At 35.4% G+C, this 242,460-nt stretch overlaps 1 protein-coding gene across 1 annotated transcript; it reads right to left on the bottom strand.

The window, feature by feature from the left end:
- Nucleotides 1-20,021: 20,021 nt before the first annotated feature.
- On the bottom strand, nt 20,022-203,506 carry LPCAT1 (lysophosphatidylcholine acyltransferase 1). Its single transcript, XM_001369539.5, has 14 exons — nt 202,959-203,506; nt 122,818-122,960; nt 108,469-108,683; nt 92,991-93,103; nt 92,077-92,137; nt 59,719-59,777; nt 57,947-57,981; nt 57,172-57,226; nt 54,918-55,000; nt 46,062-46,187; nt 44,636-44,789; nt 37,264-37,362; nt 33,243-33,384; nt 20,022-26,450 (listed from the first exon to the last, which is right to left on the bottom strand). The coding sequence occupies exons 1-14, from the start codon at nt 203,130-203,132 to the stop codon at nt 26,266-26,268; spliced, it is 1,644 nt and encodes a 547-aa protein (XP_001369576.2). The 5' UTR covers nt 203,133-203,506; the 3' UTR covers nt 20,022-26,265.
- Nucleotides 203,507-242,460: the final 38,954 nt, after the last annotated feature.

Below are 242,460 nucleotides of genomic sequence, written 5' to 3'. Positions count from 1 at the left end.
TTTAGCAGGAAGGAGACCCTTTGTCCATGAAAGACATCTAGTTGGTGCTGAGCAGGCTAATTAAAAATATATACTTGGAAAGAACTAAATGGGATAATGAACAGTGAAATGGGTAGAACCAAGAGAACACAGCTAAAAAGTTAATACTAGAAGGATAAGTTGTGAATGTTACCTTGCCAAAGAAGGAACTGAAAAGTGAAAACAGGAAGGACTTAATTTGTATGAACGTGGGTTTCTGGGACAATACCTTCTGTGATTCAGGGACTGGGATACTTGTAGATAGAATTTATTATGTAGCTATAAAGAAAAGTAAGCTAGGCATATAAGAGATTTGTGATTTCATATACATACAATCTTTTTTTCCCTTTGTATATGGAAATGCTTGTTTTATTTGGCTTTGTAAAATTTGGAAGAAAAAAGAAAAAATCTAGTTGCTAATCAGTAGTTTTAATCAAATCTGACTCTTCATGACTCTGTCTGGGGTTTTCATGGCAAAGATACTGGAGTGGTTTACTATTTCCTTCTCTAGCTCAATTTATAGATGAAGAACTAAGATAAACAGAATTAAATGACTTACCCAGGGTCACACAGCCAGTGTCTGGATTTGGCTGGATTTGAAGTCAGATCTTCTTGACTCCAAGACTGGCACCCTCTAGCCACTGTACCAACTAGCTGCCCTTGACTTAAATCTCATTTCCATAATAATAGTTTGCATTTATATAGTGTTTTAAGTTTTGCAAAGAGCTATACAAATATGATTTCATTTTAACCTTAGAACAACCTTGGGAAGCAGATGCTATTATTATTAGCTCAATTTGATAGATGGGGAAACTGAGGCAGACAGCAATTTAAATTCCTGTACTCAAGGCTTCATAGCTAGTAAGTATCTGTTTCAAGTCAAGTTTCTTACCCTTGGTTCTCCCTCTATCCACTCCCTCTATCCACCTTGCTGCCTTGAAAGGTAGCAGGAGCAAATTGGGACTTTTTTTATATCAGGACTTTTTTTTCCCCTCTCAGTCATTTCAGTCATATTTCATTCTTTATGATTCCTTTTGGGGTTTTCTTGGCAAAGATACTGGAAAAACCCTGATGCAAAAATCTAGAACAAGCCAAAGGGAATCATTTGTTGTTCACCATGAATCGGCTTAGGGAAAGAAAAAGAGAGATGAGAAGATACTGGGAATGGGGCCCGGAATGGAACAGTCCAATACCCAGGAAGAGGATACACACAAAGTAAAGATGTCCTGGACCATATCAGAGCATCACCAGATTTGTACTGGGGCACTGTGATGCGGAGGAGAGCCAGCTTGCAACTTTGTCACCCACTTCTCCGTTGTAGGTCACAGATTCAGGGGCAGACTGGACCTGTGGCTCAGGAGTATCCATCGAGGTTGAGGAGGCTCTGGAACTTTGCTCCAGAGAAAAGAAGAAGTTCAGGAATAACTAGCTCAGATTCTAGTTCTACCTTTTAGCCCAGCCTTCAGAGAAATAACCAAAACAGGAATTCCAGAGTAAAGGCGAGCTTACAATTCTGCCATTCTGGACCAACAGAAATTTCTAGCTGGCTGATAGAGGGTGAATCCAGCAAAGCTTGGACCAGAGTGGCCACTCTGAGAGCCCTGAAAGTTTGCGGGTCTCCAGCTTGTTATTGAGATCCTCAAAGTAAAACAATGCTCAGTTACATATTTGTGTGTATGTATATATATATATTTGAACATATATAAATAGTTTTAGATATAATATATAATTATATTATACATGCGATGTTTTATATATATATACACACACACACACACACACACACACACATATATATATATATATATATATATATATATATATAATAAACAACAAGCCCAAGAAAGAAATAACAGGATCAATCCAGATCTTCCCTCAAGAAGTATAGCAAAGCTCAACCCTAATATCAAGTCCCATAACTGAATGTAAGCTGGAGAAAAAAAGAACTCCACTATAATGCTGGCAGGGATGTTCAAGATACAAACAATGACTTTGAAAAAAACATAACTTGGGCACAAACTCAAGTAGAACTTGGGCACAAACTCAAGTAGAATTCCTGGAAAAGTCTGGAAGCAAGAGTTTTTTTTTTTTAAGAAGGCTTAACATGTTTAAAATAAATGAAATGGGACCACTTAAGGAAAAATTGGAAAAGAAATGAAAGCTATAGAACAAAGAACTGGAAAGCAAACGAATAGCTTGCTATAAGAGATATAAAACTTTGTTCAAACCACAAACTTCCTGAAAATCAGAATGGACCAAAGACAAGTCAATAACTTCATGAGACAACAAGAAATATCAAAACAAAGTCACAAGTGTGAAAAAAGAAATGGGAGAAAATAGAATGGATCTCATTGCAAAAACAACTGACCTGGAAAATAGATTGAGGAGAAAAAATTAAGAATCATTGGACTATTTGAATATTTTGACCAGAAAAGGAGTCTAGATAACACATTTCAATAAATCTTTTAAAGAGAACTGCTCAGTTTCTTAGAACCTAAGGGCAAGGAAGAAATGAAAAGGATAGAAAGAATCATGAGAGAAATCCTATGTTGAAAATTCTCATGAACATCAAAGCCAAAATCCAGATCTTCTGGGTTGAAGAAAAAAATTCTGCCAGCTTCCAGAAAGAAAGAATTGGTGTACAAAAAAAGGTATAATTAGGATTACATATGATTTAGCAGTTACTATTATGAAGGAGCAGAGAATTTAGAATATGAAAATCCAAAAAGTAAAGGATAGTGGCTTATAGCAAAGAATAACTTATTCAGCAAAACTAAGCATAATGATAGAGAGAAAAAAATAGATTTTTAATTAAATAGAGAACTTTCAAGTATTCTTTATGAAAAAACTAGAGTTGTGTAGAAATTTTGAAGTTCAAAGACAGCAGTTAAAAGAAACATCACAAGGTAGATACAAATGAACAATGATAAAGGAAGGATAAACTATTTATATTCTAATATAAGAATATGCCACTTCTGTCCCTTTTGAACCATATCCTCAGCAAGTATCATGGATGGATTCTAATTAGACAAGGCCTAGGAATGGTCCTGTTATGTCTTGACCGTAGGAATGGAAAGACGGAAGAGACCCATGAGGCAAATGGGGAGGGAAGGGAAAGGAAAGTTAAGGAAACCATGTAATCAGAGCTCAAAACTGACATTTATAGAAAGAGAGGGTGGCAGGGTGCAGCTGACACTTCAACCTCACTCTCATCTGACCCAGTCAAAGGAAGGAAGAATACACACATACATATATAAATAGAGAAAAATATTTTACCTAACAAGAAAAGAGGAGAGAAAAGGAAGACAACCTAAGGGGGAATTAGAGGAAGAGTAGATTAAGGAATGGGTTATCATTGTTCAGTCATGTTTGCCTATCATGACCTCATGGACTGTAGCATGTCAGTGCTGTCCTTGGGTTTTTCTGGGTTAAGATAATGGAATAATTTTCCATTTTCTTCTCTAGTATATTAAGGCAAACAGAGGTTAAGTGACTTGCCCAGGGTCATATAGCTAGTTAGTGTCTGAAACCATATTTGAACTTACTTTTTTTGAATCAAGCCTAGCACTCTATCCATTGAGCACCTTAGCTGCCTTATGGGAAGGATTAGTCCTCAGCAAAACAAATTCTAACCAAAGATGTTTAAAAATATTTATTGACTTTTTTGAAGTGTTAAAGAATGTGTGCTTGGGAAGTGCCTTTAAATTGGGGACTATATGAACAAGTTTACATATGTGTGTGTATGTGATGGAATACTTTTATGCTTTAAGAAATCATGAAGAGGGGGCAGCTGGGTAGCTCAGTGGATTGAGAGCCAGGCCTAGAGATGGGAGGTCCTGGGTTCAAATCTGGCCTCAGACACTTCCTAGCTGTGTGACCCTGGGCAAGTCACTTGACCCCCATTGCCTAGCCCTTACCACTCTTCTGCCTTGGAACCAATACACAGTATTGATTCCAAGATGGAAGGTAAGGGTTAAAAAAAAAAGAAATCATGAAGAAAATGGTTTCATATAAACCTGGGAAGATTTTTATGAACTTGATACAGAGTGAAGTGAACAGAACCAGGAAAACAATTTATACAGTGACAACAATATGACAGAAACAAACAACTTTGAAAAAAATAGGAATTCTGATCAGTGTAATTGTCAACCATAATTACAGAGTACCAATGATGAAATATACGACCCACCTCTGGAGAGAGAGATGTTTTCAGAGATACAGAATGAAACTTTTTTTAAAAACATGACTAATTTGGACATTTGAATTGCTTTACTATAGAATCCTTGCTTGTTATAGGGATTTTGCTTTTCTTTTGTTCTAATTTGGGGAAAGGATTGGGGTGGGAGGTGAGATGGGGAATTTTTGCCATCAAAAATGAAATATAATATTTTTAAAGTATAAATTAGACCTTGATTTTGATATATTCAATGACTGTGTTCTCCTCTCCTCTCTTTCCTTTAACCAGTAATTATCTAAAATTGATTGCATGAGTACTCCTAGAGCCTCCATTTAAGGAGAACGTTTATGCCAGTCATGACTCATTCCTCTTCAGGCAACCTTTTGCAAGACTTCCCCTACCATCCCTCCCCTTTTCAGCTTTTAGAAAATATAACATCTTCACCCACTTGAATGTAAGCTCCTTGAAGCTTTAAAGTAATACCTCTTTGTAAATCTCTAACTAGACATTATCTATATATCTACTTAACCATCTCTATCTGCATATCTTTGTCTCTATACATATATCGATTTGTGTCTATTTATACTTACATGTCTATGTCTTTGTCTTTAAATAATCTATCATCTGTCTGTCTGTCTGTCTGTCTGTCTGTCTGTCGAGATCCATTTGCCTAGGAAATAAAAGAATCAGGAATGGCCTAAAGCAGAATTATACAGCGAGTGATTAGAACCTGCATCCTGCCAAATCTTACTGATTTCTTCCTTCCTTCAACACTGAATATATTTTCTCCACTTCCACAACTACTGCTCTGACCCAGGCCCCTGTCACCTCTCACTTGGATTATTTACTGCAAGAGCCTCTTAATTTGGTCTCACTGCCTCTGGTCTCTCCCAGATCCAATCCATCCTTAATCCAGGTGCCCAACTGTTATTCCTAAAGTTCAGGTCTGACCACATCGCTGCCTTCTCAAGAAGCTTCAGTGCTCCCTGTTGCCTCTAGGAGAAAACACATACACTTCCTTTTTACATTTAAAGCATATATTGGCTCCAACCTCTCTTTAGACTGACCTTATATTGTTTTTTTCCACATTTCAGCCAAATTTGCCTCCTTGCCTAAATATTCTCTTTTCTATGCATGCATACACACATGGTATACAAGCTCTTATGATCAGAGACTGCTTTATTTTTACCTTGGTACCTTAGCACCCAGCACACTGCTTGGCACACAGGCACTCAACAAATACTTATTGAATGCAATTGTGCTGGACCTTATGATACTCAGTCTCACCTTTCCATTTGGTTTTCATGGGAAACTGCATCTCAGAAATGGAAAATATATGCTACAGACAGAGAGGTACTTGTGTTATTTTAGTTTATGTAAACAGGGATTAGTAGGAAGCAGGAATGGCTCAAAGGGAACTGTTGGCATTGGCAAATGTGGGTAGGGTTAATACATATTTTTCATGTGCAATAAAAGGTTTGTAGTCCTAAGGATTTTTGAAAATGATTTGCAAGACTACTTGAAGATATTTTGCTGCACTCCTGGCTTCTTTCTGACTTTTGCTATTCTTGACCTTGTACCAGACCCGCTTGCTTTGCTATTGATCTTTTTTTGGATTCAAAACCTTCCATTTAATTTGTCCCAGACACCAAAGACTATTTTCTTTTCTTTTTTTTAATTTAAAACAACAGGAAAGGAGAATATTTCTTTCTTGAAGTGCTAAAGTGGATATTATGTAAGCTTATGTTCATTATGCTTTTTTTGTCTTCTAAATTTATAAGTATGTTGTCTTTTGGGTGAATTGATATCATTGATGAGGGCATCTAAACTTTACCATAATGCTTTTCCACTATAGACTGCCATGGGAATCTAGTCAAATCCCACATGAAAATCCCAAGTTGTCTCTAGTGCAGTGATATCATAGCAATATGTAGTAGTATATATCTAGGGTTCTACTAAATGCCACCTCATCCCTGTCCATTGACAGTATTGCATGTATATGTATAGTCACTAACGTGTCACCAATGAATTATTTTTAGTTTTTTTTAACAGTCAAGTTCATTCATTCATTCATTCATTCGTTCATTCAGTTAAGTGCCTATTATTAGCCAGACATTGTGCTAGTTGGCAAAGATATAAAGACCAAAGCAAAATAAATCCTGCCCTAAAGGAGTTTATGTTCTATTTGAGTAAAACAGCATATACATAGATATGAGCATATAAACTACATGTAGCATGTATACACTCTGGATGTTCTTATTCAAGCTCCCTCCCACTCTCACTGGAAAGACATGTCTCCAAAACAAGGCTCCCTCTTGCCCTCAGTATTCTCGGCATACTCTTGTGAAACTGGGGTCTTTCTTTCGAGTGCTATCAGCTTGAACTTCCATTCTGGTGTGTCCTCTTCAATACTGATCACCACTTATCTCTTCAATATTAAGTAACCAGTGCCAATTAACATCTCCCTAATATCATCATTCCCTTTGAGCTACCCCCACCCCATCATTTAAACAATGAACATGAATTAACTTTTTCAAAGGGATATTTTATAGAGAAGATGTAGTAAGAATCCAAGAACAAACACATCCCTCCTCACCTGGAAGCTTACCCTTCCTTTTGCCACCTCAGTATTTGGGGGAAAGTAGATTCAAGGTTAAGCAGTTGATACAAAGCTTCCAAACGCAATATAACCAATGGATGGAACTGATCCCTTGCTACAGCTGCAAAACACAGCATCTTGGGTTCAACACATTTTCCCTAAGGGTCTGTAATAGAATCTCCTATTAAGATATTTATGGTAGGGGGCAGCTGGGTAGCTCAGTGGATTGAGAGCCAAGCCTAGAGATGGGAGGTACTAGGTTCAAATTTGGCCTCAGATACTTCCCAGCTGTGTGACCCTGGGCAAGTCACTTAACCCCCATTGCCTAGCTCTTACCAGTAGCCTTAGTACCAAAACACAGTATTGAATCCAAGACAGAAGGTAAGGGTTTAAAAAAAAAGATATTTATAGTAGCAGAGAGGTGTTGTAGAGATAACACCAAAAAATAAGTCAGAGGAAAGGCTCCCCCAACTCCACTTCCTGTGCCTCTCCCAGTTGATCTTAATGGCTTTTCTCAAAGGCTAATATCAGAAGTTTTCTTAAGCATTAATTTCACAATATAACTCTTTTCTGAAAGGGGTTTTATTCTTACTTTAAGGGAAGTAAGGGAGGTGGGAGAGGGAAGAGGGAAATTAAGGTCTCCCTAATCTCCTATGGGGTTCAATACAAGGAAATAAAGTTATTTTTGTCTATGAGGGGATATTGCTGATAAACTGAAAAATTTCTTCAGAGCTAAGCTCCAATCTTTTCAATATTAAGTCAGTGAGTAGCCAGGAATTCAGAGCAAGCCTGTCTCTCAGCCTCTTTCTTCCCCTTCAGCAGGAAGAAAAGTCTCTCAGTTCAGCAGCTGGTTTTCCCAAGTGCCTTCTCATCAGATGATATTGGAATCTTTCTTCCTTCTGGTTGATTGACAGTTCCTTCAAAATTCCACCTCTTGCATTTACTTGCCAATATCTCTCTGTTGTAGTAATCTCTTTCTCACCGACCTTCATAACTAGAAAGAACAAATGGAAAGAGCTGTCAAGGAAACAGAGGTGCCATGTTCACAGTCACATCATACCTTGGATAGGGAGAGGGGCAGCCGACAGTAGGAGGCTCTTGCCACCAATGTTACTACCTCTTTCCCCACCCAGAGGATTATAGCAATTGTGGCATCTCTTACCACTGAGAGGGAGAAAGCATCACTGTCCCAGGAAGTTCTTTTTGTATCATACTCAGTTCCTGCCTAGCAGTCAGGAACAGTCATGGAATACTTGCTCATGTTCTGAAGTAGAGAACATGACTAAACCATGTCAGGAGGCTTGACAAGCAGGCAAAACACTCCCCACATATTCTGGAGATGAGAATCCTGTTGGTCTGTTACATATATATATATATATATATATGTATATACATACATATATAATGTACACACACACATATAATTATCTTATTATATTTTGCTATATATATACACTTTGTATTTATTTTGTATATATGCAAAATAAATACAAAATTTTGTTTGGAATGCCCCTCTTCAACTATTGCTATTGAGGACACCACCAGATTTACAAACTCAATGTTATCCTTGACTGCCAATCATGCCATATGTCTGATCACTTGCAAAATCTTGACACTTCTTTTTTGAACCCTTACTTTCCATCTTAGAATCAGTACTGCTTATTGGTTCCAAGGCAGAAGAGTGGTAAGGGCTAGGCATTGGGGGTTAAGTGACTTGCCCAGGGTCACACAGTTAGGAAGTATCAGAGATCAGATTTGAACCCAGGACCTCCTATCTTTGGGCCTGGTTCTCAATCCACTAAGTTGCCCTATAACTTTTATTTTTTCTACACTATCTCTTATCTACATCTCCTCTCTCTAACTACACAACTATAACCCTATTTCAGACCTTAATCATCCCTTTCCTAGGCTATTACAATAGCCTCCTAATTAGGCCCCCTGCTTCAAATCTCTCCACCCTGTCATCCATTCTCCATACAGCTACCAAAGTGATTGTCATAAAGCTCAGTGTTGACCTCATCACCTCTCTACTCACTAAACTCCAGTGCTTTTCATTTATGGAATATATAAACTTTAGACTTCTGTTTGGTCTTTAAAACTCTTCAAAGCCTGTTCACTTTTTATCTTTTCAATCAGCTTACACAATTCTCCTTCCATTCATTCTGCTTTCTAGCCATACTAATTTCCTAAATACCCATCACACAGATGCTTCATCTCCCATCTCCATACCTTTGCACTGATTGTTAGCCATGCTTGGAACATTGTTCATTCCCATCTCTGTCTCATGAAATCCTGGGATTCCTTCAAGACTCAGCTCAGGTGTTAAACTTCTACTGGACCTCATTCTTTTCTCCCAAAGTTGTGAGTGCCTTTTCCTCTGTTACCTAGCATACCTATTTTAAAAAATCCATGCCTTATGTCTTAGAATTGATAATATGTGTCAATTCCAAGGCAAAAGATTGGTAAGGGCTAGTCAATTGGAGTTCAGTGACTTGCACAAGGTCACATAGCTAGGAAGTGTCTGAGGCCTGTAAACCTTAAAATTTCTTAGACTTATAAATGTTGGAAATTTCACCATTGGGAAATTTCATACTTGAAAAATTTCCTACTGATAGTCTATTGGAATGTGAACCCCCTTGGCATGGGAGGGTCCTCCTCCTCCCTACTTAAGATTACTTTAGGACAGAAACCTTTTGCTGAACAATGGAAAGGGCTTTGACCTACGCTTAAGCATAGAACAGGAAGTTCTTTGAGTCATGATTGATTTTAGAATTGATACAATAGAGATACTTGGAATGACAGAACCAGGTCTTGGAACTTACAATCTCCATCCTACTCAGAGTAAAAGGATTTAGGAAGGGCTGCAGCAAAGGATCAAGATTTAATTATTTGAGAATATGACCTTCAACAGACATGTGCAAAGGGGAAGACCTCTGGGAGGTCCTGGGTTAAGCTAGAGCCACCATTGGCACAGGGAAGACATGGACAGTGATTGGTAGATGTGAGAACTGAGGGGAGGGAACTTGGATGGTTTCCTTAAAGTTAGAGGGGTCTGAGGACTGAGGGGAGTGGTTGGAGAGGTTTTTGGTCTGAGAGGTGGTGCTTTGAGAGTTGGCTCTGAAGGAAGCTGGAGGTGGAGGCCCCTGAGACTGTTTCTCCATTTTGGTCACGTGAGTGATAGGGACTGATCTCCTTTCTTTGCCTCAGCTATCTAAGGGCTTGGGCCTTTTGGCCCAGCCTAAACAGAGGGGGTATTTAAGCCCTATTCCCTTCTCTCCCCTTTCTCTCTCCCTCCCTCTCTCTATCTCTAATTCCTTTCTTCCTCCTGTTTGTAATTAAACTTTATAAAAGGTTGACTGCTGACTTGAGTTTTCATTTAGGAATTACATAGCTGAATTCCTTGGCGACCTTAAATTAATATATATCAGTCTTTTAAAGTGATTTCCTTGTCACAGGCCAAATTTTAATCTAGGACCCCCTGTCTTCAAGCCTTGTTCCCTATCCACTTAGTCATCCAAATGTTCCCTTGCATCTTTTAAAAAATGCATGATGGGGGTAGCTGGGTAGCTCAGTTTATTGAGAGTCAGGAGGTCCTAGGTTCAAATCTGGCCTCAGACACTTCCCAGCTGTGTGACCCTGGGCAAGTCACTTGACCCCCTTTGCCCAGCCCTTACCACTCTTCTGCCTTGTAAGCAATACACAGTATTGATTCCAAGATGGAAGGTAAGGGTTTAAAAAATGCATGACATGTATACTTATTTTTTAAAATTCAAAGATATTCATTTCCCCAATTACATGTAATAACAATTTTTAACATATGTTTTCCAAAATCATGATACAAATTTTTTCTCTCTCTCTTCCCTCCCCCCCCCCCTCCCAGAGATGGTAAGCAATTTGATCTGGGTTATAAGTGTATTATTATGCAAAATACATTTCCATATATTGTTGTAAGAGACTACTCATATAAATTGTCATAAGAGACTACTCATATAAAGCTGAAATCCCAAATAAAACATTAAGTAAACTAATGTTAAAGATAGCATGCTTTGATCTACATTCCAACTCCAATAGTTCTTTCTCTGAAGGTGGATAGCATTCTTTGTCATAAGTATCTCAGAATTATCCTGGATTATTGTATGGCTGAGAATAGCTAAGTCTTTCACAGTTGATCAGTGTACAGTGTTGCTGTTACATTGTAAAATGTTCTTCTGGTTCTGCTTATTTTGCTCTGCATCAATTCATGTAGATCTTTCTTGCTTTTCCTGAAATCATCTTGCTTATCATTTCTTATAGCATAATAGTATTCCATCACCAAGATGTTCAATTTGTTCAGGCATTCCCCAATAGATGGACATCCTCTCAATATCCAGTTCTTTGCCACCACAAAAAGATCTGCTATAAATATTTTTATACAAGTAGGTCTTTTCCCTTTGTTTATGATCTCTTTGGTATACATACCCAGCAGTGGTATTATAGGATTAAAGGGTATGCACAGTTTTATGGGCATACTTTGGGCATAGTTCCAAATTGTCCCCCAGAATAGTTGGATTTGTTCATAACTCCACCAACAAGGCACCAGTGTACCAACATTGCTGTATCCCCTCTAACATTTATCTACATATACCTATTTATGTGCATGCTTTTTTTTTACTGTTAGCAGCTTTTATTTACAAGGCAGATATATTAAAGTGGGAAATGTAGGAAGGAGGTAGAGAATTGTTTAGCCTACCACCCTAAGTGCTGCTCCTGTGAGTGCAGCTCAGCACCTGGCAAGGTTTCCCTCAAGTCCCAATCTGCATGTAGAAGTCCTGGTGGCTTCTTCAGCCAGAAATCCACCAACAGAAGCCTCTTCCTTCAGCCTGAGTCACTCATCCAGCAAGTCTCTCCAGTGCAGAATTCTCCAGCCCAGAACGAGTCCAGGAAAAGTGACTGCCTCTAAGAGTCTCTTTAGCCAGGTTCACTAATGCAGAATGAATGAATCAGTCCTTGGGCTTGGCCTTTTATACCTCTTTTTCTATGACACTTTCTGTCTCTCCCCTTTTTCACAGGAACCAATTGCAGCATTTCAATTTGCCCAGCACTGCCCAGGGGCGGTCAGTGGCTTTTGGAGGTGGGAGCTTTCTCTAGTAAGTGACTTATGAACTCTCTTATTTAATGGCTAGCTAAGTGGTAAGTAGGGACACTTCAAGTTCTTGATTTGATTAACTTAAAATAACAAAAAGAAAGCTAATTCTATCTTCACAATCCCCCCTGTGATTCTATTGGGAGACGAGCATGTTGAAATCTCTCAGATTTACATGCCTAGTGTCCCCAATGAATCATTTCACATATCCAGCTTATATCTCTAAGGATCTTCTAGCTAAAGGTGCATACAATATTGTACTTTTTAAGAGGAAGTTACAATATTTGGAGATAAGAGGGAAATAGAAGAGAGAGAGCAAAACCAATGATTGGTAGGTGCATTGATAAAAAGCCTATTGGGGGCAATGCCCTTTGGCATAAGAATTTACAATTAGAATAAATGTGTTCAACCCCCTTCAGTTCAATTCATTCTGGAGCTTCTAATGCAGTGTATGCTTTTTGCAGGCTTCTTTATGGTGTCTTTTCCAAACTGTTCATTTTTCTTGATTCAGGGAGTTAGTGAGTTTATTTTCCTGAAATTTCTCTAAAAATTTTTAAATCTTGGATTTTACAAAAATTATATAGTGGCAACCCAGGTTCTTGGCATAGCTCTTCTGGTAACTTGCTGTGTGACTATATATAAACTATTAATTGATAATTAAATTATTAATCTCTCTGGGCCTCAATTTTTTTCATCTAAAAATGAGGATGTTGGACTAGGTGATCTCAAAAATACCTTCATGTACTAAAGTGCCTTTATTCTCATCAAGAGTTCATATTGTAGAAGGCAGCTATGTGGCTCAGTGGATTGAGAGTCAAGTGCAGAGATGAGAGGTCCTGGGTCTGACCTCAAACACATTCTAGTTGTTTGGCCCTGGGCAAGTCATTCAACCCACATTGCCTAGTCCTTACCACTTTTCTGCCTTGGAACCAATACACAGTATTAATTTGCATTGTTAGGAAGATCTAGATTTGAAGCTCACTATTTTCTGGTTGGGATTGGGCAAATCAACAAAGCCTTCTGAGACTCAGTTTCCTTATATGTAAAATAGGGAACAATAGCACCTACTTCACATAGTTGTTTAAATCAAAATGGGCTTAATAAATGTAAAGTGTTTTGCAAATATTAAACACTTTGTAGATATGTTGCTTATTATCAAATGGAAAACTATGTGACACTATGCTTTAGAAGAGAGAAAAATACATGTGGATTTGTGTAGGAATTAGAGAAAATTTTGTGGAAAAGATGAAAAGGATGAATGAAGTGATTTCTACTTTGCGAGAAGAACATGAACAAAACATGTGGAGAGATTTTCCTAGCTTCAAGACAGGATGTAAGCTCAACGAGAGCAGGAAACTTCCTATACTGGACTTTGTTGTGTGCCTCAGAGCAACCGATATTTGAGCATAACCTTGATATTCAACAGGAGAGGGTGGTCAATGCCTTTTGTTTTTATATCACAGCCATTTCCAGATCCTCTGCTTTTCTCCACAACTTCCTAAATCCAGTAAATTTTCTTTTGTAACAAAGAAAACAAATTAAATGCATCCAGCCCAAACACCTACCACTGACAAAGCTATTGTTATTTGGTTGTTTTAGTTGTCTCTAACTCTTCATGACCCCATTTGGAGTTTTCTTGGAGATCATTTTACAGATGGGAAAACTGAGGCAAAGTTAGAAGACTTGTCCAGGACCACACTGCTATTAAGTATCTGAGGCTGAATTTGAATTTAGGTCTTCTTGACTCAAGGTCAGTGCTCTATTTACTGAGCCACCTGGCTATTACACTGTTAAACTATATTCCCCAATCCAGTGTAGAATGAGAGCTCTATTTCTTTACTTCTTTTCCAGGATTGTGATTATTACAATTAAAAACAAGTTTTACTGATGCATTGTTTTTCTGTTACAAACATTTATAGATCATTTACATTCCATGAGAGGTCTCTTGTAATAATATGAAACAATTAAGCAAGACTAATGAAGTGTATGTAACCAAATCTGGCCTCAGATACTTCCCAGCTGTGTGACCCTGGGCAAGTCACTTAACCCCCATTGTCTTTTGCCTTGGGACCAATACATGGTATTGATTCTAAAACAGAAGGTGAGTGTTTTTAAAAAAGTACATGCATTGTTTTATCTGTAGCAACCCCCTCCCACCGCTGTGTTTTTTCCTCAAACTCTTACTTTCTGTCTTAACAACAATTCTAAGACAGAAGGGCAAGAGCTAAGCAAATGGGGTGACTTTCCCAGGATCACACAGCTAGGAAGTATGTCAGGCCAGATTTGAACCAATGCCCTCACAACTCCAGGATTGGCACTCTGTCCACTGTGCTCCCTTGCTGCTTCCCACCTTTGTGGTTTAAAAATATTGACACATCTATTTACTCTTTCATCCTACCTCCATTCCACCGAGGAAGGTAAAAAAAGAAAAACAAATTCCTTATAACAATGGTGTGTAGTCAAGCAAAATAAATTCCCTCAATGTCAGCAAAGACATACTCGTTTCACTGTTAGTTCTTTTTTTTTTAACCCTTACTTTCTATCTTGGAATCAATACTGTATATTCATTCCAAGGCAGAAAGAGGGCTAGGTAATGGGGGTTAAGTGACTTGCCCAGGGTCACACAGCTGGGAAGTGTCTGAGGTCACATTTGAACCCAGGACCTCCCATCTCTAGGCCTGGCTCTCAATCCACTGAGCTACCCAGCCGTCCCCTCACTGTCAGTTCTAAATTTGTCATTCTCAGTTTTGGATAGTTTATTTTATCATAAGTCCTCTGGATTCATGAATAGTCATCATGTTGATTTTAGTTTTTATGGTTTCCAAAGTTGCTTATTTTTTACATTGTACATTGTACAGATTGTTCCCCTGGTCCTATTCCTTTCATTCTTCATCAGCTTATTAGTGCCTTCTAAACTGTTTAAAAATTAATATCTATTTTATCATATGAATTATTGGTCATTATAATATAGAATAAGTTTTTATTTATTGATTCCTGATTAGTATAAGGAAGATGATATGGGTTTAAAGAAAATATTTATACCCTGGGGACTGCATTTCCCAGCATTCTTTACTCTTCCCAGGGTCCCCTTGTCTTGTGTCTCTGTGTTGCACCCTTGCGTGGGTTTGTTTATAAATTTTGCTGAAACCCATGCTGCGGGGGCTTTGGGGCTTTTGCTTTGGCTGGAGCATGTCAGGGTTGGGTCTCTGGCTTGGTGCTCTGCTCACTGGGCTGAAGGAACCCCTTTCTCTCTCTACTTGTTATTAAATCCTACAAATTTAAATACGTGGAGTATTCATTCATTTTTACTCTCATAATGGCAACATACAACAACTCTTAGCATCACTAAATATCAGAGCTGGAAGAGAATTTGAAAGTCTTCCAGTCCAAATACTCCATTTTATAGATATGAAAACAGAGATCCAAAGGTGTGGTGAGAGCCAGGATCAATCAACCAACAAGTGTTCATCAGATGCTCACTCTGTGTCGGGCACCATGCTGGATGTTGGGGATGCAAAGATAAAGATTGAAACAATGTCTACTGTCAATGATGTCTATATGTTTATGTATATAGAGAGTCTAAACAAGTTGTTCATCCTCGTTTTCAAGGTGGAATTGGGTCTAAATAAGGCAAAGTGGCACAAAGTTATATTCATTCTCTTTCCAAGTCATCAAAGTCCAATGTCAAGACCAGCCAGGACCACTGACCGTGGTCTGGGATGCAGGAGATAACCGTGGCATCTTCAGTGTCTAACCAGACTCTAAGCAGACCACAGCAGCAGCCTTCAGGGCTAATGGAACACATTGGGGTGTATGGGGTATTAAGGGCTTATTCGATCCACTTCAGGGCTGCCCCTCCACCTTTGGTGTCCATCTTTTATCCAACTCTCCCCTATGGCTCTAAGAAACTGCCACACTTTGGAAATAACCATCTCAGCTGAAAGACTAAATCAAGTTGAGGGGAACGGATGGGCCTCAAACCTGTTGGGGAGTTATAGGAACAGTTAGTCTACTTCAAGCATGGGAAGATGTCCCCCAGCAGAATAGGAGGATAAGAACAAATGAGTACAAGGTAGTTGAGTGCAAAGAATTTTAGAAGGTAATATTATGGAGTTTAGATCCAAAATGGAGCTTAGAGATGGCCTAGTCCAGTGATGGCAAACCTTTTAGAGACCAAGTGTCCAAACTGCAACTCTCACACTGACTGCAGGTGAGCTGCCCCCTTACCCCTGACAGGGGAGGGAGGAAGCACTGCCATTGGGCTGCTGGGTAAAGGGGCAGGTGATGGGAGAAATGTCCTCAGGTGCATATGGAGAGGGGAAGGGAACAGCCCCCTCTGGCATGCAGACCATAGGTTCGCCAACACAGGCCTAGTATATCCTCATTTTCTAAAGAAACTGAAGCCAGTGGAGGTTGGATGACTTGTCCAAAGTCATGCAAGTAGTAATTATTGGGTCTTCTGACTTCCTGGCCTATGGTACTTCCACTTTACCACATTGCAAGACAGACATTCACAAAATCACTATGTTGTAAATTTCTTTTTTGATTGTTGTATGTACTCATTTTTCAGATAAGCTTAGAAACAGAAGATAACACTAATATCTCAGAATCAAATATATCACTTTCTCCTCTGTAATAGTCTGTAAGTAGATGACATCACAGCTGCTAGGTAAAAATATCACTGAGGATCAAATATATTGGAAAAGAAATGAAACCAAGGAAAACAGGAAGTACCCCAACATGTTTTCCTCCATTCAGTCGCTTTTTCCTTAAGAAATACTGTAGTATCGATGACCAAATTTGCCTCTCTGGCACTGATGAATAGCATTTGGAGGACTCAAAATAAATTGCTTTTACATTCATGGTTAGTGCTTGACATGATTGCAAAGGTCTATATGTACTCCCCAACTGGTGGGGGAGACTGAAGCTGGTACATCTCTTGAACCTAGGATTTCTGAGCTAAAGTATGCTGTGCCGATCTGATGTCCACATTAAGTTCAGCATGAATATGATGAGCCTCTGGAAGTAGGTCAGAGATAGGGGAGGGTGAATGATGACTAAAGAAGGGAAGACTTGCTGAGTTCAGAAATGGAACGGTTTAAAGCTCCCATGTTTAACATCGGTGGGATTGGCCGGTACGAAGCTCCTCTACTTCAAACCTGGATGAGATAGGGAGACTTGGTATTTAATACATATTTTTAAAACTACCTCCTTTATACAAGTTTGAGTCTTATTAGGGAATTTTCAAACAATAATCCTATATCTTTTTTATCCTCCAAATCTTTTCTACTCAAACTTTGGATTAAACCCCATTTGTTTTTTTTTTAAATTTGTCACCCCTTATATGTTGGTAATGGAATACTATTGTGCTCAAAGGAATAATAAAGACCTCCAGGAAATGATGCAGAGCGAAAGGTGCAGAACCAGGAGGACATTGTACACAGAGCCTGATACATTGTGGTACAATTGAAGGTGATGGACTTCTCCATCAGTGGCAATGCAGTGATCCTGAACAACTTGGAGGGATCCACGAGAAAGAACACTATCTACAGTCACAGGAAACACTGTGGGAGTAAAAACACCAAAGAAAAACAACTGCTTGATTACATGGGTTGAGGGGGATATGACTGGGGATGTAGACTTTAAATGAACATCCTAGTGCAAACATCAACAACATGGAAATAGGTTCTGATCAAGGACGCATGTAATACCCAGTGGAATTGCATGTCGGCTACAGGAAGGATAGGGGGGAGGGAAGGTAGGCAAAGAATATGATTCTTGTAACCAAGGAATAATATTCTAAATTGACTAAATAAAAAAAATAATTATAAAAAATAAATTTGTCACCCTTCTCTTTACCTCAGTCATGTCTGAATAAACTCAGTGTTTACAGAACTTTCTCTAAAAACAAAAAGAATTGAATAAAAACCAGCCACATATCTGTAACATTCTGATAGTCTTGCTCTCTTTCAAGAGAGTTGTATGTTTCATTATTTATTCTCTGGTATCAGTACAATTGTTTTGTGATCATTCAGTTTGGCTTCTTTTCACTGTTCTTTTTATTTATATCATTGTAGTCATTGTGTATGTCTTCTGATTTTGGTTATTTTCACTCTGTATTAGTTTATAACATCTTACCATGTTTCTTTGAGTTCTTCACAGGTATTATTATGCCTTTTGGTGTATATGTGTTGTATTTCCTCTCCCTTACTTCAGTATATTGTTAATATACTGATGGCAACTACAGATGGCAAAGGCTCTTTCTTATTTTTAAAACTCATGCATTTTTGGTACCTATTTAATTAAATAAATTTTTATTGAACTGAGTTGCAAGGAAAAGTATTATGAGACCCTTTTTGAAAAGTGTGCTTGAAATGCACAATATACATTCCACTGTGCCTTCTTTTAAAAAAGTTTAATGTATTTTCACATTATGAAACTGGAAATTATAAAAAGACCATTTTCCAAAGACATTTTTCTTCTTCCCCATTTATTTTACAAAACTTTTTTACTCTTAATTTAAAAAATTTATTCTGTATCTTTTGTATTTGTTTTTAAAACGGGTCCATCTTTTGCATGTATCCTTTTCAAATATGAACTCATCAGAGAGTAAGTAGCCTATGCAATTGTAGTAATTTCTCAAATAACTAAAGATGAAAGAAACCTTAGTTTAGCCAACCTTCTCCTTAATGAAATGGGAGAATCAATTCTTTTAACTACAGAAACTTTGCTCATTCCTCTACCCAAAGCTGTCTCCTTACATATCTCCCTTATTTTTCATCAGGATCATTTGAGATATTTTCAGAATTTAATTTTTTTGAGATCATTCTATTTGTCTTCAGTCACCTTCCTTTTGAATAGTTTAAGTTCATGGAATTGTCAGTGATTCTAGAACTTCTTTAAATGTCTTGAAATCTGCTTTCCTAAACTTTAAGGTATTTAACTATGCTTAGTGTTCCCTTCCTTACTTATCACAAACCACAAATTAAAATAATAACTTTGATGAAAGGTTTCCAATACTTCCAGCCTACTTACAAATCAGCTTGTCCTTATAATCCTTAATTAGGTCCTTTCTATTTTTTTTTTTAAAGACAAAATCATCAGCAAGGTGAAATTTTATCAGGTACATTACATGACCACTACTGGTCCTTGCCATTTTTGTGGTCCTTTTCAGAAAATCATCAAACATATCTTCCATCTACCCACTAAATCAAAGTATAAGAGGTTGGCATATTCTAGATGGATAGTTTTGTTGAATATCAAGACCAAAAAGTCACTGTCAGTTGCACTGGACAAGGAGGAAGAGGAAAGTGGTCTAAAGGAGATGATACTAGATGACAGATGGAGTTCAGCTTAGTAGAATTTCCACATGATGCTCTTACATTATCAATGATCATTTGTCATTTCACTACAAAAAAGCAGAAAATCGTCACAGACTTCACCTGAAGTGTAGTTTAAAATGAAAAAAAAAAGTCAAGCTCTTGAAAGCAGGTAGCAGTCCACGAATTTCTTAACCATTATTAACAAATAGAATAACTCTACTGTAACTTCAACTTCATTTGAGTAGAACTTTTTTAGCTCTGACAATCTTCCCAAACCATTCTAAGGATCATCTTCTCAGATATGGTTTTCTCATTCTGCCCCTCTAACCAGAGTGCCCTCTTTGGAGAAAAGTTCATTTTTTATTTCCAGAACTCTTTAGTTCTAGGCTTTCTGAAATCATTTAGGTGCCTCAAACTGATAATCCAGTATGTACAAAACGTGTCTGGGAGAAAATGGTGGCCCTTTCTCATGTGTAAAAGAACTCCCTTTTTTCTAGATTGTGGCTACATAAATGTGAGGTATTATCATTATATTCTTACATATACATCAATTTTTTTCTTCATATTTGAAAATCACATTCATATGTCATGACAGAAATATTTTGATGCACTAATGCTACTTTCAATTCAGGTCTTAAACATTTATATTTTATTTATAGTAGGAACCCCTCTCCCCTTTTAAATAGGGAGACCTTGAAGCTGTTTTTTCTTTCTTTCTTTAAAAAAAAATCAATGCTGTTATTAACTCCAAACCAGTTCACAAAACAAACGTAAACCAATTGCTTAATAGCTACCTTTTTATTTGGCTTTACACTGAAAAGTCAACTTATAACAAGCCAGTCACAAGAAAAAGTTGTTTTTCAGAATGAGCAGTGATTCCATAGTGCACGTTAAGACTTTCAAAGGGCTCTGTGGAATAACAAATACTGACACACATTTATTACCTTTAAGGAAGTCAGCATCCTTCTCAAAGCATGATTTGAAATGATGGAATTGCATTGTTGTTTGGCTCAGGGCAAACCATAGTATTTTACAGTTGATATCAAAACAAGACATAATTCTACTTAACAATTAACAAGAAAAAGTTCTCAAATTGAGGTATTTTCCTTTAAGAAATTGTTTACTGAATATTACTAAATCATGTGAGATAGTTAGACTCAGCCTATTTAAAAACTTGAGAAAATATACAAAATAGTCAAAATTCTCAATGGATGTGCTTTTTTCCATAAAAGTTAATATAAACCATGAAACTAAGGGTTTTTTTAGTCCCCAAAGCTATCATTGAGGTGAGAGAGAGGGAGGTGAAGAATTAACACATGGTCAAACTCTCACCATAAAATATGCTAGTGTTTCCCCCTTTTAGGCTATGAAATATGATTTAATTTAGTGCAAGGTCAGTGTATTTATATACCTAGAACACATGGATGATATTTGGGAGATGGATCTGTGCCAAGGAGTTTCATCTTTGTCATGGTAGAAGACATTAAGGAGAAAAAGAGCTTCAAAATGATGGTACGCTGTACATATCTATCACCACATTGAACTCGGTAAGTCCACTGAATTATTTTAAAGGGATGTTTTTTTAAAATGTGTTGTTGGGGGCAGCTGGATGGCTCAGTGGACTGAGAGTCAGGCCTAAAGATGGGAGGTCCTAGGTTCAAATTTTACCTCAGACATGTCCTAGCTGTGTGACCCTGGGCAAGTCACTTCACCCCCAATGTCTAGCCTTTGCTACTCTTCTGCCTTGGAACTAATACATAGTACTGATTCCAAGATGGAAGGTAAGGGTTTCAGAAAAATAAAAAAAATGTGTTGTCATAAATTACATTCTTAGTCTAGAGTATCTTGAAGAGAGGGGCTTTAGTGTCACCCCCTCTAGTGAATTAGCATATTCGAAAAATGCTTGAGATCCAGGAGACATTAGTCAAAGGCTGGTGCCATGTACAAAACTCTTGGCCTTTCTCCACTATTAACACAAAGATCATTCTGAGCGGCATCTTTGTCTAAGTGACTGGGTTCTTTTTGGGAGGGGATGTGGAGAGAAAGAGAACATAGAATGGAAATGTTTGAGTTGGAAAGGGATGAGGGGAAGTGAAGGGCAACCACTGCTTGGTCAGTCAATTAATAAACATTTATTAAGTGCCCAATACATGGCACTTGGCACTTGGGGTACAAAGAGAAAAAGGAAACAGTTTCTGCCTTTGACAAGCTTACATACTTGATGTCAAGAAAACTACAAAGGGTTCAGCTATGGCTTAATTTAACACTCTCCATCGATGCCTGTGGAGCAGACAGTAAACCATTAAGGACTTTCATTTTAAAGCATGACTATTACATAGGTGTAGCTAGAGAATATTTGTAATGAAGAATTATTCTTTATAAAATATGGAATTAGCTTAAATAATATCTATACTGTACTGGTAGCACAATTCAGTTTTGCTGTATAGAACCCTTCTTTGTAATGGTACTCAGTGTAAGGATCGTCTGTGTTGGGTGGCTGTGTTCTTTTCTTTTAACAAAGATGATCTTTCTTAGGAAGAAAACTGGAATGGGTGGGGGAACCCCACATCTTGTCTCTGACAGGATGAATTATCTAGCATAAATGAAGGGAAAGGAAAACGTTTTCAATTTTAATAAGCTGAAAGAACATCACTGCTTCAGGAAGGGATGGGGACAGGATATACAATTTCATTGATAAAGGGGACTCCTGGATGAGGAGACTCCCTCTACCAATAAAGATACAACTTATACTTTTCTACAATTTATAGTATTATTGGGTGGCCTATAGCACTGTCAGGTTAAGTGACTTGTCAATGGTCACACAGTCAGCCAGGGCATTGCTAGGTCAGAGACAGCAATTTAAGCCAGATCTTTGTTGGCTTTGAGACTGGAGCTCTTCTCTACTATGCCGTGCTGCCTCGGTAGAAATATCTACATCAGCTATTACTTTCAAATGTGACCCAAGTGTCAGGAGCAGTGCATTATATGATCTTCAGGAGTCTTGTTTCAAAGGTAGCTTCATATTAAGAATATTACAAAATAAAAGTAAATCCAAACCATTTCAGGGGAAATGGCAACTCTTATTTGAGATCAGACTCATCTGTTTCTACTTCCTGGTTGTAGAGCAAGAAGTCAGTCCCAAGAGAGTTTAGTGCTTTTGTGTACTTTTAAAGGAGTGGGGGATGCAGGGGAGGAAGGAAGTATGCCACTCACCTTTTCAGCACAGATACAGCAAAAATCAAGGACCATGGGTGGAGGAAGGGGAAGCCACCACAGCTTCACTTGGACAACACGGCTATCCAACAGCTTCATTACTGTGGGGCTGAAAAGCCTGTGCTTCCTGCAAGGGGAATACTGAGTTTTCCTAGAGGATCAGCCCAGATGGACAGCACCTTGCTGTGAGGACCTGAACACCCCTTCCTTCAGTGAGCCAGGCATTGATCTTACTGGTAGAGGAAATATGAGGTTAAGAGGTGTAGGCTATAGGGTGCTCATCTCCCTTTGGTACTCAGGAGGTAGTTAGTTCATGCCCTCCAGAAAGAGAGATGGGAGCAGAGCAGACTGTTTTAGTTTTAAAAATCATTTATCTATGATTAAACTAGAGATCTTTGTGATGAACCTGGAGAGAAATAAAGAGTTACAAAAAGTTAAACCCAGAGCCTCAGTCAATATCCCAGAAAAAATTATAGTGTTACATTACTAATGATAATGGCATATTATTAAAAGCCAGCACATGTATGGCTACAGTTATTAGAAGACATTCTGGAGGAAGATTAAAGTATTCTTATTTCTTCTACATTTACAATTTTATAAGGGGCACTGGATATAGGAATTATGCACTACCCTGATTAGATTGTTTAATGTAAACAAAGCACTAACATGGTACAAGAGGTGGACAAACAGGAACCACAACTTGGACTCTCAAAATAGCCTCCATACACAGTAGTTTTAAAAAAGGGTCCTAAATAGAATTTTTCTATGGGATTCTTTTTCCTTCGTGAGATCTAAACCATATTTTTCTTTTAGTAAAATGCTTTTTACCTAGAAAAGTACTACTATAAATATTAACTTTGGTTAAATTTGTCCTCCAAAATATATGAAACATCTAGTTTGGTCTTTACAATAAAAGACAACATGTAACAAAATATATGCTTGAGTATATAAGATTTTTACATTTTATTTTTTCAACATTTAAAATTCAAAATTATTTTTGTGAAAGACAATGACAAAATGGATGTGACTATCCCCATTTATTCCCCACCCTCCCAACATATACATTCACAGGCCTGACCAACTGTCTCATGCCTGCTAATCCTGGTTTTCAAAACCATGGTAGCATAAAAAGTATTAAAGCTCTCCTTTCTCCCCCACCTGACAAAAAGAGTTATTTACCATAAGATTATCTACATTCACAGTTCTGAATGCACATGAACTAGTTAGAGTTATTACATAAGAAAAACAGAGAATCAGGAGGTACAAACATTCACTACAAGTCTGTGGATCAGAGATTTTTTTTTCTGAAAATGCCCAGTGGCATATCATACAAAAATCACTTCATATACAGACCTGAAAGAATTGAGGCAACTTCAGAATTGGGCTTTTTTTTTTTGGTCCCTTCCCCTCAGGATCTGAGTTCTATTAATTTCTTCCATTTACTGTTTTTAAAATATCATATTTGAACATTGGATCTTTCTCTCTTTAAAAGGACACAATGAATATGTATTCATTCTATCCTTTACAAAATACATACTAGTAACTTTTAGCTACTAAGTCCACATTTGAGTTGTTTTGTGTCCACTAGGTCCTATGAGGCTCTGAAATTCACTCTAATAGACTTATTTCACCCTTGATCTGAATAAAAAATAGAAATCTACATTCTTGTACACAAATTAGCAAAATTCAGGAAAGAATTTGACTTATCTAAATAGGACTGAAAATTTTAAAGTACTCAAAATTTCCTCTGGTAGGGGAAAAAAAAAACACACCTAACTTAAACATCCTTAGTGAAAATGAGACTTTTGTTATTTTTTCCTGGCTATGACATTCATTTTGTGAGGAGATGCCTAAAATACAAAATCCAGTTGTTTATAAATGAAAATAACTACATTATTTCACATAAGCCCAGAAGCACTTATATGCTTGAGGAAACATGTTAGAGCATGTAACCATTTACTGGGCATCAAGAATGAATTTCTGCTTAATTCTGGCCACAAAAGAATGCAAATCACGTACCACAAATAGGATCAAAGGGAAAACCAAATTATTCTGTCCTCCAAACTTCCTGGAAGCATCACTTTTGTATTTTATCTCTCTGACACAAAGAGAACAATTAAAATATATATAAATATTTCTATACACATATCCCAGTAAGACTGTTTCCCCCTCCTGATATGAAGGATTTTCCACATCAGTTTAACCAGGTGACACTTAGGAGTCAACATTTTAGAACAGGGACAGTTAATATGGCAAATGCGTAAGGCTGCACTAGTGCCTGAAAAGCAAGCTCCAGACCCTTCTTGCTACTTATATGTATTCTGTTCTTTTACAGGGCAAGCTATGTTCTGACCTTATACAGATTTCTCTTTCTTGGAAGATTGAACATAAAGAAAAATATTCCTAGTTCACTTTTCCTCTACCCTCACCTAGCCCCTAGCTCAAGAGATATCTATTTGCATAAAGGATAATTAAATATGGAGGGGGAGCCAAACCAATTTGGTAGAAAAAAGTTTGTGAGGATATTTATTTTTCTACTCCAAACATATTGTAGTTTTTCAAACTAAGTAAAATAATACAATATCCTGTAATCTGCTGAACTCCTTTCATTAAGAAAGAAGTTGTCTTCCATTTTTTTATCTTTTAGAGTTTTCAGCAGTATACAAATACTTTGATTGGATTAATCTACACTGAATTAAACCAATTTAAAATAAAACCCTAAAGTAATTAATAAGGGGGAAAAACACCAAGTAGGAATCCTAACACACAATTAGTGGAAACAGATAAGCTATTTTGGGTTAGGGGCTAGACTGTTAAGAGTACCTTTTGGGGTGACTAGACTCCAAGTGGCTAGGATAGCTTGCCTCAGGAGAAGTCTACTTGGAATAACACAGAGCCAAAACCAAGGGCTTAGTACATATAATATTAAAAAAATACAGAACTATAATTAAATATTCCTCATACACTGTTATGGGGTGGGGGAAGGAGGGAATGTAGAAAAACAAGTCTCCCTTTCATAAAAGTGTTGAATGTTTCCTGAAGTATCTAAATGAAGAGTATAAAAACATTTACAAGCTCCCACACAGATTTAGACAGACATAGAAAACAGAAAATGCCCCCTCCACATTCTGTATTTGGAAGGTGGCACATCTTTAGAATTGCTCCCCCAAACACACACTTGTAACAAATTAAAATTTTCAAGTGTAGACAAAGAGTGTCTTGGGGTCAGAGGTGGCTAACTTTTTGTACTACCATGGAATCGACAACATAAGGGACTGTTTGCAAAGTCTGAATGAAAATTAAAAACCAGATTTTTAGACCACTGTGTACCCTCCCAAAACTAAACCACCACCTTTGCATAATTTGTTAAATTTGGTACTGAAGACGGTCTGAATTTGACTGCCCTCAAACACAGAAATACACTGATCACCAAAGTGCACTTAAGACCACAGCTGCTACAGTATTCTTTATACGTGCACACTCCCTAAGACACTTTGTACATGAAATTAAACAATGGAATATAAATAACTGTGTGGCTTCTTTTCGAATACACATACAGGACAAGGAAGGTAGCACATTCACAGTCTTGGTGCTCACAGACTTTTTACAAAGAAACAACAACAAAAAACTCAAACCCAAATCTTTCCAGATAAGTTTGAAGAGAATAAATTTACATTGCATGGGAGATAAAGAAAAATGAGAAATTCTCACACAAATAACAGGGAGTCTCTATTTTCATGTGTATTGGAATGATCATGGAACCTAGGTAAGGGTTTCTCCTCCTCACCAGGAGAAGGAGATGATGCCTTCAGTATTAGTTCAATTTCTTCTGAAAGGGATTCCTCTCATCTTCAATATTGTCGGGGCTGAAGTCAGTACAGAAACCATTTGGAGTGGGAGCAGAGGGTGTCTGAACACAGCTTTCAAAACTTGCTTGGTCTGGATATAAATATTCTTCTGCAAAGTCTGGGTACACTTCTGCAAACCTGCTGAAGTCAGCTAGAAAAAAAGAGACATTTTGTGTTACACAGACTCCAGGTGGAAGGCAACGTTTTAAGGCTACAAGAATGTGTCACTATGTCTATGTTCCTATATAGTACATAGACCCTTCCTATAAGCCGGTGGCTGCTGTGGTTTTTCTTTTTCCTTTTTTTTTTGAAAGTCTATTTAATTAATTAATTAATTTGGGGTATTTTTCCATGATTATATGAATCATGTTCTTCCCTTCTCCTCCTCCTATGCCCTCCCCCCCATAGCCAACACATAATTCCACTGGGTTTTACATGTGTCATTGATTAAGACCTATTTCCATATTATTGATATTTGCACTAGGGTGATCGTTTAGAGTCTACATCCCCAATCATAACCCCATCGACCCATGTGATCAAGCAGTTGTTTTTCTTCTGGTTTCTACTCCCACAGTTCTTTCTCTGGGTGTGGATGCTGCTGTGGTTTTTCAAGGGGCCAGGGAGGAAAAATGTTTGAGATTCCTCCTCACCAAGGGATACTTATCCACCACCCAGGACACAATTATGCTGTATGAGCAAGTCACCAAATGCACTGGCCTTTGGGATCTTAAATTTAACATGTCCAAACAGAATTATCTGCCCCTGCCCCAAACCCTTTCCCCCCCTCCTGTTGAAGGGACCATTACCCTCCTAGTCATTAGGATTTGTAGCCTTAGAGAGCAGCTCTCACCTACCTCTCAAAACCCATTAGATGCAAGTGTTGTTTCTTTTAACATATATTTATAGAGCACCTATTTTGAGGCAAATAAGTGGCTCAGTGGAAAGAGTCAGTCCTGGATTCAAATCTGACCTCAAACACTTCTTAGCTGTATGACTCTAGGCAAGTCACTTAACCCCAATAGCCTAGTCATTACCTCTCTTCTGCTTTGGAACCAGCATAAGTATTGATTCTAAGACAGAACATAAAAGCTTTTTTTTTTTTTAAAAGGAGCTATGTGAACAGCACTGGGGATATAAATGAAAGTCAGCTCCCCACAACACCTCCCATGTTTGTCTCTTTCTCTCTCTCTTTTTTCTGACTCTCTTCCTCTCATGCCTACTTCAGCAGCCTCCTAATTGCATTTAGCATCTCTTCCCACAAAATTTCCCAACAACACAGCTCCCAAATTGACAGCTCTGACTGCTCCCCTACTCAAAAATGCCTAATGCCTCCCTCTAGCCTTAACAATAAAAAACAAGGTCTTCTCTTTGGCTGGTAGTCTTTGCTAATCTGACCGCAGCCTTTCCTGGCTCTCTGTATGTTGTTCTCCTTCACATATAGCCACACCCACTCACTGTCTCTCATCTTTAACATCTCATCTCCCATATGCCTGTTATTCCAGTCTGTTTCTTATCCCTCACCTCCACATCAGAGAATTTTTGGCTTCTTTTTATGCTCAGCTCAGAAGTCTGCTCTCAAAGGAGGCCTCACCCGATTGCCCAGTTGCTAAAATCCATCTCCCAAATTACTTTGTACATAATTTGTATTGAATTTTCTGTATAGCTATCATTTTTGCTCAACAGAATGTAAACTTGTCAAGTGCAGTGACTTTCTTTTTTGTCTTTGTACAATCAGTTCGTTGCCCAGTGCTCTGGCATAGAGAAGATGTTTAATAAGTGGTTTTTGAATGTTAAAATTATTATAACATTTTGGCAAAATACATTGGCAGATCCCTGAATTTTTTAAAAAGTAAAACACTTCTCAGTTCACTTGAGTAACTAAGTTAAATTTGTTATCATACTATTTCTGGATTATTCTTTCTTTAAAAATAATATTATATATTTGTGTAAATTCTCTGTGTCTACAATTTCATGGTTATAAATGACTTTTGAATTGTGATCACCAGAAAGAACCCAAAAGAAAAAACTGAAAGCAAAGTCAGAATTTCTGTGATTAAAGGCTAAAAGTTATCTTTTGGACAGAAGGAATTTTGCACCAGATAGATGGGCTTCATGTTGTACATATAAGATGGACATTTTGTTCACCAAAGAAATTCTCCCAAAATGAGTGTAATAGCTCTGCAAAGATACTACATTTGATGCACTTGGGTCAATAGATACAATACCTGTGGTCCTTCCATTTCTCACTGTTCATGGAGTCACAGTTAAGCTGAGTATTCAGAAATGATACTAGTCCTATCCCCTATGCCTGATACTTTTGCTGAACCCGTGCCATGACATGAGGATAGCTAAAGAGAGTGTAGGAGAGAGAGTCTCAATTTATGGGGTCATGAGCAAGGCAAAAGGGATAAATCATGGATCAAGATCAGATAACTCTACTCAACTGTGGCTCAAGTAGTGGCAAAAGTAGCCAAGTAGGGTCAAAGAGGAAGTATTTTCAAAATTCAAATTTTCAAAGAGGAAGCTTTTCAAAGTATAGGAAACAAAACCCTGGAAGATACTGGTATTTGCTCACATGCCTCTTTCTCTTGCAATATATTCAATGTAAAAAAAATAGCTCCATCATAGCCCTATTCATAATAATTAAGTACCCCAGTCTATATTTGGTTAACTTATCTTGAAAATGTTAGCCACTGAAGTATTTATTATCTTGGTTTCCTCTGGAAAGAAAGTCCATTAAAAGTAGCATAATGTGATCAAACTGCTTATAGTAATTGGTAGTGCTCATTAGTGACTTTATTATGTTGCATGTAACAGTATTAACTGTTTTCTGGAGAATATAATCAATCCCTGACTATGGCTGAGCTATTTCCTTTTCTTTTATGGGTATAACCAATTTGGATATTTACCCTAATAAAATGTCATACCAAGAATATAAAATGGCAAGTAGCAGCTGTTCCAAACCTTCCCCATCCTCAATGCTCCCTCCACCTGTTTTTGCACAGATAATTTCACCTCTTATTTTCCTGAGAAAATTAAGTCCATCTGTCATGAGATCCCTCATTTCCCCCATCTCAAACCTTTTCCACATTTTTATCTGCCCTCTTCTACCTTTGCTCTAGTCTCTGAGGAAGAGGCAGCTCAAAAAAGGTCAACCACTCAACTTGTGCCCTTGATTCTGTCTCCTTCTATTTCCTCCAGAAGGTTGCCCCACTGTGCACTTCTTGCTCTCATACTTTCCCATCTTTAATCGTTTCCCAATCATTCATTCTTTTATCTCCTCTATCCCCTACTCACGTAGCCTTCAAATTTCTTGAGTGAAAAGCCACTTTCTGCATGACTCTGCTTCTCAAGTAGGAAGTCATCCCAGAATTCATTCTCCCCATACTATACTGCCCTACTCAGTGGGCTATCATATCCTCCACAGCAGAGGTATCAAACATGGGACTCACTCCTGAGTACTGTAGGAATCATATTAAAATGTAATCTGGGGGGCAGCTGTACTGTAGCTCTCAGTGGATGGAGAGCCAGGCTCACAGACTCCAGGAGGTCCTAGGTTCAAATCTGGCCTCAGACATTTCCCAGCTGTGTGACCCTGGGCAAGCTCCTTTACCCCCATTGCCTAGCCCTTACCACTCTTCTGCCTTGGAACCAATACCCAGTATTGATTCCAAGATAGAAGGTCAAGGTTTAAAAAAAATAAAAATAAAAATAAAATATAATCTGGAAATATGTAACAAAATTAAGAAAACATAATAGGACATAGGTAATGTTAATATGTGATTTTCTAGGTCAGTATGTAGTCCACAGAGATCCTCATGTAAGACTCAGTGGGTCCCATTTCTATTTGAGTTTGACACCACTGCCCCCAAAGTAACTTTCAGATCTGTTCTTTGGTTGCCACTCTCACAGCTACTATCTTAATATAGGTTGTCCCTGCCTCTGCTCTGGACTACTGTCATAGCCTCCAAATTGACATTTTTGTCTTGAGTCCATTTCCCATAGAGTTGTCAAGTTAACCTTGTAGAGACACAAATGGAATTGGGTCACTTACGTGCTCAAAAATATTCAGGCACTTCCTATTGCCTCTAGGATAATATACAAATGCCTCAACCTGGCATTTAAAGTGGTCAATGATGTCTCCAGTCTACCTGTCTAAGACTTATTTTACATTATTCCTTTTCAGTGTAATGGAAAAGTCTCCTGCAGAAAATGGGAGTTGAACTAAATTTTGAAGGAAACCAGGGAAGCTTAAAGGTAGAGGCAGTAGATTATTACAGGAATGGGGGACACAGTTCAAAGTCACAGAGTCAGGAAATGAAATGGCAGCATAGCTTATTTCTTATTTGTCTAATTCCATTATCATAAGTACACATGAGCTTCTTGATTACAAAATATGTATCTTATTTTATTTCTGTATCCTCAGAGTCAGAGGTAGGTAGATGGAGCAGTACATAGAGTACCAGGCATGGAATCAGGAAGGTCTGAATTCAAATCTGGCTTCAAACATTTACTAGCTGTATGTGACTCTGGGCAAGTCACTTAACCTGTATTTGCCTCAGTTCTTCCTCTGTAAAATGGGGGCACAGTGGAGAAGGAGATGGCAAACCACTCCAGCATCTTTGCCAAGAAAACCCCGTAGACAAAGTCTATAGGATCACATAGATTGGACATGACTGAACAACGACATCCTCAGTGTCAAACATAGTATTTTGTATGAAGTAGGAAATTAATATTTGTTGAACTGAATTAGCCATTTGTGTTTATCCTGTTGTTGCCAGTAGTAAATAAAAAGGCAGTTTTATTGCTTCATGAACAACAGTAAGGTGAGTTCTGATATATTCTAGGTCATGAGGACAGAAAATCTGGTCAGAAGCAGAAGATGGCTAGAGTGGGAAGGACATAAAGGGTGGCCAATTTCTTGGGGCCTCAAACCAAAAAGAAATGTTACAAGAAATTAACTACAACTACTCAACATGGGGATTAAACTTACAGTCTGATTGAATTCATGATGCCCAATATGTTTTTGTTCTTTAGTTAATTGGCCACAGGCTAGAACAGAGCATAACTAGAAAAGAGAACTCTTATGAACTCAATCCGGGTCTGTGTATATATATTGGTTGGCTTCTACTATGTATAAGATATCTTCCCCAAAGCTAGTACCAAAGGAGTTAAAAACATCAATATAATTTTTTAACTGCTGAAATGGCTTATAACCAGTGACACCTTGTGGAAAATAATGAAACAGTTTTTGCTTAGAAACATTTCATAAAAACATTATAAAACTTCTTGCCTTCTCAGTGAGCAGGGAGGAGAGGGAGGAAGAGAATTTGGAACTCAAAATTTTAGGAAATGTTAATTTTTTTTAACATTTAACTAGGAAAAAACACAATGTTAAATTTTTTAGAATATTTCACAATAGAACTCTCTTTTTAAAAGATCAGCTGAATCAGTTTTCTGGGAAAACAAAAATACTTTGGTCATTTGTCTTGGAATTTATTTGTTCCTGGAAGCTTTAGTTCGATAGCCTGTTAAAATTAGCCTGTGTTAAAATTAGGATACTATCAATTTTAACATATACAATAGAAAGACTGAAAGAAATCATTTCAGACATATTTCATGGAAAATGTCAACTGTTTAATTTTCTTTAGTGATAAGAAATCTTCTAGTAAATAATAGTGAAGATCCTGGTTCCCTGTTGAAATCTCTGACTACCTAATCTAAATACAGCATTATCTCAAATTAATAATTTCCATGGATTCTTATAATGATATCATTATTTTGTGACATTAAAAAATGACAACATTAAGAATTAGAAAGTTTAGGGTTTAATTTCTACTTTTCCATTATCAACCTTGGGCGAGTTTCTACAATTCTATGTTCTTCTGGTTTCCTCCATGTAAAATATGACACCAAATCTTGATTGTCTGCTTTGTGAACAATCTATAATAAATAACCCTAAAAATCTTAAACTGGGCAATTTCTGCTGCCTAGAATAATCTGGGGTCACTTTTGCCTGGACCATTAATTGTTACAGTTAGGAAGAACAGCGTGTTAATTTTATTATATAACAAAGTATAGTTAAGAAGGTCCATTTAAGTTTTAAATATAAATGGCTTTTTGATTATTTAACTGTTTTATTGCTGTTTAATCTTTATCAGCACAGAAAATTTAAAGTTGACAATTTTAAAAAAAGTCAAGCTAGATAGTATCAGGTAAATAAGTTTTCTTGCATATTGGATATCATAAGTGGTACATGAATTATGGGTATCATTTTGAGAACCATGACAGAAATTAAAAAAAAATTTCCCTAGATGCTAGTGTAGTTCTCCCAAAACATGGAGGAAGCTAACAACAGAAGGAAAAATGTCAAACAGAAGTATGCAAACAAGAGTGGTCAGACCTCAAAGATCCTTGAAATCTTCTAATACATGACCTCAGTCAACTACTCCGAAGACTTCAATAATTTCAGAAGCAACAAACGATGACTCAAATACTAAGTTTCACACTAGTTTGTGTATGAGGAAATGGAAGAAATTTCAGGTTGTTTCTCAAAGATAAAGGATGCAGAAAGGAGATGGAAAGAACTCAAGAGGACCAGTTTACAATAAGGTCTGGAAATCCCCTACTTTAGCAATCCTGTGAAGGTTGAAAAAAGGAGATATAAAGACAAGGATTAAAATGACCTTTTAGGGGAGGGAGCATAATTCTCATTTCCTTTTTCTACATTTGTTGGATATTTTCAACAATAGGCAATTTGTAACGTAGACTCTCTAGGATTGCCTAGAACTCCAAAAATACTTTTGAACATATTACCATATACAACTTATATTGTGTTACCTGTCTTCTTGGGGAGGGGTTGGAGGAAGGGGATAAAAAAGAATGTTACATATTACATATATAAAAAATAAATGTTAATTAAAAAAATTACTTTGGAACTTACCAAATGTGATCTTCTCTTTTTCTTCTTCATCTATAGCTCTAAAAAGTTCAGTTACATTAAGCTCTGCAACACCTATGGCAGTCTTCAGAATACAAGCCAAGTCCTCTGCTTTTATGCTTCCATCTTCCTGGGATTCGTACATCTGAAAAGGCACAATACAACCTCATTCATTTATGCCCTTCCCTTCCTGCTTAAATTCATTCTCTCTCTCTCTCTCTCTCTCTCCCTCTCTCCCTGTCTCTCTCTCTCTCTCTCTCTCTCTCTCTCTCTCTCTCTCTCTCTCTCTCTCTCTCTCTCTCTCATGGCCCAAATCCAGTTGCATCTGCTCTATAAAGCCTTGCCTGATAGTTTCAGACTATACATAAGTATAATCCCCTCATTTCAATCTTTACTGTTCAATGAATATTTACTGTCTGCCTATAGTATTTACTAAATAGTCTCATATTACTTATTTTATACATTTATCTCTTTCCCCCTCTCTCTCCTAGTAACCTCCCTATCCCTCTGTCTCTCTGGAGCCAAGGCAGATAAATGTCCAGACCAAAACAAAAACAATTATGAGATCAAATATGTCAAAACTGTGCACATTAAATTAAATTAAATTAAATTAAATTAAAGAATTAAAGAACAGCCAATTCAGTTCCCAGGTTCGTATCATTAGCCTCAGTCAAATGCATTGATGGTTGATGCTATGGAGGTCTGGGTTAAATTTCTTCACCCATTCCCTCCGAAATGCTAAATAATGTTTATATTCATATTCAAGTTCCTATCTTTCTTTATCAAACTCCTCCAGTGGCTTTCTATCATAGATGACACCCAGATATGTAGCCAGGGTTACATGGCTCAAAGGTCTCCTGGGAACTCAACTCATGAACTCATGACATCTACATGGTCCCCATTCTCTATCCAGTGGTTTGTCTGAGTTAAGAAGTTAGATTTTTGTACAAGATGGAAGAAATAAAGGGAAGGAAAGACAGGAACAAAATGACCTTTAGAAAATGTCCTTATGGGACCACAAACTACAACCCTAGATTCTCTTTTGCAAGGATTTGGATCTTAAAATATATATTGTAGGCACATGCAGCAGCTCTTCTGGAGATAAGTTCTTGGTTTGCAAAGTGGCCAGGATTGTGAAGAGAACTTGGTGGGGCTGGCTGGAAAGTAATGGCTTTGAAGACAGTTGTTGCTTAGAACAATCAAGAAAGTGCTAGTGAAAATAAAATGAAAGAGGGAATTCACTAAGCCCACCTGCTCATGCCACTCACTTCATGCTCTGAGAATCCCCTGCCTAGATATATTCAAGATGCTGTTGGCTAATACCCATGACCTAGACCTGCCACCATGTATCTGAAACCATGGTCAGTTGGATAGATTTTCCATATCTTAGGCAGATTCCCTATTTATTGGCAAGAAATTTAGCCTTTCAATAAACTTCAGCGGCTCTCTATTACTTTTGGGATTGGATAATCAATCCTCTGGTTTTAAAGCCCTTCATAAGGTGTTCCCTTCTTGTCTTTCCAATCTTATATTTTACTCCCCTTTACATACTTTGTGATCTGGGGACAATGACTTCCTTGTTGTTTCCCTCAGAAGACCTTCCATCTCCTCAACTCCCATGCCTTGGTGCTAACTGTCCTCCATGCCTACAATGCTCTTTCTCTTTATCTCTGTCATCTGGTTCAAATAAATTCCATCTTTTCAAGAATCTTTTCCAGGTCCTCCTTAATGCCAATACCTTCCCTCCAAAATTATTTCTGATTTATCCTGCATATATTTTGTATATACATGGCTGTTTATATATTGTTGTGCTCATTGGATTGTGAGCTTTTTGAGGATAGACACTGTTATTGCCTTTCTTGACTTTATATGTCAGCTCTCAGCGAAGTGCCTAACATATAAAAAGTTCTTAATGAATTTTGGTTGCCTGATTGAATGTAACTTCAAGAAGACAGGGAGCTACAGCTTATGCTTCTGAGAATATATCAAGCACTTACCAGACCCTCAGTGACTCATTCACAATTTGTGTTAAAGCTAGATCCTCATTAGTGTGAATAATCAATCTTCTGCAGTGATTGCTTGTATTCACATTTACATTATTTGAGGTTATCATTATCTAAAAAAATGATCCTTTATTCCAGTTGAATGGAAATCTGCAGTGCAGATTCAAATAATGTAGCCACTTCAAGTGGATTCATCACGTACCCTAACTGGAATCCATCTGTACACCAGATAAATCATTGCCCTACATTTCATGTTATTTTGGACATAGCCTGACCAAGAGACAAAGGATTTATAAGGCTAATCAATGGTTTAACAAGATGAAGGGCAAGGGTACAGTCTTAAGCTTTTATATTAAGAATAATTTCTTCCATAAAATGGAGATGACAAAATTTGGCACTACCTATTCCACAGGACTTTTGTGAGGAAGATGCTTTGCAAAACTTAAAATCTTAATTGTGAGTTGTTATTATATTAGTTATTATTTGGTGGAACTGAGCCACTGCTTTCTGTGTTTATTTTCAAAGCCTCTTAAAGTAGGTTAATCCAATATGTAAAAAATACATAAAAAAAGGCCTGGGAAGTGGTTCAGTGTTTAGAAAGCTAGGCTTGGGGTCCTAAGGGTCTGGGTTCAAATATGACCTCAGACACTTCCTAACTGATCATGGGCAAGTCATATAACTCCAAATGCCCAAATAACACTTGCCATTCTTCTGCCTTGGAACTAATCTTAAGATAGAAGGTAAGGAGAGGCAAGAAAATGATGTACAGAGTCACAATCACAGAGTAAATGGAAAGAACACCCCCCAAATGACTGAAAAGTAAATGTTGTAAAATTATAAAAGGAACTTTTAGGAAGAAAATAAGCATTTATATAGTACCTTCTATGTGTCAGATACTATGCTAAGTGCTTCTTACAAATATCTCATTTGATCCTCACAACAATCCTATGAAGTAGGTGCTGCTCTTATTATCCCCATTTGACAGTTGAGGAAGTTGAGGCATACAGAAATTTAGTAAATGCTTTGAGACTAAATTTGAACTCAAGTATTCATGACTCTGGGCAGCTAGGTGAAACAGGGGATAGAGTGCTGAGACCAAAGTTAGGAAGACTCCTCTTCCTGAGTTCAAATCTGACCTCAGACACTTGCTAGCTGTATGACCCAGGGAAGTCATTTATCCTTATTTGATTCAGTTTTTTCATCTGTAAAATGAGCTGAAGAAGGAAATGGCAAACCACCCTAATATCTTTGACAAGAATACTACAAATGAGATCACAGAGAGTTAGAAATAACTTAATAACAACAAAAAATCATGGCTCTAGGTCCAGCAGCTCATCTGCCAAAGAAGACTATAAGAGAAGATACCATTCCCTGTTTCTTTGCAGAAGGGGGATGTTCATGAATGTGGAGTTGCATGTATTTTAATATTTTTAATGAGATGATCAGTTTTGTTAATTTTTTTTGTCTTCTCTGTATTTTTCAAACTTATTTTTTTCTTTGTTATATGGGATGGCTGTCTGGAAGGAGGGAAGTAGAAGAATATAGGGAGAAATCAAAGTGATATAAAAGCAAGATATTAATATTGACTTATTGTAAACACTAGAGAAAGTCAATTTATTAAATATTCAGAAGATTTAGAGAATATAACAACTATGGGAACTTATTCATTCTCTCTGTTCCAGTTTGCTAACCTATAGAAAAGGTGACAGTAACATCCCCTTTATAACAGAGTTATGAATAATTACTACCATCCTTGCAACTTCCTTCTGTTTAAGGAGGGAGGGGATTTAATTTATCTGTCTTAGACACTCTAACTTTAAACCACTGAAGAAGATGTTTTGTTACTTTCCTTTATAATTGACAAAGAAGACAATTTTATGGTTCCATGGCAATTAATTAAATATTAACATAATTTTCTGAAACTTGAGGTTATGTAGCTTTACTCTAGGTAAGAAAGAAAAATGTCAAAAATGATTCACTTTTAATACACTGTCAATTCACATAAAAATGATACCACTTGCCTTAAAAGCCAGCTGAATTGTTTCCAAAGTCTTGGATGGTCTACATACTACAGATAAAGCAATTACATATTCTCGTAGGTCAATTTTACCACTTTCATCCTGTAAAGGAAAGCAACCATTAGATTAATGTTTTATCACCTCTGTCAGAATTTAAGAAATGATCAACAGTATTAAAACTTAAAAACATTAATTGGTTATTAGTGGAAAATAGCCCATACATATACATGTGTATATACATGCAAACATACAGATCTTTTAAATTATTGTTGTTGAGACATAACCATATTGGACTAGCTCGAGATTTGATGATCTCCCAATTCCAAAGGTTGTTGTTTAACTCAAACTACTGGCATATACTGGCAATATGACCCTGGGCAAGTCCCTTAACATTTTAGTGATTCTTCCCTCCCCTTCCCCTAGTAACCTCCTATCCTAGGCAATTCTCTTAATACTATCTATTAGCGATAGCAGCTATCCTGCATTGGTAGAAGTTTCCTCAGTGGGAGCTCCCTATACTAATGATATAATATATTTGGCCCAAAATGTTTTTTAAAAAAATTGTAATCAATTAAAATTTTTGAATTAGTCATGGCACAATCACATCTTTTTCTTCTATTAAAAAAAAACACCTTTACTTTCTCTTCTAGGAACAACTCTGGGAGGAGGGCAAAAACTAGGCAAACCAAATTAAGTGACTTGCTTAGGGTCACATAGCAAGAAGTGCCCGAGGCCAGACTGGAACCCAAGTTGTTCTGACTCAGGGTCTGGTGCTCTATCTACCGTGCTACCTAGCTGACCCTCTCACAAAGGCTTCTAAACACAACATGTACAAAGATTCAAGAGGCACCATGGTGAAATAGAAAAACTGACCCTAAGAGAGTGATACATTTCTGGGTTTTGGGGTCCCCATTTGAAAAAGGGGGTTCCTAGATCCTTCTAAGATCTTTTTCAGCTCTATATTTGTCATCCTTTCCCCGAATAATCTCTCCCCACCGTGAAGATTGGATTTAGCTATTTCCTGTTTGTAACAATGAAGATACTTAGTTTAACAAAATCAGGAATGTCTTGGGAACTCTAAATTACTCCACCCTACTTAGATCATACTTTAGGGGAAGATAAAGTTGTAATCTCCTGATTGAACAATGAAGGTACTTAGTTCTCACCTTATAGTGAAGCTAGAACTTTAAGCTAAGATCTTAATACAAAAAGGTGTTAAGTAACTATAAAGGTTAAATTAATCACAAAAAGGTCAAGTAACTCACAAAAGGTGAACTTAACAAAGAAGTGTTAAGTAACTCTAAAGATATAATCAAATCAAAGAAGATGAGAACTAAAAGTATGGGCAGTTCTGGAGAAAAGCCTTTGATATGATTGGTACATGTGAAAAATTAGAGGAGACAAAAGGGTGAAAGGTCTATATATTTGGGATTTTTGCTCTCTCCCACACCTTACTGGTGGTGGAGAGTTAGCCGAGAGCAGCGTGCTGAGCCTTCTGGCATCTTAGCATGGCTAAAAGCTATTTGTCTGGTTCGGTGGTGAGTTTTTGGCTGAGTTTCCTCCTTTACTTTTCCAACTTTATCCCCTTAGAAGCCTCTAATCTTCTTCAGAGACCTAGAGGCGGGAGTTTTAAACTCCCCCTGGCACAGGCCAGGCAGGAGGAATCCTGTATCCTCTTCCCTCCTTCTCCTTAAATTCCTTCCCTCTATATTAATTAAATTACCATAAATTTCCAGATTGACTTGAATATTTTATTTGGGATTTTCCCCGGAGACCAATTAAATCTAGATTTTAGTCACAACCCTAAAATTATCTTGATACCACCACCATGTTTAAAAGTGCCTTGTATTCAAGTAGTGCTCATAAAAGTTTGTCAAATAAACACGTGAGAATTTATTTTAAAAACTGTTTTTTGAACCCTTACCTTCTATTTTATATCAATACTGTTTGTTGGTTCCAAGGCAGAAGAGCAGTAAGGGCTAAGCAATGGAGGATAAGTGACTTGCCCAGGGTCACATAGCTAGGAAGTGTCTGAAGCCAGATTTGAATCTAAGACCTCCTGTCTCTTGGTTTGGCTCTCAATTTACTAAATCACCTAGCTGCTCCCAATCCGTGAGAATTTAGCAAAGCTTTTCTTAATAGAGGGCAGGATCTGGCTTACCAACTCAGTCTCCAGTTTCCATTGGCAGCTTGATTTAGTTTGAACTCTATAGAGCAATGCTCCTAGGCTAAGTGCCCTCTGCTCACTCCCCCTTTTCTTCTCTTTCCAGTTTCCCTTTGTATTTTTCCCTGGTTTGATTGTAAATTCTTGAGGGCAAAGAATATCTTTTTCTTTTTAAATTTGTATCCTAGCACTTAGCACAATGCCTGGCATGAAGTAGGTACTTAATAAATGTTTACTGAATCAAATTGAATCTATTCACAGTAAAACCCAAGTGTCTGGAACAAATATAAATAAATATACATTGAAAAGTTAATAAAACAGCCAAGGGGAGCCAGTACCGTTAAAGAGAATTGCATAGGGACAGACAGAAGTGGGGGATGGAATATTCAATACACTCAGTCCTGAAACATTTATTAAGTACATGCTATATTCCAGTCCTCTGTACCAGGGGCTGTGTATACAGAGAAGAAATAATTCTTAGTCTTGAAGAGTTTACCTTGTAATAGAGATGACGTGTAGAGGTATAAGCATATATAGAATAAATTCAAAATGAATATTAGGTCTTTGAGGAGGGAGGACACTAGCAGTTGAGGGGGGTGTTCAGGAAAGGCTTTGTGTGGAAGGTGGTAACTAAATTGTATCTTGAAGGAAGAGAGGGAATGAAATGGCCAAAGAACAGCTGGCAGATGAGTTTGTCTGGAATGAAGTGGTACAAAAATGGGAGTAATATAAAATAAAGCTGGAAAAGTAGGTGAAAGGCAAATTATGGAGGGTTTTTAATGCAGACTAAAGAATTTGCATTTAATCAGTTAAGTGAAATTAAGGATAACTATTATAGGAAAGAGGAGAATTAAGAGAAATACAACTAATTTCAAATTTTTGAAAGGCTATCACATAGAAGAAAGATTAGATTGGTTTTACTGGTATGCATTGGTATTAGAATAGAGGTAAGTTTCAGAGAAGTAGATTTCTGCTTAAAAAAAAAAGACAGGCAGAAAGAAAGAAAGAAATGAAGGAATGGAGGAATGAAAGAAGAAGAAACAACCTTAACAATGAGAGCATTATAAAATGGCAATGGGCTCCCTTCAATCAATAGCAAAGTCAAAAAGAGTCTGGATGACCACTTATAATATGTGTGCACAACATACATGTAAGTACGAGTATATGCAGAAACACATGTACATTATATGTTGTATAACATAACATATTACACAACTAGTTTATGTTATCTATAATGTTATCTACACATGTGCATATAACATAACAATATACACACTCAGGTCTACATGTACTTATGTATACACATGCCATACAAATGACATGTGTAATATAGCACAAATTATATTACACCCATGTTATAGGCAGTGTATATTAACATAAACATACAATATGCTCATGCGTACACACATAAATGTACATGTGCATCATATGCTGTTGTGAAGATTGGATTTGGCTATCCCCTGATTGTAACAATGAAGGTACTCAGCTCTTCCTTTATTGTGAAGATTAAATTGTAATCCCCTGTCTATTTTTAGATTTTAAACCCCCAAAGTGTTAACTCAGTATTTAAAGTTGATCTACCCATTTTAACCACAAAAAGGGGTGAACTAACTACAAAAAAGGTGTGAACACCTTTTCATACATTTCATGGGCAGTCCTAGAGAGGAGTGTCTGCTGTGATTGGTAGATGTAAAAATTTAGGGGAGGTGACACAAGAGAAAGAGGTCTTTAAATAGAGGAAACAGAGAAAGTTCAGGGAGTCACTTGGAGTTGGACTGGAAGAGAGACTGGAAGACAGACACTCAGACTTGAAGTGAAGACACTTGGCTATGGAACTGGACCCCTGGAGGAGCTCTTGCAGGAGACCTCAGACTGCTTTTCTTTTAGACAGTCACCATGGTGAGTGAAAGGCTGACTTAGTTTCCCTGCCTTTCTGGAGGTGTGAACCTTCGAGAAAGGCCGGTTGTCTTGAGACTGCTTTCCCCTGGCTAGGGTCTGAGAATTTCTACCTGGCTCAGAGGAAGCCGGAACGCGCTCTCTCGCTCGCTCTCTCTCTCTCTCTCTCTCTCTCTCTCTCTCTCTCTCTCTCTCTCTCTCTCTCTCTCTCTCCCCCTCTCTCCCTCTCTCTCCCCCTCCCCCTTTTCTCTCTTCCTTAAATAAACTGCCATAAATTATATTTTACTTTAGTAATTCATTTTGGGATTAAGAAATTAAATCCCTGGCAACCACTAATTAAAATATTTGAGTCCATCCATAAAAAATTTAACACCATATATAACAAATATGTTATACTATATGAGTGCATAATTATATTCTATAATGTGCTGTATAATATGTAAAGGGCTATATATTATTTAACACATGTGTGTGTGTGTATGTGTGTGTGTGTAAGTGCATGTGCTTATATATGGATAGGTAGAGCATTTGTTAAGTACTTATTACATTTCGGGTCTTGTAGGGAGAATGCAGAGGGGTTTCAGGCAAGTCTTTGCCAATTCTGAAATTCTGTGATTGCATTAAGCCTTGCTAAAATGTCTAAGGGCCTTAGCAGCTATATGTAGCATAAAGAACATTGGATTTATAGGTAAAAGATTTGGGTTTTAATTCTTGCTCTACACATTACTAGTGGCTTGAGCAAATAATAACTTTTTTGTGAAATGAAATGAATAGCTGTTCTACCTACTTCACAAGCTTATTTTGAGAAAACAGTGAGACAATGGATTCCAAGTGCTTTATAAAACATAAAGCACAGCAAGGTATAGAATTAAAAATATCACATTTTTTTTACTCGTTTTCCTTCCATGGCTCTGTAAATGCCAAAACTGTAAGGATGATTTTAGTGTTTTGACTTAAAATCTAAGTAAGTAACATTGTCTGGGTGAGAGACAAGGAAAAAAATTCCCAACATCTCAAAGTGCTTTCACATTGTATTATGTTCTTCCTTTCTCTAAACTATAATTATCCTTGTTATTAATGAAATTGAAAACAACAAAAGGCTACTTCAATATTTGACTGAAACATTTACTTTGTTAAAATGTAGTCAGGTTACACTGCTAAAGATTGTACAGCTCAGTGTATTGTATTTGTTTTTTAGGCCAGAGAGATAAATGTAAAGAACATGAATGGATAAATGAAATTAATTTAAGAAACCAAATTTTAGAGTATGTTTGATAGAGGTGGATGTTAACTAAATTAAATAATAATTTAAGTACATCCAAAGTGTAAGGCACTGTGCTAGGTCATTACAGATTTAATCCAATGAAATATCCATTCTTATAAATGACCCTGGACTAGAATGAAAAAGTAATATTTTATTCATTAAGGCAAGGATCTGTGTAACACATCTTGGAGAGATTTTCAACAAAAAGGTTAGTAGGGGGGCAATTAGGTAGCTCAATGGATAAAAAACTATGCCTAGAAGAAACAGGACCTAGATTCAAATCTGGTCACAGTCACTTCCTAACTGTGTGACTCTGGGTAAATCACTTAACTCCAATTGTCTAACTCTTATTGCTCTTCTGCCTTGGAATTGATATTTGTATGGGTTCTAGGACAGAAGGTAAAGATTAAAATACAAAATAAAGTAAATCATTTTGCATAACTAATGCATATACATAACAGCCTTCCCTTTACCTATTCTTTGCTCTCTCATTGCTACTCACCTGAACACTTGGAGGACACAACAGGCCCAAAAGAAAACAAACCTCTCTCCCTTAAAATGTTCTAATATCAAGAAAAGGGGATATGCTTGGTCTTTCCTATAGAGTGTCAGCACTCTATTCTTCCAAAACATGAAAGTAAACTCAACCAGTTGATTTGTTTCTGGCAACACTCCAGCAAAAATGGAAGAAGACAGTTTCACGTAGAGATGTGTTTATCTCCTGGGTAGATTTCTCATCCACCCTCTACTGTTTGTCTCTGCTAGAGATTTGACAAGTTTCACTGAAAAAGCCATATGTATCTCTTTCTCAACACTGTTTTGAAAGTACAATGATTTTATATTTTAGTAGGGCTATGAAGTAATAATGGTTCTGTAAATGAATTTCTGTTTTTCCTCTCCTCAGCATCTGATTGATTCTTTAAAATTTTTTATTGAAGCCTTTTGTTTCCATAAGAGCTCCTAAGAGCTCCCTTGTATTCCTCACAACAATCCTCCTTCCCCAAAACTCTGCAAAGAAGTAAGGGGAGATATTGAAAAAAATTTTAACTGCTGAATATCAATCCCATCTGACCTGCTAGTATGATACTGCTTTAAGGGACATACTGGACCTTATTAGCCACGAACATTACAATTCAACAAGGAAATTTGACTATGACTGAAAGAAAGTTGCAGCTCTTTCCTGAGTAAAAATTTCCTATGTATCAATACTTAATATGCAACACTGAATCTTTTTTTCAATGGTGAACAATTATTCAAAATATTTAGCATTTTCAGGTCTTTCCTGACATTCCTTTTAAAGAAACTCAGTGATAATATAATCACCGATGTAGTTGCATAAAAAAATGCAACAATAACCCCTTTAAAAAAAAACAAAAAAAAACTCAAAGAAAACAACACTATATTTTATTTCATAATACCTAAAAGTTATCTTTTTATACTACTGATGTCTGTTTTCAAGAGAATTTTGTCTAGATTTCAAAGTCTCAACAATACACTGAATTAAACACTGAAAAAATTCATTAGTAAAACAAAAGAATGCAGCAAATTTATAAGAACTACAGGCTCAATTGAACACTTGGGGGCTGTGGGAGAGGAGCCAAACTGCTTATTAGTTTGTAGTCTGTACAACATGTGATCTTCTAATTAGCAAATCAACTAGAGTAACTAACATATATGCTATTGTGTTACATTCCTTTAATGAACACATTCAAATGAGGATTTCTTCATAAAACCTGCACTAATCCTTTATGCATAATCTCCCTAGTCCAGATTGGAAGTGATCTCATATCTCATTATACTTTTCCTTTCCTTCTCCCTCTCCCTCTCTCCTTCTCTCCCTTTCTCCCCACCCCTCCCTCTCTCTAAGTAGAAACTGTGATTTATTTTTATATCTTTCTGACACCCAGTACAATGTTTCAAGCATTATAAATAATCAATATTTGTTAAATAAATGAATGAATGTGACCTACCATTACCATAAGTTTAATGATAAACTAATTTATAAATATTACTGCTACTGTGCTTTTCTTTCACACTAATATAATTCTTACCTCATCAAACAAAGCAAACATGTCACCCAGTGTATCAGAAACTGGGACTTCCATGTATTCAGCAAATTCTGAAAGATTAATTTTTTCTCCGTTCTTCATCTTGGCACTTTCTGAGTATCTATCCAGATCTTTTTCAAGTTTTTCTGGTTTTAACCTACACACAAAAGGGATTTTTTTTTGACAATTTTGACAATATAATTGCATGTTATTAATCTGAAGTCTAAACCTTGATTTAAAAAAGAAATATCAGCACTCATAATTCAATTAATGAACTACTCAATAAGCAACAATGAAGAATTTTTTTTCATAGATGAAATGATAATTCTAATAATTCTGAGCCACACCAAAATATATATCACCATCTGTTCCCTGAGATGTTCACTTTTTTATCTGGCTATTGTTCCACCATCTCATATATAAGAGATTTCCTCTTTCCTCCACATAGACCCATACAAGGGGGAAAACAAAACAAAACATTTTTCCACACTGAGTGAGGACCCAGTTAATTGTTCAACAATACATCTCCCACTCACTAAGGTGTAATGGATACCAAAACTAGTTTGTCAGTATGGGAGCAGGGACTTAGTCTATAAAGGGGCTGATGGGAGAGATCATAGGGCCAAAAATGGAATACAATTTGGCTCTAGAAGTGAGCACTAGGAGAAGCTGGAGAAAATAGATGAGACCTGAATGAGAATAAGGCTGGCATAGCTTTAGAGAAAAGACTTGTTCTCCTGAGAGATATTGCCATCACCTGGACAAAAGGTCATTTTGAAAATATAAAGAATTCATATCTTCATTGATATCTCACCATAAATCAACAATTTCTTCAAACCTACCATTTTCTAAAAGTGAGATTTTTATGATATCACATTAAAATGAATGGAATTTAGTTTTAAGTAATTTTATACCTAATAGATCCTTGAGAATAGGTATCCTTAATTTTTGTCTTAGGGCTGAGAGGTAGGTGCTAGTAGCATTAGCCTTAGAAGCACTGTTGTGAGGCTTGCTCAAGGCATAGCTTGGGGAAGGCAGAACCTTTTTTTTTACTCGGTCTACCTACCCAGAAGCTCTCTATTCTAGGAGCTCAGTTGCATCTAGTTCTGCACAGACAAGTTCCAAACACTGAGTTGACTACAGGTTCTTTATGGGTTGTTCTAACCCTAAAGGCTCTAAAGATACTTTGGATGTGGATAAGTATATATTTTAGCATCAAAGAGAAGGCTATTTCTTATACACAGACCAGCATTTCAATTTGGCTGCCAATCTGGGGAGGGTAAAAGATAATGGAATCAATGCCCTGGTATCCTTTAACAATGTCTTGAAATGCTAACTTCTGTGGATTAAATTTGGAGAAATAGCAGTGCTGGAAAAACAGAACCTATATCTAATTTTCTCATGAATAAAGAATAAGAACATAGCTCACCCAAGGCTTCTCACAAGCTTGGCAAATTCTAAAAGGCAGGTGTTTGAAGGGAGACGAAGTTGTCCTTCAGCCAATGCCAGCTGGCAGTCTTCAAATGTGTAATCTGTTACAGAAACTCCCAAGGCCCTTTAAGAAAGAACACTGGATATAATAAATGAGTTTTTCCTTCTGACAGCTTATATATCAGAGTTCCAGGATCTTGACTCTGCACAGCTGCCTATCTCCCAACAGTTATGTACAAAAATGCAAAAGTAAATAGCTTACAAAATTGAAAAAGTAAAAGACAGAGAAAATTTTAAATAGAGTAAATAAAACAAATAAAGTTCCCAGATAGGCTATTTCTTAAAGCTTGTTCAAAACTTATATTCCATACTGGAAGATCTTGCCATGGATAGGATAAACTCAACAAATATGTGACGTAAGGGAAAGTTTTAGAACAAAACACTGTACATGATTTCATTGATAGAGAGGATACCCAGGTGAGGAAATGACCTCTATTAATTCAGACTATCGCTTTTTCTAAAACTTATATTCTTAAAGAATTTCCTAGAATGCTGAGAGATAAAACAACTTGCCCAGAGTGACATAGTCAATAGATATTAAAATCAAGATTTGAATTCAAGTCTTCCTGGCTTCAAGGTTAGCTCTCTATCCATCACATCATTATACTTTGGCAATGGGAAGAATTACTAAATAATATTTGGAATTAAAAAATATACAGATATTTATTTTTGAAATTTTATTTTAAAAATTTAATTGATTTTAAAAAATTAATAAGAACTTATTTTCTTCCCATCTTAAATATGAATAGGAAAGCAAAACAAATTACCAAATTGGCCATCCCCTAAATATATATTTTATTCTATATGTGTGTGTAGGGGTATCATTTAAGGAATGGCTGAACAAAGTATGGTATATGAATGCAATGATATACTATTGTGCCATAAAAAATGATGAAATGGACAGTTTCAGAGAAACCTAGGTAGGCTTGTATGAATTGATGCAGAGTGAAGTGAATAGAATCAGAACAATTTATACAATAACAACAATATTTTTAAAACAAACAACTTGGAAGACATAAGAACTCTCACCAACATAAGGATCAACCATGATTCCAGAGGACTAACAATAAAGACTGCTACCTACCTCCTAACAACACAGAGCTGATGGACTCAATGCACAGATGTTTATAAAGTACAAGTGAACATAATTCTGCTTCTCTCTCCTTTTGAATTGACTCATCACTATATTAAATAAGGCATCGATAATAAAATAGAAATTGTATTAACTGGAACTTTTAAGGGTTACACATCCCTATATAAATGTCCCTAAAGGCTCATATTGTAGGAATGCCTCACAGTGAAACCACCTATAAGGAAGTTGTTTTGTTGCTTCTGTGACAACACTTCTTTCTGTGAGGTACACATAAATAAAAATTATAACAAATTCCAGTGTCTAGTGAATTACAGTGATTAAAGCACAGTTCCAGTGTACTAACAACCCACAATTCAACGCATAGCCAAATATCCAGTTAGAAACACATTTGCGAGGTACAAAGATAATAATTGGTGTAGATAGAAGGCAATTTTTTTATAAGTATCACAAGAAGTATATTTTACTAATGATGTGAAGTAAGTATGACAAGTTTAAAAATGAAAGCAATTAACTATATGAGGAATTCTTCACTAGTACAATTATCTGGTTCACTATTAAGATTGACTTAACAATGATCAACAATGAAAGGAAAAAAGGAAAAACTGAAGGAGGAAAAGGACATATTAAAATAACTAATGAAAAATGATTGATAATCAAAACAACCAAAACTTTAATCTACAAAGTATAGAATATCTGAAGATATTCTTTTTTTAATTAGGAAGCAACGTTTGATTATTCAAAGGCTATTTATCCAATTGCAGGCTCTAGAGTCTCCTGGGACCTTGGGCCCCTTTTTCTTTCTACAGGTACTCTGCTAGTTCATTAGAAATTCTATCAGGGGATGGGCAAAAGGAATTCAAAAGAAACGAAGTTTAAAATTTAACTGGTGGAATTAATTAAAAGTTTGTTTTTTAGCTATGCACTCTCACGCACCATATCTAGATTTCCTGAAATCCTCTTCTTTCAAGCCTTAGGAATTATTTCTTCCTTGAAGTCTAATTCTCTAATTTTCTCATTTGAAACACCTCTTACTCTTCAAACTGACTTCTACTTTTCTTTTTACTGGATCTTTCCTCATCCCTGATCAAATTCTATTTGTAGAATTCTTTGGGGAGCAGAGAGATATATATGCTATATACTTGCTATTAGTTTCTTGAGAAAAAGGTCTATTTTTTGCCTTTGCACTCCCTTAATAAATACCTGTGAATGAATGAAGTTTAGATCTTTAGAATAGAGGCAAGAGTTTAACCAGAAGAGTGCAAATTTCTCTTGCATGTATTAGCCTTCTGCTATTATATACACACAATACTTACCATGTAGTGACTACTTAAGCTATGTTAGCTTCTTCCAAATGGAATTTATTTTGTTTTGATTATTTTACTTTTTAAATCCTTACCTTATCTCTTAGAATTGATACTAAATATTGGTCCCAAGGTAGAAGAACAATAAGGTTAAAGTACTCAGGGTTAAGTGATTTGCCCAGGGTCACACAGCTAAGAAATGTATGAGGTCATATTTGAACCCAGGCCTTCCTATTTATAGATCTTGCTCACTATCCACGGAGTCGTGTAGCTATCCCAATTCTGATCATTTAAAAGGGGATAAAGGATCTCTTATCCCTTTAGACATTCAAGTTGAATGAAACCATTGCCACTTGAAGGTAGGTTTCCAAGGTGTTTGGGTAGGAAGAAGCAAGCACATTATAGCATACAATAATTTAGTTAACATACAGTAAAATAAGAATTCTATACACCCACATACTTCAATTATTTCAGAACTATTCTAATCATTCACTTTTTAAGGATTGTTATCAAATGACCATTTTTTCAAATGTTAGGACAAAAGACAACAATGGAAGGGTGAGATAGTCAGAATTACTCTATTGATTTGGAAGATTTTTTTTTAGGAACATTAGGAATATGAGGTAACAGAAAGACATGGTTTTCAAATGGAAAAAATATCTAGAGAAAAAAGTCAAGTTTTGGCAAGATGATTAAAAATTTTAATGACAAAAGGATTAATAATCTTTACTATGTCTGAAGGAGAAAAAACAGATCAAAATAATGTCTCAGTGAAGAATGTATGCAACATGGCATATATTTCTTTGGGATCAAATATAAGCTGAAAATGAGTAGGAAGTCTCCTTGTCAAATTCTCATGGCTTACTATTGATTTTATTCCAAGGAGGGGCAAATTAACAAGCCTAGACTGTCATGGTTACAATCTGAATAATATTTAGGAGAATTTAGATTTATGGTATTTACACTGATAGGTGTCTATATTGAATTCATAATATTTTTTTTGGAAGAGGAAGAATACTTCTGTTTCAAAATTAGAACACCTACACTGATACTGTGACAGGAACATTATATTTTAAAATATGGTTGAACTTGAAGAGAAAAGTTTGAGTAAATGTTCACTGAATTGAATGACTATGAGAGTGAGAACACTCCAAATTAACTCTGAAAGAATTTACAAGTCACCCCAAATCTGTTCTAGGCAGATGGCCTTGATGTAATCAATGAACCTTAACAATAGATGACTGAATTTATTCTCCCACTTGCCCGACAAGGAAACAAACAGCACACTCAATGAAGTTATGATTGTTATTAAGGAGTTTTAACTTGCAAATCTATAGTACATTTAATCTACAGCTAATAACATTTCTTCTCCTCATTAATATTTCTTGATCAACTTTAAAATGGTATTCATTACCAATCTATCCCCCAATAATCATAAGGATTCATTGAGTTCCTATATCACATTAGGTACTAGGTAGATAAAAACAGAAATGCCACTATCTTAAAGGGCTTACAATCTATTTAGGATAACAAGATAGCTAAAATGGTCCTCAAACTCAGATCTTCAAGTTTAGTGCTTTTTTATACACAACTTTATACAATGTAGACAGAATATGCTATATGTTAATTAAGTCATATGGACAATAAATGCTACCTACAGTACAGAGGACAGATTAAAAACTGAGGGGGATTAAGGAAAGCTTCACAGAAGGTATGAGACAAGCTGAGCTTTGAAGGATGGTTATTGCTAAATTCCCCTTCCCCTTCCAAAAGAAACAGCAAAGAGGCTATTTTTTAACTGTAAGAATGGGGGGGGGATATGATGTGTTTAAGTTTGGTTGGAGTAACACTCTCTGGAATAAGGATGAGAGAGATGACTGCAAAGACAGGTAGGGACCATATTGTGCAGCATCTTCAATGCCAAGCTAATTAATCCACAAACATTGATTAAGTGCCTACTATGTGCCAGGTAAGATGCTAAATAAAGAGGATGCAAAGATAAATGAAATAGCTAAGAATCCTAGAATTCATCCCCATCAACAATGGGGACCTAAAATTTGAGATTTTGTATAAGGCATGATTAAAATGATATCTTAGAAAAAAGACTGGAGTATTGGGTAGGATAGATTGGAGCACTAGGGTTTGGTCTTGAGATAAGAAAGAAATGGTGGAAAGTCTAGAATATAATGGCAACAGTAGAAATTGAAAGGAAGGGGCAGGTAAGAAAGAAATTTTATGAAGAAATTATGGAACTCTTGAGTTAAATAAAGCCAATAGGATCCATAATATAACCAACTTACTTATTTACCATTAACCATTAACTAGTTCTTACTAAGGACATAAAAACTAGGGAGATTTCAAAGAATTATAAATTAAGTGATTAAGGGATTAGAGATAAGATATTTGGAGGAAAAGTACTCATAAACATCCAATGACAGATTGTTAAAACTGTAAGGGACTTTGGGGACCATTTAGTCTATTCTTTGTTTTCAGATGAGTAAACTGAGAATCAGATTTTAAGTAACACAGATTTTAAGTAACTTAAATTCATACACTACTTAATAGAGTTGGGATTAAAAATATCTCCTGGAGTCTAAATGATAATTACACTACTCCATGCTGCTCTGTACATTGCCTAAGATATTTTAGATGATAAGCTCCTAAAAAATAATGGCTGCATTTATTAATTCTTTGCAAGATTCATCATTAAATCTAACTACTTAATGTGTGACAAGGAAAACAAATAGAGGAAATTGCTGCCTGGAGAGTAAATAACTTACCTAACATCATGCTGTGATGAAACTGAGATTGGAATGGTAGTCTACTAATTCCTTAAGCCAAGTGTCTAGCAACCTAACCAAGCTACCTACTTTTAAAGCATAAGGTAGAAAGCCAACTTAGTGTGTAGACCTACACAACTAAAGAATCATGATACTATGAGAGCAATGTAAAGAGACAGACGACTGCCCAAAGAGAAATTTTTAAGCCCCCTGCCTATGACTGTACTTAGTAAGATCCACTTAACTCAGGAAAGAATAGTTAATTTTAGCAAACTAGGAACTTCTCAGTTCTAAATTCATGAAGTGCTACAAAAGGAGTTTATTACAAACAAAATAGCCTGAAATGAAAGCCCTTCATAACCTAGTCTCTCTCTCCCTTTTCAGTCTTCTTGAACTTTACTTCCTTCATATATTTTGCAATCCAGTGACACTGGTCTCCTTCTCTTCCTTACACAAGAAGCCCTATCTCCTGACTTTGGGACTTTTCAATGACTAAAATTCTTTCCCTCCTCTTCTCCATCTTTTGACCTCTTTCAAGATTCAGTTAAAATTTGGATCCTGATTCTATCCCAATCCCCCTTAATGCTAATGGCTTCCCTCTGGTCATGATGAACAATTTGTCCTCTCTGTGTCTCTTATCTGATTTTAGTAGTTTCTGTGTTTTCTCTTCCATTAAAGTGTGAGGAACTGGAGGGGAGGACTTTTCTTTGCCATTTAAAAAAAATCCCCAGTGTTTAGCACAGTCCCTGGCACAGACACTTAATAAATGCTTGATGATTTGATAGAAGATATAGTAAATTTTAGTACATGTGAAATGTCTTTAAATGTGTTCACATGTTATTGAATTAATAGGTTTAAAAAAATAACATGAGATTTTCCTCTTTGTATATACTATTATTAAGGGGCCAGAGAATATAGGATAGCAAATATAATTAACCATAAGAATATCATTTGTACCGTGTTCCAGGAGGACAGTGTCAAATTCAAAAAGAAATGACACTATTAAACTGTACATAAGAATTCCTACAGCAGAATGTTGACTTAGAAAAGCATATATTACAATTGCAACAGTCTACTGTATATTTATTTTATTAAGTATTTTACAATTACATTTTAATCTGGTTCTGGCAGAGGGCAACATATCTGACACCTCTATTATAGGGGATATTTTCTTCTTATTTTTCATTTGTCCTGTGTTTGTGTTCCCAGCCTACCACTGCTCACAGAATGGTGGTTTTTTGTTGTCAGTTGACTTTTGCTTGACCCATAGAACCTTGTTTGTAGGTGTGAAATTCTGTATAGGAGTTGTTAGGGAGATCGTAATAATATTTCTGAACATGCTTTCAAATCCTTCTCAATAGAAAGGGAAATCTCTCCTTTTATGCAGTTTTGGGGTATTATTAACAATTCTATGACTTTTTCCCACCAAATACAACATAATCAATTGGTATTAAACAAGCAATTAAAATAAGCTCATTTAAAGGACAAGAATCAAAACAAGAGGGCAAAATGTATTTAAATTCAAAATATTCTTTATTTTACACAGCTATACTGTACTTCCCTGATATTCACATTTCTTGATCATCTTTGCTCTTTCTATAGGACAAAGAATCATAGAATTTATGAGATAGAAAAAACTTTGGAGCGTATTTGGCTGTTATTAAGGGGAAAATAGATTTGGGGTTTTAATTAAGGGGTTTGGTAAGTTAGTGACAGAAGTGTGAATCCTATCAGATTGCCTTTTATTTTGCAGATAAAGAGAATGAAATTTGGAATGGTGACTTATCAAAGGTTAAGGGATTAATAAGTAATAAAGATGAGAGTAGAACCCAGCTTTTCTGATTTATAATATAGTGCTTTTTCTAGTATACTACTTTGCCTTACATTAAGTAAAGTTGCCTTATATATTTATTATCTATTGGTAGAATCATCTAGAAGAGTTAATTGTATATTTATATGTGCTTCCCTCTGCCCCAGGATGTTTTTTAAAGTGGTATTTATGACATAGAATTAATTTGAAAAAATGAAATAGCCTGATTTCCCAACTGGTTAATAAGTTACTAAAATAAGTACCCCCTAACAGCTCAACTAGCTAGTGCACATTGAATAACATCTTCAACCTGTGTAATTAGTCTTTAACTCTTGCATCCATGATGAAGCATCCTATCCTAGGTAGACCTTCCAGGCAGGGAAAGGGAGAAGGGAAAAGGAAAGAACTGGAGGATGAAAGACAAAGAAAAGAGGAGAGTGTTTGCCTTAACTAGACCCTTCCTAAGAAATTTATAGACATACAGGGAGAATCATTTCCAAATTTTTTAGTTCGTGTATGTCACATTCCAACATAAATTACTTTGTTAGTTTTGTAAGATCTATAGAGATGGGGAATATATTGTCTAGAGTGAGACTATGGGATTTATTTCAGAAAACCAGGGCGATTTATCACTTAAGTAACAATATCACTTAAGTAATAAGACTTTATAAAGTCCGCATCTCAACATAATGTTAGGGGCTATATTTGACTTACACAACTTCTCATCTTCAAAGCTATCCCACAATTTTAAAGCCACTCACTGTTTTAGGCGCTGCTTCTGCTAGTCTCTCCCGGTACTGCGATGGGCCTAATTCGGAGGCAGCCCTTCCTGACAGTAAATATGAGAAGAGAAGCAAGGAGAAAAAAGGAGAAGGAAAAGGGAGAGGATGGGACATGGAAGGACGAAAGATGGTTAGAGAGGGGAGAGGGAGTCTTGAACTGAACTCTACTCATTGACCATAACAACTGAAGAACTTAACAACAAAAGGGACTAGGAATATCTTCTAAATTTCTAACTGCATGCAGTCTGTAACCTTAATGTCACCAATAACATTACCAAAATCACCCTTGTAACACTATAAAAATACTCATACAACTGTACGAAGCTGAGACAATTAATTTATAAATATTAATAGCCTCTAATAAGGTGATAAACTAGTAAAAGCAAATTCTTATTTATGTATCCCTCAATCCCAGACTTGAACTGATACTTAATTTTCTTGAAATGGCTCTTCCATCCTTCATAAAAATGTGAGTGATTTAATGTGAAAAACCTGAGTATGATTCTGACAACCAACAATGCTTTACATTTGGACACAGAATTCACTTGTTGTAACATTGGAGGTCAAGGGTAAATTTATTAAAAAGTAAAACTAAACTATTCATCATTCATCACTTTCCAGAAGCTTGATGTCACCACATCAGATTAACATGTTAATCACCATAGAATATTAGTCTCAATGATATCTAAGTCTCATTCTTAGAAATGCAACATTTCTTCTTTTTCTTTTTGCATTAAAATCCATTTCCTCAGAGTTGAGCTAAACTTTCATTTTCTACAACAGTGCTATAAGGCAGGGTAGATATAAAGTGGACAAAAATTCTGAACCCTTGTTTATATTGAAAAAATACAGTTAGTCTCTAATTGTCTTACAAATATCTCAGAAGCAAAGAATGACATACCTGAGAATGTATTTTGTTACTATAATCAATAGGATAACAAAAATAATGTATCTGATTTGATTGTCTCTACTGAATTGTGATTTTTCCCAAGTTGAATGCCAAGGACACAGTCCTAGAATGTACTTACTTTGCCATTACGCTTCTCACATTATTTGCATACAGTGCTGGATTTTTCTTTTCTTCTTCTGAAGGTGTATAAACGGGAAGGAACTAAATATAAAACAGTAAATTATAATTATAGCTAATCATAATTTATCCCATACCATACAAGAACATAGTGATTCCACCACTGACAAGATTAACACGACTTGCAATGTGACAAAGTACTTGGAATTACACAGAACTAAAGCCATCATTGCCTTATAAGGAAACAAAGTAAAACGAAATTTATATGATAAATGGATACTGAGCTGAATTTTCCTCTACCGCCAATGAAGCACCCTAATTGGGTTGGAGTTTGTTTTGAATTCTGAAATAGAATTCAATTTATTTGAATGTTCTAATGATCTCAAAAGAAGTATTATGTTTATAGATACAGTTTATATTTTGAAACTAGTATCTAGGTTTTTGTTTTGATGATGTCATGTCCTTTAAAAATATAAAAAAGATAAATGGATTGGAAACAATTTTTCAAAGTTATTTGACATCTAGCCTACTTAGTAGGTTGGTATATATTAATATTTTATATACATAGATTAGAAAAACCAATATATACTTTAAAATGATAAATTTACAGCTATTGACATCATTTTCTAAAAGTCGACTTTGCACTTCTTTACATGGACATATGGAAATGAGGAGAATGTTTTAAGTACCTAGTCTTATTTCACTAATTCTATAAACCCCAAACACTGAAATTTCTAAATTACATCTTCTATTTTCTACAAAGGGATCTTTAATACTATAGGTCAGTAGATTCTATATTTTCATCACTAAGTAACACTTTCTGGGATAATGAATAAATTTCTACAAAATCAACTGACTATAGGAAGTAGCAAATCTAAACTATATTTGTCTAGTGAATAATAACTCATTCTTACAAGGCAATTTTTAGGTTCTTGGAAGGAACTTCACTAAGATCCACAAAGTTTAAACTTTTAATTTCTTGTGAATTTTTCACTTCCATATTAACATAAATATCATTCAGAGTTCAATGAAATTAACAATGTTTGTATTAATATCATTAAATATACTGGAAGATATGTTGCAACCCACTGAAAAGGACAAAATATGGACACATTCAATTAAAACCGAAGATTTGAAAAGTATATGAAAACCTTTAAACTATGATCATTGTGTTTATTAAAACCAACACACACATATATTTTATAAACACATTTCTTTATGTTTCTCTCAGATTGATTGCCATTACATATTTTTTGTCTAAGGTGTATGATAACCAAGTCACAGAATTTTAAGGTGGAAAAGTATTTTAGGATAAGTCAAAGTGATCTTTGTTAAGGCACCCTTGAGTTCTAAATTCTATGACTACCTAGTTCTCTAATTGAGGACATTAGGATAGACATTAAATCATTGATCCCACATCCAATAATTAGTTAGAAATAAAAACTGTAAGAGACCCAGTCTTCTGACTTTCAGTTTAGCATTTGTTCAACTACATGAAAGTTTTTTTAATTTCTTTCTTCTTATTGAGATCAAGAACAAACCATTCCCTAAGAATGACCCATCATTTCCTTTATAAGAAAAAATAACTGTATTTAAAAAGCCCAGATATATCATTTTAAAATGTCACAATATAGCACCTTGTAATTAGTATAACTAATATTCTATTGAAACAAATGGCCACAATGAAAACAGATAAAATTTCCTATTTCTGCACCATAGAGCAAGATTAGTTTTGATGGGAATAAACAAAATGTAGCTGCTCATAGTTTATCTTTATTTTCTGGCTTAGGATGTTAGCTTTACCAATACCCTTGGTAAAAACAAGTATAACAAAATGCTGATTATACTTAAAGGAATTCAGAGAATGTCATGACTCCAGCAAGTCATGAATTAGCCTATAACATTGATGAATTATTTCAATAGCCTAATTTAAAAAAAAGACATAGTATACCAGCACCTCTGATGATCAGTAGCATGTAGTGGTATTAATATCCATATTAAAGTGAAATAATTTAAGGAACTAAAACTTCTTGCATATATGCCTAGTTTACATGATACTCTTATACATAGTGATTTCATGAGTCAAAACAAAAATAAGGGTGAGTTTAGAGAATAGATTTCCTATCTTAATTTAAAAATCTTATCTACATAATTTTAAATCCCACAAGAGAACCTATCTTGATGAAGTGTTTGTGAAACCCCTCTAGAGAGCCTTGAGGAATATAAAGAATATTTACTATTTCTTTTCTACTAACCTCAATTTCCACAAAATTATGAAACTGACATAAGGTAAGCCATAAAATCTTCAACCTTAAAAAAAAAAAGGACATACATTGAACAGAAAGCAAAATATTTTAAATTCAGTTTAAACATTTCAAATGCTAAAGCCAGAATTTTAGGTCACAACTTCCCTCTAGATGGCACTGTTGTGTATTTTAATTTTCATTATGAGTTTTTAAGTGTATCTTCAGCCAAAGGTTTAGTTGTTAAAATCCAATTAGTTGGCAAACAATAAGCATGAAACAAATTAGAGTAAGCAGTAAAGTATGAAAAGCATCCTGTTGAACTCCTTTAAAAATAAAGATCTCTGAAATAACAATGTATTACTTCTCCTATTCCTCCTATTGATACAGATGGTGATAATTATCTCCATTAAATAAATAGCACCTTCACTAAAATTTTACTCAAATGTCTCACCATGGCATAAAGGTGACCCTGAGCTACTGAAGGCAAATTTGAAGATGGAGAATGTAAGCTATGGCAGGCCCCATGTAAGATGATAAAAGGTTCAAATATGGTCATATGACAGAATGTGTGAATATTGTCTAAAGAGAAGTCTGATTTAGTGTGCAGAGGCTTTTCTGTGAGGGAGGTGTGACATACTGGAAAGATTCTAAAGTAGCATATGCATTTGTCAGTGAGTTCTACCCTCCACAGCCTTTTTACCCTCCTGGAAGTTCCCCCACCATCCCTTTCTCTGGGAGTAACAAAACAAACAAACACACATGAAAAAAATTCAGGCTGACTTACGCTCCAGGACCTTGCCATGTCCATGTAATTGTATCCTAGAGACAAATTAAATTGAACATAATTAATTGATTAAAAATCAGTGATTCCAACTCTATACACTTTGTGGTACACTGTGGTATGACTATTATGTTCTGGGTAAACTCACTTTTATCTTTGATCTATCCTTCACCTTTTCCTTCCGTTTCCTCTTGTTAAATAAAATTTGCCTCTCCCATGTCTTTCTTCACTTGCTCCCCATCCTGCTGTCTCAATTAAAGAGGAAAATGAAAAGAGGTTGTCAAAGTCTTCACTATCTTTCCTGGCACTTCTGGGTCACAGCTTCACTATCACATTCTATTAACCAATGATGAATTCATACTACTGCCACTGCCTATTCTGGAGACAACCTGAACCCAATATCGCTCACATTCTACTCTCTATCTTTCCTGCCCTGTCCACAAACAGTCTCTTGAAAAAGTTCAGTATCTCTACTGGCAAAGCTATCTTGCTTCTATAGTCTTTCATCTTTATGCCACATCGTCTATACATCAGTGGAAACCCGCACCCTGGATTTCATCACCATAGGCAATCTTTTAATTTAGGGTTCTCTCATCTGACCGACAATTAATTTGCCATCTATGTCACAGATGTAATGTGTTGTAACTGGTTTAACCTCTAACAGTTATCTTTTCCCATTTCACCCATACAATTAATTCCCTTTTGGATTGAGTAGATTTAATTCTTACACCTGATTTCACTTGACCACTTTAGGTTCTCCTGTGATTTTCTTCTGAGTTAACCACATAAATGCTCAATTCTTGATTGCTCCGATTGCTGAAACTTTTTTATTTTTGCTCACTTGCTTAGTACTTAAAGATGTAGAATCATGAAGATTTGGACCAATACAGATCTATGCTGATAATAGTCTTGCTCTCATTTTATTCATTTGTGTATTACCCCACAGGCTAGTCTCTTTATGACCTTTCCCCTCGATTTCACTTTTACAATATTAAAAAAAATAAGGTTTTCCCCTCTCACTCATTCCCATAGCTAGATATATAGGACATTATGTCTGAAAGAGCCTTAGTGGTCATAAAATCCAACCACTTCATTTTATAAAGGAGGAAACCAAGTCCCAAGGAATTAAGCGATTTGCTCAGGCAGACATTACAGAATTAAGGCTAGAACTATGATCATCTGATTGCCAGTCCAAAGCTCTTTTCATAAAGTTACAACTAGAGGTAACCCATATTAAGGAAAGTAAATTTAAATGTAAACCATTATTATGCTCAACAACTTGCCAAACAAAAAATATTTTTATATTTATTCTGAGAATGGCTGGTTTAAGGGAATTGGAAGTCAGGGAAGATGTTAGCATATATGTATATATACATATATACACATACTCCATTCCATTTATTTTATATATGGAGGATTTATATAAATTTAAAGACATTATAAGATTTTTTTCAAATGGCACGTAAATTTATAATTTTTAAATATTTATTTACCAAAAGTTTGGAAGAGATTAGTCAGTATTTGGAACAAAAGGAATTTTCATTAATATGTAACCTGTACATCATGAACAACAAAACCTATTATGCCTCTCGTGACTTCTGGAAAGATGTGTTGAACTCAGCCCACGTACTCTAGAGGATTTCCTACAGTTTGTTTACTACTGTTGTGTAAACAAAAGCCAATGAAAATGCACCATGGATACATTAAAACTCATTACAACTCTAACCCTCAATTAACCGGGTTCAATGTTTAATCCACAAGTAAACAGAATTTACCAGTTTGTTTGGATATCTTAAAACTACAGGTTGAACAGGAACACCAGGAATAAAAGCACCTAGAAGGAAAAATCAAATATATTAATTAGCTTTATTGTATAAAGAAAGATAATCTAAAGTATTTTTTCCAACACACTACTGCAGACAGTATTTATCACCTTAGTGTTAACTTGAAATTTCTTTCCTCCACCTTCATAAATGGACTGAAAGTTAGAGAAATTATTTCAATAGCTAATATACACTACATAGTCTATACAAGTCTAAAACTTCACTAAGACTTTCAGGACATCCTGTGCAATAATAAAACTTGCTTTGCAAGGAATTCAATATATGTAGATTTATGTTAGGTCTTTCCTAGGATGTTTATTATTGGATGTTTCAGACTGTAGCTCTATGGCATGGACCTGGAGGAATCAGAACTTATGCCCTTGGGGATAGCTTATCATTTACTATGTATTTTCATAAGTTACAAATAAAAATACATGACAGACAGAAATATCACCACAGTTTTCACCCCTGCTTAATCTTAAAATTAAAAAACAAAACAAAACTCTGACAGTTAAATTACAACATAGCTGAATCACAAAGTATTTTTATTTTTAATAGGTGGAAAATTTTAGATATATTGGAATGTGGGGAATATTCTTTTGGCATATTAACCATATTGGATCTGGAATTAAGGGATGGCATTCCATCCAAAGAATGGAGTCAAACTTATTCACAGCTAAGCAATGCCAAACAATTTGTAAACAATAGTCTATAGATTCAGTTCAATAAAAATATTATACTTTTAGAACTAGAAACAATAAAATTAAATTGGCAGAATAAAAGGTTTAAAATCTCAAGGGAAATGAGAAGAAATATGAAAGCTATTTAGACAGAGTTTTGCTAGGCATCAAAACTAAGTTATACAAGATAAAACACAGAAAACCATAAGAGTGGGACTGATAATCACGACAACGATACAGGAGTCATCAAAATTAGTAGCTAAGAATTCCAGCCACGATGGCTTCCTTAAAGAGGCAAAACACAAAACACTCTCCACAAAATTAAAATGAGATCTAAACAATTGGAAAAACATTAATTGCTTATGGGTAGGATGAGCTAACATAATAAAAATGACAATCCTAACCAAAATAATTTACTTATTTAGTGCCATACCCATTGAACTACCAAAAAATTTTTTTACTGAATTAGGAAAAACCATAACAAAGTTCATTTGGAAGAACAAAAGATCAAGGATATCCAGGGAAATCATGAAAAAAAAATGCAAAGGAAGGAGGACTTGCAGTTCCAGATCTCAAACTATACTATAAAACAGTGGTCATCGAAACAATTTGGTACTGGCTAAGAGACAGAAAGGAGGATCAGTGAAATAGACTAGGGGTAAATGACCTCAGCAAGACAGTCTATGATAAGCCCAAAGATCCCAGGTTTTGGAGCAAAAATTCAGTATTTGATAAAAACTGCTGGGAAAATTGGAAGACAGTGTGGGAGAGAGTAGTTTTGGATCAGCATCCAACACACCCAACACCAAGATAAACTCAGAATGGGTGAATGACTTGAATATAAAGAAGGAAACTTATAAGCAAATTAGGTGAACACAGAATTAGTATACATCTCAGATCTTTGGGAAAGGAGACTTTAAAACCAAGCAAGAGCTAGGAAAAATAAATCACAAAATGTAAAATCAATATTTTTGATTACATCAAATTAAAAGTTAAAACCAATGCAACCAAAATTAGAAAGGAAGTATCCAAGTGGGAAACAATCTTCATAATAAAAACCTGACAAAGGTCTAATTACTCAAATGTATAAAGAGCTAAACCAATTGTACAAAAAAATCAAGTCATTCTCCAATTGATAAATGGACAAGAGACACGAATAGGCAATTTTCAGTTAAAGAAATCAAAACTATTAATAAGCACATGAAAAAGTGTTTTAAATCTCTCATAATCAGAGAAATGCAAATCAAAACAACTCTGAGGTATCACCTCACACCTAGCAGATTGGCCAACATGACAGCAAAGGAAAGTAATGAATGCTGGAGGGGATGTGGCAAAGTCAGGACATTAATGCATTGCTGGTGGAGTTGTGAATTGATCTAACCATTCTGGAGGGCAATTTGGAACTATGCCCAAAGGGTGCTAAAAGACTGCCTGCCTTTTGATCCAGCCATAGCACTGCTGGGTTTGTACCCCAAAGAGATAATAAGGAAAAAGACCTGTACAAGAATATTCATAGCCGTGCTCTTTGTGGTGACAAAAAATTGGAAAATGAGGGGATGCCCTCTAATTGGGGAATGGCTGAACAAATTGTGGTATATGTTGGTGATGGAATTTTATTGTGCTCAAAGGAATAATAAAGTGGAAGAATTCCAAGTGAACTGGAATGATCTCCAGGAATTGATGCAGAGTGAGAGGAGCAGAACCAGGAGAACAATGTACACAGAGACTGACACACTGTGGTACAATCAAATGTAATGGACTTCTCCATTAATGGCAATGCAGTGATCCGAACAACGGAGGGATCTACGAGAAAGAACACCATCCACATTCAGAGGAAAAACTGTAGAAGTAGAAACACAGAAGAAAAAACAACTGCTTCAATACATGGGTCGAGGTGATATGGTTGGGGAGGTAGACTCTAAAAGAACATCCTAGTGCAAACAAAAACATGGAAATAGGTTCTGATCAAGGACACATGTAATACCCAGTGGAACTGCGGATCGGCTATGGGAAGGGTGGGGAGGAGCGGAGGGAGGGATAGAATATGATTCTTGTCACCAAGGAATAATGTTCTAAATTGACTAAATAAATTTAAATTTTAAAAAATGTTCACTGACCATCCCTTTAATGTAAAAAATAAATAAATGGATTATTAAATGAATAAAAAAAGAGGCAAAACAACTCAGATTCCACATATCTAGTCCAACAAAACCCTGAAATTTCTACTAAACTAAATAATGATTCCTTAATTGTGTTTCTTTATCATGATGGATAGTTAAAATCTGCAAGGCATAAAATGAGAACATAAATGGTAACTACCTGGCATATAGAAGGCACTTAATGTTTGTTGATTTGACTTGACCATATGATTAAATTATGAATTGGCCTCAACTTATGCTTAGTTTGAAGAATATAACCTATAAATATAATATAAACCTGGAATGCAGTAGTATTTTACAGTAAATCATTTCCTATACAATAGAATTGTATGCCAGAGAGATCCTGGAACTTGTCCAAGGGAGTTTAGTGACTAAAGGACTAAAAGGGTTCCATTATAAGCCAGTTCTCAGCATGATCCCCAAGGGCAGAATGACAAAGAATGGCAGCATATTTCACATTTATACAACACTATTTGTTAGGGTTGTTTATTATGACCACTACCCACAGTAGCAAATGGACTGCTCCCAAGACTAGCAAACCTGTCCAAGGATTGAATTTCTATAAGCTATCATTGGTATTCAGAAGTAATTCTGCCTAGTATTTGCATTCTATCTAATAATATTTAGATAGGTCTTAGAGTTTTAGAAAAAACATTTTTATATCTTATAGCTAAATATCTATTTAGTCATCCAGTTCTCTATCCCCTCTCCTCATACCTATTTAGATGCAATAGAAAGAGCATCAAACTTGAAATCATGGGACCTGAGTTTGTATCCATACTTTTGCCATTTAATTACCTGTATGATCTTGGGCAAGTCAATTAACTTGTCATGTCCTTAAATCCCTCACCTGTGAAATAAGGGTATTGGAACCTATGACCTTCAAGAATCCTTCTGACTCCAGAAATATAATCCTATAGCCTTTCCATTCTCATTCTCTCTCTCTCTCTCTCTCTCTCTCTCTCTCTCTCTCTCTCTCTCTCTCTCTCTCTCTCTCTCTCTCTCTCTCTCTCTCTCTCTCTCTCTCTCAAAAAAGGAAGTAATACATACTTTCCCAAGATACCAGACTGAAACTCTTTAGGCAGTAAATTCTTCCTTATTATGAAAACCATCATTATGAACAATATGTCTACATTTTAAAGTCCTAAAGAACACTCTGTACATTCTTCTTGCTCTTTTCTGAGTTCAGACCATTAAAGAAGTCATGAGTAAATACTCTTTTGGCAAGCACTCTTTGACTAAGTGCCAAATTTGCAACATTAGTCTTCTTCAACTTTAGACTGAAGCCTTTTGTGTAATGATCATATGGCTTAAGCCTCCTAGGAAAGATTTACTTTTAAAATGGATCTGTTGGACAACCCCAAGTCAAAGCAAGAATGATATAAGTAAAATAAAAAACATCCTTGTAAACCAAAGATAACTTATATGTACTCAACTTAAAGCTATGTAAGTAACATCACCGATTATTGTTGCTTTCTCCATATAATAGAAATTCAGGTAGCCTGAGCAGAATCACATAATGCCTGAGCTAAGCTTGAGAACAAACAACAAAAAAAGATTTTACAAATCATTTACAACATGGACCTAGCTGCTGAGATCATTAAATATGAAGTCGCTCTGGTAGGTTCCTGCAGGCATAATTTCCAATTGGTGTTCAGACAATTATGAGTCTGATCTTTGAACTGATAAAAGAAGCAGAGAAGGAACATGAAAGAGAGAAAGACAGACTGATTTTGTGGATACTGACTAAACTACTGCTTTTTAGACTAAAGTAACCAACAAAAAACATTATATCCAATTTGTCTTTTCTACATATAAATTGGAATATACTGGCATCTTAATCACAAATCATTTCCAGTAAAAAAAAGGAATCTGTATAAGATAGGTCTTAAACCTTACCCAAGGAAATTTAATTACCAAGGGACTAAAAAGGACTTCATTATAATACAGCCCCTCAGTATTATCCCCAAGGACAGAATGACAAAGAAGTGGCAGCATATTTCACATCTACACAGCATTACTTGTCAGAGTTGTTTATTACAAACACCACCCACAGCAGCAACTGGACTTCTCCCAAGACTATCAAACTTGTCCAAGGATGTAGTTTCTATAAGCTTTCATTGGTATTCAGAGAGCAGTTCTGCCTAGCATTTGCATTCTGTTACCCCCTCTTCTCTTCACTCATTTACAATCTCATACTCTTTCCCTAAGAGTAGATAAGCAGCGTAGTATGGGGAGAACATTATTAGTCCTTGTGTCTGAAAGACTAGATTCAAATGCCAGCTCTCATACATACTACCTGTAGGATCTTGGTTATTTCACTTTATTTCCCTGAGCCACAATGTTCCCATGTATAAAGTGAAGGGGTTAGACTAAATGACCTCTAAAGTTTCTTCCTAGTTCTAGACCTATGATTCTTTTCGACCCAACTTCCAACTTCTTCCCCAGAATCCCCTCTGAAGGAACCCTATTATTTTCAGAAAAAAAGATATTCTCTTTTTGAAGAAGAAAAGACTGACAGAGAGGCATATTTTTTTTTCTTCAGCAAATCTCAGGAAGTCTCAATGTTGGACCAGAGTCTGGGGTTTATTTAGAGAGATGTATGTAGGGCCCAATCAGAGTTGCCAATAGCTTCTTATCTCAAAATTCCTATCGGCTCATTATGATGCTATAGAAAAGATTTCTACATCCCCTAGGAAGCTGAATTAGATGACTTCTAAGGCTCTCTTTTATTTTATCATTACACAACATAATTCTAAAATACTACACATTATTTTAAAACTGTATTTGTGTTTTTTTTTTGTTCAAGTGCCCAGGTTTCTCTTCCTTTCTCCCCTCTCCACACTAGAAAAGGCTTTATTTGACAAAAAAAAAATTATATATGTATATATAAAAGAATTTCATGGATGTTTCTCTGTATCAATTTTTTCTCTTGAGGTAGACATTCACAGTTATTCTTCAAACAATATTTTTATTTAAAATACTACGCTTTAAAAAGGTGGAGGTGGTTCCTAGTCACAAGGGGTCTTTGTGAGTAGCATGGTAAAAGTATAGTTACAAGGAGGACAGCTAGGTGTTACAGTGGATACAGTATCAGGCTTAGGGTCAGGAGAGCTCCTCTTCCTGAGTTCAAATTTAGCCTCAGACACTTATTAGCTATGTATCTCTGGGCAAGTCACTTAACCCTGTTTGCTTCACTTTCTTCATCTGAAAAATGAACTGAAGAAGGAAAAGGCAAACCATTTCAGTATCTTTGCCAAGAAAATTCTAAGTGAGCTCACAAAGAGTCAGATACAACTGGAAGAAAAAAAAAAGATTAGTTACAGAGACACTCTTAGAAAGAGGTACTATTTCTATTCCAAAATGTTTGGAAAATGCAGCCAATCAGGTCCCTTGAAGGCAGGAAGCATGGGGTAGTAGAATGAATGCTGAACTTGCAGACAGAAGATTTGTGGTTAATTCTAGTTCTGCCCCGGATTAACTATAAAACCATGAACAAATTAATTTAAATCTTTTTGAAATTCAGGATCACAATTAATAAAGTGAATCTAGTAGATAAAGACCTATTTCCATGTTATTAATATTTGCACTAAGGTGATCATTTAGAGACTACATCCTCAATCATATCCCCATCAAAACATGTGATCAAAGAAATATCTTTCTCCTGTATTTCTATTCCCACAGAACTTTCTCTGGATATAAATAGTATTCTTCCTCATAAGTCCCTCGGAATTGTCCTGGATCATTGCATTGCTGCTAGTAGAGAAGTCCATTACGTTCACTTGTGTCATAGTGTATCTGTCTCTGTGTACAATGTTCTCCTGGTTCTGTTCCTCTCACTCTGCATCAGTTCCTGGAGGTTGTTCCAATTGCCATGGAATTCCTTCAGTTCATTATTCCTTTGAGCACAATAGTATTCCATCACCAACATATACCACAATTTGTTCATCCATTCCCTAATTGAAGGGCACTCTCTCATTTTCCAATTTTTTTGCCAGCACAAAGAGTGTGGCTATGAATATTTTTGTATGCAATGTAAGCTCTTTGAGGATGGAAATTGCTTGGCTTTTGTTTTTGCATTCTCAGAATAGTGAGAGGCCCAAAGGAAATACTTAATATTCACTTAAGTGCATTGGATCTTGGAATCAGAAAGAATCTTAGACATTATCTAGTTCAACCTTCAATCCCTTACAGGAATGACTCTTCCTTATGATATATTCAGGATCTTCTTAAACATTGCCTGGAAAGGGAAATGCTTTAGCTCATAAGGCTGTTACACTGATGGAGTACTCAAATCACTGGAAATCTCTCCTTTATGTTGAACTAAAATGGACCCTTTTGAAATTTTCACCCATTAGTCTTCATTCTAAATCATAAATACAGATCATTAACATTGAATCCTTGATTGCTAGGATGAAAATAAAATGAATTTGTCATGAAATTTATATGGGCATTCCAGTTAATTTTCTGACAGTTTTCCCCAGATATTGTGACCCCTAATGCAAGTGAATGCATGAATAAAAAACCTAGATAAGTGATTATGTGCCATACACTGTGCTAAATGAAGTATGATTTAAATATGTGTTCATTTTATTAGAATGATTTCATTAATTTTGTTATTAAACAGTTCTCAGGTAAAAGCTTAGCCAATTTTTATATTATTACAGCTTTCATATGTTTAATAAAGACAATCTTATGCTTCTAGATTGTGTTAGTACACAAAATCAGCAAAATAGATAGTTAATAAGTCAGGAGGCTATATGAAGACCTCCCTAAAGTAACTTCCAAAAAGAGAGAGAATCCTAAGAGAAAAGATTAAAACTGGACTGGGTATTTCTACCATAATATTTACATAGATAGGTAGGTGCTAGACTGTAATTTTATTGGGAAAATGATCTTCCAGGTAAGGAAACTCCATTTATCAATATAGGTTAGAGTAAATTAATTTTTAGAATTATAAATACAGTATATATTACAGGCGGGACTTAAATCTAGTTCTTCCTGGATTTATGGCCAGATTTCTATCCATTATGCCAGAGTATTCTGTATTTATGCATGCAATATTTTTAAACTAAAATATCAGGTTTAAAGCCTGAAAGATGGCAGGGAAAATGTAGTTTCTCATTAGTCTAATACTCAGGAAGATAGCTACAATTTTTCAGGACTTAAATTAGAGCATAGTTATTTGCAATAGTGGGGTTTCCTAAGGACTGAATTTCCACTAGGATCTTTGTTGTATGAGTCCTCTTAAGAAGGAGCAGAGGAGAGGCATCACTGCTCATTTAACAATTCATTAAAAAGAAAATAAAGGAATACATTGTTTAAGAGGACAAAACACATACAGTAGCTGCTTAACCTGCTGGACCCACACTCACTTATTGAGAAGAGTCAAACCTAGGGGTATTGTTTAGAATAACTTTTTTTCTCCTTAAATTCAATGCTCTTGTGTCTTCCTTTCTTTAAAAAACTACTGAAAATATTACCTTCTTTCTTAGAATTGATACTAAATATTGCTCTAAGGCAGAAGAGTAGTTAAGGGCTAGACAATTGGGCTTTAAGGGACTATCCCAGGATCACAAAGCTAGGAAGTGTCTTGGGCCACATTTGAAGCCAGGACCTTTTGTCTTCAGGCTTGGCACTCTATCCATGGGCTTCTTAGAACTGTTATTAAGAATTACAGATATGCAATGACTTAAAGACTGTATGATTCTTAATAATATTCATGCTATTCTCCCTGCCTACAATCATTTCTTTACCTTTTCCTTTTTTAAAAGTATTTTTAAAATTAAAAAAAATTTTTTTCTGTTACATGTAGAAACATTGACAATTGTTTTTGACATTTTAAAATTCGGATTTTCTCCCTCCCTCCCTTTCTCCCAGGTGGTAAATAGTCTGGTATAGGTTATACCCATACTTTCATAATATCTATTTCCATATTGTTCGTATCATGACATTAGACACATCACATATACAATAGAAAACTCATAAGGAAATATAGTGGAAGATGGCATGCTTTGATTTGCATTCAGACTCCAACATTTCTTTCTTTGACTAAAGATATAGCATTTTTATCATGAATACTTAGTAGTTATCTTGGAAACTTGCTTTGCTGATATTGGTTTAGTTCTTCACAGATGATCACTGTATAATTTTTCTCTTACTATATACAATGTTCTCCTGGTTCTGCTCATTTCACTTTGTATCACTTCATGTAAGTCTTTCCAGGTTTTTCTAAACTCATCTTTTTTATTGTTCCTTATGGCACAAAGTATTCTATTACAACTATATATTACAGCTTATTCATCCATTTTCTGAGTGATGGTTTCCAATTCTTTGCCATTACAAAAAAAGCTGCTAAAAATATTTTGGTGCAGATGCATCCTTTTTTCCTTATCTCATCTCTTTGGGATACAGATCCAGTAATGGTATTGCTGAGTCAAATGGTGTACATAGTTTTATGGTCCTTTGAGCCTCATTCTCTCCAGAATGGTTGTATTAATTCACAGTGTCCCAAAATTTCTACATCTCTTCCAACACTTATCATTTTCCTTTTTGGTCATGTTAACCAATTTGGTAGGTGTGAGATACTATCTCAGTATTGTTTTAATTTGCATTTGTCTAATGGATAGTGATTTGTAACTTTTTTGTGACCATGGATAGTTTTACTTTTTTTCTCTGAGAACTGCTTGTTAATATCCTTTGACCATTTTTCAATTGAGGAATGTTTTACATTCTTATAAATTTGATTCAGTTCACTATATATTTGAGAAATGAGGCTTTTGTCAGAGATACTTGCAACAAATTTTTTTTCAAAATTTGTTGTTTTCTTTCTAATCTTGGTTGCATTGGTTTTATTTTACAGAAACTTTTTAGTAATGTAAAAAAATTATTACATTTTTTTATAATGTTCTCTATGTCTTGTTTGGTCATAAAGTCTTTCCTAATCCATAAGTCTGACAGGTAAGCCTTCCCAGGTTCCTGTAATTTGTTATGACATTTTTTTCCCCAAATGGTTTCAATCCCTGAAAGCCCACCAAAGGCAAGATCTGGCTAGTTCATATTCACCTTTGTGTCAAAATCCTGTTGTCTAGAGAGAAAGTTACTCAAAGGCAGACACGACTTTTCTCGTATATGTCACTATGTTTTAGGACTGTGCCAGGTAACTTTGGAGCAGCTAAATAAACTCTTGACAGGATGATATTAAAGACAATTAATTACTAGCCAAATCAACAGTGTGGCTGTCTAGGTAAAATGAGGGAGTAAGAAAATTTATATATAATGGCTATTTTCAACAATAAAGGACTAGCAACCTCTACAAATTTTTCAGCAGTTAAAAAAAAAAAGTCCTTTAGAAAAAAACCAACAAACCAACACAGAACTAAGAGATGCTTAAATATCAAGCAGGAAATGAAATCTATTAAGCAAGCGCCCTTTCATTTACAACTCTTACTTATTATAAGATCAAGAAAATACAATTCCACATTTTTGTCTCCTTGGGCCATGTGCTGTCCTACTTCCAAAAGGAGGCAAATGATTCCTTTTTCCTGTGACATGAGATGGTTGTAGTTAAACATTGTAATTATCTTTGCTTGGCTCAATATACATGACAAGGCTGTTCCCAAATTAACAACCAATCCTCTCCACCCCCTTCCTCCATTTTGCACTTAAAATCTTGTTTTTATTCTTTAGAAAAAATGCTGGTGTTTAGAAAGAGTTTTTGGATGTATTTCATTTGGGTCTTATAACAACATTGTGAAATAAAGTGTATATATCTATGGATGAGGAACTTGAGTCCCACAAAAGTTATACTACTTGACCAAACTGACATTTATGTGAAAGAGACAGAACTGACACTCAGGTCTTAACGATACCAAATTAAGTACTCTTTCTACTGGCTCCCTGAATGAACGACTGAATGAATTTATATTAACCTTAAAAAAATGTGAGACTGCTATCTTCACCACTTCTCATATATTCCCTACATTGGCTACTGTCACAACTTTTTTTTAGTGATTGGTACTTTGAAAAACCATGCTGATCCACCAAATGAGAAAACAGGAATATTATAATTCCTCTGGATAAACAAGAGCTCATCTTTAAATTCTAATGTAAGTTAAATTTTTGTTTAAAATTTCAATTTCTAAAGCAGAAAGCTGGCAATTTATAACTTTAGAGGCATTTCTTGAAAATTACAACCATTAATTAGACTGATAGTTGATATCTCCTTTCCATCCGAACTAATGGTTCAAAATATTAAATAAGATTGTGCCCAGAGTAAATGAGGATTCTGTACCTTCCTTTTAATTGTATGACCTAGAAATTTCCCATTTTCTCCTAGATTTGCCAGAATATTATCCAGTCATAGATTGAATATAAAAGTAAACTTAAGTCAGGGTTTGGAGACGTTTTAAACTTATATTTAAATATACATGTGTGTTTTAGAAGTCATACTACTTCAAATTACCACACTATGAAGACAATATAGAAGGGCTGAAAAGCCTATCTAGAACCTTTATTTAGTTGTCATCTGAATCTCTGGAACACACGTTTTACTAGAAATGGACAACAGGTCTCTTAGACTGATATGAAAAACTGGGTGAAGTGTTATCTAAATTCACCTTTGAAAATGAATGTATAATCATCGAGTACTATGCTTTAAAAAGCCTTTTCTTCCCAGTCCGATTGTACCACACATGGGAGGAAGACCAAACAGAGCCACATATGCAACTAAATGTCTACTTATATAAAAGTCATGATATACAAAGCTAAATAATGATATTTTTCTACTAGGGAGCTAGAGTTGATTTGAACCTAAACTGCCTTAAGTAGTATCACATTCAAATTCTTTGGAAATGAATATGGCTTCCTTTAAGTCTCCATTAAAATTTCATCTTCTACCAGAAGTCTTCTCTAGTCTCTCTTAATTCTAATGCTTTCCCTTTGTTAATTATTTTCTATTTATCTTGTATGTAGCATGCTTTGTACATATTTATTTGTATGTTCTTTTCTCATTAGACTGTAAGATCCTTGAGATCCTTGGGACTGCCTTTTGCCTCTTTTTGTATTTTCAGTGTTTAGTTAGCCTAGCACCTAGTAGGTACTTAGTAAATATTTATTAGTTATTGATTATTCTCAGCAAGACAGAGTATTCAGTTAATCAACCAGACCACTCTACTCCCTAAATATTGAGTGCAATATGGGATTTATTACATAGGTAATGGAGGAAATATACTAGGAGATCTCCAATCTATTGAAATCACAGAAGACAAGGGATAGATGATATATGGTATGCAGGTCATAAATAATGTGTAGAAAAAGGTTTATATTTTATAGCCTCTTTATTTGGTATAAAATAGTTCTCTGATTAAAACTGGAAGACTTAGAGGAGAGGAAGTCATTGAATGGCAAAAGACTGGCCATGTCCCTGGAGGCCTTTAAGGACAAAAAAATTTATGACATACTCTTTAAGATAGACCAGGTAGGAGCCAGCATTGAAGACAGTGGCTTCTAGGAGATAAAAGCCAAAAATAGAAGAATATTTTAGTTCCTGAGAAGGAATTATTCCTTGCCTCTCAGAGGAGAGTGATTTTTTTACATTCTCTACCCCATTAGTCACAATACTTTAAAGGAAAAGACCGATAAAGGAGGTGGTTTTATAGGGCTGGAGATATCCGCTGCCTTAGCCATATGCATTCTGTATGGACACATCATGACTTTCTCAATTGATGTTTTGATATATTGTGGGTTGGCATATATTTTTGGGGAGTTTTGCAGAAGCCACAGATAATATATGAAGACCAGCATACAATACAGAAAAAGTTTAGAAACTCAGAAATACACAAAATAGATGTATAGTATTGCATAATGTCAATATATTTTATCTTGTAGTTACCATAAATGTACACAATTTTTAAAAAGTTAGTTTGCAAAAAGATCATGAAAACAAAGACTAGAAATGTAGGGATATTTTAAAAAGTTTGATAACTCATAAATGCATAAAATATATGTTGTTATGTATAATTTTAAAATAAGGTACTGTAAACACCCCATAAAAGAAGAAATTCAGATTTCTTCTCTGATACACAGTGAGAGACTAACAATTTTATATAGATTTTCTAAATTTTAGGGATGTTGTGCACTGAATCCACAACGATGTGGAAGTAAATTTTCTTAAGCACAGATTTGAATGTGTGAACTGACTTCTTGACTTAACCAACTTCAGTAGCTTCCTATTGCATCATGTATAAAATATAACTTTCCTATTTAGCTTTTTAAAGTCATCTCAGTTTGGTTCCAACCTATTATTCTAGTCTTCTTGGATATTATTTGCTCTCCCATTTCTTCATTCACTTAGTTCTTCACTCATAATTCTCCTTCTCTCCTTATTCCATAGTCTTTCACTGGCTATCTTCCATGCCTGGAATGTACTCTCTTTTTACCTCTAAGGCACCTGGCAATACCCCTCAAGCACCTGGAGTTCATCTTCAAGCTCCAGGTGTGTATTCTCAAGAAGCTAGGGTTCATCCCTTAGCACTGGGGTCACCCTCAGGCTTAAGGGTTCACTTCCAAATCCCAGGTATATACAATACTCTCCAAATTCAGGAATATATCCCCCAACTCTCGATGCTTCCAATGTTGAGGTCTCCTCTTCCCTTAGAAGACCTTAGAAATATTCCTTCCCCTCCACCAACCAAATGAAAAACCTTTCTTCCTCCCTTAGCAAGTTGGTTATATACATTCCCCAAAGACAAGTTTTGGTGTTTTCTTACAGGGGTTTAAAGTCTATCCTCAAAGTTGATTAAATAGGTTTCTACCTTGCTTACTCTCACTTCAACGACTAATGAGAAGTAGACAGTCAGGTTTCAACTCAGATCTTCCAAATTCAAGTCCAATGCTCTGTTCCATTCTCTTTTAATCCTTAGGAACTTCCCTCTTTGTAAAAGGCAAGTCAGTAAGAAAATAAGGTTTTATTTATGGGATTTTTCTTTAAAAGCAATTTTTATGAGGATAGTGCATATAAATGATTGAGCTTAGTTTTTGCTTTAAATTTAAAGGTTCTTCAATGATACATGTATAACCCAGTGGAATTGCTTGTCAGCTCTGGGAGGGGTGAGGAAAGAGGGATGGGAAAGTTCATGAATCATGTAACCATGGAAAAACATTCTAAATACATAAATTAATTTAAAAATAAATTTAAGGTTCCCAATCCAATTAGACTTGGGTTCCAATCCACTTTTAGAACTTATCTAAGTGACTATGCACAAATTATTTAAACTCATGAAGCCTCAGTTTCCTTATCTATAAAATGGGGGAAGCTTAATAAGATTCTTGCCTCTTCTACTCACCCAGTAATGATGGGCTTAAGCCAGTATTTTGGTGTAGGGGAAGACTACTCTTCAAAAATCCATAAGAATTAAATTCATTAAAGAATCCTAGGAAAAATGCTTCTAAAATGACAATAGCAGAATTCAAATATATATATTGAGAAGAGCTCTCTTAAAGCCTATTTTTTTTCTGATTGTGGAAAAGCAAAAAAGCCTCAGGATAATAAAGGAAATTGATGAGTATTCCTCTGTAAGAACTGTGTGTGTGTGTGTGTGTGTGTGTGTGTGTGTGTGTGAGGGGGGGTGGAGGAAGGGAGGGAGAGTGTCAGTTCTTTGTCATTCTGGTAAGCTTGTGGATCTATACTCAAAATAATATTTTTAAGTGCATAAAATGCAATAAATAGGATTATATCTATTTATCCTCTGCTCCTTTCCTCCCCTCTGCCTTTACTTCTGGAACCACAATCAAATAAATACTCTCACTGCTATTGGAAAGGGCATGTAGTTCTACTCTTCTGTTTCTACTCATCAGTCCCCTAATTTTTCAAAACAAAATACCCCCCTTTCTGGCCACCACTCTCCTAAATGTGTCTTCCCCTTTATTAGAATATAAAATTCTTGATGGGAGATCAAGATGTTTTTGAATTCATTTTTTTATTCCTAGTGTTTAGCACAGTGCTAAGACACCCAGTAAATGCTTTTGATATGTTTAATCCCTCTCTCCTTCCCTTTCTTCTTTCTAACTATCCATTCCTCATTTAGGCTGAATAAAATCTATGACAATCATGAGAAAATTAGGAAAACTGTACCCATTAAATTTTTTAGTATCAAGCCTTTGAGAAAGAGAAGTTTCTATCAAAGGAACAATATGATGTGTTTATCAAAGTGTGTTAGGAGGTATTGTCAATATTTTTTGCCTGGAAGCAAAGCAATCTGAAATATTCAGTATCTCCCAAAATACAAGGTCCCACAGAGTTTTCAAAACAAAATAAAACAAAACAGGCAACTGAACTTAAAGGATTCAATTACTTCTATTTCACTGGACAATAATTTTCTGTAAATATATGCTTTTGAAATTTTAATATATACAATGCTGTTATTGCTGTTGGGTTGTGGAACAATGATTTCTTTAAGGAAATATACACTTCAAGATTTAAATGGACTGTGAACTGAATTGGTGCCGATTACAACTCACTCATGCTTTCTTACCCTGGGTAATTTCCTTCCATGTGATTATAGAAGTTCAAGTAGATCAGTCCAAAAGATCCACTCAATGTGCTAAAGGCTTCCCCCTGGCCATTTTCCATTTTGTGCATACCAATGTGGCACTCAGGCAGCTCAGTTGTTTTTTCATCTCATGATGAATCTACTTTCTTTCCTCACTAATTGCACTTACATTATTTTTTGAATGAAGCTTACTATTAGAACTGTTGCAAGTTACTTGTATGTACTATACCATGCATCTTGGGCCATTTGCAACTGGGGATCTTCAGAAATTATGATATTATAAGGTTTACAACAGTTTAGTATTTGAGAGAATAGCTGTGCTGAAGACATAGGTCTTTGCATTGAGGAGGAGATGGGAACAATGAAAAGCACTGTAGAATACCTAAATACAATTTAGACCATTCTTTTCCTTTTACTTATTTATGGGTCCTAATCATCATTCATCTACATGTCCCAGTTTGAACAGGCATTTTTCAGCCATTTAGTTTTTCCTTTATGAATTTTCCTTTATGGTTGATTTCTCTTCAATAATCATGGATCTCAGAGAAAAGCCCCACAATATTCTGACCCAAATCAGCATAATATCATCCACAAATAGGAGCATGTGGAAGACCACACTATTGGTAGGAAACTCCTGTCCATTTACATTTTGTGCAAGCTAGCTTCTATAAAAAGTGGTGAATAGCTTTGGCAGGTGTCCATCTCTGTTTTATGCCTCAGTTGACATTAATAATCAGAGGACTGTTGAACCAAATTCTCTTTGTGAGTTGCATTTATTAAGGGATTTTGTATGATAGTAACTTATACATGTTAGATTCATTGTTGGAGGAGACTGAGACTCTGCATTTTGCCATGACCATGAACAATGAAAACACACATAGTTTTTTCTAAACAGGAAATATTAACTCTAGCAAGCTCCTGTATTTCTTTGTATCTCTCAATCAGTCATAAAGATATAGTCTACTATAGAGAATAACTTGATATTCCTGTTCCCTTATAATATTTTTATTTATGAGACACTCAATTCAGACATAGATTATACTTTTAAGGATAGTATAAAAATGAAAAAAAAAAAGCATGCTGGTAGTTATTGATGTTCTTTCCACCCTACTGCAAATATTAATAATATGGAAATGTAGTAGTAGTCTCTCGGTAACCGAGGATGATGGTTGTCTTTGTGTGTTTTTGTGCACAAAGACACCTGTGCATGAAGATTTAAGTGGAAAAGTCGATGCACAGAGACAGTCCCACTCTCTTGGTGTTGGAAGCCTGGGTCCAGTGGCACGAAAAGTCGTTACACCTGGAGACTTCCTCAGCTGCATTGGATGGCCTTGTTGTCTTTTGTGCTCCAACACGCCCTGAGCACTCCACAGTGCTTTGCTGCGTCGCCCTCTCAGCCGTTGAACCTTCTTGTTGGTTTCTTCCGCCTGTTCCGCCGAAACAGTCTTCACATGCTGGGTGAGAAAAGCCCTGGCTCACCAGGGGTCCACGACGACCCTATGGCTACCCTCACAAGGTTTAGCTGGCCTGTCGAAGCCGTTGCCCGGGGTGTGGCCACTGCCACATGCTAGCAGCTACTAGGAGCCACAAGTGAGAGCTGGGTGGTCTTAACCAAAGATACATGTCAAAACCAGTGGAATTGTGCATCAGATATGGGAGGGGTTTGGGGGATAGGAGAGAAAGAACATGATTTTTGTAATCCTGGAAAATTTCTCTAAATTAATCAATTACATAAAATTTAAAAAATAAAAAATAATGATAGTTTAAAAAATCATCTTTTAAAAATACTAATATAATTCGTGAGCCCCCTTATTTCTGAACCTATTCTACCTTGAGAGATCTTGTAAAATAATTTCACATTGCTGTCAATATTGTATGCCTTCTGTTATGGATTTTCTCAATATATATCTTGTTTGCACATTCCCTTTTCCTGTAAAGTTCCATTTCAATTTCCTGATAAAATATATTGAGGATTATGATGTTAGGAGTCAAATATAGTGGTTCCTCTGTTATTGGAGTTAAGTAGGTAACAAAGACATGAAGTTAAAAAGCGCTGAATTTAAGAGGTAGATGAGAATATAGGAGTCATTTAGTACAACTCCCTAATTTTTCAACTGAGTAAATTGAGATGGGAAACGCTTAAGTTACTTGTTCAACATCACCCAAGTAAATGGCTGACCTGAGATGGAATCCAAGTCTGTTCTTCTTTTCATGATGCCATTACAAAAGCTTTGAAGTATAATTTTTTCAAGAATACTAAGAAATTTGCCATAGTACATCTATATGCTTCAGGAACTAAGTAATATGACAGATAAGCAAAATCAGATTATTTCATTATTTCTCATGCTAAGAATGAAAAGTGAATTGAACATATAATAACCTAAGCAGAAATTCCTACAGAAGGAATCTCTACAGGAGAAAAATATGCTTCCTCTAATTGAGAAACTGTGGAGGTAAGAAAAAAGGAAGAGAATGTGGATCTTGCAGATTGTAGTGATCAGATGTGTAACAGAATTTAGTAACAGGAAGCACTTTACAAATATAAGCAGTTTTATAATTGCCATAAACTTTCTAGAAGTAGGTTGATGTTTTAAAAAGAAAAACCAATGTATCAATAAGAAGATATTATACTAGTGATGAAGCTACCATATGTTTCACTTCTTGAGAATGGAGGTTCTTATGTCTGGTAATAGCCTTTTAGCTTAATGCGATGTAACAAGCTTGAATTTCAAGAGCTCACAGATTAGCTTGTCAGAAAGGTCACCTACATTTTTAGGAATGACTCAACCATCAGATATTTAAAAGTTATAAAATGTAAAGAGCAAACATTTTATTTAAATACATAAATATCGATGCACAGAGTTTTAAAATAAGAAGAGAGAACTGATCAGGAATGAAAAGTCAAAGGTAAAGCTTAAAGCAGTAAACTAAATTTCTACAAATTAGATTTCATTCTTGGGAGGTGTAACAAAAGTTCTCCAGTGAACTGAACAAACTCATAAAGAAAAGGCTTCCCTATTCTAGAAACAATAATTGTCGTCATAATATTATGTGAAGTTTTCAGATAGTAACTCTTTTAAACTTTTCTAATTAATGAGCATTTATTTTGTCTTCTCATTTCACCAACCATTGAACAATACACAAAAAGAAGGAAAAAGGAAACACTCTTAACAAATATAGAGTCAAGCAACACAAATTCCTACACTGGCAAGTCCAAAATTCTATTTCTCATTCTGCATTTTAAGTCTATCACTTCTCTGATAGGAGGTATATAACATATTTCATTTTGGATCCTTTGGCACCGCAGAGTGTTATTACTTTGAACAGAGTTTTAGTCATCCAAAGGTTTTTGTTATAATTTTTGCATTCACATTTTTTCCTCCTAATTCTGATCCTTTCACTTTGAATCACGTTCATAGAGCTCCTCACAATTTCCTCTTAAATTATCCATTTCAAAATTTATTATAACACAATAATTTTTTAAATGTGTGATATTTTGTTTGACCATTCCTCAATTTGTGGGCATTCCATTAATTTCCAGGGTTTTTTTTTTAGTTGATATACATATTCATATACATACAGGTCTTTCTTTTCATCTGGTTGGAAATTATGTTTAGAAGTGGTATTTCTGGGTCAAAGGATAGTCATAATTTAATGACTTTGGGGACATAGGTCCAAATTGCTTTTTAAAAGGGCAGGAACAATTCACAACTCCATTAACAATGCATTTGTGTGATCACAAATCTAGTTTTACTGACCCTCAAATCCAATCTTTTTCCAGGTACTTTTTAAAAATTTTCTATGACATGTTTATCTAATATAAGTGGTATAGTCACAGTGGATATAGAAAAAACTACAGTCTATAAGAACGTCATGCCTCTCACTTAGAAGCACCAATTTCTACAAAGTGTCTATTACTCTCTGATTTGGCTAGTTCACTCCAATCTGACCTTGCCCTGGAAAGTCTAGATTTCAAGAGGAAGACAGTAATGCTCACATCCTTTCAGGTTCCTAAGGATAATCTTGTTAAGGGAAAATATATTACTCATCACCCTAGTATATTACTCGTCACCCTAGCTCTTGATCTGATGCATTTTCTATTTACTTAACCAGCCAATTACCAAGTTACACTTATGGTACAGTCTTTAGACAATCAGACATTTACAATTGTAACTTTTAGATTTTAAACATAATCATTTACTTAACAAAAGATGAAAGAAATAATAACATCATGGAAATTTATATCAGTGTAAAATTTTTATACATATACACCTGAATAACTCTTTGCAGCCAATGCATTCATTATCTATGAATATAGTGAAGCATGGGCACATACCGAGAAACCTATCAGAGAAGCAGAGTGGAGAGGAAGACTCATGTGCTTTGAGTAAAACATAACTCTGAACTGAGGAAATTGCTGTCATAAATCCATCCAATAACATATATACTTTAAAAAATTGCCTCTGCTTACTGGTTCGCTATTTACTACTGTTCACCCACTGAGTGGCTCTCTTCACCACTCTTCATCTAGACAAATAATTTTCTGTTCTGTTCTGTTCTCTCTTTTCTTCTTTTCCCTCCCTACCTCTCCCCAACATAGCATTTACAAGCTCTTACAATTAATCATCACACTTAAAAGAACATTTAGAAAGTGTTACCTTGCAACAGATATAAACAGACAATTTCATATGAAGAAATCAAAGTCATATATAAGTATTTTAAAAATGCTTTGGGGGCAGCTGGGTGGCTCAGTAGATTGAGAGCCAGGTCTAGAGACAGGAGGTTCTAAGTTCAAATCCAGTCTCAGATACTTTCTAGCTGTGTAGACACTGGGAAAAATCACTTGACCCCCATTGCCTAGCCCATATCACTCTTCTGCCTTGGAACCAATATATAGCATTGATTCTAAGGCAGAAGGTAAGGGTTTTCAAGAAATGTTTTAAATCACTACTGATCAGGGAAATCCAAAACAAAACAACTAAGAAATCACCCCCATTAGACTGGCTAAAATGACAAAGATGCAAAATCACAAATGTTGGAGGAACTGTGAAAAAATGGGGATACTATTGGTGGAGCTGTGAACTGATTCAACCATTTTGGCAAGCAATGTGGAATTACATACAGAGTTACAAAGTTGATGTCCTTAGAATGAGCAATATCACTGGTGAATCTGTTTCCCAAGGAGAAGAGGGAAAAAGGAAATAGCCCATAGGTTTCAAAATATTTATGGCATCTCTCTTTGTGGTGGCAAAGAATTGGAAAGGGTGGTGATGGTCATCAGTTGAGGAATGGCTAAACAAATTGTGGCATATGATTGTGATGGAAAACTACTGTGATATAAGAAATGATGAGCAGACATTTTAAAAAAAGCTTGGAAAGAACTATAAGAGATAATGAACGGTGAAATGAATAGACCCAGGAGAACAAACACAGCCACAGAATTAATGCTGAAAGAATAAACTGTGTATGTTAGCTCCAGAAAGTGAAATGAAAGGTAAAACACGAAAGACTAAATTTATATGTACATGTTGGTCTTCTGGACAATATCTTCTATGATGTGTGGAAGTTGTCTTCCACTTCCACTAGTGGGAGGGTCTGGAACACTTATGAATGGAATTTATTATGTTGATATGAAGAAAAGCAAGCTAAGCATATACAACTTGTGATTCCATTTATAGATATTCTTTTTCCTTCATATAAGGAAATGCTTGTTTTGGTTTTATAAAATTTGGAATAAAGAATAAAATGTACTTTTTAAGCTCTCATAAAATAAAGAGTAAAAGAAAAAAAGTGTTACCTCAACTTATATAGCAATTCTCGTTAAGCTAGAAAATTAAAAAACTATCAGGCTAGCTCTCTTTGGGTTACACATACCAGCCAAGCCAGTTGGTTATTAATGCTTCCAGATGCTATGTTGCCCAAATAGAACAGAATTCATAACATAGCTCAGGCTAACTCTTTAAGCCAGGCAAACAAATCTCATCATATCACCAGGGAAATAAAGCATTTGCAAAGCCCCCTTTCCTTCTCATGCCAGAGGTGGCAGCAGAGACACAGGTCCTCATGAAAAGTTGCACTTCTCTTCAAAAGTAAGTGATGATAAAGGACAATATGAAGTTGCCACTGAAGCTCTTGACCAAATGAGAGATTTTTGATTCTCAGTGCCTCATTTTTCATTTATAAAGCTTCAATTCCTCCACTTCCCACCATCAAATCAGCAGTCCTTATAAAATCATACCCCACTCACCAAATGTTTATCTCTGTGTGTATGTTTCCCTTTGTCTATCTCCCTTTCTCTGTTTTCCCATCTCTCTTTTTCTGACTTTCTTCTCTGTCTCCTAATTTACCCTCTTCAATCACAAACCCGTTCTATTTGAATAAGCTGAGGTACCATAATATGTTGCAGTTCTGAAGTAGTCAATACATTCTTTGGGGTCTTTGAATGTTTTTTTTAATATGTGTATTTCTCCAGTTTTTTCCAAAAAGTTCATTTCCTGCCTCTTTAAAACATCAAAATGTTAACACATCAGCAAGGCATTATTCTACATCATTCACATAGTTATTCATCTTTAAAAATACAATAGTTCAGTTTATGTCTCAATTTGTTCAAATCCTACCTGAAAGTTCAGTTTTTTCCAAACACATACATTAGCAATTTTTATTAAAATTAAGTTCTCTTTCTACTCATTTTCAGTATAAGAATCTTCATCTAATAATTGTGGCAATATCTAATATCCTTCAATAGTTACTATAAAACCTTCCCAATATAGTTTTACTTTACAGAAAAATACTTGGTTTGCCTATTTCATCACTAAACTGTTCCATATATAAAAGGGGGTTTAAAAGTATATCATACTTTACACACACACACACACACATAATGTACATGTTATTTATTACATATTCATATGAACTTATAATAGGAAGAAAGAGACTTGAACATCTGGTCTATGAGTAAAATATGGATTAAAAATACTGACAGAGGAAGAGGATGAGAAAGGAGGAGAGTAGGAAAAAGAAGGCAATGATAAAATTAGGTATGAATAAAAAAAGAGGGTAGATGAGGTACAAGTTAAGGCCCAAGGAAGGAAAAGGTTAGTTTATCTTCATTATCAATTATTGAATTCTAGACCATTTCAATCCAATAAACATTTATTAAACACAATTTATGTTCTGGACAATGAGAATATAAAGACAAAACAAAAAATGGACTTTGTCCTCAAGAAGCTTATATTCTATTGGGAATATAACCTATAAATAGTTTATGCATGATTATTTGAAGAACTCTAACATCCGGGGGATTAGAAAAGACTTCATCCAGGAAATGAATTATGAGCAGGAATTTAAAGGAAGTTTGGAATTCTCAAAGGTAGAGGTGAGGAGGAAGTACATTTTTGACAAGGGAGACAGTTTATACAAACACACAGGGATGGAAGAAATAGTATTGAGTTGGAGGGACAGAAAATATTTGAGTTAATATGGAACATACAATTCATGAAGTTTAAATGGAATATAAAATTTTTGAAGAATTAAGTGAAAAGACCTTAGAAAGGTATGTTGTTACCAGACTGTGAGGGATTTTAATATTCTGAGGACTGTATTTCACCCTATATGTAAAAAGGAATCATGAAAGGCTTTTGAACAGGGAGTGACATGGTCAGATTTATTCTTTGAGATTTTTGGCAGCTATATGGAGGACGGATTGGACAAGGGAGAAACTGAAATCCAAAGTAATATTTTAGCAGTTGTTAAAATGGTACAATTGAGAAATAATAAATAATAAATATTATTTGAGAAATAAATAAATAATAAAGCTGTACATTGGAGTGATAATGGTTATGTGAGTAGAAATAAAGAAATGGATGTGAGAGGTGTTACAAAGGTAGAATCAATAAGAGTTAGCAATCAATTGGCTAAAGGGTTTCAGGGTGAGGCAGAAGAAAAGTTGAGATGATAATAAGGTCCCAAATCTGGGCAACTGGGGAGATTTCAATAGAAAATGGGAATTTTGAATCAGGGGAAATGACTTTTCTTTTATAAATGCTTATTTTTGAGAAGTGTATAGAATATTTTGTTAGATTTTCAACAGTAATTGCTAATAGGGGATTAGAGCTGAGGTTCAGACCTTTATTATTTCTCACCTATACTATACTATAATAGCCTCCTAACTTTTCTCCTTGCCTGACATCTCTTTCCCACTTCATTTCATACTTTACTTAGCTGCCAAAGTAATTTTCCTAAATCATAGGTCTAATTATGTCACTCCCCAACTCAATAAAAAGCAACCTCCTATTAACTGAAGAATGAAATATCTTGTTTTTTCTAAAGCTGTTCACAACCTAGTCCCAACTTGCTTTCCAGTATTATTATTATTATTATTCCTCCCCTTCATGAACTCTACTATCTAGCCAAATTAGATTTCTCACATATCACCTCATGAATAATACTCCATTTCTCATCTCTCTACCTTTGCATAGACAGTCCCCCATACGTGGAATGTTCTCATTACTCATGGTTGTTTTGTAGACTATTTTTCATCCTTCAAGATTGCTCATGCAGCATCTAGTACATGAAGGCTTTCCTGTTTTCCAAAGTTACTTGTGCTCTTCCTCCTCAAACTATCTTGTATTCGTTTTGCATATATTTTGTATATAGAGAGTTCTGCTTTTACATAAATTTGCATTATGTAAATTCAGCTTTTTATAAAGAATTCTGAAAGGTATGGGAAGATGTAATAGAAACATGTATGAAGAGAATTTGGGAAAAGTTTGCCTGCAATTTGTTACTGATTTTTGTAGCTTTAAAAAAGATTTAATGTTTGAAGAACTGAGGAACAAGATGGTAAAATTAGTACAAATTAGAACTAGAAGTAGATGAGAATGACATGGAGGAATTAAATGAGTCTCATTGAGAACTGTCTAATTAGGGTCTGACTGAGTTGCTAGTTGCAGATTGCAGAAGAGGAAAGGGAAGTTTCAAAACTGAGGCTGAAACAAAAAAGTTCATAAGGAAATAGTTGGCAGAAGCATTTCATCATATGAATGAATTATTTTCTTGTGTGAAAAAGATGTATCCAAATACTTCAAGATTTTTAAAAGTTCAAAAACCAGTTGAGGATTTTGCTTACTATCATCAAATATGAGGTAAAAAGAGAGTCACTTTCCAAAACATCTCTCAATATTCATATTGAGTTATGCAGCCAACTACTAGTGAAAAATGGTAAGTGTAGTGAGTGGAGTAGGGGGAACACACTGCACACCAATGCTAACTTTATTGTATAGTACTATGTATTCTTTATCATTAACTTTATCTTTCATTACACAACTGTTTATCATGGTAAAATATTTAAAATTTGCATTGTAGTACATTCTATGGCTTATATAAAGGTATTATGCTTTCGTTATATAGGCTAAAGGAAACGAGTGTTGTGGGGCAAATTTGCAAAAATCATTTTAGAGGTCTGTAGAATGGTTCATATTTATAAAATGGGAATTGTTGGCATGGATGGACATGCTATCTCCCCAGGAGAGTTTATAGCAGGAACTATTTCACTTTTGACACTTTATCCTAAGGGTTTAGCACAGTACTTGAAACATAGTGGGCCTTAATTAATGATTGAGATTAATTCTTTAAGACAAATTGGGGAGGGGCAGCTAGGTGGCTCAGCGGATTGAGAGCCAGGCCCAGAGACAGGAGGTCCTGGGTTCAAATCAGACCTCAGATACTTCTTAGCTGTGTGACCCTGGGCAAGTCACTTAACTCCCATTGCCTAGCCCTTACCACTCCTCTGCCTTAGAACCAATATACAGAATTGATTCTGATGTGGAAGATGAGGCTTAAAAAAAAAAAAAGACAAATTGGGGAATCATGTATAGAAATAAATGAGCTAATGGTAGCTGATAATATAGAGAAAGAAGTGATGAAGAAAGAGAAGAGGGTCAAGGATAGATCTTGGGGGGGGGCAGGTATCCAATGGCATGAACAATCTATGCTATAAAATTTCAGCGAAAAAAGTATTTCCTAATTGGCAAAATGTTCTAGAAGAGAGAGCTTTGGGCAGGAACTTTGAAGATTAGGACATGTGTAAGGAACTGAGGAAGACCATGAAAAAAGGAAGAAAAGGGGGTATTTTAGGTATATATTGAGATAAGGAGGCTATTTGTCCAATTCATACCTTTAAAAGAATTCACTCTGAAATATACTCAAGATGTAGCTATTCTTCCAGCCTGGATCTTTATGTCTCTAGGGAGGGGGAAAGCACTACTTCCTAAAGTAGCCTTCTCTACCTGTGTGTCACACAAATTGTTAGATTTTTTTATTCACTTTTAAAATCTTTCAAAGAAGCCACTCTTTGAAGTAACTACATACATTTTGGAGAAACCTGATTTCAATTCTAGCCTCTAATGAACTAAGTAAACAATACTGAGTGATTCAGCTAATCTCCCTAAGCCTCAGTCTCCTTATCTTTCAAATAGTAATAATACCTTCAGTATGTACCTTAATAGTGTTGGTATTATCATCAAATGAGATAATACCTATAAAGTGCTGTGCTAACTTTAAAGTCGTATAAAAGTGCCAGTGATTATTAACATAATAAAATAAAATTGTTAACTAATGACTTGGATGAAGGCATAAATAGAATGTTTTTAATATCAGCAAATGATATAAATAAAATTTATGAAGGATTGTTATAATTTTAATGATAAAGATCCACAGCTTATCAATCACAATATTTTACAGAATTTGAGATAACCTCATTCAGATTTTACAAACATCTTTTAAAAAAATCAATTTTATTTTTACTTTAAGTTCTGAATTATTTCCCTCTCACCACTCCTCTCTCACCCATTAAAAAGGTAAGAAATAGATACCCCTGCAAATCATATTTCTGTATTAGATAAATTATGAAAAGATAAAAGCAAGAAAATAAAGGAAATGATTCAGTTTGCACACTGGGTCTATCATCTCTCTCTGGAGGCAAATAGCATTTTACATCCCAAGTCGTGGTAGTTGTGGAGTTGTGGTAGATCATTGTTTTGATCAAAGTTTCTAAGTTTTTCCACAACTGATCAGCATTTCAATATTGCTATTACTACATTGATTGTGCTCCAGATTCTACTCACTTCACTTTGCTACAGTTTGCATGTCTTCCCAAAATTTTTCTGCATTTATCTCTTTCATTATTTCTGATAGCACAACAGTACTCCATTACAATTTTAAACCATAACTTGTTTAGCCATTCTCCAATTGATGAGCATCTCCTCAGTTTCCAATTTAATTCTACCATAAAATGAACAGATATATTTTTTTATACCTGGGTCTTTTGCCTTTTATCTCCCTGGGGTACAGACCTAATAGTGGTATAGATGGTTCAAAGGGAATACACAGTTTTATAGCCCTTTGGGCATGCTTCCAAATTGCTCTACAGAATGGTTGGAGTAGTTCACAGCTATTCCAACTGTGGATTAGTGTACCTATTTTCTCAATCCCCTCCAGCATTTGTAATTTTCCTTTTCTCACACATTAACCAATTTGATGAGAGTGAGTTGGAATTCAAACATGTCTTTCTGAATTGGCACAACCTGTAAGTAGATGGCACCACCAGAATAAATTTCACTACTGTAAATTCCATGGAGTATTGTAGATCCTTTTCATGCCCTGGATTCTCAAATTCTTGTTGAGGCTTGTAGGGAAGTAGCAAATAACTTATTTATTTAGAAAATATTTATTTATACTCCGCTTATGATCTCTTCTTGTTCAACTGGTTCTGGGCTTCATTAAAACCAATCCCATTTGTCTACATATGGATTTGTATTTAAGATCATCCACATGTGATATGAGACTCATTAGCCTTGACTCAGGTAGCATGGCAAAGAATGACAGCAAACTATCCTCCTTATTCACTTTATAATCCCTCTAAATCAGAATTGTGGCCTCTGCTCAGGCTTGAAATTCTTGAAGCCACCCTCCTTTCTCTCTTCACTAATGGAATGGCATAATGGTTTACCTGCTTTTTGATGTTTCTCTTAACCAGAAGAACTAATTAAGAAATGCCACTATGCCTCAATATGCTTTTGTCATTTGTCTTTTATTTCCATATGTAACTTTCACCCTGTCTCCCCAATTAAATAACATAAGCTCCTAAAAAAACCTTTTACTTCCTTCTTAATTCCATTAAATATTAAGACTGTCTTACACAAGACAGTACTTGATAAATACTGAATATTAAAATGTGACATTACAAAAAAGACATTAATAGTGAAAGAAGTTTCTTTGAAAGGAAACATGAATCTCTATTTACACATGCACTTGGTAGTATAGCAGGGGACATTTTCTTTCCTCTTATCTCTCTATCTGAATGGTTGCTCATTTCAGCTCTTTTGCCCCCCAGATCCTAGAACACATAGCAACAATAGCCTAAGGGGGAAAGATTCTACAAAGTTACTGTCTAAAACAATTTCAAATTCGATCACAAAGTCAGAGGCACATTAACTCTGTAAATGTATGGCTAGTGAAATTTTGCCTATAAGACATGCCATACCAGCTGTCTCCTGTTAGACTGGCTCCCTAATTTTAATTATCCACCCTCCTAGCCTTAGGTGCAAATGGTTTATCTAATCTCTCATTCCTATTCTAAGCAGCTCTTTTTTTTTAATCCCTAGAACCATCCCTACTTGCTTTATCATCTCATAATATCCTATTGTTCTGGGCAGCGTGATACAATAGAGAAAGTAAGAAGACCTGGGTTTTAATCCTACCTCATATGTACACTACTTGTATATGAGTCCCTAGACCATGTTGGGTTTTTAAAAATAATCTTTAAAATGAGAGAATTGAACAAGATGACTTCTCAGTTTCCCTTCCAGCACCTAGCTCTTTGAGCTTTACTCTCTAGAACCCTATTCCATTCTATCTTCTTTACTCTTTTCTCTCTTTACACTATCTTTTGGCAATTTCATTCACTCTGATATCTCTAGTAACCATCTTTATTTAGAAGACTTCTAAATCAACTATCTTTAGCCCCAAATTCTGTTCTGAGCTCCAGTCCCCACATCTCCAGTTGTCTAAGGTATTCAGTATCTGGATGAAACACTGCCACCTCAAACTCAATATATCCTAAAAGTGAGCTTAGGTGTTCCAAAGTTGTTTCAGTCTGTGGCACCACCATTCATTAAATTTCTAATTCTGAGCTTTGTAATTATCTTTGCTTCTTGCTTTGCTCATATGGAATCAGTTACCAATTCCTATTGATTATGCTCCTCTAATATCTCTACCGGCCATGCTTTCTTGTTTATTTTCATTTCTACTTTTGTGGTCTTGCCACTCACTAGGTTATGGCAACAATCTCTAACTAGATCTTCTTACTTTCACTCTTTTCTCCTCAAATCTATCTTTCATGATATCACTGCCAGAATAATATTTTCAAAGTTATAAATGCTCTGCCTCCCAAGTAAATTTCAGATATCATGCCTGTCATTCAAAAGCTCCTGCAGTCCTATACCATTCAAGCCTTATCTCATAAGACAAGTAAAGTGGCATAGTGGATAGTGTTGGACCTGTTCAGGTCCAAGTCAAAAAAAAAGAGAGTTCAAATTTAGCCTCTGATGCTTACTAGCTGGGTGACCCTGAGCAAGTCATTTAACTGTCTCAGTTTCCTGATTTGAAAAAAAGAAATAACATCTACTTAACAGGGTTGTTGTGAAGATAAAATGAGATAACATTTGTAAAGTGTTTTGCAAAACAAAGCACTATATAAATCCTAGCTTCTATCATCTACCTTTATTTTACTATACATGATATTACTATCATCTACCTTTCAGCTAATGTGGTCTAATGCCTAAATACATCACATGCTCTCTTTTATAAAACTATGCTTATGTTGACTCTTTTTCCTGTGACTGAGTATCCTCCTTCCCCTTTATAAGCCGTTATATTTCTATCAATCTTTTAAAGTCAACTGAAATGCACTTCTCTCCCATGAAGAGTTGTATGATACCCTAGCCCCTCCAAATCTGTAAGAGCCACAATCATTCAATAAGCATTTCATAAACTCCTACTCCATGTAGCACACTGTGTTAGATGGTGGCAACATCACCAAAAGTGAAACAGCTCCTGCCCTCAAGGAACTTTCATTCTACTACTTATATTCCACTCTAGGCTACATGCCTAGACTTTCTAGATTTTCTCTGACATGTTCCTCAAGTTTCAATATACCTCTGAATTTCTCATATTGGAAGTACCATCTGTCCCTGTAGCCTCACCTTCTGATCAACTGGTTTCTCCTTGATTCTCCATTTTAAGGAGCATTCCTGACTCTGGATTTTCCTTACCATGTCCCTGCATTAGTGTCCTATAAGAAAATGTGAACAAATTAAAGCTACTTTAAAATAAATCACTCCACACAAAAACAATGCCCTTAAATTTAGCTTTCAAGATAACTAAGCTTCTTAGTCATCTGGCTTATATTTCTATTGACTTAAAATAGAATGCCACTTATTTTTTTACTTCATGATGGTAACCATTAATAGACTTTTCCATATAATGTACACTATTTCTTTTTTGCCTTTGAATCTAAAGAACCTAGAGAGTGATACAATAAGTACAATTAAAAACTTAGTAAGTATTTGAAGTAACACAGGTCCAGAATCTAAACCAACTGTTTTTTCCCTTTTTGCACCCCAGGTCATCTGAAGTAAATTCATTAATAGCTGACATACTTAGGACATTAAGGTTTGCAAAGCACTTTACATACATTACTGTATTTAGTCCTTATAATAACCATGGAAAGTAATGGCTAGAGATGTTAGCCCCTGTATTTTATAGATGAGACAACTTGTGTGAGGTTAGATGACTTGCTTGGGGTCAAACAGCAAGCAAGCATCTGAAGCAAGTTTCAAATTTTTCTTACTCCAAGCCTAATATTCTAACTATTATGCTATACTGCCTCTAGAATCAAATCAAGTTAAAAAAAAAAAGACTGGATACTATCTATTTGCCTAACATGGAATTTAGGCAGCAAAGATTTTTTTTCCCTCTTGTTCATATTCTGCAATTTTTTCTCCCTACAAGTCAGTTATACCATCCTTCCTTTCAAAATTCTAAAAATTGTTTTTAAAGCAAAGAATATTCTATCAGGTGCTAAAAGTCAATTAGATTTTTGTAATCAACTTCTCTCTAAAACTAACAATGAACATCTGAGACCAATGACTAAGATGTCCCCTCTAAAAGAGATGGGGTAGTAGTAATTATATCAATAAGAAACCATCTTTCTTATAGTAAATAGATTTGTACCATCATCTCAAGTTAATAAATTATTTTTATATATTATGTTTTTAAAATTGCTAAGTGATTACTAGCAAAATGCCCTAATTATAAGTATAGGGTGAATACAAATTTTCAAAAGATCATATCAATTTCCATTTTGATGATTAATCTCATAGGTGTTTCTTATTCCTGCTTTGCTACATATGAGCAAAATTAAAGCATAGCATATGAGCTATCAACAAACATTAGTCTATCAGTGGTCCACAGATCCTCTTTTACAGTAATTACAATAGCATTGAGTGTTCATTTAAATGCTTCTGATAGTTTATTCTTGCCAGTTCCTGCAACAAGTTTTAGAAAGGATGAGCAATTAAAATTGCTCAGAGTGAAATATTTTAAATTATTCATATCTGAGCAAAAGCAGATATAAACATGAGAACAAGTGTGGAGACAAGGTGGAAGAAATATTTTTAAGTTATTTAAGTGAACATTTAAAACACTAGACTTCAATAATGTCAGTGAGAGATCCTTTTATGGAACTGATTTGTTCACAAACTAAACTAATTCAGCTAAAGACAGTGGACAAACCGTTCTCATTGGAACATGATACAAGTCTATATATGTAGGTATATAGGATGAAGAGTTATAAGGATCTTTTATCATGTAAGATGTTTAGGATCATCTAATGCAATCTTCTCATTTTATAGATAAGAAAAGTTTAATAACATGTGTGTTTATGTGTATATACATACAAATGACATGTTACTTCATATACACATAAATAGCCATGCATGTATACATATGTACATGTGTATATATGATGTTTGTGAGAATCCATAACAACATAGATCTTTAAAGCTAACTGGATAATGTGCTAGAATCAAATGTACATAATTTGACTAAAAAGGTTTTATTTCTAAGGTTCGACATGAAAAATATTTAGAACACTAAAGGCTTGTGGTTTACATATAACACTGCCTTTTAAAATGTCTCAATAATAATAGGCTCAAATTACATTAGTGACTTGTGTAGGTATCTGGTAAAAACCCAATGGCATCCCAATTCATATATAAATAGATTACCATTTATAAAATAGTATGTCAAATAATATGTACATAAGTCTCTAGTAGTAGTTCATACTTCTTTACATTTTAGACCTAAAAGTGCTCCACTAACACCAATCAGCAAGTCCTAATTCATGAAGTAGTAAGATCAAATTAGAAGCTTTTTAAATTAAAACACTGACTATTGAACCTTGCCTTAAAAAAATAACAATGACAATGCAACTTTAAATGGGGTCTACTTTCAAAAGTCCGTGCCATACAACTAACAGTAAAAAGAAAATGTAAAAATTCAATAATCATACACACATATAATCCTATCTTTCTCAGCTGCTTAAATATGACGCAATCCTTAAATCAAATTTCACTAAGTGACTCAGCTTTGTAATATTTTTTAAATGATGAGGCAACTGTCAGGATATAAGATGAAAATTTTATATATTCAACTATATTGTAAAATAATGCTTTTAAAATGAAAAATCTTTGGCAATAAAAAAAATGAGAAAACATGACATTATCTGAAACAACACTTGAAAATATATGCAATCTTTTCCAAGAGAAAAAATATCATTTAAAAATTGAAGAAAATGCTTACCAGGCTTGAAGGTGATGAGGCAGGTCCTGTTAGTGCACGTTCCTTCTGGGAATATCATTATCTTGGAGTAAAAAGAAGTTTTAATATTATTGAACATGCCTTAGAATTCATATGAAATAATGCTGATGTACATTTTTCAAATTATTCCATTATCCAAATATTATGCAACATTTTAATAGTACTCAGCTAAAAGGAATAAAGAAACATTGTAAATAAGAATGTATGCATGTGTATGCATGTGCACACACACATGCCAAATAATGGTGTCATCAAAAGTTGGAAGCATCCCAAATAAGACAAACCTAAATGTGTTTTTCCTTAAATTATATTAGTCCACATTACACTAGAAATTTAAGCACAGAATCTAATTTCAAAGATGAAAATAATCTTAGGAATTGGTTTCAATTAGAGAGGTGGCAAAACCTAAAGAGACTTTTAATAATTTTTTTAAAGAACCATATAAAGATGACAATCAAAGCCATAATTAAAACTTTGGGAACCTATGTGACCATTGCAGAAAGTAGTTATGGAATTATTTAGAATCTTTTCCAAAGCCAGTTAGCAAATGACACAGGAAAATTGGCCACTAAATAATTGATATTTTTGGCCACAGCAACTCACAACACTTTATCTACTAGGTACAGAGGGGCTGTGATCTGTATCAGTGGGAGAAATACCCATTCTGCTAAAATCACAAGTTTTATGAATTGCTAAACTTCCAAAATATATGATTCTAAAGTATGTTCAGACAAACAAAAAGTATCATGTTTAATTACAATTCTAAATTATCCTGGCTTCACAATGAAAATACATCTATGCAGAAAATGCTCTGGTTCTTTGATCTATTCTCATCCTCATTTTAACACCTTTTGCGGACCAATACCCTTCAAAATAGGAACAAGATGCTGAGTTACCTGTGGCCATTTGCCATTAGACTGTGCACGTCTCTTTATTTCTTCAACAGTTTTCCTTCGAGAATCCTGGTCAGATCGAGATACAAATACTGGTCGTATATATTTTATCAGAGCTGCAAAGAAGTTACATAAATTACATTTAACAATGTACCATTTTGAGGAAGGCATTATTGGGGATCTAGGGGATTACTTAATCATTGGTTTGAAAATACACAGAAAAAAGAAAAATTCTAATAATTCATGTAAAATCATATAAGAAAAAGACACATGTCCAATAAGGTAAGTAACTACGAATGGACCAAAGGTTTAAGGGTTAATGGTGTCATAGTTATTATATGGCTACATTACCAGACTGATTGAAATGAGTCAACCCTTTGTTATCTACAGAGGTATATCTTTAAAGGTAGAGTAGAACAGAGATACAAATATCCCAAACACATGTATATTAGCAACACTAAAAACATTTATCTTTGTAATAAGCCAATTATAAATGAACATTTTAATTACTCACGAAATGGTGATTATAAAAATAAATTTATTGGAAGCTATTCCTAAGAGGAATTGTACACAGGGAAGGATTATCTCATAAGCATGAGCAGAAATAGGAATACTCAAAAAATGGGCTTAAAAAGAACCAACATTAGCAATAAAAACACTATTATGCTCCTCTGTGAGAACTGAAAATTGTAGTGACATTCACATTCTCCTAATTTCTAAAACTGAAGAATATGATCTTTAAAGATTATTTAAAATAAGACTGGTTGTGGTGAAACAACTAGTGGATGGCTAGGCAGTAATTATCTATACTACATATAATTTTTATTTCAGATACATATCTGTTTTTATAGATACCTATATTTTCTATAGGGTTGTATGGGGTGCTCAGGGAGGAGTAGTATCTCTGGTATGGAGGGCTTGTCGTGCCTTCCTAGGGCAGCTCTCCAGCATCCGACCCCCACCTAACATCCAGCTCTCACTTGTGGCTCCCAGTAGCTGCTAGCATGCGGCAGCGGCCACACCCCGGGCAACGGCTTCAACAGGCTGGCTAACCCTTGTGAGGGTAGCCATCAGGTCGTCGTCGATCCCTGGTGAATCAGGGCTTTGCTCACCCAGCATGTGAAGACTGCTTTGGCAGAACAAACCAACAAGAAGGTTCAACGGCTGAGAGGGTGACGCAGCAAAGCACTGTGGAGTGCTTAGGGCGTGTTGGAGCACAAAAGACAACACGGCCATCCAATGCAGCTGAGGAAGTCTCCAGGTGTAATGACTTTTCGTGCCACTGGACCCAGGCTTCAAACGTCGAGAGAGTAGGACTGTCTCTGTGCATCGGCTTTTCCACTTAAATCTCTTTCATGCACAAGTATCTTTGTGCACACTCATCTATCCTAACCCCGTCCACCCTCTTCAAGACCTGCGGCAATGGGGGAGTGATGACGCAACAAAACTCGCCTGACTATCAGCCTCAGCAAAACAGAGGTGCTGTTCCAACCTGCACCAGGGAGGCCAACGAACCAGCCATGCATTACAATAGACGGCACTCAGTTTTCTAACGTCAACACTTTCAAGTACCTGGGCAGCACCATCACCAACGACGGGTCCCTAGACCACGAGATTAATGCCAGGATCCAAAAGGCCAGCCAGGTACTTGGGCGGCTGCGCTCCAAAGTCCTCCAACACAGCGGTGTAAGCACTGCGACGAAGCTCAAAGTGTATAACGCAGTGGTCCTCAGCTCGCTCCTGTACGGCTGTGAGACATGGACACTGTACCAGAAGCACATGAAACAGCTGGAGCAATTCCACCAACGCTCTCTCCGGTCAATCATGAGGATCCGATGGCAGGACCGAATCACCAACCAGGAAGTCCTCGACAGAGCCAACTCCACCATCATCGAAGTCCTGGTCCCCAAAACCCAGCTGCGATGGTCTGGACACGTCATCCGCATGGACCCACAGTGAATACCAAGACAGGTATTCTATGGTGAACTGTCAGCTGGACTCAGGAAACAAGGCCGACCAAAGAGAAGATTCAAGGATCAGCTAAAGTCCAACCTGAAGTGGGCTGGCATTACACCAAAGCAACTAGAACTCGCTGCCTCTGTCAGAAGCAGCTGGCGAACCCACATTCACCATGCCGCCACCACCTTTGAAGATGAGCGACGTTGATGTCTCGCGGCTGCATCTGAACACGGACACCAGGCCACAACCGCACCTCCCGTAACAACTGGCATCCCATGCCCCATGTGCCACAAACTCTGCGCCTCAGTCGTTGGTCTTCAAAGCCAAATGAGGGTACATCAATAGATGATAATGCACAAAGACAATCATCATTCTTGGTCACCGAGAGACTACCATGGATATTTTCTATAACCCTATAAAGATGATTATTAGTTTTCCTTGGGAATTCACTCAAATAAGAGTATTGACATTATTATCACATAACAGCAAGTATTCATACAATTCTTTTAAAGTTTGCAATGTCTTTTACATGTATTATTTTTTGGATCCTCAGGACGATCCTGCAAGGAAGCTATTATTACTCCCATTTTATATGACAAAAACTGAAGGAGAAAGTTAATATGATTTTCCCAGGCTTATGCAGCTAGAAAGTGTCTTAGATGGAATGTAAATTCAGCTTTTCATAGCTACCCACTCTGCATTAAATGAGTTCAAAGTACCAAGTCTAAATGAAGCACAAACTAGAATAATGAGAGAACATAGAGCTGTGATCAATGCTTAGTTATCTCTGAGAAATCAGATGAACACAGAATAGTATACATGTCAGGTCTTTGGGAAAGGAAAGACTTTAAAACTAAGCAAGAGCTAGAAAAAAATCACAAAATGTAAAACCAATAATTTTGATTACATCAAATTAAAAGTTTTTATATAAACAAAACCAATGCAACCAAAATTAGAAGGGAAACAACAAATTGGGAAACAATCTTCAAAACAAAAACCTCTGACAAAGGTTATTTACTCAAATGTATAAAGAGCTAAACCAATTGTACAAAAAATCAAGTCATTCTCCAATTGATAAATGGGAAAGGGACATGAATAGGCAATTTTTAGTTAAAGAAATCAAAATTATTAATAGGCACATGAAAAAGTGTTCTAAATCTCTGATAATCAGAGAGATGCAAATTAAAACAACTCAGAGATATCACCTCACACCTAGCAGATTGGCCAACATGATAGCAGAGGAAAGTAAAGAATGTTGGAAGGGGATGTGGCAAAGTTGGGACATTAATGCATTGCTGGTGGAGTTGTGAATTGATCCAACCATTCTGGAGGGCAATTTGGAACTATGCCCAAAGAGCAATAAAAGACTGTCTGCCCTTTGATCCGGCCATAGCACTGCTAGGTTTGAACCCAGAAGAGATAATAAGGAAAAAGACTTGTACAAAAATATTCATAGCTGCATTCTTTGTGGTGGCCAAAAATTGGAAAATGAGGAGATGCCCTCCAATTGGGGAATGGCTGAACAAATTGTGGTATATGTTGGTGATGGAATACTATTGTGCTCAAAGAAATGATAAACTGGAGGAATTCCATGGGAACTAGAATGACCTTTAGGAATTGATGTAGAGCGAAAGGAACAGAACCAGGAGAATATTGTACACAGATTCTGATACACTGTGGTACAATAGAATTCTCCATTAGTGGCCATATAGTGATCCCAAACAACTTGGAGGAATCTATGAGAAAGAACACTATCCATATTCAGAGGAAAAACTGTGGAAGTAGAAACACCAAAGAAAAACAACTGCTTGATTACATGGGTTGAGGGGATATGATTGGGGATGTAGACTCTAAATGAACATCCTAGTGCAAACATCAACAACGTGGAAATAGGTTCTGATCAAGGACACAAGTAATACCCAATGAAATTGCATGTTGGTTTCAGGAATGGTGGGGAGAGGAGAGGGAAGGAAATAATGTGATTCTCGTAACCAAGTCTAAATTGACTAAATAAATTAATTAAAAAAAAAGAAATCATGAAGAATGAGAGAGGTGTTAGAAAATTAGAAATGGACAAATGCCTTGACTTTCTAAAAAAACGTAAATTCTAAGAATTATAGATCAAAAGCTTCTTAAATATGCTAGTAAGCACAGTTCATTGTCATTTAGAGAAAAAAGTAGTGATCAGTTATGGCAAACATGATTTCAAAAAAATCATAATAAAAACTTCATTTTCTTTCATAATAAAAGTATTAGTCTGGCAAACTTGTGGCATAGTTGTATTTATGTAGCTTTAAAAATAGTTTGAAGATAGGTTCCCTTGCAATAACCTGATGAAGTAAGTAGATATTGCATGCCATATGAATTATGATTAAAACTGCAATCTTTTAAAATTAGAATGTCCGAGATTAAAAGTCATAGCATTCAATTTGCTCATTCTACAATTGATGATCCCCTGGTCCAGAGATATTTGATGATTAAAACCTCAGATATTGCGTAGCTGTGTAACCCTGGGTAAATCATGTAACCCCCATTGCCTAGCCCTTACTACTCTTTTGCCTTGGAATCAATACACAGAATTGATCGTAAGATGGAAAGTAACCCCAGAACCTCCCAATTCTAAGTTTGCCACTCAGTCTACTGAGACATGTAATTGTCCTCATACTCATTTTTAGTTGTGGAAACAGAATAGAATGCAGCCGATTTGTTGTACTTTGATTCTGGAGATGTGTACCTGGCAGTTTCATGTTGCACTCTTGCAAAGAAGAAGCAGATACGTGAACTGGATGCTCATTAAGGGGAGAGGGATAATTTTATTTATGTCTCTGTATTCTTGATACCTAGCTTATTGCCTGGCAAACATTATGCACTTAAATATTTGTTTGCTTGATCCATATAGTAAGATGGTTTCACAGATGAATGGATGAACCATAGTGCCCAAAGAGTATACATAAATCAATTTCAGCCTAGTCGAATGAAAATGTTCTTGACCCAAGTGTCCTAATTCCTGGTATAGTGCTCTTAGAGAGCATGGGTTTGCCTAGAGATGAGGTTATAACTGTTATCATTGCAAAAGTATAGAGGAAGCAACTCCAGTTTCTTTCAGTTGAAGGTGTAACAAATAGGTTTATCAAAATTTCCAGATGGCAAATCTGGGAAAAAGTTAGTATGAGAGATGATAGAAATGAGATTAAAAATAATTATGGGGAGAAATTATGGGTAGGACTGATATAAATGAAATTAAACATTAGTAGGTATGGATTTTTCACTCTGGTTCTTATATTATACAGGGACTAGCACAAAGCCTTGGCATGCAGTAGGTGATTAATATTTTTTAAATTAAATAGTTGACTTTAGGGCAATAAAACACTGGTATAGTGTCAAAAGGCTCCACGGCTTTAGCTGATTATAAAGTTAGGCAATCAACAATGCATAGCTGCCCCCAAAACTAGCATCATCTAGAGTTACAGGCTTTCCACACAATTACAGTATCCAAAATACAGTGAGCTGATACACAATAACAAGAAAAACCATATAATATGAGAATGACTGCTCAAAGAGGGAATGTTTAGCTTTGAGGAGAGAAAATTTAAGGGAGTGTGGTAATAATATTTAAATATTTGAAATGTTATCTATGAGAAATAATAAATTTATTCTATGTGCCTAACAAAGGGCAGGAATGGAAGCCAAGGATAAGCACTATAAGGTAGATTAAATTGGACTCAAGAGAGTCTTTAACAATTAGAGCTATTCAAAAATGGAATAGGCTACTGTGTGAGAAAATTAGTTCCCCACTACTGGAAATGCTCATTCAAGAGGCTACATATCCATTATGGTGGGAAGCTCAATTAGATGACCTCTAAGGTCTCCTCAAATTCTAAAAGTCTATTATGATGCTTGCACTTTTGATGTCAACCCAAAGCAGGAAGATTTGTACTATTTGATGTAATAGTAGAGGAGGGAAATGTGCGTGTTACTTAGCACTCACTACAGTTATAATTACAGAGTAATATATTTTCACAGATAAACTTATAGTTTTATCCTGAATTACCACAATTATATTACTGTTTATGTCTTTCATGTGGGTAGAAAAATGTGCAGACATTTCATTCCACGGTTATGCTTCTTTAAATATGCATATCAATATTTAACAGTAATACTTTGGGTTGCAGATAGTAATATCTCTTAATAAAAGCCATCTTTAAATGGCTGGCATTATGGTTAGTTTGAAACCAGAGAAGTCTTAGAAGAGGAAAAAATCATGTCAAGTGACGAGTGAAAAAACGTCTTTAGAAGTAACTTTGCATTATAGTACTTGGAGCTAGAAGTGATTTTAGTAATTATCTAGACCAACTCTCTCACTTTACTAAAAAGGAAACTAAGGCCTAAAGATTTTGCCCAGGTGACAGAGATAATAAATACTCAAGCTAACAGAATTTTTTCTGTTTTGCTAAAGTCTATCATTGTCTCTCTTAATGCTTCATTTGTTATGATGCTTTTGTTTTTATAGTTTCTACAAAAGGTATGAGAGCAGAATGATGATGGGAAGTCACTTATCCCTGCTTGGGAGAGGGTGAAAATAACCTTAGTTTCATCATCACCTAAATAGAGATAAATGAAGTCCATGCTATTATTACCTACCTAAAATGGTTGTGAAGTTCATATGAAAAATGTACATAAAGCACATTATAAACTATCTTTATAAACTACAAAGCAAAATAAAAAATGTTTGTTTCCTGGATTAAAAAGGTGATATAATGAAAAAAATGCTGAATTTTGAGTGAAGAAAGTATAATTTTAGTGCTTACTCTGCCCCTAACTCATTATATGATAGTTGGTAAATTTTTAACTGTCTCTGGATCATAGGATCATCAATTATAGAATGAAGAAATTGAATAATATGATCTTTAATCTCTGACATTCTAATTTTAAAAGATTGTACTTTTAATCATAATGAAGTTATCAGGCAGTAAGTTTAGAAACATATGCAAGTATTTCAGGAGTAAGCTCAATTGAAAATCCCTAAATTTTTGAATGAGCAGCCTCAGAAGGATTATCTAGGATGTTTAAAAAGCCCCCTGCTAAGCAGAAACTTATTAGAATACTGAATCTTTGAATAATGCTAATCACTGGATTTGAAGAAAAGATTGTCACATTGTATTTTATTTTTTAAATTTAATTAATTAAGAATAATTTTCAATGTTTACATGATTTATATTCTCTTCCTCCCCCACTCATAGCAAATGAGAAATTCAGCTGGATTTTACATCTATCACTGATCAAGACCTATTTCCATATTATTAATATTTGCAATAGAGTGAACATTTAGAGTCTACATCCTCAGATTGTTGCATTTTAAACATACTTTCCCTGTGTGCTTCACAATACTATCGCAGTACTCATCAAAAACTTTTTAGTAGTTTGCAAAATTTGCTTTGTCTCCCTTATTTTCCTTTAAAAAACAAACTAAATTAGTTCACTTCATGCTCCTCAACTCTCAACTTACCTCTTCTTACTTCCTGTATTACCCTGTCTACTGATCTCCCTTTTATAATTCTGATGGTACTAAAGTAGTTCATTTTCACATCGAACAAACTTTAAATACATCTGAAATTCTAATTGCTTTGAATTTAGAACTTTAATAGCACCAAAATCAGGATGAAGTGCAATTAAGCAATGCCTCAAGTAATTGTGTCAGCCTGAACAATCTCATGAACTATGGATCAAGCTATGCAAACTAGAATGATTAAACAGCAAATTCATGGCTCTGGATGCCTTGTTTTCTGAATAGCTATAATGTGAAAGACACAATAAAGAACACATATGATACATAATACCTTTTCAAAATTTTATAAAACAAGATGATAGCTCTATATTTTGCCTGTTATGTTTTCTTTTGTATGTCTAAAAGTTTGGTTGGAGACTTGCTATCATAAGCTCTTTTTGGTGAGTGCATAATCACCATTCAATCTGAGAAAAAGTTTTCATAAGAAAATAGGGCTTTAGAGTTCCTTTTATTGAACTGTAAAGCTCACAGAACTTTTAAAACTGAAAAAAAGTCTCATTAATTAAACAGAATTATTACTATCATTATGCTAACAATCAATTAAGAACTGAATAGTACAGAGGGTGATGGATCTCTATCATCTTAAAAGCATTTCTTCTTAGTAACAGAAAAAGGAATGCCAGTATAACAGATATCAAGAAAGCCAAGTCATTATAAACCTCTTTACTTTTGTCAATATCTTTTTCTCTCCCTAGATATTTGAGATTTCTACCCTTCAATTTATCTCATCAAATAATCTAGGCTTTTAAGAGTTGGCAATTCAGTGGATGAAAAAATAACCTTTAGAAAACATCCTGATTCAGTGTATTTCTGAAAATAAATTGATTAGTAAAATTAAATAGTCCATAAAAACTGCCATTTTATCTTACATCTACCTCAAAGATATATAATTTGAGAGTGCTGAAAATTAACTTATTAAATTAAAAGATTTTAATCTGTACTTATAATATAGTAGGAAGAACATTAGATTTTAAGTCAGAGGACATGAGTCCTCTGGTAATATTGGACGTGTCACAATTTTTTTCCTTATTTACAAAATTAAGAGGTTGGACATAAATTTGAAAGTCTCTCCCATCTATATTGACCTATACCTAAATTATCTCATATATATGTATATTTGTATATACACATACATACCTAAGAAATTGCAATGTGTATGCATACAAAGGCACAGGAATAGAGAGTGAGTAGACCTTTGGATTGGTGGTAGGAAATGACACATTACAGATGGCTTGCTGGTCTGGGTTGCCTTGAGTGATATCAGGAATATAATAAATAATAAGGCTGAGCATCTTAATGAATATAAGCAGTGAGGGAGAAAGGAGAGCAAAAAATAACTCTGAGGTTACAAACCAGGGAGGACTGGGAAAATAGGGGTGCCCTGAATAGAAACTGGGAAATTTGAAGGAAGGGTTGGGGTGGGGAGTAGTGACTAATTTCATTTAGGGGATATAGAATCACAGATGCTGATGGGACCACCAGGTTTAGCAAGCAGTCAATAAAGCAAAATAGAGTTCAGGGGAGAGATTAGGACTAGAGTAAGAAATTATCTGCATAGGAAATAGATAATATAAAAATCACCTTTAAAGCATTTTTTCCACTTAACAGTCAGTACGACTTCCTTCGTCTATTTACATTGCCTTCCCCAAAAGAGTTCTGAGTAAAGATGCATTTTTGTGCTGTCAAATACATTTAAAATTCTATATTACCATTTTATTATATCCCTCAGAAAAAAAAATCTTTAAAATTTCCAGTTGCTTTCCCAAATTTAAATAGCTCTCAAATACTTTGGAGGCAGGAAAATGGTCAGTATAATTCTTTCCTTCAGTCTAATAAGGTACTTCAACATAAGTGAAAATACTCCAAGAAAGCATTATAACTTGTTTCTCAGTGCCAGCTCAATAACTGTATGTTGGCTTTAGTCATTAAAAAAAAACAAAACAACCTTGCTTTCCATCTTAGAATCAATACTGTGTGTCAGTTCCAAGGCAGAAGAGTAGTAAGGGCTAGGCAATGGGAATTAAAGTGCCTAGGGTCACACAACTAGGAAATGTCTGAGGTTTTAGTTAATTTTTAAAACTCAGAGTGAATGAAAGATAGCAGTGACATTGTTGAAAAAGCTTTGGATCTGAAACCTTTGTTTTAGATGGTGTGCACTAAATAGTAGCTCTCAGTTTACACAGAAGATCCCTGCCCACTAAATTAATTGGTGAACTAGGCATCAGGAGAAAGGAATGTTCAACACTGAGTGATATAAACTTAATGATTAGAGCTTTACTGGCAATTGTTAAGAGACGGAATAAGATCAATAGAAATTATATTAAGAAACAACTGCAATACCTGACCACAAAATTAGACCGTATGGAAGCACAATATATGGAATTAGCAAAAGCAAAAACAACCATGCAGAGAATAGTGGAATAAGAAGGATCAAGGTTGGAGGGTGCAGAGAAACCTGATGCACTAACAAAGTTCCAACTAGAGACGGAGCTATTGTAAACAAACCCTGCACACATGTTTCTTCTACAGGAAATCCTAACAGAGATGGGGATCTGGCACATAAGAGCCCACAAGAGGTTTACACAAGCAAACCTTGATGCCATAAAAAAAGAATTCTGAAATTTGAGGACAAACCAATGCAAGTGGTTAGGGAGTTTAAAAAGGATTATTAAAATCTTTGATCCTTCATATCAGGACTTTGAAGTTTTGATGGATGAGGTCCTGACAAAATGTGAGAACCCCAACAAAAATCCCACAATTCCCAACTGGCCAGAAACTGACCCACAATGGGAATATTCCTCAGTCGTTGCTTACAGGGAATTGGGCACGGCAAGATAAGCTACACTTGAGAGCACGAAGGCAAATTCAAAACACCCAGGGACTTGGTCAAAGTTTGAGCAGCTTAGGCAGGAGGTGGGAGAGACTCCAGCTAGTTTCCTAGACCAAGTGATAGTCTGTGGTGAAAAATAGCTAGGATTTTATTTATTGACAAAGGATAACATCAGTCATATATGCTGTCAGTTTTTCAAGGATGCCTACCCTGTTGTAAGAAATTTCTTTAGAAACAGCTGCCCAGATTGGTTTTCTATAGGGCTAGAAGGACTTAAGAGTTGCAACCTGTAGACAGGATGAAAGAGAGAGGTAATCAGATGAAAAAATAGATGTGACATACAATTTAACTAGAGAAATCAAGGAACTAAAACAAAAACTAAAAAAAAATGATATCTAGTAAGTCAAAGCTGTAGCAGCCTTAAGATCATACAAGTCTCCTAGTATCAACCCTAGGCAGTTTGGGCAGAATCCAGCTAGATGCTACTTATGTAATTGAGTGGGTCACATGATGGGAGGCTGTAGGCTCAGGGGACAGTTCTCTGGGAAAGGTAACAGGGGAAACTGAGGCAGCCCATTCAATAACTACAATGGGTTTAGTGTAAATCTTGAAATCTCTCAGACTTGTAAATGTTAAAAATTTCCCCATCGGGGAAATTCTTAATTGGAACAAATTCCCTACTGAGAAACATTCCCCATTTTGATGTGAGGACTCACCAGGATCAGAAATGGGAGGACCCCTACTCTACCCATACTTAAGACTGCTTTAGGAGAGAAAACTCCTTGCTAAACAATGAAAGTACTTGGACCCATGCTTATAATAAGGCAAGGAGTTCTTTGAGCCAGGCCTGTTTTTAGAACTGATACAATGGGATGCTAGGTACCTAAAAGGGTCGGGCAAGTTTTCTTTTGATGAGATTAGTTGACTCAGCTGTGTTTTCTCTGTTCAGACTTCCTGAGGAGTTTGGTCAATACAGCAGCATTTTTTCTGATTCAGACTTACTGAGGAGATTGGTCGACTTAGCAGGAATTCAGATGGGCAGTCCTTTGGAAAGCATCTACAGTGATTGGTAGATGTAGGGGCTTAGGGGAGGTGACATGGGAGAAAAACCCCTATATAAGAAAAAGCAGAATCCTTTTGGAGATATCCTTTTGGAGGAATTCCTTTTGGAGGATCTCTGATGAGGATCACTTGGGAAGAATCTCTTGAGAGAGGCTCTGGAGAACGGAAGCTCTTGGAGGACAATCTCTAAGGAGGTCTCCCTGGAGCGCTCTCTGGTGAAGTCAGCTGAGATGGAGTTGGCCTGGTGTCACTAGAATCCTTGTTTAGGCAGACCTTGTGGTGAGTGTTAAAAGACTGACTGACTGATTCTCTCTCTTAAGACTCAGGTCTAGGCCATATTGGCTTGAGGCCCTTCATAATTATTCCTTTCCTACTCTTTCTCTAATTCCTCATTATATTATTAATTAAAAATCTCTATAAAACCCAGTTGACTTGGGTATTTGAATAATTGGGAATATTTCCCTGGTGACCACCTTATATTTGATTTAAAACCAAGACACTGTAGTGAAACATAATTTCTGCGGTCAAATTTACTCAACCTCTCTTATATCTATCACAATTTATATCTTCCACCATTTTAACTAACTACAGTTTAAGACATCAACCATTTTAAATCTAACATTAGGTAAAACCACTGTAGCTATAACAACCAATAATAGCTTTAATAGGTATAATAACATATACCAAAGACTAAACTATGCAAACAACGGCAATCCAAGATGCTGCCATAACTCTCAACAAGCCCCAGATCTAAACACAATGCAAAAATTTATAAAAGTAGGTGCACATCCAAAATACTCTCATGTAGCTGGTGGAAATACCCAAAAACTAGAATGCTTTGGTAAAATACTTTGTTTGATGCTCATAAAATATAATTCAGCTCTCCTCTTTGAAGGAAAGCCAGAAATGACTTCCCTTTACTAGGCCAGTATATGACTACTTGAAGACTGAATATTTGTAGAAAAACCTATTTATTTGTTTATAATGTATAATAACAAATAAAGTAAGGATTAGTAAATAGGATGCCACAGTATCCTCCTCAATAGCATAATTTATAATCCTAATACTTCAGGTTTTAGTCAATTTTTAAAATACAGAGTGAATGAAAGATAGTAGTGACACTTTTGAAAAAGCTTTGGATTTGAAGTCTGAATAATTTAAACTCAAATCTTGGTGCTGACAACTTACTTTCTATTTGTCCTAAAGAAAGGCATAATCTTTAAGAAAAAACCTCAGTTTTAAGTATTTAAGTAATAATCTAGCACTAGATTCTATGATTGATGTTTTACATTTTAGTCAAATTGTTTATTAGGCAAAGAGCATTAAGATAATTGTTTCAAAGCCTTTGTCCCCCTTACTGTTGAAAAATAATTCTGTGTTACACATACACATATGAATGGAATAATACGAGAATTGAGTCTGGCATAAAAGTACATAGAAGGATTATCCACAGTAAATGACTTTTCCTTTTCCTCATATATTTTAGGAGAAAAAGGAGAGAGAAAAATGTAGAAAAGAACATAAAGTAAGACTTTTAAGAGGGGGAAAATCACTAGTTTGATTTCTCATGCATGAAGAAGTGAAGCTGAAGGACTAATGGTTTTAAGAGCTAAAAAGAAGGAAATCTGAGTTAGTATATGTGTTAATTTACTTTCAATATCATCTTTTGGGGGGGTGGGGCATTTTCCTCCCTTTCACTCCTGTAGCTCTACTCTTCCAAACTGACCATCAGTGGTCATGACCAAGAGGGGCAAGACTTATATTGAGTTTTGTACTCTTTGGGACAATAACTCCCTCTTCTACTTGCACTGAGAACTTTAAAATAAGCATTATCACTATTGTCTCTGAAAAGGATCTGTTAACTAGCCACCTTATTGATACATTCATAATCTTTGTGATATCCTAGATCATAACAGCTATCCCTGGAAACCTCTCCCTTGCATCTTGATAGGGTCCTATATCTAGAAAGGATCTCAGGTCATTTACTCTAATTGACTCACATTACAGATGAAGATGCTTAAGGGACCATGTCTTTCCCATTAGGATATTAAGTTTCTTGAGGGAAGGCATCTCTTTTTATATTTGTATCCACCAAACTTAGCACAATGCCTGGCACATAGTAAAGGCTTAACAAATGTTTTTCATTTATTCATTTTACATTAGAACTGAAAATAGTGGCCTATCTTTACAGAAGAATTTTAGTATTTTAAATTTGATGCTAAATGGTTTTTATTTCAAATCCCTGCTGGACACTGGAGAATATGAAAGAAATATAAATACCTACCTTCGATGTTTCTATAATCTTAATGTAAAGAAAAATCAATACACAGAGTTTTAAGTTTCAACTATAATAATAAGAATTAAAATTCAATAAGGGTTGACAGGAACTCCCAAAAAGGAGAAATTTGTGTGTACCACACTGGTTTGGGAAGTTTTACTAGAGAAAGTAGAATTTGAGTTAGGCCTTGAATAATTGCTAGTATTTGAAGATGAAAAATGCAACAGTCTCAGGTCTTCCAAGCTGGACAAGACTATAAAATGTCAGTTTGTTCCAACTGCAAAGAAGCTGGAAGGAAAAGATGACTTGTGTTTTAAAAAAAATGGTAGCCTCAAAGTAATTCAAAGTTGAAAATTTTAAAAACAACTATTATGTAGTTTAGTATAGTTAAAAGAGAGTTGGACTGAAGTTGGAGGGAGTTCAGGAGGTGTTTGAGATTGGATATGCCATTTAATTTCCCTATGTCTCTCTGTTTTTCTCTCTATAAAATGAGAAACAAGAGATAGATGATGTATAAAAGTTACTGCCAGTTCTAAGATCAGACTCTTCATGGTATAGTGGAAAGAGTGTTGAATTTGGGTTGGCATCAGTAGATACAGGTTTGAACCCTCAATCCACCTTTTTTTTTTACTAGTTATTGCTTTTATTTTACAGTTATTTCAGTCCTGTCCATCTCTTCAAGTAACTCTATTTGATATTTTCTTGGCAAAAATACCGGAGTGTAAAACTGAGCAATTTGACAAATCACAACTTTGCTGAGGAGTTTCCCCATCTATAACGTGGTGATAATAATATATGCATATCCTGTTTCAACAACAGAGTAATTGGTAAAATGTAAAGAACAATTAATCAGATAAAAACAGAGCTTTTTAAAGTTCTTTCTTGGGGATATGACTGGGAAAGTGGACTCTAAAAGATGACCCTAATGCAAATACTAATAATACGGAAATGGGTCTTGGTCAATGGCACATGTTAAACCCAGTGGAATTGTGCATCATATAAGGGAGGGGTTTGGAGGGAGAGGAGGGAAGGAGAATGAATCTTGTAACCATGGAAAATTATTCTAAATCATCTAATTAAATAAATTAAAAAACAAACAAATAAACAAAAAACCCAAGTAATTCCACTGGGCTGTATAAATGTTATCACTTGATACCTATTTCCATATTATTCATTTTTGTTATACAATGATTTTTTTAAAGTCTAAACCCCAAATCACATACCCATATATGCATGTGATAAGTGAGGTCATATGTTCTTCTTTTACATTTCTACTCCAATAATTCTTTCTCTCAGTGTGGTTTCTTGTTCATTCTTTAATTAACATTCTTGAATAAAAATAAATAAATACATAAATAAAATATTGGCCTAAATAAAAAAAATTAAAAATAAAGTTCTTTCCATAGCTAAATCAAGGTTTTTATTTTTTCTATGTAGGGTAATGTGATGACATGCTAACTAATACAACAAGTATTTTGACATTATTAATCTAAAAATATAAAATTTAATTTCAAATTGATAATTATAAATAATTACAAAATAAAAAATACTTATAGCATTTACACAAATAAGTAAAAGCACTGTGATTTCATCAGCATAGGGAATTCTACTAATGAAATAATAATATTCAATACTGAAAATAAAATAAAACAAAATTATTAGAGACTCTATACAAAAAAAATCAACCAATTAATAAAAATGGGAAAATAATTCTTTAACTATATGTACTCACACTATTAAATTAAGCACATATGTTGTTGGTCCAAACATGAACTGATTCACTTACTTCCCCATATCGGAATGTTTCTGCTTTCTGCCTTCATCACGATAGAAGACATGGTCATTGTTACAGGAATGGCATCAAAGTAGGAGGAATGTGGGGCTAGAGTCAGGATGGCCGCTTCTGTTGGTAAGGCCCGTCTGCCCTTTACAGTTACCCAGTGAAATCCACCAACAAACCACATTGTCCGCATGATGGCTTTCAACAGAAAGTCCACTACCCTGTAAGATAAGGGGATCATTATAATATTTGAAATAAAATAATTACTATATAATTTAAAAATATGCTAGTGTTTCTAAAAAAATACTGATGACATAAAAAAGGAAAGCAATACGACTCAAATTATATTTTACAAATCTCTGTAAAATATTTTTCAGAATGGTAACAGGTTAATTCATTTTAATTTAGCTGTAACTTTAACTGTTGGCTCACTGAAAAAGTGATTATGGTTTCTGGTTGCTGTCCAGTATCCAGCTCACCATCTTTATACTAAATTAAAGAACAGAATTACAAATATAAGTAAATAATTTGAAACTAGTACTGAAATATTTCATGCAAACATTGTCTCCAACATAAAGGAGGAACTATGTTAAATTTGGTGAATATGGTTTTTCTTTGAATTCTATTAAAAATCTTTTACGAAATATGGCCCTGAGAGATTAAGGTCAGGAACTAAGATTTACTGTCATTATGTCACTAAATCTGCTTCCACAGGCATACAAAAACAAAGCTAAATAGGATCAAGTTTCTGGATGAAACAGAAAAGGGCAATAGGTTTGGAAAACAATTCAGTGCATTCTAGAATAAACAAATAAACTTTTTTTAAAGAGGTAAACCCTTTGTTTCTGTCTTAGAACCAATACTGTATATTTCTTCCAAGGCAGAAGAATAGTAAGGGCCAGACAGTGGGAGTTCAGTGACTTGTCTAAGATCATATAGCTAGGAAGCATTTGAGGCCAGATTTAAACCTCTCTTCTCTAGGCCTGGCCAGCTCTCTATCCTCTGAGCCACCTAATTGCCTCCCAATAAACTTTCTTAATCACTGGAAACACTGTAAGATGTAAGTATAAAATATGGCCAACTAAAAAATTCCACTAACATAAAATTCCCTATTAGATTGTGAGCTCCATGTTTATGGAAACTGTCATTTTAAACATTTGTATTCTAGACACCTAGTACAGTTTATGATACATAACAGATATTTAATATACAGTGAGTAGTTAATTGAAAACTTATACATTGAAGTGAATTGTCTCCAAAGCAGGCATTTTGAGAGAGTGGGAGAGGGTACATTTTTTTAAAATGCTGCCATTGTTAAAAATATTTTTGATACTATTCAACAATGATTGGGGGGTGGGGGTCGGGGGAGAAGAGGCATCTAGGTAACACAATGGATAGAGCATCAGGCCTGAAACCAAGAGGACCTGGGTTCAAATCTGGACTCAGTCACTTCCTAGCTGTGTGACTGAGCAAGTCATTTAACCCCAATTATCTAGCCCTTGCCACTTTTCTGTTGTAGAACTGATAGTAAGACAGAAGGTAATGTTGTAAAACAAAACAAAAAAAATGATTGAGGGCAGTTGTACATTCTATATCCCCATGGCCTTAAATCTTTGACCTTTTGAAATTTAGTGTTTTTTTAAAAGACCCCATCCCCAAAATATATATATAATCTAGGTCTTGTAAACAGTAATCAATCTAGGCAATAAGTTTTGGAGATTTACTTTAATAAGACTGATTTTCTTAACTGACTCTGAAGGAGATTTAAAACTATTCTGACCCATCTCCTTGGAATATATGTGATTGTTTCAAAGAGCAGAATTCATCCTATAAATAATTTTTCATCCAATAGACACTATAAATAGATCCTACAGTGTAGCAGAGAGCTGGTCTCTTCTTCCTTTTGTGTAACCCTGAACAAATCATGGACCCACTCAATGCCCCATGGCAACTCTTTAAAATATAAATTACAGAGAAGGGGACTTCTCTATACCACTGAAATCACAAGTTCAATTCTTATCTCAATCTTTATTAAAAAAAAACAGTTATTACTTCATGTCCACATCTTATAAGTTACCAAGACCCAAAAATGTCTCAAAAACTAACCAATAAATGTTTCATAAATGTTATTTATATAAAATAAATATGATTTATAATATAGGCAATGATCTTTTTAGAACAAAAATAGAAAAACAGAGCTAAATCCAATTTCACATCATTACTTTTTGTTCTGGCAAATGAGTCTTTAGTGTGGGGGGAAGGGTTAATGGAGAGGTGGTGGGGCATTGAAAAGGATAATTTTAGCGTTGTGACCTAAACTATATTAATTATTGGTCACCATGGGACATCCCAAATAAAATACCCAAGACAGCTGGGAATTTATGGTGATTTTAATTAATATAGAGGAAAGAAATTAGGGAGAAGGGAGAGGGAAAAGGTGTAGGATTTCTTCCGCCTGGCCTGTGCCAGGAGGAAGATTAGAGGCTTCTAGGAAAATAAAGTTTGGAAAGTAAAAGAGGAAGGAATTAGCCTGAACTCCAAGAGGGCTCAGCTAAGATGCCTGAACCTGAATTAGCTCAAGGGAAAACTCACTGCCAAAACCCAGACAAAACCCAGACAAATAGCTGTCATCATGCCAAGATGTCAGAATGCTTAGCACGCTGCCAGCCAGAGCCACATCTCCGGGGAAAGAGGCCGAAGAGAGGAAGTGATGCAAAATATATGGACGGTTTTACATCACTTTCCTGCATCTCATTTGTACCAATGGTAGCTTAGCTTGACTTAGGACAGCCCAGGGGTCTGTCAGTGGTTTCTGCAGATGTCTACTAAAGGCCATCCTCCTGAATACTTAATCCTTAAGTATGGGTGTAGACATTCCTGATTTTGTTAAAGAGAGTGTCTTCATTGTTACAATCAGGAGATAGCTAAATCCAATCTTCACAATCCCCCCTGATGATCATTGGGAGACTAGTCTCCCCATTGATCATTTAACATAATCATCTTGTAATCCTAAAACACTTCTAACTACAGATGTATAAACTGTTCAGTCTCTAAGAGGAAATTACAATAGTTTGATAGAAGAGGGAAATATAAGACAGACAGCAAAAGCAATGTTTGCTGAGCTCATTGACAAAAATCAATTGGGGGCAGTTCCCTTTTGGCATATTTTGATAGGGAAGTGTCATTTCCTCGTCTGATACCAATATACATACATACATATATACATACATACATACATACATACATACATACATATATATCAAAGGGGAAAAACTGGTAAGCTAGACAGTGAGTCAGGGAGCATTTATTTTTTTAGGGGGATGGTTAGTGCTTTATTTTTATTTTTTGAAGATGGGTTGGTGTTTGGGGGGGGGGGATTTATTTATTCCAGTATTGTGCTGGGCTCTAGTTACAATGAAAGGCTAAAGACAGACACTGCTCTTAAAGAACTCACACTCCAGTATATTCAATAACTAAAGCGTTTGTTAACTACTCCCTATCTTCTTCACTTTATACATTATTTTTCATTTCTATAATGTGTGTTCCCCAGGATTCTCTCTTTGGTCCTGTTTTGTTTTATTTTCTCTAGATACACTCCATCGATCAATGAACAAGCATTCATCAAACATCTATCATTTCCTGGGTACAAAGAAATGAAAATCTATGGCTTCAAGAAGCTTTCATTCCAAAGGGAAGGAGGCAAATATTACACATATACAGATTATATACAAAATGAATATAGGATAGGCTTTTGGGGGGGGGGGGAGGATCTTAGCAGCTGAGAAAATTAGGAAAAGTATTATGTAGAAGATGAGGTGGTTCTTGGGCTGAGTTTAGAAGGAATAGTTTCCAAGAGGCAGAGGGGAAAGGGGGAACTATTTCAGGCATGGGGGAAGTCTGTACAAAAACCGGGAGAAGAGAGATGAAGCTTTGTGAGTGAGCAACAACAAACAGACTGGTGTGGATAGGCTGTAGAGTGCCAGAAGAAAAGTTCATAAGAGAATTCCAAGAAAGGTTGTTTTTTAATTAGTGCCTACTTCAGAAAATGCTAGAGAGCATTAAAAGTGTGAAAGGACAAGCATATAAAGATAAAAATATTTAAAAAGCAATGTAATCTTCCTTCAGAAGACCTCTCCCGATCCCTTTCCTAGTCCTTAGTTAACGTTACTTCATCCTAATTTTTATTTATTTTGTATATTTCCTGTATTTACTTATTTATAAATATATTATATTCCTCTCAGTAGGGTACAAATTCATCAAAGGCAGGAACTATCTCATTTTGTATTTGTATCTCCATGGCCTAGTACATTGTGGGTACCAAATTAATAATGAGCACATTATTAAAAGCATATTCATGGTAGGGAAAAAAAGGTGATAATACAGTGATTGAAAAATGTGGATGAGTAAAAAGTGAAATGACTGAGGAAATAAAGGTTCAAACTCCTGAACCCATTGTTTTATTAAGTAACATAAGCCATGTGTAATAAATTTGTTCCAGGCCCCTTAGCTTTGGCACTAGATCTTGAATACAACAGAAGACAGATTTTTATGCCCTAAAAACAATCAAATGAAGCCAATTAATTAAAAGAAAACAATTTACCAGGATACAAGAGTAGGTAATCTGACTTCTAACTGGAGGAAAGATTAGGAACTTTCCAAGTTGGGATGGGCAGAACTAACAGGGGCAATTCCCAGAAAGGAAAAAAAAAGAGGTGTCTCACTCTCTGCAGATGTCTAGAATAACTAATTGATCAGTTCAGGACCAATTTTCAGATAAAACTTGGGTTGTTTGAGATATATAATTGTGAGAAAACTTCTTAGACCAATCTCTGGAACTGACTGGGTTTCTGGTCCTCACAACCTCTTGGTCCTGACTTAAGGATCTCTAAGCAGCAGGTGGAAGTGGTCCAGCTTCCCAGACAGGCAGGGTGAGGTTCAAACAATGCAACAAAATCCTCTTACCATTTGCACAACTGAATACAGTTTTCTGACAAGGCAGAAATCATACTAGTTTTCTTGTTTAATCATTTTAGTCATGTCCAGTTATTCTCATTTGGGTTTTCTTGGCAAAGATATTGGAGTGGTTCTTTTCTCCAGTTCATTTTTCAGATAAGAAACTATGGGTTAAATAACTCACCTGGGCAGCCTCTAAGGGCCAGATTTAAACCCAGAAAGATTGAGTCTTCCTGACTCCAGGCTCAGCACTTTATCCACTGGGCCACCTAGTGCTCCCTAAAGTTTTTAATATATATATTATATATGTATATATGCCCCATATGAAATGTATACTTCTTATAATTTGTGAATTATATATATTATAATTATATAATACATATCATATAAAGCATTAGACCCATAATTAGAAATATACATACAATATACACAGTCATCCCTCGCTATATCATGGTTCACTTATTGTGGGTTAAAAAAAAATCTAATTCTGTATCAGGAGTTTTTGCTATGTCACAGGACCAATCACAGTGCTGTATTCTGTATGCTGGGCACTGATTAGTTCAGTAACTGTAGATTAATAAGAGTGTGGAAAAGGTTTATAGTAGAGTAGGAAGGATTTATAAAGCCTTAAATATATATGTATATAAATATAATATATATAATGCTGCTATTTAGTGGATTTTCACCTATTGGGAGGGGGTCTCTGGAACATAACTCCTGTGATTGAGGGATCACTATATACATATTATAGACTTGTAGAGATATATGTGTCTATCTATATATATGTGGATATATTTCTACATCTATAGTATCAGACCCATAATTAAATAGCTGCTTCCAGAATTTAATCACAAGATGGAATCAGTGTGGTTCTCTCAATTACTACCACTTGCTGTTCAGATTTCCCCTTGTGATTCTTGGGAAAATGGGGCCACTTACACCCTTCCTGCCCCCCAGCATGGATTGTTTATCTATAAGCCAAATCTATAGTTTTCCACATATTCATAATCAGAATTACATAAGCCAGTTCATAAATAAAAGCACTTACAGAGGGCTCACAATGGGCTAATTGTGAGAAGGAGGATTATGGTAATCAGGAAAACAAACTTAAACACAATGAAACAAAATGCCATAGCAATATAATATTGATAATCAATATTAAATAACATCAAGTCTTCTTATATCGTAGTAACCCACTCCCAATATCCATTCAATCATCACATCTTGTCTTGAGTCCCAGATGTTCCAGGTAGTCATCTGGTCCTTGGAAACACCTTTTCTTGGACATTCTGGAATATGCCTAATTTTTCAGGGCAGCTCTGGAAAGGGTTTTACTTCTCTGGTTCCAAATCACTTGACAAAAATCTTATGTAATTCTGCTAAAATTTGCCAATGACAAGATTTAATACAATGTAGTTAAAATGTGTTACAATGTGTTAAATTTGGTTCTCCAAACCTGAAACTTCAGAGAATTTCAGTTTTTACATATCTCTGGATGTTTTTGTCTTTACCTAAACCCCATACTTGATATAAAAATCTTTTAAGAAGTTCATGACGATCTAACTTGTATCACAAACTCTTCTTTTTTAAAACGATTAAACATGCTTTAAAAGTGTGCCATAATTTAACTTTCTTTTAAATTAATCAATGAAATTTTATAGGTGAAATCCTTAATCCAATTTTGAGAACTTATTAATAAAACATACTCAAAGCTTGAATTTCCATGCTAGATACATTTGGAAGCTAGTCATATACAAATGTATACAGTTCTCCAAAAAAAATAGTCTAATATTGTTGCTTTCTCAAAATTTTAGAAAACTTTTACATTATATCTTTGTCTTATTTGTTTACTTCCTCCTTTAGGAAGACATGATCTCTATATTATAATCTGACTACAAATACAGATGAAAATTGTAAAATTTTAAATACCTGTACTCTTAAGGAACTAAGGAGATATCCTAGTATCAATCTATTAATTAATAGATTCAGTGTTGTACTTACAAAACTATTGCTCACCTGCCCTGATTATAGAGATATACTATGAAAGGAAAAGGAACGACATGGTTATTAAGATGTCAGGATTGTTCCCTCAAGGGCACAGACTGAACATATAACAGGAAGAAACTCCCTCAGCTCTGTGATGCCAGGGATGAATTATATGTAACAGTCAATCATGCAATGATAGTATCAAAAGCCAGGCTTAGTATTAACTAGATAGGGAAATTTCCTGGTCAGGAAGGAAATAGCAAAATGAAGAAACTGAGTCAATAGGATTCCACCTTAGGCCACACCAAGTTGTCCCCTCAACTTTTCCCAGGGAGAAACATCTACCTATAACAGTCCTCAGACTGCAGTAATGCCATTATTTATTATTATAGACTTAAAGGACAATTCAGATGATCAATCATTCCTGTAATCAAAACTCCAAACAACAGTAAGTAATAGTCCCAAGAGTATTTACCTCAAATGACAAAATTTCACTAGCCATAGCGTAGGGAATAAATACTATCAACTTCTAATGTTTCCCTTAGAGTTACATTTAATTTATCTTTTACTTATAAATAAAACTAACCACATCCTAGGGTTTTAGGACATTTAGGACATAGGTTTTAGGACCTTATAGTTGACTCAAATTAATATAATGAAGTTACATTTTTAAACCCTCCTATAAACTTTCATAATTTTCATAAGTAATAGACAAAATTGTAAATGAAAACTTTTATTGTAGTAAACTTATTATGTTTTAAAACAAAATGTATCCCAATAAATATTTAGCAGTTTTAAAATATCTATTTTAATCATGTTCTTTTAATAGCTCAATTCATGATTTAATAGTATCCAGATAAAAAAGTTCTTTCTAACAGCATTCATTTCTGATACAAAGATTTCCCAAGAATGATAAAATAAGAAAATTTACAAACACAACAGATACAATATCATATGATAGAAACATAAAGTTGTTTTTTTTTTACAAATCAGTCACCTCAGACACAGAGATGTTTTTTTTTTAATTATTGTGGCATTAATAAACTACATCAAAAAGGCAAACCCCTCCCCTCAAAGAAACAAAATCAACTTCACCAAACAAGGACTCAGATGCAATTGTATTCATTCAAGACCACATTTTATTTTATTTTATTTTATTAAACCTTTACCTTCAGTCTTGTGTAAACCTTAAAATTTCACAGACTTAGGAATGTTAAAAATTTTACTCCACATTGAGGAATCCTCCAATTCCCTACTTGAAATAATTCCCTACCAGATAGTGAGAACTCTACTTGAATGTGAAAACTCCTTGCTATGGGAGTATCCCTACTCCACCCCTACTTAAGACTGCTTTAGGGGAGAAAACTCCTTGCTAAACAATGAAAGTACTTGAAAACCATACTTATAAAGGAAAGAAGTTCTTTGAGCCAAGCCTGTTTTTGGAATTGATACAATGGGATACTAGATGCCTATAAAGGTGGGGCAACTTGTAAACTACTTAGACCTAAAAGGTGAAAACTTACTCAGAGGTTTTCTCTTAATGAAATTAGTCGACACAGGAGCATTTTTTTTCTGACTTACTAAAGAGATTAATCTACTCAGCTGTGAATTCAAAATGGGCTGTCTTTTGGAAAACATCTACAGTGATTGGTAGATGGAAGAACTTAGGGGAGGTGCCATAGGAGATTTTGCCCTTAAAAATAAGAGCTCAGAGAAGAGCTAGAGGTCATTCTGAAACATTCAGTTTGAAGAAGTCATTCTGAAACATTCAGATTGAGGAAGACTCATTCTGAAACATTCAGATTGAGGAAGGACTGATTCTGAAACATTCAGATGGAGGAGGGAGCTGGTGAAAGCAGCTGAGATGATGCTGACCTGGTGTCACTAGAATCCTTGCTTAGGCAGACCTTGTGGTGAGTGTTAAAAGACTAACTGACTGATCTCTCTCTCTTTAATACTCAGGTCTAGGCCATGTTGGCTTAAGGCCCTTCATACTTATTTCCTTTTTTCTCTCTTTCTCTCTTTTCTTTAATTCCACATTTGTATTAATTAAATCTCTATAAAACCCAGTTGACTTGGGTATTGGAATATTGGGAATATTTCCCTGGTGACCACCTTATATTTGATTTAAAAACCAAGACACTGTAGTGAAATATAATTTCTGCGGTCAAATTTACTCACCCTCTCTTATATCTATCACAATTTATATCTTCCACTATTTTAATCAGTACAGTTTAAGACCTCAACCATTTTAAATCTAACACTTGGAATCAATACTGTGTATTGGTTCCAAGGCAGAAGAGTGGTAAGGGCTAGGCAATGGAGGTTAAGTGACTTGCCCAGGGTCACGCAGCTGGGAAGTGTCTTGAGGCCAGATTTGAACCTAGGACCTCCTGTCTCTAGGCCTGGCTCTCAATCCACTGAACTACCAAGCTGCCCCCTCAAGACCACATTTTATAAAAGGCTGTGAAGTGCCTAAGTATTCTGTTCAGGTTTGAGATGAGCAGTTGGATGACATCAATTAGGTTGAATGCATTTTGAAATTATCTTACATAAAAAATCATTAATCTTATTATTACCTTTGGCATTTTATACTAATCACATCTAAAACCCAGTATAGAGTTATCAAGTATGGAAAAATTACATCCAAGTAAAGACATAATAATGATAACAACATTAAATAGTGCTTGCTACATACCAGTTACTATATTAAGTACTTCACAATCATATCATTTTGATCCTCCAACAACCCTGAGAGGTTAGTTATTATTATTATTTTCCTGTTTACAGATCAGGAAAAATACAGATTAGGTAAATAGAGATAAAGTCTTCTAAAATATTTTATATTTATTAAATTTATATAGAATATGATATATAAGAGATGAGTAATTTGTTAAATGAGGGCAGAAGAAGACTTATTGGCTGGAATAATGGTTTAAATGAATCCATATTTTTGGCTACTAAATTTTCTTTTATTCAAGTGTTGAACTTACTTTTTTTTTTCTTTAAAGAAAATCAAATCGTAGTTGCTGCATGAGGAAGGAATAATTAAATTGAAATTGATAGTTAAATATGGGCAATTTCTGTTGACTGAAACCTTAGCATAAACCAGCAGCACCAAGCACATGGAGTACCTTACACATAGTAATGATATCAACCAATATTTGTTTAGCACTCTGTAATTTACAAAATATTCCTTTTAAAATAGCCTATTTAAACGGGCAGTCCCTTTACTTAATTTTTTCCAATGGAAAAAAATGGGGAAAATGGTTAATTATAAATTAAAGGAAGTAGAATAATTAGAACACAGGAGAGGATAGTCCTACTCAATCCTATGCAAGTCATATCATACCAATAATAGTTTTCCATTCTGGAGTATATTGAAAAATCAGAATTTTCTTATCCTTCTCTTGCTCCCACTGATTCACTTTTGCTTACCCTGTTCTTTAGGTCTGGAATGGTGTCTTCTATCTACCTTCTATACTTAGGTAAGCCCTAAACCCTCATCTTCTGTCTTAGAATTGATACTAAGTAGTAGTCCCAAGACAGAAGAGTGGTAAGGGTTAGGCATTTGGGGTTGTGACTTGCCCAGGGTCACATAGCTAGGAAGTGTCTGAGGCCAAATTTGAACCCATGGCCTCCCATCTCTAGGCTTGGTTCTTTATCAACTGAGACACTCAGCTACTTCATAAGCCTTACTTTTTAAAGATCCGCTGTCATACAGTGAAACAAATGATGAATTTGTAGACCTACATTATAAGCCACAGGACCAAAGTTAAAATTCTAGAACCTGTTTCTTACTTCTTATGTGCTCTATGAGGGAAAGACAGTAGAGTTAAGCTAGATGCTTCTTTTAAAAAATTATTAACTATATATTTTTAACATTCATTTAAAAAATAATTGAGTCCAGAATTCTCTCCCTCCCTCCCATCTGTCACCCATCTACTGAGCAAGCAAGAAATATGACATCAATTATACATGTGAAATCATGTGAGATGCTTTCATATTAGCCATGTTACCAAAAAAAAGCAAGAAAAATGAAATGAAAAAATAATGCTTTAACCTGATTTAGACTCCATTGGTTCTTCCTCTGAAGACTGATAGCACTTTTCATCATAAGTTCTTCAGAATCATCTTAGATCATTGATCAAAACAGCTAAGTTATTCTCATCTCTAAGTTATTAATCATCAGGCAACATTGCTGTTACTGTGTACAATGTTATCCTGGTTCCTACACACTTTGCTTTTCATCAGTTGATATAAGTCTTTCCAGGTTTATCTGAAACCACACTGTTTATCATTTCTTACAGCACAATAGTACTGCATTACAATCATATAGCACAACTTGTTCAGTTACAACTCAATTGATGCTCAACTTCTCAATTTCCAATTCTTTGCTACCACAAAAAGAGCTGCTATAAATATTTTTGTACATAGGTTTATTTAGGTTTTTTCTTTTTTCTCTGATCTCTTTGGGTTTTAGACTCAGTAGTAGTATTGCAAAGTCAAAGGGTATTATGTAATTTAAAGGTCCTTTGAGCATATAAATTAGGTGTCTGCAAGCGCTTCAGATCCCCGTAGCCCCCTTCAGCTCTAAACACATGATCAGAGGAGGTTGCGTGATGCTGGTTAAAGAATGAATCTGCTTAAATCCTCTGTTGCCCACTGCTTGTATGATACTAAACAAGTCATTTAACCTAAGTCTCAGTCTTCTCATGTGTAAAATGGGAGAATTGGATTAAGGTATCTTTAAGGTCTAAGTCTATTATTCTATGACCTAGATCAAGTTCTAGTTCTTTCATAGAGAATTTCTCAGTTACTTCAACCTGCCTTAATCTTTTTATCTGAACATCTATTAGACTCATTATTAGGCTCAAGTTTATTTAATCATTTTGTAATTATTTCACAAAATTAGTTTGTCTTCTCAAGTAAAGTCAATAAACATTTATCAAAAGACTACTGTTGTGCATTGTGCAGTGTTGGGAATACAAATAAAGAAAAAAAAAAACAAAACCCAGTCCTGTCCTCAAGGAATTTGTGATATAATGGTAAAGAGATAACATGTAAACAATGGTGTGCAAAGAAGCTCTGCAGAGCCTAAAAAGGCTAAATGTAAGATAATTTCTATCCATCAACCAATAAACACTTATTAAATGCCTATGTGCCAGGCACTGTGCTAAGCTCTGAAGAAACATAAAAAGAGGCAAGAGAGTCCCTGCTGCCCTCGAGGAGCTTATAATCTAATGGGGGAGACAATGCAAACAAATATATGCAACACAAGCTATATATGGACTCTATAGGAAATAATTAATAGAGGCACTGGTCTATAAGGGACCCAAGAGGTTATTCTGTTATGACACCATCATGAATCTCATTTCTATTGCCCCAAGGTAAGAGTCATCCAGCCTCTATTTAAACCCTACTCAAAGACAGAGAATTCATTACCTGTGGAAGGCATCACATTCGACTTTTACACAACTCTGTTGCTTTTATACATGCCAACCCTTTGAATATTTCACTATATTTATTATATCCCAATCCTTTTTTCTGGGCCAAAAAAAATGGTCTCCAGTCTTTGGAACATTATGGTCATCCTTTCTCTATATGTGTTATATAACTTGTTAATGTCTTTTCTGAAGAGCATTATCCAGAACATGATATAAGACTCCAAAAGTGTTCTAACTAGGGGAGAAAATGTAAGGAACATTACTCTCTTCACTCTTGAAAACATATCAATTAATTCAGCAAACATTTATTAAGTAATTATTATGTTTAAGGCACTGTGCTGATATAGTCTAAAATCAAAATTAGCTTTTTTTTTTGGCTGCTAAACTGCACTGAAAAATCATAATGAGCTTGTAGTCTACTAGAAACCTCTGGTCTTTGGTGTATAAACTCCTTTCTAGTCACAACACTTCTCCTTCCTTCTTTCCCCCTACCTTTCCCCCCAGACTTTTTCACTTGTGAATATGATTTTTTTTATAACCCAAATACTGAACCATATAGTTAACAATTAAATTTCAAGTCATTTTCAGTTGCCCGTTTCAGTATTTTGACACATCTTATTGGATCTCTTTTCTATCACCTGTTGTATTAACTATCCCTCCCTGCTTCCTTTGACCCATGAATTTGATAAGCATGCCCTCCATACCATCAGGCAAATACCAGATAAAAATATTGAACACAATCAGCTTAAGGATAGAAGAAATGTGGAAAACTTCATTAAAGGCATCCCTTCAAGTGAAGAACAATCCACTAATAAATATTTTGGGGTCTAATTATTCAATCAATTCCAAGTCTACTTAACTGTACTATCACCTAGTATACAATTCTTTAGTTTGTCTACGAAGGGACTCTTACTAAAGGTTTATTAGAAAGTATGTCTCATGATTAAAGAGGTTTTTAAAAGAAGTTTAATCTAGTTGAACTGTACAGAATGAACTTGTGGAAAAGAAAAACCACCTCAAAGAACCAGAATAATCTATTTAATGAGGTCCAAGGTTGTGGCACTAAGAATACCAAAAAAGGGATGGTTCAAAAAAAAATTTAATAAACAAACAAACAAACAAACAGAACTTTGTGAATGAATTGCTGTGAATATCAAATGAAGGAGATGGATTCCCAAGTTAAGAGAGGGAAAAAAATGTTAATATCATTGACAAGAATAGGGAACTTGGGGGAAGCTGGGTGTCTCAGTGGATTGAGAGCCAGGCCTAGAGACAGGAGGTCATGGTTTCAAATCTGGCTTCAGCCACTTCCTAGTTGTGTGACCTTGGACAAGTCACTTAACCCCCCCTCCACCACTGCCTATCTCTTACTGCTCTTCTGCCTTGCAACCAATACATAATATTGATTCTAAGACAGAAGGTAAGGGTTAAAAAAAAAAGTAGAGAACTTGATTTGGAAGGGAATATGACTAATAGAATACCATCAGAGCAGAAAACATATTCTTTCAGTTTCTCATTTCAATACTTTAAATGATCTCTGATTTTGTTGTATGGGTATTTATTAACAGCAACTCAGATCAAAATCTCTCTTTGACTTAGTAAATATGCTATGATGAATGCTCATTTCTAAAAACTACTTTAATAAAAACTAGCATTCATTTTAGTGTTTGAAAATTTGCAAAGTGATTTACAGATGTTATTTCAATTAACCTCTAGGATCCACCAAGGTAGGAGTAATTGTTTTCCCTATTTTATTAAATAAGGAAACAGATTCAGAAGGGTTAAGTGACTTGTCTAAGTAAGCGGCTAAAGGCAAGTTTGAACTCCAGGCATCTTCATGATACCAGGCTATCCACTAACTAAACCTCTTAGTGTCCTGAAATATTAACACTTTATCTCTTTGTTACTTATTTAAACAACTACATATACATATGCACATATGTGTATTCCATGAGATTTAGTTACTCACTTTCTCCATAAAGCCAGGGGCTTTTCAAGTTCTTTCTCAGCAGATCCCAAAGAAGCAACAAATGCAAATGGCCATGCCAATAACATCATAAATGCAGCGAACAAAAGTCGGATTGGAAACAAGGTCAAAGTCATGAAGGCAATCTAGAAAAACACAAAAAAATGTAATTATTATCATAATATCTTAATTATTGGCATTCCTATTCATAATAATTTCTCTACTTGTAAAATCTAAAGAAAACACTGAGGAAGATAAAAAAAATTTGCTTTATGAGATATTCTTTTATTTTTTTTAAACCTTTACCTTCTGCTTATAATTAATAACTGGGTAATGATAGTATCAATTTTAAGGCAGAAGAGTGGTAATGACCTAGCAGTTGGGGTTAAGTGACTTACCCAGGGTCACATAGCTAGGATGTCTGTATGAACTCAGGTCCCCCGAACTCCAAGTCCAGCACTCTATCCACTATGCTACTACATTGCCACAAGATACATTCTTTCTAGCTCAAGAATGCCACCTTTCAATAATCTAAGGAAAATGTGAAATATTGCATAATGCAGAACATAAATCTTAATTGAGAAACATAATTCATTTGAAATATACCTTCTGAACATTAATCTCTTTACTTCTAAACTCCCACCTTCTTGGCTTCCAACTAAAAATATCTTTGGTATAGGTAATTTTAGAAACAAGACTGGTGTTTTTCTCCCACTAATTTAATTTATACTCTTTGTCCTGCTTGCTGACTCACATTAAATAGCACCATTACTGTTAGACTCGAAACAAATGCTGCTTTCACATCATCTGACCTAGTAAGGTAGTTTTACACATCAAAGTTGCTGTTCTAGCTTAGAAAAGAAGCACTCTTCTTCCTTAACTTTCACCCAAAAGTCACATAGGGAATAAGTGATCAAAGACCAAAACTAGTAGCTACTTGAGAAATCATTAAAAAAATGACACTGGAATTTTGAAGATTTTAAAAGCCAGAACAGAGAACTGGGATACTCTTTCTATTCTTATAACTACTTATAGTGTTATTCCCTTGCCATAGAACCTAGAAAGTAGGGTCAATGCCATAAATAAAAACAGGTTGAAAAATAAAGTAAAAAGTGCTCAGTAATCAGGGAAAGCAGAACTGATAGGGATAGTCTTTTTGGAAACAAATATAGCCCTTTGTGAAAAATAAAGGCATATGAAAAATGAAAAATCAAAGAATAGCCTTTGGCTCTAAGTAGAAAAGAGGAAGCTGAAGGTCAGCTGAACCTGACTAGAAAGAGGAACCAACAAGGGAAAAGGGAAATTCCATCTAAACAAGAATATGGAAAGTGGAAGCTAGATCCAGGACAAAGACAGGATAGGATTATGGAACTCAAGAATATTCTACAACAAGAAATCAAATAGAGAAGAACAGATTATAATTTTTGAATGATAAAGGTTTCTTAAAAACAGAAAGTTACTATATCTTTGTATTTAAATAAAATGCATATTTTACCAGTTTGTAAGGAAAGGTAGGCTGGTAACCTTGGACTGAGGCTATGTTCACAGTTACTGAAAGAATTAAATGATAATATAGGCAAAGATTTTTGCAATCTTTTTAGTGTCACATAAACAATTATTCTAAACAAATCACCTAAAAGTAGTTCTTACAGAAGTTATGCATATATCTTTTAAAATTTGACAATGCAATATTTGTCTGTAATTTTAGATAGGTAAAGAGAAGAAATGAGTGTTAAGGCTAGATAAATTCTCCCTAATCTTTCTAACAGTTTAAAACTGAATAAAGCAAACAAGCCACTGTGTAGGAGAAAAATAAATGGAGGTAGCCATAAAATCCAGACTCAAACTTTTCTAATATTTGTGAACTATATTACATAAGGCAAGTTACAAATTTTCTGGGCCTAGATTTCCTCTTCTACAATCTGAAGGGGTTATATTAAATCAGAAGTATAAAAATAAAGCTCCTATGAATACTATTCCAACAAGATTAAAATGTAAGTGGGAAATATTTAACAAAATAAATAAAAATATAATAAAACATAAACAATGTCAGTGTTTTTCTTATTCACTATGTGGCCTGCTTCTTATCCAATATGTGAATTCTTATTTATTTTTGTTGTTCAGTTGTTTTAGTCATGTCTGACTCTTCATGATCGCATCTAGAATTTTCTTGGCAAAGATACTGAAGTTGTCATTCCCTATCTCTAGCTCATTTTACAAATGAAGAACTGAAGCAAACATGGGTAAGTAACTTGCCCAGGGTCACATAGCTATTCAGTATCTGAGGTTAATTTGAATTTAAGTCTTCCTGACCACATGTTGGACACTATATCCACAGCAATACTTAACTACTTTTATATGGGTTAGTGGTTCCTATTTTTATCTGAGTTTGATACTACTGAATTAGATTGACCTCTAAGGTCCTTTGTAGCCCTGAATCTTTGATTCAGTGAGCAAATGAATGGATGAAACATTTCAAAAGAAAAAGAAGTCACTGGTATATATTTCTGGAATGGAAAAGAAAAAAAATCTTTTATAGATTTTTAAAGATGAAATAGCACTGACTATGCACAGTATGAAGGAAAGGGAAACAGAACTAAGACAAATTAATCTGAAAACTCTAGTTAGCTAAAACAATGGCAACAGAAATTGTGGCATCTGCAAATTACTCTTGGGATATTTAGGTAGCATTAAATAAAAAACTGCAGCATTCTTTGGCACAAAGGAAAAGATCAAAAAAGAAATCCATGCTGTATAATAGCCCTTGAGAATGAGATTCATGTCTGCTCCCCTTCTGTACTCTGATTTTCTCTAGAGGTACAAATAGTTGGTAAAGAAAAGTCTCTGCTCTTCCCACTTTGTCCTTACATATGAAAAAGACCGTCCTGGCTTAATTTGTCATCTTTCCTCTTGGGCTGCAACCTACCTGGTTCTAAACCATTGGTAAACAAGAGCTACCTTATCTGTATGTTAGACCTGATTCTGATAAAGGGTCAGCAGTGTTTACTAAGAACTCTGCTAAGTGTGAAGGACAAGCAGAAAAGCAAAACCACAGTCCCTGCTCTTGATGAGCTCACAATATAATGGGGAAGCCAAATATGGAAAGAAACATAAAGAAGATATATATAGAGAGAGAGCAGAGAAAAGCTAATAACAGAGTAAGGCAATGAGTTCTTAGTAGTAAGATAACTTTTCTTCTTTATTTCCTTTGGTATTTCATCACTTTCTGAATATTCTTCTTCAAAGACATTGATTTGAATATTCAGCTAAAACAGACTCAAAGCAGCATATTCTGTTTCTATATTCAGTGTCCAGAAGGTAAGGAGTTGGGTAGCCCTGATAAGCTTCCTGGCAAACCCAAAACTGGCTTGGGGTTATTATGGGGAATGAGCTACAAATCCATGGTGCTGATCCCTTAAGCAACAAGCTCCAAAGATCTAATAAAAGAGGTAACAGATGACCCAGAGAAAGATAAAGAATAGTTTGAGAATTACAGTCCTAAACATTTGGTTTAAGTTACTCCAGGGCCGGATTGACAAGTATAAATTATCCAGAGAGATAGTGTTGAAGCAGTTAAAGATCTTGCCTCTGAGTAGGAAAGACATGGGATATAGTCCCATCTTTGACATATACTGGCTCTATGTCTGGCCAAATCATTCAGCCTCTTGATGCCCCTGGCAACTTTCCAAGACCATGGATGGTGGAGTAGGTAAAGATCTGCATTGCTAGAGGAGATCTCCCTAAACAGAAATGCTCTAAACTAGTGAAATGTCAGACCAGATTTTTTAGAAAAATCAATAATTATTCAAAAAAAATTTAATGAATTTTAGTATAATGAGCTAGAGACAACATAGGACAAATATTAAGTTCTCTCTCTAGCTAGGAAGTCTGAATAAGCCTGCTTCCCTTTGTTAGTCTATATTAATTTGTGTAGTCTTTATATAATTCCCCTCTGCCTCCATCTCCACACCCCCCTACCCCATTCCCAAGGGTGGTTATTAAGAAACCAAATGATAAAATGCAAAGACTTAGTTACCTAGAGATAGGAGCAAATTTTGCTTACTATGAGACTTTGGGCTCTATGGTCTTTGTTTTCTTTATCTGTAAAATAAGATATTGAGTAAATTGGATAAGATGGTTTCTATTTCCTTCAACCTCTAAATTCCTCCATATCCCAATGAAAACTGCTATTGTTTCCTATACTTACCATCTCATTCAAATGCCTATTACTACTTATAGTCATGGTATTGGACCCTGCCAGTAAGTCTCAGAAAAACACAGTAGTATAATTGACTGTTCAAGCTACACATTAGTATGTGTGTTCCTGTTTGCTTTTATGTTGCCCTGAATTTTAACTCTTTCATCTTTTGAACTCTTGCCTTGAATGTCCTTATTGAAGACTGCCTCACCAGACCAAATATTTCAGGCAGGTTCTAGTCATGTTTTACTTCCTGGACCATCTCACCAGCTGCCTTGCCACTGTTTGCAGAACTGTGCCTCTCAGACATTCCTGCTACTCCTTAATTTTCTAGTTCTGGAACCATGAACAAATCAACAACTCAGCCATAGTTCCTGGAAGGGCTGTGTCAACTTACTCCACTATGGCTCCACTTACCCTCCTCTGTTACTTTCTGGATCAAACTGACCTTCCTGATCACTACTCTTTGTATATTATCTTTTCCATTAGAACTGAAGCTCCTTGAAGGCAAGCATTGCTTTTGTTTTTGTAGTTGTCTACCCAGTGTTGAGCATAACCCTTCCCTGGCATACAGTAAGCCCTGAATAAATCCTTTTCGTTCACTGAATGTATGTAAAATCTCTAATTTACCTGAAAAGCATTCTGGACTGAAAACCTCTTCTTATTGAACCATCCTGGTTCTGTCATCACCTAGATATCAATTTTTTTTAATTGCTATTTCGTTTAATTCAAATTTCTCAAGTTCATGCAAGCTTTCCTACCCTTCTGCAGATCTATGCTGATCCTACTGGCTACCTAATTTGTTCATAGGAGGCTTTTGGCACCTATATAACTCAACCAGCCCAGGAATTCATACCTTGAGGCTGGTACTCAATGAATTAATTAAGAAAGAAATGAGGGCTCAATAAGTTACATTAACTATATCTATAATAAATAACATTTCAAAGCCACTCAGAGAGGAAAAAAACAAGAAACTAGACTCTAGAGGGCTACAGGAACAGTTTACAGTAGATTAATTTAAGAACCTGCTGAGATTTGCATGCAAAAACTGAGTAGCAAAGACTTATCAAAGAGGCAGTTGTACCCCAAAGCCTTTTGCTGAGAATAAATTGAAACAAAACAGGCCATGAACTATAACCTGTCACAGCTAAATGAGAGAAATAAATAGGCTATTAGTTAGGAACCCAAGAGCTGATAAGTACCAAAAGATACTTAGTCATTTTTTCTTTTGTATTTTAACGGTAGTACTTCAGGGTCTGTACATAGAAAGTGAACTAATTTATGGAGTCATTTCACCATACTGGACTTCAGTTTTCTTGTTTGAAGTAACTGGAATAGATGACCAGTTAGGTTCCTTACAATTTTTAACATTCTAGGATTCTGTGATGTTGCTTTAATGAACTGTATCACTTTTGATCAAAAGAATGTAGTTAGCACACTAGAGAGTCTAGCCCAGGTTTTCTCAGTTCTCTGTCTAGCCTTTCCTTAAAGAAAGTCTAATCACTGGGCTTGAAGGCCAATGGCATCTATTCGATGTCTAGTAGCAGAGCTGAGAGGAATTTCTAAGCCACTCTTAAGTTAGGGTGAGTAAACTTTTTAAAAAATGGGGCAAATGGATTTCAAGTGCTTCCTTTGTAATCCTATATATTCAAGTTTATGCATTTAAAAACATTATTTTGAGAAAGGGTCCTTTGGAATTATAAGACCACAAAGAGGGTCACAAAAAGGTTGTGTTGACCCTACCATAGGACTGTCCTGAGCTAACTCTTTCTAAGAAAAGGTCAACACACACTAAATCAAAAAGAACATCAAGGAGAAATTATCAAGTGAAAAATGGAAACTATTGACAACCACATTAAGAGAATTCTCCAAAGCATTAATAATTACAGAAACGTAAACAACCAAGCTTCCACATTATGCCCTTCAGTTTGGCAAAGATGACAGAAGAGGAAAGTAAAAGTTGTTGAAAGGACAAGTGGAGAACTGGTACATTAATGGACTTTTATTTTTATTATTTTTTTATTTACAACATTTATCTATCTTCAAAAGGATCATGATGAAACACATCTCTCACCTCTTGACAAACATAATTAACGACTGATGTATGATGAGGTGTGCATTCAGAGAAATGATCAATGTGTTCATTTATTTTGTTGGATAACACATATAGACACACACAGATACACATATGTGGGTAGAGAGGGGGCAAAGTGAATAGAGTCCTGAGTCTAGAGTCAGGAAGACTCATCTTTCTGAGTTCAAATCTGGTCTCAGACACTAGCTATGTGACCCTAAACAAGTCAATTAACTCTATTTGCCTCAGTTTCCTCTGAGCAAGAGAAGGAAATGGCAGACCACTCCAGTATCTTTGCCAAGAAAGTTTTAAATATGGTCACAAAGAGTCAGATACAAGTGAAAATGAATGAACAACAACAAATTTGTTTATTTACTTTTTGCAAAGAAGGTTCTACTCAGGGATAATGGAGTTAGAAACACAAATAGAGGAGAAAAAATCAATAAAACTTTTTAAAACTCATGGAAGAAAACAAAGGGCAGAAAAGGATATAAGCAAATAGAACACTTTGCTGGCACCATGTATGGAAAGGTAATAGTGTTTATATATGTATATATATAAAAGCTTAAACAGAAATATCTACGCATGTCTTGACATTTCTTAAAAATCAAACTATATGTGAAAAAAAAAGATCTGGTTTTCATGTGAATTTCTTTCTTGTTGTTTATAGACTCCTGTGGATAATTTGTCTATTAACAGAATTTTATAATTAAATGCAGAAAAACAGGAATATTAAATGCATCATTTTCAGATCACAATGCAATAAAAATTATATCCAGTAAGGGACCATGGAAGCACAGAATAAAAATTAATCAGAGACTAAATAATGTTATCTTAAAGAATAAGAGGACTAAAGAATAAAAGAAACAATAAATGATTTTATTAAAGAAAATTATAACAAGGCAACTACCAGAACTTATGGGATATAGCAAAAGCAGAAGTTAGGGAAATTTTATATCTTTGAAGGTTATGTCAATAAAATAAAGAAAGGATCTGAGTTTACTCAGGTTAAAAAAAAATAAAGAAAGGAACTGAGTATACAACTTAAAAATTAGGAAAAGAAGAAATTTAAAATCCCCAATTCAATACTAAATGGGTAATTCTAAAAACTAAGGGTGAGATTAACAAACTGATATAAAATAAAAGCACTGAGTTAATAAACAAAACTAAGAGTTGATTTTGTGGGAAAAATACAACAAAATAAACAATTAGTCAATAGATTTTTAAAAAGAGAAAAGAAAATCAAACCACATCAAAAATGAAAGGGGTAAATTTACCACTCATGAAAATGAAATCAAAACAATTATTAAGAGTTATTTTGCTCAATTAGCTGCAAATAAATTAGATAATTTTAGTAAAGTAGATGAATACTTACAAAAATATAAGTTGTCTAGATAGAGGAGGAAATGGAATATTTAAATAAACCTACTTTAGAAAAAAGAAATTGAATGGGGTATAAAAGAGCTTCCTAAGAAAAAACCATCAGGATAAGATGGACTTACAAGTGAATTTTACCAAACATCTAAAGATCATCTAGTTCCAATATTATACAAATTATTTAGAACAAGCAGTATAGAAGGAATTCTACTAAACTCCTTTTATGAAACATGTATGTGGAGGATACCTAAATCAGGAATACTGAAAATAGAGAAAGAAAGAAAATTACAAGCCAATTTCATTAATGAATATATATGGAAAAAATCTAAATAAAATATTAGCCAGGAGACTATAAGAATATCACAAAAAGTATACTTTATGACAAAACAGAATTTATACCAGGTATGTAGTCATGATTTAATATATGCAAACTTAACATATTAAATTAGATCCACAAAAAGAAATAAAAATCATATGATTACATCAATAGATGCAGAAAAAGTTTTTGACAGAATATAAAACACTCATTCCTACTATAAATACTCAAAAGTATAGGTATAAATGGATTTTTCCTAAGATTAATAAGTAGTATATCTCTAGAGTGAAATAGGCATATTAGAAACCTTCCCTATAAGATCAGGCGTAAAACAAGGATGTCCATTATCAACAATGCTGCTTAAAATTGTACTAGAAATGCTAGGAATAGTGATAAGAAAAAAAAGAGAGATATTGAAGATATCAGAACAGACAAAGAGATAATACTCTCTTTTTTTGCAGATGATATTATGTAGAAAATCCTAGAGATTCAAGTAAAATTAATTGAAACTATCAATCATTTTAGCAAAGTAGCAGAATATAAAACAAGCCCACATAAATTATTAGCATTTCTATGTATCACTAATGTCTTACAAAAAGAGATAGTAATAGATGGCCCATTTAAATGAACCATAGATAGAATACCTACTAGTACTTCTTCCAAAACAAATCTATAAATGATATGAACATAATTAGAAAGGATTTCTTATACAAATAAAGTCTGATTTAAATAATTGAAGAAAAAATAATCGTTGTTAGGTGGGCAGAGCCAATATAATAAAAATGACAATCCTAATCTATTTACTCAATGCTACCCCAATTAAATTACCAAAAAATTTATTTTATTGAAATAGAAAAAATAATAGGATGGAACTAATACTTGAAAACATGAGAAAGGAAAAGTTACTTACCCCAAAATGACAAAACAACAAAGGGTAATTTGTGCAAATTACCAGCAACAACATGCTTTTTAAAAAAATGAACTTCAGATAAGAAAAGATATTAGAGTAGTAGAGCAAGAACTCTACCCCAACTAGGAATCTGCTCTTTACTTACTCTTCAATTCCAAATACCTTGGAGGTAATCAAATGACAGATACTTTCTCTGATAAATAATATAGAAAGTTAATAAGTTACTAGTACCCAGTAATATTCTCTCTTAATCCCCTGAATCTTCCTTACCTTACTAATGAGGGGTACCATCACAAAACAAAGACTATATTGAAATTTGAGATCAAAATACATTTCTCCACAAGAACTATATTATAAATCAGTGATGGTGAACCCATGGCATGGGTGCCAAAGATGGTAATGCAGAGTGCTCTCTGTGGGCACTTAACTATCCTCCCTCTCCATCCCCACCCCCCAGAGTTTGTTACTAGAAAGACAGAGGGATTTGGGCAGAGCTACTCCCCTCCCCCTCTCCACCATGCCTGAGGACATTTTTTCACATCCCCCTCCTTTGCCCAGCAGTCCGATGGAAGTGCACAGGGGATAAAGTGGGCAGCTCACAGGTGGTGGCAAAGCTGAAAGGGAGTTGAGTGTTCAGGTCACTCCTCTCCCCTTCTCTACACTTGCTGAGAACATTCCTCACTTTATCTGCTAAATAGCCTAGCAGCCCAATGGGAGCACTTAGTCCCTCCCCTATGTGTTGGGGGTGAAGGCAGGGCAGACCTGGCACTTGGTGGGGGTAAGGGACATGGCACTTGGTCTGGGAGGTGGGGTTGGGGTGGGGCCAGGCATTCTGTCTCTAAAAGGTTTTTATCACTGTTATAAATGATAGTTAAGTATAGCTGGAAAATGTTATTAATGCAATTTTTCAGGTACATTATGATACATTTCAGGTACATTATTAATTCAATTTTATGGGCTAGCCTGCGAATTTAAGCATGATTTATTATATGGCTTCTTTGGCAAATATCCTCTGAGTTTCAGACAATAGACTTACAAATGACCATTTAGAACACTGCCTGTTCATAAGCTGAAAGTTGATCAAATTTTAAATAAAATATGAATTAAACTCAAACATGGATAAGTAGATTAACTGCACATGAACATAATCATACCTACCATTTACAAACAAAAATGGAAAAATGAATTGAGTATCAAACAGGCACATTTCATCTGTTTTTCAAAGTGTGGTCCAATGGTAGAACACACCAGGGGAGGATGATTCAAGAGTCTAGGGAATGAACCTTTCTGCCAGGAAAGAGCTATTAATGCCTATGGGTAGACAGTCAGATAGGCATACCTAGTGATGCTAATGACATGCCACATTGCTACAAAAACATTTCAAAAGTGGAACCATGCCAAACCTTCTTATTAAACACCAATACAAGTAATTAAACTTGCTTTGCAACCATTTACAATTAAAGAAATGAATTTCAATACACAAAATGTCATAAATTTTAGTTACTATCAGGATCCTCTGTCCATTCATTCCTATTCACTTCTCCTTATGTGGACACAGATTGTTCATCTGGTTTGGCATTTTTCAAAAACTTGACATTATTTAATAGAAATAAATGTACTTCTTTATATTCTTCATACTTGTCACTCTTAGTTGTACTTTAGCATTCCATTGCATTAATGTATCTTATTTCTTTAACCATTCCCCTCTTGTTGGACATTTAAGTTAATTCCAGGTTTTTTGCAATTACAATAATGTTGCTATAAAACTCTTTGAACAGAGAGTGCTGTTATGTTATACAACCCACAAATTCACTTGGGGAAATGCATTAGAGCCACTAGGGAATCACTGAGAAAATTATTGTTTCACTGCTCCAGGGCATGATAGAGTTTATGTCTCTCATTGTACCCTGCTCTCAGGTAGTAATATGTTCCATGGTACAATCAAATATATTCTGAAAGCTTTCTTCATAGAGAGTTACCTTTAAGGAAGACCCTTTTACATTCTAAAACTATTTCCATAAATTGAACCATTCTGCTACTTTCTAAATATTCATGCAAAACTAAAGAAATAACTCACATGTATTAAAACATCAAAATGTATAATTAGGGAATGGCTAAAGAAACTGTGGTACATGTTGGAATACTATTGTGCTATAAGGAATGCTAAGCAAGATGATTTCAGAAAAAGCTGGAAAGATCTGTATGAAATGATGCAGAGCAAAACAAGCAGAACCAGAACACTGTACACAGTAAAGCAATATTGTATAATGATTATCTGTGAAAACTTGGCTACTGTCAGCAATTCAATGATCCACCCCCAGAGAAAGAACTGTAGGAGTTGGATGGATATAGAACAAAGCATACTATCTTTCACATCAGAGTATTTGCACTTTTATTTTGGGGGTTGGGTTTTGTACAAGTGTGCTCTTACAATAATGAGCAACATGGAAATGTGTTTTGTGTGATGATAAAAATAAAATTTTAAAAAACCTTCAAAGTATAGCAGTAGTAATACTCGGTATTTCAGATGTGATCTGACTAGGACAAAGAACTGAGGGACTGTTGTCAAAGTGACCAACAAATTCACTGTGAGGCCATGTTTACAAGGACATATAGTTATAGACTTCTTTTCTATCTTGACCAGACTATTTCTAAGTATTGTGTTCATCCCTGGGTTCTAGTTTAAAAAAAGAAAGAAAACATCCAAAGAAGGATGTCCTTGAGGTCCTTGGACATATTAATATTGGTTGAAGGTTCAGGAAAATATAACTTGTATAAGCAAAGAGTAAGGGTGGAAGGGAGTATACTTACACGATAGCTAACTTCAGGTAATTTAAAGTCATATCAAAGAGGGATCATGTATCTTTTTGGCCCTAATGGGCTGTACTGGGAACAAAGGAAAAAAATTACAAAGAGGAAAATTTAGGTTTTATAGTAAGGGAAATTTCTAAACAACTAGAGCTTTTCAAAAATGCCATGGGTTATTTCTGGAAGAGACAAGTTCAACTTCACTGGACATCTTCAAAGATAGTTTGCATGATCACTTGTCAGATATATCACAATGGGAATATCTTATTTCCTTTTGCTATTACTTTTTGGATTAGATGACCACTGAAGCCTTCTGCAATTCTAGAATTCTGTGAGTCTAGCACTTTATGATTATAAAGCATTTTACACATATTACCTCATTTGATATTCATAATAACTGTGTAATGGAGAACACAAATATTATTATACCCATTTATTGGATGAAGAATGAATCCATGAACATTTATTAATTGCTTATTAGATGCTGAGAACACACAAAAAAAGCAAAAACACAGTCCTTGGCCTGAAAGAGCACATACTCTAATAAGAAAAACAATATGCAAATAACTATGAAAATATAAAATATATGCAGGTAAATGAAGGTAATTCCAGGAGGAAGTCATTAAGTATGGTAGAGGTCCTAGAAAGACTACTTGAAAAAAATAAGATTTGAACTAAGTCTTGAAGAAAGCTAAAAGTTGGAGATGAGGAAGAAAAGCATTCAAGGCATGGTAACTAGCCAGTGCAAAAGCATGGCAATACTGAGTGAGAAATAGAAAGTAAGCAGTTGTGGCTAGATTGTAGAATACATGAAGGAAGCAAAAGGCAAGCAGAAGACAAGAAAGGTATAAAAGGGATCAGGCTGTGAAGGTCTTTAAACACTAAATGAAAGATCTGATATTTGATCCTGGAGGTAACTGGGAGCCACTTTGCTTTACCAAGTATATGTTGAGAGAGACGGAGAAGAGGATGACATGGCAAGACCTATACTTTAGCAAAATCACTTTGGCAACTGACTTGAGAATGAACTAGAATGTGAAGACTTGAAGCAGAGGTACCAATTAGAAGACTAATGCATTAATCTTGGAAAATGATGATGAATGAGGATGTGTTTGTGTGAATGCAGAAAAGAGGATGTATATGAGAAGTTAAATGAATTACCTAAGGTCATCTTAGTTAATAAGTGGTAGACCCAGAATCTGAACTCAAATCTCTAGAGTCCAAGATCCAGTACTCTTTCCACTATACTATATTATCATTAAAGTGAGGATTTTTCACCTTTTCTTTTAATATCATCAACCCCTTGGTAGTCTGGTGAAGTCTTGTATGTTACTAGCAATCATTGAAAGGAAAGGACATTTTTCAGTCAGAAGTTAGTCAAAGTAAAGATATGCTTACCTTTTACCCTCCATCTTAGAATAAATACCATGTTTTAGTTCCAAGGTAGAACAGTAAGGGCTTTGTCAGTGATGGCAAACCTATGGAACAGGTGCCAAAGATGCCACGCAGAGCACTCTCTGTGGCATATGCACTGCCTTCCCCCTGTCCCAGAATTTTTTACTAAAAAGGAAGAGCAACTCAGGGGGAGCTGCTCCCCTCCCCCTCTCTACCATGCCTGATGACATTTTTTTCACATCACCCACCCTTCTGCCCAGCACCCAATGGGAGTGCATGGGGGTAAGGGGGGTGGCTCACAGGTAGCAGAGCTGGAGGGGAGCAGAGCACTTGGGCCACTCCCTTCCCCCTCTCTACACTCCCTGAGGGTATTCCTCACTTTACCCACCCTCTGCTCAGTAGCCTAATAGGAGTGCTTCCTCCCTTCCCTGTGTGGAGTAGGGGGTAGCAGGTGTGTCTAGAACTTGGGGGGCACATGGTTTCTGGGGGTGGGGCATGAAACATGGTCTCTAAAATGTTTGCCATCACTGGGATAGGCAATTGGGATTGATTTGCCCAAGTCACACAGCTAGGAAATAACTGAGGATAGATTTGAACTCAGGACCTTTCATCTCTAGGCCTGGCTCTCAAACCACTGAGCCACCTAGATGTCCCCTGTAATACATTAAAAAAAAAAAAGAATAGAATTCCACAAAATGGCTCTACATTTTGCATAACCCTGCAAGTGTTGATAGAATTAATAAATTATTTATAATTCAAGAAACATTATTTTATTAAAATGTAAAAACAGGCATATCGTAATTTAAAATAATGGAAGCTCTAAATAAAAAGCCTTACAGCTAAAGTACCTATGTTTACTTGGATTCTTGCACTGTTCTGAGATACTAATAGATTAATACTGGTAAGTCTACTTATTTTTGTTATTAATTTATTAAAATAAGGTTCATAATAAATAAAATATGTAAAAATATAAAAGATTTGTTTTGTTACCGAATTACAATAATTAATTTAATATATATTTTATAACAAACATTTCATAATCATAATATTAGTTAAAAGCAACTATGAATGTTGACAATAACCTCTAGGAATCATAGCTCATCCTCTTGATTTGATCTAAAATTACTCTAAAATGTGATTTTTGACATTCCACATTCCCTTTCAGAGAAGCTCTGTTCAGTTTCACCTTATTATATAAAATGAAACAGTTAATACCAGCTTAAATCAGTCATAATAAGGATTCTCTGATCACCCAAGATTCAATGATGTCACATGATCACATTTTATCTCTTTTTTTTTACTAATATACCAAAAGGTACACAACAACATTATCATGGAAAACAGAGAAAAGTAACTGCAATTGCTTATAAGCTTCAGTATCTAGTACCCTGAATGCATATATATGTAACTACATATTGGAAGCAGAGGTATATCAATAGAACAAATATTCCATGAATAGAAGTTAGGTACTTTGGGGGATCTATTAATGTTTCTGGTTATGTGGTATTTTATGGAAAATAATTTATCAATACAAGCATTTTCACTTAACAGCAAATCATTTTTCAACTTAAAACTTTTCTACCTATTTATTAGCTCAAACTTCATATGAAAATCTTTAATTTTTCTAAGAGCAGTCAATTCTTCCCCTGAAATAATTTATAAAATATATTTTAAAATTATTGAATGAAAATATTTGGCAGATATTTTGTGACTAGCACATTACATATATAGTAAGTGCTCAGAAAAGTTAATACTGAGTTCTATGCAGGTAACAATAATTTGGAAAAATATGTATTTAAAATGTTTATTTTATGCAAATAAAAGCATGATTTATCACTTGTTTATTCAGGCATATGATTTTGGGGTTTTGATTTTATAAGATTATTCACTTAAAAATGAGTAATATGGAAATAAATTTTGCATGATAATACATGTATAATCCAGACTGAATTGCTTGTCAACTCTGGAAGAGGGGAATAAAGGAGGGGGGGAGACAACATGAATCATATAACTTTGGAAAACCTATGTGGAAATTTGTTTTTAAAATAAAGATAAAACATAAAAAAATAAAGTTTTATTTTAAAACATCCAGATTGTCTGTGTGACAAAAAGTTTTTAATTCACTGGGAGGAAAAGAACTGCCCAAATGAAAGTTGATAAATATTGCCATTTTAGTTACAGAAATGATTAAATTATTTCGTAGTTTAAGAAGGACAAGGAAAGTACTTATTGTTACCATTTAATGGATAAATAGTTGTTCAACCATTTAGAAGTGTTCTCGTAGCAAGCCACTGTGAGGATGATGCTACTTCCCATGATATTTTAATTTTCCTTTGAGGTATGATGGGAACCAGTTTAAAGTCTGACTGTTAAGTGTGGGGTCATAACAGTACAGATGTGATTATAACCATCTTAGGAGAGCCCCTGGAAGCAAATGGCAACTTTATGCAGTGTTAAGGGAGTTTAAAGGATGACAACTATAGTTTTAGAGTGATTTTAATAACCACATGAAAGGACTGTGTAGACATATACCATATATTGCTATCATTTACCTAGCACTTTCAAAGGTTTCTCTAATTATAAGTTACTGAATTCATACACACCCTATTTTACAGACTAAGAAACTGGGTTATAGTAATTGACTTATGGGACCTGTTTTTGAAACCATCATGCAGCTTCATTAGAACTGTTCTCTAAATCATCCATAAGTCCATTCAGGTATTTGTATTGGGGATCTAAAGACTTTGCAAGGGGCTATGACCCCAGGGTAATAAAAACCTCTCAAGTATACTTCCTTTTATTCTGAAGTTCAAAGGGTATCATTAGTGAAAGGAGCAACCAATGTGCCTATGTAGTCAGTTAATAATAACACAAATATATTACATTAATTCATGTGGAATTTTGTTTGCAACACCCAATAAGAATAGCTTTGATTGGCTGAGGTAGGAGTGATCAAGATGTGAAATTGGGTTTTAGATATGTTAATATTTAACTCAGAAAATCAATCAATCAATAAGCATTTGTTAAGTGCCTACTATGTGCCAGGCACTGTGCTGAAACTGGGATTATGAAAAAAAGCAAAAGACAATCCTTGCCCTCAATGTGTTCAGAATCTAAAAGTGGAGACAACAAATAAATATATACAAATAACCTCTATGTAGGATAAATAAGATACAATTAACAATGGGAAAACACTAAAATTAAAAGGTTTCAAAAGGTTTCCTTTAGAAAATGGGATTTTAGAGTGACTTATAAGAACCACCAAAGCCAGTAGGTGAAAAAGAAGAGGGCAAATATTTCAGGTATGGAAATTAGTCAGAGAAAATACCCAAAGCCAAGAGATGAAGTGTTTTATTTGTGAAAGAACAAGGATGTCAGGGTCATAGAATCAAAGAGTATAATGGTGGAGACAAAGATGTAAGACAGGAAATTAAGGAGGAGGCTAAGTTAAAAAGGCCTTTGAATGCCAAGCACAGGATCTTGTATTTAATCTTGGAGGAATAGGAGGCCATTAGAGTTTATTTGGGAAAGGGGGGAGGAGGAGTGCTATACTAAAAAAATTACTATAGTAGCTGAAGGCAGGATAGATTCCAGTGAAGAAAGACTTTAAGCAGGCTATTGCAATAGTTCAGGAGAAAGGTGTGTTATCAGTGTCAAGGGAGAGAAGGGAACACATTTTTAAAATGTGGCTAAAGTAAAATGGAAAGGCCTCTGCGACAGATTGGATATGGGTGGTGAGAGAGTGAGGAGTGATAGATAACTCCTAGATTGTGAACTGGCAGGACTGGGAAGAGGGTGTTGCCCAATTTGGCAATAGGAAAGGTGGGGGACAGGGGAGGGATGGTTTAGGGAAAAAGATAATGAGTTCTGTTTTGGAGAAGTTTAGTTTAAGATATCTACTGCATATCCAGTTCAAGATACCTGAAAGGCAGTTGGAGATATGAGACTGGTAATCAACAGAGAAGATGGGTCAGGATAGATACACTGAGAATTGTCAGCATAGAAATGGGTAATTAGATACTAGTTTAGCCTTTGAAGCATGAAAATGGAGCCCAGGAACCAAATTCATGTGGCATATGACCTTTTAGAAAAGTTAGGGAAAGATCAATGATTCAAATTAGGATACTGAAAACTTTATTGATGATTCTTAGGAAAGATGTTTAACAATGACAGGGACTTTTGAAGCTTAGTAGAGAAACTGAAATTTGGGGACTTATATGATAGATTGGGTTGATAGACTGAAGAGGCAGAGAAAGGAAAGATACCTTTAAAACTGACTTAAAAAAAACTTAAGTATGAGAAGTAAAACAGAAACATTTTATGCAAGGAAAGGACTTCAGAAATCATGAGGAATATCAAAACAATGATGGAAGTCAATTCCAAAAGACTCATGATAAAAAAAAAAAAACCTATCCACTTCCAGAGAAAGAACTGATGGAGTCTGAATGCAGATGGAAGCATACTATTTTTCACTTTATTTTCTTCATGTTTTATTTTTAATATGATTCTTTTTCCACAACATGACCAATATGGAAATGTTTTGCATAATCACACATGAACTAACTAAATAAAATTGTTTACCATCTCAGGGAGGGAGGAAGGAAAGAATTTGGAACTTAAAATTTTAGAAAATAAATGAGAAAAAATTGTTCTTACATATAATTGGGAAAAATTAAATATATATTATATATGCACATATAATATTACATATATGCATGAGGAAGCTGGGAAGAAGAATGGAGGAGGGACTGAGCTGAGGGGAAAGAAACCCTTCTTGGACTACTCTTTTGGGCTATGGACTAGGAAAGAACTTAAAAAGATTTCTGTAAATGGGAAAGAGCTTAGAGATGTTGCCAAATTGTTCCTCAGTGTCTATGGATCAAGATACATTTTTTCAGAACAAATTTGTCAGAGATCTTGGCAAAAGAGTCAGGAAAGTAGTGACAGAATTAAGTGGATCAAAATAAGGGATGAATTAGAAGTGGCAATCCTTCCATATCCTTATCATGGGAGAAACAGGAATTTAAAGATTGGCTAAAGGAGTCGAGTTTAGATGAATAGATTTTTGAAAACAGACAAATAAGTACTTAATTAAGGGTCTTTTTGTTCAGTAATTTCCAACTCATCCTGACTAGCTAGGTGGTATAGTGGATAGAGCACTAGACCTAGAGTTAGGAAGCCTCATCTTCCTGAGTTCAAATGTGGCCTCAGAAACTTACTAGCTATGTGACCTTAGGGAAGTCACTTAATCCTGTTAGTCTCAGTTCCTCACCTGTAAAATAAGCTGGAAAAGGAAATGGGAAACCACAGTAGCTTTGACAAGAAATCCAAATAGAGTTATGATGAATAGGATATGACTGAAAACATTTTACTAACAATCTTCAAAAAAATATAACACTTCAAAAATATATATTTTAAAAATCATGTATTTCCCTCCTCACTCATTTTCTGTCAATAGTTTTAATGTTTAGAAATAAAATAGAGTTGGAAGAAACATGTAAATCCAGCAAGGAAGCTATTTGCACTATAATAAATTTCAGGGCTAATACTATTTATTTGAAATTGTTAACAGTGAAGTCTGATATCACTTAGGCACCTAGACTCAGTAACTACTGAAGTAAGACCAGCCATTATTAACAAGAATAACTTTTTCTAACAATGTAGGAAGGTACTATTCTTCCCCTGAACTAATTTTTTTGAATCTGAGAAACTAGAACTAAAAGCACAAAAAGGTAACTACTTTCTAAACCTTGAACACACAGGAAGTGGAAGGCAAACAACGTTTTTTTCTGCTGAAGACTGAAAATCTATTTTTAAAAACCTACATATTTCATATATACCAAAATCTAGTATATGTTTTAAGAGGCATAATTATTTAAATGAGTTTAATGGCAGATGTTTTTGAAGGACCAAAATATAATTAAATTCCTTTTTGGTAATTATTGTCCTCTTTATACAGTGTGACTAAAGGTTCTGTCACTCTTCTAATATAAAGTATCAAACTGAGGATGTTTGCCATTGCAGTTATTATAAACTTTTGCTTCAAATAACTTCAATAAATAATTTATTAGTTTCCTGATATTTTGCATACATGTATTTGTTTGGCATATATTTTACACTTACTTTTATGTGTACATTTTATTTTCTCCAATAGAATATAAATCCCTAACCCAGATATTGCTTCATTTTTTATCTTTTGTGTCTACTATACTAAGCACAGTGCCCACATACAATAAATGTTGGCTGACTGACATAGCAAGTTTAATCTTGAAGCACATCAAAATAAATCATTACTTTCAAGTGGGTATATATTCCAATGATAAAAATGGGGGAGTCTGATTATCTCATAATCTAGGATAGGAGAGATTCCATTTTGATTTTAGAACTGTCATTTACAAGCTGGGTGACAGGCAAATCAACCTCCTTTCTATGTCAGTTTGTTCACCTGTTTGAAAGGAGGTAGGAAGAGAAAACAATACTTACTTTCCATTCCTACTAAATCAAATTATTTTAAGGATCAAAAGAGATGGTGAAAATCCTAAAGCATTATGCAAATTAAACAATATTATATGCTTTATAGGCAAGAAAGACCATTTCAAAACAAAACCTTTTTTAAAACCTGATTAAATTAGTCCTCCCAAGTTTTGATTATTTCAATTCTTTTTGACTAGTTATCCTTATTTAAGTTACAGATGTTCCATGTGAGGATGAATATCCATCAGAGAATGCCATGAAATCAAAAGAATTATATCAAGAATAAGTGATAAGGCCAATAAAGAAGAATTGTTGATTCAATTTGTTGCCAATTATTGGCCAATTCTGTCTTTTTAACATCTCTGGTATGCTGGGTTTCCAGCCTTTCTTCTCCTTTTTATCTGCTACCACTCTGATACAGGCTCTCACAATTAAATTCTGCCCATAACCTGCTGGTTGGTTAGCCTGCCACAAGACTTCTCTTGCTCTATTCCCTTCTCCATTCAACCACAACTATCATTTTCTTAAAGTATAAGGCCAACCATGTCACATCCCCTACTCAATAAATTCCAATGGTACCCTATCACCACTGGGATCAAATATAAAATTCTATGTGGCATTCAAAGCTCTTCATTAACCTGTCTCCTCTATCACCTTTCTAATTTTTTTAAAATCTTACAAACCCCTCCATATATTCTTCAGAACTGTGATAATGGCCTCCTTTTTGTTCCACAAATAATATATCCCATTTTTTGGCTAATAGCATTTTCCCCATATGTTTGATTTCTGCTTCTTGACTTCCTTAGCTTCCTTTTAAGTTCTAACTAAAATCTCATCTTCTACAAAAAGCCTTTTCCAATTCCTCTTAGTTTGGATGGCTTCCCACCATCGATTTATTTCCTATTTACCTTATATATTGCATTTGAACATGCTGTTTTCATGTTATCCCTCCCATTTTTTTATGGGTGACAAGAGTTTGTCACCTCTTCAAAAGGCCAAAACTGTTTCTTTGTATCCATACTACTTAAACAGAGTTCCTGGCACATAGTAGGTGTTTAATACATTCTTACTGACTGACCTCCCAAGCTAAAGTTTCTTCCTGATCCAGTCTGTTTTCCATTCAGCTATCAAAATAATTTTCCTAAAGTATAGGTTTCATCATATTACTCCTCTATGCAGTGTCACTGCCACTCTAGTGGCTCACTTACCTCAAGGATAAAATAAAAAATCCTCAGTTTTGCCTTTTAAAGCCCTTTAGAACCTGTTCCCCTCTCACCTTCCCAGGCTTCTTACACCTTCCATCCCCCATATTCTGCAGTTCAGTGATACTGGTCTCCTTGTTATTCCTCCCATAGGACACTTCATTGTCCTTATTCTAGCATTCTCACTGGCTGTTCCCCATATCTAGAACTCTCCATTATTTCTTCCTCCTGTTTTTTCTATCTTCCCTCAAGTCTCAGTTAAAATCCCACCTTCTTCAAAAAGGCTTTTTCAGTCCTCTTTATTTTTAATGCCTTCCCACTGAGACTACCTCCAGTTCATCCTGTATATATCTTATAGATATTCATTAAAAATTATTTAAAACCCATATACCTACCTATTTTGGGAAACTCTCTGCCCAGAGACATCATCCAATTTACCCATGAAGGGGGAGTTTAAATTTATAGCTGATATATCTCAGTGCTTATTTGGGGAGGGTAGCTAGGAGGAAGTGGGATGAGCATCCAGGTCTATGATTTAATCACTTTTGGAAACTCCCTGGAAGGGAAATTCCATCCACAAATGCAGATCAACACATCATTTCAATTTATAGTCTTAGAGAAAAAATTCCATAGGACACTGAGGGGCTAAGAGACTTACACATGGTTACACAGCTAGTATTTGTCTGTAACCAAGGTCAGACTTGAACCTAGGGTCGAATATCAAGGCTGACTTTCTAGACCCCATGTAGTCTCTCTATGACATGAGGAAGAAGATTCTAGATAGCATAACAAATCTTCCTTGCTTAATGAATAAGAGAGAAATTCCAGTGATTAAACACCTATGACAGAGCAGAGATTAAAATGATATTTCCCTCTTACTCTTTGAACATTAAACCCTAGGTCTTATGGTGTTATCTCTTATCCCTTCTTATTCCTGATGAGAAAACATACTCTCACTCTTGTACTGTGGTATATGCTATCTCTTTCTTTCCAGCTTCTTCTTTTCTATATAAATGATTTCTTGCAATAAATAAATGGAAAAGTGTGTGAGTAAATGAATAAAGGAAACCTTGCTCCATTTGTAAAATTGACAATTGACTCAATTTCCTTTTCTAGCATCTCAGCTGATGGTCCTCCTTTTGAACAGATGTATTATCAAAACAAGACTTATTGTATGTATTGTCCATTTTCTTTTCACTAATTTCGTATTACATGAGTAAAGTTCTCATTAAATAGAAATTACTTTTGATAAGCTTTCTTAACATTGTACTTAGTTTCTTTTTTCCTTTAACTCAAAAACTTTTTTCAATTACATGTAAAACAATTTTTAACTATTGTTTTCTGACATTTTGCAATTCAGATTCTCTCTCCCTCCCTCCCCCTTCATGAGGCAATAAATAGACTTATACCAGTGCTTTCTTGCAATATATACTTCCACATTCCTCATGCCATGGTAGAAAATACATAGCACATATACAATTTTTAAAAATCATGAAGATAATAAAGTGAAGAATGGCTTGTGTTGATCTGCAATCAGATTCTGACAATTCTTTCTTTGGCTGTGGATAGTGGGGTTTTTAATTTTATCACGAGTCCCTTAGGGTTATCTTGGCAACTTGATAATAGTTTAGTGCTGATAATAGTCTAGTCCTTCAAAGATGATCATTGTACAATATTTCTGTTACCATATATACAGTTCTTCTGCTTCTGGTCCTTTTACTTTGCATCAGTTCATATAAGTCTTTCCAGTACCATATAAGTCTTCTTCTGAACTCATCTTGTTTTTCTTCTCTACTCATTCTGTTTTTAATTTCTTATAGCACAATAATATTCCATTACAACCATATACCACAACTTGTTTAGCCATTCCTCAATTAATGGATACCACAATCAGTTTACAATTCTTTGCCACTACAAAAAGATCAGTTGAAAATATTTTTATACACGTAGGTCCCTTCTCCCATCTGATATCTTTGAGATATAGAACCAGAAGGAGTATTTCCTAGCCAGTTTCAATGGGGTCATTCCAGCTATCATTCTGAACCCCTTAAAATTATGCCTCTAAAATAGATGTCAACTCCCTTCCTGTTTAAAGATTTTTTTTTTGGCCTCAGCTCTAATGATAAAATACTTTTGGTTTGTCCTATCTACTGGTATGACTATGAAGATGATTTCCATATCTACATCCTGGACTATCTTCTTTTTCAATCCTGTGTCTTTTGATGGCTATAAGACCTCTAATCAGTTATTTAATTGCATAAAGTTAAATATCATGTGTCAAAAAATAAGCTCATCATCTTGTCCCAAAATTCTTGCCCAATACTTACTTCACATTAGTAATGATACATTTTTTTACATCCCTGGGTTAAAACACTGTGAGCTGCCATCACATCTCAGTGTTTCTTTGCTGGATGACTGAATTCAGTAGATTCCTAGTAAGCCTTGCTTTCTCTAGCTTCTGCCTTTTCAGAAGTCTAACATATTTAAAAAAAAGAATAATCCATTTTAATCTTGATTCTAGTCACAATGTTTTGACCTTATTACAGTATTAAATGCTGCCTGTTTAATTTTTGATAACTTGGAGACCAATTATCCAATTTCTGCAATATCTAAATGCTTGGTTTTTTCCCCCCTCTATTTGCTTTTAAAGTAATTTTTACTTTCTAGTTATAATCCATAAGAGAGGAGATAGGAAAAAGAAAGGATAAAATCATAAAAACTAGTAACTCCTTAGCAGTTCTAAAATTGGCTTAGCTGCATTAGCTGGAGAGTGGCTAAATTAAACTGTGGCCAATTAATGGAATGGAATATTTTTCTCCAATAAAAATAGTGAATTTGAGGAACTGAGGGAAATATGGGAAAGTCTACCCATAGTAAATGTCTAAATAAATATTGATTGATTACAGGAAAAAGAACAACACATAAAGGTGTATCCTGATAGGTAAAGAACACACAAATTGGGTTTTTTTTTCCTTTAAAAAAGCTACCTGTATAGAAAGGGCCAAGGAAATATTCAAGATTATTGGTTGTCAAGAATAGTTTGTAACTATCAGCATGGCACCATCACTGTGAACTAAATGTAATGCCATAGTTTGTTTACAGGGAACCAGTCTTTTTCTGCAATGGTATTCAACTTTGAAGAAAGTCAAGTTTCATTTATGTTAACATCAAGAACCTTCACAGCTGGGAATATGCTATAGCAGAAAGTTTTTAGGATTTAGAAATAGAAGGAACTTTAAACCTCATGTCGTGCAACCCGTTAGTTTTAAAGAGGAGGAAATTGAGACCCAATGCAGTTAAAAAAAAAAAAAAACTTTCCTTATGTCTCAAGGGGGTAAGGAGTAGACACAGGATTAAAGTCCAGGTATTCTGACCCAAATCCAAAGCTATTTTTACACAAAATGCTCTAAGAATTCCTGGACTAGAATTCTTTCTAGGGAAAACTAAAACTTTATTCTTTCAATTATGCTACTTCTGTCTCTCCAAGAAAACAATCAGCATTTGAAGTTTAATATTCAGAAAAGTTGATAATTTTCCTGAGAAATGTAAAAAATAGTTTTTTCACTTCCAGGAATATAAGTGCTGGTTTGAAGAAATCACAAATCCCCATAGCACTCAATACTAATTCCTCTAAAGGCATTAAGTCTTCTAAATGAAGTATAATTATTTGTTTTCAACTAGCACTTAAGCTAATAATATTTCTTAAAAGCTATGGATTACATGTCAAGTATTAAGAGTGCTTTATTTATTTTTTTATTTGAGTAAGCCCTTACCTTCAATCAATCAAATGAGTATTGGTTTCAAAGCTGAAGAGTGGTAAGGGCGAGGCAATGGGGGTTAAGTGACTTGCCTTGGGTCACACAACTAGGAAGTGTCTGAGACCATGTTTAAACCCAAGACCTCCTATCTCCAGACCTGGCTCTCTATCCACTGAGCCACCTTCCTGCCCCCAATATGTCATAATTTATTTAGCAATACCAGAAATCCTCTTCTCTATTTCTTGCCATATAAATCTGACTGTAAGTATGGGACCTTATGAAGAAGTAAAGAAATTTAGAGACAAACATATTCTTATCCATTCAGAGAGAGTGGTAGTTTTTTGGTCCTGAGTTCTTATACCAGTTCTGAAAGTTCTGTAAGACTGACAACAGAGAAATGATTCTAAAAATTAACTCCTATGTTTTCTCTCTTGTGGTCTATGTTCCAGAAGTCACATCTAAGCCTGGAGTTCCATTCCTACTTGTTTTACTTTGACAAATTTAGAGGCAGTTCACCATGACAAAGCAATCATGGCTTATACTTTTCCAGAATCCACTACTTTCTCTACACTCATGCTGAGCTAGCATGGATGGAAAGAAGACCTCTTGAAGATAAGGGGAAGCACCCCACATGGGAGTATATTATTTTTCTTCTCTTTTTGTTGTCTCCCATGTCTCTCTAGCAGCCTGAGGTGTATCTTCCTTATATTCCAAAACAGTTATCATTTGTGAGAGCTTGCTGGATCCTAAGATTTCATCCACCCATCTATTAAGCAAGTATTTATTAAGCATCCACTGTGTACTCAGCATTCTCCTGGGCATTATGGTAAAATGGGAGAAGAAAAAAAAAGAAAGTTTTTATCCATTAGTAGTTAGGAAAGGAGACACTATGTGTGTGAAATATGTAGCTTTAATAACACATGAAAAGCAGGGGGAAAGTGAACTAGTTTCTATTATTATTATCATAATGATTATGGTATGTAGTACTGCCTAGTGAAAGAAGAACTAGAAGAAAATCATACACATTTACAATGATGTAAAGGAAAGGATTGATAAAAGGGAAGAGAACTATGAATAATTGAAAATCCAACAACAGTACTAAAGAACAGAGATAATGAAACATTTCCTAGGTCTAGAGGTGAAAAATGTATTCAAGATCATACATACAAGACATATACAGGAAGTATATGTCAGAGGTGGATTATTATTTTTTTTTTGGATAGGAAAGACCTGAGCAAGTTTTATTGGGCTGTGAGTCAACAATGTACCATAATCATACAAGCTTATAAAATTTTATACCATAAGTAAAAATGAAATTGAATAGGCAACATTCACACATAATATTGTGCTTGCTTTTAAGGGAGTGAGGAATTGAGAGTGCCGTCTAAATCTTTATGTTTACCCTGTGAAATACTCTGTAGAATTCTTCCCACCTACAATACTCTGCTGCTTTCCTTCAGTTTAACTACCCTTCAAATATTAGTAGAGGGCCTTCCCTAACCAACCAAGACTACAGGTGTCTCTCCTACCTATTTTTAATGCTCTTGTTGAATATATAATAATAGCTTACATTTCACTGTGAATTATTACACAAGTGAGTTTCACCACAAGTCTAAGACACAGATAGTGAAAGTATTATCATTTTATATAGGCAGTTGAGGTTAAGTGACTTGCCCAAGGCCACATAGCTTGAAAGTGACAAAGCTGGGACTCAAATACAAGTTTCCTGATATTGATGTTCTTTTCACGATACCACATTGCCTTATATTAATGTCATTTCAGGCTAGTTGTCTGCTCAACTATTAGTCTATGTTACTTAAAGACAAGGATATACATTTATAAAACTCAGTATTTAACACTGTGCTGAAGTAATATAATTTTTAGTTATTCTCATTATATCATTGTATGAGGAAATGAAATTACAAACTATATATATTGAATCTTCACTGATTTCAATGCAAGATACTTTGTACCTCTCAGAGTAACCCCAACTCCCTATGGGTTTTGGAGATTACTCTGACAGGTACAAAGTATCTGGCATTTAGTAGGTACTTAATAGATGCTTGATGAGTTTGCCTAATTTGAAATTATGACAGAGGACAGGGGAACTTCTAATAGGATCTGGGCTTTCTAGAGATTTGAGAGGCTTCTGAGAAAGTCAATGTGTGACAACACCAGGAACTGAAACTGTAGCACTCAGGAGAGAGAAAAGATGAAGGAAAGCTTATTAAAGGAGGTAGCACTGGAGCAGATACGTGAAAGGAAAGAAGGGCTTTGACCCCTGGAGACGAAACTATACATTTAAAGGATTGGATATGGCCCATTCCAGTGCAGGAGATAGCATATTGGCTGGAGGGTCGAATTATTCATGGGGCACAAAGGGTAGTGAGAAGAGTGATATGTTATTAACGATGCTAGAAATGGGGCTTAGAAGCAGTGTGGTATATAGTGTGTATGTGTGTGTGTGTGTGTGTGTGTGTGTGTGTGTGTGTGTGTGTGTGTATATATATATATATATAGTATATCGTGCTAGATTTTGATTCAGGGTTCAAATCTTGTCTCAGATTACTAACTTAGTTTTGTGCCCCATAGCAAGTCATTTAACCTCTTTCTAAGCCTCAGTTTTCTTTTCTGTAATTGAGAAATTTTTGTAAAGGGGGGCCTCTAGGTGGCACAGTGGCCTGAAGTCAGGAAGACTCATCTTCACGAGTTCAAATCTGACCTCAGACACTTATTAGTTGTGTGACTCTGAGCAAGTCACTTAACCCTGCTTGCCTTAGTACTTCATCTGTAAAATGAGATGGAGATGGGAATGGCAAACCACTCCAACATCTTTGCCAAAAAACTCCCAAATGAGGTGACAAGGAGTCAGACATGGTTGAAAAATGACTGAATAACAAAAAGGGGGAATTCATCAATCAAGAAGCATTTATGAAATCATTTTGTGCCAGGCCCTTATTCTAGGCACTTGGAATATGAGAAGAAAAAGGGAGTTGACATTCTTTAAGGGGAAACAATATATACATACAAATATATACAAGACGTACACACAATGTATATAAGGTAGCATTGGAAAGGTGCCAATAATAACAACTGGGTAAAAGAAACTAAGTATTTATTAAGCACCTAGTATGTGTCAGGTACCATACTAAGTACTTACAAATATTATCTCTTTTGATCTTCATATCAACCCTGGGAGATAGGTGTTATTATCAATCCCCATTTTTCAGTTGAAGAAATTAAGGGGAGAGGTTGAATGACTTCCCCAGGGTCACATAGCCAGGAAATGTTTGAAGTTGGAGTTGATCTTCCTGACTCCAAGCACAAAGCTTTATTCGTTGTACCTCCTAGTTGCCTATACACAGCTAACTGGAGATAGTATCACCCCCAAATAGTAGAGTAATGTTTACTATAGCTGCACAGGTAGGCTAGAGCCACAATGTAAGGAGAATGAAATGACAGATAGAGGAATTTCTATTTGATCCTTGTGGTAGTAAGAAGGCACTAGAGTTTACTGAGTAGAAAGGTGACATGGTCAGATTTGTGCTTCAGGAAGTTACTGTCAACTGTGTGAACAAGAAGACAGTGCTGGGGAGAAATGTGAGGCCAGTAATTGTCTAGGAGAGAGGCAACAAGAGATAGAGGTGAGGAAGAGGGAAGGAAGAGTGTTATTGGAAGAAGATGACAAGAAAGTGGCTTAATAGGTTTATACCAGGACTAGACAATGTAGAAATTCATCAGTCACAGTCAAAGATCAGAAAAGTAAGAGATCCATGATAGAAATATGTAAGTTTTGAAAAGGGGTAGGTAGGTCTGGAGGAAAGGCAATGACTTCTGCTTTAGACATGCTTGCTGAGTTTGAGATGCTTGAGAGGATCTAGTTTTAAATGTGAGACTGGCATGATATAAATATCTGGGAGTCATCTGTGAAGTATTGAAAATAGAATCCATTGGAGTCACTAGGAGAAAGAATGTACAGAGAGAAGTTAAAGGACAGGAAATGGGTAATGATCTTTCAGAGGAGGAGAAAGCAGAAACATAAATAGGCAGATCTGGTTACCAATGTCATCAGAATGGGGGAGGAGAGAGTATCCAAGGAGCAGAAGGTAGTCAAATGTATCACATTACATAATGGTCAAGAAGGACAATTAGTGGGAAAAAAAAGGTAATTATATTTGGCATTAAGATTACTGGTAACTTTGAAAGAGAATAGTTTCAGTCATACTGTAGAAATGAGATTAGAATGAGAGGCAAGGATGAAGAAGTATCTATTGTAGATGGCTCTCTCAGGGAGTTTAGCCACAAAAGGGAGGAGATACTTGGAATAATAGGGATATATGGATTGTGAGGATTTCTTGAGGATGGGAAAAGCATGGATTTGTTTTTAGATGACAGAAAAGCATCCATTGATAGGAATACTGAAGATTAGGAAGAAGGTGAAGACGACAGAGGAGTCAAACTACTGGAAGTGACTAAAACTATCATTCTATTTGACTGAAGATTCTGTTACTTGGAATATTTACCAAAGGACATCATCAATAAAAAAGAAAATCCCCATATATAGCAAAATATTTATAGCAGCACTTTTATGGTAAAAAAAAAAACTAGAAACAAAGTAAATTCCTACTGACTGGAAAATGGCTAAACTGTAATACATGAATGTAATGGAATATTATTGTGTGATAAAAAATGAGTGTGTTTCAGAGAAGCATGGAAAAATTACTTGTACTAACACAGAGTAAAGTAGAATCAAGAAAAATTATATACATGATTAAGACAATATAAATGGAAAGAATGACTAAGACAATCAAAAGTAAATGAAAAATTACAACGAACAAGGAAGCCCTCAAATAGAGATATGAGAAAACACTTTGCTCAATTCTTTATACAGTTAGGAGGTCATGAGTGTCAATCATTATATATATTTTTAGAATTTCCTGATGTCTTGATTGTTTTTGCTGATTGACTTTTCTCTTTTCTTTGAAAAAAATATTCCTTATTGCTGAGGATGGCTTTCTGGGAGGAGAAAGGAGAGAAATTTATATGGAAATTTAGGTGATGAAAAAACAAAAAATATCTATAAAATTTATTTAAGAGGGGCAGCTAGGTGGCTTAGTGGATGGAGAGCCAGGTCTAAAGATGAGAAATCCTAGGTTTAAATCTGGCCCTAGATACTTCATAGCACTTAGCCCTAGGCAAATTACTTAACCACAATTGCCCAGACCTACTTGCTCCTCTGCCTTGGAACTAATACTAAGCATCCATTTTAAGACAGAAGGCAAGAGTTTCAAAAATAACAACAATAATAATTTTTTAGATGTAGTATCATTTAAGAAAATAAGCATTACTTCTAAAAAGTATTAATAACACCTGGAATCATTTGCAAACTTTTGTAAATTATTAAGTTTAATGCTCGTTAGCCAAAAAAAAAATGTCTATCTTCCTTATTTCTTATTGGCTAGCCAAATTTATATAGTAACCTTACTAAATCCTTAACAAGATAGAGTCAAGCAACATACAGATAAACATCTTCATAAGAGGTTATCCTCAAAATATTTTAAGATTTGTTAAAATATGCTAAAATATAAACTTTCTGGCAGCCTAAATCTTAGGATAGTTATTTTCTTGGCAAATTTAAAACTTCTTAAGGGGAAGGTAATTACTCTTGAATAACTTATCACAGTCTCATTCTTGAAAACTGGTGGCTCGTTGGGCAACTACAATCTAGAGAAATCATACTAGCCCACAACCAAGAGTTAGAATACATATACCTGGGGTGAAGACTAAGTAGGTGTGAACTCCAAGATGATAATTATATAGATAAAAATTAGAATTTTGAAAAAGTTGTCAGTGTCTGAGGAAATTTCTTTTTGACTGGCCAATTTGAAGGTTGTAAAAGCATAAAAAGTTTTTTGGTGATACAAATGAAGGTAGGGAGGAAGATCTGAATCCTACACCTCTACAGAATACAAAGGCACATTTAAAAAAAAAAAACTTTCTCTTAGGAAGTTACAATAAAGGCACAAAAATGCATTTACTCAAGTGTTTTTTTTTTAATTTGGTATTGTTATTCTGTCATACTGTTATGTATACTGTTATGCATCATTAAACAGCTTACTAAAAATAAGAATACAAAATTTAAAGGATCTATATAATGTAGGATAGGTGACAGAATTGAATTGTTGTTTAAAATTTTATAAGATCACCTCAGATGTTATTTAGCTTAATTACCACCTGTAGTGTGAAGACTCTCTACAATGGTGAACTTATGGCACATGTGCCAGAGGGGTCACTCAGAGCTCTCTCTGTGGGCATGTGTGTCATTGTCCCAGCAGAGTTTGCCAGACTTCATTACTAGAAAGCCAGAGGGATGCAGGGCCAGGCTGATCCCCTCACCTTCACCTGAGGGCATTTCTCATATCACCTCCCCCAAAAAGGTTCACCATCACTGCTCTACAACATACTCCCAAAGTGGATATTATTGAGTCTCTTATTTAAAAGGGTATGTATGGGGAAAAAATCTTTATAACAAAACTCTCTGACAAAGGCTTAATTTCCCAAATATATAAGGAACTAAGTCAAATTTACAAAAAAAAAATCAAGCCATCCCCAACTGACAAACATTCAAGGGATATGAATAGGCAGTTCTCAGATGAAGAAATCAAAATTCTCAATAATCACATGAAAAAGTGTTTGAAATTCCTCCTGATTAAAGAAATGCAAATAAAAATAACTCTGAGGCACCACCTTACACCTAGCAGTTAATATGTCAGCAACGCAAAGTTATAAATCTTGGAGGGGATGTGACAAAATTGGGACACTAATACACTACTGGTAGAGCTGTGAATTAACCCAACCATTCTGGAAGGCGATTTAGAATTATGCCCCAAGAGCTTTAAAAGATTTCCTGCCCTTTGACCCAGCCATACCACTGATGGGTTTGTATCCCAAAGAGAAAGTAAGGAAAAATACTTGTATAAAAATATTTATACTTACATTCTTTGTGATGGCAAAAACATTGGAAAATGAGGGGGTGTCCCTCGATTAGGTATCTGATAGTGATGGAATACTATTGAGCTGAAAGGAATGATGAACTGGAGGATTTCTATGTGAATTGGAAAGACCTCCAAGAATTGATACAGAGTGAAAGGAGGAGAATCAGGAGAACATTGTACACAGAGACTGATACATTATGGCACAATTGACTGTAATAGACTTTTCTACTAGTAGCAATGCAATGACCCAGGACAATCCAGAGGTACTTATGAGAAATAAAGCTATCCATATTTAGAGAAAGAACTGTGGGAGCAGAAATACAGAAGAAAAACATGATTGATCACATGGTTCAATGGGGATATGATTGGGGATGTTGACTTTAAATGATCACTGTTACAAATATTGATAATATGGAAATAGTTTTTGATAAGTGATACATGTAAAACTCGGTGGAATTACTTGTCAGCTCCTGGAGGGGAGAAGGAAGAAGGGGAAGGAAAGGGGAGATCATGAATCATGTAATGAAAAAAATATTCTAAATCAATAAATAAATTATAAATAAATAAATGGGTATGTAAATTCCAACTTGGCATTCATAAAGGAAAAGGAATAAAGTGTTTCTCTACCTATTATGCTATCAGTGATAGCAGAAGTTCCAGATTTGATCCCTAGCACCTCTGTGCCTGATATGTTACATGATAAATTTGAAACTGTAAGATGAGAATTGTGGCTAGACATATACAAATAAAAATTGAGGAAAAATCTATTCCAGGGGCTACACAGTCTCAAAAATATTGAGGAAGCACTTTTAGATGATACCTAAGAGAGGGAACAATATTAAAAGAATGGGGAAAATGCATAAGATGCATTTCAATTAAAATGGGCAATTGAGAGAACACGAGACAATTAATCTATGTGAATTGCTTACTTTTATGACACTATTACTATATAGAAAGTATCCTTGATGAAAATGAGAATTTCATATGTAAAAAAAAAATCCAAGGCAGCACTTTTTTTGATGTTAGCAAATAATTAGAAATAAATTAGGTAACTATTACCTGGAGGAGAGTTGAATTATGGTATGTGAGAACATTGTAGCACAGAAAAATTGGAGAAGAACTGTAAGAACTGATGCAAATCAAAGGGAGCAGAACCAGCACAATTTACATATTGATAACACTGAAAGACATCAAAACTCTAATCACTGTCAACTTTAAAGGATTGCCTATGAAACAAACTTCCCCCTTCTATCTTCAGAGGTAGGGGATTAAAAGTACAGAATGAGGTACCCACTGAAATAATGCCAAAGTGTTTAGAGTTTTGTTTGCCTGTTCTAGTTTTTGTTGTTGTTTAAATATATTTTTTGTCACAAAAAGGGTCTTCCTGTAGGAATAGTATATTGGGATGTTACAATGACATAAAGACAACTAATAAAAGACATTTTTAAAGATGAGAAGGGTTGATAAAATGGGAATAGTGGAAAAAAGCTATTAAAATGAATAGATGGTCCCAGCCAAGTGCAAGCAGCAGTGAGCAGTGTGTGCTGTGGCTTTGAGGATTACTACACTGTCCCAGGCTAAACACTAGTAGTTACAGACTTATGATTTGTATTTTCTTGGTAGAATCAAGTAAACAATTTTTGTTAAAAAAGGAAGAAAAGAAAAAAAATGAATGTTTAAGAATCAGTTAAAACTATGGGTTCATTCTACCTAGTATTTTAATATATAATTTCTGCTGGATATGTAGAATGCAGTGAATCCCCTAATACATGTCCATTGCTACATAGTTTGGTTCTTGTGAAGTCTTTTGTCATGAAGCTATTAGACTACAGCTTCAAAAATTATCCAAACTGTCAAATTTGAGACCAATATTGGTTTAGAAAAAAGAAATAATTCTGAAGAACCAACCAAAGTATTTTTTCAGCTCAGTAATTGAATGGGTTTAAGTCTGTGCACTAGCTGTGCCTTCATTACTTTGTTAGAGAAATGCAGTGACTAAGTAGGAGATAAAGCATTTTGAAATTTGATGTGAGAAGAGACTAGTGTATGGTTAAGAATTTCTAGTAAGACCACATCCAATGTTTGTAATTGTCTGCTTATTTATGGATTTTTGTATTTTAACGTGACATAGTGATCTACAAAAAAACTTAGTCATCCTATTAAGGTTATTATTTACCACCGGGATATGAATAAAACTGAATATTTTCAGAAAAAAAAGATGAGATAGGATGAAAAAATGGGAATAGTGAAAGAAAGTGATTAAAATGGATAGAGGGTAGAAATGCAGGCACTCTTATTGCTGATTTAGTTGTGAATTAAGTTAATCATTCTAGGAAACAATTTGGAACTATGCTAAGAAAATGGCTAAAATGTCCATACCTCGACTCAGAGGTTCTGCTATTAGGCATATCTCCTAAAAGAGGTTAATGATTTAATTTTAAAAAGAAAAAGTTCCTTATACATACAAAATTAATTACTATTTTAATTTCTTTCGTTGTAAGAAATAATTGTAAGGGGGACAGCTGGATGGCTAAGTGGATTGAGAGTCAAGCCTAGAGATGGAAGGTCCTAGATTCAAATCTGACCTCAGACACTTCCTAGTTGTGTGACCCTAGGCAAGTCACTTCACCCTCATTGTCTAGACCTTACCACTCTTCTGCCTTGGAACCAACACACAGTATTGATTCTAAGATGGAAGGTAAGGACTTAAAAATAAATAAATAATAAGTACAGAGAAGCTTGAGAAGATATATAAAATGATATAAAGTAATACAGAAACCAGAAAACTGATGGTAAACCTATGGCACATGTGCCAAAAAAGGGCATGCCTTCAGTCACCTGCCAGAGTTCGTTACTAGAAAGCCAGAGGGAAAAGGTCAGAACTGTTCCTTTTCCCCTCTCCACACTCCTGAGGACATTCCTCACTTCATCCACCCTGCAGCCCAGCAGCCCAATGAGAATTCTTCTCCTTCCTCTGTCTGGGGTAAAGTGCTGGGGGAGGAAGAAAAAGGGGAGGGCTCATATTTTGCACAGGGGCTCAGTGCAAACAGCAGGCTGTTGAGTCTCTGTTGAAGGTGATTCTTATGGTGGGACTGAAGTGGAACAAGGTTTGAGGGGAGCATAGTTCACAGCATGGCATAGCTGGAGGGAAGCAGAGCTCAAGGGGAGCAGAGGACTCTGACCACTCTCCTTCCCCTCTCCACATATGTCTCTTATCACCTGCCCCTCTGCCCAGCAGTCCAATGGGACTGCTTCCTCCCTCCTCTGTCTAGCATAAAGAGGATTAGGGGGGTCATGGGGTGAGGTGAGGGGGCAGAGCATGGCACATTGTCTCTTAAAAGGTTCCCTATCACTGCTATATCCAATGGCCACAATGTAAATGAAAAAAAAAAAACAAACAATATTGAATTCTGTGAAGTTATATTGACAAAATTTAGTCCCAAAGAAGAGATATGAGGATGTTACCTACCTCCCATCTGTGCGTGTGTGTGTGCTTGTGCATAAAACTATGGCTGAGGAACACAACACAGGAAAGCCTTGGCTAGTGTTTGTTTTTTTAAGCCTTTCCCCCTTCTTTTTCTATCCTTTGTTATAGAGATAGCATTCTTATAGTGAGGGGGAAAGAAAGTGGAAAGATATATTGGGAAATGTAGGTAATGAAAAAACAAAAGCTATCAATAAAATATTTTTAAAAATAAGACATTAATTAAAAGTGAAGATAATGCAAAGGTAAGAGTGCTAATATTACAGATGACAATTAAATTTTAAAAGATGGGGAGGGGTGAAAAGATAAGAAAATAGTTCTGTTTTTAGGTTCCAAAGTTTAATCATGAACAGTGTGTCATGACTACTAAAGAGGCTAACAAATATCAAGTACATTATTACATGTGTACTGTCTAGATCACAGTAAGAAATACAGTCTCACTGTACTTTTAGACAGGTTGGAGTTCATCATTATGTTCAATTCTGGGAACCAGATTTATTTAAGAGGTCCCTTCAAATTCAAAAATTCCAAGAAATAATAATAATAATTAACATTCATATAGTGCTTAGCATGTGCTAGGCACTCTGCTAATTGTATTGCAATTATTATCTCACTTGATCCTTGCTATAGGTAATGGTATTATTTTCATTTTACAGATAAAGAAACTATGGCAAACAAAGGTTCTCTTCATGAATGAAATCAATTACTGGTATGCGCACGCGTGCGCATACACATACACACACACACACACACACACACAATAATCCCTGGATTATCACTGTGGAACCTCCCTTGCTCTATCTTGTTCTTATCAGTCAATTATATATTGTAATTCAGAAATAAAGAATCAAGGAAAGAAACTTCTCAGGCTCTGAGTCATTCCCCCATTCAATAAACTCCAGTGACTCTCTTACTTCCAGGATCAAATATAAAATCCATGGTTAATGTTTTAAAGCCCTTCACAACCTAGTTCCTTACTATCGTTCCAGTCTTACTCTCCTAGACATCCTGTACCATCCAGTGTGTCCCCTGGTTTCTCCTCATACAAGATATTCTGTTACTCGACTCCAACCATTTCCCCTGGCCATTTCTCACTATTGGAACCCTCTTCTTCTTCAGTGCTGCTTCTTGGCATCCTAGGCTTCTTTCAAGACTCAACTTAAAGTCCTATCTGTGGCTAGAAACCTTTCCTTGTTCCCCTTACCCTTAGTGCCTTCCCTCTGAAATTGTCTCCAATATCTTGTCTATATTTTGTTTGCACATAATTGTTTTCATGTTCTCTCCTCCATTAGATTGTATAAACTTCTTGAAAACAGGGACCTTTTTAAAAGCCCTTTTTATATTCCTACCACTTAGTACCATGTCTAATAGCACATGGTACATAATCAATAAATTCATGTTGATTTTACCCGACTAATACCCTGCTCTGCTAGAGGAAATAAGAGTTTTAAAAATGAAGGTGAAAAAAAGAAAAATGAAGAGGAGGGATGAAGAGTTAACTTTAGAGAAGGGGGCCAGAAGGAAGGGACCATAACGGGACATTTTGAGTAGGAGGGCACAAGCAAAGAAGGAGAGAACAAAAGGTTAAGATTAGAAGAAAGTGATAGTAAAGTGAAATTGCATTTGTTAGCACAAAGTTTAAGAGAAAAACTACTCCTCTGTCTATTCTCATGCCATCATCTTGCTTTGGAAAGGCTGTGCCTAGTGCCTAGTAAATATTTAGTAAGTGTTGTTGATTGGCTGACTGCTTTTGGAGTAAAAAAGGGTAACACCGTGGAAATGAAAAAGAAAGCTGTTCTTCAGATTCTCCAAGGATAGCTAACATCATATCAATCAATAACCATTTATTTACACAGTCAGCCTCTGTACTAAGCAATAGAGATACAAAAAGAAGCAAAAGACAGTCCCTGCTCTCAAGGAGTTTATGATCTCATGGGTGAGACAACATGCGGACAAAAATATGCAGAGCAAGCTATAAAAGACAAATAGGAAATAACAGAATGAAGGAAAGCACTGTAATTTACAAATGTTAAGCATATTTTCCTGAAAAAAATTGGGTTTCAGTTGGTACTTAAAGGAAGCTAGCTAGGGATGTCAGGAGTCAGTGTGGAGGAGAGAGAGCATTCCAGCATGAGAAACAGCCAGACAGAATGTTCAGAGCATTGAAGTGGCATGTCTTGTTCCCAAAACAGCCAGAAGGCCAGAGTCTATGAATTGAAAAAGGATGTGTTGTAGAGTAAAGTGTAAGAAAACTGGAAAAGGAGAAAGGTAGACTTTGATTCCATGTAAAGTATTTCACTTCCCTTCCTCTGCTATAATATAACTAAAGAAGAAAAGTTGTGAGATTATTTTGTCTTGCTCTATTAATTGTTCCAAAGATCACATTGGCTTTTTTTGGTTGTGATGTCATATACTACTAGTTATACCTATTAAGATTTTTTGGTATCCCAATTCTATCATTAAGTATAACAATTGTCACCTACAGCTTCATGCCATCAGCAAATTTATTAGATATTTTCTTCAATCAAGTCAATGAGAAAATGTTGAATAAGATCAGACTAAGGACAAATCCCTGAGGATACTCCCAAGGACCAAATGACTCTTCTAACAAGCTCAAGTAATTCTTTCATTTTTAAGAGCAATATTCATATGCTTTTAATTTCCTTCCAAAAGGCAATATATTGGGAATCTTTTAGTGAACAAATTGCCAGTATATTAGCTGCAGTTAAGTTAATATGAAAAGTAATAGAAAGAAAGGGGAGGAAAGAACATTGCTAAATGAGGCTGTTTTAATTCTTGGCACATTAGCCATAATAATGTTTTCATTTCTCAACTGCCGGTTGAAAATAAATATTTTGTATATACCTTGGACAGAAGAATGTACTGTTTTCAGAGAAATTAGTATTTAATGGTATATGAGAAATAATATTTTTTTTAAGATTGGGACTGATAAAGGACATTTTTTATAGTTCCAGGAAAAAATTATTTCCTTTCCTAAATGTTAAATTCAAAGTAATTTAGTGCTATTGAGGCAGTGGCCATGTAATAGAAAGACCAAAGGAATGGGATAAGAGACCTGAGTTCTAGTCCTGATCTGCTAGAGTGAAATAGAAAAAAAAATTGTGAATTTGGAATCAAAGCAACTGACTTTGAATTCTTATTCTGCTACTTTTCATTTGTGTGGCTTAATAGAAATCATCTTAATATAAATCGCTATCTCTCTGAGGTTCTGTTTCCTAATATTTAAAATGGAGAGATTGAACTAGATGGCCTTTGAAGTCCCTCTCCCTCCAAATTCTACATCTGAGCCAAGTAAGACTTTTCTCTTACTGAATAAGTGGAGAGACCTAGTTAACTTCTAAGTTATGGATATTTAGAAAATATTATATGGGATGGGAGCAAGTTCCTGCTCTGACTAGTCCTTTCTCTTTTCCTCACAACTGACCCCCAAAATATTCTTGCTATTTCTGCTCTTGTGGATTCTCTGATTCTTTCCCAAGGTCAGCATATTCTATTTTTCTGCTCCCTGAGGACTAGGCAATTACCTAGGAAAACAATTTCTGGTCTCAGTCAAACCCTGAGTAGGTCATACCTAATCTGGAAGTTTCTCTCTTGAGAACTGTGGTGGGAAAAGTGGATTCAGTTGATAATCCAACTGATTGTTTACCCAAGGTACTGACTACATTCGGTTTCCCTCAGTCTACTTATTACTCTCTTGGTTCATGTAAAATGTTCATCTGCTCACAAGTTTTAGCCAACTAGAGGGAACACAGTATTATATAGACTCTTGAGATCATAGGATCCCAGAAAAAGAAGGAACATTAGAAATATCTGTCCTTACCCCTCAGTTAGTAAATAAGGAAACCGGAGTCTACATAAAAAGAAAGTGAATGTTTCAAATTTGGTGTTTGAAGTTCTTTAAGTTGGACATCTTAGCTATTGTCTCTTATATAAAATTATCACTAAATGACAGACTCTGAGACTTGGAAAGGATAATAGCAGCCATCTAGTCTAGCCTAAACACCAAAAAAAAATCTTCTTTAATTATAAAACCCTTACCTTCCATCTTAAAATCAATATTGTGTATTGGTTCTAAGGTAGAAGAGTGGTAAGGGCTAGGCAATGGGGGTCAAGTGACTTGCCCAGGGTCACACAACTAGGAAGTGGCTGAGGCCAAATTTGAATCCAGGACCTCCCATTTTTGGGTCTGGCTCTCAATCCACTGAGCCACCCAACTGCCCCCTATGAAATTTTCAGCAAGCTATTCTACATCCTCTTCTTAAAGACCTCGATGTTGAGGGAAACTCCTGAAGCAGTAATTCCCCTTTTGGACAGCTTTAATTTTATAAATGCTCTCTGGCATCCAGGCTAAAGTGGCCTCTTTGCCACTTCCCCCCAAATGCTCCTGATTTTATCTTCTAGGGTTAAATACATCAAGTTTACACCTTGCCTCCATGACAGCCCTTACTTAAGTGTCACTATCAAGTTCCCCTGAATGTTCCCACCAACTTAAACATACCCAATTTCTTTAACTAATACTTATGTATCAAAGCTGCAAGGTATTTCCTTAACCATCCTTTTTGTTCTCCTCTGAACACATTTCAGCTTATGTGTTCTTAAAAACTGATGCCCAGAACTACTCCAGATGAGGTCTGATGTGGGCAGAAAACAGTGGAACTATTACCTCCTTATTTTTTGAAGCTATGCCTCTTTTAGTGCAGCGCAAAATCACATGCCCTTTTTTGGCTGCCACACCCTGATACTGATTCATATTAAGCTTGCAGCAAGTTCACTATGGTGCTATATATAGAGGCAGAAAGACCTAAGTTCAAATCTTATATCAGACACTAAATATATGATTCTAGGCAAGTGACAATCTCTTTCAGCTTGTTTCCACACATGTAAAATGGAAATATAATCATACCTACTTTATACAGTTGTTGTGAGGCTCAAATGAGATAACATATGTAAAACACTTTGTTAACCATAAAGCAATACATTAATGCTAGTTATTCTTAATATTGTGCTTATTTGTCCATTCCTTTCACATCTTATACCAGTGAAACTACATTTTTTACCCAAGTAGAAGATTAACATTACATTTTCTAAGGATGAAATGCTACAGGTCAAGGGCATGGTTTTCTAGTCTATTCTATTGAAACTGCTAACTTTTTTCATGTGAATCATTTATTTTGGTTTTCACATTCTCATCTTATAGTTGACTACATGAGTCATTAATGTGGCATATTTAAAAAACACTAATGTGATTTAAACAAATAGTTATTAAGGAAGTATAGTTTGTATTAATGTTATATATTTCTATCTGACTACCTATATACTACAGATTGTCTTTAAAAGGCTGAGGATGCAGGATTCACAGATGTACTAGCCTTAGCCAAAGCCTGGGGTTGTCTTCCTAGGTAAACACAAAGTCCCAGGTGACAAAACCCTTGGGTTTACCTTAACCAAGTTGTTTCTGATAGGTTGATCTCTGTACTTCAAGGAAAGGCAGGTCTCCTCTAAGGCAGTTCTCCAACCCAGGAATTTCCTAATTTTTCCACAAGATTAGTTTTTTTCCCCATGGGATGCTAGCAAAGATCTTCCTTACCAGCTCAGAGGAAAGGCAAATCAGGAGTGACTGTTAAATTCAGTAAACTCCCACGATCCTCCTTCCAGAATATTCTCCCAGGGTTTGTGTCTAAATTATCCTCCTTTCCTCTTAAAGCCAATCTATGCATTTTTCTCTATCCTTTATCACTTATCGCTACAATATAGTGTGTAGATCTGGGAGACACTGGACTCCTATCTTGAGAATAATATGTTTTAATACTACACTGCAGCAGGAACATTAGCAAACAGTCTAAGAGAGTGATAAGATAGTGGAAGGGGTTAAAAACATATCACAAAAGGAAATATTGAGATGATTGAAAATGTTTATCCTAGAGAAGTATTTAGGTAAAAAATTCTGGAAGTCATATCCCAGCAATAATAAAGAAAATGACTTTTAAAATTTCAAAGTTCACACACACTGATTATTTTTACAAAACAGCATCCAAAATAATAAAACATTTTACATTCACAACTATTTTATTTATAAATAAAAAATAGCCCATGTTTTACTTTTTCAAAAATTAAGGGCACATTTTAGTCAGATCAACATGAAAATACACTGATTTTACAAGCAAATTACTCTTATTGCTTTTTGGGTTTTCTCAAACTCATTAAAAAAAACTTTCAAAGAAGAGAAATAACAGGCACTATACCTAGTAAGAATCTGACATCACCATGCCAAAATATGAAACTGACATATTTTGGCCTGGTTATACATATAGTAGTAATTTTAGAATCAGTATGTCAGATCCTACACTGGATACAGGAAAATTCAAAGAAAATATCAAGTGAGAAAGATTAAGTAAGAAAAATAGCTGCAATAAAGTAAGTGTAATCCAAATAAGCAATTGATCCCCCCCAATGGAAAATGGACAAAAATTAAAGATATAGGTTCTGCTGTTATCACACAAGTATATCTTCATGTTACCTTCACAAGTTTTTTGCCAATTCAAAATAGTTTATACAAGATCTAAGAAACTGGATCACCTAATAGATACCTGGTATGTTTACTAAGTGTAGAGATATAAAAGTCAACAGTAATACAGGCTTTTAGTATAAGCTCCTTTATAAAATATTATGAATGAAAATGACAAGTAGGAAAATTTTAAGAAACTTCACCTCACAATACAGTGAAAATGATGAGTAAATATGCCTGCAAATAATTTGTGCTGAGATTCAGCTACGTCAAAACCACTGATAGTATTTATATAAGAAACAGGACAAAAATGATTCAAAATTAAACAGAATTGCTATTATTTCTATATTATCACACTCTCTTCAACAATAAGGGAAACAAAATATTGGGACTTTATTATTCTAATATCCATGGCACTACATGAAAAAGTGGCAATAACCATTTAGAAAATGAAGTCAGGAAAAGAACCATGAGAGCAAATTTACAAGAAGGAATTAATTCTATTGTTAATACAATTTTTAAAATATTGAAGGACTGATTTTCCAAGACATTACAAATAAAGAATGATCATTTTAAGTATTAAAAATGTTTTCAAGAATACAACTTTAATATATGAATACAGGTAGGTTTTCCATGATAAATTAAGAAATAGAGGGAATTATATTCTACTCTGCAGCTTAAAAAAACCACTGACACTTGATCAAGTAGGACAAAATTCCACTTTAAAAGCTCTCCTTAATCTGTGATATTGTGATATTGAATAACATATAAGATTATGTGACAGATATGACTAGGGATAACTGTGTCAAATGACCTTTTTAGTATTAAAATCAAAATGACATAAAACAGGGAGATATATTTGCCTAAAATGTTCACCATATCATGGAAGATGTCCTCAGAAAAATTTGAAAAAACAAGAATTCACAATTAATGTTGAGGTTCTCTATACTTTATTCATAGATAATAACATATGAATCATGCCAACTTCTAAAACAATGCAAAGTCTATTTTGTGGACCGAGTTTGGTTTTGGGCTTTTTTGAAAGAGCTAAATTTAATCACACCAACTCAGATTTCTTGACTCCCGGTCCAGTACCACTACACTTATGTATCCTCCAAAGCTGGGGCACTTGATACTTATATATACCACAGTGGTTTCTCTATCATTTCTAATTGGAAAACAGCAACATATAATTGTTCTCATAAACTGTCTATTTTTGTATCTTAATATGTTGGCCTCCCTTTCAAATCCAATTGCTTCTCATTATTCCTCCTTGCTGTCACTTTGTCATACTAATTCCCTGCCCTCATGCAAAAAGACAAAATGAAACAAGAAAACAAGACAACAAAAAACTTTAGATTCATTCCTAGGCAAAAATTTAAGGAAGAACTACTATTTTGCATTGCCCATATCATGGCTTCCCCTCTTCATCTCTTTAAAACAAGAAATTAGTGGTGACCATAATTTCAAATTACATTTCAGTTATGAAATTTCACATTAATACACAACCAAATTCTCAGATATCTACTTTGACATGATCCACATTGTAGGCTAATTGCCCACTCCAGGACTATGTTCTCATTGCATCAAACCTAGATGCTGCCATGATCTTGACACTTCTCAAATAGACTTTCCCAATTTCCTGTACTTCTCTCTGTTTCTTATCACGTGTTCCTCCATTAGTTGAAAGAGTTCATAGCTGACCATATGGTAAGAGCACTAAGTTCTTTTATATTTATTCTTCAGTTCTTTAAAATTTTTACCTTCTATACTGTGGAAAGTAAAACTGAATCAAGCTTGGGCATTTCTGCCACTGAGGTGGAAGAGACAACAGTTGAAATGTTAGAGTGAAGATTAATGGACAGGATTGACAGTTGGTGGGGGGCGGGGAGACTTGGAGAGTGACAGTTGCTCTTGAGGTTACTCTTTCCTGGTCCTCAGACTGGAAGGAGAGCTCTCTCCTTGTAGAGACAGAAGTACTTCTATTCCTGGATTTGTCCCAACTGTGTATTCTACCTGGATTCCAGTGACTGTGTCATTGAATAAAGGGATTTAAGCAGGGCAGCTTGAACTTAAGGTGATCTTTAGGGACACTGGTCCAAAGAGACAGGCCCACCAGCTCTGAAGGTCAGATTCTTTTTTTCCCTCTTGCTATCTACTGCTAAAGACTTTGAACTTAAGAAAGCTAGCATAGATTAGCATAAACAGGAATTTAAAAAGCCCTCTGCCAGCCACTGAGTCCTGGCCTCTGCTCAAAAGCTGAGAGAGACTCAAACCTAATCTGTGACAAAGTATAGGGAAATCCCTATTCCTTCTAACCTGATACCTTCCCAATCCAAACTTGTTATTAAATTCATCTATAATTAATAAAACACAGTCAGATATCTTTGTAAGGGTGAGGGGATCCTAAAAGGAGTACGGGTTTTTACAGGAGAAGGTTCTCTGTAACCTCGAGTACCCTAATCTTGAGGTGCCCTTCCATGCCTATCCCCTCCTTTCACAACCCTGTTATAATATCTCTCCTCAGAGTATTTTCTTATAATACAGATATGATTTTGGGAGGATTTCTTTTTAAACCCTTTATACTGGGCTTCAGCAACAGACTACATACAGTTTTATTACCTATAGATTCTAATTAATTCATGGCTTCATGCTCTCTCTTCTATAATACAGAATTTTATATGTAGACTATTATAATAGAGATAACACCAACATATTTTCTCCAACAATCAAATTCTTCACAGAAAAGACTCAAGTTCCCTGACTCCTCGTCCATTCAGGGCTTCTCCTAGTATACCAAACTGGAAAAAGGGAAATAAGACAGTGTTCCTGTCTTTAAATAGCTTCTTATCTGGAGAAAAAAAGTGGTCCTAGGAAGGATGAGAAAGCCAGAGAATACTTAGTTGCTCCTAATGCAACAATATTTCTATAAGGTATATTTAAAAGTATGTTGTAAATTTAGTTATATTTGACCTGTTTTTACACTTAAATTTAGACACTTTTAAGCTTGGGGCAATTTGTAATTAATTATATTTTGTAAGTCCCATTTGGAATGTGGGTTTAAAATTATAACAGCTCTTAGAAAAATCCATTAAGGGGGAAGCTGGGTGGCCCAGTGGATTGAGAGTCGGAGAATGTGACCTGGGCAAGTCACTTAACCCCCACTGCCTAGCCCTTACTGCTCAACTGCCTTAGAACCCAGTATTGATTCTAAAATGGGAGGTAAGGATAGAAAAGAAAAGAAAAGAAAAGAAAAGAAAAGAAAAGAAAAGAAAAGAAAAGAAAAGAAAAGAAAAGAAAAGAAAAGAAAAGAAAAGAAAAGAAAAGAAAAGAAAAGAAAAGAAAAGAAAAGAAATCCATTAGAGATGCTTTGAAACTATCCAACCAAGAAATTAGAAGATAGCGTTCAGGTAAAGAGATGCTTAAAATAATTACCACTGTGAGTAACTTACATTACTAGTCAAAATAGTTATTTAGTAGTTACTACATAGGAAACATTACATATATATTTATGTAGGGATTATTAGAGAAACAACAGAACTTAAGTGTAGTTTCTGGCCTTAAGGAACTGACTTTTTTATCCAATAGCCATAAAGAAGCCAGGGAATTCACAATATTCACCCAAATATCCACCCAAAAGGGCAAAATAATTAGAGTCAAAAGGAATTGCATAAGTCATTTGGTACTAAGGGAAGTCAAAAGAAAAAGTGTATTTTCCATAGAAAAGGTGAATTTGGAACAAAATTTGTTTAGAGAAATTAATATTACTCACCTTTAAAGGGATATACATTAGTAATTTTTAGAAATAAAAAATGTGGGTATAGTTTTAAAAACATACATTTGAATAAAAAATTATGATTAAAAAGGAATTTTGCATCTCTAGTCTTATCAGCTTACAGAAAAGCCACTATAACTACTCTTCTTTTTCCATAAAAATCATACCTTACTCTAACTACTACTAGTCCTACAGAGAAATCTAATGGGATGATTATGACACATAAACCAATAAGCAATAGTCTATATAGTGATTAGTGTTAAATGGAAAGAATTATTCCAATAATTGATGCAGTGAGTAATTAAAAGCCATAGGAAAAAATTTTCTTATTAATGAAAATAATGGAAATTTCCATTTTTTTGCTCATATATCTTACTTTTAGCTCAATTTCCTTATGACATTTTGAAATAAATCAATTGATATCACAAAGAAGGCATTATTTTATTTAATGTAGAAGACATGAAGCTCACAGGTGATTCTACTGGTGTTTGCCCTAAAGTCAGAGTACAAATGTTTGAAAAATTAAAGTTGAGGGTCATCCAAAGGTCAATGAAGATGAATATGAGGAAACTACAACAAAGAACTCCACAGAAGCATTGTAGAAGTCTAAGAAAGTAAAATGGATCACAGTATTACAAAAAAAAAAAAAGACTTAGTAATTACTTAGTTTTAACTACTTTATTTAATAGTTGATTTAGTTTGAGAGAGATTAAATGGTTTGTCTCAGTGACAGATTAGAAAGGAACTAAACCAATGTCTTATGACTCCAAATCCACTGCTTTTATACTTGTACTATTTTGCCTTAACAGATCAAAAATCTAGAACCCAAGACACTAAGCTCCTAGGCCTTTTTACTCTCTGCTATGTTACCACCATCTCCTGGAAGAAAATATTTGATGGTTAATATAAAGAAAGTTAAATAACTTCCCAAGAACTTTAAAAAAGCATTCCTGAGTTTCAGGATTAAAACACTATAGTCTGTAAAGGAATAGTTCTCATGACAAAAAAATGTCAATATCTCCAAAAGGATTAGAATTTTCTGTGCAAGAAAGAACAAGAAAGGTACAATACATCTGTTTTCAAATGATACTTGAGAAATAAAATCATTATTAGAGCTATGAAACTCTGAATTATAGGCCAACAAATTTTTAAAAGACTGCTTCATTTATTAATGATTTTCTTTTAATTTGGTCAATTTAGAACATTATTCCTTGGTTACAAAAATCATATTCTTTCACTCCCTTCCCTACCCAAACCCATTCCGTGGCTGACCTGAAATTCCACAGGGTACTACATGTGTCCTTGATCAAAACCTATTTCCATGTTGTTGATGTTTACACTAGGATGTTCAGTTAAGAGTCTATATCCCCAATCATACCCCCTTGACCCATGTAACCAAGCAGTTGTTTTTCTTATGTGTTTCTACTTCCACAGATTATACTCTGAATGTGGATAGAGTTCTTTCTTGTAGATCCCTCCAAGTTGTTTGGATAACTGCATTGCCACTGATGGAGAAGTCCATTACATTTGATTGTACCACAGTGTATCAGTCTCTATATACAATGTTCTCCTGGTTCTGCTCCTTTTGCTCTGCATCAATTCCTGAAAGTCATTCTAGTTTCCATGGAATTCTTTCAGTTTATCATTTCTTTGAACACAAGAGTATTCCATCACCAACATATACCACAATTTGTTCAGCCTTTCCCCAAGTGAAAGGAATCCCCTCATTTTCCAATTTTTTGCCACCACAAAGAGCCCAGATATGAATATTCTTGTACATGTCTTTTTACTTATTATCTCTCTGGGGCACAAACCCGGCTGTGCTATGGCTGGATCAAAGGGTAGACAGTCTTTTAGTGCCCTTTGGGCATAGTTCCAAATTGCCCTCCAGAATGGTTGGATCAATTCACAACTCCACCAGCAATGCATTAATGTCCCTACTTTGCCACATCCTGTCCAGCATTCATTACTTTCCATTGCTGTCATGTTAGCCAATCTGCTAGGTGTGAGGTGATACCTCAGACTTGTTTTGATTTGCATCTCTATGATTATAAAAATTTAGAACACTATTTTATGTGCTTATTAATAATTTTGATTTCTTTAACTGAAAATGGCCTATTCATGTCCCTTGCCCATTTATCAATTGCAGAATGGCTTGATTTTTTTGTACAATTGATTTAGCTCTTTGTAAATTTGAGTAATTAGATCTTTGTTAGGGGTTGTTGTTATGAAGATTGTTTCCCAATTTTTTACTTCCCTTCTGATTTTGGTTACATTGGTTTTGTTTGTACAAAACCTTTTTAATTTGATGTAGTCAAAATTATTTATTTTACATTTTGTGACTTTTTATAAGACTTGCTTGGTTTTAAATTTTTTCCTTTCCTAGAGATCTGACATGTATACTATTCTGTGTTCACATAACTTACTTTTAGTTTCCTTCTTTATATTCAAGTCATTGACCCATTCTGAGTTTATCTTGGTGTAGGGTGTGAGGTGTTGATCCAAACCTAACCTTTCCCATACTGTGTTCCAATTTTTCCAGCAGTTTTTATCAAATAGTGGATTTTGGTCCCAAAAGCTGGGATCTTTGGGCTTATTAAAGATTATCTTGCTGAAGTCACTTACCCCAAGTCTATTCCACTAATCCTCCTTTCTCTCTCTTAACCAGTAGCAAATTGTTTTTTTTTTTAAACCCTTACCTTCCATCTTGGAGTCAATACTGTGTATTGGCTCCAAGGCAGAAGAGTGGTAAGGGCTAGGCAATGGGGGTGAAGTGACTTGCCCAGGGTCACACAGCTGGGAAGTGTCTGAGGCCAGATTTGAACCTAGGACCTCCCATCTCTAGGACTGGCTCTCAATCCACTGAGCTTTGTTTTGATGACCACTGCTTAAGAGTATAGTTTGAGATTTGGGACTGCAAGGCCACCTTCCTTTGCATTTTTTTTTCATGATTTCCCTGGATATCCTTGATCTTTTGTTCTTCCAGATAAACTTTGTTATAATATTTTCTATTTCGGTAAAAACATTTTTTGGTAGTTCAATGGGTATAGCACTAAATAAGTAAATTAATTTGGGTAGGATTGTCATTTTGATTATGTTAACTCATCCTTCCCATGAGCAATTGATGATTTTTCAAGTGTTTAGATCTAGTTTTAATTGTGTGGAGTGTTTTGCAGTTGTGCTTGCATAGTTCCTGTGTTTGTCTCAGCAGATAGATTCCCAAGTATTTTATATTGTCTAGGGATATTTTAAATTGAATTTCTCTTTCTAATTCTTGCTGCTGAGATGTGTTGAAAATATAAAGACATGTTGATGACTTATGTGGGTTTATTTTGTATCCTGCAACTTTACTAAAGTTGTGATAATTCCACTAGCTTTTTAGTTAATTCTCTAGGATTCTTTAAGTAGACCATTATCATAAGTAGATCATTATCGTCTGCAAAGAGTGATAGCTTGGTCTCCTCATTGCCTTTTTAAAAATAACTTCAATTTCTTTTTCTTCTCTAATTGCTACTGCTAGTGTTTCTAGTACAATGTAAAATAAAAGAGGTGATCATGGGCAACCTTGTGCAACCTTGTTTCACTCCTGATCTTATTAGGAAGGCTTCTACTTTATCCCCATTACAGATGATCTTTGCTGATGGTTTTAGATATATGCTGTTTATTATTTTTAGAAAAGGCCCTTCTAATCCTATGCTTTCTAGTGTTTTCAATAAGAATGAGTGTTGTATTTTGTCAAAGGCTTTTTTTGCATCTATTGAGATAACCATGTGATTTTTATAGGTTTGCTTGTGAATATGGTCAATTATGTGAATGGTTTTCCTAATATTGAACCATCCTTGCATTCCTGGTATAAATCCTACCTGGCCATAGTGAATAACCCTCATGATCACTTGCTGGAGTGTTTTTACTAGTATCCTATTTAAGATTTTTGCATCTAAATTCATTAAGGAGATTGGTCTGTAGTTTTCTTTCTCTGTTTTTGACCTGCCTGACTTTGGAATCAGTACCATATTTGCATAGTAAAAGGAATTTGGAAGAACTCCTTTACTTATTCTGTCAAATAGTTTGTATAATATTGGGATTAGTTGTTCTTTGAAGGTTTGTTCAATTTCTTTTTCTGATATGGGGTTGTTTAGGTAGTCTATTTCTTCCTCTGTTAGTCTAGGCAATTTATATTTTTGTAAATATTCTTCTATAGCAAGTAGATTGCCATAATTATTGCCATATAATTGGGCATAATAATTTTTAATGATTGCCTTAATTTCCTCTTCATTAGAGGTGAGGTCTCCCTTTTCATCTTGCATACTGTCAATTTGGTTTTCTTCTTTCCTTTTTTAAATTAGATTGACCAGTACTTTGTCTATTTTATTTGTTTTTTCAAAGTACCAGGTTCTAGTCTTATTTATTACATCAATATTTCTTTGACTTTCAATTTTATTAATTTCTCCTTTGATTCTTAGGATTTCCTACTTCATCTTCATCTGAGGATTTATAAATTGTTCACTTTCTAGTTTTTTAATTTGCATGCCCAATTCATTGACCTCTGCCCTCCCTAATTTGTTAATATATGAACTCAAGGATATAAATTTCCCCCTGAGTACTGCTTTGCCTGCATCCCATATATTGGGAAAGGATGTCTCATCATTGTCATTTTCTTCAATGAAATTATTGTTTCTATGATTTGTTTTTTAACCAATTTTGAAGAATCTCATTGTTTAATTTCCAATTAATTTTTAATTTACCTCTCCATGTAGCCTTACTAATTATTATTTTCATTTCATTGTGGTCAGAGAAGATTGCATTTATTATTTCTGCTCTTTTGCACTTGTTTGCAATGCTTTTATGCCCTAGTACGTGGTCAATTCTCTTGAATGTACCATATGCTGCTGAAAATAAGGTGTATTTTTTTTGTCCCTATTTATTTTTCTCCACATATCTACTAACTCTAATTTTTCTAAGATTTCATTCACTTTTCTTACCTCTTTCTTATTTTTTTTTGGTTTGATTTATTTAGTTCTGATAGAGGAAGGTTCAGGTCTCCAACTAGTATAGTTTTTCTATCTATTTCATCCTTGACCTCCGCTGGTTTCTCTTTTAGATAGTTGGGTGCTATGCCATTTGGTGCATACATGTTGAGTACTGATATTTCCTCATTGCCTATACTGCCTTTTATCAGGATGTAATTACCTTCTCTATCTCTTTTAACTAGATCTATTTTTACTTTGGCTTTTTCAGATATCATGACTGTGACTCCTGCCTTCTTTTTATCAATTGGTGCCCAATAGATTTGGCTCCATCCTCTTACTTTGACCCTATGTGTGTCTACCTTCCACATATATGTTTCTTGTAGACAGCTAATCCACTCTGCTATTCGCTTGCATTTTATGGGTGAGTTCATTCCATTCACACTCAGAGTTATGATTACCAGCTGAGTATTTCCCAGCATTTTGATTTCTACTCCCAGTCCTGCCTTTTCTTCTTTCACTATTTCCTTCTACACAAATGTTTTCTTTTTAATCAGTCCCCCTAATTCCCACCCTTTCTTTACTTCCCATTCAACCCCTGCCCTTCTTATTCCCCTCTTGTTTTATGGTATTTTTAAACAACATCTCCACTCTCTCCCTCCCTTGTATTCCTTCCCTCCCCCACCAGTCTTATTGTTACCCTTTACTTCCCTATATGGTGCAAATCAATTTACCCCAATGTATTTGATTGTTCTTACCTCTTTGAGTCAATTTCGAAGCACTTAAGAATTGAGTATTAACTATCTCCAACCTCTTTACCCTTGAAGTGTATTGATGTTCTCCCCCCCTCCCACCATGAGCTTTTTTGTGACATATAAATTTACCCCATTTTATTTCTTTTCCCATTTCTCTTAGTATTAACCTCTTTTTTTAGCTCTAGTTGTATATATGTGTGTGTATGTGTCTGTGTGTATATATATGTATTTATGCATACATATATCTATATATGTATTTTTGTCTTTACATTTCATCCTATACAGTTTGTCACTGTTCCCTCCAAGTAAAATTCTGCTAGCTATCAAGGTGATTTTTAAGAGTTACCAATGTCCTCTATTCTTATAGGTATATATATATATATATATCACTTTAACTTATTGGGTCTCTTAAAGAAAAAGTTGTTTATTTGTTTTTGTTTTTGTTTTGTTTTTCTCCCCACCCCCTTTCTTAATTACCTTTTGATGATTCTCTTGAGTTCTGTGTTCGGGGATCAAATTTTCTGTTCAGGTCTGGTCTTTTCTTTACAAATGCTTAGAATTCTTCTATTTTGTTAAATGGCCATACTTTCCCCTGTAAGAATATAGTCAGTTTTGTTGGGTAGTTGATTCTTGGTTATAGACTTAGTTCCCTTGCTTTCTAGAATATCATATTCCATGCCTTTTGGTCCTTCAGTGTAGATGCAGTCAGATCTTGTGTTATCCTCACTGTAGTTCCTTGATATCTGAATGACTTCTTAGCAGCTTGTAATATTTTTTCCTTGGTCTGATAGTTCTTGAATTTGGCTATAACATTTCTGGGTTTTGTCAGTTGGGGATTAAGTACAGGAGGTAATCTGTGGATTCTCTCAATCTCCACTTTTCCCTCTTGTTCTAGAATATTGGGGCAGTTTTCTTGGATAATTTCCTGTAGGATGATGTCCAGGCTTTTTCTTTTGTCATGGTCTTCCGGTAGACCAGTGATTCTTAAGTTGTCTCTCCTGGAATGATATTCTAAATCTTCTGTTTTGTGAATGAGGTGCTTCATATTTTCTTCAATTTTTTCATTCTTTTGATTTTGTTTTATAATTTCTTGCTGCCTTGCGAAGTCGCTTGCTTCTAATTGCTGTATTCTGGTTTTTAAAGACTGGATTTCATCCCTGGGTTTTTGGTCATCCTCCTTCTGGTCTGATTTTCTTTGGAGGTCATCTTTCATCTTCTTTGCCTCATCTTTCATTTTCTTTACCTCATCTTTCATCTCCTTTGCCTCATTTTCAAGCTGATTAATTTTGGCTTTCAAAGCACTATTTTCTTATTTTAGTTCAAGTGTCTCTTTTTCCAGATGACTTATCTTGGTTTTTTAGTTCTTTTCCCAGCTGTCTTCAGACTCTCTTAATTGTGTTTTGAATTGTATTTTGAGTTCTACCAAAGCCTGTGTCCAATTCACTGGAGTTTCTATGTTTTTGCTTGGTGTTTCTTCATCTGTCTTTATTACATATGCTCTTTGTTCATTGCCTGGATAGAAGCTGTTGATTGTAATTTCTTTTTTCTTTTTCTGTTGTTTGCTAATATTTGCCCCTTCTTTTCCTTCAGTAATTGCCTGCACTGTTGCTCCTCTCATTATGTTTTGGATCTGTGGTTTGGGGCTTTTCTGTCAGTCTTCCCCCTTGGAGCTTAGTTAGCAAATCTCTCAGCACAGTGGGGGAGGGGTGTTGCAGTTTGAGCTTCCCTGCACTCTGAAGTCTTTGATGAGATTAAGCCCAATTGAGTTGAACTTGGGGAGATGGATGTGCCCTGAGGCCAAAACCTCTGGAAAGGGGGGAGGGGTGTAGCGTCTTTGCTGCTGCAACTTGGTTGCCTGCTCTGCACTTCTTTTCCAACTGCTTCCCCACTGCCTGTGTTTGATACTCTGAGCCTGGCACAGTTTTGCCCACAAGGTACTCCCTCCAGATCAGCACCCTTGTGTATTCAGAGGTTCCAGCTACCTCTGGAGGCTCAGCACTCTAGGTGGGGTAGGGATCCTGGGACCTTCTTCCTTCCCTTACACCCGAGTGTTCTAAATTTCAGGCTTTTGGGGGGCATACTTTTTGAATCCAGCAGGAGGGTTCCTTGGCTCTTTCCTGTTTGAGTTTGAGTTTCAGTCCCCTAGGAACATTTAGTTTATAATCAGTAAGGAAGGGTTTTCAGAGGTCTGAACTTTTCATGCCTCTACGCTGCCATCTTGACTCTGCCTCACATTTATTAATGTTTAATTGTCTGGATGATACCATTTTAGACAGACTGAACTTGCAAACCTCTAGAACAATTTATGAGTGTCACAGAAGACATAAAAAGGAACAGAAACTCAGGGAAGACATATTCCCCTATCTCCAGAAGTGAGTAGAGTCCAACACTAACACAAAAAACAAAGTCAAGAAGTAGGAAGAAAGAATGTGCAAACAAAAAGAGAATTGAACTATAAAGAGCTCCTGTGGTGACAGGGAAGTTCAAGACACAAACAGAAAGCAATGACTTGAAAACATCTACAAGCAAAGCTTAAAAAAAAATGCTGACTGAGTCCAAACTCAACAAGAACATAAAGATGAATCAAAAGTACTAAGTCAACTAAAATGATTTTAAAAGTTAAATGAGAGGTATGGAAGAAAGATAAGAAAGAGAATTAACAACTTATTATAAGAAGCACAAACTTTATTGGAAAAAAAACTCCTTAAAAGTCAGAACTGGTCAAGTGGATGATATGACTATCCAAGAAACTAAGAAATGATAAAACTAAAAAATATTGAAATAGTAGAAGAAAAAGTGAAATATTTCAAAGGAAAAACAATTGACCTGGGAAAATACATCAAGGAGAGATAATTTGAGAATCATTGGACTATTTGAAACTCATGAACAACAATAAAAAGGAAACTGGTTATCATATTTTAAAAATTAATGAAGATAAAATTGTCCAAATAATTTAGAACCAGAGAGGTGAAGTAGAAAATGAAAGAAGTGACAAGTCCCACCTTGAAAGAAACTCCAAAATGAAGACTCTCAAGAATATCACTGTTACTATCCAGAGCTCATAAGTCAAGGAGAAAATATTTCAAAGAATGAGAAAAAAAATTCAAATACCATGGAACCATAGATAGGATCATACAATATTCAGCAGTTACATTAAAGCAGGAGGGTTTCGAATATGACATTCTGGAAGGCAAAAACACCAGGATTACAACCATGAGTAATCTACCCAGCAATATCAAGTAAAATTTTCAGAGGATAAAAAATGGATGTTTAGTGAAAAAAATTCCTTCCTAGTATGCTACCACTATCTCCCTGGAAGAAAATGTTTGAAATTTAATATATAAAAAAAGAAATAACTAAGGCTGAATAGAGAATTTGACTTTCTAATATAAAACTAAAGAAGAATAAAATGGGAAACATGAAAGAGGAATCATAAGGCACTCAAGAAGTTTAAACTGTTTACATTCCTAAGTGGAAAGATTACAAATGTAACTCCAACTTCATTTTAATCTTTCTGTCTTAAGTATATGTCTTATAAACAAAATAATTGATTCTGGTTTTATGGTGATTTCATCCCATTTATATACATGGATTCATAGTTATTACTGCAAACAATGTATCTCCATCCTATTCTCTTATATTTAATCTTCTCTTTTTTTATTCTCCTCTTTAAGAGTATTTTACTGGCTTAATGGATGGCCTAAAGACAGGATCCTAGATTCAATTCTGGCCTCAGACACTTTCAACCTGTGTAACCCTAGGCAAGTCACTTAACTTCAATTACCTAACCCTTATCACTCTTCTGTCTCGGAACCAATACACAGTATTGATTCTAAGACAGAATGTAAGGTTGTTTATTCGTTTTTTTAAGGGTCTGTTTTATCTCTGACCACTGACTCTGTTCATATACTCTGACTCTTAAAGGCCTTCTCTCCTACTCCCTATTGGGTAAGATGAGTTTCTGTACCAAACTCTATATGTATGTACACATTCTTTTCTCTTTGGGCCAATTCAAATAAGAATGAGTTTCAAGTATTGCTGCCCCCCACTATTGTTCCCTCCATTGTATAAATTTTTTCTAGTGTGTCCCATTTGAGATAATTTTCCCTATTCTTCTGCTCCCTCCTCCCTCTCACCAGGGCATTCTTCTTCCCCATCTTCTAATTCTTCTTTTTGAGATTATCCAAATATAATATAATCACACCTAGGCCCTCTTTCTAAATGGACTTCCTCCTGAGAGCCCTGGTGATGATAAAGTTCTCATCTTCATCTTCCCATATAAGAATGCATACCACTTTAAGCTTGTTTAATCTCAAATAATTTCTCACTCATGGTCACCTTGTCATGCTGTTCTTAAGTCTTGGGTTTTGATTTCATATTTTCTATTCAATATCCAGAATGCTTGAATGTCATTTATCTAAATAAACATATTTTTCATGTAGTATTAGACTAGGTTTTGCAGGGTAGATTATTTGTGGTTTTAATTATAGATCATTTGTCTTCTAGAATATCATATTCTAATCCATTCTTTCACTCACGGTGACAGCTGCTAAATCTTGTGTGATCCTAGCTATGGCTCCTCAGTATTTGAATTATTTCTGGTTGTCATATTGAGGAAAGGAATTTTAGTTTTGCCATAAAGGGCAGAAGGAAAAGCAATGATGGAAAGTTGCAAAGATGATGTCAGGAAAAGTTTCCTAACAATTGGAAATGTATAAAAATGGAATATCTTGTTAGTCTTAAGAGATAGCCAGTTTCATTTCTTTGGAGGGCTTTAAAAGGAGTGGATGATCTCATCAGGTATGTTTTAGTGGGAAACCCTTCATGTTTGTGTTGGACTAGATAACCACTAATATAATTTCTAATTTTCAAACTCCAATTTTGTTAGGGAAAAAATAAGAAGCAAAAAAGTGAATTTAGTAATATATCTCCTATTTTCTGTCTTTGTCTTTGTTTTCTACTCATTAAAGGTTGTTTTTTTTAATAAGAATCTATATTTCTTCTGATTCAACCATTTTGCAGAACAATCTGAAATTACCTCAAAGAGTTATAAAACTGTATATGTCTTTTGACCCAATACTACTCCTTTTAGGTTATTTCCTAAAGTGTTGTAGGAAAAAAGAAAGGAAATTCTAAATTCTAAAATATTTATAGCAGCTCTTTTTATGGTGACAAAGATTTGGAAACTGAAGGGCTGTCCATCAATTGGGGAATGGCTAAACAAGTTGTGGTATATGGTTTTTTTTTTTAGTTTAAACTGATGTCATCTGAAATATTCAAACTTATTTTTTTATTTCTAAAATTTTTATTTAATTAATTTATTTAGAATATTTTTCCATGGTTACAAGATTCATCTTCTTTCCCTGCCTTCCCCCAATAGCCTCCTATAGCCAACTGGCAATTCCTCTGAGTTTTACATGGGTCATTGATCAAGCCTGTGGTATATGATTGTAATGGAACATTGTTGTGTCAGAAGAAATGACAAAAAAGATAATCACACAAAAACCTGCAAACACATATGAAGTAATGCAAAGTGAAGAGAGCAGAAATAGGAGATTATGCACAGAAACAACAATATTGATGATCATCTGGGAATGACATAACTATTATTAGCAAGGTAAAGAACCAGGACAACTCCAATGGACACATGACTAAAAAGGATATCCATCACTACAGAAGGAACAGAATACAAATGCAAACTGAACATACTATTCTTCATTTCTATTTTCTCTATGAATTTTTCTCTAGTGTTAGCAATATATGTCTTATTTAAAAAATGATGAACAGGGAAATACATATTATGTGATTTTATATATATATATCTATATACACACACACACACACACACACACACACAACCTGTATCTTATCTGACTTCTTAAGGAGGGAGAAAGGCTAGAAGGAAAAGAGAAAAAAAGAGCAAGATCTAGATTTTTAGATAAAACTAATGTGAGAATTCATTTCTCTTAGATAAGTATATTGATTATAATTTATTACATATTTACAATAAATAATATGTATTGTGTTATTGTATTACATATTTTATTTTGTTATATAAAGGAGAAAAAGAAAATATAATTGAGAAATATTTAACAAAAGAATAAAAATACAAATGATTAAAAAATCTGTATTTCTTGATATTTACTTAGTATATCAGCTAGAGGAAGATCAGTAGTGAGACCACAGAAAGAGAAATAATTAACAAAAGAAGAATAGTTAGCATGTATAATTAAATTGGTTTATTATATATTTTTAAAACTTAATAGGATTTTTTCATGCCTCTTAATTTCTGAAAACTATGAAAAAATACTAAAAATCAAGTAAGTTTTTTAGGTCATTTTATAACAAAAACAACTATTAGAACTTATAAATATAAATCCACTTCCAATGATCAGATTGGTAAAGAACTGAATCATATCAATACTGACTTTCTAACTATAAATTAAGTCAAATGCATAAAGTTAAATAGTAGGATATTTCACAGTCTTCTTGGCAAAGCAAATAAAGGAACTGGCATAATTAGTTTTATTGTGCTTTCAAAAATGTCAAGAAGCATCATTTCATGGAACAAGATCATGTCCCACTGCATATTTGCCCTAAGCATAATAAAAATGGGCTTAATAATATTGTCTTTAAAGATCAGTTCAATGGAAGGGAGGAAGAGGTTGGTGATGGGTAATACTAAAATCTTACTCTCACTGGAATTGGCTCAGAGTGGGAAGGAGAGTCAGATTGATTGGGATATAGAATTGTATCTTATCCTAGAGAGAGGTAGACAGGAATAAGAAATGTGGTGGTGGAGAGGAGAGTAAAATAAGGGAAGGGGAAGGGGGAGACTGACTAAAAGCAAAACAATGGAGGGGAGGGAAAGAGTGAAAGGAGAAAGGGCAAAATTAAAAGTGGTAATCAAGATGAAGGGGAATACACAGATGGTAATCATAACTCTGAATGTAAATGGGATGAACTCACTCATAAAATAGAAGTAGATAACAGAATGGATTAAAAACTAGAATTCTACCATATGTTGTTTACAAGAAACACACTTGAGGCAGGTAGACACACACAGGGTAAAGGTAAGAGGCTGGATCAAAATCTATAGGGCTTCAACTGAGAAAAAAAAGAAGTAGCAATCATGATCTCAACAAAGCTAAATAAAATAAATTTGATTAAAAGAAATAAGAAAGGTAATTGCATCTTGATAAAAGGCAGTATAATGAAGAAACATCAGTACTCAACATATGTGCACCAAATGGTATAGTATCTAGATTTTTAAAGGAGAAACTAAAGGAGCAAAGAGATAGTGAAACTATACTAATGGGGGAATCTCATATTTTCCTCTCAGAATTGGATAAATCAAACCAAAACTTAAATACAAAAGAATGGGAAAAAAATGAAATGTTAAAAAAATTAGAGTTAATAGATATCTGGAGAAAAATGAATAGGAATAAAAAGGAATATACATTCCTTTTAGCAGCACATGGTACATACAAAGATTAACCATGTACAAGGGCATAAAACACAGCAACAAATGCAGAAAAGCAGAAATAAAATGCATTTTTCAGATCATAATGCAATAAAATTATGATTAATAAGGGTTCATGGAGAGAAATTAAAAATGACTTGAAAACTAAATAATCTAATTCTTTAAAACTGGTGGGTCAAAAAATAAATCATACAAATAATTACAGACTTCATTAAAGAGAAAGACAATGAGAAGACAACATATCAAAATTTTTGGGATACAGTCAAAGTGGTAATTGGGGAAAATTTATATCTCTGAGGGCTTATAGCAACAAATTAGAGGAAAAGGTGATCAATGAATTGGGCATGCACTAAAATACTAGAAAAATAACAAATGAAAAATCCCCAGACAAAAACTAAATTGAAAATCCTAAAAATAAAAGGAGAAATTGATAAAATTGATAGTAAAAGAACTATTGAATTAATAAATAAGACTGGGAACTCGTTCTTTGAAAAAAAAAATAAAGTATTGGTTAACCTAATTTTAAAAAGGGATTTTTTTTAAAAGAAGAGAATCAAATTAACAGTCTCAAAAATGAAAAAAGTGATCTCGCCTCTAATGAAGAAGAAATTAAGGCAAATATTAGGAGCGATTTTGCCCAATTATATGACAGTAAATATAACAATCTAAGTGAAATGCATGAATATTTTTTAAAAATATGAATTGCCTATATTAACAAAAGAGGAACTAGAATACTTAAATAATTCCAACTCGAAAAAAAGAAATTGAACAAGCCATCAAGGAACTCCCTAAGAAAAAACCCCAGTGCCAGATGGATTCACAAGTGAATTCTATCAAACATTTAAAGAACAACTAATCCCAATACCATACAAAATCTGACAAAATAAGCAAAGAAGGAGTCTTATCAAATCATTTTTATAATACAAATATGGTACAGATTTCCCAGCCAGGAAAACCAAAACGGAGAAAAAAAACTACAGACCAATCTTCTTAATGAACATAGATGCAGAAATCTCAAATAAAATACTAGCAAAGAGATCACAGCAAATTATCACAAGGATTATATTCACTATCACCAGGTGGGATTTATACCAGGAATGCAAGGATGGTATAATATTAGAAAAATCACCTGCATAATTGTCCATATCAATAACCAGACTAACAAATCACATCATTATTTCAATAGGTGAAGGAAAAGGCTATGACAAAATACAACAACCATTCCTATCAAAAACACTAGGAAGTACAGGAATAAAAAGACCTGTCCTCAAAATAATAAGTAGCATTTATTTAAAACCAGCAGCAAGTATCATCTATAATGGGAATAAGTTAGAAGCCTTCCCAGTAAGATCAGGAGTGAAGTAAGGATGCCCATTAATAACACTATTATTTAAGATTGAGCTGGAAATACTAGCAGTTGCCATTACAGAAAAAAGAAAAGAAATTGAAGGGATTAAAGTACACAATGAAGAAATTAAACTATCACTCTTTGTAGGTGATATGATGTTATACTTAGAGAATCCTAGAAAATCAATTAAAAAGCTCATAGAAATAATAACTTTAGCAAAGTTTCAGGATACAAAACAAATGCACATCAATCATCACCTTTACTATATATCTCCAATGAAAATCAGCAGCAAGAGTTAGAGAAACTCCACTTCAAATCACTCGACAATATAAAATATTTGGGAATCTATCTGCCAAGACAAACACAGGAATTACATGAAGACAACTACAAAACACTCTTCACACAATTAAAATTAGATCTAAACAACTGGAAAAATATTGATTGCTCATGGGTAGGATGAGCTAACATAATAAAAATAACAGTCCTGAGGCATCTGGGTAGCTCAGTAGATTGAGTCAGGCCTAGAGTTGGGAGGTCCTAGATTCAAATCTGATCTCAGATACTTCCCAGCTGTATGACCATGGGCAAGTCACTTGACCCCCATTGCCTAGCCCTTACCACTCTTCTGCCTTGGAACCAATACACAGTATTGATTTCAAGACGGAAGGTAAAGGTTTAAAAAAAATGACAATCCTACCCAAATTAATTTACTCATTTGGTGCCATACCTATCAAAATACCTAAGACTTTTTTATACAATCAGAAAAAATAATAACAAATTTCATTTGAAAAAAAAAAGAACAAGAATATAAAGGGAACTAATGAAAAAAATGTGAAGGATGGTGGCCTAGCAGTACCAGATCTTAAAATAAAATATAAAGCAGTAATCAACAAAACAATATGGTACTGGTTAGGAGACAGAAAGGTGGATCAATGGAAGACCAAGGGTAAATTACCTCAGCAATCTAGTGTTCGATAAAACCAAAGACCCCAGCTTTTGGGACAAGAACTCACTATTTGACAAAAACTACTGAGAAAACATTATGGGGAAAATTAGATTTAGATCAGTATCTCATACCCTAAGAAAAATTCAAAATTGGTATATGACTTAAATATAAATAGTGATAAGTAAATTAGGTGAAAATGGAATAGTATAACTGTCAAATCAATGGGGAAGGGAAGAATTTTAGACCAAGCAAGAGATAGAGGACATTATAAGATATAAAATAAATAATTTTGATTATATTAAATTTAAAAAGTTTTGTACAAACAAAGCCAATGTAACCAAAATTAAAAGGAAAGTAACAAACTGGGGAAAATTTTTTATAATAAAATTCTCTGACAAAGGTCTAATTTCTCAACTATATAAAGAACTTAGTTAAATTTACAAGAAATCAAGCCATTCCCCAATTGACAAATGGTCAAGGAATATGAATAGGCAGTTTTCAGGTGAAGAAAATCAAAACTATCAATAATCATATGAAAAAATATTTCTAAATCCCTCCTGATTAGAGAAATGCAAATCAAAACAACTCTGAGGTACCACCTTAGACCTAGCAGATTGGCCAATATGGCAGCAAAGGAAAGTAATAAATGTTGGAGGGGATGTGGCACTAATGCATTGCTGGTGGAGTTTTGAATTGGTCCAACCAATTCTGGAAGGCAATTTGGAATGATGCCCAAAGGGCATGCCCTTTGATCCAGCAATACCACTACAAGTTTGTATCCCAAAGAGATAAAAATAAATGGGAACGGATCTGTTTGTACAAAAATATTCATAACTGCTTTTTGTGGTGGCAAAAAATTGGAAACTATGGGGTTGTCCCTCAATTGAGAAATAGCTGAACAAATTGTGGTATATGATGGTGATGAAATACTATTGTGCTATCAGGATTGATGATCTATAGGATTTCTATAAGAATTGAAAGGACTTACATGAACTGATATGGAGTGAAATGACCAGAACCAGAAGAATATAATACACAGTAATGGAAACACTGTGAGACAATCAAATGTAATAGACTTTGATATTAATAGCAATGCAATGATCCAGTATAATCTCAAGGGACTTATGAGAAAGAATGCTATCTACATCTAGTGAAAGAACTATGAGAGTAGAAATGCAGAAGAAAAATATGTGATTTAACAGTTGTTTAATAAGAGTAACATGGAAATAGGTTATGAATGATAATACATGTATAACCAAGTGGAATTGCTTGTCAGTTCTGAGAGGTTAGAGGGAAAATGTGCAAAAATTAAATTATATCTCTAATAATAAAAATATTATATTTTTGAGGTTTATTAAAGATTATTAGAAATCAAGGAATAAAGAAGATACAAAATAAAAACGACTTGCCCATGGCTGATTCGCCAATTCAGAATCCCAGTGCTTAGCTTACCACTAACTTCCTACATCATTGCAGTGGCAGAGAAGTGAAGAGAAGAGAGCGTGGTAGGCGTTACTGCCAGTTAAATACCAATTGTGGTCTCACCTTCGTGGAGACTCAGGTGAGATAGGGAATTCTGGGAAATACCAAGTACTTCTGGGGATTGAAGTCTAGGGTTCAAAATCTCCATTTATACAGAGGGGTGGAAGAAAACATGAATCATGTAACCATAGGAAAATATTTTTAAAATAAAATAATAAAATTATTATAAAAATAAAATAATGCTAATTATTAACTATGTGCCAATATATGTTGCAAAAGATAAGATGGTAGAGGCTTCCTAAAAGCTTTCAATGACTATCCAAATTAAATCTCTCTCTATTCTAGCAAGAGGTAATACAGCACCAACATCAATATATATATTTCTCATTATACTACATGACTACATATTTTTAAATATAATTTCTAAGGGAATTATACTTATTAGTAACCCAAAAAGCAATGGCTAGGCACAATGGGTCTAAACAGGTTTGTAGTATATTATCAACAACAAAGTTTACTCCCTTAGTGTATTCAAGATATCAAACAGGTATATGACAAGAAAACAGACAGATATAGCAAGAGTAAGGAATAACAGAAGGAAAGCTCATACACCTCACTGTGATTGAGAGATCTAGAACAAAGGCCTCAGCACCCTGGGTCACCCCTTAAGAAAAGTTGTGGGAAAATATGGAAATAATCATATAAGTTAAGATAGTGTGGGTTGGTGATACTGTCAGAGGCAGTATCCACATTGATGAAATTTTACAAACGATTTTTCATTTTCCTAATTATATGTAATAACAATTTCCTACATATGTTTTCGGAAGCTATAAGATTCAAACTGTGTCCCTCCTTCACTCTCTTCCCTATCCCCACCTGGAGACAGTAAATAATTTGATCTGGATTATATATGTATTATTATGAAAAACATTTCCTTATTGTTCATTGTTGTAAGAGAATACTCATACAAATCCCAAATCCCCAAATAAAAACATAAACTAAAGTGAAAAATAATATGCTTTGGTCTACATTCTGACTCTTAACAGTTCTTTCTCTGGAGCTGGATGGCATTCTTTTTCATAAGTGCTTCAGAATTATCCTGAATCATTATATTGCTGAGAGTAGACAAGTCTTTCATAGTTGATTGTTGCGCAATATTGCTATTACTATGTACTATCTTCTCCTGGTTGTGCTTATTTCACTCTGCAACAATTCATGTAGGTCTTTCCAGATTTAATGATATCATTTTGTTCATTATCTTTTATAGCACAATAGTATTCCATCACCAACATATATCATAATTTGTTCAGTCATTTCCTAATTGCTGAGTATCCCTTCAATTTCCACTCTTTTGCCACCACAAAAAGAGTGTTATAAATATTTTTTGCACAAGAATGTCCTTTCTCCTTTTTTAAAAAAATCTCTTTGGTACACAGTGTAATATTTATTTGGAAAGGAAATTGGATAGGAAAAATGGGGATAAATGGGAGGTTTGTAGCAGGGTATGAAGGAGAGAGGAGAGAGGGCATATTGCTTGGTGAGGCAAGGGAGGGAGATGCCCCCTGCTGAGAGGAAACAGCAGGGGTCTGATAGGTCTGCTTTGTCTAATGAATGACTAAACTAACTTTCAGCTCCCTCTATGACCAGAAATGATAGTCCACTTATCTGACTGCAAATTCAAATAACATAAAGTTTAATAACTAGTTGGGATTGGAGTTTTTTCTCAGCTTCAGACCTGAGGCCAGGCCCAGAGGCTGGCGGAGGGTTTGTCCCACTCCCGTCTACTGTATATCAGTCCTCTTTTGTTTTTTAGAACCTTAGCAGTAGACAGAAAGCAAACAAGAACAAATCTGACCTTCAGAAGCCTGTGTCTTCGGGCTGAACCGAGAAGAGCATGCCTCTCCAGACTGGGCTGAACAAGCTCCTCTCTCCTCCAACACCAGGAAACCCAGTCCCCAACGGCAGGAAATAGGAAGTGCTAGTCACAAGACCCAACTGCCACTCCCAGTTGACCCTTCCCCCACAAACTGTTAGTCTAGTTTCCTTTCCACAACAGACCTAGTGGTGGTAATACTGAATCAAAAGGTATGTGTACTATTTTATAGTCTTTTCAGCATCATTCCAAATTGCCCCCCAGAATGATTGGATCAGTTCACAATTTCTCCAACAATGCATTAGTGTCCCAATTTTGCTACACCCTCTCCAATATTTAACACTTCCCTTTACTATCATATTGGTCAATTTGATAGCTGTGAGGTGGTACCTGAGTTGTTTAAATCTGCATTTCTCTAATCAATAGTGATTTAGAACATTTTCCCATATTATTACTGTTAACTTTGACTTCATTGGAAAACTACTTGTTCATAATTGATGAAATTATTAATCCACTGATCACAAGACTTGTTTGATCACAACAGATCACAGAGAAAATCTCTGTTAAAAACAATTAAACTGGCAAATGATGTTATATAAAAATAAATTGGTTTTTAAAAATTATATATTATTAATTATCATGCATAGTTATGAAATGGACTATTTCTCACCTCTCCTTCTTTACAAAATACTTTTTACTTCTACAAAATTTATCATGTATACTTATAAATTTTCATCCCTTGAAAATTTTCCATTACCATAAATTTTTCAGCACAAAACATTTATTTCCTCTCTCCTTCCATTATTTCCCCTTCTCCACCAGGATACTTTGGCTAATAGTCCCTACTAAAGTAGTTCTGAATGTTTGTTCACAGAAACACAGGACCTACTTTTCAAAAGTAGGGATACTTAAAGAAGCATTAGGTGGTAAATGTTTTGGCCTTTGAAACTCTGTCAGGGAAGAAAATTATGTTCCTAGCTGTGACAATTATAGTCTTAATGTTTATCCTTATATTGGTAGCAAAATATCTGTTTTTTTTTTAATGGAGAAAAATTACATAAATACAGCAAGTCCTTTTAAAGTGATAGTAATTGAAGTAATAAAAGTGATAGTAATTGAAGTAATAAAATTGAAGTAATTGAAGTAAAAAAATTTTTTAAAAAAGAGGTGAAAAAATAATAAGAAGTGGTGGGTAGAATGTTTAACTTTCAAAATTTCTAATAGTCTTTTCAAGTGTATGTAAGTTCTGTGAAAATGAACATTTATCATTTATCATGGTCACATATTTATTTATAGTCCTTATAACCCATCATATACTTGAATGTTGACCTCGGCAATATTTTGGGGGAAACAATTGTCACAATATTTGAGAAATGGAAAATATTTAATTAGAAGCACATCAGTCACTTTTAATTAAAAAAGAATTTACATGAATAAGCAGGTATTATCCTTATATATAGCACTTAAAGGTAGTATAATACTATGAAATAAAATTGATTATCAGAAAATCAATGTTTAATTGTAATATGGTACTTGATGAGGTATTTTCTTAAGGTGTTTTTTGAAATTACAAGTCACTTTTATTACTTATAGGTCCCCCAAGTTATGTTCTTACATGGTGCCTACAGTTCTTTTAGCCCACTCTCCTCAGGTCCAAACTCTACAAAAAAACTCTACAAAACTATAAAACTCTACAAAAACCATCCTCTAACTTAATTGTTCTCAGGACATTTTACACTCTTAAAATTTATTGAGGAAACCTCCCCAAATAGCTTTCATTTATGTGGTGTTATGTTTACTGATATTTACTGCATTCAACATTAAAATATCTTAATATGATTCTGAAATTATTTTGGTCTTTCAGATGTCCTTAGAGACTTCCAGAGCTATATAGATCACACTTTAACAACTACTGTGCTCATAGGGTGAGTGACTGGATCCTGCTAGTCCCCATTTTATAAATATGTAGATACATTTTGGCAAAGCTGGTTATGAATTTCCGGAATCACAGAGTTTAAGAGCTGGAATAGACCTCCATCACCTATTCCAACAAATACCCAGAAGGAACTATTCTATAACATCTATTATAACTGTCTTGATCTGGACTCTACATGCAAGAATGGAGTAACCACCACTTCTCAAGTCATCTCATCCCACTTTGGAACTACTCTGATTGTTGGAAGTTCTTCCTGACATCAATTCAAATTTACCTCTTTTCAACTTTTACTCATTGCTCTTTGTTTTTTTCCTCAGGGGTCAAATCCCTCCTCCATATAATAGATATCCAAATATCTGGAGACACTCATAATCATTCAAGGGATAGAAAGGATGACAAAATAGAAAATGGACAATTTTTATTACATAAATCCATATAGATTGTGCACAAACCCAATGTATAATTAAATGAGGGGGGGAAATCTTCATAGCAATTTTCTCTGAAAATGTCTCATTTCTTTTCTTTAACATTTTTTAACTTAAATTTTAAAATATTTTCCCATGTTACCATGATTCATTTTCTTTCCCCTCCCCTCTTCTCACCCCCCTCCTTGAGCCAACAAGCAATTCCACTGGGGTGTACAAATGTTATCATTTGATACCTATTTCTATATTACTCATTTTTGCTAGAGTGATTTTTTAAAAGCCTAAGCCACAAATCACATACCCATATAAACATGTGATAAGTGATGTCATATGTTTTGCTTTTGCATTTCTACTCCCATAGTTCTTTCTCTCCATCTGGATTGCATTCTTTCACTTAAGTCTTTCAGGAATGTCCAGACTTGTTGCATTGATACTAGTAGAAAAGTCCATTACATTGGACTGTTCCACAATGTTTTACTTTCTGTGTACAATGTTCTCTTAGTTCTCATTTCACTCTGCATCAGTTTATTGAGGTTCTCCCAATTCATATAGAAACCCTCTAGATCATCAGTCCTCACAGTACAATAGTATTCCGTCACCAACAGATATTACAATTTGTTCAGCCATTCCCCAATTGAAGGGCATTCCCACAATTATCCAATTTTTTGCCACCACAAAGAGTGTGGCAAAGAATATTTTTGTACAAGTCTTTCTCCTTATTATCTCTTTGGGGCACAAACATAGTAATAGTATTGCTGGATCAAAGGGTAAAATGTATAATTTCTAACTGATTACAAAAGTAAGAATCATTCCCCAATTAATAGCCAAAGAATATGATCAGGCTATTTTTTAAAATTTATTATTTTTTTTAAAAACCCTTACCTTCTGTCTTGGAGTCAATACTGTGTATTGGCTCCAAGGCAGAAGAGTGGTAAGGGCTAGGAAATGGGGGTCAAGTGACTTGCCCAGGGTCACACAGCTAGGAAGTGGCTGAGGCCAGATTTGAACCTAGGACCTCCCGTCTCTAGGCCTGGTTCTCAATCCACTGAGCTACCCAGCTGCCCCCTAGGCCATTTTTGAAAGAAGAGATCCAAGCTGTCAATTACCATATGAAAAAATGCTCCAAATTATTAATAATTAGGGAAAAGCACATTAAAACATCTGGGGTTCTATCTCATACACTTTAGATTGGCAAAAGATGACAAATCAGAAAAACAGTGGGTGCTGAATGTGGCTACAGGAAAAGACATATATTAAAGTCCTGTAGATATGTAAAACAGCCCGAAAAAAATCTGAAACTGCACTTCAATATCCATTAAACTGCATGCTCTTTTCCTGAGATATAGCATTAATGGGCCTCTAACCCAATGAAATCATAGAAACTGGAAAAGGATTCATATGTATAAACATAGTATCTTTTTTGTAGTAGAAAAGAACTGGAAACAAAGTGGGGTACATCAGTTGAAGAATTGTTGAAAAAATTATGGAATACAAATGTAATAGAATAGTATTTTGTTACTTAAAACATAATGAGAAAGATAGTTTCTGAGAAACCTAAGATTTGTATGAATTGATTCAGAGTAAAGTGAGAAAAGGCTTAGATCAATAACTTATACAATGGCACTTTAAAGCTATACAACTTTGAAAAGACTTAAAACTAATCAAACACAGTGACCAAATAACAATGGTAGAGGTATAATAATGCAACATACTACTGGCCTAAGTGACATGATGCACTCAAGATGTAGAATAAGATATGCATTGTTGTATATAAATAATGTGAGAATTTGTATTAACTATAAATATTTTTCCAAGAGTTTTTTTCTTTCCAATGGTGGAGCAGAATGGAGAAGTTGGGAGGCAGAGAAAATTAATGGGTTTTTATTTGAAAAAATAATTTTAAATTTAAAAAATCCAAATACTTAAAATAACTATCATGTCCCTCCCAACTCTCCTTTTCTCCAAGGTAAACATTCCTAACTCCATCAACTGCTCTTTAAATTATGTGGATGAACTGCATTCCTAAATTGGGATGCCCTTGTTGATGTTCTCCTCAAACACTCTAGTCTCCCAATCCATCAGCCTCCAAAATTTCATTTTCCTTCTTTCTCAGTCACACATAGGAATTGTCATACATTTGATATTACCTTCTCCTATAAATTTTTCCTCCATGATTCAGAATCATAAAACTCTCTCTGAATAAAATCTATCCTTTGATCTTTCCTTCTCCCTTACTTCTCCCTAAACTATTCTTCATTGTCATAACCTATGTCCCTCCATCATTCCTCATCACTCTCCTAAGTCATCATTGTACTTGGTACACAGTAAGTGCTTAATAATGTCCTTCCATTCCATCATTCTTTCCTTCTTCTTTCTCTGACTTCACTTTGCTTCCTTCACAGTTATGATCTTATTCATAATCAATGAATCACAATGCCACATAGTAAGTGCTTAAATAAATGTTGGCTGAATTGGTTTTAAATGAAATGGACCTGTTGTTCCTTAAAAAAAAAAACCTGCTGTGTCCATTTAAATGAGTTAATTAAAAAAACATTTTTTCAACATTAAAATTGTAGTATTTAAAACTCCAAAATTCATAACAATTAAACAATTAAGAGAAGGCTATGAGAAATGAAGTATCTATATGCTAATTAAGTTTATAATGATAAAAATAATTGTGAGAGCCATAGATGCCTCACTGAAAGGTGGTACATTCCAATGGAAGCACTCTCTTTTAGAATCTGTCTTTAGGATTTATCCCTCAACATTTAGCTTTCTCCAACTTCCGTGACCCCAGAACCTACTTCAAGGCTATTAACTTCCCAGTGAGACTAAACAGATCTATTTGATTATTTGGGTTTACAGGTTTGATGATTTAATTACAAGTTCCCCTACCTCAGTTGCTGCCTTGGTCTGTGGATACCCAAATTTCCCTCTTTTCTTTTCATCCCACTATCTCCACACACTGAAGACCATAGCAATGAGTTTTCTAGGACTTTCTTACAAATGGAAAGAATATCTAAACTAAGAAAAAATATCGTAACTAAGAAGCATATCTAGGAATATGGTACATAGCTTAGAAATCCAGGACATAAATAAAGGGAACCAAAACTTATCACAGAATCTTGCCAGCACAAAGGCTACTGAAATTTAGAAAGTTTTAGGTAATTTAAGGTAATCATTAGAGTCAGAATTCGAACCCAGGTTCTCTAACTGCAAGTTAAGTGATTTTCCAGACAAGATGTGTAGTGAAGTAGGTGACTCAATAGATAAGAGTGCTAGATGTTCTGACAGTCAGGAAGACCCTAAGTTCAAATCTGATCTCAGATACTAGATGTATGACTCTGGACAAATCAATTTAACCTCTGTTGCCTTAATCCATGGGAGAAAGAAATGGCATTATCCATAATTATCCATTATCTTTGCCAAGAAAATCCAATGGCCAGTAGTGTGCAATGGTCCAAAGAGTCAAGAAGAGTCAGACATGACTGAATGACTGAACAAAAACAAAATTTGTAATAAGTACTTTACAGTCCAGTTATGAAACCAAGTCTTCTGACTCCAAACCATAGGCTGTTCCCCAGGCCTCCCCTGCCCTGGAGATCCTTAGTAGATGAGGGAATCAGATGATCTAATGTTCATTTCCTTCTTGGCCACTGAAAGGAATAGTGTCTTGTCTCTAAAGACATCCCAACATATAGTGCATCTATCTATTCTACCAGTTCTCCCATTCAAAACTCACTCTTAGCCAATCAGGAAACCTCCTGTCTTAGCTAACCAGATATCTCTTCTCCCCCTCCTAAAAAAAATGGAAAGGAATAGAAAGATGTTTTGTCCCATCACCTCAAAAAATTTAAATAATGCAATAAATAGATTCTCTTTCTTTATAAGAACATGCTGAGAACTGTTTGAAATTCCCTAATTTTTTATCTGGCTGGCCTAGGACTTAAATTTAGATTTTCTCTAGAAATTTGGCCATTCATCTTGGTTTGTTTGCAAACAGGCAGGCCAGATGGCATTTGGGTAGAAATTCCCAAGTAGAAACAACTACAGGCAAACACACAGTCCTCAAATTGATCATCTAGACTACTACAAATTTCTTCCAATTGAGCACCTGCCTTCCATCTCTTCTACTATTTATCTATTCTGAATAATTAAATCACTTTGCCTTAGCCTTCTTGCTCAACCGCTGCTCAATTCTTCCCTATAAACCAATTCAAAATGGAAATAGAAAGCTCACCTCATAACAGTGGGCTAAACAGAAATGTTCCCTTTCAAACTTTGCTGGAGAAACAAGATTAGCCTCACTTTTCTTCCTTTTTATATTTTTCCACTTTATCAAACCCCAGGTGGCTTCAACTACCACCCTCTATTCCGATGACACCCAAATCCATTTCTCCAGCCCTGGAGTTTAGCTTTTTAGGATGCTTTTTAGCATCCTAGATTCACTCTTTCCCCCCAGCACCGCAAATTTAGCATGCCCATAACAGTTTTTTTCCTCTATACCTACATCCCTACCCACATCTCCCTGAAAATACCCCAGTAGCTCCTTCCTCTCATTTCACTATTCTTCTATCCTCACACAATGAATCCTTGGTCCGATTTTTAAATGTTCCTCTTCCTTCTGTTCTACCCAGTCATTAGTAAGTCATTTACAATTTCTCTCAACTCAATAACTCCTTTCCTATCTGAATGCCTTTTCTTTAAAACACTTACCTTCTATCTTAGAATCAATAGTAAGTATTGGGGCCCAAGGCAGAATAGTGGTAAGGGTCAGGCAATTTAGGTTAAGTGACTTGCCTAGCATTATACATATGGAAAGGGACTGAGCCCATGTTTGAACCCAAGACCTCCTGTCTCCAGGCCTGAAACTCTATCCACGGTGGCACCTAGCTGCCTCTAGAATGTCCTTTCAACCAAAATGATCAAATGACATAGTATATGTAAAACACTCAGCCCAGTGCCTGGCAGATAGCAGGTATTTAATAAATATTTGTTGGGGGCAGCTGGGTAGCTCAGTGGATTGAGAGCCAGGCCTAGAGATAGGAGGTCCTGGGTTCAAATCTGGCCTCAGACACTCCCCAGCTGTGTGACCCTGGGCAAGTCACTTGACCGCCATTGCCTAGCCCTTACCACTCTTCTGCCTTGAAACCAATACACAGTATTGACTCCAAGACGGAAGGTAAAGGTTTAAAAAAAAATGCTTGTCCCACCCTTTCCCATTGTCACTCCTCTTGACTACTGAACTAGCCCTCCAAATAAGTCTTCCCCCCTCTGCTCTTTCCCCATAATAATCTATCCTTCATTTCATAGTCAGACTAATTTGACAGATTAACTCTTATCATTCTTCTGATCAAAAACCTTAAATTGTTTCCTATTATCCACAGAGTAAAGTTTAAACTGTTATTTCTGCATTCAGGTAGTTCCACAATCTGATATTAGTTTACTTCCCAGTTATTTCATACATACTACTTTCTTCCATGGACCTCAAGCTTTAGCAAAACTGGACTACTCTTTGTCCCTCATAGTTCCTCTTTATTGGCCTAATTCTGTGCCATTGATTAGACTTCCCTAGACCTCTGATTTCTCTTTAATTGGTTAAATTCTTGCTCATTCTTTAAAGCTATACTAAAACTACCCTCTAGTCCCCACCCCCCAATGAAGTTTCTCTAACTGTTCACCTATAATCACCTTCTCCTTGGGCCTCTTCTAGAACTAATTTTTCAACCTCTTTAATGGATTGCCATTGTTGTGGATTATATTTATCTTGCTTGTTGTTAACTATGATAAGTTCTATGAGGAAAAAGATCCTGTCTCATGTAAACTTTGCGTCTTCTATAGCATCTAGATCAGTGTTCAACATACCAAGAGCACCTAATAAATGCTTTGTTCTGAATTCTTTTACAAAGATTAGCCTTTCAGGAATATAATCTGTAGGAAAGTGAGAATAAATGGATCTAGACATAAACAAAGCAAGTAATTAAGAAAGAAGTTGCTTGTCAGAGTAAGGGGATGTCAACAAAGTAATTAGAGTACTAAGATACTGTTATTAGGTGTAATATCTCTCAGCTCTCATAGTTACCATCCCAGGCAGCTCCTCTAGAAATTGGGACCCTCCAAAAGAGGTCCTCCCAGAGACTGGGTCATTTCCTGAAATACTGACCTAGAGTAAAACTTAATCAAGCATTTTCATTATATTATCTAACAATTCCTAATCGCTCTGTTGGTATGCAATTTCATTAAAGAGTCTACCATTTGCCATATGATTTTAAGTTCAATTACAAAAATACACGCATGAATTTCCCTACTAGAACAACTTGAAAAGTGGCAAATGTTGTTAACCAGAATAGGGATCAAATGGAGACTGTAGAAAGTATAGGGAGATAGAGAACAGAGAATATGAGAAAAGGTTGCTGGCTTCTAGGGCTTTAGTTTGCCCACTGTATGGCATAGGAAATACCACAGAGCTATATAAACTCATCTCTATCTAAGCCTTTCCAGAGAATTCTTCAAGTTCCCTTTATAGACAGTCAGTGCCCTGAATTTGAAGTTCTATTTGTTACAAAGAATGGAGGTGCATTTTAGTAGCATGCCACTTTTCTCTACCTGCTCTTTCTATATTTTTCTTTTCTTAAAAGACCAAAATTTCTCCTGGCCCCTAAATTTTGAAACTATATTATAGATGCAAAGGAAATCTTCCAAAGTCTGATCTATGGGAATCATTATAAAAATTGTCCTAATGTAAATGCACATAGTGCTTTAAGATTTACAAATGGATTTAAAATTATTTCATTTTATCCTCATAATAACCCTGGGAGGCAGGAGCCATTGTTTCCCTTATTTTACAAGTCACTAAACTGAAGCTTAGGAAGGTAGTTAAATAATCTTTCTTTATAGAGGGCAGAAAACTGGATTTTGCAACTCACTCCATTTTGCATCTTCAACTTTCCCTGGTCTCAACTCCACAGAACAACATGTCCCAGCATCATGTACCCTCTGGTGTCCCCTACCCTTTTCTAGCTTCCTCTTGTGTTTTGTATTCCCTCATTGGGCTGTAAGTTCTTTGAGTACAGGGCCTATTTTTCTTTTTCTTATTTGTATCCCCAGCACTTAGCACAGTGCCTGGCACATAGTAGGTGCTTAATAAATGTTTACTGAATTGAATTGAATTGCTCAATGTCACATAGGAACTAGTAAGCATCTGAGACTGGATTCAAATTCAGGTTTTCCTATTTCAAATCTAAAATATTGTCTGTATTACCTAACCTTATATAAGACAATGACTATATTATAATAATTCAACATTTTCCAGAGGTCTTAATTCCACATAGAGAAAACAGAGAAGAAATGGCTACAAGCAATATTAAAAGAAGAAATAGTGAGGATTCTGATATGACTGGTAATTTTCCCATTTTATAGTGGATTAAACTAAGGTGTAAAATGGATTCTTTCCCACTTCATATTCTTTTGTCCCAAAGTTTCTTGTCTGAGGCAAATAAAATGTTAACATCAACTACTGAATCCAACTGAACCAGTAGGAGAATTTGAAAAGATAGATAAGAAATTCTATTGTTTTAAGGAAAGCAGCATGATGAAAAGAACACTGACCCTCTCTACTCCTCTGTACCTGATAGAGCATTGTTATAATCTCAACAATAATACTAATTTGCTGTATGATCTGAGGCAAGATATTTTTTTTCTGGAATTTAGTTTCTGCATCATTGTACTGAAATGATGGGATCTGATGATCTCTAAATGTTCTTTCAGATTCAAGCCACAAATTCTAAGAGATTGGGTTTGGGACAGTGAAATTGGGATTGGATTGGGAGAAAGGGAAGAATTGGTTAATGTTCACAAAATAATTGGTACTTCATGAATTATCTATAAGAGTTGAGAACTCAGAACCAAATACCAGGAAGTGGGCAGTGACATGCTTTAGAGAAGAAAGCAGAAAAATCAGGAGACAATAGTTACTTGGAAATCAAATTCAGAGAGAATACTGAAATTTTTATATGCAAAGTTAAAGAAGTTTAGTAAATTAAAAGCACAGGAAAATTTGAGACTGACAAAGTACAAAGATTGGTCTTCAACTTCTCTGATGAAAACATTAAAGATATTCCATTTTATTAGGAATTAAAACTAGTCATATCTATGATTGGTAGTTATAATATAGAATATAGGAGGTTTATATATAGTTACTATTTTAATAACAACAAAAGTTTGCAACTACATCTGGCTTAAGACAAAGTGTGAGAGAATACCAAGGAACCATCTTTATAGACATTCATTTTGAAATTAGTCTACTAATTAAAACTTAGTGAAAAAATTAATTACTAGCTTTGAGAATATGGGTTCTAAAATATCTGTTCCTTAAATAGGCCTAAGGTAGGAAGAGATATTCAAAAGATGAATATAAAAGCTCTAAAAAAAAAAAAAAGCAAAACTTGTAAAGTTTAAAGTAAAAAAAAAATTATTTCTAAGGTCTGCCATAAATGAACTTAGCCAAGCCATTTCCCCTATCTGAGCCTCAGCTTCATCATCTGTAAAATGTGATGTTTTAAGTTCAAAAGGCTGAGACATACTATTAAATGTAAATTTAAAGTTCTGAAAGTCTCTGCCAAAACAGAAATATAGTTCTATAAATCTCAAATATCTTGGTTCAGTCATTTAACATTAAAGTATGTGAAATATTAACTTCCTTCTCATGATATTGCTAACACACACACACACATACACCAAAAAACTACTTAGTAAAGATTACAGAATCACCTTCCCTTAATTGGAAAAAAAAAAAGCACTCTAAGGAAAAAGTTTGAATTAGCTAGCCCTTATCTAATTTGCTTTGTCTTATTTTGTGATTTGTCCCCCTCCTCTTATCCATCTTCCTCTTGATTTTATGCTTTCCTCAATCATTTTTATTCTAATTAGAAAAGGTTTCAAATTTGTCAAGATATTAATTTGTTGGTTTTTTTGAGAGAGCATTCCTTTTGCTGGAGAGTAATGATCTATAGACAGAAGGAAATTAGTTTCATTTCCTCAATCACTTCTACTTTTCAAACAAAAGTTTTCTAATTCACAAGCACATATGCTGCATAAGAGGAAGGTGGAACTGCCTTTTAAGGCAGCTAGGTGGTGCAGTGGATAAAGGGCCAAGTTTGGAGTCAGGAAGTCTCATCTTCCATAGTTTAAATCTGGTCTCAGATACTTTGTGATCCTGGGCAAGTCACTTAACTGCTCAGTTTCCTCATCTGTAAAAAGAGCTGAAAAAGGAAATGGCAATGCACTCCAAGGTCTTTGTCAAGAAAACCCCCAAAGTGGTGATTAAAAGTTGGACAAAGCTAATGTGATAATTTGTTTCTCATAAATAAGCATATTTATTATAATTTATTACATATTTATAACAAATTATGTGTTAAATTATGTTTTATATATATCAATAAAAATAAAAATAAACTAACAAAAAAGTAGGTATCCAACTTCAATTCCAAGTTATATGATTAAGGGCTGATGCATACTTAAAAAAAATTGGCTTGTGATGCACAGTTATTTGAAAATGTCTAACTAAACAGAAACCCAAAAAATAGTTAACTAAAAGATCAAAGATACTGAATTAATTATTTTCTACAGAAAATCAATTACTATAATATAAACCCTAGAGGGTAGTTATGCAACCCATTCCAACTTCACTGCATTTAAAATATTGTACCATATGAAACATGACAACGACTACAATATCTCATTTAGTTTGTAGAGCAGAGTACAATAATCTTTATCCGATATCATCATCAATAATCCTCTACTTTGGATTAGAGTAAACTATGTCTGTGAGAGGAGGGGAGTCAAGAAACTGGTGATGTCAACATTTCTAGAAGTAAAATATTTTCTCTCCAGCAAATGATGAATCTTATCTCTTTAGGAACTCCACTCTCAAAGTACTACAGGCAGCATATTTCACTTCTGAGAAAATACACTTTAATCTTTTTATATTAAATGTCTTTTGAGTAGCAAAGAAACAAGAAAATGAATATTTCTCAACATAAAATCTGGAATAAATATGATATTGTCAATTTAAATAAGGTTGTTTTAATGACAAAACCACTTTAAAAACTGGTATACTACAAAATGACATCAACTATATAAAATTAGAAAGAATAGTACTTTATTGTGAAGTTTTAATGCAAATCACTAGAATTCCATTTGGTTCCTACATTCACAATTCTTTCTTTGGTAAGGGGGGAAAACAGAACTATGTTTTATGTCAAAAGAATTTACAATATTTGACTTCAAATGTTACAAATGGTTTTGATAGCTTTTTGAAACATCTTTAGTGTTTTGTTTCTATTCCAAAGAAAGCTCCAGCTCTTTGCTAAATCTGTATTTAAAGAACAGATGGGCAAGTCTGAGGAAGGAGATAGCCCTAGCACACTAACACCCACAGCTAGATCAATGGTCCTATTTACGAGAGCTTCCATAGATAAGAGATAGCAAGTAATTATTTGGGCACTTAAAAGTTTCTCATTGTATATACTGTCAGACCCTGGGATTATATATTGGTTAGTTTAGCTAAACTGTTCCCCCAAATGACTGTGTGTGTGTGTGTGTGTGTGTGTGTGTGTGTGTGTGTGTGAGAAGAGAGAGAGAGAAATAGAGAGAGATTAGGATTGGGGCATATAGTCAAATAAAGGTAATATAAAAACAAATTAAAATCAATATAATTTTTGAAAGGAGAATAAGTTTTTAAAAAATAATAAAAGAAGTCCTTGTGATTTCATTGGCACTATGAGGAAACTCTACCTTCCCAATTACTTATGTTTCTTGAGAGCTGCCAAGAACCATTTGAAATGTAAGTGACTCAATCAGGGTCACACAGCCAAATAAATTAGAGGTAGGACTTCAAATCTTGTCTTCCTGTGTGCCAGGTCAAGCTCTCTTACCACTGACTGGCATTCTGCTTAACAACTGTATGACTGAAGTTCCAAATTACAAAAGATTTTACATATTTACAAAGCAATTTCTTTGCAACAATTCCAGAGGGTATTTTTCTAATAAGAAAACTTGAGGCTAAGTGACTTTGCAAGGAGTCATAATGTATAATGTACAAAGGATCCTATAATACAGGAGACTTAATACTTGAACTCAACTTTTTTGAATTGAAGGACAGTATCCACTTAATGCAGTAAACTGCTATATGAAAGGGAAAGCATTTTTCCACTCCTGTTATCCAGAAGATATCTATAAAGCATGGAAACCCTGTATTATGGCATGAAGTATCTGAAGTTTTAGTTAACATTCAAGAAATAACTATTTAGTTGTGACACTATATGTTGGTTTTGCTTTATTTAATGGGTCCAGTTAGAAGTGAGTCTTCTCCTCCTGGAATCTCTCCATTATTATGCTTTTCTATATGCTTTAATCTATTCTAATTTATATTATGACTATTTGTATACACGTCTTATCCTACCCACCATCAGACTGTAAATTCTCTGAAGGCAAGAACTGCCATTTTCAGCCCTTAATGTTCGTCTAATTGAATTATTGGTAGTAAGAATGTTTTCACACCAAGCAATACATCTTTTAGAAGAAAGCAATCTACTATTTCCAATCTTAGACTACCTTCTCAACTTTCCAAATGAATAACTAAACTCTTTGGATTTCAATCATACTATATGTCAAATAGAAATAACAAGGGGTCTACCAGTATTTGCAACAGGAAGAATGAGCAAATCTGGATCTTTTACTGGTATTACTTCTGCTCCCTCACTTTCAGGGCAGTGAAAATTTATTAATTTCCCTGCATTTCTTTCAAACCAATGTATATACTTCAGAGAGTACATATACGTGTGATGGAGAGAGGGAAGGATGGACAGAAATATTATTCTGGTTTCTTGGTTTTCTTCTCCCCATCCTTACTCCCTATGGTACTAGATCTCCCATAGAATAATATTCATGTAATAGACTGATTTTCACAGAAGAAGCTGCATAGATTTCTAGTTAGGCAAATCTAATTAATTTTTAAAAATTTCCCATATGCTTGTAAAGTCTCAATTACAAAACTTCATTAAATTTCTGAACTTTTCCTATCAAAAATATTCCCCTTAAAAAGTCTTTTAAAATAATTAACAAAAATCATCATCTCAAATCAGCTTCTGAAAAAGCCAGTCATTTGCAGTTGTCTTCTTTCTCCAAATCAAGTTCTTAAGAGTTTGAAATGTGTTTTCCACAAAACTGAGTTACAGTTCTGTTGGTGCCTAGTAAAGTTCTTTCATCTTTAAAACTACATGTTATACCCAACCAAAAGGAAGGCCTTTTTTTGAGCCACCTCAATGAAACACAGATAATAAAACTTGCCATCTAATACTATCCAGATGTCAAATTTGAAGATGCAATATATTCTACCTCTTAAATTTTTTTAAATAACAAAGATGAATGATAACAATGTTCTTTCAGGTCTGAAGCGGCTAAATGATATAAAATATTAACCGGTTAACATTTTTTGGAAAAGAGTATACTGGGAGAAATTTCTGTGATGTAAAAAGCAAATAATAGCAATAAAAAGTTATAAAATAAAAAAGTAACCTTTTTGCATAACTTCTCATGGGTACATGTAAAAAATTTCCCCCTTAAAAAGTGAAATGAATCAGTGCATCCAAAAAAATTACACTAAGAATTGAATACGTATTGAAAACCTAAATTATATAAAAATGATTCTGACCAGTCAAAACTACTAGGTTACTCATATTAGAAAGTGAATACTCTAAAACATCATTTTCTAAGTAGAGGATGAAAACTTCAAATTACATGTGTTTATTTTCAGGAAATAGCAAATACACTTCACATTGCAGTACAGGATTATGGTTTGATTGCCTTTTTAAAGTCCTCAATCAATATTCAAACTATCTAAAAATTCTTATTCTTCCTAAAACACCCGAGCATTAGTCCTTACATGAAAAGGGCTCTACTAAGAAACCTGTTCCACAGCACCCTCATTACTTTTGCAGTAAAAACCTTAATAACAAGTTATTTCTTCTTCCCTTTCTACTAATGCAATACAATTTCAACACATATGAAAACAGACTGTATCCAAACTACGTTTGGAACCAAGGGTCTGGAAACCAGTCTCTTAAGTACTAGAGGGCGTTAACCCTACGAGTGGGAGGGAGCAAGCAAGAAAGTCAGCCACATGGGGGATATTTTGAAGTGAAGCCTAAAGACATCCCCAAGAAAAGGAGGCCCCGGAGGTATGCAGGTTTCTTCAATATAGGTTTCCTTTCGACAGCCAGAGGAGGGGATATATATATATATCCTGGAGGCAAAGATGACTCTAGAGGTGGGGGGGCAGGGAGGGGGCTAAGAAGGGACCTTTCTAGAGGCCACAGAGTTAACACCTTCCAACCATTACCCCTCGGTGATGAGAAGTGTTAGGAGGGGGAAGAGAGCTTCCTGCTGCCATGGAGAAGGGAAAGAAGCCAACAGCACCTCCTCAATGGAGTAGGGATGAAAGGAAGGAGAGAGGCGGGAGAAAAGGCATGGGAGGGAGGGGGATGCCGGAGGCAGCAGGGATGGGGCTGGGGGAAACCCTGACTAGGCGAATAAGAAAGGGAGAGGAGGGCATGATGGCCAAAGCCGTGGGTACCTACCTGGACTTTCTGCAACGGTGTGAAACGCAGGTCGTGAACGAAGGGGTTCTTCCCAGGGGGGGCCAGTCCCTGCTTCTCACCGCCCCCCGCCCCCACCGCCGCCCCAGGGGAGGAGGAGGAGGAGGAGGAAGAGAGGGAGGAAGAAGGGGACCGGCATCTCTGGACCAACCTCATCTCAGCCCGTCCCCCCTCCAGCAGCAGCAGCAGTGGCCGCCGCCCCCGGGGGTCCCCCGGTTCCCGCCGGGCTGTGGGAGGGGGGAGGAAGACACAGAGGGGAGAAGACCCAAAGGCGGCTCCCGCTGGAACTAGGTGGTAAAGGGAGCAAAGCAGCTCCAAGGAATGAGAGCGGGGAGGGGACACAGGAGAGGCGGAAGAGGAGGAAGAGGAAGAGGAGGAGGATGCCCCGCGGTGGCGGTGGCGGTGGTGGCGGCGGCGGCGGCGGCGGCAGCGGCAGCGGCAGCGGCTGCTTCTCCCGCAGAGCGCCGAGCAGCAGAAGCAGCTCCTGCCTCCTCCTCCCCAGCCCTAGTTGAGCCGAGCCCCGCGCACGCGCCGTGAGGGGGAAGTGGCTGCGTGACGTGTAAGGGAGGGAGATGGAAGGAAAGGGGGCGAGTGCTTGTGTGTGAATGTGCGTGAGTGTGTGTCTGTGTGTGTGTCTCTGTGTGTGTCTGTGTGTGTGTGTGCGCGCGCGCGCGCTTGCAAGTGTGCTTCTATGTCTTTGTTGGGGGGTGGAGGGGGTAATGGGGTGATGGGGAGGTCCATCTTCCTTGTTTCCCACACCTCCACAGCTAGGCACAGCTGCAACTACCACTAGTTCCAGTGTCTTGCTCACCTCCTAGCTTTGGAGGAGAGGGACTGGGGAGCGGAGCCTCACATGCCTGCTCTGGGCCATGCGTTTCTTCAAAACTTAAGCGTGAAGGTTTGAGTTCTGTTGTTCTTGTTATGGGGCGGGGCGAGGGGAGAAGAATTAGGAAGAAGAAAATTGATCTCCCTCACCCTCATGGTAGGGGTATGTATGCTCTGTAGGGTTGACATTTTAATCCAAGTGGATGAGGGTGCGGTAGGGAGCTAGTATTCCAGAGCTAGGATGTTGCGTGGCTTCCTGGCTGTGTGCGATGCTGGGCTTGGGAGCGGGAACAAGGAGGTGGAGAGACTGACAAAAGGGGCAGCGATTTTAGGGCTGTTACCCAGCAAAGAGAGGTGAGGTCCCTCATCCTAAACGGAACGTGGAACCGGAGGAGGCCAGTACTTTTCATTCTTTTTAAAGTCAAACTGTCTGTATTTGGCTATCCCTAAACCATAGATGGCGAAAAGTTAAAATGGAGCACACGTGTGTAAACCACAGATGACTAATTCACTAGAGTTCACGGAGCAGTTATTGGATGCCTATGTGCTAGGTACTGAGAGATACAAAAATTAATACGATAAAATTCTGCCCTGGGAAAAGCTCATTTTTTTCTTTTTCTTTATTTTTAATGGTCTGGAAGGGATCAAGGCGTGTTATCATCATCATTGTCATCATAACCATATACATAGAATCTTTGCTATGAAATACAATGCATGGCTCCTAAACTGTATATGTCAGAGAGGTATATTCTTAACCCTATATTCTCTTCTCAAGTGCACTCCCCTACCCTAGAGCACCACTTCTGACGTCAGAAGCCTGAGTTCAGATTCTATCTCAACACTGCCAGTTATCTTAAGTTAGCCACTTAACTTCCACAGTCCTCAAAATGCTTCTTATGTAAAATGAAAGATCTCTGGAAAAACATCTTGCTTTATATTTATTTTTCTCTTATCCTCTCATCCTAATGACTCATTTCTTTTGTAAGGGTGAGACAAAAACTTCATTTCCCCAGACCTTTCTGGTGGTATATGGCATGTTTACATATATTCATACAAATGTGTATGTGTCCATATAGAAACATATGTATATAATCTGACATGTGTGTATATTTCCTAAAGTCTCTATCCAATTTTTTATCACTGCACAGATTTTATATATGAAAGGGAGAGACAATGACTTTGCTTAATGTTGTCTTTTTGCCTCTGTAAAGTAAGGGGCATTACTACAATTCATCTAAATGAGAGAGAAAGTGTTTGGGAGTCAAGTAAATGGGGAATCCCTGATTCAAGAACTTTCTGGCAACTGCTTGATAATTAAGAATGTAGTTGATTATTATTAAAAATAAGGATCCATAAAGAATGCTCATGGGTCAGCTGGGTGGTTCAATAGATTGAGAGCCAGGCCCAGAGAAGGGAGGTCCTGGGTTCAAATGTGACCCAGACACTTCCTAGTTTTGAAACTGAACAAGTTACTTAACCCCCATTGCCTAGCCCTTACCACCCTTCTGTCTTAGGTTCAATACATAGTATTGAGTCTAAGACTGAAGGTAAAGGTTAAAAAAAAAAAGAATGGTCATCATAACTACATGAATTTTCAGACATTGATCAACCCACTGGAACAAGGAATTCAGTCCTAAATAAAGATTAGACTTGAGGCTAAAAGCTAGCTGGGAGCACTGTTTAATCTTGGTAATTCTGGAAAGGATTTTCCTACTGAAGCTGGAGGTCTTATAGCCTGAAACTAGATGGAGCAGATCAGGTTAGGCAAGGATATAACATTGATTCAATTGATTTCCTTGCCTTTGGTTTACCAAATATTTAATCAAGTCTCAGGTGTAAATTGGAATTCATGAAATTTTTGCACTTGTGTGATTAGGACCCTGGGTCAGTCAACTCTGAAAGAGAGCATCAGTGCCTTTTTAGGAAAATAATTATTCCAGGTCATATTTTGGAGGATTCTAGTAGATATTTTTTCTACTACATAATTAGGACTCTGGAAAGGATACATTTACTCCTTAAAGGAAGAAACCCAAAATGGTTTCTTTCCCCCCCCCACTTTTGGTTATACTGTGGATGAGATAAAGACTTGCTTTCTTAAAGGTGCTGAAAAAAAGTTTGGGGGTTATTAACTTAAAGCGCATGTCAGAGTCAACTCTTATTCTGAGGCAAAGAGAACAAGTATATCAGCTGAAACTAGAAATTAACAGCAGAGATATACTCCATAGTCAGGTATCTAATGAGACCATGCCTGGAAGCATTTGGCAGAGACTATGAATCCAGTGGAACTATACAATGATGGTGTTAACAAAAGCCATTAGCTATCCTGTAGCAACAGTGGCCAGAGTGACCCTACTATATGAATCTCTTGCCACAGATGGTCCCTATAAGTGTGTCTCTACATATGCCCTCTCTATGTATCCACTCTTCCCATCGACAGTGTGCTAAGTTGAGTACTTTTTGTATAATATTATTTTATTAAATAACTTTGATTTGAATTAATTCTTTCCCTTGACTGACTGTTAACATCAATGGGGTTTCATGATGGCTTTGGAGTGGAAATCTATAGATGCACATATTACCTTGAACCTCAGGTTGCCTTAACTAGGGGACATGTCCTATAAGTTGAGGGGTGCCCCATATGCAACACTTTTATTTTGTTGCTCTTCTACCCTCCCCCCAACTTTTCCCTCACATGTTTTCATGCTTTTTACCCACTTGAACCTTTCACTAAAGTGAAGGAGGAAAAGTCAATAGAGAATACCTGAAAGTCAAATACTGAAGTCTATCCCTATTCTTACTTTAAAACTTGTTACAATAACACAATAACACTAGCTGCAACATAATTTGGTACTTGGTTAAATAACTAATTTGGATTGTTGCTCTTAAGGAAACAGTTTTTCTGTCTATACACATCACTCAAAATCTTTCAGTGGATTCCCAAGGCCCTGCTAAATAAAGGCTAGACTCCTTAGTGCTCAACTTTTTCCACAAACTGGTGCCACTCCTGGCTTATTTTAATATGTATACACATACTGTGATGGATCCATACATATCTAAGCTAAATTGTGGTAATCAAGTGCCCTTCCCAATGCCACTGAAGTCTTATACTTTCTCACTATTTCCTAGGTGGAGTGAATAATAAACTTAACTAAGTTATAGGGTTGTTTTGAGAAGTAAAAGAGGTAAAATATATGAATTGATTTGCAAACCTCATAACACTATATAAATTCTGATTATTATTATTGTTCTGCCTAGCAGGCCTTGCTCCAAATTTCTTCCAATTGAAATGCTAGCTATTCTTCAAGACCCATATCAAGTATTATCTTTTCCATGATACATGATCCCCAAGTAAGAAATAATCTTCTCTTCCTTAGACCTCAAAGAGCACTTTTTTCAGCTTTCACACACTTGTGTTTTATTTTATATTATTTGTATCTTCCATATGTATTGTAGAATCCATGAAACAAGTGCTCTATTCTCTATTGTATTACCCAAGACCAAGACAGGACTTTGCACATAATGAAGACTAGGTAAATGTGTATTGAATAGAATGTTTGTTAATCTAGTCTCCTTAATTGATCTTTATGGGGAAGATGTGTGGTCTTATATTTATTCTGTAACCCCCACCTTGTCTAGAACAATACTGGAATTGTACATACCCAGTGAAAATGTGTGTGTTGGGTAGCTAATCAAAATGTAGAAATTATGAAAGGTGATGTCCCTGAGTTTTCTTATAAACATTTAAAAGGAGATGGCAGAGAAAGGCAGTCAGCATGTAAATAAGAGGGAGTGAAAGTCAGAAGTTAGATATATCTTCATTTCTTCTTTCTTAAATGTACATTGGTCAGGAAATTATTCTAGTTCATTAAGTAATTTTTTTCAGGATCTCAAATGTCCAGCACAGAAAAGTCAGCAAAGACAATAATTAATACACATTTATATAGATTTCACAATAGTATGAGAGGGACAGAATCTTTTTTTTTGTACCAACAACTGAATTTTAACCTGATGTTTGTAGAAATGGTGCAGCATTACTTAGGGTAAACTTCTGAGGAAGGAATGCACAGTAACTGAGGAACCAACCAGCCACAAATATGAAAAATATTTCCTTTTGGTGTCAATTACTTCTATCCTGTGTCCCTGGGAAATGAAAGAGAAACCACCCCCATTCTTGCTCAAATCTCGTGACAATTATGATATTAGATCCACATTTTTATTCTCACTTTATCCTGACAAATAAGCTTAAGCTTCTTCTTCTTCTTAGCAGTAGCATTCTTCAAATCCCTAAACTTCCTGAAGAAAATGATACTGCAACTATCTCCATAAATGAAGTCTCTCTCTTCTTGAAAGGAAGTAACCCACCATAAAAGATCCCTTTTATAGGGAAAAACAATTTACGTTTTCTATATGTACCAAAAGAGGAAAGAGGACAATAGAGTAGACAGACCCCCTGGATTTGGGATTGGAAGACTTGGTTTCAGTCCCAGGTCTGTCTCTTACTAGTTATGGGAGTTCCCTTCATTCTCTCCCTGTCCCCAAGTCTCAGGTTCTTCATCAGTATAGTAAAACATATTATATTTATGTTTTCTATTCAGGAACTTTGACCTTTACAGGCCCTGGTGACCCATGAGACATATTTTTCACATACTCTATTGAATAATTCTGCAATTGCACTTGTGATCACTAACTTTGCCATTTCCTGGAATTGCTTCTGTCTGGTGCTTTCATTCTACCCATGATCCAAACGAACTCCTCCCTAGCTCCCAGCTATATGATACTTAATGTAATATCTGCTCTATCAGAAGCGTGCCCTTTACCTTGATTGACTAATATGTAGCATGACTATAAAAGCATGGCCTCCTTTGAAAGACTCTAGTGCTTACCCATTTATTAATGTTTTCTACTGCTTTACCTAGGAATGCCATTGTAATGATAAGGCCTGGTGGGATCAGGACTATACTTCTTGTTATGTCATTTTTTTCTTGACTCTTACCTTCTGTCTTAGAATCAATACTGGTTCCAAGGCAGAATAAATAATAAGGGCTGGACAACTGGCATTATGACTCACTCAGAGTCATATAGCTAGGAAGTATCTGAAGTCAGACTTGAACTCAGATCCTCCCAACTCCAACCTAGCTCTCTATCCACTGGGCCACCTAGTTGAACCCCCTTCCCCCTTTGAAACCCTTACCTTCTGTCTTGGAGTCAACTAAGTGTAAGTTCTAAGGTAAATGGATAGTAACGACTAGTTGTTTTTATTTTTTTCCATTTTCTTTTTTAATCCCCCTTAAAAAAAAACAACAACCTCTTATCTTCCATCTTAGTATCAATTCTAGGACAGAAGAATGGAGTTAGGTAATTGGGATTAATGACTTACCTAGGGTCTCATAGCTAGGAAGTGTCAGGCCAGATTTATACCCATGTTCTCTTGACTACTGGCCAAATGCTCTATCTACTATGATATCTAGCTGTCCCACCCTGTACTATATCATGAACTACTAGAAATGTGTAAAAACTTTTCTTATAGTGCAGTAATTTCCATCACAGTCATGCCATAACTTCTTTAGCCATTTCTCAATTGATGGACATTCCCTCAATTTCCAGTTCTTTGCCACCACAAAGAGAGCTGCTATAAAGAGTTGAGAACATAAAGGTTTAGGGGCAGCTAGGTACCATAGTAGTTAGAGCACTAGGCTTGGAGTTGGTAAGGGCTTGGGTTTAAATCTGACCTCAGAGACTTCCTAGTTGTGTGACCCTGGGGAAGTCACTTAACCCCAGTTGCCTAGCTCTTATCTCTCTTCTGCCTTGAGATCAATGCTTAGAATCAATTCTACGATAGAAGGTAAGAGTTAAAAAAAAAAAAAGAATATATAATATAGGATCTTTTCCTTTTCCCCTGATCACCTTAGGAAAAAAAAAACCTAATAGTGGTGTTGTGGGTCAATGGGTATACACAGTTTTATATCAGGTTAATTGGGGGAAAAACTTGGAAAGACTTATGTGAAATTCTGAAGAGTGAAATGAACAGAACCAAAAGAACATTATGTACAGCAACAGAAATATCATTTGAAGGGTAATGTGCATGTCCACCTCCAGAGAAAGAATTGATAAATAGAAACAAGCAAGACATAGTTTATATATGCATATTTTTTTTTGTCAGATGATGCCTTCTCTAGGGTGGGGAGGGGTGGATGTAAGGAAGATATTTGGGAATTTTAATGTAACAAACAAAAATTTTTTTTAAAAAGGAGATATAGAAAAATTAGACATTACCACTCCTAGAAAAGTGAAGTCATAAGTTGGATCAAAGTTAGAATAGATTGAAGATTTCTAGACTAAGAGATATGATGTGGCAGCAGCTGGGTGACTCAGTGAACTGAGAGCCAGGCCTAGAGATAGGAGGTCCTAGGTTCAAATCTAGCCTCAGATACTTCCTCGCTGTGTGACCTTGAGCAAGTCACTTGACCTCCATTGCCTAGCCCTTCCCAGTCTTCTGCCTTGGAACCAATATACAGTATTAATTATAAGACAGTAAGGGTTTAAAAAGAGAGAGAGAGATATGTGACCTAAGACTTGAATGATTTTGGCCCTGACAACAGTAATCCACCAAACCTAGCAGATCTTATTCTCCTCTCTCAAGTAGTCACCATACTACAACATACTACAATGTGTTTGGGAATCTGGAGACCAGAAATTAAGTACTCTATTGAATATTCTTGTCAATAAACAGCCTCAGTCACCTGAGTGGTGAGTATGGATACCTTCCTCGACTCACAATACAAACATTGATCAAAGCGTTATTGGACTAGAGTAATTGACACTGTTAACAGAATCCTGGCCCTGCAGATGGGCATATTATATCTCACAGAGTTTTGATAATCCAATGAGATTATATATATATATATATACAACGCATGAATGTAAATGCATTTACACAACACATTTAAGTACTATGACCACAGAATATAATATAAATATAAATTATCACAACTAAATTTATTATCTTTTAAAAATGCAGTAAAGAAAGAGATAACTGTATTCTTTTGTTTCCAGAGCATTCCTTACAATTTCAGATAATTCAAGTAAGATTTAAGCTTTTTTCAATCCAAGTCTATTATTTTAATTCATTCCTTTGCAGCTTGACTATCAACTTTCTGCTGACTTACCAGGTATTTTGGTACCAATTACTTTAATCTCCTTTTCATTTTGCTAACCTTTACATTTGAATCTGTTTGTTAAGTTATTTAGAAAATGAATCATATTTCTGTAGTGCTCAAAAAAACTAAACTTTTCAATATCTTACTATCCTGTTGCTCCAGGTCTAAAGTTTGCTAGGATCAATTTTTCACTGAAGAGTATCCTGGGCACATAGAGTTATACCTCCTTAGGATTTTACTTATTTTATAGAAAACAGGTGCAATTTTTTTAAGCTGGAAAAGGAAGGAAATGAGGTGGGCAATAGATATCTTGAAAAATTACATGTCAAATATTGTGGAAAATTCTTCACTGGTAGTTGTTGAGGAAGATACTATATGAGTACTGACTGGGATGTTGAAATGAGGATTAATGCATCAGAAAGGAGTTTGGGTTAGATGAATGCTCAGATCTCTTTCAAATTTAAGATTTTGAAATTTTGTAAGTGATTAAATTGGTCTCAAATATACATTCTTGATGAAAAATCAGGCAATTGCTTTTGATAAATCTAGTGCATAGGAGAAGAACTTATTTTACTGGTTGCCTGTCCCTAATAGGAATTAAATCCTGTGAAGGATTACTAAAGACAAAAATGGGTGATAATTTGTTAATCAACTGTTAGATATCAGGTAAGAGGCTCAATGGATAGAGAGCCAGACCCAGAGAATGGTGATCCTGAATTCAAATCTGTCCTCAGTCTCTTCCTAGCTGTATGACTCTGGAAAAGTCACTTAGTCCTAATTGTCTGGCTTTTATGGCTCTTCTGCCTTGGAACTAATACTTCGTATCAATTCTAAGATAGAAATTAAGGGTTAAAATTAAAAAAAATAAATCAACTCTTAGAGGAATAAAGAATAATGTGGACATGTGGAATAGAAGAGACATGCAATAAATACTTGTAAAAGATTATAGTAAAGTTGTGTTTGAAAAAAATAAAGATCCAAATTTTGGGAATAAGAATTCATTATCTGTTATAAATGGTTTGGAAAACTGGAAAGCAGTATGGCAGAAACTAGATATAGGCCATTATATTAAACCATTTACCAAGACAAGATCAAAGTGAATATATGACCTAGACATAAACAAGATATAGGCGTATTAGAAGAACAATGAACATATTACCTATCACATTTATGGATAGAAGAACTCATAAATAAACAAGAGATAGAAAACACTTTAAGATGCAAAACTTGGAATACATGAAATTTAAAAGGGTTTATACAAATAAAACTAAAGTATTGTAAGAGAAGATTTTATATTAGAAGGAAAGCAGCAAGTTGGGGAAAATTATAGGCAATTTCTCTCTTATATGTCTCATATCTAAAATATATAAATTACTTTGTAGTTTATTTGGAAGAACAAAAGATCAGGGATATCCAGGGAAATAGCCAAAAAAAAATACAAAGGAAGGTGTTCTTGCAGTCCCAGATCTCAATGTATATTATAAAGCAGCGGTCATCAAAACAATTTGGTACTGGCTAAGAGACAGAAAGGAGGATCAGTGGAATAGACTTGGGGTAAGTGACCTCAGAAAGACAGACTATGACAAACCCAAAGACCCCAGCTTTTGGGACAAAAATCCAATATTTAATAAAAACTGCTGGGAAAACTAGAAGACAGTGTGGGAGAAATTAGGTCTGGATCAACACCTCACACCCTACACCAAGATAAACTCAGAATGGGTGAACAACTTGAACGTAAAGAAGGAAACAGTAAGAAAAATATATATAAACAGAATAGTATACATGTCAGACCTTTGGGAAGGGAAAGATTTTAAAACCAAGCAAGACTTAGAAAGAGCCACAAAATGTAAAATCAATAATTTTGATTACATCAAATTAAAAAGGTTTTGTACAAACAAAACCAATGTAACTAAAACCAGAAGGGAAGCAACAAATTGGGAAACAATCTTCATAACAAAATCCTCTGACAAAGGTTTAATCACTCAAATTTACAAAGAGCTAAATCAATTGTACAAAAAATCAAGCCATTCTCCAATTGATAAATGGGCAAGGGGCATGAATAGGCATTTTTCAGTCAAAGAAATCAAAACTATTAATAGGCACTTGAAAAAGTGTTTTAAATCTCTCATAATCAGAGAGATGCAAAACAAAACAACTCTGAGTCATCACCTCACACCTAGCAGATTGGCTAACATGACAGCTATGGAAAGTAAATGAATGTTGGAGGGGATGTGGCAAAGTCAGGACATTAATGCACTGCTGGTGGACTTGTGAATTGATCTAACCATTCTGGAGGGCAATTTGGAACTATGCCCAAAGGGTGATAAAAGACTGCCTACCTTTTGACCCAGCAAAAGCATTGCTGGGTTTGTACCTCAAAGAGATAGTAAGGAAAAAGACTTGTACAAGAATGTTCATAGCTGTACCCTTTGAGGTGGCAAAAAACTGGAAAATGAGGGGATGCCCTTCAATTAGAGAATGGCTGAACAAATAGGGGTATATGTTGGTGATGGAATACTATTGTGCTCAAAGGAACAATAAAGTGGAGGAATTCCATGGGAACTGGAACAACCTCCAGCAAGTGATGCAGAGTGAGAGGAGCAGAACCAGGAGAACACTGTACACAGAGACTGATACACTGTGGTGCAATTGAACGTAATGGACTTCTCCAATAGTGTCAAAGCAATGTCCCTGAACAACCTGCAGGGATCTACAAGAAAAAACACTATACATAAGCAGAGGACAAGCTGTGGGAACAAAAACACCAAAGAAAGGCAACTGCTTCGAATACAGGGACTGAGGGGACATGATTGAGGATGGAGACGCTAAATGAACATCCTAGTGCAAATACCAACAACATGAAAATGGTTTCGGAACAAGAACACATGTGATACCCAGTGGAATTGCATGTCGGCTATTGTTGACTATGGGAGGGGTGGCAGGAGGGGAGGGAGGAAAAGAAAATGATTTTTGTATTCAATGAATAATGTTTGAAATTGACCAAATAAAATAATGTTTAAATCAAAAAGTTAATTAATTAAATATATAGATTACTTTGTAAAATTCTAAGGATATAAACCATTCCTCAACTGATAAATGGTCAAAAGATATGAGCAGAGAGCTTTTGGATGAAATCAAAAGTGTATATAACTATATGAAAAAGTGTACTAAATTAGTATTGATTAAAGAAATGAACATCAAAACAACTCTGAAATATCTCATATCTATCAACTTCACTAAGATGATAAAAATCCATAATGACAGATGTTGGAAGGGATATGGAAAAATGAGGACACTAATACACTGTTGTTGGAACTGTGAACTGATCCAACCATTCTGATGAGCAATTTGGAATTATGCACAAAGAGTTATAAAACTGTGTATGCCTTCTGACTCAGGAATAGCACTTTTAGGTTTACTTCCTGAGGTGACTAAGAAAAAAGGAAAAGAACCTATGATCTAATATATTTATAGTAGTTCCCTTTGTGGGGGCAAAGAACTAGAAATTGAAGAGATGCCTATCAAGAGGGGAATGGCTATTATGGTATATGATTATGATGGAATACTAATGTGCCATAAGAACTGACAAACAAGTAATTTTTTAAAAATATGTGAGAAGACCTACATGAAATTATGAAGAGCACAACAAAGAGAACATTGCATACAATAGAAATATTGTTTGAAGAATGACTTGTGTATGTCTACCTCCAGAGAAAGAACTGATAAATAAAAATAAGCAAGACATAGTTATATATATATATATTTTTTTTCTTTGTCAAATGATTCTTCTTTGATCAGGGAGGGGAGAGGAAGGAGGAAGGGAGTTATCTGGGTATGTTAATGTGACAAATAAATAAATAAAAAGAAAAGTAGTCATTCCAGAAGAGAAAAAGGGAATACAAGTATATATGAAATTGAAGTAAATGGAGCAATAAAGAAAGAAAATATGAGTGAATATATGTTGAAAGTTGAGTTGGTAAAGGCTATTGAAGATATAGATAATTTGTCTAATATGGTGTCCATAAATTAAGTAGCCAGTAAAAATGTTTAAGGAAGACATTTCCAAGGCACTTGGGCTTAGGCAGATAAAGAATGTTGCTAAAAGGAAGAAATTTTTTTTTTCATTAGAAGAAAGTAAATAAGTAGAATGTTGCAAATAAGTAGGAAGACAAATAAATAGATAGATAGATAGATAGATAGATAGATAGATAGATAGATAGATAGAGAGATAGAGAGATAGAGAGATTAGATATATAGATAACTAATTAATAAAGTTCAAATTAATGAATAAATATTACCTCTTAATCAAACTTGATGAGTCTTTAAATTTAGAAGGACACCAATTTATGTTTCTTCACATAACCTGTCCTTGTAGGTTTTCCAATTTGGGGGAGCTTCTAGGCCTTTCAATCCACTAGTATAGGCATAGAACTCTAGGTAGCCCAATTGCTAAAAGGAACCATCAGAATAGAAGAAATATATAAAAATGTTAAAATCATGAAATAAAGAAGAAAAAAATTGGACAAGTGGTTAAGAAATTTAAACTGTATATTAAATGAAAACATAAAAGTAGTACCAAAAAATAATTCCAACTTTAAGATTGGTTTTGAAATTTTGGGGAACAAGGACTTTTTTTAAATAGATTTTTCTAAAGAATGAAAATATCTTGACAAAATATTATTGTAGGAACTTGCTTTTTCTCAGATGTAAGGAAATCATTTTTAAAAGAGATAACTATTATTGAGTATAATTAGCATATAGTAGTAATAATGGCTGGCATTTATAAAGCACTTTAAGATTTGCAAAAGATTTGATACACATTTAAAAAATATACAGGATGATATGTAAAAAACTAGGGTTAAAAAAAGAAAGCATTGTACTAAGAATGGGAAAGAAAAAGGAATATTGAGTTAAACTACATCACATAAAGAGACGTGTTGATGAGGAGACTATTATTACAAGGAGGGGAGGATGAAGATGATGACTGATAATACTTAAACCTTACTATCATTGGATTTGGATTGACAAAGAGAACAGCCAGATTAATTGGAGTATAGAATTATAGAGAAGTAGGAGTATAAGGAAGGGGCATGTAGGGAGGGACATAATATAAAGGAGGGAAGAGTTGGGGGGTGATTAAAATATCCTATAGAGAAGCAGGAGGGGAATAAGAAGGGAGATGGTGGGAAGGGGAGTATAATGAGGGAGGGGGGAGTAATTATAAGCAAAACACTGGTGTGGATGGAAAGAGTTAAAGGAAAAAAGGCAGGATTAAAGAGGTAATCAAGATGGAGGGGAATACACAGATGATAACCATAACTCTGAATGTGAATGGGATGAAGTCATCCATAAAACGAAAGTGGATAGCAGAGAGGATTAAAAACCAGAATCCTACCATATATTGTTTACAAGAAACATATTTGGGGTAGGTCGATACATATAGAGTAAAGATAAGAGGCTAGAGAAGAATCTATTGGACTTCAACTGAGGAAAAAAGTCAGGAGTTTATCTCAGACATAGCTAAAGTAAAAATAGATTTGTTTAAAAGGGATAAGAAAGATAATTACATTTTGATAAAATGCAGTATAATGAAAAAATATCAGTACTCAGCATATATGTTCCAAATGGTATAGCATCCAGATTTCTAAAGGAGAAACTAGAAGAGCTTAAAGAGGAGATAGATAGTAAAACAATACCAGTGGGGGACCTCAACTTTCCCCTATCAGAACTAGATAAATCAAATAAAAAATTAAACAAGAAAAAAAATAAGGGAAGTGAATGAAATGTTAGAAAAAAGTAGAGTTAATAGATATCTGGAGAAAATTGAATAAAGATAAAAAGGAAGATACCATCTTTTCAGCAGCACATGATACATATAAGAAGATTGACCACGTATTAAGGCATAAAAACATAGCAAGTAAATGCAGAAAAGCAGAAATAATAAATGCAAATTTTTTCTATCATAATGTGATAAAAATTATAATTAACAAGTGTTAATGAGGAAGCAAATTAAAAATTAATTGAAAACTAAATAACCTAATTATTTAAAAATTATGGGACAAGGAACAAGTCATAGAAACAATCACTGATTTCATTAAAGAAAATGATAATGAAGAGACAACATATCAAAATTTATGGGATACAGCCAAAGAAATAATCAGTGGTAAATTTATATCCCTGAGTGCTTATATCAACAAAATAGAGAAAAAGAAGGTCAATGAATTGTGCTTATGACTAAAAACAATAAACAAATTAGAAAAAGAACAAATGTTAAATCCGTAGATGAAGACTAAATTAGAAATAATAAAAACCAAAGAAGAAATTAGTAAAATTGAAAGTAAAAGAACTATTGAATTAACAAATAAGACTAGAAGCTGGTTCTTTGAAAAAAAAAACAAATAAAATAGATAAAGCATTGGTTAAGGGGCAGCTGGGTAGCTCAGTGGATTGAGAGTCAGGCCTAGAGATGGGAGGTCCTTGATTCAAATGTGGCCTCAGACACTTCCTAGCTTTTGTGACCTGGGACAAGTCATTTAACCCCCATTGCCTAGCCTTTACCACTCCTCTGCTTTGGAACCAATACACAGTACTGATTCTAAGATGGAAGGTAAGGTTTTCTTTTTTAATAAAGTATTGTTTAATGTGATTTTAAAAAGAAAGAAGAGAATCAAATTAACAATATTGAAAATGAAAAGGGCAGTCTTACTTCTAATTAAAGTAATTATTAGGAGCTATTTTGCCCAATTATATGACAATAAATATAAAAATCCAGGTGAAATGAATGAATATGTATAAAAATATAAATTGTCTAGATTAACAAAAGAGAAAATAGAATACTTAAATAATCCCATCTCAGAAAAAGAAATTGAACAAATCATCAAGGAACTCCCTAAGAAAGGATACCTAGGGCCAAATGGATTCACAAGTGAATTCTATCAAAGATTTAAAGAATAATTAATTGCAATACTCTATACCCTCATTGGCAAACCTTTTCCTTTGCTTTCACTGTCCCCTTCTGTATCTGTACCTTGCTTTTGTCTCCAAAAAATTCTTTAGAGTTAGGTGCTTTTTTTTGGTTGTTTCCTCATTTTTCCTATATAATTATAGGTAGGCTTGGGGGATGATGTGATGGTCTGAGGGCTGTAAGTTCTGAGAATCTCCTCCCCTTGCTGACTCCATTGACTCTTGAGATGCTGGTAGCTTAAAGACTTGCCTCAAGCTTAGGTGTAAGCTTTTGATCTCACTCTGAACTTGATTAGGTCAGGGACTGATCAAATTCTAGCCTGAGGATTAGACTCAAGGTTTTGGTCTCATTGTGTACTGGATCCAATCAGGCACACCCTTGATTGCCCTGTCTTGGGGCTAAGATTTTAGGCAGAAAAATCAGAACTTAGTACTATCAACTACCCCAAACTGTGTATTATGTCCTTATCCAAAGCCAAGACTGGGATTCCTGGCTTCGCTCTGGGCCCACACAGATCAGCCCACTTTAACCCAGACTTCCCTGGGAATGGGACTCTAGATTGCTCCACAGGTTTGAAATTTAAAGGGGTGTGGGTTGGCTTATACCATTATTTGCCCAGGCAAGGTCTCAGGATATGAATATTGGCTTGGGCTTAGGTCTTGAACCTGGGACAGCAGATGTAGGGTTGGGTGTGTGTGTGTGTGTGGCTTGCTCTTCCCTTCTTGCTACAGCCCTTTTGCTGATTCTGCTCTCCTCTTACCCCAGTGCCCCAGATGTTTTCTGTTTACTATGAAGATTAAATTAACTTCCCCCTGCCCGTTTTTAGATTTAATCACCAAAATGTATACACCCCACTCACACTTGAGTGGGGGAGGTCTGTGACCCATGTGTACAATAGTGGGTGATGAATCAGAATTGACTTACTGCACCCTAGGCAGTCCTAAGCAAAGTTTTAGCTATAATTGGTACATGTCAAATGGAAGAGAGTCATAGGAAGTGATAAAAAAGAATGATCTTTAAAAATGCCAAGAACTTCCTGTGAGCTCTCTCTTCAGTCTTTCATCTTCGACTTGACTTTGGAGGAGCTTGGGCTTGAGATCTGACTGCTTCCCTTTGTACTGACTTGTGGGGTGAGTGAAAAAGCCTGACTCCTTTCTTGGATTTTCTGAAGGGATAAGCCTCAGGAGAGACCTACACTCTTGAGTGAGGCTACCTGCCTCCCCATGTCCTTGGCTCAAGTCTGAGGCCCTTCTGGCTAAGGACTAACTAGCCCTGCCTGGGTTGAGCCAGGGCCAAAGCACAATACTTAGTGTATAGCCTAGATATCTTACCTTATCCTCTCTGATTTTTCTTACTTTCACTCTTTCTGTGTTTTACAAATAAATTGTTAAAATAAATTTTTTGGAATTATTTAAATTCATGGTGACTCTATTCTTAAATAATCCAGTTCAACCTTTTATAAAAACCATACACATTTTCTACTCCTTATACTATCTTTTGGGTTTTTCTTTTCTTAAAAGTTGTTTCACTCTGTCTTCTTGTTGGTTCTTTCACTTCTGTATTCGTCTTATTCCATTTAATTCATCTTAATTCATTTAACCTTGGTTGGAGAAGATTCTTGTGATGGCACTTTGCTGCTCTGAATTGGCTAACCTTTTCCAAGTTTCAGTGCCCAGATTGCAAATTCAAGTTGTCTGTGAGCCCCCAGATAACTGGAGAGAGTTGAAAGAGAAAGTGCTAGCTTTGGCTGGACAGAGGGGTGGGGCCTGCAAAAAAATGGGAAGGGGGGAATAGAGTAGCTCCCTAAGTGCCAGTTCTGTATGCTTGTCATGTCTTCACCAATGCTGCTATATGCAAACTATTTGACAAAATAAGCAAAGAAGAAGTCTTACCAAATTCTTTTTATGAAACAAATATGGTACTGATACCTGAGCTAGGAAGACCAAAAACAGAGAAAGAAAATTATAGACCAATATCTTTAATGAACATAGGTGCAAAAATCTTAAATAAAATACTATCAAAGAGAGTACAACAATATATCACAAGCATTATTCACCATGACCAGGTGGGATTCATACCAGGATTGCAAGGATGGTTGAATATTGGGAAAACCATCAGCACAATTGAGGTGATATCAATAACCAAACTAACAGAAATCACATGATTATCTCAATAGGTGCAGCAAAGGCTTTGACAAAATATAACATCTATTCCAATCAAAAACACTAGGAAGTATAGGAATAAAAGGACCTTTCCTCAAAATAATATGTAATATTTATTTAAAACCAGTAGCAAGTATCAGCTATAATGGGAATAAGTTAGAAGCCTTCCCAATAAGATCAGGAGTGAAGCAAGGATGCCCATTACCACCACAATAATTTAATATTGTACTAGAAATGCTAGCTGTAGCAATTGGAGAAGAAAAAGAAATTGAAGGAATTAAAAGTAGGCAATGAAGAAACTAAACTATCACTCTTTGCATATAATATGATGGTATCCTTAGAGAATCCTAGAAAATCATCCACAAAGCTAGTTGAAATAATTCATAGCTTTAGCAAAGTTGTAGGATACAAAATAAACTAACAAATAATCAGCATTTTGTAAGGATAATTTTAGGGTTGTTACCTAATATAAATTAATTTGGTCACCAGAGAAAATCCCAAATAAAATACCCAAGTCAGTTTGGAAATTTATGGTGATTTTAATTAATATAGAGGGAAGGAATTAAGGAGAAGAGAGAGAGAAAGAGGGTATAGGATTTCTCCCACCTGGCCTGTGCCAGGGGGAGTTCAAAGACCTCTGCCACAAGGTCTTTGAAGAAGATTAGAGGCTTTTCTAAGAGGATAGTATTTGGAAGGTAAAGGAGAAAAGAATCAGCCTAAACTCTGATAGAGCTCAGTGAAGATGCCTCACCTGAACTAGGCTACTTAGCTTCTCCCAGTATAGTATCAAGGAAAAACTCACTGCCAAACTCTGGCAATAGCTGCCACCACTCCAAAATGCCGAAATGCTCAGCAAGCTGCAGCCAGAGCCACCTCTCCATGGAAAGAGGCTGGAGAGAGGAAGTGATGCGAAATATATAGACCTTTTTTACATCACTTTCCTGAATCTCACATGTACCAATGGTGGTTTAAGCTTGACTTAGGATAGCCCAGGGGTCTGTCAGTTGTTTCTGATTTGTCATTTACTAGCACATGTCTGTCATAGGCCATCCTCCTAAATACTTAATCCTTAAGTATGGGTGTAGATATTCCTGTTTTTGTTAGACTAAGTTGGGTGTAGTAATCTAAAGTTCACAATTTCTATATATCTTCAACAAAAATCAGCAGCAAGGGTTAGAAAGAGAAACTCCATTTCAAATCACTCTAGACAAAATAAATATTTGGGAATCTATCTGCCAAGACAAACACAGGAATTATATAAACACAACTACAAAACACTTTTCAAAAAAAAGGTCTAAACAAATGGAAAAACATTAATTGCTCATGGGTAGGATGAGCTAATATAATAAAAATTACAATCCTACCTAAATTAATTTACTTATTCAGTGCCATACCTATCAAACTACCAAAAATCTATTTTGTAGAATTAGAAAAATAATAATAAAATTCATCTGGAAGAACAAAAGATTAAGAATATCAAGGGAACTAATGAAACAAAATGTGAAGGATGGTGACCTAGCAGTACCGAATCTTTAGCTGTACTATAAAGCAGTGATCATCAAAAACAATCTGATACTAAGAGTTAGAAGGGTGGATCAATTAGACTAGGGGTAAATAATCTTAGCAATCTTGTGTTCCATAATCCTAAAGATCCAAGCTTTGGGGATAAGAGCCCACTATCTGACAAAAACTGCTGGGAAAATTGGAAAATGGTACAGCAAATATTAGATTTAGATCAATATTTCACTCCCTATACCAAGATAAATTCAAAATGGGTAAAGGTTTTAAATATAAAGAGTGATATTATAAGTAAATTGGGTGAACATGGAATAGTATATCTGTCAGATCTATGGCAAAGGAAAGAATTTAAGACAAGCAATAGATAGAGAACATTACAAGATATAAAATTGATAATTTTTATTATACTAAATTAAAAAGATTTTGTACAAAGAAGACCAATGCAACCAAAATTAGAAGGGTAGCAACAAACTGGGAAAAATTTTTATAACAAAATGCCCTGACAAAGATCTAATTTCTTTAATATACAAAGAACTAAGTCAAATTTATAAGAAATCAAATCATTCCCCAATTGACAAATAATCAAAGGATACGAATAGGAAGTTTTCAGATGAAGAAATAAAAACTATCAATAATCATATGAAAAAAATGTTCTAAATCTCTCCTGATTAGTGAAATGCAGATCAAAACAACTCTGAGGTACCACCTCACACCTAGGAGATTAGCCAATATGTCAGCAAAGGAAAATAATAAATGTTGGAGGTGATGTGGCAAAGTTGGGACACTAATGCATTGCTGGCGGAGTTGTGAATTGAACTGACCATTTTATAGGGCTATTTGGAATGATGTCCAAAGGACTTTAAAAGAATGCATGCCCTTTGATCCAGCAATACCATTACTGGGTTTATATCTCAAAGATATTTAAAAAAAAAACCTGGGGGGTGGGCAGCTGGGTAGCTCAGTAGATTGAGAGCCAGGCCTAGAGATGGGAGGTCCTGGGTTCAAATGTGACCTCAGACACTCCCCAGCTGTGTGACCCGGGGCAAGTCACTTGACTCTCATTGCCTAGCCCTTACCACTCTTCTACCTTGGAGCCAATATGTAAGGAAGGTAAGAATTAAAATAAATAAATAAATAAAAATTAAAAAAAAAAAACCTGGGCAAGGACCTGTTTATACAAAAATATTTATGACTTCACTTTTTGTTGTAGAAAAAAATGGAAAATGAAGGTATGTCTCTAGTTTGGGGAATGACTGAACAAATTGTGGTATATGATAGTGATGGGATACTATTGTTCTATAAGGAATGATGAGTTATGGATTTCTATAAGAACCGGAAAGACCTATCTACTTTAACTGATGTGGTGTGAAATAAACAGAATCAGGAGAACATTATACACAGAGACTGCAACATTGTGGGATAATCAAAGGTAATTGACTCCTACTAATAGCAATGCAATGATCCAGGACAATTCTGTGGTACTTATGAGAAAGAATGCTATCCATATTTAGAGAAAGAACTGTGGGAGTAGAAATCCAGAAGAAAACATGTGATTTATGAACTATTTATATGGGTATGTTACTTGGGGATTTGGTTTTAAAGGATTACTCTTTTACAAAAATAAATACTATGGAAATGGGTTCAAGTGATAATATATATACATATATATATAATATGTATGTATGAATGTATGTATGTGTAACCTAGTGGAATTGCCTGTCAACTCCCAGATGAGGGGACAGAGAAAATATGAATCATATAACCATAGAAAAAAATTTAAAATAAAAAAATACACCTTTATATGCATTTTACTTGATCTTCACCACATTTCTGTGAAGATAGGGTTCCTAGCACGCTCATTTTGTAGCTAAAGAAATTGAATCTCAGAAAATGAGTGACTTGCTCTGGTACACCACAAGTAAAGGAAGGAAGGAAGGAAGGAAGGAAGGAAGGAAGGAAGGAAGGAAGGAAGGAAGGAAGAAAGGAAGGAAGGAAGGAAGGAAGGAAGGAAGGAAGGAAGGAAGGAAGGAAGGAAGGAAGGAAGGAAGGAAGGAAGGAAGGAAGGAAGGAAGGAAGGAAGGAAGGAAGGAAAGAAAAAAAGGTCTTGCCTGGAAGAAGGATGGTTTAGATCACAGTGCTATGCTATTCTACTGATTATGTAACTTTGGATAAATCATGTAATTTGGGGACCTAAGTGCTCTTACATGTGTAGCACCCTCTCAAGTCTAAATCTTCATGATTCCCACTCTGACTCCAGAACAAGATCAGAAAGGGTAGCTTACTTCTCTTCTCCTTAAAGTTCAACAGGTAACTTTGAAGGGTTGTGGCTTCTGATACTGAGTCCTCACCTGGAATATTCCCCCTCAATTTCAGTTGGGTTGCTATCGCCCCCATCACTTAACTTATTCACGACAATTAGCTTTTCTATAGGGATATTTATTGACAAAGCACAGCAAAAATAAAAACATATACTCTCACCTCTCTACCCACACTTGCTTCCTAGGGAGAATAGATGAAAAAAAAATTGTGGCTATAAACATTCTAACTCCTAATGTGAGAGTTGAAGAAGAGATACTTCTGGGTCTTAGAGTCTTTTTTTTCTCTTTTTATCCGAGTTTCTATCAAGTTCACCTCTAGGTATGGCAGAACTCTAGCATGAATGCTTTCTTGCTCAGCTGGGCTGATTTCTTGCTGAGATGTATCAAACAGTCTGCTTCTCTTGACTATACTGTGGACTCTCCTGATTTATTATTTCCACGGCCTTCTAGGAACTTCATTGTCAGTGAGACATCAGATGGCTTTGGTGGAACTCCTGGCCTTGCTGGTGCCATGATACATCTCCTAGATGGATTTCCCAGGCTTATGGGTTATATGCACACTCATCTCAGAGTAATCCTTAACCTAAGATTAGGAAATAAGAAATGTGTCAGGCATAGAGATGCCTTAACTTTATAGATACTTGGAAGCTGGTTGAGGAGAGGAAGAAATCAAAGCTTCTGCTCCTCTCTCCACTCAGAGACTTATAATGGTTTTTCTTCTTTCAAAGTCAAGAAATAGCGCAAAGACATTTGTCTACCTGAACCTTTTATATGTGTACTTAGTTCCAGCTTATTAGCTAATTGAAAGGCTTTTTCTTTCCAAGTCCAAACCAACAGGAACAGCTAGAGGATATCTCAAGTAGTCTGAAGTGGGAAGGTGGGGAAGTGAAGGAAGGTTCCTCTGTTGTGCATGTCCAGAAACAGGCCAATTAAACCTCTACCTGGATTGGAACCAGACTGGATTTATAGTGTACCTGGTTTAAGGATTTGTTTCTCTTTAGGCAGTCTACCCTTTATGATGTGATACAATAACTGTTTATTAAGCATGTAATGGGTAGTAAGCATTATGCCAGGTGTTGGTGATGCAAATAAGAAAAAGAAATCCATTTCCTTCCCTCAGAGAGTTTGCAGTCTAATGAGAGAAAGACAACAAAGGGTAAGATGAAAAGGGAGAGGGGCAATGTCCAGAGGCATAATGAAAATTATGATGGAGGAATCCAAGTAGAGCAGCTGGGGGCAAATGAAGAGATGACTGGCATTTTGAGCCCTCTATAAAAAAGGGAGGCTATGGAAGGAGTTGTTTTACTTCACCCTCCAACTTTATGATGAGAAAAGCCGAAACCTTGAAGGAAATCTCAACTGAGTTATCCTTGTGCAGACTATGCCCTCTATCTCTAGATGTTCCACTTGACTTTGTCTTTGGTTCGATTGTCTTTTTCTTCTTCACTACTTCACTTGGTGATCTCATCACTTTCCATGGATTTAATTAGTATTTCTATGTTGATAATTCTCAAATCTACCCATCCTGTCCTAATCTCTCTGCTGACCTCCAGTCTGGCATCTACAACTGCTTTTCAAATATTTGAAGTTACATGTCCAGTAGACAACTTAAACTCAACATAGTCCAAACCAAACTCATTATCTTTCTCCATGAATGATTCCCCTCCAATCCATGCCCCACCCCACCCCCACATTCCATCTTCTATAAAGGCTAACAGCATCCTCCCAGTCCCTCAGCCTTGCAACCTAGGAGTCATCCTTGGCAACTCATATCTCATCACCCATGTCCAATCTGTTGCAAAAGCCTATTGATTTCACCTTCACAACATCTCTCAAATATATCCTTTTTTCTTCTCTGATACTATCACTACTCCTGGTACAAGCCCTTTTCACCTCTGACCTGGACTATCAAAAGAGTTTGCTGGTAGCTATGCTTGCCTCACATCTCTCCCTACTCTAATCCATCCTCCTCTCAAATACCTCCCAATTGAAGGCCCAACTGTATCACTTCCCTAAACAACGTACTCCAGTAGCTCCTGATTGCTTCTAGCATCAAATACAGGATTCTCCAGTTGGCTTTTGAAACCCATTAGAACTTAGCCCCTTCCTACCTTTCAGCCTTTCTTATACCTTATTTCCTACCATGTATTCTTCAATCAGGTGACACTGGCTATTCAATGAACAAGTCATTCCATCTCTATGCTCTGGGCTCCCTACTTATCCTCCATACCTAGAATGTTCTTTCTACTGCCTTCCCTGGTGTCCCAACTAAAGTCGCAACTAAAATCCTATCTTCTATAAGAAGCTTTTCCCAATCTTTTCATTATAGTGCCTCCCCTTTCTTAGTTACTTCCTATTTATACTGTATATAGTTTGTACATATTTGTTTGCATGTTTTCTCCCCCTTCATTTGACTGTAAGCTACTTACGGGTAGGGACTGTCTTTCGATTTTTTTTTTATTCTCTAGCACTTAGCACAGTGTCTGGCACATAGTAGGGATTGAATACATTTTTATTGTCTGACTGATTACTAATGAGGTGTGAATAGGGAAGTTGAAGTAATTTCCATGATGACATACCTCCCCTGCCCTTTCCTGGTGATAAGACTCTCATAAGTTTATCCTGTGCAGAGCACCATGAAGATGATGATTACATCTTTTGTTCTGGATTCTCTAATTCTGATTCCAAGTAAATTTAAATAAAATGGGAGAAATCAACAAAACAACTAATTAGCATAAATAAGCTCATAAGTGAGTAATGCCTGCGTTTAGCCCTGGATAAAACTCATTGGTATTAAAAGTTTATTATAATCAGTGTCATTATATATTGAATCTCCCAGTGCTCCAGGAAATTCTTTTTTTTTTTGGTTAATTTTAAACATTATTTTATTTGGTCATTTCCAAACATTATTCACTGGAAACAAAGATCATTTTCTTTTCCTCCCCGCCCCCCCCCCTCCCACCACCTTTCCCTCTCCCATAGCCGACGCACGATTCCACTGGTTATCACATGTGTTCTTGACTCGAACCCATTTCCCTGTTGTTGGAATTTGCATTAGAGTGTTCATTTAGAGTCTCTCCTCAGTCATATCCCCTCAACCCCTGTAGTCAAGCAGTTGCTTTTCATTGGTGTTTTTACTCCCACAGTTTATCCTCTGCTTGTGGATAGTATTTTTTAGATCCCTGCAGATTGTTCAGGGACATTGCATTGCTGCTGGTAGAAAAATCCATTACGTTCGATTGTACCACAATGTATCAGTCTCTGTGTACAATGTTCTGGTTCTGCTCCTTTCGCTCTGCATCACTTCCTGCTCCAGGAAATTCTAAAGTCAAATGTTAAAGGCAAGTTGCCGATCAGTGTTGGCACAACAATTTCTCTAGTCAGAAATTTTTTACAAATAAAATTATAGGTAGACTTGTTAAAAAATGATGCCATAAAATACCTAATATAAAATTATACTAATTTTCAGGTTTAAAATCATACTCTTTAGTTCTCTTAGATATACTTGAATTTTTATTCTTATATATTCTTGTTAACTCAAAAATTATACCTTTAGGCTAACTAAAAGTATTTCTCACCTGGCTGATTTACCTTGGGACTTTTTTGACTGACTTCTCCACTATTCCCCAGGAAGATCATTATTGATATAACCTCATCATACTGTAAGATCTCATCAGCCGTGGCATACTACCTCCTCACTTTCCTCTGCCTTTCTGATGGGAAAGTGGGACCATAAATAGCAAACTTCCATTTAAGGAGAGAGCCCAGGTTCTCATTTCTCATATGACTGTTCTATTTTGGGACTTCTCTGACTGACTTCTCCAAGATGCTTTAGTGTTGGGTACCCCCTTAACAACCCCTTCTCCAGCTTTTCTACTTCCTTTTGTGTTTTGTCTTCCCCCCATTAGATTGTAAGCTACTTGTTGGAGGGAATGGTCCATTTTTTTTTAATCTTTAGAGTTTAGCACAGTGCCAGGCACGTTATTGTCTCTATTCAGTTAAATTCTTTGGCATTTGACTGATGCCGTGTTATATTTAAAGGAGTTGTATTTTATTATAATAGTTTATTATAAAGGAATAGTTTTATGTGAATTACAATACAAGAACAATAAACTCTCAATGTTTCTTCCTTTTGCAAAAAGAATTTGTGAAATTAAAGACATCTTCGCTATATATTAGCTTGAAATGATAAAACATAATAAAACAAAATGTCCCTTCCAGCTCTGGAGCCATATCATTTACTAAGGAAGATTTTACAATCATTCAGATGATAAAACAAAATAAAATGTTTGAGGACAGGAACTGGGCTTTTGCCTCTTTGTATTTCTAGTGCTTAGTAGAGTGCCTGGTACATAGTAGGCACTTAATATGTATAGTGATTGATTTATAGTATAAAGCTGTAACACAAATATGTGGCTTTTCTTTTAGTTGTTTTTTTTTTACCCAAAGTGTAATGAAGTGATCCTATGTACTCTTCCCTTCCATTAGAAACTACTGTTACTTGTCAAAATTTTATTATTTCTGTTACTTACAGTTTGTTTTTTAAAATCATATATTAAATTTAATAGGTAATAAAAACATTATACTGTTTGTGTCTCCCAAAATTTATTTTTTTGTGTATTTTTAAATGTTTGTTGATGCTGTCTTCCTTCCTTCCTTCCTTCATCCTTTCCTTTCCTTTCCTTTCCTTTCCTTTCCTTTCCTTCCTTCCTTCCTTCCTTCCTTCCTTCCTTCCTTCCTTCCTTCCTTCCTTCCTTCCTTCCTTCCTTCCTTCCTTCCTTCCTTCCTTCCTTCCTTCCTTCCTTCCTTCCTTCCTTCCTTCCTTTCTTCCTTCCTTCCTTCCTTCCTTTCTTTCTTTCTTTCTTTCTTTCTTTCTTTCTTTCTTTCTTTCTTTCTTTCTTTCTTTCTTTCTTTCTTTTCTTTCTTTCTTTCTTTCTTTCTTTCTTTCTTTCTTTCTTCCTTCCTTCCTTCCTTCCTTCCTTCCTTCCTTCCTTCCTTCCTTCCTTCCTTCCTTCCTTTCTTTCTTTCTTTCTTTCTTTCTTTCTTTTCTTTCTCTTTCTTTCTTTCTTTCTTTCTTTCTTTCTTTCTTTCTTTCTTTCTTTCTTTCTTTCTTTCTTTCTTTCTTTCTTTCTTTCTTTCTTTCTTTCTTTCTTTCTTTCTTTCTTCCTTTCTTCCTTCCTTCCTTCCTTCATCCTTTCCTTTCCTTTCCTTTCTTCCTTTCCTTTCCTTTCTTCCTTTCTTCCTTTCTTCCTTCCTTTCTTTCTTTCTTTCTTTCTTTCTTTTCTTTCTTTCTTCTTCTTTCTTTCTTTCTTTCTTTCTTTCTTTCTTTTCTTTCTTTCTTTCTTTCTTTCTTTCTTTCTTCTTCCTTCCTTCCTTCCTTCCTTCCTTCCTTCCTTCCTTCCTTCCTTCCTTCCTTCCTTCCTTCCTTCCTTCCTTCCTTTCTTTCTTTCTTTCTTTCTTTCTTTCTTTCTTTTCTTTCTTTCTTTCTTTCTTTTCTTTCTTTCTTTCTTTCTTTCTTTCTTTTCTTTCTTTCTTTCTTTCTCTTCTCTTCTTTCCTCTTCTCTCCTCTCTCCTTCTCTCCTCCTCCTCTCTCCCTCTCTCCTCCTCTTACTTCTTCTCCTCCTCCTCCTCCTCTCTTTTTATTTCTCTCTTTCTCACTAATAATAGTAAGCCAAAATAAATCAACACATTGATCATGCCAAAATATGAATGCCTCATTCTTTACCTCCAGTCCATCACCTCATCGAGAAGAGACAGGAAGTGTATTTTACCCTTATTTTCTGATTTTAAATTTGGTCAGTGTTCTGATCAAAATTTTGAAGATTTCAGAGTTCCTTTCCTTTACATTATTGTGGTCATCATGGAGATTGTTCCCTTGGTTCTGTTCACTTCATTCCGTATCAGTTGATATAAGCCATCTGAAGTTTATCTGTATCCTTCATATTTGCCATTATTTGTGGTATAATATTCTATAATATTTATATCCTAAAGTTTATTTAGCCATTTATTTGCACATTGATGGGCCCCCACTGTGCTCCCAATTTCTTGTTATAACACAATATATATAATATAAAAGGCTGCTATAAATATATTTGTTCATTTGGTTCCTTTTCCTTTGCCTCTGACCTTTTTTGGTACATATGCCTAGTATTTGTGTCTCTGGACCATCTGTTATATTCAAATATTATTACAGTTGAAGAGCACCCAGAAGAATTAGAGGAGATAATACATGTATATTCAAAAAGTAATGCAAGACATCAAAACAGGAGATATTAGAAGGTATTATAGAATTAATTTCCAAATAATGGTACCACCAATGAATGGGATTAATTGAGAGGAGAGAGAAACTGGTATAGGCTGAAATTGTTAGGGAAGGGAGGTTTTATAGACAATAAGGAGATGAAAGCATCACGTAATAGAAAGAACACTAGATTTGGAAATCATTAGTATGACTTCTATCACCAACCAGGGGGTAATAACAGTAATAATAGCTAGCCTTTATAGTGTTTTAGTTTTGCAAATTGCTTTACAAATGTTATTTCATTTAATTTAATAAAAGAAAGTTTTAAAAGAAAAATTAAAACAAACAAACAAACAAACAGTTTTCTTAGGGCAGTTGGGTAGCTCAGTGGATTGAGAGCCAGTCCTAGAGATGGGATGTCCTAGGTTCAAATCTGACCTCATACACTTCCTAGCTGTGTGACTCTGGGGAAGTCATTTAACCCCCATTGCCTAGCCCCTTACTGCTCTTTTGCCTTGGAAGCAATAAGGGTTTAAAAAACACCCAATAGTTTTCTTTATGTGTTTAATTTTTACATTACAAAGATATACAGATTCCCCATACCCTTCCTAAGAGTTTTGACTACATTGATAAACATTTGACCATATTGACTAACATTGACTAACGTCTTTATGTGATTCTGACCAACTTCCATATCAGAGCTGACAAAATAGTTTTTGACTAACAATATCCCAGACATTTAATCTCATTTTAATTAATGATGATGATGATTATTAAATATATTAATTTTATTATTTTATTAATTATTTTATTTATTTATAATTTTAAATTTATTTATAATTAATAAATATTAAATAATTATTAATCAATCATCCAGAGATTTCATCTCATTACAATTACTCAATTATAACTTCATTACTGTCAATAAATCAAAGCATCGACAAACATTTATTAAGTGACTCGTATTGCTATCCAAAGACAAAAATTAAAACATATTTTCTCTCAAGAAATATAGATTGCATCAGAGGAGACATATACAAGTATTGACATAGGCATGTCTATAATTTTAAAAAGGGAGGGAGAAAACAAGCATTTACTAAGTGACTATTATGTTCTGGGAACTTTGATAAGTAGTTTACAAATATTTTCTCATTTTATTCTCACAACAACCCAGTAATACTGGTGCTATTATGATTCCCTTTTTACAGTTCAAGAAATTGAGAAAAGATTAAGTATTTAGTGTCTGAATCAGGATTTGAATTCAGTTCTCCCCTATCTTCATTCCCAGTCTTCTATCTACTATGCCCTTTCATATTTTTAAAAATTTGAGGTATTTTTTTCAAGGAGTGGAGAAAAAATAATAACTGGAATGATCAAAGAAGACCACACAGATTAAGATAGTATGTGAGCTGAATTTTGAAGGAAATTAGGAAAGATGTTTGAGGTGAATCCTGAAAGAAGCAGATGTGAGTAAGGAGTGCTTTATGGGAATGGAGGATGACTGGTACAGGGTACAAATACTGGAAATTGAATACCATGTATGAAGAATAGTAAAAGGCCAATTTTTTAAAACTACAAAGTGGGGGGGGGCAGTAATGTGTAGGAAGGCTGGAAGGGTAGATTTTATTCAAGATATATAAGCCTTTAAGCAAACAGAATTTATACTTGATCTGATCTGATCTGAGGTAATAGGGCACCACTGGGGTTTATTGAGTAAGAACAGAGCATAATCTTCAGATCTGTGGTTTTGGGAAATCACTTTGGCAGCTGTGTCAATGATGGGTCGGAGATAGATTTGAGGTAAGGAGACCAATTAGGAGGTATTCTAACATTAGTCATGTAGTTCTTTTCTTCTAAGTTTCCTCTTGTTAGTGAAGAGAGTTTTATCTCTTTGAGATGCTCAAGAAGGTTTGTAGTCTTGTAATTGGGGACTCACAAGAAATAGAAAACATTCAAAAGGAATTCATAATGCCAAACCTGCTCTTTTGGTTCTGCATCTTCCCACATGACAGCATTTTAGTGAGAAAAAAAGGATGCTCTGAGGGGAGTGGCTTTAGGTGTTCCCCATCGGAAGTGAAGAAGTGACCCACGAATCTGGACCTTGGTTCTTTTTCTGCATTTGCTCTTTTGTTTTAGGTTGTTTCTGTAGATATTAATCAGTATTTGGGCCTTTGCCTGTGATATAGCTATAGAAGGCTTTTGGAACCATCCCCACCTGCATCCTTGCGCCCATTATTCTGGTGCGATTCTAAATGAGAACAGGAGGTTATAGATAAGAGTCATTCAGAATGAGAAGGCGTGAAAGAGATAGAGTCCATACAAGAGGAAGGTATGCCAAAGGCAATGTGGTCATGGATTCTGGTAAGTATTTGACCATCTTCCATCTTATGGTCACAAAGTAAAAAAACAAAATGTGAGTGGGAATCAAGTAAGCATTGTAGCTGAATTGTAAGGGAAAGGGAAACCAGGTACGGCTTCATTGCTAGGATTTTTATGGCCTCTGCAATTAATTAGTATATTTGATTTCTGGAGAAAACCAAATGCTGCTAATGCTTTCTCCTTTAGACCAGATGCAATCCTGCTCTCTGAGAATAAGCATGAGGAAGAGAAGGTGTAAAGAAGCAAGGTAGTGTTGCCAGCATAGGAAGATAACATGTTTGCAGTAGTCTGGGCCCTTTTTCTTTGATGCGTCTGTCTGTGCCTTGTTAGGATGCCACTAGGGAAGGACACCGAAATGGCCCATGTTGTGTGAAAGCCCTGCGGACTACTAATACCAAGTTCCATGAAAGTTCTGGAAAGTAGTCAAAAACTGAAAACGAATAGATCTGTGACAGTCCCCAGCCCCAGCTCAGCTCGATGCTGCCATTTCTTGATGCTGAATTGACATTTTTAAGGACTTCCCTTTACCACAAGTTAAGCTGGGGTAACAAATTGGGAAATTCAATCTGAAAGAGACATAATTAGTCAGCAAATTCAACAGGAGGAGAATTTCTTATTAGCAAAGTTAGGGGATAATTATATTAAAATTGAACCACATATGGATGTGGCTAACATCCATAAATAAGGACTATTATTCTGTTGGGAGGAAATAGTTAATCTAAGACTCATGTTGGCATGACAATTCACACAGTCACCCACCCATACTAGCCCTTCGTGGACTTGAGTTCATGATAAAGATTATTTCCTGGTATGTCATGCAGCTAAAATTTCCAGTCTCATGTGAAAATAGAGACCTATGGGGAAAAAGTTACAAATATCCTATTACAATTTCCCCAAATAAGTAGAATTGTTCTCTAACCTTCTTTAAGATAGGAGGAGAGAAACCTCTTTTCCATCCAGGTTTCTACCTGAAGATATGATGGTGGTGGGAAATAGTGCAACACTTTGTCAACCATGAGCCCCACCATTTAGAGTGTAGAACTATAGCCAGCATGGCAGAACCAGACCTCTGACATGGCAGAACCAGGTTAATTTCAAGACTTGTTTCTCTCTGTGAACAATCATGCCATTTGCCACAGTCTCCCATTCCTAGGAAAGGCACTTCTGCAGACCCTTGGGCTGTGAAAGGGATTAAATATTGGCCAACTTTATTTTAGGCAGAAATGAACCTAGATTCTAAATCTCTTCTAATCAGAGAGATGCAAATCAAAACAACTCTGAGGTATCAGCTCACACCCAGCAGATTGGCTAACATGACAGCTATGGAAAGTAATGAATGCTGGAGGGGATGTGGCAAAGTTGGGACACTAATTCATTGCTGGTGGAGTTGTGAATTGATCTGTCAACATGGAAATCTAGAAATCCCCAGTTTATTTAGTTGGGAGGTAGAAACCGAAGGTTTTGACCTTGTAACATGAGAATTCCCCCTGAGGGAAGGTCCCACTTCACCAGACAATAGACATCCACTTCAGCTTTGGCAGAGTAGGTAGCACATCAACATACCAACATCCATACCAACATACCTACATACCTGCCAACACACCAATATACGCACAACACACATATAACATACATACACATACAACCAACACACAACACATACAATATATAGGCTACATATATACCACACATGCACTGCAACGTAACACATGAGACATGCTACACACTACACACAACATATATGCAATGCATACCATTTCTATTGCACACATCATACATGCAGTGTGCATGCTAAACACGACATACATGCTAAATAAATGTAATGTTACATATACACAGCACACATGTGTGCAACATACCACATACTGCATAAACACAACATGCACACATCTTGTCATAATATTAAATGTACACTATCTATCATGCATACAACAACATATGACATAATGCTACATAAATACAGCAACCAAATACATACTGCATGCAAATGGCACACTACACACATACAGCATGCAACACATGACACACATACATGTGCCACATTACATGCAACACATGCAACATGCTACACACTACATATATACAGCATACTGCACATATACTGCATACACTACACACTACAAAAATACAACATATGTGCAACATAACATTCATCACAAAATACATGCCAGATACATAAAACACACATACTGAATGCAAATACCAGACATGCAACATACCACATACTATATACAAACTGCATACAACATACCCACAACATAATACAACATAACATATACTGCATACATACAACACATGACACATTACAGACCACACAAACACTGTATGCATATGACAAACATACCACACGCATGCTGCATACTGAATGTGGCACACAGACCATGCCACATACATGCAACACACGACAGGATTATGACAAAACACAACATACAACATGCAAAACACATTCTTGCAACATGGATGAAACACAGGAAACACATGAAACATACCACAGCAACACATATAATACACACAACACACAACCCACATACACACTCCACAGCACACTGACAACACACATGTGGCATACAACTTATATGTGCACAATGTATGTTGTTTGCATATAGTTGGCATGTAGCAGGTAGTGTGCTTAATGTGTCTGGCATGTAAGATGCATGTTGTTTTGTGTATTTGCTTGTGGTATGTTGGCATGTGTGTTTGGAATGTAACATGCATGTTGGCTCTGTGGAGTTGGTATGTAGTACCTTGCATTATTGTGTGTAGCATGTTGTGTCTATGTTGTATTATGTATCAAGTAGCATGTGCGGTATGCGTGTAGTGTATGGTATGCATGTTGTTTATGTGTTGACATGTAGTGTGCTGCTGTGTTTTGGATGTGTTGCGCACATCATCGTGTGTTGTACATAGTTGGTATGTTGCATGCATGCAGTTTGTTTGTATGTTGTGTGTATATTATAAGTTGTGTTTATGTAGATTGTATTTTGTGTTTATATTGGTTTATGCTGTATGTTTACATTGTATGGTGTATTGTGTGGTTTGTGTGTAAATGCATGTTTTTGCATGTAGTTGCCATGTAGAATTGGTGGTGCATGTATTTGGCATATATTGCATATGTTGTTTGTGTATAGTTTGCATGTAGTGTGTTGGCATGTATTTAGTGAGTGTTATGTGTGTAATCGGCATATAGTGTGTTGTGTGTTTTGCATGTGCTTCATCATGTGGCATGTAACATGAATGCTGTTTGTATGTAGTTGGTGTGTAGCATGTGTGTTGTGTGCCTGACACACAATATGCATGTTCTTTTGCTTGTGGTTGACACTTAACAGGTGGCGTGTTGCATTATTTGGCATGTGTTATATGTTGTTTGCATGCAGTTTCCACACGACATGAAGTGTGTTGTATGTATCTGGCATGTGGTGTGTATGTTGTTTGTGTGTAGCTGGCATGTAATGTGTTGGCATTGCATTTGGCATGTCAGATATGTTTGTATATAGTTGGCATATAGTGTGTTGTGTGTTTTTGTGTGTGTTGAATTATGTGGAATGGTGTGTGTTTTTCATGTAATGTGCATGTTGTTTCTATGTCGATGGCATGTCATAGGTGATGGGTTTTATGTCTTTGGCTTATAGTATGTATGTTGTTTTATGTAGTTGGCACACAGTATGTTGTGTGTTTAGTATTATGTGGCATGTTGTGTGTATGTATCTGGCATATTATGTGTATGTTGTTTGTGTGTAGTTGGTATGTTACATGTAGTGTGCATGTTGCATGCAACGGGAACAGCATGGTTTTGGGCATGTGATGTGTTGTTTGTGTGCAGTTGGCATGTAGCATGTAGTATGTATTGCCTCGTTATACATTTGGCGTGTTATTGCATTGTTGTGTGTAGTTGTCATGTAGTTGTGTGTTGCCTTGTTTTGCATGTATTGTGTCTTTAGCATGTTGTGCATATTTAGAATGTTGTGTGTGTTGTGTGTATGTAGCAGGTTGCCTTGCCACATGTTGTTTGCACGTTTTATGTGTTGCATTATTATGTGGCACGGATGTGATATGTATGTTGTGTGCATGTGTTTGGCTATAATGTGTAGTTGTGTGTTGTATGTGTTTTGCATGTGTTGCACACTAATACACACAACATACATGCATGCAACACACAAAACACAAACAATACACAGTACATACAACCTACATGCATACCACGCTACCCACACACAACCTAAATAAACAACATATACATACTACACACAATAAACAATACTACATGTAACCAACATGCATACTAACACACAGCACATACACAAAACTAACACAGCCCACATACAAGCTACATAAATGCAACACAACCTACACGCTGCATAACACAACATGCCAAGTACATACAACATACACACTAATTCATACAACACATACATGCAACACAAAACACAGCACACAGCCAACATATAACGCAAGCACACAACACAAACCTATTTGCATCACATGTAACATGCCAACTACACACAACACTGCATACAAACGACATACAACCCCACATTCAAACCACACAGCACACATGCATACTACACACACCCAACACACAATCTACATGCATGTTATATACATAAACACACCAACTATATGCTTGCAACAATAAAACACAACCCATATACATGCAACACACAACCAACACATAACATGCATACAACATGCTGTCTACATAGACCCCATACACACTACATACCTATTATGTACATTACATTATATACTGTACACACTACCTACCACATGCATAATACATACACACAACACACAACACACACATTACACAATATAACATGCCACACACTACACACTGCATGCATATGACATGCACACAACACATTACAGACATCACCCAAACAGCATACATACAACACACATCATATATCCAGCATGCACACTACATACATACAACATATATTCTATACCCTACATGCATACCACACATACTAAACACATACAGCATATAACATACAAGTGACACATACTGCATGCATACAACCTACCACATGCGACACACTGCCATACATGTGACATACACACTACATGATACAACATGATTCAATTTTCTTTGGTGAAATTTTTAGAGATTTTGTGCCCAAACTTCACCTTCAAGCTCTCTGGGAGCCCTACATATTACTGCAGATTAGAAGGAGGAAGTGCTCCTGTTGGTCTGCTGGACAGAGTGGTGGGGCATGCAAAAAATGTCCTCGAGTATGGTGAAGAGGGTGAACAGAGCAGCCTCCTCTGGCATGCTAGGGCACACGTGCCACATCTTTGCTAATACAGCTCTAAAACTACTTGATGAAGTCCCTTCCTTTCACATAGAATTGCAGATTCTGAGGCTGGTGTACTATCACCAGCAAAGCTATAGATGCAGCACCTCTATATCAGCTTGCCTCTTTGTATCTGTGCTCTTTGGGGGGGGGGGGTTCTGCAAATGTCTTTCTCATTCAAGCTTCCCTGTCTTTCAGCATGGAACTGGAATTCTGTAGGTGGCGCCCAGAGGCATTAGCCTCTGCTATGGTTATTGGCCCATAAATCTGTGATCAGGGTTTTTGGCATGTGCTAACTTGGCAACCTTTTTCATCTTGCAAGGGCTCAGAGTGCTTCTACTCCTCTTGGGTCATGTGCACCACATAACATATTTTGTCATTTTAATAAAGAATTTCTTCTGATATAAAAAGAAAAAAATGACTAGTGTTCAGTATTTATGTGTAGCACCCCCTAGTGGCATTCCTATTGGAGCATCCTAATTTTGGACATGGATCTCCTCCAGCAGTGTGCATGACTGGCTCAAGAGAGCCAATGGTTAAATTTTCATTATCTTGCTGAATGACCCTGGGCAAGTCACTTAACCCCCATTGCCTAGCCTTTATCACTCTTCTGCCTTAGAACCAACGTTGGTTCTAAGACCTAAGATAAGGTGGGTTGTTGTTTTTTTTAAGTTTTCATTATAGGCACTTCTATAAATAAATTCTACAAATCGGAGCTTAATTCATTGTTTTGTTGATTGTCTAGAGGCTCACCATGTAATAGTAAAATGCAGATTAAACTTAAAAATGTATTGTGGTTGCATTTTTTGGAGAGTCAGTTAATAACATTTACCAGCATACCCCTGACTTCCTCCCTCTTCCTTTCCCCACCATCCTTCCTAGGTTGCTCCACTCATGCTGTCTTACTTGCCAAAAATTCAACATTACTAATAAATCTCTCTCTTTGTTTTTAAACTAAGTTTCAGTCTAGCATTCTTGCAAAAGGTATCTTTCCCGAACCCCAGAGGTATTCCCCTACATCCCACAACAAGCTCATTTTACAGATGAAGAAATTGAGGCAAACAGGGTTGAGTGATTTGTCCAAAGTCTCACAGATAGTAAGTGTCTGAGACTAGATTTGAACTGAGGTCTTTTAGATACCAGACCTGGTATTCTATCTACTTCCCTCACCTAGCTGCCCTAGAGGAAGTACTTTGACTGTTTGGCTGAGCCTAAAAGGAAGCAAGGGATTCTCAGAGGTAGCGGGATAGAGCCTGAGTAAAGGAAGGATGATAAAAATGGACATTAGATAATGGAAGATGATGAAGATGTTAAAGGAAAAAGAGCGAATTCTCCTGAATTGTAAAACACATGAAGAGGTCTAGAAAATTGAGAAAGGCAGGCTGAAGCCACATGGTGAAGGGTTCTAAATGGCAATCAGTGGAGATTGTATTTCATTCTGAAAGCAATAGGGGGAACTTCTTGAGCAAAGGGACTGACAGAAGAAAGTAATTTATCAATTCCATTTAAAATATTTTAGCCAGAAGATTAGATATTCTGATTTTTAAAAGTGTCAGTTTGGATTAGTATTTAAGAATATCAGAGTTGCATTTTGATGCATATCTGTGGCTTGACCTTTTAGAAGAGAAGGGCATCCAGAGTAAAAGCTTTGTTTTCTCTTGTCTATCGGCAGATATACTGAGGCCTACTTTGCTCTTCTAAGCAAAATGAAATAGAGAAAATTATCTGGCTGGTTTAACAAACAAAAATGTTGGCCTTAAATAACCTGTGAAGTGGAATTTTGCTTTATGTTTGTTTAATAATAAATCATTAACAAATCAAAGGACATGGGATTCTGAAGAGAACTTTCCCTGAGTCATGAGAACTCTGCTGTGCAACAAATTCACAACTTGTTCAGTTTTATATTTAACAAGAACCAGTATAAGAAGATGTGTATTTAACAACAACAACAACAAAAAAGAATCCAAAATAATAGCTGAAGGAGATTGCCACATTGCTGATGTTCTTGCAGTAGTTACTCAATTTCTTATCTTGGATTAGTAGAGATTTTCCTAATTACTTTTTGTATCATGACTCAGATTTTAATCAGAAATTTGGAAGCTAATGGACGCAACAGAAAGTCTTAAGTGCCCATCATGAACCTATATTTTGATATTTCCTTGATTGAAGTGGTTAATTCAACAACAAAGGATTTTAAAATCAAGCCATTCTTGTCCCTATTAAGGAGAAAAGGCAGTATTGCTTGAGTGATTAAACAGTTAACTTCAATTTTTGAAAATGAGCAAGGAGGATAAGAAAATTGGGGCTCAGAAATCAAGGGTAGCTTCCAAATTATCCCCATTTGATCATCTACTTGGATTAAATGCATGCTAATCAGATAAATGCTAGGATTCCTCTTTGCTTTCTCCTTTGTGGCACAGCTTTCATCTGAATACATTTTCAAAGCAGTGGAATTCAGAAGCCAAGTTACAAGCATTGTTCTAAAGTGGAAAAAGAATAATTTAAATGAAACAGAGCTTTATATTTTAAGAGACATGAGATGCTAAATGGGGAAGAATGTAATGTCCTCTGAATTTGACCATTTCTAGAAAATCTGTTTTACCTTCATTTCTCAAAATAGGCCACTGGTGTTCTAGTCCAATTACCAGTCTTGAGTAGTCTTTGTTCCTAACTCCCCACTTCTGGCCAAAGAAACCTTTGCTGTATACAGATGTGTTTCTCTCAGAAAATGGGGTCTAGGAACTTTTATTTATATTGTTTCTCCAAGGAAAAATAAATCTCAGGAAATGATGTACTCCATTCTGATCTCTCATTTTTAGATCACTGTGCTTTGAGATCCCACTCAATAAATAAATAGAAAGTTCTTTCTTTGTAAAAAATGGGGGCAGCTTTGTGGCACAGTGAATAGAGTGTTGGGCCTGGTGTAGGGTGGACCCGAGTTCAAATTTAACCTCAGATACTTACTAGCCATGTAATAACCTGTCTTCTTGGTCAAGTCACTTAACTATTTGCCTAGCCATTGCCATTCTGTCTTAGAGTTGTTACTAAGACAGAAAGTAAGGTGTTTTTTTTTAAATATTCATACTGGCATAATCATAAATATTTATTTGAAATGTTAAAATATGTCTTGAGTGCCTACTGTAAAGATTAAATTAACTCTCCCCTGATTGTGAAAATGAAATTAATTAACTCTTCCCTGATTGTGAAGATTAAATTAATTCCCCTGCCCATTTTTAGATTTAATCACCAAAAGTGTAAACATCCCACTTAATCATTGAGTGGGAGAGGTCTGTGACCCACTTGTGCAATAGTGGGTGATGAATCATAATCAATCTGACTGCCCCCTGGGCAGTCCTAAGCAAATCTTCAACTATAATTGGTAGATGCAAAAATAGAGGAAGGCATAGGAAGTGACACAAAAGAAATTGTCTTTAAAAGGGAATTACAACTTCCTGGGAAAACTTTGACTTCTTCTGGAGTTCTGAGTGTGAGTTGTAGGCTGAAGAAGAATCTGCTGACTGGACCTGGGACCCTGTATATGGTGAGACTTTCCTTGAATCTCTCCCTTTGGACTGATACTTGGTGAGTGAAAAGGCTGACTCCTTTCCTGGATTTTCTGAAGAGACTAGCCTCAGGAGAGGCCTATCCTCTTGAGAGAGGCTCTCTGTATCCCCAGGTCCTCAGCTACAAGGGCTGAGGCCTCTCTGGCTAAGGACAAAACTCCATTGCCTATTTTTGAGCCAGGGGTTGGAGCAAAATACATAGTGTATAGACTAGATATCTTACCCTATCTTCTCTCTGATTTTCTTACTTCATTCTTTCTATATTTAGTAAATAAATTGTAAATAAAATCTCTTTGGTATCAATTAAAGTTCCTGGTGATCCTATTCTTAAATAATACAGTTCAAACTTATAAAACCCCCTTTTCACCCTCACACTACCATGTGCATAAAGTTATTGTTTATGGTGTCTTCTTTCCAAGTGTTTAATAGCAAAAGCAGACAATACTGACTAAATGACAAATGAATGGCACATATATTAAGAATGAAAGTTTAGAGATGGGGCAAGGTTACATTGAGTGGGAGTAATTAGGTGGGGTTTGGGGTAAAAGAGGGGTCTGATAGGACTAAATAAAAGCAGCTAGGTGGCAAAGTGGATAGATTGATGAGCCTGGAGTTGTGAACTTTAGATTACTCCACCCTACTTAGTCTAACAAAATCAGGAATATCTACACTTATACTTAAGGATTAAGTATCTAGGAGAATGGCCTGTGATAGACATGTGCTAGCAAATGACAAATCAGAAACAGCTAACAGACCCCTGGGTTGTCCTAAATCAAGTTAAGCTACCATTGGTACAGGTGAGATGCAGGAAAGTGATGTAAAACCCTTTATATATTTTGTGTTACTTCTTCTCTCTGGCTCTTTTGTGGCAGAGAGGTGATTGGTAGCAGCTTGCTGAGCATGCTAAGTGTTCCGGCATCTTGGTGTGGTGGCAGCTATTGTCCGGGTTTGGCGGTGAGTTTTCCTTGATACTATACTGGGAGAAGCTGAATAGCCTAGTTCAGGTGAGGCATCTTACTGAGCTCTGTCGGAGTTTAGGCTGATTCTTTCTCCTTTACCTTCC

The sequence above is a fragment of the Monodelphis domestica genome, chromosome 3, assembly GCF_027887165.1.
Source record: "Monodelphis domestica isolate mMonDom1 chromosome 3, mMonDom1.pri, whole genome shotgun sequence".
Taxonomy (NCBI): domain Eukaryota; kingdom Metazoa; phylum Chordata; class Mammalia; order Didelphimorphia; family Didelphidae; genus Monodelphis; species Monodelphis domestica.
Note: the sequence above shows the minus strand (reverse complement) of the source record. Positions and strands in the feature narration are given on the sequence as shown.

Coding starts and splice junctions, on each gene's coding strand:
- LPCAT1 (XM_001369539.5), bottom strand. CDS start 203,132: ATGAGGTTGGTCCAGAGATGCCGGTCCCCTTCTTCCTCCCTCTCTTCC. Junction 122,961..202,958: donor CACCGTTGCAGAAAGTCCAG/GTAGGTACCCAC, acceptor GTGTTTTTCTAG/ATTGCCTTCATGACTTTGAC. Junction 93,104..108,468: donor AAACATTCCGATATGGGGAA/GTAAGTGAATCA, acceptor ACTTCTTTGCAG/CTCTGATAAAATATATACGA.